The 240,471-nt window shown below is 40.6% G+C and overlaps 5 protein-coding genes across 7 annotated transcripts; 2 read left to right on the plus strand and 3 right to left on the minus strand.

The window, feature by feature from the left end:
• The first annotated feature begins 5,681 nt into the window (after window positions 1-5,681).
• On the plus strand, window positions 5,682-16,807 carry rbmx (RNA binding motif protein X-linked). 2 transcript variants are annotated; one of them, XR_004563623.1, is made up of 10 exons: window positions 5,682-5,936; window positions 6,040-6,149; window positions 6,840-6,946; window positions 7,029-7,185; window positions 7,290-7,400; window positions 9,273-9,387; window positions 11,829-11,951; window positions 12,033-12,124; window positions 14,527-14,611; window positions 16,678-16,807. XR_004563623.1 is itself a non-coding variant. In XM_034181685.1 (9 exons), the coding sequence occupies exons 2-9, from the start codon at window positions 6,041-6,043 to the stop codon at window positions 13,218-13,220; spliced, it is 1,149 nt and encodes a 382-aa protein (XP_034037576.1). In that variant the 5' UTR covers window positions 5,682-5,936; window position 6,040; the 3' UTR covers window positions 13,221-14,040. The 2 variants fall into 2 exon arrangements, 1 of the variants encoding a protein (XP_034037576.1); XM_034181685.1 differs by lacking the exons at window positions 14,527-14,611; window positions 16,678-16,807 and adding an exon at window positions 12,886-14,040.
• Window positions 16,808-24,642: 7,835 nt separating this feature from the next.
• arhgef6 (Rac/Cdc42 guanine nucleotide exchange factor (GEF) 6) lies at window positions 24,643-153,252 on the plus strand. 2 transcript variants are annotated; one of them, XM_034181684.1, is made up of 22 exons: window positions 24,643-24,969; window positions 27,172-27,255; window positions 49,101-49,185; window positions 74,727-74,848; window positions 77,913-78,117; window positions 83,381-83,433; window positions 86,850-86,944; window positions 87,172-87,267; window positions 131,249-131,371; window positions 133,509-133,647; window positions 133,959-134,018; window positions 136,569-136,715; window positions 138,046-138,132; window positions 140,197-140,278; window positions 140,699-140,814; window positions 140,953-141,132; window positions 144,290-144,310; window positions 147,651-147,747; window positions 148,552-148,638; window positions 150,601-150,697; window positions 150,826-150,880; window positions 152,543-153,252. In XM_034181684.1, exons 1-22 carry the CDS (start codon window positions 24,805-24,807, stop codon window positions 152,663-152,665), a joined length of 2,319 nt encoding a protein of 772 aa, XP_034037575.1. In that variant the 5' UTR covers window positions 24,643-24,804; the 3' UTR covers window positions 152,666-153,252. The 2 variants fall into 2 exon arrangements, with proteins under 2 accessions (XP_034037575.1, XP_034037574.1); XM_034181683.1 differs by having other exon boundaries at window positions 24,666-24,969; window positions 150,598-150,697.
• Window positions 153,253-156,255: 3,003 nt separating this feature from the next.
• On the minus strand, window positions 156,256-159,623 carry cd40lg (CD40 ligand). The gene is made up of 4 exons (XM_034181686.1): window positions 159,278-159,623; window positions 158,287-158,314; window positions 158,108-158,191; window positions 156,256-158,013 (listed from the first exon to the last, which is right to left on the minus strand). Exons 1-4 carry the CDS (start codon window positions 159,470-159,472, stop codon window positions 157,628-157,630), a joined length of 693 nt encoding a protein of 230 aa, XP_034037577.1. The 5' UTR covers window positions 159,473-159,623; the 3' UTR covers window positions 156,256-157,627.
• Window positions 159,624-167,935: 8,312 nt separating this feature from the next.
• Window positions 167,936-175,575, minus strand: vgll1 (vestigial like family member 1). The gene is made up of 4 exons (XM_034182244.1): window positions 175,352-175,575; window positions 172,104-172,306; window positions 171,637-172,017; window positions 167,936-169,269 (listed from the first exon to the last, which is right to left on the minus strand). Exons 2-4 carry the CDS (start codon window positions 172,291-172,293, stop codon window positions 169,232-169,234), a joined length of 609 nt encoding a protein of 202 aa, XP_034038135.1. The 5' UTR covers window positions 172,294-172,306; window positions 175,352-175,575; the 3' UTR covers window positions 167,936-169,231.
• A 6,291-nt stretch (window positions 175,576-181,866) lies between these two features.
• Window positions 181,867-226,761, minus strand: adgrg4a (adhesion G protein-coupled receptor G4a). The gene is made up of 28 exons (XM_034182018.1): window positions 226,624-226,761; window positions 226,411-226,539; window positions 225,371-225,997; window positions 225,115-225,212; window positions 224,955-225,013; window positions 223,512-223,566; window positions 214,454-214,491; window positions 214,105-214,253; window positions 211,500-211,562; window positions 208,366-208,451; window positions 208,214-208,284; window positions 208,077-208,104; window positions 207,878-207,900; window positions 207,649-207,791; window positions 207,438-207,567; window positions 199,701-199,807; window positions 199,378-199,594; window positions 199,105-199,270; window positions 198,834-198,983; window positions 195,311-195,448; window positions 195,177-195,222; window positions 194,974-195,077; window positions 194,771-194,892; window positions 189,534-189,802; window positions 189,289-189,391; window positions 186,097-186,377; window positions 182,734-182,835; window positions 181,867-182,601 (listed from the first exon to the last, which is right to left on the minus strand). Exons 1-28 carry the CDS (start codon window positions 226,634-226,636, stop codon window positions 182,477-182,479), a joined length of 3,642 nt encoding a protein of 1,213 aa, XP_034037909.1. The 5' UTR covers window positions 226,637-226,761; the 3' UTR covers window positions 181,867-182,476.
• Between the last annotated feature and the right edge of the window lie 13,710 nt (window positions 226,762-240,471).

Here is a 240,471-nt window from a genome sequence, read left to right on the forward strand (position 1 = left end):
TTCTTCCACTGTCACCCGAACAAGCCTGGTCGGGCGCCAGGAGGCGCCCGTTGAGGGGGGAGTCCTGTTGTGTGGGCCGCCAGAAGAGGAGGTACTGCTGGCCCACCACCAGAGACGCGCCCTGCCTGAAGTGCGGGCTTCAGGCACGAGAGGGCGCTGCCGCCACGGACACAGCCGGGGTTGACAGCTGTCAACTCATGACAGCTGTCACCCATCTCCACTTCATCAATCCACTCCATAAAAGCCGGACGTCATCTCCACATCGCTGCCGAGATATCATCTACCTGTGAAGGTAATTGTCTCTGCTGACTTAAACATTGAGTAATAATCTGAACTTCTTTGCAGCCGTATTCCTGTGGCGTTTCCTTATCTGTGGGATTGGCGTAAAGTGTGATCAGCGACGGCTTTGCTTCACACTCCAGCCAGATAAGTGATTTAACAGGAGCTGCACGAGTGTGTGATTAGAGGTGGAGGTGACTTTCCACCTTCTGACTGTTTTTGTTACTGGGTGTGCACACACCCACATCTCACTGTTTGTGCTCCTCGCCAGCAGTACCAGATCCGACAGTCGGGGACGGTCACCACCTGGGAATTCGGGACTTGGCGGCTCCAGTATTCACCAGGTTTGTTGGCGGTGGAAATCGTGTGGTTCTGGCTCTTCTCAGGACAGACGTCTTCTATCCTCGAGCCTGCCCACACGTCACCGTTGTGTATTGACTGCTAGCAGATTCTGTGATTGTCTGTATAATCGTTGTGCACATTCACAACATTAAACTGTTACCTTTTGGCTCATCTATTGACCGTTCATTTGCGCCCCCTGTTGTGGGTCCGTGTCACTACACTTTCCCCAACAAAAGTAGTGTCAAATATGACTTCCATGTAATTAAAAGTGTCAGGACCTTCTGGATGGAAGACCAAAGGCACAAAATCGATAAGCTAAAATTAAATCTTTAGCATATTCCTTCCACAGTCTCAAAAAAATCTATTTCATTCAACAGCTATTTCCATGTCATTGTTAGCAGTTGACCCATTTGCCTTTTTCAATTTAGACACAGGAATTTGAACTTACTCTGTTTATACACATATAAAAAAAACTTTTTTTCTTCTTAATTCTCGTCAGCAAATTTTTCTCATAATCTCTCTTCCACACCATTATAAATTCATGTGATGAACTATGTTTTGTCTTTCACAGCAAATTGCTATCCCAGTTAGTCATATTCGCTATCCCACTAAATCATATCAGCACTGGAGGTCAATGCCTTCAAGTCAAGGCTGAACAAATACTGGGCCGTGTTTTGCTTTAGCACTTTTTCTGACAGATGCTGCACATAGTTGTTGCAGGAAGCTTCTGCTGGTTAGGATCTTATTCTCTCTCCATCCTCTTTCTCCTCTTCTCCCCTGTGTTGTTTGTCCGCATTTTTTTGAAGGACTTCCACTCCCATGTTGGTCACTGCTCTCCAGCTGGCTCGGTCCCATATTGTTCTTCCCAAGTCTTCCAGTTGATGGAGCAACTCTTGAGGTTGTGCTTTAGGAGGTCCTTGTAGCATTTCTTCTGCCCTACTCTGGACTAGTTTCCTTCATATGGCTAGGAGTAGAAGATCTACTTGGGAAGTCAGCTGTCATCCATCCTAATGAGGTGACCCACCCACCCAAGCTGTTTCTTGGTGATGACACACTCTGTGCTCGGGAGCTTGGCTTCAGCCAGGATGCTGATGTTGTTACAGTCATCTTACCACCTGATGAGGAGAATACTCCTCAGGTAGCATTGGTGGAATTGCTTGAAGGGTCTTCAGGTGGTGGTGATAGGTTGTCCAGTTTCAGATCTGTACAGCAGGGTTGGCATGACAACAGCTTTGTAGATGAGGATTTTTATCTCGTGTCAAAGGTCTCTGTTGTTGAAAATGCAGGTGCAAAGCCAGATGAAGGCACTTCCTGCATACTTGAGTCGTGTTGGATCTTGTCATCGATGTCAGTGTTTAATGACACATGGCTGCCCAGGTGGAAAGTGGGTCATGTTTTCCAGGACCTGTCCATGCACTTTCACAGTAAGAAGCTTTGGATTGACCATGTTGTGTGTAGGCTGATACAGGACCCATGTCTTCTTCAGGTTGATGTGAAGACCAAGCTTGGTTTACCCTTCATCAAAGGCTTCAAGGTTTTCCTGAAGACCTACTTCCATAAAGGATGACACGCTGTTGTTGTCACAGCATACTGGAAGTACAAGAGTGAAGTGGTGGTGATTTTCTTCTTGGCACTCAGTTGGTTCAAGTTGAAGAGCTTTCCACCCCTTCTGTACATTATGTCAATTAATGGTGGCACGTTGTCCTTGATCAGGTAGAGGACTGCTGCCATGAAGATGAAGATGATATCAAATCAAATCAAATCAAATCAATTTTATTTATATAGCGCCAAATCACAACAAACAGTTGCCCCAAGGCACTTTATATTGTAAGGCAAAGCCATACAATAATTACGGAAAAACCCCAACGGTCAAAACGACCCCCTGTGAGCAAGCACTTGGCGACAGTGGGAAGGAAAAACTCCCTTTTAACAGGAAGAAACCTCCAGCAGAACCAGGCTCAGGGAGGGGCAGTCTTCTGCTGGGACTGGTTGGGGCTGAGGGAGAGAACCAGGAAAAAGACATGCTGTGGAGGGGAGCAGAGATCAATCACTAATGATTAAATGCGGAGTGGTGCATACAGAGCAAAAAGAGAAAGAAACACTCAGTGCATCATGGGAACCCCCCAGCAGTCTAAGTCTATAGCAGCATAACTAAGGGATGGTTCAGGGTCACCGGATCCAACCCTAACTATAAGCTTTAGCAAAAAGGAAAGTTTTAAGCCTAATCTTAAAAGTAGAGAGGGTGTCTGTCTCCCCGATCCGAATTGGGAGCTGGTTCCAGAGGAGAGGAGCCTGAAAGCTGAAGGCTCTGCCTCCCATTCTACTCTTACAAACCCTAGGAACTACAAATACGCCTGCAGTCTGAGAGCGAAGCGCTCTATTGGGGTGATATGGTACTATGAGGTCCCTAAGATAAGATGGGACCTGATTATTCAAAACCTTATAAGTAAGAAGAAGAATTTTAAATTCTATTCTAGAATTAACAGGAAGCCAATGAAGAGAGGCCAATATGGGTGAAATATGCTCTCTCCTTCTAGTCCCCGTCAGTACTCTAGATGCAGCATTTTGAATTAACTGAAGGCTTTTCAGGGAACTTTTAGGACAACCTGATAATAATGAATTACAATAGTCCAGCCTAGAGGAAATAAATGCATGAATTAGTTTTTCAGCATCACTCTGAGACAAGACCTTTCTAATTTTAGAGATATTGCACAAATGCAAAAAAGCAGTCCTACATATTTGTTTAATATGCGCATTGAATGACATATCCTGATCAAAAATGACTCCAAGATTTCTCACAGTATTACTAGAGGTCAGGGTAATGCCATCCAGAGTAAGGATCTGGTTAGACACCATGTTTCTAAGATTTGTGTGGGCCAAGTACAATAACTTCAGTTTTATCTGAGTTTAAAAGCAGGAAATTAGAGGTCATCCATGTCTTTATGTCTGTAAGACAATCCTGCAGTTTAGCTAATTGTTGTGTGTCCTCTGGCTTCATGGATAGCTAAAGCTGGGTATCATCTGCGTAACAATGAAAATTTAAGCAATGCTGTCTAATAATACTGCCTAAGGGAAGCATGTATAAAGTGAATAAAATTGGTCCTAGCACAGAACCTTGTGGAACTCCATAATTAACCTTAGTTTGTGAAGAAGATTCCCCATTTACATGAACAAATTGTAATCTATTAGATAAATACGATTCAAACCACCGCAGCACAATGCCTTTAATACCTATGGCATGCTCTAATCTCTGTAATAAAATTTTATGGTCAACAGTATCAAAAGCAGCACTGAGGTCTAACAGAACAAGCACAGAGATGAGTCCACTGTCTGAGGCCATAAGAAGATCATTTGTAACCTTCACTAATGCTGTTTCTGTACTATGATGAATTCTAAACCCTGACTGAAACTCTTCAAATAGACCATTCCTCTGCAGATGATCTGTTAGCTGTTTTACAACTACCCTTTCAAGAATTTTTGAGAGAAAAGGAAGGTTGGAGATTGGTCTATAATTAGCTAAGATAGCTGGGTCAAGTGATGGCTTTTTAAGTAATGGTTCAATTACTGCCACCTTAAAAGCCTGTGGTACATAGCCAACTAATAAAGATAGATTGATCATATTTAAGATCGAAGCATTAATTAATGGTGAGCAGCCTGGTAGGAATGGGGTCTAATAGACATGTTGATGGTTTGGAGGAAGTAACTAATGAAAATAACTCAGACAGAACAATCGGAGAGAAAGAGTCTAACCAAATACCGGCATCACTGAAAGCAGCCAAAGAGAACGATATGTCTTTGGGATGGTTATGAGTAATTTTTTCTCTAATAGTATATTAGCAAAGAAAGTCATGAAGTCATTACTAGTTAAAGTTAAAGGAATACTCGGCTCAATAGAGCTCTGACTCTTTGTCAGCCTGGCTACAGTGCTGAAAAGAAACCTGGGGTTGTTCTTATTTTCTTCAATTAGTGATGAGTAGTAAGATGTCCTAGTTTTACGGAGGGCTTTTTGTGAAGATCTTCTAAATTAGTGAGACGCCATTTCCTCTTCAACTTACGGGTTATCTGCTTTAAGCTGCGAGTTTGTGAGTTATGCCACGGAGTCAGGCACTTCTGATTTAAGGCTCTCTTTTTCAGAGGAGCTACAGCATCCAAAGTTGTCCTCAATGAGGATATAAAACTATTGACGAGATAATCTATCTCACTCACAGAGTTTAGGTAGCTACTCTGCCCTGTGTTGGTATATGGCATTGGAGAACATAAAGAAGGAATCATATCCTTAAACCTAGTTACAGCGCTTTCTGAAAGACTTCTACTGTAATGAAATCGATGTATCGAGCCCTGCTTTACACTGAATACTGAAGGCATTGGTTTTTGGCTTCAGAACTTTGGCAGACATGATATCGTGGATAAGCCTCAGGATCTTGATGAATTTCTCAGGACAGCCTGATTTGCTTTTGATCAAGTGGGTGTGACATGCTGTGGGATGCCTTTGTTAAGTCAATAAAGGCGAGGTACAGTGGTTGGTGTTGCTCTTGACACTTTTCTTGCAGTTGACGGACAATGAAGACCATGTCTGTTGGCCCGCTTGGTGGTCGGAAGCCACTTTGAGTTTCAGGAAGGATGTTTTCTACTAGTGGTCTCAAACAGGTGTCATCAATCCATGCAAGAACCTTTGCTGCTGTAAACAGTAAGGTTTCCTCAGTCCTGTGTTACAGGTCTGTTAGGTTATGTTTATGGTTAGGGTTGGGGGTAGGAGTAGGGTTAGTAATAGTGAGTTTAAAAAAAAGCCCAGTCTCGAAAATTTGAATCATTTTGTGACGGGAGGATGAAAAAAAAAGTGAGACTGGGCTGGGTATTTCTGCTTGAGTCCAGAGTTTGATGATGAGTCGATGCAGTTGGCATTGGAAAAAGGGATCTCCTTCTTTAAAGACCTCAACGAGAATCATGTCTTCCCCAGGTGGGGAGGACATATATGGAAGACATGGATGTATACGCTCCAGTCCAATAGATGGCAGTAAAACACCTTACCGTTAGATCTTATCCGCCCCAAAACGGAAGAAGAGTATTCGAAGCGCCATTAACCACATGGAACCGGATGTAACGCGGATCACAAAGGGCTGTTTGTTCCAGAAAAAATAAGTAGCACTACGTCTTGCGAATCGCATATTTTTAAATATATTTACAGATTAAAATATTAGCATCTGTAACGTTATAATTTTTGTGAGCTAGTTCACTTTAGCTCCGTAAGCTAGCGTCAACGCAGTCTCGTGCTTATCGCCATTTTGCGCATTCAACAGAGTTTGCACGGCCGCAAGGTAAAAATGACATAATTGTATTTCGACGGCTTATATAGTAGTGCTATGTTTTTTTTATTTTTATTTTTTTAATGCGTGTACTCGCATCTCATTTCTTTTGCAGCATGGTCGAAGCGGACCGACCAGGGAAGCTGTTCATCGGCGGGCTGAACACCGAAACCACGGAGAAGGCCTTGGAGCAGTACTTCAGCAAATACGGGCGGATCGTAGAAGGTGTGAGAACATAGCCATTATGGGATAATAATAATAATAGAAGAAATAAATCTCGTCGGTCCCGACAAACACGATTCAAATGATCAGATAAAAAATTTAGGATACAGTACTAAACATCCACATTCATGACTGTTAGCATCCAATATAAGAAAAACAAGACACCTAGATAATTGCAGTGCCTTTTCCTTCTTTCTTGATGTCACCATATTTTAGACACATGTTTGCAGTTTTGTTATATTTAGTGTGGCAGGACAAGGTGGAAAATGTGTAGGCTAGGTGATCCTTCTCCTTGAGGTGATCCTTCTCCTTGAGGACCGTTTTGGGAAGCACTTGTGGGCAAAGGACTGAAGATTGGCCACTGAGTTTATCCACAAAGTTTTACTGAAACTGCTGTCTGCATTTTGAAGATGTTGCTGCTGGCAAACTGACAAGCATGCTCATTATAGTAGCCTTTTTGTGCTTTACAGTGAGGCAAAACTCACATGTACAGATTACAGTATTTTGTTTTCAGAAAGTGATTGTTTGAGGGCTTCCCTTATGATAGGAGTAGGTTAAAGCTGAAATCAACCCGGTTTGATTTAGGAAAGTTACACTTTATTAAAAGCACTGTAATCCCAAATATTTTTGAGTAGTGATAAAATTGTGATGAAAGTGTCAGATCATTCCTTCTGATTTCTTCTTTATGTTTAGTTCTTTTGATGAAAGATCGTGAAACCAGCAAATCAAGAGGCTTTGCTTTTGTTACTTTTGAAAACCCAGCTGATGCAAAAGATGCAGCTCGGGAAATGAATGGAAAGGTAAATATTTTTTTATGGTCAGTCATACATGGTAGAAACACTATAGAAAGCAGCTGAATTTGTTATTGTGACTCTTTCATAGTCTCTTGATGGCAAGCCAATCAAAGTAGAGCAAGCTACAAAGCCACAGTTTGAAGGTGCTGGCAGGCGTGGACCACTGCTCATGAACTCAAGAAGCCGTGGTCCACCCAGGGGGCCCCGTGGGTCCAGGGGGGGTATGAGGAGCCCACCGCCCAGAGGTTAAACGTCATTTTGTTGAACTAGTAACTTAGTATTTTGTATTTACTTTTATAGGAGTAAACCTAAGTACAGCATATTAATATCTGCACTTGTCTTTTGAAAGATTACTATGATGGTGTGTCATCCAGAGGTCCTCCAATGAAGAGAGGACCACCACTCCGTGATGGAGGGCCCCCACCCAAGAGGTCTGTCCCATCTGGTCCTATGAGCAGGCGTAAGTATGAGAAATTTGTATTGTTACCTTCTTGCCATCAAAACACTGGGATGAAGCAATAATCTTTATTTGTATACAACTCTTTAACAACATTGCAAACAGCTGTAAAGTACTTTGAATTGTCAAAGTATTATTCCTACCAGGGGGATATAGTGATCAGCGTGTTCGTTTGTCTGTCTTTGTTTGCTTGCGTGATATCTCAAAAACCAGTTGACAAATTTAATTTATATTTAGCACAAGGGTGTACTTGGGTGATCCCCAACACCAGTTGATTTCGGTGACGTTGTGGTCAATTTCAAGGTCACAGCGAGTTATTCAAGTTATCATTGCCACCCTTGTTAGCATGATACCTCAAGTACCAGTTGACCAATTTCATTCATATTTAACATAAAGGTGTATGTGTTCCCTGACACTTGATTTGTGGGGACTGGAGGGATAGGCCATCTGATGACTCTTGTAAACCATGCATTTATGTAGTGAATAGGCTGCATGTTGAACATAATAAGCGAAGTGCGCAACGCATCTGCACTTGTGTGGGTCAGACGGGGCAAAAATCCCAACTACCAAACTCACACTGCTCCCACTGAATTTCGTATACAGTAGCATTAACTGACTGTAAAAGTTAAGGCTTACAGGGATTGTTTCAAAGGCTTTAAGCCTTAAGCGACGCATACAATAATGACAGGTGCACATTGTGCTGTTTTCGAATGCTCGAACGGAATTTATAGGCTTGAAAGTTGGCTGAAAATACACAATTGCAAAGCTCCGCCGAGTCCACACAAAGACGGAAAGAAGAAGAAATGTGGTCGTAAACCTCCGTTCATTCTACACAATTTCGCCACAGAAAAGAAAAATCCAGATGGACAAAAAAGATGGACTAAAATTGTAAGTTTCTTGCACACATTTATTTTTTATTTTTTCAATATCCTGAAACCGTGCCACTGTTTTTGTGCATCGGCTTATGACTAATGTTGCGCCATGAATGACATTGCGCGTAATATTGTAAAATTGACATGTTCTATAAACAAACTGCATGCATGACTGTCAAATGTCTGTCAAATTATCAAAACAAACGTGACACCAAAGAGGTTATATGTGAGACTCACCGTCATTGTAGTCATTACGAAGCCGGCGGAGTAGCGATTTCTCATCCCTGCTTAGCAAATATTCTGCAATATCCACAGTTTCAGACTCTGGACTTCGTCTAACCATCCGTCAGCTGCCTTCAAGGGGTCAGAAACTTGTTTGTCTCCAACTATCATTAAGGACTGGTCATTTTCAACAGCGGCTCTCTCTTCCTCCTTTGTCGGCACTTCTGTAACAGTGCAGCACACGCAAGCACAGCCAGGTCTTCTTTCCGCTTCTGTCTACTGCTGTACGTAGTCCTGGTTGTAACAGGCAATCCGCGGAGCTTACATAAACGCTTTAAGTCGTCAATTTTCCAGCAGCTGAAATGATCCAAATCACAGCACTCCTCGCTGCTTTCTGCTGCCATAGCTTGTGGGTTGTAGTCGAAAAATTTAGCCTACCCATAATGCACCGCGGGGCCTGAGATGCGCACTTCGCTTATTGTACACAGACTTGCCTAGGGACTCCATATGTTCCAGGATGACTCCGCCAGTGGCCACACCAACATACCCAGACCATCTAAATCTTAAACTTAAAATTTTACTGGTCTCTTGCCAGCTGTTCTGACATTTGTCACTTTGCAACAGCACTAATGCATCATATAATGTGGGAAATAATGAACTTGGTCACACCACACTTAAACTTTCTGCCATCATTTTCTTGTCCTTGCAAGTTCATAGATGTTTTGTGCACATTCCAAGCCATGTGGTAGCTAACAAGCTAGTTTAATGCTCTGTGTTGCAGCACCCATGTCAAGAGACAGAGATCCCTATGGTCCACCCCCTCGAAGAGATTCAATGATGTCCAGGAGGGAGGACTATCCATCACCAAGAGATGACCATTATAGCTCTAAAGATGGGTATGTATTTTTTTTCATGTTGAATACATAGTGCTGGGGTTTAGTATTTTCTTACACTATAACCAGATCAAAGTATTTAAAGTTGTTTTATTTTTGGGACTTTAGACACTCTAAGTTTTTACTTTTTATTTTATTTTTGTCTACTTCCTGACCATGCTGCATGTTAGACAGTCACAAATATTCCCATATATTAATAAAAATAAGATGTTTGGAAAGCTGTGCCTCCATTCCTTAACATTGTTTTTTGGCATGGCAGGAGGACGACGGCAGTTGTAGTAATGTATTCAGTCAAATGGTTAATGAATAAATTTGCTAATTGAAAATGACTATTTGAGACGTGGTTTTAAAATGCTAAATTTATAACAAAGAGCCTAGTTATTATAATTATGAGTAATGGGGAAAATGTGATATGGAAGCAACAGCCAATATTTGGTGCCCCAAAGACTTTGCTGTGTTCATGGGGAAGTTTTTAAACCAAATTCATAATAGACTGTTAATACATTCTGAGTGCGCATGAACAGTGGCGAGTAAACGTCGCATGACTAAGCGTGAACTCCAAACTCTCTTGCCGGTGTGGAAGGGGAAAGCATTAAATGTATATTCGTCCAAAATATGTCCAAGGAGCGGCTCTCCATGAAGGTTATGGAGGAGCTGATGCCCTCTACAGCATGGATACTTGACGGGTTGGGCTGAGCCGGTCACAACAGTGCAGTGCTCAACTGCTTCAAAATCCTTTCTTTATTTGGCTCATTAATGAGATTTTTTTTTTTCATTGTGAGGAGAAAGCTGAATGACAGATCGACGTGAATAAATGGAGCACTGTGATGCGAATAAAGCTTGAACAGCTTTTTTTTTTTTTTTTTGTCGGTGGCTGGACAAAGCAACAGCAGGACAGAAAATGCACCCGGGGCACCGGTATTACACTGAGAAACTTCTTCAAAAACGCTGCATTTATTCACAGACTATTTCCACATTATGGAGTTAAAGTATTTCCAATACAGGGACATCTAATGTGGACACCAGTGTGTCTGTGATGAGTCCAGATGAACGGAGGCAATAACAGGTCAGATTAAAAGACTTTATTTACTCTGTGTGCGCAGGTCTGCTTCACGTGAGGCAAACGCCCGTTTTTGTTCATTAATAGAAAGAAAATATGGAATTTAACATTTTTCCTGTTTGCGGGGATTTGTTTCGGATGGAAATAGGTTTTGATAGAAACATTTAAATGGCTGTCGGGTTTGGACAGGAATATGAGGCTCAAACCAAACTTTATTGCTGTCTAGAGCCAAGACCGACAACCTTTGTTATGGGCACTTTGGTTTACGATAAATTCAGAAGTTGTCTCAGAGCTGTTGGGGACAAGAACAAGCCAAGTGATCCCGGGACCTCCGAGCGCAGGGACAAAATCTGGTCAGGTTCACCTGCATACCAGTGTGTCTTTTACTGTTTCTAAACACTCAAAATATTGAGTGTTTAGAAACACCCATGATGACTGGAGCAGTACGCTTGAATGTTTTTGATGAATGAATGGAACGTTGCATTTTTATAGTCTTCTGCAATCTGCCTGACAACACTGAAAAGCCGTGTTTCTGGCTTTCCTCCAAAACAGCTATCATTTGTGCAAAGCATGCTTCAGTCAAGACAATAAATATAGCTTAGCACAAGCTGTTTTAATTGTTGTAATATTCAGTGATGACAAAAATGTGCACACAGTGTGTACCAGCATTACATCTGACTGCGTAAATGCTCTCTATTAAATATTGTCTTGTTCAGATTGTCACATCTGGGACACGTTTAAAGGAATTTGTCAAGTGTTCTTTGGGAAACATACAGACATTTGTTGAAGTGTTATCCATAGATTCAGTCAGTATTTACACAAAGCCTGCATGTCTGCATTAAGAGGCGCTGCACCCTACAGCGTCCTACACGAGTGACTTGCGGAGTACTCAGTGTGCCAAACAATGTAACAACGGTCTATTGATGCTGCATTGATCCCAATAGATATTCGTTTTTTTACCATGGTTATGTTTACAATTATGTGTGTTGTGGTGGATCTGGATAGGAAGTACTTTATTATAGACATGGTGCCAGACTTAAAATGTGAATTTCCTTTGAGAAAGTAATTTAGGATTCATGAAATCAATTTGTCTTAAAAAAAAAAAAAAAAAATCCATGCAAATTGACTTTATACAGCAGAAATGTAATTGAGAACCTACAGGAAGCTGAAAAGATTTCTAGATAGGTTTTTATTGGGAGGAGTGAAGACTAGTGCATTACATGGACACAAAAACGGAATTGATCACCCTGGCTAAGGATGTCTCCAAAATATGCTCATGTGTAAAACATGTCCCTGTGTTGATCACTAGAGAAGCTATATTGTTTGAAGTTGTGTGTTATTGTTATACTGCTCATGCTCTTAATACTATCTCCCCCCCTCCAAGGTATTCCAGTCGGGATTATAGTTCAAGAGATTCGAGAGACTATGGCCCTCCTCCTAGAGATTATTCATATCGAGATTACTCCAGTTCCCGAGACGATTATGGCTCTGTATCTAGAGGATACAGGTTTGATATTTTATTTATTTTTATTGCTATTTCATATCTAACTTCAGATGACTGTTAAATTGTTGCTGTACTGCTGTGTAGTGATCGTGATGGCTACGGGGGAGGCCGGGAACCCAGAAGTTATATGGACCGTCCAAGTGGTGGTTCTTACCGAGACTCCTATGATGGTTACGGTAAGATATGTCTACATGAGTGCAATGGGAAAAAAAGACAGTCTCGGTGGTGCAAATAAGAACCACACAAATAATTCTCCAACCAAATCATAATCTGACTTCAACAATCTTCAGTCACAAGAAGCTGCAGGTCTCATCACCCCAGTTTTCTTTTGCCGGATTTCTGACCAACAAACCAAGTCGCATGTTGTAATGGTTTACAAAAGTTTCTCAAGATTGGCATACCAACTGAAATGAAAAAGTATATTTAGAAGCTAAGTCAGCATACAGTCCTCATTGACGCATGGCAGTATCATAACAGAAAACTTATAGAATATGTAAATGGGCCCCAAGGCGTTGGCAACCAATAAGGAATCCCAAAAGTCTTTGGAAACACCTGTTCTTCAGTCAATGTGTTGTTGCTCAAAGCTCTCCCTCAAGGAGTTCCCTTCACAAAACCATCAAGACAACTCTGAAAACCTCGTGCTTACCAGCAGTTCTAACACTTGAAGAACTAAAAGGAAAAATGGCTACTCAGATCAGTGGCATGCTCAAAGGGCTATCATTGCACATTTGTTCTCTGTCCTTGGATATTAATGCCTAAATCAACTCCCATATATCCCATGTTAGAATTAAATTTGATTACCTAATGGGCATCTTAAAACATGCCATCTTAACTTTATTTCTAACAATGAAATCTCTTGGCAAAAAGTGAGCACCTGAGAGTGCAAGAAAATGTGTCAATTGAACCTTTACAATTACTTGACCCATTGACCCTGCAGGTAACTCTCGCAGCGCCCCACCTTCACGGGGACCCCCACCATCCTATGGTGGGAGCAGTGGAAGCAGTCGTTATGATGACTATGGCAGCAGTTCCCGAGACGGATATGGCAGTCGTGACAGTTACCCCAGCAGTCGGAGTGATCCATATCCTCCTAGCCGTGGCGAGCGAATGGGCAGACAGGATAGGGGCCCAGCTCCCCTTGTCGAGAGAGGCTACCCCCCTCGTGATTCATACAGCAGCTCAAGTCGTGGAGGCCCACGTGGTGGCCGTGGCGGCCGCGGGGGTCGTGGTGGCGGTCGACCTGATAGAGGAATGGCTCGCAGCAGATACTGAAATGGACATGGAAAACGTTGTGTCCCATGCTCTAACACGTGTTTTGGAAGAAATCTGCAAACAACGTAAACTAGCCATGTCTAAATCTGTGGAATATGAAGCTTAGCTTAGAACTGTTTATCTTGAATTTACTTTTTTTTAATTGTGTATTTTTTTTTTCTTTTCTTTTTTTAATCATTATTTCTCTTGCTCATGTAATGGTGCAGTTACCATGTGAGTTAGTTTTTGTACGTTCAGTGCTGTTGGAACCTGCAATGCCCTCAAAGTCTGGATTTCCTACTCTTAATAAAGCTTTTAGTTGTAGATCACCTGCTCGTCGATGCCTACTACGATACCAGAAATGGTGAACTGAATGTTACATAATACCATGCTCTTTCCAAATTTTTCTGTAGGGCTTAGCATCTGCTTACGCTCTATAAATAGTAGCCAAGTGACTGAAGTTCATGAACACAAATGTGCTTCCAACTGGTCCCGACTGTTTTCATGGGTTAGGCAAATGTTCCTGTCAAAATGTTCCAATGTTGTTTCCCTGGAAATGGATTCCATCACCCTAGAGCCAAAGTATGAAGTCACGCAACGACATAACCAAAGACAGCCAAATGCAAGCAACAACCAAATGCAAGCAACTTTTCAACTCGACCAGTAGTCAACAGCTGGTAAGCAAAGCAAACCTTTTTCTCATCTGTAAATGAGTTTCTCACTGTCCTGTATAGCAATCTGCACCCAAAGGCTGATATTCAAGACAACGATTGACTCGGAGGATGAAAGGAAAAAAGTCAACCAGGGGTTCCTTTTTCATTGTAGTCCGTTTCAGCACCTTTAAAAAAAAAAAAAAAAAAAAAGTATAAGTGCAGCAGCAGTGTTGGATTATTATTATGATTATTACTATTATTTTCTTTTTGTCTAGTTACAGCAGTAAAAGTTATTTTTCCTACTGAGCCGGCAGTCACTGAAGATCCCTTTTGCCCAACCAGTCATCCAAGTTGACTAATTGGCAGCTGTGAATCTTAAAATTGTAGGTCAACATATCAGATGGGGATTATTTTTTAAAATTTTTTGGGGGGGGGGGGGGGGTTTCTTTTTTCTTAACGGCCGTTAAGAATTTTCTCTCTCGAAACCTTTTCTGCAAGCATGCCACTTGAAACAATGGAGATCTCTTGGAGAACACAATCATTGCTGCCAAACACGAAACCGAATCACTCAACTGTAATTAAATTGGATCAAGGGCTACAGGATCACTTTCAAATATATTGTTAATACATGATTAGGATAAAAGCTACATGCTAATGCGAGGTTCTGATTGCAGGATGATAAGCCTTCTGAGGCAATCGGTCACTGAGGAAGTTGCCTGTTTGTCCCCGTCGGATTGTGAAACGAACACAACTTGGCAGGTGTGTATTGAAGCTGACCATGGTCACTTACAAGATGCTACAGCTACCTGGACACTTGAGACATGTTGGTTGCTGTTACTCAGTGGTGGGCACACTTCCGATAATCCGGTAACATAATTATTGAAGATAATGTTTTCATTATCGGATTATCTTTTTAGATAACTTTAAAAACCATTATTGGACTAATTATCTTCCGATAAATTGTCGTCCGATAACGTAGTAAACAAAGCTAAACAGTGGCAAGCATTTTTAAAATTTAAGCTCAGTTGAGACCTACCTGTTAAAAGTTTCTTAAGAGATGTATAGTTCCACCCTCTGCAAACAGAAGAGAGCTGCTTTCAGGAGAAGCCACTCTATCCTCTACAGGCAAAGGAGAACTGGTCACCAAAAAAAAAAAAAAAAAATCATTTTCTTTAACACCATACTGATAAGCTGGCAATATCACCCAAGTCATCCAGAGGCATACATTTTTAACATATGGTTCAAATTTTAACCAAACTAATTTTGGACAAGTTATTTAAAATTACTGTCATGTCTGATGTTTTATAAAGTGAAAATATCAGATATATGTTTTAGTTTTAAAGTAATGTGCTAATTTTTAAGGTTTTGTGAGCATGCTGTACCCAGCAGTGCATTATGGGTAGGATAGGGTAATCTCAGTACGTTCATGACAGGACAAATGTATTTCAGACACTGTTCAGGCGCCACGGACAGCAACATTAAACTCTAGTGCCTAAAACTCTCGTGAATATGTTCTGAGTTTATAGACATCATTGTATTTGCGTTAAATTCCACGCATCTTAAATGTAGCAGACATGGATTATCTGGAATTTTGTTTTGGCAAGTTTTCAAGGCCTCTACTGCCATCTACTGGCCAGTAGTGTTCATGGCAGTATTCGCCCTAAGTACTAAGCATCTGTGCACCAGTAGATGGCAGTGTTCTATTTATTTTGACCCCGGTTATATCAGATGGTTGTCAAATCAACTTTATGGCTTTGCAAATGGCTTTTTTTTTGTACAAATTACGTTTAAAAACAAAAAAACATTACAAGACAGCTCTGCGGTGTTTTCACATGCACAGTGCGAGCGGTTGGATGCTTGTAGCTCTTCGGCAGCAGGATACAGAATAATATCATACGGGTTTGATTTTCATTCGACCATACGATCGGCGATCAGGAGGTTTTTTGTGAGATGTTGAACGCAGCTTGTTACTCCATGTACACTACACGATGCACGATTAACCTGAAACTCGGTCCAAAAAATTCTTGCATGAATGAAAAATCATCTGAGAAAGGGCTAAAACTCGCACAGTGTAAAGCCAACATTTATGTGTCGACAATATTGAGTGCATGTTTTACATCATAAAACGTGCGCACGGCACTAATAAAATGTGCGCACATTTTCTCCACATGCAAAACATTTTGCGATGACACTTCCAGGGCTCAGTAAAAATGCCTGTTTTTACAAATAAAAAATGGAATATTTTACAAAAGCACATTTGTCTGTAAACACCAACACGTCACATTAACGTGTCGGTTTACATAATGAATGACTGAACCAATCAGTGTTTAGCAGAGGCACTTTTACCCAGAATCCTTTGCGATCTGTCTGTTTGTTACAAAACCTCAGAATTAGTGCATTATTCAACATTAAAAGATATATGTTATATTTTAACTTTGTACAAATGACAGAATTGACATTAATGGAGTTATTCTATCAGTAAACATACAAGTGTGGGCTCATTGTTTGGGTCTTTTGTCGCTTTTGATGCTTCCAAAAGCGATCGTGGTGGTAAAACTGAAATTCAGCTTGTTAGTAGTTGCAAATGTACCAGAGACAATATTGGAATTTATCGGTTATCTGTAACTTCCGATACATTTGTGGGTGGCTTATTGGTTTATCGTTATCAAATAACTTTTCAGTTATCTGATTATCTGTTATCGAAGTTAATTTTTTGGTTATCTGTGCCCACCACTGCTGATACTGTTAGATAAATGTGATTTATGAGCAACTTACATGTTTTTGTTCTTTTAAAACCAACCTGGGACATATGTTTTGTCTTTCAGATGCTGGTACACGATTGATGGCTGGCGGTGAAAACTTGACAGGCTGAACGGCATCGTGAAAATCAGATGAACATCTGCAGAGGATTACACATGTTGAGAAGTTAGCTTGAATAAATAACTTTAGAACTTGCATATCATTCTCCTTTCATTTTTCAGTTCAGTAATGTATGTGTACTTGTCAAAATTTCCAGTGCAATTTTGGTAATACATGCCAATGTATGTATGCTTGCGCACACAAGTTACATTAACAGTTTTTGCAACTTTGCTTCTAGTCTACACAATGAAATTGAAAGGATTCAAGATGTGATTTAAGTTACAGTAGGTCTCCAGCTTTAAAAAGTTGGAACAAAATATTGTATCAACTATCAAGGAATTTCTCCGTTTTCAGATGTCAAAAGTAATTGGATGAATTCAAGGATTATTATGCTTGGGTGAAAATTGTTTTGAAAGCAACAAATGCTGATACAACACATGTAGCATTATCTACTGATCACGGCTGATCAGCCCGCAATATGTAAACTTATGTCCATAAACATTGCATTAGTTTCATTTGGTTAGAGAAAATATTTACCCATAGAAATATTGGTGCCCCTGATTTTTAAGTATGAAATTTGAAGTGTTCAAAAAAATGCAAATGAACCAATTTTGTATAATGAGAATATTCATGTTTAAAGCTATTGCACAACAAAAATGCTTTCATGTAGTGAGCTAGAAATGGTCAAAATGTGTGCTGCCACAAATATTGACACTGATAAATTTACAGGAAACTTGTGTACACTGCCAGTTTATTTATATATAAATCAGAAGATTGGTGTGTTTCCAAGTGTTTTCCAGTCAACTTCAGTTTACCTCTGGGTGGACTGGGACCACACAGATTGTCTGGTCCAAGAACTGAACCTTGGTCTTGTAGTGATCCAGCTTTTATCCAGAGACACCTGTGCCACATGTTGTTCTGATGACCGATAAATTATGTTGGTAGCAGTTGAATGAATATATTGTTGTAAGCTTTAGCAGTAAATTGTGGTGGCCTATCAAATGATTGACCAGCAGCAAATCGTGTTACTACAAAACCTTCAACCCTTCGTTGATACCATCGGTTCTCTTCAGAGACTTCTGAGCATTGCAATAATTATCAACTAAGATGCTTTTGGAGATGTGTAGTTTTGATCACTGATTAATCCTTTTGTTTCATGTTATTAAGTAGGCATCAGTGAGAAGGTGTCTTATTACATCCTTTAATTGGAATTAAACCTAGGTTAGTTTTTAGAGCACGCAGTGGTGACTTTTTTTTTTATATGAATTTGAAATGTGATGTATGTCAATGAAGGTTTGGGCCCAAATTACATCTTGTTGATAAAAGAATGCTTAAAAATGAAGGTATAAGTAGTGTGAATACATGTAAAGTGCTGATTACGTACCTTCTGAATAGTCATCTTTAGTCCCATTCCACAAGAATGTCAATTTAACATGGTAACCAAAAATAGTCTGGTATGTAAGTATTTGGACAGTGACAACTTGTAATTGTGCCTCTAAACCACCACAGTGGGGTTAATATGTAATTATAAAGGTGTCCTTGTGCAGATTTTCAGCTTTAATTCAAGGGGTTTCATAAAAATACCACATTAATCTTTAACAAATTATAGCAAATATTAGAAACAGTCCCATTTGGACCAATAAAATGTGTGTACAACATTTCTTAGCATCGAAAGGTGTTTCAGACATCTGGTGAGGATGGCTCCTGTCCTCCCGTGGGAGGTCTTAACTCCAGGCATGTCCTACTGGAAAGCGGTCCCATGGAGGACACAGGGATGAGGGTTGTATTTCCAGCTGGCTTTGGAACACCTTGGGATTCCCCAGGTGTTAGCCGGCTGCATTTATGGAAAAAAAAAAAAAAACACCCTAAAAAATTGCTGCAAAAGGTTTTTCAATGGGATTTTGTAGTATCGTGTGTGTAATAACATACTAAAAGTCTACCAAATTCTATCAAGGGTAATTTTCAAGATGGCATCCAAGATGGCCACCAAGTCATTGAAATGCTCCTAACTCCCTTATTATTCATCCTTTACAAGTAATTTTGGTGTCTAACCCCATGTTTTGGGGATTTGGGAATCCAATTAGCTCATTTAAATGACAGTGAAATAATTATATAATTGTAAAATCCAAGATGGCAGACCAATATGGCTGCCAAATGATGAAAACGCCCCAAACCCCTTCATTACTCATTCTGTTTTGCATCTTTTCTGGCTCAACCATTATTTCCAGCGTTGTCAACCATGTCACTTGCCCTGTCTGCCATGAAGCCTTAGGAGATGCTGCTGATGTGGTTGAAGTTCGTCAGAAGGGAGCTGATGGAATCAACAGTGTGAGTGTGCAAAGAGGGGATGACAGTCGTTTTAACTGGTGAAAAGGTTCATTCTAAATGCCGAAAGCGGTATGTCAATCCAAAAGAGCCAACAAAAGTGAGCCAACAAAGAAAAGTGTCAGAGTATCATCCGGTCCGTTCAACAGCCGAACCGATTGACTTTTCTGCGGGACTACAGTAACGCCAGGAAGTGCAGACTTAAGTTATGTAAAGACAGATACCTTTGTGAAGACCATCCTTGAGTGTTGTGATAATCATTCAGACGATTGGGGCCTCACTGTGAAAGGGAGGATGGAATATTATGGCTGTGATTTACATGTGGCGGACTGTCTTTACCATCACTCATGCAATGGTAATTTCCGGTCTGGGCTTGGTACACCACTACAGTTCCAAAATGTCCCAGAGGTAAAGCGCAGAAAACCTGGCCAACCCAAAAATGAAGATCAGGAGCAGGCATTCATGAAGGTTTGCTCTTTCCTTGAACAAAATGAACAACTGACTCTTTCACACTTACAAAATAAAATGAAGGAATTTCTGTCAAATGCAGATTCTGTACCATTTGGAAATCAGTACGTCAAGGGAAAACTGAAACAACAGTATGGGAACAACATTCGTTTTGCTGAAGGGGAAGGCCTCCATGACAGTAACAATTAGGGAAAAGACTGCAGAGATACTGAGATCTTATTTCAGCACCCAAGCAAAGGATGAAGCATCACAGAAACAAGCAATCATTGAAACAGCTGCACGGTTCATTAAAAGTGATATCAAGTCCAATGTAGCATCCCCTACAAATCAGTATCCTAGTGTGATGTCGCTCAAGCTTGATTCTGCCCTTTCATTAGTTCCTGACACTCTTGGGACATTGTTGAATTGTCTTTTTGTAGGTAAGGCGACAGGACGATAGGTTGCAGGAATTGGACAGGCAGAAGTCCAGGCAGTTCGACCACGTGCTGTTCTAGCTCCCTTACAAATTGGCCTTGCTGTGCAGTCACATCATTTGTATCGGTCAGAATTCCCCGTGGATACCCTTCATGAAATGGGATTTAGTTCTTCTTACATAAAAGTCTTGCATTTTGAAAAGAACGCAGCAGGTTTGGTTGCTCCGGACATGTGGATGACACTGATTTGCATGACATGGGACTTCTTTTTCTTGGGGACAACGTTGACTACAATATCCTTACTATTGATGGCAAGGGGACCTTCCATGGAATGGGAATCATAGCAGCACTCACCCCAGGACAAAAAAAGATTGTCATTCCAAGGAGAAACATTTCTAATCTGGAGTTTGCAGTGCATAGTAAAATTGCAATCATTGAATATCGCTTCGCGAAACATGTACAGCAAACTATCGTGTTTGAACACACTCCAGCCTTGGTCAACTGTGATAGGACAATTGATGTATTGTGGGAGCTCTCACTAAACTTCAAAGAGGAAACTCCTGGATGGCAGGGAATGATGCATATCATTCACCAAGGATTAGATCACCCAGGTCAATCATCAGTTGTATTCTTGTCTATGATTGACTCGTACTCGGGGGACAAGACATGCATTCTCTCAACTCTGGATTTCGTTTGTGATCTTCATCTTGCACCATACTCTACCAATTATTACATTCGATCAGCCCCTGTATTGGAAAGCTGCCGAGATCATCACTGATGTACAACAGGGGAGCCACTTGAAAAACATTGTCTTGATGCTTGGATGTTTTCACACATTTATGAACCTACTTGGTGCAATAGGTACACTGATGGAAGGTTTGTGCCAGTCATGACCGACAAACCAGCAGCTCCAGAAACCCTCCTGCAGATGGTCCACTGTAATTGCACAACTGCCTGTCAAACACCCCGGTGCAGTTGCAGGAACTAGGGACTACCATGCACGCCAGCTTGTGGATCATGTCAAGTTGAAAATTGCCAGAATCCACATAATCATTACCAGAGGAAGAGTTTGACAATGACAATTTGTAAATCTGGTCCAACCAAAATGTATTTTGATGGTTTGGCAGTTTTGCCACTGTAATGGGTTTCACAAGTATGGAATCATCCATCCATTTTCTTCCGCTTTATCCAGAGTCGGGTCGCGGGGGCAGCAGCTCAAGCAAAGCCGCCCAGACCTCCCGATCCACACACACCTCCTCCAGCTCCTCCGGAGGACCCCAAAGCGTTCCCAAGCCAGCCGAGAGATGTAGTCCCTCCAGCGTGTCCTGGGTCTTCCCCGGGGCCTCCTCTCAGTGGGACGTGCCCGGAACACCTCTCCAGCGAGGCGTCCAGGGGGCATCCGGAAAAAATGCCCGAGACACCTCAACTGACTCCTTTCGACGTGGAGGAGCAGCGGCTCGACTCCGAGCTCCTCCCGAGTGACCGAGCTCCTCACCCTATCTCTAAGGGAGCGCCCAGCCACCCTGCGGAGGAAACTCATCTCGGCCCCTTGTACTCGCGATCTCGTTCTTTCGGTCATGAGCCAAGTCTCATGACCATAGGTGAGGATCGGAACGTAGATCGTTCGGTAAATCGAGAGCTTTGCCCCCTACTCAGCTCTCTCTTCACCACAACGGTCCGATACAGCGACCGCATCACTGCAGATGCTGCACCGATCCGTCTATCGATCTCACTCTCCATCCGTCCCTCACTCGTGAACAAGACCCCGAGATACTTAAACTCCTCCACTTGAGGCAAGGACACTCCACCGACCTGAAGAGGGCAAAGCACCTTTTTCCAGTCGAGAACCATGGCCTCGGATTTGGAGGTGCTGATTTTCATCCCAGACGCTTCACACTCGGCTGCAAACCGCCCCAGTGCACGCTGAAGGTCCTGATTTGACGAAGCCAACAGAACCACATCGTCCGCAAACAGCAGAGACGAGATTCTGTGGTTCCCAAACCAGACCCCCTCTACACCCTGGCTGCGCCTAGAAATTCTGTCCATAAAAATAATGAACAGAACCGGTGACAAAGGGCAGCCCTGGCGGAGGCCAACATGCACTGGAAACAGGTTTGACTTACTACCGGCAATGCGAACCAAGCTCCTGCTGCGGTCGTACAGGGACCGGATAGCCCTTAGCAAAGGACCCCGGACCCCGTACTCCCGGAGCTCTCCCCACAGGGTGCGCCGAGGGACACGGTCGAATGCCTTCTCCAGATCCACAAAACACATGTGGACTGGTTGGGCAAACTCCCATGAACCCTCGAGCACCCGATGGAGCATGTAGAGCTGGTCCAGTGTGCCGCGACCAGGACGAAAACCACACTGCTCCTCCTGAATCTGAGGTTCAACCATCGGTCGAATTCTCCTCTCCAGTACTCTGGAATAGACCTTACCGGGGAGGCTGAGGAGTGTGATCCCCCTATAGTTGGAACACACCCTCCGGTCCCCCTTCTTAAACAGAGGGACCACCACCCCGGTCTGCCAATCCAGAGGCACTGTCCCCGATCGCCACGCGATGTTGCAGAGGCGTGTCAGCCAAGACAGCCCCACAACATCCAGAGACTTAAGGTACTCAGGACGGATTTCATCCACCCCAGGAGCCTTGCCACCGAGGAGCTTTCTAACCACCTCGGTAACTTCGGCCTGGGTAATGGATGAGTCCGCCTCCGAGTCCCCAGTCTCTGCTTCCTCTTCAGAAGACGTGACGATGGGATTGAGGAGATCCTCGAAGTACTCCTTCCACCGCCTGACAACATCCCCAGTCAGGGTCAACAGCTCCCCACCCGCACCGTAAACAGTGCTGGTGGAGAGCTGCTTCCGCCTCCTGAGGCGTCGGATGGTTTGCCAGAATCTCTTCGAGGCCGACCGATAGTCTTCCTCCATAGGCTATGGAGGAGTATGGAATCACTTCACTACAATTTCAACAATCCAAATAGATTCGTAGAAAACCAAAACATGAGGTTAGACACAAAAATGACCAGTCTAGTATAAATAATGAAGGAGTTTAGGGCATTTTCATTGTTTGGTGGCCATACTAGTCCACCATCTTGGATTTTGCAATTATGTAATTATTTCACTGCAATTTAAATAAGCTAATTGGACTCCCAGACACCCAAAACATGGGGTTAGACACCAAAATTACTTGTAAAAGATGAATAATAAGGGAGTTAGGAGCATTTGAATGATTTGATTGCCATCTTTGACGCCATCTTGAAAATTACCCCTTTCCGGTGGTCAGAATTTGGTAGACTTTTAGTATGTTATTAGACCCATGTGATACTACAGAAAATCATTAAAAAACCTTTTGTAGCAATTTTTTTTTTGGGTGAAACCATATTTTCAGTCACCAATGTAGGACTTGGCCTAGGATGGTGTAGTGTGGGATAAATTGTTCAACTGTAACTGTGACCTGGATATGAACTAATATATATATATATATATATATATATATATATATATATATATATATATATATATATATATATACAAACCAATTTTGCAACCAATTTCCAAATTGCTATGTTTTGGAATTTGTCATCAGTCTATAATTGAAACTAAATCGATCTAGGCTGTTCGCAAAAACTGACTGTAAACTACCAAGATATCTATGACAGCATTGGAGGTGTTTTGTCTTCTGTGGCTGATTAGAAAAACTATAGAGTGCAACTTTTGTGCGCACCACTAGTGATGGCTTCAAGATGGCAAGAAGCATTTTCATAAAAGAAACGGCAAATCTGTATGGCTTCTGGCAAATTAGTTGTAATTTCGTGCCTTAGAAAATCCTCTGTGCCACTCTGAAGCTGTAAAATTGGTGATGCAAGAGAGAAAAAGTTGCACTATGCACACATTTTATCCTGTTGAAGCCACACAAGCATGTAACTCAGTACTTCAGTAGCATATGTCAAACTCCAGCCACTCATCCTTATTGTGATACCTTGGTAACGGATCAAGTAGGGGATTGCCTGTTGGGGTGAAATATCTTGGGGACCTTGTGTGCCCAGTGGCCACTACGGTAGCCATAGGAACCCTGAATGTGAGACAGCAAACGGGGCTCTGAAGTCCCCAATGGCGGATCAGGTGGTGGAAGTGATGGCTTATAACCCAACAACTGTGAAGGTGGATGAAGACTGCAGCAGGCCCTCAGACCCCGATTGGGATGTCCCTGCCATTGGATAAGGCTAAGGATCTGTAAAGGACTGTGTGTTTGTTGGTGTGCACTTTCTTGTGTTAAAAAACCCATGCACAGGTGTCTTCCAGAGCAACCCTGGGTGTAGAATTTTGCCATATCCATCATCCCATCCGGGAATCGATCAGGAGACCATATTCCTCGCCACAGAGATTGAAATGATGACTTCAGTAGTGTTCTGAATGTCTTTGTGGCTTCCCTCAGGAGTCTGCTTGTACGATCAATCAGGTTTGATAACTGATTGATGTAAATGAAGTTTGAGACATATTAGACTTGGAATTGTTCATGTATACATACTGGCTGTAAAAGTGATCGTTTGTATGAACAATAATTGTAATATTGTCAGTCCAAGTAATTATGGACCTGACGAGTGGGTTGTTTTCCTTAAGTTGTGCACGTGTGTTTAAAAGTAGGGTAGTTTTCTGAGTGTTGGGGTATTGTTGAGGTGCCTGATTGCCAGTAGGGGTGATCATGGTGTTGTAGAGGACTCGTCCTTCCCTTCCGTCGCCTCTTCTTTTTTTTTCTTTTTTTTTTTAACTTCAAGCAGAAGTGCGGATGTGAGCTGCATATTGATCCGGAACAGGCCGTCGGGTGTTTTTTTTCTAGTTGATTTTTTTTTTTTTTTTTTTTTAATTTTTGATGATGTTTTTGGAGCTATGAATCCGGAGGAGCAGACGGTAACCTGGCTAATTTCGTTAGGAGTACTCAGCTCACCTAAAAAGAACATCTCGGACCCGGAGGGGTTCCTGAAAGCCTCGTTGAAGGATGGAATCGTCCTGTGCAAACTCACCGAGCGGCTTATACCCGGTTTTAGCGCTAAGGTGAGCTGCTGGTGGAACTTAAAGAAAGTCAACAACAAGCGGCGGAGAACCGACGGTTGTCGGCGGGCGGACAGACAGGGCGGCGGGCCTGACAGCTCTGCTAACTTAACACCTTTAACACCAGCGTCTTTAAGTCTACTGTGTCCATAACAGTTAAAGCACCCGGATTTTTTTGTTTGTTTTTATTTTAATTATTATTTTGGGGGTGGGGGGTTACGACGCGAATGTGGTTTCCTGTGAAGCGACGAAAATGTTCCGCATTCTCGATGAGTCTTAAAGCACGAACTAAAAGTGCAGAATAAGACACCACACAGTGAACATCATCCCCAACGCACAGTTTTTAACAGTGCTTTCAGCTGCTGTGTGTTTTTAAAAAACCCGATTGATCAATACGTGACACACGGGAACTTCAGATGACAAAGTTGATAAGGACGGATAACAGTTGCATGTGTGTCGTCACTTCCTGTTTAAGAGCCGCGCGCTTCCCGGCTCCTTTTCATTAAATACTTTATTTATTTTTACACTGTGGCTAAAACACTGCAGTAATACTTCTTATGATCATTGTAGTAAGCCACACTTCAAAGAAAAACGAAACTGTACTTTTTTCATACAAATAAAAAACTTGCTAAATTAAAACAGTTCCATTAAAAATGTAAAATCTAATCAGCAAACAACTTATGCACAATTTTGCATATAGTTTCTAATGCAGAAGACCTCCAGCAGTCGAAGTGTTTAAATTTCTTAATTTATGTGTTTCAGGAAAGCTGATAATGAATGCAAGCTTTTCATCAGTTTTTCTTGAAGGACTTAATTATTTTTCTTTTTATATTATTTTCCCCATATGTATGTATGTATGTATGTATGTATGGGGAAAATAACCATTATTTAATATATCTAGATTGAGGAAAACCAAACTTTAAAACCAAAATTAGCCACACTTACATTTTTGTAAAATTGTCCAACATAAAACCAAACCTACATTTTCTGAATTAAAACACAATTCTTTTAAAAAAAATTATTTATTTTTTTTTAAATCTAATTGGCAATGTTCTGTGTAGTATGTCGAATGGAAATATTCCTGAGGTGGACCTGGACAATATCAGAATTTTGCTACTTCCAGAAGTGTGCAAAGCATTGGTCCGGCAGTTGGACTGTTGTTAAAAAAAAAAAATTCTGCATTAAACACCACTGACCTAAAACCTGAACTTTTAACAGATAATCTTAAATCATGCAGTTCTGTAGTTTGTCACTGAACAATTGGCACATCTGTGCACTCCGGCATCCACCTTCATGTGAGCATCACCTAACAAATGAATCTCGTAGCTGCAGAGAAAAACATAATGCCCACCCTAGGGGCAGATATGGGATGAGAATATAGAATGGAACGGGAAAGTAATGTTTGCAAATTACTTTCTAATTTTTTTTTAAACAGGTCAGGATTAGGAAAAGGATTAGGGTTTTATTTTTCAAATACACAAAAAGTTTGTAAATTAGAACTATACCTTCATATCCGAACCACCGGTTTGCTTGCTTCCAGAAATTTTGAGCAGCAATAGAATTCCAATAGGGTCCTGTTACAATTCTGTAATTTTCCATATTCTGAACTTGTGCAGATCGCATATGTTGCTTGTGTATCATATAAAAATTAATTCGGAGCACGTCCTCTCGCGATATTTAACTAATTAAGATTTTCTGGCATAGATGTATTTATTTATTTATTTTGTCAAGTTGCCTCAATAACAGGCAGCACCTATAACCAGCCAGGAAGATAAAACGCCTGGTTTGCCTTTTTACCTATTTTAAACATGTGTAGTTGTCTATAGGTCGCTCTATACGACAAATCTTACATTTTATTTCTAATTTCAAAAAGCTAAATGTTTTTCATGTTAGCTTTTAAACGCTGCAACTCGACCGTCGGGAAGGGCTTTATTGTGAAACCTGAAAAAGTGAGCGGAAGTGTCCTAATGTGGCTACTTTGACTCTTGTGGTGTGTTGATCTCATATGTGCGTGGAGGAGACGTAGAAGAATCCACAGTTATTTTCAGAAGCGCCATCGTTTTACCGTCTTTAGTTTGGCGCTTGCTGTGTGTTTTATACTTGATTTAGTACCGGCACGAAGCGTGTGAGACGTCTCAGTTATTCTTGAGTATGTGTTTATGTCGTTATTCCTTGTTTGTTTTTTTGTTTTTTTTTTGCTCTTAGTATTGTCAAGACCCGAGAAATGAAGCCGACTGCATTTCCAATATCCGGGAGTTTTTAAGAGGATGTTCGTCCTTGAAGGTGGAGGTAAGTTGTTCTCCTTATAGCTTTTGTTTTGTTTTGTTTGTTTTTTTAATGTGTGACATTTTGACATGGGCTGACTTTTCTTTATCATTATAATACGCATTGCAGACAACAATCTTCTTAATCGGCCCACTTACTCGCTGCAGTTTAAACACACAAGCACATGTTGTGATCTTCTTACTCTGCTGCTGGCATATGTTTTCCTCATACACTTCCATGTGTAGTGAGCTGCATAAACAGGCATGCTGTCAGTCACTCCCCATGAACAGGCAGCGGCAGAGTGCCAGCCCTGTTTCCAAATCACCACAACATTTTCCTTTTTGTATATGTCTGTTCACTTTTATGCTCAGTGGCGGCACTAAGATGAAGCTTTTGGGGTGGCAGCCCCACCAGCAATTTCAGTAACCTTAAAAAAAAAAAAAAATCCAACATGAATTTGTTTGGCTTCTCTGGTCTGATTGTACTTCCAGTTTCTGTTTCTGCAGTGCATGACTGAACGAGTACATACAAGTAACAAAATGTGTTTGTTTATGTTAAGCTTGTTCCTCGTCTTGCTTGTGTGTATGCCTGAATGATTTCAAAAGGGTATTATTTCTCAGGGGCTGGGAATCTCTAGGCATCTCAAAATTTTAGTATGTTTCAGAGGGCTGCAATACAGCTACAACCCCTGGCAAAAATTATGGAATCACCGGCCTCAGAGGATGTTCATTCAGTTGTTTAATTTTGTAGAAAAGCAGATCACAGACATGACACAAAACTAAAGTCATTTCAAATGGCAACTTTCTGGCTTTAAGAAACACTATAAGAAATCAGGAAAAAAAATTGTGGCAGTCAGTAACGGTTACTTTTTTAGACCAAGCAGAGGGGAAAAAAAAATATGGAATCACTCAATTCTGAGGAAAAAATTATGGAATCATGAAAAACAAAAGAACGCTCCAACACATCACTAGTATTTTGTTGCACCACCACTGGCTTTTATAACAGCTTGCAGTCTCTGAGGCATGGACTTAATGAGTGACAAACAGTACTCTTCATCAATCTGGCTCCAACTTTCTCTGATTGCTGTTGCCAGATCAGCTTTGCAGGTTGGAGCCTTGTCCTGGACCATTTTCTTCAACTTCCACCAAAGATTTTCAATTGGATTAAGATCCGGACTATTTGCAGGCCATGACATTGACCCTATATGTCTTTTTGCAAGGAATGTTTTCACAGTTTTTGCTCTGTGGCAAGATGCATTATCATCTTGGAAAATGATTTCATCATCCCCAAACATCCTTTCAATTGATGGGATAAGAAAAGTGTCCAAAATATCAACGTAAACTTGTGCAGTTATTGATGATGTAATGACAGCCATCTCCCCAGTGCCTTTACCTGACATGCAGCCCCATATCATCAATGACTGTGGAAATTTACATGTTCTCTTCAGGCAGTCATCTTTATAAATCTCATTGGAACGGCACCAAACAAAAGTTCCAGCATCATCACCTTGCCCAATGCAGATTCGAGATTCATCACTGAATATGACTTTCATCCAATCATCCACAGTCCACAATTGCTTTTCCTTAGCCCACTGTAACCTTGTTTTTTTCTGTTTAGGTGTTAATGATGGCTTTCGTTTAGCTTTTCTGTATGTAAATCCCATTTCCTTTAGGCAGTTTCTTACAGTTCGGTCTCAGACGTTGACTCCAGTTTCCTCCCATTCGTTCCCCATTTGTTTTGTTGTGCATTTTCGATTTTTGAGACATATTGCTTTAAGTTTTCTGTCTTGACGCTTTGATGTCTTCCTTGGTCTACCAGTATGTTTGCCTTTAACAACCTTCCCATGTTGTTTGTATTTGGTCCAGAGTTTAGACACAGCTGACTGTGAACAACCAACATCTTTTGCAACATTGCGTGATGATTTACCCTCTTTTAAGAGTTTGATAATCCTCTCCTTTGTTTCAATTGACATCTCTCGTTTTGGAGCCATGATTCATGTCAGTCCACTTGGTGCAACAGCTCTCCAAGGTGTGATCACTCCTTTTTAGATGCAGACTAACGAGCAGATCTGATTTGATGCAGGTGTTAGTTTTGGGGATGAAAATTTACAGGGTGATTCTATAATTTATTCCTCAGAATTGAGTGAGTCCATATTTTTTTTTCCCTCTGCTTGGTCTAAAAAAGTAACCATTACTGACTGCCACAATTTTTTTTTTCTTGATTTCTTATAGGGTTTCTTAAAGCCAGGAAGTTGCTATTTGAAATGACTTTAGTTTTGTGTCATGTCTGTGATCTGCTTTTTTTCTACAAAATTAAACAACTGAATGAACATCCTCTGAGGCCGGTGATTCCATAATTATTGCCAGGGGTTGTATAAAGCAATTCTCCTTACTGCGTATAGGAAAAATCGATCCAGAATGCATGCTTCCGCAACATCTGGTGTGTTTTTCTGGGCTGCGGAATTCCTGGTCCCATTGTTTACGATGATTGATGTCCACGTTTTATTTTTACATGTGTTTTTCAGAAAGCTGCGTAAGTTTATTTTGCAAGAGTGTGACAGTGAAGCAATCCCAACAGGGCAACTGTATTGTGGACGTGGTACTTTAAAGCAGTTAGCACCGCTTGCCGTTAGAAATGTCTATGCTTTCCGGCGTATGGTTACAGTAGGATGTTTCATAACCCTTATAATGCCCTGTGAAACAAGATGCAGCATTGACTAGCATTATGATATTCTCCTTGAAAGCTGTGTGTTGCGTCTAGTGGAGTGAAATCAGCAGGATGCGATTGTGTTCATTTATTATTTGTTAATTAGTTTGTCCAGTCTGCTTTCCAGTTATTGGATATATTTCAACACAGACTACACCAGTTAGAGTGCAACTGGAAGAATGGTTGACTGTAAAGCTCTTTAAAATAAGGCAAATAATGATAATGCACCCCCTACTGTGGCCCGGATCTGACTATATGCCGTAAGAAGAATTATCAATACATTTTGATGCATCATTAATCTCATTCACTGCCCTCATTTGGAGCACATGAGATGCCAGCTGCCACTCACTGGTGATAAAAGGCACAGTTACGGTTGCATAACTTTCAGTGGCAGTGGATGTCTACGCATCACGTTACAGCTATTCTGCCCTTCTTTCTTCAGTGATTCCATTACTTTGGTTTTGGTCTCGTTGTAGGGTGTGGAGATTGCTTTATCAGTATATTATCTTCAAAATGGGTCGTTCTATCTCAGTTCCAATGCAATTCTTGTTAGTCAACTGTGGATTGATTGCATCCTGGTTCTGGGGGTACTCTTTGAACACAAGCGTGAATGTTGGCAGGACTTCTTTTGCAGCCAGTGCTGATTTATGCGGATCATATCCTTTGGCTGTTAAAACAGCTTTGTGGGACATTCGGAGAATTTGCAGAATTCAGGAAGTTTCATGAATCAATGCATGTCCTCTGGGGGAGTGGGGGAGGGTAGAAGTCTGGGTTTGTGATTGTCCTGGTGTAAGACTGAGATCCAGACTTTCAATGACTTCCTGGTCTCCACCATCAGAAGTTGCCAAACCTACTGAGAGATCACTTATTTCAGCGGTGCTATTCATGTCTCCAAAGGCTCAGATAATGTGTTCAAGAGATGCCCTGGGAATGCTGATATCTTTTCAGGAGGACAAAAATCTAACCCTTCAGGGTCCTGGTGCTTCCACCCTCCATGGTTGATTGTTGGAATCTAACCAGTGACCTGAAGAGACCGCTGGATATCTTGGGTACCAGGTCTTTTTTCCAAATTCCTAGAGCTACGCCCCTGTGGGGTGCTTCCCTGGCAATGACCCAGCATGCAGGTGTTTCCGTGCTGAGGGCCTCACCAACTACAAAAGACCAAGGTCCATAGAGCAGATAGCTCAGTAGACAAGGAGTTGCCTTGCCAATACATAGACCTCGATTCGATTCCCAGAATGCTACCTGTGCGTGTGTCTTTGGACAAGGCAAAAGTTCTTCAACTGTGTCTGAAGCTAGTTCACATTGAGGAAACATGGCAAATGTCATTTGCATTGCAGCTTCGTCTGTACCATCTGGGCACACTGTCACAAGTACAAACAGATTCTGTTATCCCCTTTTCCAACTCTGACGCAGGACATAAAAGTCTCCCTACAGGCATACATGGCTGGAATGTCCTTGTCCTAATATTCAGAAAGCTCCAAATAGTTTACAGATGCAGGGAGTTTTCTTGGTGTTTGAACCAGTGTGTGTTTTTAGCTGCTAGTAATTTTTCATCCATCTTTGGAAATAATCTGTTCTGGTCTTGAATCACATCAGTTGGTTTCTTTAAACAGCTAATTGAGTCAGCAAGCCTGGCAAGCTGCAATGTCAAGTGGCTGAGTCGTTCTGCCCAGCTGGCTTGTTATGTCTGGGAGGTCCTCTATGATTTTATCCGCCAGCCTTTCCCTAGCCCATAATTAGACCTTCTGTAGCTCACAGGCAGAAAATTTTAGAGCACCGCTGTCAAACGTATCAGGGTTTTCTGTGGCGCTGTGATGAGACCTGCCCGCCCTTTGGTCAGTGTTGTGATCGTGGTTGGAGAAGATGTTCTCGCCCTTATTGTCGGAGTAAATAGTGCATGTTTGTCCTTTTACTGCACAAAGAGAGCAGTCATACTGCTTTCACTTCTGCCCTGAAATCCCCAAAGAGGAAGTGCCAATAACTGCTCAATGCCTCCATTTTCCATAGACTGCATGAGAATATATATTTTCTGACAATTGTAATGATTTTGGGTGAATAATGCATATTTGTGACTCTCAGGAATGCCTCTGTCTAACCTTGGCTTTGCAATGTTTATGTGAAGGTCTGTTTTTTTATATATATTCTTTGTTTAACCAGGTAAATATTCTAAGTGAGTCTAATAGGTTAAACTTTCTTTTTCAAGAGACATACAGTAAATGGGTGTCAAGATGCCATTATTCCGTCATTTTAACGTTGCATAACTCTTACAATAGTTCGTAGCTCAAGCTGTGCTGCCTGATGTGACAGTCTGCAGGTTTTCCTTCCACCTAACAACCTCGGCTGTTGTGTGTTTTTTTTTTTTTTTTTTTTTTTACACAGTCGAAATAATCACCTGCTGAACTGATCATTTGGGTCAGAAATCTGCAGCTGTTGGCCTTTTATGGCACAGTTGCCCATCCCTGTCAGAGATACCCTCAACAAGTGAAGCCAGTGGTACAAAGTCATGTGGAATATACACAGTATGAGGGATATTGTATTGTCATGGTTATCTGTCTCTCTCTCACTGTGTGTGTGTGTGTGTGTGTGTGTGTGTGTGTGTGTGTGTGTGTGTGTGTGTGTGTGTGTGTGTGTGTGTGTGTGTGTGTGTGTGTGTGTGTGTGTGTGTGTATTGTCAACCCGGTAAGAATACGGTGCATCCGGAAAGTATTCACAGTGCTTCACTTTTCCATATTTTTAATATTACAGCCTTACTCTGTAATGGATTAAATTAATTTGTTTCCTCAAAATTCTCCACACAGTACCCCATAATGACTATGTGGAAATTTTTTTTAATTAGATTTTTGCAAATTTCTTAAAACAACAACAAAAAAACTAAGAGCCCTGTCACACCTTGATGGTTTAGCCAGCATATGCTGAACATAGTAAAAATGCAAGCAGGGCATCTCTGTGAATGTCCTTGAGTGGCCCAGCCAGAGCCCAGAGCTCAGTCCGGTTGAACATCTCTGGAGAGATCTGAAAATGGCTGTGTACTGACACCCCCATCCAACCTGATGAAGCTTAAGAGGTGCAGCAAAGAGGAATGGGTAAAACTGCACACAGCTGTAACTGCTGCCAAATGTGCATCAACAAAGTATTGAGCAAAAGGTGTGAATACTTATTTCCATGTGATTTCTTTTATTATTATTATTTTTAATAAATTTGCCCCAAAAATTGGGTGGTTGTTGTGAGTACAGTTTTGAGGGGAAAAATGAATTTACTCCATTTTGAAATAAGGCTGTAACATAACAAAATGTGGAAAAAGTGAAGTGCTGTGAATACTTTCTGGACACACAGTACAGGATTACATTTTAGTATTGTTTGGTGCATTTAGTTGTATGTTAATATAGACTAAATGATGTGAACGCAATATTTCATTAACAATACATAGGAGATACTTGTACCATAGGTGCCACCTGGGGAGCAGCTTTGCCAAGTAGTTTTTAAGTGTTATTTGGTGCATATTATAGAGACTGATCTGATTTTTTTTTTATATATATATATGCAAACACAACATCTAAATAATAAATGATTATTAACAGAGTGAGAGGTCTGTATGGGGAAATATCAGACTGAGGTGTAAGTACGGACCGAACGCCAGCAAAAAACAGAGGTCTGATCTCCCCGTACAGACTGAGCAAACGAGGTTAATAATTTATTTTATATATATATATATATGAACACGCAAACTTACAGTATCGCCTGAATATGCTGCTGACATTGTTGGGCTTGTTCCCATGAAGAACTTGCCAACAGATTGTCCAGTTGTTAGCTGGTAAGCTTTCAATCTGTGTGGGTTTTTTTTTGTTTTTTTTTTTTTTTCTCCGATGCTGTTTAGATATTTATGGAGTACGTTCATGTCTGACTTGCTTTTTGTAATCATGTTTTTAGCTTTCTGGTTTGTAACGAAAATCCGCTTTGCGGATTGATTGTCATGGTAACTGGTCCAGATATGGGAAAATATCTGACCGGTAATCAGCCAATTAGCATGTGCGTAGTGTCGCAGCCATGTAATAATATCAGTTCGGCCTCAGGGTGTATGGTTTTCTTCAGGGTGTATAAAGCCATATTCATTGGTAAAACAACTTGATAATGATTTTATCATATACGAGGTCTCTTAGATAATAAACCGACCCTTTTTTTTTTTTTAACTATATGGATTTGAATGACATGCGATTACACCAATCATGCTTGAACCCTTGTGCACATGCATGAGTTTTTTCACGCGTGTCGGTGACGTCATTTCCCTGTGGGCAGGCCTTGAGTGAGATGTGGTCCCGCCCTCTCGGCTGAATTCCTTTGTTTCACACGCTGCTCGAGACGGCGCGCGTTGCTTTATCAAAATTTTTTCTGGACCTGTGAGGAATATCCGAGTGGACACTATTCGAGAAATTAAGATGGTTTTCGGTGAAAAGTTTAACAGCTGATGAGAGATTATGGGGTGTTTCTGTCGCTGTAAGGACTTCCCACGCAGCGGGACGTCCTGCAGCGCTTCCAGGCGCCATCGTCGGCCTGTTTCGACCTGAAAACATCCTAATTTAAGGCTTAATTCACCCAGGATGTCGTGAGAGAACAGAGAAGATTCAGAAGAGGCCAGCATGAGGATTCGCCGAGTCGTTTCCGTGACGAATCTGTGTGCGCCGCAACAGGAAAAACACCTCCGTGTTGAAAACCATTTGTAAAATTCAGGCGGCTTTTGATGGCTTTCAACAAGTGAGTAACTGAGACAGCTTGGGCATGTTGTGTGTTGGGGGTGTGGCTGGATATTTTGGTGTTCTTTTCTTTTCTTTGCTCTCCAGGTGGCATGAGAACTGATTTGTCTGTGGAGAAGGTGCTGGCTGAAGAATCCTTCACCCTCATCAACATCATGTGTAGCACCTGTGAATGGTGCTCACATGCAACCTTAAAGACTTTCAGCTGAAGCAGATAATTGGATGGCGTTCTGCATTTAAGTCATGTGTGATTCAAGCAGAACTGCCGGGAACTCGACCTTGTGATGTTCGTTTGTGAGACGCTGAGGACCGCGCCTGGGTTTGACACATCGAGTCCGTGAAGCAAGGAAGGGTGAGGGACACATGCTGTCAGCACACATCAAAGGTGATTAAGTGTTTGACTAATTGTTGATAGTAACTTGGTATTTTGTTACGCAGTATACTTGAATTGTGATGAGGATTGTGCAGCTCGCTTCTCACTGCTGTGGCATGCGGACAAGTGGTCCTCCACCTGTTGTGAGAAGCTGCTTATTTGCATAAAGCTTAAAATACAGACCTGCATGTGTAGCTGATAGTGTGTGTCTTTTGAAGGATATTAGTTGTAACTGCTAACTTACCTCACCTCTTCTATGCTTCGCAGAGAGTCGGTTTGTCGTGTCCACCTGGGGGGTGTTTGGCGGTGGTAGTGGGTCCAGGAGCGCCGGGCTTCGATCCTTTTGGGCGCTGGAGAGCGTGCCTGCCTTCACTCCACCAGAAGGACGCTATTTCTGTTTTTACACTTTTTATGCACCAGTGGGTGAAATAAATATATTGTTTTTGGAACCGCTTTTCTGGTTATTTGTAGCGCTGGGTTCCGTCTGACGCAGGTCCGCTCCTCAACCCGCGTCGACACATAACAGGGCATGTTCCAACTTGCCCGTTAAGGTTTCCAACGGAGGTGTTTTTCCTGTCGCGACCCCCCGTGGTCGGGTCCGGCCCGACATGCGACTCTGCCCGCATGTTCTTTCATTACAAAATGTCCGTTAACAATGGAATGTCCGAATAAACTCCTCATGCCGACTTCTTCTGAAAGTTCTCTGTTCTCTGACGACTTCCTGGGTCAACAGAGCCTGAAATGTGGAAGTTTTCAACTTGAAACGGCGAGAGGGTTCAAGCATGTCTGATGTAATCACGTGATTCAAATCCATATGGTTTTTGAAAAAAATAATAAGGTAAATAATAGACCTCATACACTGAGGAAAATAAGTACTTGAACACCCTGCAATTTTGCAAGTTCTCCCACTTAGAAATCATGGAGGGGTCTGAAATTTTTCATCTTAAGTGTATGTCCACTGTGAGAGACACAATCTTAAAAAAAAAAAAAAAAAAAAAAAAAAAATCCGGAAATCACATGTATGATTTTTTTTTTTTTTTTTTTTTTTTTTTTTTATCATTTATTTGTATGTTACTGCTGCAAATAAGTATTTGAACACCTGTGAAAATCAATGTTAATATTTGGTACAGTAGCCTTTGTTTGCAATTACAGAGGTCAGATGTTTCCTGTAGTTTTTCACCAGGTTTGCACACACTGCAGCAGGGATTTTGGTCCACTCCTCCATGCAGATCTTCTCTAGATCTTTCAGTTTTGAAGTTTCAGCTCCCTCTGGAGAGGTCTGGAGATTGGCCAGGCCACTCCAGGACCTTGAAATGCTTCTTACGGAGCCCCTCCTTAGTTGCCCTGGCTGCGTGTTTGGGGTCATTGTCATGCTGGAAGACCCACCCATAACCCATCTTCAATGCTCTTACTGAGGGAAGGAGGTTGTTTGCCAAAATCAAGCAATACATGACCCCATCCATCCTCCCTTCAATACGGTGCAGTCGTCCTGTCCCCTTTGCAGAAGAGCACCCCCAGAGTATAATGTTTCCAACCCCATGCTTCACAGTTGGGATGGTTTTCTTGGGGTTGTTCTCATCCTCTAAACATGGTAAGTGGAGTTGATTCCAAAAAGCTCTATTCTGGTCTCATCTGACCACATGACCTTCTCCCATGCCTCCTCTGGATCATCCAGATGGTCACTGGTGAACTTCAAATGGGCCTGGACATGTGCTGGCTTGAGCAGGGGGACTTTGCTGCCCTGCAGGATTTTAAACCATGACAGCATCATGTGTTACTAATGTAATCTTTGTGACTGTGGTCCCAGCTCTCTTCAGGTCATTGACCAGGTCCTCCTGTGTAGTTCTGAGCTTTCTCAGAATCATCCTTACCCCACAAAGTGAGATCTTGCATGGAATCCCAGACCGAGGGAGATTGACAGTCATCTTGTTTTTCTTCCACTTTCTAAAAATAATCATAACAGTTGTCTTCTACTAAGCTGCTTGCCTGTTGTCCTGTAGTCCATCCCAGCCTTGTGCAGGTCTACAGTTTTGTCCCTGGTGTCCTTAGACAGTTCTTTAGTCTTGGCTATGGTGGACAGGTTGGAGTGTGATTGATTGTATGAACAGGTGTCTTTTATACAGGTAACAGGTTCAAACAGGTGCAATTAATACAGGTAAAGAGTAGAGAATAAGAGGGCTTCTTAAAGAAAAATGAACAGGTCTGTGAGCAGGGGCGTCGGACTGGGGGGGGGGGGGGGGGTGCAGGTCCAGAGCATGGGGTGGGGTGGGGGGGGCACAAAAAACTGGCATTAAATACATTTTGGTGTTGCATGTTATTAATGTCCATACAATTCATGTTGTAAAAGAATATAATTAGAATGAATGTATAAATGTTGCAAAACATAATTCTGCTCTAACAATAATATTGAAAGATCTCTGAGGGCCCTTCCACCCCTGCACAGTTGTACAATGGTTTAGTCCAGGCTCACAGGCGACACCCTCCCAGTGTTGCCAGATGTACGATAGTTTTGCCCTCTGTACGATGTACGATCAATAATGGGAAAAAATCCAAAATGTACGATAATTTCAGTTGGTTGCCCAAACACACATCTCTCTGTGACACCCAAGAATCATTTCACAGGCGTTGCACTCAGGCGGCATCAAAGACACACCACACACAGGGCTGCTGCTAGCTTTGGCCGGCCCGGGACAAAGTCATTTGAAAGCCCACCCCCTCTCCATACAAAGTAATGAGTTTCCAATTCTCGGCCCTGCCCCTCCCTCCCTGGACCCGACCCAACTGACCTGTAATGTAGACTGTTTTGGCTGCACATACGTAGCTTAACCCACCCCCGTCACCATCACTACACACACACACACACACACACACACAGACACACAGACACACACACACACACACAGCTTTTGAGCGTAGCAGCTAGTCTGGTAATTAAAGCAGACCTGCATTGAAAAAAATTCAGTCAGATTTTTTTGAACAAAAAATGACTTACATTTACACATGAGATCCTTCTGAATGTAGTAAAGTAAATCTGCAAGCCCAGATCTGTCATTCAACGGAGAAATCTTCATTTGAAAATGACAAATTTACAGCTAACATTTAGCCCTCCGCAAATTGTCCCTCTCATCATGGACGCTGCCGAGATGTCACGGACAAGACCCTCTCCCACCATGCATTGCACCAGTTGTAATTTGTGGATTTACGTCAGTTTGCATCTGCACCTTTTTCTTGTCTTATACGGAAGGATCTACTTTCTTTAAAACTTCATATTGTCTTGCGGCACATTTGGTGAGTACACATTTCTTTTATTTGTGCTTGAAAATTATTTTTGGGGGACTTTTTCATACGCCCGTTTGATTGAATGGTGTCGCAATGAAAATCTACTGTCTTTTGCCTCCGGTACCATCGCGGGATACGGAGGCGAGACCCGCAACGAATCCCAGTCATTAAAAATATATAAACCTCTCTCAGCGTCCATGGAGCTCTGGGGCTCCGATTGCCGAGACGTGGGGTGCTGTGGATTTTGCCGCAAGAAGTCTGTCCTTGCAGCAACAGGTGTACCGGCCGCTTCGCATTAAAACGAGCGTAGCGGAGGCAGAGAGCGGGAGAGGAAGAACGGCGCCCGCTGTCGATGTCGTTGCTGATCTGAGCACACAGATCTGTATCTCACATTCATTACAGCTTACTTTTGGATGTTGAAACCAGGACGTGTATAAGTAACATTACTAACAGATAAAATCAATTTCAGTACGGGATCGGACTGAAGGTGGAAGCGCGTCGCCTTGTCCCTGACGTCATGGAAATAATACGGCTGTACAAACTGTTTTCACAGAGGGCTAAATTTTAGCTGCAAATTTGTCATTTTTAAACGAAGATTTCTCCGCTGAATTACAAATTTGGGCTTACAGATTTACTTTACTGCATTCACAAGGGTCTTATAAATACATATCAGCTATTTCTTTCTGAAATCTGACCACATTTATTTCAATGCAGGTCTACTTTAACACGTTTGTGTCCCTTCACGGAAAAAAAATCTTTCTAGTCTGGTAGTGCATTTGCTTGTGCATTTACGTTCTTTTTGTGCCATAGTTTCCCCATTACTATAGGGATATTGTGAATTACTGTTTTAAAAATTTGACATAAAATTCTTTGGAAATTAAAAAAAAAAACGCTAAAATAGCTACGTTGTATACGTTTTGTTTGTGTACAACAATTTCTCCCAGAATATGATAATTTTGAGGTTTTGGTACGATAGTTGCATATTTCCTATCTGGCAACACTGCCCCATTATTGGACATCAGAAATGATTGCTTTGTTATATATTATACACATTTTATTCTTACATCATAGGGTATGTACAACAGTACATACCCTACAAACAGTATGTCCAGTGCTGCAGAATGCTTGATGATACTTTATATTGAAATTTAACACATTATGCTGACATAAATATGATGACGCACACGTATATACGTGTGTGTATATGTGTGTGTGTGTGTGTGTGTGTATATATATATATATATATATATATATATATATATATATATATATATATATATATATATATGTGTGTGTGTGTGTGTGTATATATATATATAATATATACACACACACACACACTTGGCACTGGCCGGGTTAACCTGTTTTAGACATAAGCCAAATGCCAATCATTTTCATCAAAACAATTGCCCAACATTTGTTTTTGTAATGCTGATGTCTTATAAATATAATAGTTAATGGGCTAAAGTTTGTCCAGCAGAACTATGAGGTGGACTCCCCAAACTAAGTGGAAATACTTGGTTAAAAGACAAACACATTTGAAGTCCTTCATGCAGACTGTTTTGCAATCAAATTTATAACAAAATCACACACAAAAGGTAGGTAACAGTAAAAGTAAATATCAATGAATCAAAATTGAGGTAGTAGTGTATTTCACTGTTTTTACATAGCAATTTTACAAACATTAAATGAATGTATTCAGACTGAAAGGCAAACCGGGTTGTACAGTACAGTCAGGTGTTTAACAGTTGAGAACATAAAGTAGCTGAAGAAAGGGATTAAATAAACAGAGATGGCCAACACATATACAGGGCTGGAAATTTGAATCTGCCTGGTCATACCCACAGCCTCAGCCTAAGCATGTTGTTGTTTTGCTGAGTGTGCTGTAGAAAGGGATTAAATAAACAGAGATGGCCAACACATATGCAGGGCTGGAAATTTGAATCTGCCTGGTCATACCCACAGCCAGCTATTTTGGGGGTAATTTTCAGTTCATCTTTTAAAAAAATTGCATCAGTTTGTTTGCCATGTCATGAGGATTCAGAATATATATAGTTTTTAGGGCTACATATTATAGTTTGGGAGTTTATCCCGGACAGACAGAAGTGGCAGCATGAAAAGCACATGGTACAACACTGTATGGTCTTACATAAATGGCTATTTTGGGGGTAATTTTCAGTTCTTTATATCCAGAAATTATTAATTTCTTATAATGTTTCTTAAAACAGACAAAAGAACTACATAATCTAATTTCCACAGGACATTTGTTCCAAATCTTCACCCCTTTAACTGAAACACAAAAACCCTTGACATTAGTACGTACGGGAGGCTTCTTAAAAACCATGCATCCTCGTAAACTGTATTCAGATTTCCTGATCTTGAACAGGCTCTGGACATAAAGTGGCAAGGCCTGGTTATTAGCTTTGTACAAAGTTTGTATGGTGATATAATCCACTAAATCTCTAAATTTCAGTAAATTTAAAGTCATAAACAGAGAATGCGTTGGCTCAAGATAAGGTTTATTACAGATGATTCTGATGGCATGTTTTTGTAAAAGAAATACATGATTGGTATTTGATTTGTAAGTATTACCCCAGAGTTCGATACAATATGTCATATATGGTACAATTAAAGAATAATATAATCTAAGTAGCCCATCCTGGGACAATATGTCCTTGACCCTGTACATGATAGCGATAGATTTTGACATTTTAAATTTTATATAATTTATATGAGGTTTCCAGCTGAGTTTATTGTCAATTATAACACCTAGAAATTTGTTCTCAGTTACTATCTGTATTTCCATATTGTTAATGGTTACACTTTTACATTTAGGCACAAATTTATTTCCAAAAATCATACATTTGGTTTTCCCAAGATGAAGTGACAATTTATTAGCATCAAACCAAGCCTTAAATTTATCCAGTTCCTTTACCACCGTGTCAAGAAGCTGTTCAAGATTATCACCACTGCAAAATACAGTTGTGTCATCTGCAAAAAGAACACACCTCAGTACCCGTGACACATAACATATATCATTTATATATAAAATAAATAACAAAGGACCTAAGACCGAACCCTGGGGCACCCCACACGTAATTTCCCGAAGTTCGGAATCAATGTTATTGTATTGAACATACTGATACCGACCATGTAAATAACTATTTATCCAGTCATATGCTAATCCTCTGATTCCATATTTCTGTAATTTAGTTAGCAATATTTCATGATTTACAGTGTCAAACGCTTTCTGTAAATCAAAAAAAATACCTACTGTATATTGCTTGTTATCGACTGCAGTCGCTATATTTTCCACGAAATCCATCAATGCATGTGAAGTAGTCCTAGATTTTCTAAATCCATATTGTTCTTCACAGAGTATCTCATACTTTAGTAAGTAATTATCCAGTCTTTTTACAAAATTTTTTTCTAGTATTTTAGAAAATTGGGGTAAAAGTGAAATAGGTCTATAATTTGAAAAAGTGTGTTTGTCACCAGTTTTAAACAAAGGTATTACTTTGGCTATCTTCATCTGTGAAGGGAATTTACCAAAACTTAATGATATATTACAAATATGTGAAAGGTTTTACTATACAATCAATGATTTTTTTTCAACAAAGCCATATCCAAGTTATTGAAGTCCTTTGATTTCTTACTTTTAGAATTCTGCACCAGATCAATTATTTCTTTTTCATTTGTTCCACCAACAAACATTGACACAGATTTATTAAATGTTATCTTATTTTCAAAAGATTTAACGCTCAATGAATCAATATTACTGGCAAGATTTTTACCTACATTGACAAAATATTCATTAAAATGGTCAGCAATAGTCTCATTATCTTCTATCACAGTATTATTGGAAAGAAAAAAAGAAGGATAATCTCTACCATTTTTGTTCTTTTTTATTACTTCATTTAGAATATTCCATGTATTTTTTATATTATTCTTATTTTTAACAAGTAAGTCACTATAATATCTTTTCTTACTAAATCTCATAATATGAATTAATTTATTCTTATATATTTTATATTTACTTTCAGCTTCCTTTGATCTCGATTTTATAAATTGTTTATACAGTAAGTTCTTCTTTTTACATGCCCTCTGAAGACCCTTGGTTATCCATGGTTTATTGCTGTATCGGTTAGTATATATCTTGTTAACAAGAGGACAGTGTTTATCGTATAACTTAGAAATGATAGAAATAAAACCATCATAAGATTCATCAACGTAAACATCATTCCAATTCTGGCATAATAAATCCACCCTTAAATTATCAACAGTTATTGGTGTGACATTTCTACTCAATCTATTACAATCCTTTTGAAACACTCGATCATGTGATGCAAAAACAGTAAATGCTGGCAGGTGATCACTAATATCATTTACCAGCAATCCCGCACTGAGATTACCAGATATGACATTAGTTAAAATATTGTCAATAAGGGTTGTTGAATTCACAGTTATTCTACTTGGATGAATGATGGTCGGAAATACTCCCAAACAATATAAAGAATTTATAAATGAAGTGGTTTGTGGATGATTGTGAGGATTTAGAAAATCGATATTAAAATCACCACAGATAAATAAATGTGAATTCTTATTTATTTTGTTGTACATTCCCATAATTACTTGTCCAAAAGTATCAATATTTGCTCCGGGAGCTCTGTATAAACAACTAACAACCGTATTTTTTGAATTTATGGATGTAATTTTAACTGTAACACATTCCATGATATTATCAACTGTGAATGACATATTGTGAACTAATTTACAGTTGTAATCAGACCTTACATATAATGCCACACCCCCGCCTCTTCTCTTCTGTCGATTTACCTGAAACAATTGATAACCTTCCAACTGTACAAGATCTTGATTGACATCAGTTAACCATGTTTCTGATATAGCGATCACTGAAAAACTTTTTCTAAATGTATCTAAACAATCATTTATCCTTGAAAAATTCCGAGAAAGACTTCTACTATTAAAATGTATTATTGAAAAATCTCCATCTTTAATTTTATAATCATTAAATTGTTCTTCTGTAAAATAATTACATTGTCGCTCGATATTGTCACTAAAAAAAGAATCTGGATCTGATTCAGGTTCAAAATGGCGAGAAGCAGGATGACTATAATTAAATGTTTCCAAACAGAGCTCCTTGGCAGAAATAAACTGATTATTAACCGTGTTCATTATATTATATACAGATTTTCCTCCATCATCACAATCAACCAGTACATTTCTTTATGTATTACTTCACAACTTACATCAGTTAAACTTACTAAGATCATGTTCATCTTTAATCCATAAGGTTTTAGCTTCTTCAGGTGTTCCATTTAATTTAATATAAACTTTACAGTTAAATGTCCATGTAGCCTGTATCTTGTTTTGTTTTCTTAAAAATCGTGCCTGTCTTGCTAAATCTGAATTTTTCTTGGTCAAGTATTCATTTATATATACATTCGTTCCTTTTAAATTCTTTGCTTGTTTTAGAATAGCAAACTTCTGTTTCCTGTTTGTAAGCCTCAATAATATGACTTTAGGTTGATTTTGACCTCTCCGCGGTAAAAAGTGACTACTATCGATATCATTAGGGTTTATTAAAATTCCTTTGTCCTTCAAAAGTGAAATCACCTGTTCCTCTACAGAGAGGTTGTCCATTTCAGAGGGCTCCCTTCCTGAAGCCACCGCTCTTGCATAACTTCGAGGCTTAATGTCCAAACCTGTAATGAGAAGGTCATTTGACCTAGTCTGTTGTTCAAGTTCTGCAATTCGATTTTCCATAAGTTTTAATGATTTGTCTTTCTCTTCATTTGCCTTTTGTAATTCAACAACTTGTTTTGTTAATTCCAATATTTTTTGTTGTTGTTGTGAAATAATTTTCAGTTGATCAGCCACTTCTTTAATGGGCTTCATTTGTGCTGACATCTCATTTAACATTTTTCTAATATCCTCAAGTTCTTCCTCCATAAACACAGTACCCTTTTTTTGGAGCCATAGCTGACGGGTCCTGAAGGCGAACCTACGACACCGACAGCAGGAGGTCCAACAAGCAGCAGCCGCAGATTTAGTAGGCCTCAAAACAGGCCGACGCGGTATAAGCACCCCTCGAGGCAAGTCGACAAAAGACCACTGCAAATCTCCCAGCAGCAGTAGCAGCGGTCTCAATGGATCTGATGGCAGCTGACGAATGCCGACGATGGTATCCAGCAGCAGCAACACGACGGATCCAACCGTCGTGTTGCTGCTTTTAAAGTTCAACTTAAAAAAAAAAAAATATATATATATATATAAATAAATATATATATATATATATATATATATATATATATATATATATATATAGTTTTTAGGGCTACATCATATATAGTTTGGGAGTTTATCGCACATGGTATAACACTGTATGGTGTTGCATAAATGGTTATTTTGGGGGTAATTTTCAGTTCAACATTTAAAAAAAAGGTACCAGTTTGTTCCCCATGTCATGATTCAGAATATATATAGCCTAGTTCAAAAATAATGAAGCCAAAGTGTAACATAACCATTAAAATTTAAAAGTGGTCTTTTTTGTGAAATGTTATCATTTTAGGTATGGTTATATATCACAGTTTCAATATTTCTATTGGTCTCAGTTCAGTCATTGCTAGAAATGATCAGTGCATATATACTATAATGCGCTAGAGCGTAATGCTTGCGACAACAGTTGGAGGTATTTTCTTTAGTCTGCAGAAGCCTGAAACAAAGAAATTCTGTCCATTAGTTCCTGGTATTATTGAACAAGTAATATAATTATTCTATTGAAGCAGAGTAGGAGATATAGCTAAGGTTTTGACACAAATAAATCAAGGATTTATTCTCAGCATTACGCTTGCGACAGTTTTAACTTTCTTTAGAAACATGTTTTTTTTCTATGAAATGACATTTCTGCCTTTACAAAAATGTATTACTGTGTGTTAGTATGAAGCACAAACAAACACACTGACAAAATACAAGGTTATTTCTTTAACATTCAACTTTAAATGATAATGCTAAATATCAATGTCACACAAAATTGATGAAAAAAGTGCTATTTTGGGGGTAAATTTCGTGCATATCTCTGGAAACGTGTGCAATTTTTCCATGAAATTTTCAGTACCTGTCAAAGAGACTGTAGGCAACTCACAGATAAATCTGGATGGTGCTAAATAAAATAATGGCTTGTTCATGACAAATGCAATGCAAATTAGCAGTTAGGCTTCATTATTTTTGAGCTAGGCCATATAGTTTTTAGGGCTGCATATTATAGTTTGGGAGTTTATCGCACATGGTACAGCACTGTATGGTCTTACATAAATGGCTATTTTGGGAGTAATTTTCAGTTCAACTTAAAAAAAAAAAAAAAAAAAAAGGTACCAGTTTGTTCCCCATGTCATGAGGATTCAGTGTGTGTGTGTGTATATATATATATATATATATATATATATATATATATATATATATATATATATAATTTTTTTTTTTTTTAGGGCTACATCTTATAGTATGGGAGTTTATCCTGGTCAGACAGACAGACGTAGCCCTTTATGTATATAGATATATATAATATATACACACACAAATATACTAATTAGAGTTCTACTTTGTTTTAACAATTCATGTAGCCTTAAGTCAAGAGTAGGGATGGATATCGATAAGATTTTATCAATACCATTATCGATACCTCTTGTGAATTTTTTGTGTACTAAAAGTAGGCTTTACAGGTTTTCTATGTCAGTGGGTCAAGAGCTTTTTCTTATCCTGCACCCGCTCTGTGGAACAGCCTTCCTGCGACCATGAGGCAGTCGGAGTCCGTGGACATTTTTAAGTCAAGACTTAAAGGCTATTTTTATTCTCTTTCTTATGAATAGTTTCTTTTTATCTCTTTTATTATTTTACTTCTGTTTTAATTATTTATTTGAATTTTAAAATTTTTATTTATTTATTTTAATTTTTTTATGTTGAACTGTTCTATGTGGGGCACCTTGAGATGGCTTTTGTTGTGATTTGGTGCTTTATAAGCCGATTAAATTGAAATGAAATTGAACAACATTTAATTGAGTCTTAAATAAATTTGAAATTGGTACTGGATCCTTAAACTTTGGACATAATAAACTCTGAATGGTAGATCCTTGATTTCTGGACATAAATAGAAATAAACAAAATCTGTAGTTATTGTCAAAAGCATTCCTTTCAGACATTATTGGCATGAATGTGTTTCCTTACCTCTGAGCTGAGCTCTTTTATAAAGAATGCAGGACGTCTCATTTTGGGAGGAAAAAAGTTTTAGTCGATTGTAGTTTCTTGTCTGTATTACGTTTGTAAGAGGTGTCATTTTATTTAAAGTGGCAATTTGTTTTGAAGTTATTAATTCTGACCGGACTCTGTCTCAGCAGAGAACAGCGCAGAGTTTGGAGCTGTGCCAATGGAACGGAGGACGATTCTTGTTTCTTGACTGCAACAAGACATGAGTCCCAGTTTGTGACTTTAATCCACACAAAAGTGACTCATGATATTTTAATGTCTTAGAGAGGGGTTAAGAAGCGGACTTGCCATTTCTGAAGAGCAGCAAATCAAAGAACCAAAGAGCTAGTGGATCGAAGCATTTCTTCATTGGTTCACGCTTCAAAGTGGAGTCGCGCTGCAGAAACGGTTGATTACAGAGCCGCTGCAGGGTCTGCAATCAACGTAGAGGAACGATTATTTTCCCGACAAACGCCCTGAAAAACAACGGCTGCTCTGAAGGATCGATAAGGGAATCGTTAAGCAGAAAGGCTATTGATATCGGTGGATCGAATAATTTCTTAACGATACTTGAAAGGAACCGGTTCTCAATACCCAGCCCTAGTCTAGAGTGACTAACAAAATACTACATATTTGGAATGTGTAAAGGTGCGTTTACACATAACCAAGACGCGTTACGAATGTCATTTTTCCGTCATTCCTGACATTCTTAATGTGACTTAACGCATCTGAATATGTTTCTTAATAGTGCATGTTGGTGCGTGATATTCTTGATATTCGTGGAGCATGTTTTTGCCTGTCAAAAAATCTTCCACGAATGTCACACACCACCCTCATTTCGTCTCACGTCGTGGAGGTCACAGCTGAGCGTATTGATCCTTAATAGAACGTGACAACATTAGTAGTGGTTCCTGTGATGGTTGTTGGAGCCCAAACTGTCACGCGTTATTACGAAGTGACACGGAAACTGTCAAGTTTTGACACGACTTGTAACGCGACGTCACATTTCACTGCGCGCCACGACAAATCAGTTTTCTGTCACGTGCGCACAATTAAACTCGGCTCCATCTGTTGTTCCACAGTTCCTGCTGAAGCTCCTCAGGACGCTCCTGCAGGTGTTCCACCTGCTGTTGTAACCGATGAGCGGGAGAATGAGTGTGAGCCAGAGGAGCGAGAGGAGACTCACGTGCAGCCAGACATCTCTGCACCTCCTCCAGTCCGGCGGAGGAAGAAGCGTGCGCACAATTAACCCCTGCTGCACCGCATTCAGTTTGATTGCTGACACCAAGTCGGCTAAAAGTCTCATTACAGTGCTCTTCAGCGCGCTCCTGCAGGTGTTCCACCTGTTGCATGTGCCTGATGTTTGGGAAAATGCGCGAGACGAGAGCCGCATGAAGCCACACATCTGGCTCTGTCTCTCTTCTCCTCTCTGTGCCACTCCATGGCACAGAGCCCAACTACGCATGCAGTCACAAAGTTCTTCTGAAAAACTGGAATGATGAACTGGTTGGATGAATATGGGTGTGTGTGTGGAGACAATTCGCCTCGTTCACAACGTGACAGAATTTAACGATGCGCTGTTACGCGCAATAGCGCGCAACAATGCGGAACACTATTCTTGACCGTGCGTAATGGTTCCTGATAATTCTCCAGCAACACATGCCATTAATCGTAATGTGTGGTAACAGGTTGCAGCAGTTCCTGAGGACACCTGATGCCTCTGCCCCGAATCATCACATTCGTGATCAGCGGCCAAGAATGTGTACTTCGTGGCATTCGTGACTTGTCATCGTTATGTGTAAACGCAGCATAAATATTTTGTGTCCACATAAATATGCTGCAGTGTATGGGTGAGTTAATTAGGGTGCTGATCTATGAACCCAGAGTTTTATGAAGAATGTAGGGTGCCTAATACTTGACGAGACTTTGGGCTACTCCAGCACCTCTTGTATTTTAAGAGAACCAAAGTGAGCAGATGTTCATCTGCTCACATACTTGAAGGTAATACTCACAGTTGCTTTAGTTCTGAATGAGGTCATGCAGGACCCAATGCCCAAATGTTCGCTGCCCAAACTGACTCTATTTTTAAGATGTTTTATTTAAAATGTGAAACTGTATCCGCTGGAGGACTTGAGATGGCTGTCTGAGATGAAGCAAGCCAGCCGCATGCGTTTGCACCCATGTACGCAATGAATCACAAATGTCTGCTTTATTAAACACTCCCAAGTCAAGAAATGTGGGTCATGCTCATCATGTCGGGTTTTATTTCTGCCTGGTTAAAGGCTTATTCACATCCCAGCGGGTGCTCCTTTTTTCCTGTGTAGTCTGTATTTCCACTTGAGTTCGGTGTCCCTCTCTGTGTGCACTCGCCAAGCATTTTGCCTCAGATCAGTGTTGTCTCTGTAGTTTTAATTTGATTTGCTCCCTTTTTTAGATGTGTAGATGATGTAGATGTAGATTTTCATCTGATTGGTCTCCTCTGTTCATCTTTCCTTTAGGGATTTGAGCCAGAGTGGTTGTACACCGGTGAACATTTCAGCAAGGTTCTGACCACTTTGCTGGCTGTCAACTTTGCTACACAAGGTAAGGGAGCATGCCACACAATACCCAACTGTGGTGTCTGAAATCAATCAAATCATAGCCCCTTGAGGCTCTGTTGTGATTTAGAATTTTTTATAGGGCTGTTTTGTTGTTTTTTGTTTTTTTTTTTTTTGACAGGAAAATGACTGTTGAAAGCAGTCTGAGGTATTGCATGTACAGTAGGTATATGTTAGGAGGGCTCTCTTCATAAATTTAGAGTATGATGCTGCTTTCTCTCTGGGGACAGTACGAAGCAGCTGATGCGGTATTTAAATAAGTGAAGAGTTTGAATCCCCAAATCACTGTTCAACTTGTTTACCACAATTTTCACACTTACTCCAAAGGATTCAGGGGTAGGGGTGTGCGATATCTATTGTCTGGAACAATCTTGTTGTTGTTTTAAGGATGTGCAATCTGGCATTATCAAGTATTTAAATGTCTTTGCAAAAAAAAAAAAAAACAAACAGATTGAAGGTCCATACTTTCACTAGATCAAATGTGCCTGCAACAGAAGCCTCTGGTTGCAGCAGAGCGGTGGTGACAGATTTTGTTTTGCAAGTAAAAATAGTATTGGGAAGACAAACTACATTTAGACTTTTTTGGGGATCAGTTAAAAAAATACTTTAATAATAACATACTTTTCAAAAAATAGCCTGCTGTAAAAAAAAAAAAAAATGCAAATGACCCAAACATGACATAAACCCTAGAAAAAAAATCTTCGGATGGGATTATCAGGTTAGAGAGGTTGGCTTGAGTGTTTGAGACTCAACCATTAAAGGACATGTTGCATGTGTTTTAACGTCCCAGTTAGCAACACAACATCAAAGTATTCATGATTGTAAATCTGCCTGCGCACATGCGTTCATAATTAGTGGTTTCTGATGTTTTTATTTCCTCTCTCGAATCAAGGAAACTGTTGCATTTCTGGAAAACGTCTCACTCAGCAATTCTCTGCATTTCTCTGTGTGTGACGTAGTTAAGATCAAAACAGAAACATCTCAGACAGAGGCAGACAGAGCAAAACGAATGAGGTTATGGCCGATAACTAAGCTTCTGAGTTTTTCTTTGAAAGAAGTAGCTCGGATTTACAGAGGAGATGACACACTTCACCTCAAAACTCTTAACCTTTTCAGAGTCTGTTGGATTTTGGAACTTAGAGAGTCGTGATGCTGATGTTTGTGTGGCAGCTTCATGCTGTTATGATCATGGACATGCCTGGACAGACAGATGTATGTCTCATATTGGAAAAACTCAGAAGATGCAATTTTCAGGAGCTACGCCTTACCCCCAAACGGGCGGAACACATTTAAAATTAAACAGTCATCCTTAATTAACACAATAGCAATACACAATAAGTGCAATAAAGTTTGTCCGCAAAGAAAAACCGCTAATTGGTGTCCATTGGTGCTGCCTTCTTCCTATTCTCCTTTCTCTTTTCATATGCGTCGATTCTTTTCTGGTTGAATTTGTCGCAAGTGTTTCGTATCATTGTTCTCCACGTGGGTTGGTCTTCAATGTTCCATTGCCAGCCACTCAGGAAGACACTATTTTTAGGAGCTAATGGACTATCTAATGTGACACGATTCTGACAGAAGTTGAATTGAAGGCTGAGCTGCAATCAGACATTATGCGTGCGTGCCCGTGTGCGCAGTCAGAACCCGAGAGCGTGTGGACCTGGACATTATTCTGTGGTTGAGTGGAACTTAAAAATGATCTTTGGCTGTGTATTCGCGTGGCGATGAGTGGACTGTTCCATGGTTGGCGATCACAATTGCGAGCGTAATGCGTACGTGGGGGCTTCTTTTTGTTGTGGACTAATTTGGAAATCTTTACACTGGGGTGAGTGGAATGTTTTTTCAACTTTTGCTTTGTGTTCTTTTCAGTGGAGCGTTCAATGAAAGTACTTTTTTTACTTTGAGACAGAGTGTGTGTGTGTGTGTGTGTGTGTGTGTGTGTGTGTGTGTGTGTGTGTGTGCGCGCGCACGTGCGTGCAGCAGCTGTTTTAACCCCTAATTTAGTTGAGAGGCACAGCAAAGCTCAACTCTCTACTCAATATAGCAGTGTCGCCGTGAGGCGGAGGTCTTGGAAAATAAAGCAGTGCTGACTTATGGTTTTGATTTATAAATAAAATTAATCCAGATAGAATAACTCCATTAATATCAATTTTGTGATTTGTACAAAGTTAAAATATAACACATCTTTTAATTTTAAATAATGCACTAATTCTGAAGTTTTGTAACAAACACAGATGCCAAAGGGATTATGGGTAAATGAGCCTCCACTAACAAAGATTGGCTGACTCATTCATTCGATGTAAAAACCAACACAATTAATGTGACGTGACGTGTGTGTTGGTATTTAAATGTGCTTTTGTAAAATGTGCCATTTTATTTGTGTATAAAAAAAAACAAAAAAAAAAGCCATTTGCTAAAGACAAAACTAACTCAAGTCATGATTTGACAACCGTCTGATGTAACCGGGGTCAAAATGCATAGAACACTGCCATCTACTGGTGCCCAGACCATTACTCATAATCCTTTGCATACAGTTTTTTTTTTTTTTTTTTTTTTTTTTTTGGGGCCAAAGTTCTGCGGTTTAAACAACATAATCCACAGCGACAGTTGTAAATGAACATTATACAACCAAAATGTATATTTTTATTTCTTTAGCTGCAGCAAGAGGCTGCACCAACTCTCAGGCGCGCAAAGAATTATAATTTGTGATATCTCAATACTTAGGGTGAATACTGCCATGAACACTACTGGCCAGTAGATGGCAGTAGAGACCATAGAGCAAACTTGAGCTGCTTTTGACATTTAAAACAAACACAAAAACAAGTAACAACGAGAGAGAGAATATATTCATGAGAGTTTTAGGTACAATATACAAAGAGTTTAATGCTGTTGTCCGTGTGGGGCCTGATCAGAGCATCTCAAACACATTTCTCCTGTCGTGACTGTACTGTGACTACCCATAATGCACCAGCATGTCCACACTAAAACCTTCAAAATTAGTGCAGTACTTTAACCCTCTCAAGGCAGGCGCTGCAGATTTGCAACAGCTAAATATCTGATTTTTCCTGTTACTAAAAATTTATTTGAGCCTGAGAGGCTTAAAACTAAAATATATGGCTGATATTTTCACTTTATAAAACTTCAGAAGTGACGTTAATTTAATTAACATGTCCAAAATTAGTCTGGTTAAAATTTTAACCATAAGCTAAAACTGTATGCCTCTGGATGACTTGGGTGATATTTCCGGTGAGTAAGTACGGTGTCAGGAGCAATTATCTTGTGACCAGATCTCCTCTCACTGCAGAGGATAGAGCGGTTTCTCCTAAAACCAGCTCTCCTCTGTTTACCGAGGATCGAGTGTTTTTTCCTGCTATAAAACCTTTAACAGGTAAGTGCTAAAATCTTTATCAGACTTCACAAAGGTTTTTAACTCTTCATGTTTTATTCACTTCACCTGCGAAAACATATTAGCGATCTAAAAATTATCGGACCAAAATTTATCGGAAGATAATTGGCCCAATGATGCTTTTCAAAGTTATCTGAAAAGCTAATTTGATAATGAAAACATTAGCTTCGATAATTAGCGGTTAGTGGATTAGCGGAACTGTGCCCACCACTGGTATTAATGTACATAAATGGTTCTGCCAGTGTGGCATTTACCATTACTATATATGCAGACAGGGGGAAGAAAAGAACAAAAAAAAGAGCTGTTTTCCTTAAACATTGTGTCCATTAACGTCATTAGTAATGAGCTTTATTTGCTGGCTGCGTCAGCGTCACTTGTGGCAGCGTCACTCCAACAGCGATAGACGGCTCAGAGGTGGTTCATCCAGGCCCGCGGTATCAGCGGAGGTGGTTCATCCAGGCCCGCGGTATCAGCGGAGGTGGTTCATCCAGGCCCGCGGTATCAGCGGAGGTGGTTCATCCAGGCCCGCGGTGTCGGCTACATCCGAGGCTAACGGCGGCTACATCCGCGGCTACATTCAGGCCTGCGGTATCGGTGGAGGTGGCTCGTCCGGGCCCGCGGCATTGGCGGAGGTGGTTTATCCGGGCCCGCGGCATCGGTGGAGGCGGTTCATCCAGGCCCGCGGCATCGGTGAGGGTGATATATTCAGGCCCGTGGCATCGGCTACATCCGCGGCTAGTGGCGGCTACATCCGGGGCTGGCGGCGGCAGCGACATCTGAGGCTGGAGGCGAGTACATCTGAGGCTGCCTACGGCTACATCCGTGGCTAGCGGTAGCTACAACCGTGGCTGGGGGTGGCTGTGAACGAGGTTGGCAACGGGGAGGGTTGGTGTGCGGCTACCGGACCTGTGGTGGTGGAGGCTACTGGTGAGAATTGTTTTTGTAATCAATAGTGGCCATACTGAGCCACGATAGTTGGCATGGCACCACCCAGGAAAACAGATAAACTCGAGGAAGATATAGAGGAGATAAAGACCTCTTTAAACCGTATATCAAAAGACATGTCTAATTTAGACAAACTGATGGTGGAGATTAAAGAACTCCAAAATCTGGTTAAAGAGAAGGACAAGATCATTAAGAAACTTGAACAATGTGTAGATGAACTTGAACAATTCACTAGAAAAGATGATGTTATAATATCTGGACTAGAAACAAAACATCGGGCATATGCAAGGGTGGTGGATTCTGGTGGAGCTAGTGGGGAGGATGCACCACCTTAAGAACGACAATCATTGGAACAACAAGTTACAAACTTTTTATATCAAAAAGGTGTTGTCATCCATCAAGACACGATATCAGACTGTTATACTATTCCAACTAAAGATAGAAAAAAATAAACTATCTAACATTGTTATACGATTTACAAGCAGAAAATATAAAAATGAGTTATTAAGACAGGCAAAGAATTTGAAAGGAACGAGTGTCTATATAAATGAGCATCTAACAAAAAAAAATGCAGATATTGCTAGGGAAGCAAGACTACTAAGAAAACAGAAACATATTGTTGCTACATGGGTCTGGAATTGTAGGGTGTAGATTAGAGTAAAAGAAGGAACAAACGGTATACAAATCAAAAACATGGAGGACCTTACGAAATACAGACCTGAATAGACAATCAAATATGACGTCTGTTGGTAATTGGACGAACAAAAAATCAGATGATAAACAGATGATAAAATATATCACATAGACACTAATATTGATGAAAGTATATTTGACTTAAAAACGATTGGTTGTGAGTATTATACGGTAGAACAGCTGAATAGTGAAAAAATTGCAGAAGATACCCTGTTACTCATACATATAAACAGCCGACGCTTGTATTGTAAAATGTCACAAATAAAAGATTATTTAAATCAGTTTAAAAATAGATTTAGTATTGTTGCAATCACTGAATCTTGGCTTAAAGATGATCTCATGGATGAAGTTCAAATGGAGGGATATGAGCTGTATTTTGTAAACAGAAGATATAAAAAAGGCGGTGGTATTGCTCTGTATACAAAAACAGATCTGATGTGTACAGTTGTTGAAGAAATGACAATTATGAATGATGTCATAGAAATTGTAACAGTGGAACTTGTACATGAAACATCTAAGAATATTCTAATCAGTTGTGTATACAGAGCACCAGATTCTTGTGTTGTGAAATTTACATAAAAAATAATTGAATTATTCCATCAAATTAAAAACAAAACGCTTTTTATGTGTGGGGACTTTAACATTAACATAGAAAGCTCCAGTTGCCAAAGATTAAGTGATTTTGTGAATTCAATGTATAGTTTGGGGTTATTCCCCTTGATAACAAAACCAACCAGAATTACATCGCAAAGTGCAACGGTAATCGATAATATATTTACAAACAGAACAGATGAAATTATCAAGAATGGGATCTTCATGACAGATATTAGCGATCATTTACCAATTTTTTTAAATTTAAATATAAAAATAGGCTAAACAAAAAACTGTTATAAACTTTAGCAAAAGATAAGTCAGTAAAAGCGTTAGAGGCATTCAAATATGACCTTAAAAATCAAAATTGGGAAGACGTTTTTGTCAGTGATGTTAATGTAGCATATAACTCATTTATGAAACTATTGATGAAATCATACAATAAAAATTGTAAATTAATTGAAATTAGTAAGAAAAGAGTAAATAAACCATGGCTGACAAAGGGAATAAAAAATGCTTGTGCAAAGAAAAACTATTTATACAGGTGCTTTTTAAAATTGCAAACAAAGGAATCAGAACATGAATACAAAAAATATAAAAATAAACTATTAATAATTAGGAAACAAAAAAAGATTATTACAGTGAACAACTAAAGAGTAAAGATAATATGAGGGTAACATGGGGAGTTATAAAAAGTGTGATTGCAAAGTTGCAAATGGGTTTAATGATTATTTTTCAAATGTAGGATCAAGTCTGGTGGGAAATAAACCAATAATAGAAGATAAATTATGTACATTGGTAAATACGGTCAGCGCCTTGGGGCAACTGTTTGTTGTGATTTGGCGCTATATAAGAAAAAAGTTGATTGATTGATTATTATTTTCCTGGACAATGTGGAAAAAGATGAAATAAGAAATACTGTAAAAAAAAACTGTGTAAGCAAAAGATCAACTGACCATGAAGATTTAGACATGATGACTGTAAAAAGTATAATAGAAATTATTGAACCATTTACTTTTGTAATCTGTCTCTGTCAACTGGGATTTTTCCAGATGAAATGAAAATTGCTAAGGTAGTCCCATTATATAAAAATGGAGACAAACATAATTTTTCTAATTACAGGCCAGTATCATTGCTTCCACAGTTTTCTAAAATTATGGAAAAAGTCTTTGTGACAAGATTGGATAAATTTATTGAGAAACATCATATTTTAAGTAATGCTCAGTATGGATTTAGAACAAAACATTCAACAGCTTATAGTAGAAAATGCACGTTGAAATTGATGAAGGACAAGAAAGGCGCTGCATGTTATTGAAAACTTAGGCCATATTAAGTATAGTAATTATAAGAAACCTTGGTCAAGATATTGGAAAGGGACACAAAGAAAAGAAAACTTATTGTTGCAATGGGGGGGGGGGGGGGGGGGGCGCTAACCCCAACAGGGAGTAGAGGCTATCTCTCAACCTTGGATCAGGTTGGTAAATGGACCACAAGGTTGGAAGTAAGGAAAGGAGCATTTCATTTTTTTATTATTATTACTATTGTTATTCCTAATGTTTGATGTACAAGTAGTTCTGTTTTGTTCTGTATTGCACTTACAGGAGGGAAAGGTATTATTAATGTTATTTTAAATACCCATAAATAAAAAATAATAATAGAAATTGTTTCTTTTAATGTTAATGGAGTTTTAAATCCCATAATGAGTAAAATTTTGTCAAAGTTAAAAAAATGAGAAGGCTTAGATCGCTCTCCTCCAAGAAACTCATCTGAGAAAACTTGAACATGGAAAAACTGAGGAGAAAGGACTTTAAGTATGTATTTTCCTCCTCGTTTAAACAGTCATAGGAGAGGACTGGCCAAGTGGTTAATGCGCTTGGTTTCAGTTCAGAAGGTTCTGGGTCCTGCCACTTTTCTCCATGTAATGTGGAGTTGCGTCAGGAAGGGCATCCGGTGTAAAACCTGTGCCAATTCAACATGCAGCTCTACCTTGGATTTTCTGTGGCGACCCAGAGTGCAAACAAGGGAGCAGCCGAAGGGACTTACATAGGAGAGGACTGGCTATTCTATTTTCGAGTGCAGTAAATTATGAGCATATCTCAGAATTACAAGATGATGAGGGCAGGTTTATTAAGATAACAGAGAGAATAGAGGGAATTGAAATTACCATTATAAATGTATACATCCCCCCAGGAAGTGATTGGCCGATTTACAAACGGATCTTTGTCCTCATACTGAACTCCCAGGGCATAGCAATTTGCGGGGCAGACTTTAATATTAGATTGAACCCAGAACTAGACACACCAGAATGCTTCAGAAACAGCTTTTTTGATGTCCCCCTACAAGTTCTCAATTAGATTTAGGTCCATGGATTGGGCAGCCCACTCCAAAACATTAATTTTGTTGGTTTGGAACCAAGATTTTGCTCATTTACTAGTGTGCTTGGGGTCATTGTCTTGTTGAAACACCCATTTCAAGGGCATGTCCTCTTCAGCAGAAGGCAACATGACCTCTTCAAGTATTTTGACATATCCAAACTGATCCATGATACCTGGTATGCGATATATAGGCCCAACACCATAGTAGGAGAAACATGCCCATATCATGATGCTTGCACCACCATGCTTCACTGTCTTCACTGTGAACTGTGGCTTGAATTCAGAGTTTGGGGGTTGTCTCAAAAACTGTCTGTGGCCCTTGGACCCAAAAAGAACAATTTTACACTTAATAGTCCACAAAATATTCCTCCATTTCTCTTTAGGCCAGTTGATGTGTTCTTTGGCAAATTGTAACCTCTTCTGCACGTCTTTTATTTAACAGAGGGACTTTGCGGGGGATTCTTGCAAATAAATTAGCTTCACACAGGCGTCTTCTAACTGTCACAGCACTTACAGGTAACTCCAGACTGTCTTTGATCATCCTGGAGCTGATCAATGGGTGAGCCTTTGCCATTCTGATTATTCTTCTATCCATTTTGATGGCTGTTTTCCCTTTTCTTCCACGCGTCTGTTTTTTTTTTTTTTGTTTGTTTGTTTGTTTTGTTTTGTCTATTTTAAAGCATTGGAGATCATTGTAGATGAACAGCCTATAATTTTTTGCACCTGCGTTTAAGTTTTCCCCTCTCTAATCAACGTTTTAATCAAACTATGCTGTTCTTCTGAACAATGTCTTGAACGTCCCATTTTCCTCAGGCTTTCAAAGAGAAAAGCATGTTCAACAGGTGCTGGCTTCATCCTTAAATAGGGGACACCTGATTCACACCTGTTTGTTCCACAAAATTGACGAACTCACTGACTGAATGACACACTACTATTATTGTGAACACCCCCTTTTCTACTTTTTTTTTTTTTTTTTACTAATAAACCCATTTTTATAGCCTTAAGAGCAGTGTTGCCACAGTTACTTTGAAAAAGTAATCCAATTACTGATTACTGATTACTCCTTGAAAAAGTAACTTAGTTACTTTACTGATTACTCAATTGTAAAAGTAACTAAGTTAGATTACTAGTTACTTTTTTAGTTACTTTCCCCAGCTGCCGACAACAACCCTCTGCCACCTCAACATGACAGTGATACCTGTTTTGCCAAAACTCACTTTATAGTCACCCTTTCTTGACTTCAATGAAAATAAATACTTGTTTTATAAAAAGTAAAATAATCTTTCTTGACGTCATATTAACTGTTGACAGCACTATAACAGTAAAACTTGCAATTTCTAACCTACATTGTTTGTAAATGTAACTATTAAATTCTAACATTTTTCTAACATTTAAATTCTCTATAAACATTTTACTTGTCAAAATTATTATTATTTTAAGTAGTATTAGTAGTTGTAAAAAAACGGCTTCAAAACTGGACCTTTAATCTAGGGGTGTTGTGGGGGAGGGGGGCACATCCCTGCCCCACGCCCCCATTCCACCTGGATTCGCCCCTGCTTTGGCGTTTGAGCACAAAGAATGGATAACATTTATTTATGCAGAAAACATGACCAGATTTACAGGTAAGAAAGTTTTATTGTGTTTTCACATCATGTGGTTCTCAGAAAGAGAGTTTAGGTGCATTTGAGTGGAAAATAGGGTTAGTTGTTGACACGTCGCGGAGGATCAGCTGTTTTTAACGAGATGATACGGAGCGGCTCAGCTCAGAATTCTAAATAAAGGAGAAAAATAAAGCATAAAAATGACTTTGTAAAGCTCAGTGCAGGTGTGCTGTTTTCACCGCGCTTTAAGAGGTGAGGACGAGTCGTAGCTGATGAAAAGCTCACAGCTCGCTTAAAGTGGGCAGTTCAGTCGAACCCCGACCCCCTGCCCACAGACCAAGTTTAATGCTGCTGTCGACCCACAATGCAAAAATAATAGTAACGCACAGTGACTTGGAGAAGTAACTTTAATCTGATTACTCATTTGGAAAGATTAACGCGTTAGATTACTCGTTACAAAAAAAAGTTGTTAGAGTAACGCATTACCAACATCACTGCTTAAGAGTGTGCATATCATGAATGCTTGGTCTTGTTGTATTTGTGAGAATCTGCTGAATCTACTGGTACCTTGTTTCCCATGTAACAATAAGAAATATACTCAAAACCTGGATTCATCTTTTTAGTCACATAGCACGACTATTATTCTGAACACTACTGTAACATCAAATTTCCCACTGCAGACTGCAGTCGCAGACAAGGTCCTAACAGATCAACTTACAGGGTTGAATTTATGGATTTATCACACACTAAAAATATGGCAGAAAGTGGTCAGCAACATGTTAAAAATATTTAAATGGTGCGCCTATGACACAGATTTCCAACCTAATAAAACAGATAAAAGACTTCTATCATGGACAAAGATTGGATTAACAACATTTCTTTCATTCACTCATAAGAACACACTGCAAAGTTTTCAGAGTTTAAAATCTAAACACTCACTGTATAAGTCAGATTTTTTCAGGTTCCTCCAGATGCGCACATATTTTATTAAGAATTGTGGGGTTATAAACCTGACACCAGTTGAAATGGACTTTTTCAGAATTTTAAGCTTGTCATACACTACATCTGTAAGTAAAGCTATTTCTCGATTGTATAATGTGTTGCTTCAGGCCAAAAATGGGAGTACTTTACATATAAAGGACAAATGGGAACGTGAAGCAGGAATAAACATAACTACAGAAGACTTGGAGAAAGTATGCCGCTTCCAATGGTCTTCCACCAACTCCCTGATGTGGAGGGAACACTGTTGGAAAAATGTCATTAGATATTTTAGGTCACCCTACCAGGGCAAATATAAAGATACAAACCCAGCGTGTTGGAGACAATGTGGCTCAACAGAAGCAAACCATAACCACATATTCTGGGACTGCCCCAAACTGAAGCAGTATTGGGTTGATGTTCATAAGGTGTTAACGTCAGTGTTTAAAACTCAAGTGACCGGTGATTTTAAACATTTGTACTTGGGTCTTCTGTCAACAATACAAAGGAGGAGAGACGTGAAACTGTTACAGTCACTTTTAGCGGCCAGTAAGAAAGCAATTACGAGAAATTGATTGAACCCGGCACCTCCAAAGTTAGAAAACTGGTTTCAAGCTATATTTGAAATTTATAGAATGGAAAAATTAACATACTCTCTGAGAATTCAAAAGGACTATTTCTGTGAAATTTGGAACAAATGGATCACCTTCATATCTCCTACCCATGCAGAATTTTCATGACTCATCCAGGAATTTCTCACGTTGATCGCCATTTTATTTCTCTTTTCTAATGAATGTTCCGTGACTGTGAGTGCTTAGTTCGGATACAATGTTCATGTTTGTTGCTGTTCTCAATTTGCTTGTTTTATAGTGTGTAAAACCGAAAAAGGATTAACTGTAATTGTAAATGCAGAATATAACTGTGATGTTGCCTTTTTTGAACAAAAAAGATAAAATAAATAAATATCATTATTGTCAAAGTCACAAAAAAAATTTATTTTTTTTTTCCCAAATTGCACACACCTATTTAGGGGGTGAATCATGCCAAAACTGTTTTTGAAAATGTGGGTAACAAAACAAATCTTGTTTACCTCCCTACAAAAAATACTTTACAGGTATGTATCATTCTTGCAACTAAGCCAACAAATTGTAACAACCTGCTGAAACTTATCAAGTGCCTAGTCCTTCCCGTCTTGTTGTGGTCAACGTGAAGATGAATATATTTAATATAGCCTTTAGACAAAAGCCATGAAAGTGTCTATCTGTCAGAGTTGAAATCTGTAAAAAGCAACTCAATTAACTAAACACAAAGGATGATCACGCCAGAGACTTAATTTCATTTCCTGATCAGGGAGAGCCAGCGTGACCCCTCGTCACTGTCCGTCAGTCAGCTCTGAAGGACCCGCCCACTTTGCTCCTGAATTTATTAACACACAGACATATTACAGAACAGTATACAAGGCACAGCTGTGTTTCTTCAGTCAATTCATTTTTTGTATCACTTCGCACCTGGAAGGCGCCCTGCAGTCTTGCTCAGACAGATAGTAATTGTTCAAGTTGAAACATTACAGCGCTAGCCTCGAACTTATGTATAGGCTGTGTTATTCTCTGCTCAAGGCCGAAATATTAATCTGTGCTCGACAAAAACATAGCTCTTAGCAAAACAATCTGCGAATTCTTTCACCAACAAATGTTACTTTTCTCTGTGTTCAGCATTCAGCAAAAGAACAAGTGTTGTTTTCTCATGGAACAGTTGTAATGATTACTCAACAGTTTAGTTTTTACTACTGTTTTAACAATGAGTGATTATTTAGAAGAATAGTGGTACATGAACTTTTACATATGCACATGTGTGTATATATATATATATATATATATATATATATATATATAATATGGAAAACGGAACAGAATCAAAACAAAATGAAAGGCAGCATCAAGATAAGGGCATCAAAGTAAATATAAAGACATTAATATTTGATAATAATATTGACAATATATAGAAATCGCTATCATTCCCCCCTGTTTATCGAATTTTAATGTCTACATTCTCAACATCATCAATGTAGAAACGTCAATAAACTTACAAACAGTGTACCTAACCATCATTTTACCCCGTTTGGATGGGGTGACATGATTCAGCATGCAATAGCAATAACACAATATTGTAACGGGCCAGTAATAAACCATTAACTGTGGTGGAAATCATCCATTGAGCCATTGATCAAGCAAGAGGACAAATCACAATACTTAGTAAACTAGTTACCCCAGAACATTCAATAGTAAGAAGCACATTCATCATACAACACAATTCAACGTTTTCCATCAGATACACATCCGTCGAACACCATTTCTTTGTATAAATATTTAAACTGATTGATATTTGGACATCGTTGGAGTTTCTCAGGTAGCTTATTCCAATTTTTTGGCCACAAATAGAGACACGGAAGCATTTCCTGGTTATCCTTGCGCCCGCAATTTTTAAAATGATACAAACCCCTTAAATTATATATTCCTTGTTGCATAAAATATCCTTGAATTCTAAGAGGTACTTGCTTAATTAATTTTATTATTTTTTTTTATGTCAACAAATAATCCTATCACTATTTTCAAAGATGCTTGTCACCAGATTTAAATAAATAAATATCACTTTCTTCTGGTCTGAATTGTAACATGGTTCATTTTTTTATTTTATTTTATTTTATTTTTTTAACCACCACACAGTAAATGCCACAATCACAGCAATAATTGTCAAAATCATCATCAGGCTGTGTAGCTTGCAGCCCGCTCTGGCAGCAAAGCTCTCCATAGTTAGTACAGTGTTTTGAACAACCTGTTGATATTTCTCTCCCTCTGTCCCTGTTGTTTTTTTTTTTTTTTGTCTTTCAAGGGACAGAGAGAAACTACAGTTCTGATCTTAAAGATGTCTTCTTTCTATGGTGACAGTTCAAAAGGTACAGTTTGTCTCAGCTTAGGGGCTGAAGGTGACAGTTCACAGTCTCAGTTCAGTTCAGCAAGGGACTGAGGGACTCTGGAACTTTTTTATGTTATTGCCCTTCAGCTGTAATGCATAAATCTGTACTATCATCAGTATGTGTAAGGCATGCTGGTAAGTGGAATTAAAATAATATGTCATGTACTCTGTCCTGTGCCCTGTTCTTGACGTTTTCTTTAAACACAGGTGCACAGGATTAGAACAGGATTGTCTTGTCTCCTGTTCTCAAAGATGCAGTTTCGTCTGCTTCTTTCTCTGGTCTGGTCACGTCAGCTTCAGTGCTCTTATTTCAAGCTTGTAGTACGTCTGCTTCTGATCCTGGTCTAAGTTGACAGGCCTCTCCTTGGTCACAGCTGGTTACTCGTCTGCTTCAGGACTCTGGTATCTGCTTCAACCTTTGGTCTTTGTCTTTGTTCACTCCTGGTCACTCTCTTGTCTCTGTTATGATGCACTTCCAGCCGTTGCTGGGCCTATAGGCCATCAGCCGACACTGTTACACATCGCTCCCCTTGTCTTGTTCGGGATCTTTCAGGTATCTTTGTTTTTTGCAGTGGGATAGATGCACCCAAGATGACCTCTCTGCAATTTTCACTGCAGTGGGGGTGGTTAACAGCACTTGGAATGGACCTTCCCACCTCGGAGATGACCAGTTCTTTCTCTTAATGGTCTTTATCAGCACCCAGTCACCAATCTGGATCTGATTCTCAGGGTCCTACACAGAAATAGGAGAGTGGTATCTTGTTAGCGTGTATGACATTCTTATGGGATAACACACGTCTCATATAATCAACTAATCCCTCATCCTCACTATCAGGCCCAGCTATTTTCTGTAAATCTGGTATTCTATAGGACCTGCCATACAAAATTTCGAATGGCGTAAGGCCAGTCTCTGAGCTGGGTGTTATATGCATGTACAGTTTCACCAAATCCAAACAATAAACCCAATTTTTTCCTGTTTCTTCTATACGTTTTCTGAGCTTACTTTTAATTGTCCTATTTGTTCTTTCCACTAAACCTGCACTTTGAGGATGATAAGCACAATGTGTTTTTGTATTTATTTTCAAATGTTCTATTAAACGTTGGATGATTTTATTTACAAAATGTGTACCATTATCACTGTACATTGTTTCAGGTATTCCATGTCTTGGAATTATGTCTCCACAAAGTATCTTTGCAACTGTTAAAGCATCTGCATGTTTAACAGGGAACACCTCTACCTAGGGCCGCAGCTATCGATTATTGTAGTAATCGAGTATTCTATCGATTATTCTGGTGATTAATCGAGTTATCGGATAAAAAGTACTTTTGCGTTTTAAAACATTAACAGTCCAGGGCTCTCCCTAAGTCATGGCACAGTGTCACTGTGTCACCATAGAGACTGTCAAATTTAGTGTATCCCTTTGTGTTTTTCTGGGTAATTATTATTATTATTTTTTTTCACATCTTTACAAGTTTTGGATCTTTCCTGGTGTCAGGAGCTCAGTCATAGTCTTGACATTTTGCTGACATGGTGATGGGATGTGGCTTTCTGTTTTTTGTTTTCCCCAACTTGTAAAATGTAACCATTTTTATTCATTTATTAAGGTAGTGGACTGGGTCCCTGCATGAATTTCTTTTTAACACTCCCTCTGCGATTCAGCCAATGCATTTCATTTTCTGCTGGAGGTTGAACATGCAGCCTCGCAGTCACTGGTTTATGTATTATTATTATTTTATTTGAGTTCCCGTGTTTGTGAAGCATTGTGTGTTGCCCAAAAAAAGCGAAAATTAAAAAGCGAAACTCATTGCGAGTCACACATTAGAAACTGCGGACTTCTTCCAGAGACTGTGGCCGGGACGGAGCTGTGTGAGGGCAGTGCTAAGATGCTCACACCGGGCAGAGAGAGACAGCAGCCGTCCGCCGCGCGTAGACCGGCCAGCGGACGAAACTTTAAAAAAAAAACACACTGCTTTGTTTTAAATGCACAGTAAGCTATTTCAGATGATCAGCGTGGCCCGTCTTTTTCCTAAAAGGCTTTATTTCACTCTGTTTGTCACGTTGGAAAGCTGTAGCTTTTGTGCTAATTTGATTAGCGCTTGCTCTACTTCTTCTTCTGTTTGTTTTTCTGGCGGCATTACAGCGCCACACACAGGCCTGGCATATGTACTACAACGTTGAACGAAGCTTCGAGGCACAGAATTTGCCTCAAACATTTTTTTGTAATCGAATTATTCGAATTACTCGACTAATCGTTTCAGCCCTACCTCTACCCATTCGCTATATGCATCAATCAATACTAGGCAATATTTTTTCCCTTCACATTGGTTCAATTCAATAAAATCCATATGGATTATTTGTAACGGGTATTGAGGTGTTGGAAATTCTCCTCGTATTAGCCTCTCATTCCCCTGCGGGTTATGCTTTGCATAAATTAAACATGCTCTGCAGTAATGTTTTGCATATGCCTGAAATCCAAATGTCACAAAATGATTATTAACCAGTCCAACCATCCCAGCCGTAGAAACGGGACATGGTCCATGACTTTAGACAGCTGCCCACTTGAAAAGGCTGCGGGGCAGGACTGGTTTGTTTGAGGATCAGCTGAAAAGTTTTATTTCATCAACAGATCTATTTTAGAATTCTCCCTCAAAATACTCTCTCTTTTACCCTGGACACCAACTCACACTCATATACACGTACAAAATTGATTAATGTGCACTTATTTCTCAGTATCTTAACTCCACACTTTAAAATGTTTGAGGAGCCAGCAACTGTGACCTTGACAGTTTTATCTAAAACAATTCACAATAATTACACACAATCGGTCTATATAGCGACAGCAGAATAAAAGTAAGGAAAAATTTATAACAAGTATAATCTTCTAGAAAAGAAAGAACTGCAACCTTATATGTACATAAACAAAATTCATGTTGAAAACGGAGAACTCCTTATCTTTACGAGTGTGTACATTCACGCGCACAGTGTCCATTCTTCCCACACTTCCAACATGTCAATTTCCTCTTTATCTCATGCCTACGGGCTTTGCCTCTGGCCGCTCTGCGGCGCCAACCTTTGCCCTTTCCTACAAAATACACTTTTTCACTCCACATCTCTCTTGCTTTTTTGTAAAATCACTGGTGTTCTCTTTTATGGTATGAAATACTTTGTTGTGGAGTTTAACTGGAATTTTCCCAAGAAGTTAACTGTTTCTCACCACATTTTTAAGTGTTCAGGTGATGCTGGGTCTTTGGTCATCGTCTGTGGTCTGGTGAGTGTAGGGAGGTGGAGGAGGCGCACTTGCTGTAGCTTCAGCATTATCTGCGGCTGGGTAAAGGGCTGTGCCTGTATTCTGCGGAGGGGGCCTCTGGCTCCCTCCCGGTGTCTCGTTATCAATTTCATTTTTATTATAAAAGACGCTCTTAAGATTGTCTTGTCCCTGCTTCAGTTTGTTTTTGACTTTATTCTCAAAATATTAATCTGTGCTCGACAAAAACATAGCTCTTAGCAAAACAATCTGCGAATTCTTTCACCAACAAATGTTACTTTTCTCTGTGTTCAGCATTCAGCAAAATAACAAGTGTTGTTTTCTCATGGAACAGTTGTAATGATTACTCAACAGTTTAGTTTTTACTACTGTTTTAACAATGAGTGATTATTTAGAAGAATAGTGGTACATGAACTTTTACATATGCACACACACACACACACACACACACATATATATATATATATATATATATATATATATATATATATATATATATATATATATATATATATATATATGGAAAACAGAACAGAATCAAAACAAAATGAAAGGCAGCATCAAGATAAGGGCATCAAAGTAAATATAAAGACATTAATATTTGATAATAATATTGACAATATATAGAAATCTCAATCTCAAATAATGAAAATTCTTCATGCCATGCAATCATCTGTTTGATGGATCTTTTAAAAATAAAGGCTTATTAAGACGTCATAGTACTTTACACATTTACATCTCCCTTTTCTTTACAAAGGTGGAAACCTTCAAACAATCAATTAATTAACATTTATTTCTATAGCCCTTTACAACAGCCAGCCAGTGTCCAATGTGCCTCACAGTAAAATCAAGCACAGAGAGTTCACTAAAATAAAACAACCATACAATACAATTGAAGAGGCACATAAAAATGCTTTGACAACAGTTTGTTGATCGAACCTCAAACAGCTATCAAATATCACTCCCAAATTCGTGATAGCTGGTTTTAAATAATTAGCCATAACACCAAAGTTTTGAGGGTACAACATTTGGCATGCAAGAATGTCCAAACACAATGGTTTTATCATCATTCAGGTAAAGGAAATTTTCAGTCAGCCACTGCTTTACATCATGAATAAGATAAGATAAACTTTATTGATCTCACAGAGGAGAAATTCACGTTACGTCGGCTCTTAAACGCACAAGATGGGTGCAAGTAGAGGAAAATGTTCATCAAACAGCGTGTGCAAGGATAAACAATAATAATACTTGTAACAGTACAAGACATAAGAAAATGAGGTAGAAATACAATACAATCAAATAATGATTGCTTGTTTGAAGCTACATCTTTTTTAATACGTCATAGTTTACATTAGGGATGAAACAATGTATTTATTTCCTGATACAGTTTTATCACGATATTTGCATGTCGATTCGATATGTATTGTGATTCTTAGGAAATGGGAACCTACAGGTGTTGTAATTACAATATTTGCTTTATTGGTTTGCTTCCTGTCACACTAGAGCAAGGGAAAAACTTGAATAATATACTTCTAGAGACTGTATAAGTACATTTAGAAAATGATACACATCGAGAGCACAGTAAGTAAATAAACACTTTGACATGAAGTCTTGCCTATCACTATATCTTTCACAACCACAGACTTTACTGCATAAAAAGTGGTAAAAGAAGTTTCTGATGGATTTGTATCACGTGTGCTTGCATGAACCAACCTTGAACCTTCGTGCACATGCGTGAATTTTTTCACGCCTGTCGATTGCGTCATTTGCTGGTAAGCAGCTTTTGTGTGAGGATGGGTGTAGTCTCTCGTCGGATTTTCATTGCAAGGAAAGTGGCGGAACAACTGGAGCAGCGCGACTGCATCAAATTTTAGCAGAAACTGGGCAACAGCCAGGTGGATACCATTCGGAAGATTCAGATGGCTTTCACTGACGATGCTTTGGGCATCACACAGATTAAGGAGCGCTACAACCGATTTAAAGATGTCCGCACAACGGTGGAGAGCGAGCCACACTCCGGTCGGCCATCAACATGCTGAAACGACCGGATCATTTCCAAAGTGAACGCTGTGGTGATGCGGGCCCGTCGTGTGACTAAGCGAGAAATTGCGGAATAGGTGGACATCAGCACTTTTTCTGCACATTCCATTGTGACAGAAGATTTGGCCATGAAAAGAGTGGTGGCGAAATTCATGCCGAAGGCTTCGGCACGAAGCTGCTGACGGAGCAAAAGCAACTCCGTGTTGAAGTCTCACAGGACATGCTGGACTCCGAAAAACGATGCCCACCTCTTCCACCATTTGGAAGATTCAGACGGCTTTCGGTGGCTTTTCAGTCGTGTGACTATCCGAGTAATTGTGGAAGAGGTGGCAATGTCACAGCATGTCCTGTGAGACTTCAACACAAAGGTGCTTTTGCTCTGCCATCAGCAGCTTCGGCATGAATTTCACAGCCACTCTTTTCGTGGCCAAATCTTCTGTCACAGTGGAATGTGCCAAAAAAGTGCTGATGTCCATCTCTTCCACAATTTCTTGGATAGTCACACGACGGTCCCGCATCACCACAGGGTTCACTTTGGAAATGATCTGGTCATTTCAGCATGTTGATGGCTGACCCGAGCGTGGCTCGCTCTCCACCGTTGTGCGGACGTCTTTAAACCGGTTGTACCACTCCTTAATCTGTGTGATGCCCAGAGGATCGTCACCGAAAGCCGTCTGAATCTTCCGAATGGTTTCCACCTGGCTGTCACCCAGTTTCTGGCAAAATTTGATGTAGTCGCGCTGCTCCAGTCGTTCTGCCATTTTCCTTGCAATGAAAATCCGACGAGAGACCACACCCATCCTCACACAAAGGCTGCTTACCAGCAAATGAAGCAATCGACAGGCGTGAAAAAATTCACAAAGGTGCAAGGTTGGCTCATGCAAGCACACGTGATTCAAATCCATCAGATTTTTGCAAAAAATAAAAACGTCGAATACTTTTCTAACAGACCTTGTATTTATATATTTTCTAATGTCTGCTTAAAAACAAGATGATGTCACAACATACTTGGATTAGGTCTACAATAAATATATGCTGAATATAAATGGAACCACCCTTTACCCATCTCACCTACAAGCAGTTGAATTTGAACCATATCAATCCTACACTTTAAATTGTCATATTGTAAGTATTTGATTTTGTCGTTGATCTGTATCTTATCTCTTGCCTCCTTCCTAAAGCCCTTTTAATCCATGGTCGGGTGTTTTGCCCATGAGCAGCTGGTGTGACAGTGTGTGTTTGTGTCCCACTGGTTTCCTTATTACTCACGTACATCTAAAGCTCGATACACCCTACCACGTCGTGTTTTGGTCATTTGATGTGTTTAGTGCATTCTAATTAAGATGACAGTTTGGACTGAATTAGCGTTTGCCTTTCACGTGCACATATTGCCCCCACTCACATGCGTTTTAAGAATAGCGGCAAAGCTTCAGTTGGTTCACAGTATGGCCACGGCGGCACAGTTTGCATGTAACTGCTTTGCGTCATCGCTCATTTGCTCACGGCTGCCACAGAGGGAATCATCAGCGTTAGAATTAGTCTGTCAGCTTGTGGCACCAACCTGCTGCCTCTGCATTTCCCTGACTGCTCTCTAATAGTTACGTAACATTCCAGGCTATTTTTTATGTCAACAGTGTAGCCTCATTCATACTTTTAAATTACGGAAGGATGACTGTGTAGATGGGAATGCTTTTGGTTCTGTCTGTGCTTGGAATTGATTAAAGCGTGATATTGTGCGTACTTTAATGAAGTGCAGCATGTTTGCAGAAGAATGACATGAAGAATCTTCTTTCAGTGCAGGGTTCTGCTTTTTTTTTTTTTTTTTTTTTTCTTAATGTGAATCTATTCCAAACTGAGTTGTGCCCAGAAGCTTGTCTTCAGAAGTGAACTTGATTAGTCATGAGTTAGTTGATGTGATCATGCGTAAGAGGCAGCTGCGTTTTTTTTTTTTTTTTTTTTTATCTTTGTGATCACCAGACAGGCTTTGCTTTGCTCTCACCGCACAGCAATTGTTTGTTGGGGATTTGATCACTGCATGCATGCAAAAATACCAGCGGTAACCGCTGAGCTTAACTGACAGAAGGGCCTGTTTGGCTTCTCTGTGTCTGCCGGGAGTGGCGTGTGGAATCTGAGCCCTACTGGCAGCTTAAGTAGGTTGTTCTGCTGCCTACTGTGTCCACTGTGTATCATCTACTCGTATCAGTTAAAGCTCAGTGTGAACAAACCCCTATGTGTTGACGTCTAGAAAAGGTCACTTCAAGCCTCTGCTCCTTTTTTGATCAGACACACAGGATACACACATACAGATTGATAATGACCTGGTGATAAAACAGTATAAAATTTGTCTTTAGCATATTCCACTGTTTGTCAAAGCAGAGTCAAGATTTTTGTCAGCTTTATGGCTCAACTCTGACTTGGATCTTATTGAGACTCATGGTGCATCTTTATTTGTTCTGCTCTGATTCACTCCTGTGATTTGACAGCAGAAGGAGGAGGATCTGTATTTATCGGGAGTCTTCATGAAGAGGTTTTCTGATGCTTCCCGGTGCAGTCATGCTGCAGGGTGACTATTTTCCTGAAATCGGTGTCATTTAGCTGCAATTGCTCAGTAATCACACTGCAGAGGGGGATGATGACAGTAATGCACAACCCCTAATCAGAAAAGGTTGTAATGATGTGGAAATGCAAATTTAAAAAAATAAGAAGTTGTGATTCTTATTTACCTGCACTGTTATTTCATTGCAGACTGAATGAGCTCAAGGTATTTCACGTTTTGGGTGGCCAACTTGATTTCATTTTAATATACACCCATTCTTGCATTTCAGGCCTGCAACACATTCAAAAAAGTTGAGACTGGGGCATTTTAGGGCTAGTAATGAGGTAAAAATAAAATAATTGATGTTATTTCAAACAAGTGTCAACAGGTGATTGTAAGTCTGTGAGTCTTTGAGGAGTAAATATGGGCAGAGGATCTCCAATTTGTCAATGAATTTGTGACTAAATTATTAAAATGTTTAAAAACAATGTCTTTCAAAGAAGTATTGGAAAGGATTCACATTTTTCTCACTCTATAGTGTATATTATGAGTCAAGAAATCCAGAGGAATTTCAGTGCATAAAGGGCATAGGCACAGACTTAAATTGAAGCGCTCCATCAAGCACCTTCATTCAGCCATAGCTGATATAACCACACGAGAGAGAAATTACTTTGGGAAACCTTTGTGAAGCGCTACAGTACAGAGTTACATTCACAAATGCCACTTAAATCTTTACTCATGCTAACCTTGTCCAGAAGCGGCATTGACATGTCTGAAGTCTTAGGACTTCTGGGTTTGATAATCACACAGTAGAAACATGTACTGTGGTCAGGTGAATCAGTATTCCAGTTCTTTTTTTGGAAGAAATGGATGCTTTGTGCTCCTGACCAAAAACGTAAAGGACCAGACAGTTATTAGTCACAAAGCCAAAAGCCAGTGATGGCAGCATCAATGCCAAAAAGTACATTGAGATTTTAGGGCAACAGATTCTGCCTTCAAAGGACATCTTTTCCAGGGATGTCCATGCATTTTTATCCCCCCCATTGTGAAATGCGGGGGGGGGGGGATATCAGCATGTCTATCTCAAGAACTAGTTGACCAATTTCATTTATACTTAGTAGAAGGGTGCACTTGGGTGATCCCTGGCACCAGTCAATTACAGTGATCTTGGCATCAGTTTTAAGGTCACAGCAGCATATTTAAGATCTCGTCATTGCCACCCGTGTTAACGTGATTTCTCAGAAACCAGTTGACCTATTTCATTCATATTTAGCATAAGGGTGTACTTGGGTGATCCCCGACACTTTGTGTTACTGATTTGTGGTGACCGGGGGGATATGTTGACTCTTGTTCAACAAGTCGATGCAAAACCACATTCTGCACACATTACAAAGGCATGGCAGCAGAAGAACTGGATATGGATACTGGACTGGTCTGCTTGCAGTCCTGACCTGTCCTCAGTAGGGAATATGTAGAGAATTTTGAAGCAAAATATACAGCACCATGAAAACCTCATACTGTTACATACCTTAAGGTATGTTTGTAGCAGGAGTGAGACAAAGTATGCCTGAATCACTTCGTTTGTATCCTCAATACCAAAATGTTTTTGAAGTGTTGTGAGAAGGCACGGCAACATTACAGTGATAACTGCTTTGGTGTCTATATATATATATATATATATATATATATATATATATATATATATATATATATCGTTGTTGTAATGACAATGATAATAAAGCTATCCATCCATCCATATATGTGTATATGTGTGTGTATATATGTGTGTGTTCAGAATAATAGTAGTGCTATGTGACTACAAAGATTAATCCAGGTTTTGAGTATATTTCTTATTGTTACATGGGAAACAAGGTACCAGTAGATTCTCACAAATCCAACAAGACCAAGCATTCATGATATGCACACTCTTAAGGCTATGAAATTGGGCTATTAAAAAAAAAAAAAAAGTAGAAAAGGCGGTGTTCACAATAATAGTAGCATCTGCTGTTGACGCTACAAAATCAAAACTATTATGTTCAAACTGTTTTTTTTTTTTTTTTTTTTTTTTTTTTTTTAGCAATCCTGTGAATCACTAAACTAGTAGTTAGTTGTATAACCACAGTTTTTCTTGATTTCTTCACATCTGCAAGGCATTAATTTTGTTGGTTTGGAACCAAGAATGTGCTTGTTTACTAGTGTGCTTGGGGTCATTGTCTTGTTGAAACACCCATTTCAAGGGCATGGCCTCTTCAGCAGAAGGCAACATGACCTCTTCAAGTATTTTAACATATCCAAACTGATCCATGATACCTGGTATGCGATATGTAGGCCCAACACCATAGTAGGAGAAACATGCCCATATCATGATGCTTGCACCACCATGCTTCACTGTCTTCACTGTGAACTGTGGCTTGAATTCAGAGTTTGGGGGTCGTCTCACAAACTGTCTGTGGCCCTTGGACCCAAAAAGAACAATTTTACTCTCATCAGTCCACAAAATATTCCTCCATTTCTCTTTAAGCCAGTTGATGTGTTCTTTGGCAAATTCTAACCTCTTCTGCACATCTTTTATTTAACAGAGGGACTTTGTAGGGGATTCTTGCAAATAAATTAGCGTCACACAGGCGTCTTCTAACTGTCACAGCGCTTACAGGTAACTCCAGACTGTCTTGGATCATCCTGGAGCTGATCAGTGGGTGAGCCTTTGCCATTCTGGTTATTCTTCTATCCATTTTGATGTTTGTTTTCCGTTTTCTTCCACGTTTTCGTTCCGTTTTCTTGTTTGTTTGTTTTTTTTTTCCATTTTAAAGCATTTGAGATCCTTGTAGATGAATAACCTATAATTTTTTGCACCTGTGTATACGTTTTCCCCTCTCCAATCAACTTTTTAATCAAATTACGCTGTTCTTCTGAACAATGTCTTGAACGTCCCATTTTCCTCAGGCTTTCAAAGAGAAAAGCATGTTCAACAGGTTCTGGCTTCATCCTTAAATAGGGGACACCTGATTCACACCTGTTTGTTCCACAGAATTGACAAACTCACTGACTGAATGCCACACTACTATTATTGTGAACACCCCTTGTCTACTTTTTTACTAATAGCCCAATTTCATAGCCTTAAGAGTGTGCATAGCATGAATGCTTGGTCTTGTTGGATTTGTGAGAATCTACTGAATCTATTGGTACCTTGTTTCCCATGTAACAATAAGAAATATACTTAAAACCTGGATTAATCTTTTTAGTCACATAGCACTACTATTATTCTGAACACTACTGTATATGTGTGTGTGTATATGTATATATATATATATATATATATATATGTGTGTGTGTGTGTGTGTGTGGTAAATGGACTGCGTTTATATAGCGCTTTACAATTATGCTTCACATTCACCCCGATGTCAGGGTGCTGTCATACAAGGCGCTCACTACACACCAGGAGCAATAGGGAATTAAAGGCCTTGCCCAAGGGGCCCTTAGTGATCTTCCAGTCAGGCGGGGATTTGAACCCATGATCTTCTGGACTCAAGCCCAACAACTTAACCACTACACCATCACCTCCAGTGACACAATATGTGGTTATATTGTACAATTTCAGCTTTAATTAAGGGGTGTTACAAAATATTGTATGAAGAATTGAGGATTTGCAGCAATTTTTAGATATAGTCCCCCCATTTTAATAGCCCCTAAGTGTTGGGCCAGAGTAAATATATGGAGTATTTTTCATACAAATCATCACTTTTACAGCCACTTTACTACAGACAAGTCAGGGGATGAATATGTGAACATTTCCATGACACTGAATACATCTTATACTACTACAAGGAGTGTAGATGAATAGTAAGTAATTAGATGCAGTGCTGTTATGTAAAAGCTGAATTTTAATAGCGATATGCCACTTTTGTTTAAATCATGTGATTGTGTGAAGTATTATTAATTTATAGCCCATGCGAGAGGTTGTTAACATGCTGTGCAGAGCATTGAACTGTGCTGTCATCAAGCCCCAAAGTGTGAATATCTGCTGTCACTGTAGGTTGTGTTGTTCACCTGAGGAAAAAGCTCAACCATCCCTGAAACTGGCCTGATTTTCACATATGCACATTAATCCCTCTGTGTGTTTCCACAGACTGTGGTACTGAGAGGTCTTGTCTGCAGTCCAGTGCAACCAGTCCTAGACAGTCCAGTTCCACTCACACACACTCCTCAGCCAAATCCAAAGGCTCTCTGCGGAGACGGTCCAAATCAGTGGTAAGATCTCTGTCATTTTTTTTTTTTTTTATTAAACATTTTCCACAGTATTCCACCGGAATTCTTGACATGCTTAGGAGTTGCACTGCCCAGGTCAGACTTCTGTAACACCAAACTGTCAGGTGCATTCTTTTGTACAGTGGCAGAACACTAAAATAAACCATGATATGGTTTATCTGCTCCTCTTCATATACATTCTTCTTAAGATGTTGGCAAATCTGTATGAAAAATACACAAGTAGAGGTTTTGTTTTTGTGTTTGTAAAACTCATATCTTTCACATTTTGCAGAAATGGGTTCCAGTAAGACGACCTGTTTCACAGTGTTAAAATGTTAGAATGTAAGGTTAAACTGCTCTAAGCATATCTGATCCCATAAGATCCAGAGGTGAAGCAGACGAGGTCCTGATCAGTATCTGGCTGGCAGACTGCTTGGGAACACCAGGAGTTGTAAGCATACAGTATTTCTCAATGTCAAACTGGAGCTGACAGGAAGGGTGTCCTATATAAAACCTGTGCCAAATCCCAATGTGGATTGGTATCAGATTCACTGTGGTGACCCCAAACAGCTGGGGGCAGGAAAAAAGTAAGACAGGATAACAAAAAAAAAAAAATCCAAATTATTTGACTTTGCCTATTTATAGGGCTTTGTCTCAAAATGTAATGGTGCCTGTTCCAGACAAAACACCTTTTTATTAAAAAACAAAAACCCGGGTACCGTGGACCTATGTCAGTATTACTACTGCTGCTTCCTCCTTGTAAAAAAAAATTGTTCTGGAAAATGGGCTTTCAAGTAATATAATAATGAACGCAATATAAATGTTTATATTATTTAACATTGTTTGACTCTGCCCTGTTAACCAGATCTATTTCACAAGAAGACCAAACTTCACTTATATCACTTGAAAATCACTTGTATTAATTTATTTAGATCATTTGAGTTAAAAAACAAAAACAAAAAAACATGCACTAGCCATTTTTTGCATTGACACCAGAACATTATGGTTGATATTACAGGTTAGATCCAACCCCCTCAGAAGGTTTTTTAAAAATTTGTTACTTTTTGAGTCTTTATCCAGGTACTGCAAAAAGTCACATCACGGTGCCATCTGTCATCTATCTAGCTATTTATGTTTACCAGAAGCCATCAAAATATGGCCATCGGTACTGCAAAGGCTTTGCGTTCATCTGTCTTCTGTCTGTGCTCTGCTTAAGTCCAGCCCTATTACTGCCAGGGCCTTCAAATTCACAGGGATGATTCTTGGGACACAGACCTTGGACATGTTCAAAGATGGCTAACCTTGACCCATTTTAAGAGGTCAAAAGGTCAAATTCTGTTTCCTATTTTTATTCTATGAATCATGCATATCTCCTTTATTTGGTGGGGGGCAGGGGGTGGGTGGGTGACAGCGAATCAGAGTAGAGAGGCACTGTGATGTCACTGGCTGGTCTCTGCCTGCTAATTCTGCTGTGTTTCTGTGTAAATCTCTTTCTCATATGTTATGTAAAAGCTAGAGACAAATAAACACTTCTGTTGTTTTTTTTTGTTTGTTTTTTTTTAAATATGTATGCATGTTTATGTATATATGTCTGTACTGGTATGTGTGTATTGAATGTGTATGTGTGTGCGTGTATCAATTAGGTATGTATGAGTGTGTATGCAATTGTGTATGTACAGCTGAAACTAGGGTATTGAGTTATGGTTGGTGGTCAAGCAAGAGTTACTAAATCAATTTCGAAGGTAATTGGCTAGTCCAAACCAGATGAAGTGTGTGTCTAATTCCTTAATGTCCAGAGATATATAGTCTAATAGTACATTTTTCCAGTGTGCAATGTTTATGTTTCCCTTTGTTTTCCAGTTCATAAGAATAGTCTTTTTGGCGACAGCTAGGGCTACAAGAAGTAGTTTATAATATTCATTATTGCGTAGATTCATATTTGATATATCGCCTAGTAAACATACAGCTGGGGATAGTGGGATGTGACAGTCCAGAAAACGGGATAGTAATTGTATGACTTCCTTCCAAAATTGTGCTTCGGTGTGCAATCCCAAGTGGCGTGAATGTAATTGTCTGATTTGTTTTAAGTGCATTGAGAGCAGATAGGAGAAGGTTTGAGTCCCATAATGTACATTTTTTGCCCAGTGTAGTGAAATCTATGAATTACTTTGAACTGAATGAGTTGTAGATTTGTGTTATTGGACATCAAGTAAATATTTTTACAGATTTGGGTCCAGAAGTTGGCATCCAGGATAATGTGTAGGTCTTCTTGACATTTTACAGAAGGAATGGATAATTCTGTATATGATGAAGAAATTATTCTATAAATTTTTGATAAACGTTTTACTGGAGAGGAGATGCCAATTAATTGTGTAACTGCAGGGGGTAGATCTAGATTGAATGCTTTAGTGCTAATTTTTTTCCCTCAAAATTGCGTTGCGTTTAGAGTATGTTAGAAAGTCTGACTCCCTGATGCCATACTTCTGAACCATTTAAGGAAATAACATCATGGTGTTATTGTAACAAAGATGTTGAAGATGTGTGATGCCCTTTTCAATCCATGTGTTCACCATCCATCCATCCACCCATTTTCGTCCGCTTTATCCGGAGTCGGGTCGCGGGGGCAGCAGCTCAAGCAAAGCCGCCCAGACCTCCCGATCCACACACACCTCCCCCAGCTCCTCCGGGAGAACCCCAAGGTGTTCCCAAGCCAGCCGAGAGATGTAGTCCCTCCAGCGTGTCCTGGGTCTTCCCCAGGGCCTCCTCCCAATGGGACGTGCGGGAATGGGAATTATATATATATATATATATATATATATATATATATATATATATATATATATATATATATATATATATATATATATATATATATTTGCACTGGGATACCAATTAAACAACTGCAAATTGCAAAGAAGATGATGCTCATACGGCCGAGGGTATTTTAACATTATTTATTTTATTATTAGAATTATTTATGTGTGTATGTATGTTTTTTGTTTGTTTGTTGTGTTTCTATGTCCCACAAGATGTCTTTGTGTTTTATTGCTTTCCAACTCATTAACAGGAGATGTCTGAGAACGGTGCAGGTGGACAGCTGATGGTGAAGGCCCGTTTTAACTTCAAGCAGAACAATGAAGACGAACTGTCCTTCAGTAAAGGTGAAGTGATCCTCGTAACACGGCAGGAGGAGGGAGGCTGGTGGGAGGGCACGCTCAACGGCAAGACGGGTTGGTTCCCCAGTAACTACGTCCGTGAGATCAAACCCTGTGGTGAGTCTGAATTACAGATTATGATGGTGCTGTGACTGCCGAACAGCTCTAGGAATTCTTCGTCGCATATAGTCACCTACGAACCTCCATAGAGGGCTCGCTATTCGTATCATTAATGGGTGAACACAAAAACACTCCTTGTAGACAGGGCGGAGCCAGATAAAGACCGCCATTTTTTCCTGTCAAGGTTTTCTCAATGGATTCCGGTACTTCAGACCATACTAATCAAAATAAGATTTTGTGCCATCTTGAAATTTGTCCAGAATCCAAGATGGCCACCAAAAATCCAGATGGATGCCAAGATACATAAAGTTGGTCCTAAGTGGTAAGAACTTGTCTAAAGATCAGGGGTTTTTTGGGGGGGGGGCATGATTTGGTGAGTTATGATGAAGGAAATAACAATTAGTGGCTTAAAAATCATAACCAGGCGTTTCCATCGTGCAAATCCAAGATGGCCGCCGGGCATGGTCCCCTAAACTTCAAAGTGTCATATCTCCTATTCTAGAAGGACTACGGCCACACGTCTGGTGTCTGTCCATAGGTTTTCATGGTCAAGGAATCCAATTCCGCCAGTATTTTGCAAATTGGATCATGCCATCTATCAGAAAGTTCAATATGGCTGCCAAAGCCGTTGCTTTACTATAGTAAATGGTCTAGGACAGGGGTGGGCAACAAGGGCCGAGACACTGCAAGTTTTCCTTGCAACCAATCACCTCAGCAGGTGGGTTGCTGATGAGCTTCTCCCTTCAACATAAACACCTGGTTGTCAATGAAATCACCTGCTGAAACACCTGAACATTAATGAAATCACCTGCTGAGGTGATTGGTATCAAGGAAAACCTGCAGTGCTTCGTCCCTTCATGGCACATGATTGCCCACCCCTGGTCTAGGACTTGCTCTAAAGTTGATGTAGCAATAATTTGTGATCAAGGGGCAAAGTTTGGTGAATTCATATTTTCAACTCAATTTAAGGGTTCTCGTCCTATTTTTGAGTATTAGTTTGGCGGGAAAGCTTGTTATCTCTGATTTGCAAAATCGACACTCCTGGTATGTTAGTTTTTAGTTTAACTAAAATCATTGAAATATCATTTACAAAACCATTATCCAGTTCACAAAATTTTATGACTAATTTACCTGTATATAATAACCTGTAAAAATTAAAGTTTTTATAAACAAAATGTATTTTGACCATGCATTTCATGATTTTGTCTGAGGTGGCCAATTTGCAAGGGTGACATTTTATAATTGTGTCTTTGATCATGGGGCTGCTCTTTCCATTATTTTTATGGGATAAATAACTAAGATTTCTTTGCAGATTGTGTGATGCTGTGATTTTATTAGAGAATGTTGACGTGGACGAGAAATAGACTTTTGTAGAAGCTATGGCAATGGCAGCAAAACCGTTCTTCAGCCAGGGAGACAGTGAGGGAGAACTGTGCATTCTTTGCAACAGTTGCATTAAAGCGAATGATAATTTTTCTAAGGTGGCTGTACCGGGAGTTAGCAGACAGGTGGTAAAGAGTAGAATAACCTTCAATCTGTTGGCTGCGGCATGATGTTTATGCCCTTCATCTTTTCTGGCCCATTTCCATCACGCGTTCCAGTTTGACATGAGCATTGTCCTCAGAACATCTCCCAATGCTACCATCATTGTATGCATTCTCATCATTTGGTGTAACTGTATTGCAAACAAAGCAGATTTGTTTCTGCTGCAGGGATCCTCTGCGCACTCTATAAGGTGTAGTGCTGGTAAAATTATCCACACTTTCTGAGTCTGAACTGTTCGCAGCTCCAGATGGCTGAAGTTTGCTGCACTGACCTTCAATATGTTTCAGTCTAGTTTGAAAATTGATGCGACAGATGTTATGAATGATAATGTCACTGTTTACTGCGGACAGGCGAGGTGCGGCCAGACGAAATTCAGCAATGGGAGGCTTGGAGAATACCGACAAACTGCTCTCTACTCTTGACCACCTGTCTGCTAAGTCCCGGTACAGCCACCTTACAAAAATGATATTTCGATGATTTTAGTTAAACTAAAAACTAACATACCAGGAGTGTCGATTTTGCAAATCAGAGATAACAAGCTTTCCCGCCAATCTAATACTCAGAAACGGGACGAGAACCCTTAAATTGAATTGAAAATATGAATTCACCAAACTGTGCCCCTTGATTACAAATCATTGCTGCATCAGCTTTAGAGCAAGTCCTAGACCATTTACTATAGTAAAGCAACGGCTTTGGCAGACATATTGAATTTTCTGATAGACTGCATGATCGGATCGGTGGCCATAGTCCTTCTAGAATAGGAGATATGACATTTTGAAGTTTAGGGGGCCGTGCCTGGCGGCCATCTTGGATTTGCAAGATGGAAACGCCTGGTTATGATTTTTAAGCCACTAATTGTTATTTCCTTCATCATAACTCACCAAATCATGCCAAAAAACAGATCTTTAGACAAGTTCATACCACTTAGGACCAACATTATGTATCTTGGCGGCCATCTGGATTTTTGGTGGCCATCTTGGATTCTGGACAAATTTCAAGATGGCACAATATCTTATTTTGATTAGTATGGTCTGAAGTACCGGAATCCTTTGAGAAAACCTTGACAGGAAAAATGGCAGTTTTTACCTGGCTCAGCCCTGTCTATTGGTTTCAAATATTTATAATATGAGAAGTTACATGAGTAATTTTACAATTTTGGTATGTACAGTTGCAGAAACTCAAGTGTTTTTCTCTTTTGCAGATTCTTCTTCAAAATTGTAACATTATTCATGTGACTTTTCATATTATAAATATTTGAAACCAAGGAGTGTTTTTGTGTTCACCCTGCATTATTATTGCCTTATTTTTCCAAGATTTGCAATCTGCCGTACATCTGGTTGCATTGTAACTGCTGCAGTGTCACAAATAAATTTAATACGTGTAAACCAGACTGGACAAAATAAAGTAACATATAATAAATGCATCTTTTGCAACACAGCCACATCCTTCTGATTTTACTTCCCAGTCACAGAGAATATTGTTTTACTGCCTGACACTGCTTTGGCTTCACAGGGCATATATGAAGAGTTCAGATGCAAAACCCAGTATATCCAAAACCATAAATTTTTAGTTGAGGCCAGCATGTATCGGACAGCACTTGGCTGTCAAGGGGACCATCAGTGTGCAAAATATGAAAGAATTTGAACAAACTGTTTTCATTTTATTGATGAAAGTCTGTGCATTTCCGAATATGGTTTCTTTTAAATCTCCATTTTCAGCTGCATTTTTCTCCATTTAAAGAGAAGAATACTTACTGGGTTTTGCATCTGAACTCTTCATATGCTTCAGTAAGCCTAAACTCCATGAGTTCCATGTGATGGTCATTAAACATCTGATTGCTATCGTCACTTATGTGTTTCTTGATTCTGCTTTCATTTGTCCAAAAATTGTCACTAAGGAGGTAAGCATAGTGCTGTTAGCTTTACTAATGAGATTGCAAACAGACCCATCCGTCACTTTTTCTCCAAGCCTTCATGGTCACATACCGTGCATCCGGAAGGCATTCACAGTGGTTCATTCTTCCACATTTTATATTACAGCCTTATTCTAAAATGAGTAAATTAATTGGCAAACTCCAAGTGGGCTACCATGTGCCTTTTACTAAGGAGTGGCTTCTGTCTGGCCACTCTACCATACAGGCCTGATGGGTGAATTGCAGCAGAGATGCTGGAGCTGACAGAGTGACCATCGGGTTCTTGGTCATCTCCCTGACTAAGACCCATCTCCCCTGATCGGTCAGTTTAGACCGCTGTATCCAAACTTCTTCCATTTGCAGATGATGGAGGCCACTGTGCTCATTGGGACCTTCAAAGCAGCAGAAATGTTTTGTGCCCTTCCCCAGTTTTGTGGTTCGAGACAATCCTGTCTCAGAGGTCTACACACATTTCCTTTGAAATTGATGCAAAAAAAAAAAAAACTAAAATTCCTGCGTTGGGGTGAATGTGAGGCAGTGCTCTTTGAACGTCTGATGCAGATGGAAAAGCACTATATTAATGCAGTCCATTTACCATTTATGCTTAATTTGTGCTCTGACATGCACTGTCAACTGTGGGACCTTATATGTAGACAGGTGTGTGTCTTTCCAAATCATGTTCAATCAACTGAATTTACCCCAGGGTGGACTTAAATTAAGCTGTAGAAACATCTCAAGGATAACTGGAAACACAATACATCTGAGCTCAATAGGTAGAGTCTATTAAAGTTATTGTGTGAGATAACCTTGGATCAAAACTAGACTTGCTACTCTAGATTGTCCCTTCCTAAAAAGATCTTGCACAAGTTCAAAGTTGGGGCTCAGTGATGTAGGTTAGGATTGGTATTGCCCTTAGGTTTTTTTTTAATTATTATTATTATTACTAGTTTATTTTTAACTTTTAATAATGTCATTTGGGAATAGGCATTTACGAAACAGGACTTTCAAGTTATCAATTACAGAAAAAATGATTAACTGCACCAAATAAATTAATGCTTAAGCAAAAAACTATTTTTTCAAATTTTTAACACCATTTCAAATATTATGAACAGGTATTGTTGATTTCTGTTTGAGTGAATTTCTGCATCAAGCTATATGGCAATGAAGGAGGCATGTTGTGGGACAAAAAAAAATTAAATCTACATTTTACTTTTAAATATGGCTTGGATTCAGATTAGACCTCATAGAAATTGCATAATTCTGTCTTAGTACGTAGCTGTAGACCTGAAATGGCTCATTTTAGTCGTCCGGGATGTAGACGTATGTAATTCCTGCTTGTTCTGGAAAACACATCTCATGATTGAGTCGGCAGTTTATGTTGTGTCACAAGCGGGCTGCCACTCTGATTGGCTACAGCAGAACCCAGTAGCGCCATGCTGTGTATTGCAGTGCTACTACTCTGAGAGGTTTCATTAAAAAAAAAAAAAAAAAAAACTTTAAAAATGTAATATTGTTAGTCTTTTTGTGGGGTTTGTATCCCTTATGAATTATGGTGGAAATCCTGCGAGATCACATATGTCATAGTCACATAAAGTAAAAATAATGATATGATACAGGGGAATCACTGCATGGTGTTCCTGAGTTAGTGGTAGAAGTTGTACTATTACTGTAATACATTGTTTCTTTGTAGCGTGTTGGAGATCCACTGTGCGGCAGTGTCTGGTACCTGTGACCACTCCCACTTGGGATATGTCTCACAGTTGGTGTACTTGTCTCTGACTTTGTTCCTTATCTGTTCTGCAGAGAAGCCAACGTCTCCTAAGGGAACTCAGCTGACCAAGAACTACTACAGTGTGGTGAGTGCCGATTTTACAGGACACACACACATCCTGGTGTTTGTGTGGAAATGTGTGGGGTTTTTGTTGAATGAAAATTTGATCCACATTCGAGAGGTGTCGAGGTGCATCTGCGGCCGTCAGACAGCATTCTGAGTGCAGTCCAAACAGTTGGGCATTGTTGTGCGGCCACCCCAAATTTTTTGAACATGAGCAAAATGTTCTGAGTGGCCGCACAACTGTGCAGTCGAAGTAGAAAAATATTATACAGCAGTTGAAGTGCCATCTGACCGCAGTCTGACTGCATTCTAAACAATCGGACGGCGTGAAAGCGGCATTCGGGACATTCTGATCGCATTCGGGGGGATGTTCGGCATGTTTTCACCACTTCAAACTTTGGCCGAATATCCCGAATGTGCCTGAACACACCACAAGTGCAGCTCGAGTGCTGCTGAAATATATTCTGCTGAACCACAATCGTACAGTTTGTAAGTGCATTTTTATTCTTCTTGCTGCATTTTGGCAGCTGTCCAGGTACTCTTAAAGTGGTCCATCTATATTTGTACTGCGTTTACAGGCTTATGTGCACAAATCAGTCGGGGGTGGGGGGTTGGAGCGCAATCTGAGTATTCGGATGGCTGTCCTCTGCAATTTTTATTCCCTCACAGATATGGCACAAATTTTTTTTTCTTTATTTTTTTTGACATTCCGCCTGATTCGGCTTGGCTCGTGCTCATTCGTACCAAGTGTGACGGAGCCCTTAATCCTCTGCATCCCACTGAAAATGAGTTGCTGGTGTTGTGGTCTTTGCTTACCTCTGAAGCATTCTCCACTCTAGCAGCAGCTCCCAGCAAAGTAAATAGGTTTCATCATTGGTGCAGCTGTGATGGTTGTGGAGAAAACTTATCTTGCGCCTTGGACTCTAAGTGCAGGGGATGCCTGTAAGGTGCACTGTTCTATGTAAACTATCTGTGCGAGTCCTTCTGACACCAGGGAAGAGAAGGAAAGGGTATTGATCACTGTTATTGCTTAAAACGACTAAGACCTGAGACCAGCAGATCCTAGCCAGCTGTGCAGACAAAGTAGGATCTGGTAGCAAGAGGCTACGTCTGTGAATGTAAGAGAAATGTTCAGATTAAGAAAAACCTCATTACTTTGTAACACATGGTTCTGCAAGGACAACAAACTGTTGATAGTAATGAATTGATCATGATGTTATTGAAAAATCACAGCATGGTTCACCCAAAAGAATTCTGATTTAAAGGTCAAAAGCACTTACAAAATTTTAGTCTTCAATCTTAACAGAGAAATAATATATTGTGTCTGTGACTTTAGATGCTTCACTTTTTCCTGCTGTTTGTTCAAAGCAGAATATAAAAAGTGATTTTATGGCTTTTCTTGACTTTGCACATGCTCTTTAACTTAGTACAAACAATTAATTGAATTACTTGCATCAGTTTGCTGATACATACAGTGGGGAAAATAAATATTTGATCCCCGGTCAGTTTTGCAGGTTTTCCCACCTACAGAGAATGGAGAGGTCTGTAATTTTTATTGTAGGTATACTTCAACTCTGAGAGACAGAATCTAAAAAAAAAAAAAATTCCAGTAAATCACAGTGTATGCTTTTTAAATAATTAATTAGAATTTTATTGCATAAAATAAGTATTTAACCCCCTAGAAAAACAGAGCTTAACAATTGGTACAGAAACATTTGTCTGCCATTACAGAGGTCAGACGTTTCCTGTAGTTCTTGACCAAGTTTTCACACACTGCAACAGGGATTTTGGTCCACTCCTCCATACAGATCTTCTCCAAATCTTTCAGGTTTGGAGTTTCAGCTCCCTCCAAAGATTTTCTGTTGAGTTCAGGTCTGGAGACTGGCCAGGCCACTCCAGGACCTTGAAGTGCTTCTTACAGAGCCCCTCCTTAGTTGCCCTGGCTGTGTGTTTGGGGTCATTGTCATGTTGGAAGACCCAGCCATGACCCATCTTCAATGCTCTTACTGAGGGAAGGAGGTTGTTTGCCAAAATCTCGAAATACATGACCCCATCCATCCTCCCTTCAATACGGTGCAGTCGTCCTGTCCCCTTTGCAGAAAAGCACCCCCAGAGTAGAATCATCCTTACCCCACAAAGTGAGATCTTGCATGGAATCTCAGACCGAGGGAGATTGACAGTCATCGTGTTTTTTCCACTTTCTAATAAATAATCATAACGCTCGTTGTCTTCTACCAAGCTGCTTGCCTGTTGTCCTATAGTCTATCCCAGCCTTGTGCAGGTCTACAGTTTTGTCCCTGGTGTCCTTAGACAGCTCTTTTGTCTTGTCTGTGGTGGACAGGTTGGAGTGTGATTGATTGAGTGTGTGAACAGGTGTCTTTTATACAGGTAACAAGTTCAAAAAGGTGCAGTTAATACAAATAAAGAGTGCAGAATAAGAGGGCTTCTTAAAGAAAAATTAACAGGTCTGTGAGAGCCAGAATTCTTGCTGGTTGGTAGGGGATCAAATACTTATTTCATGCAATAAAATGCAAATTAATTATTTAAAAATTATACAATGTGATTTTCTGGATTTTTTTTTTTTTTTAGATTCTGTCTCTCACAGTTGCAGTGTACCTACAATAAAAATTACAGACCTCTCCATTCTTTGTTGGTGGGAAAACCTGCAAAACTGACAGGGGGTCAAATACTTATTATCCCCACTGTACCCTGCACACTCATGGTGTTTTTAAATATTTATGACTTCATCATATGACTTCTGTGTGACGTTATTATGAAGTCGTTCATACCAGTCAATCACAAATATCGTCACCTTCCTAAAATAATGGCTTAAGTCATATTTCCCAGAACATGACTTAGGCCATTATTTTAGGAAGGTGACGATATGTTGCTGATCAATATAGGCTTAGGTAATCCATCTAGGCTTCTTGGTTGTTGATTTACAAAAAATTGTTTACCTTGACATTTGACCTTTGACCAATCTACTCCAAAGTCTAATCACCTCTAGATATTTACCCAAGTAATATTCCCACCAAGTTTGAAGAAAATCCATCCAACTGTTTTTGAGTTACTTTGTCCACACACACACCTGTGAAAACAATACTGTTTTGCTGGCATGCAGAGTTAAAAAAAAAAAAAAAAAAAAAAAAAAATCCATCATGACCCTGCAATCAGTATGTCTTTGACACACTGTTTTCCTCTACTTTATTAACTTTAAATGTGTAACAACTATTTTAAACCCCATTTGAGTGCAGCACAGTTTTACTTTCTGCAGTTGAACGAACATGAACCAAATTAAGATGCTGCAAGATTGTAAAGACAAAAAAAACCTTCAGTTATCCTGATTGTTGACTAGTTTTGATGCTTTTACTTTTGATGATGCTGAAACTGCCATGATTACATTAGAATGATTTTAAAATATGCTGATTCCCCCCGCAGGTGGTGCAGGACATCTTGGAACATGAGCGGGAGTTTGTTAAGGAATTACAAACTGTACTGAGTTGTTATCTACGACCACTACAAGCCAGTGACAAGTAAGATCAGTAATGACGATGTCACTAAAAAAAGGAAAATCAGCTAATTACTCACACAAAAACAAAAGTCTCCTTCACCTCAGATGTAGTGGAATGGGATTATCAGGCTGTTCAGGCTATTTACAACATGCAGTCAAACATCTTGATTTGATTACTTTCAGGCTGAACTGGATTGTTATCATCTTGCGTTATGTGGCCATTGTTGTCGTGTGTATGTGTGTATTCAGGCTCAGCAGTGTGGACAGCGCAGTGCTGTGTGGAAACCTGGAGGAGATCCTCACTTTCCAGCAGGCTCTCTGTGTGGCTTTGGAAGAATGCACCAAGTAGGTCACGTTGAACTTTGAGCTCTGTCATCATCGTTTGTTTAATGATTTTATGCTTATTGTTTCTGTGAAACTGGTGGATGCAGATTCATTAGTGGTTTCTATTCGTTTATTTTAGTGTTGTTTTGGGAGCTATTGGGGTGCAAAATTATGATTTACTCAGGCTGAGAAATGCATTAAATGCATGACATGCATTTATATATTTGGTCAGGGATTAATACAAAATCAGATGTTCTGCAAGCATACCATTTTTTGTGTTTGGTGTCTGTACACCTTAAAACCTTGTAAGTTTGTGCAAACTGTTGCTTTCATTTTCTAATCATTTAACAGCAGTTTGCACAGATATGAAAAGAAATATGCAATATGTGCTTAAGAATATAAAGATTGTTTTCCATCTTGTTTCAACATCCAATTTAAATAAAACCGTTTGTCAGTGAGAGGAGGGGTTGGGTGATTTGATTTGATTTTTTTTTTCTGCTTCCACAGGGGGCGCCACAGAAACAGTTTCAGAATCACTGTTTTACTGTAATGTCAGTTGTTGAACCACTAATTCCTCATTTGTTGTGTGAACCAATCATAACTCCTGCTATTGTTGTGTAATTTATGACACACATAAATAACGTTATGACTGCCGTTTTCCCAGAAACGTGTCATATTTAATTATACAGTGGAGTCAGGGCCATAAATAATTGGGTAGAGACCACCTTTGTAACTTTGCCTCTGTACGTCACCACAGCAAAGTTGAAATCAAAACAATCAAGATGTACTGTTGGTGATTTTCAGCTTTAGTTCAAAAGATTAATAAAAAACAGCCTATTGCATTAACCTTTTTTAAAAATAATGTCCATTTTTATACACAGTCCATCCATTTTCATTGGTACTTGGACAAAGTAAATATAAGGATTATTTTTAATGCAAATCTTCACGTTTACAGCCAGTTTTCTGTAGATGAGTCAGAGGATGGATAGATGAACCTTTAAGTCACTGATTATGTCTTGGACTTCATTTCTGTCAGTTGTTAAGAAATGCAAACACTATTTTACTGCATGGTTAATGTTTCTGGAATAAACATTTGTCAAAAATTGAGTGACTGTGCAAGGAGACTAGAGAAGGATGCCACCAAGACATCATGAAGGCGTTACAAGCTTCTTTGGATCTGTTTGGAGAAACTGTGGATAGTACAGGTTTTGCTTGTTCCGCCACCAGTCACAACTTGATGTTTGAGTAGAACATCTTTTTATTAAAGCCCTAAAATTAAAACTGAAAGTCTACAGCATGCTCGCATCTCAGTTGTTTCATTTCAGCTCTGTTATGTTAGCATACACTTGATGAATCTGAAAATGCATGTTAAATTTGAGCTTGAAGAAAATTCTCATTTGAGAATTAGGTCATTTCACACATGAAAGGTTGGTAGAAGGACTGGACCAAAGTTTTTCTTTGTATACTTTTGTTCCGGTTAATTTGGTCAGACTAAAGAACTTATCATGGTGTACTTACACCCTGATTTCATCATCCGTTTAGGCTGCATCTCCCTGTACTTAACATTGTTTGGGTTATTGCAAGTGTGTTGACATCTGCTTGTTGAACGCAAACAAAAGTTCAATTTGAAAGGAGAAAAATGAATGAATGGATTACTTCCATTGTAACAACACTATTATTGTGGTATTTTTTACCAGCAGAACACAACAGCTCTTCCCATCAAAGATTAACATGTTCAACTTTTTCTGCCTGCTGCAGTGACATAAAATGTCAGCAGTACTGAGTCGCCTGGTTTTAATCAGGAAAATTCTTCTACCTCTCTTGACTGCTTCCCTTAGGGGTCACCACAGCAGATCAGTCGTTTCCATCTCACCTTGTCCTCTGTATCTTTCTCTGTCACACCAACCACCTGCATGTCTTCCCTCAGCAAATCCATAAACCTTGTTTTTGGCCTCCCTCTTCTCCTCCTGTCTGGTGGCTCCATCCTCAGTGTCCTTTTTCATATCTTCCCTGGGTCCCTCATCTGCACATGTCCAAACCATCTCAATCTCACCTCTCTGACTTTGTCTCCAAACTGTCCCACCTGGGCTGTCCCTCTGATATGTTCATTCCTAATCTTGTCCATTCTCATCACTCCCAAAACGAATCTCAACATCTTCAGCTCTGCCACCTCCATATCTGCCTCCTGTCTTTTTGTTAGTGCCACCGTCTCTAAGCCGTACAACATAGCTGGTCTCACTGCTGTCTTGTAAACTTTCTCTTTCTGGCTTGCTGATATTCTTTGGTCACAACTCACTCTTGCCACTTTTCTCCACCCACCCCACCCTGCCTGCACTCTCTTCTTCTTCCACACTCTCCATTACATTGGACAGTTGACCTCAAGTATTTAAACTCATCTACTTTCACCACTTCTATTCCTTGTAAGTGCACTATTCCACTGGGCTCCCTCTCATTCACACACATGTATTCAGTCTTGCTCCTACTGACTTTCATTCCCCTGCTTTCCACAGCATATCTCCATCTTTCTAGGCTAGACTCAACCTGCTCTCTCTGCTCACTACAGATCTCAATGTCATCTGCAAACATCATAGTCCATGTCTGATCTCATCCGTCAACCTGTCCATCAGGAAAATTAATTAATTTGTTGCCTGTTTCTTTTCATCTTTCACGAGTATACTGGGTGATGATAATCTATCTCAGTGTCCTATAATTGGTCTGAAAGTCTCTTAACCAGTAATGCAATTTACCGTCGGAATAGTAGGGGGCACAATATGAAAAACAAGGCAGGGATTTCTTTTCGTCTGCTCCGCCATTGTTCCTAGTCATTTATATATACATGTATGTATGTATGTATGTATTCTGGACAAATTTGTCCTTCAGTGGGCTCCACTTCTTCATACAATCATCAACTTCCAAACCCCTCTCTCTTGAACCATTAAAACAAGCCGTCCGCAGCTCAAGTACAATCTCTCCAATTTTCTATTAATGGAACACAACATCACATCTCACTATACGCTGATGACATCTTATTGTATATAAACGATCCGGTACAATGTATCCCACATGTCTTGTCAACCCTTGAACACTGTGGTAAGTTTTTCGGCTTTAGAATAAATTGGCAGAAATCAGCTCTGCTACTGTTAAATCAGGCTATTCCATTTACTAAAACCTTTACGTATCTGGGGATAGACATTTATTCCTCTATACAAATGATAACTAAAAAAATTTTTTGTAATACACGCAACAAAGTCATGGCGGACTTTGAGAGGTGGTTTAGCCTGCCAAATTCGCTTTGTGGCAGGCTGACTATAATAAAAATGAATGTTCTGCCCAGAATCAATTTGTCAGTTTTATGCTTTCTGTTCCCCCACCCCCTCAATATTGGAGCAAATTGCAATTAGCAATAACGAAATTTCTGTGGTATGGTAAACGACCTTGTATTAAGCTCAACACAATGCAGCGAAAAAGGCAGGCCGTTGGCCTGTCTCCCCCAAATTTCAAATTTTATAACTGGGCCTTCACACTGAGGCCTTTATTAACTCTGTTTCAACCAGATGCACAGGTGTTGTGGTGAGCTTTGGAGGAGCGGATGTTACTTCCATACTCTACTATCTCAGCCCACTAATGCCATTTGAGAGTTGGTCCTTTAATTTTATATTTGCTTTTTGTTTGAAGGAGGGTGGAGAAATTAGTTGGTTGCTCTTCTGGGTGGAGCCCACATTCTCCAATATTTAACAATGATAAATTGTTAATTGGCGGTCAGTCAATCCATTTTCCTGACTGGGAAAGGAAAAATATTTGTACACTTGGCGATATTTATGGAAGAGGGGAGGGGGGTTACTTACTTTTCAGAGTATATGCATTAAGTATGATATCCCACATACCTCCTTTTTTTCTATTTGCAGCTGAGAGCGTCTTTAAAAGACAGTGCTGTTTCTTTACAGGGCCCTCTCACACCACACTCTCTTCATAAATTGTTCCACTCTGCTGGAAGCACACGTGGTTCTTCTGGTTTTTGTTGCAGCACTGTTGCACACCCTTGGCATTAGACAAGATGTGGAGGAGTGATGTTCCAGATCTGAAACCTACATTTGATTGGGACAATGTCTGGGTTAATGTGAGTTTAGCATCCAGAAACCCTGACCATCAGCAAATAGATCAGTTATATATACTGGATTTGCTGTGGCGACCCCGAGTGCAAACAAGGGAGAACCCGAAGGGACTATACAGTAGTGTTCAGAATAATAGTAGTGCTATGTGACTAAAAAGATTAATCCAGATTTGAGTATATTTCTTATTGTTACATGGGAAACAAGGTACCAGTAGATTCAGTAGATTCTCACAAATCCAACAAGACCAAGCATTAATGATATGCACACTCTTAAGGCTATGAAATTGGGCTATTAGTAAAAAAGTAGAAAAGGGGGTGTTCACAATAATAGTAGCATCTGCTGTTGACGCTACCATCTCAAAACTATTATGTTCAAACTGCTTTTTTAGCAATCCTGTGAATCACTAAGCTAGTATTTAGTTGTATAACCACAGTTTTTCATGATTTCTTTACATCTGCGAGGCATTAATTTAGTTGGTTTGGAACCAAGATTTTGCTTGTTTACTAGTGTGCTTGGGATCATTGTCTTGTTGAAACACCCATTTCAAGGGCATGTCCTCTTCAGCATAAGGCAACATGACCTCTTCAAGTATTTTGACATATCCAAACTGATCCATGATACCTGGTATGCGATATATAGGCCCAACACCATAATAGGAGAAACATGCCCATATCATGATGCTTGCACCACCATGCTTCACTGTCTTCACTGTGAACTGTGGCTTGAATTCAAAGTTTGGGGGTCGTCTCTTGGGGCCCTTGGACCCAAAAAGAACAATTTTACTGTCATCAGTCCACAAAATATTCCTCCATTTCTCTTTAGGCCAGTTGATGTGTTCTTTGGCAAATTGTAACTTCTTCTGCACATGTCTTTTATTTAACAGAGGGACTTTGCGGGGGATTCTTGCAAATAAATTAGCTTCACACAGGCGTCTTCTAACTGTCACAGCACTTACAGGTAACTCCAGACTGTCTTTGATCATCCTGGAGCTGATCAGTGGGTGAGCCTTTGCCATTCTGGTTATTCTTCTATCCATTTTGATGGTTGTTTTCCATTTTCTTCCATGCGTCTCTGGTTTTTGTCCATTTTAAATCATTGGAGATCCTTGTAGATGAACAGCCTATAATTTTCCCCCCTCCAATCAACTTTTTAATCAAACTACGCTGTTCTTCTGAACAATGTCTTGATCCTCCCATTTTCCTCAGCTTTCAAAGAGAAAAGCATGTTCAACAGGTGCTGGCTTCATCCTTACATAGGGGACACCTGATTCACACCTGTTTGTTCCACAAAATTGACGAACTCACTGACTGAATGCCACACTACTATTATTGTGAACACCCCCTTTTCTCCTCCTTTTTTTTTTTTTTTTACTAATAGCCCAATTTCATAGCCTTAAGAGTGTGCATATCATGAATGCTTGGTCTTGTTGGATTTGTGAGAATCTACTGAATCTACTGGTACCTTGTGTTATGTGCTGACGCGGGTCAGAGAACCGAACCAGCATCTGACAAGGGCCCAGCGCTAAATAACCAGAAAGCGGTTCCAAAAACAAAAATTATTTCCCTCCTGTGCAATAATTTGTGTACAACATAAATGTTCGGTTGTCTGGCGAGGTGAAGGACGGCGCGCTCTCCAGCGCCCAAATGGATCAAAGCCCGGCGCTTCTGGACTCAGATTCACCGCCGAACACCCCCCAGGTGGATACGACAAACTGACTCTGTGAAGGACGGAAAAGGTGAGGTAAGTCAACAAAGCTACAATAAATATCCTTCAAAGGCACACACTATCAGCAACACATTCAGGTCTGAATTTAAACTTTATGTAAATGAGCAGTTTCTCACAACAGGTGGAGGATCATCAATCCATACGCCACGACAGTGAGGAGCAAACTTCACAATTCTCATCAATGTTCAAATATACTGCGTAACAAAATACCAAATTACTGTTAACACTTATTCAGACAATCATCACCTCTGGTGTGTGCTGACAGCATGTGTCCCTCACCCGTCCTCCTTCACAGGCACGATGTGTCAAACCCTGGCGCGGTCCTCAGCGTCTCACAAACGAACATCACAAGGTCGAGTTCCCGGCAATTCTGCTCGAATCACTCATGGCTTAAATGCAGAACGCCATCTCATTATCTGCTTCAGCTGAAAGTCTTTAAGTTTGCACGTGAGCATCATCCACAGGTGCTGCAAGTCGTTAGGCCTGCACGTGAACATCCTCCACAGGTGCAGCCAATAGTTCTGATGAAGGTGAAGGACTCTTCCGCCAGCACCTTCTCCACAGAAAAAAACAGTTTGCATACTACCTGGAGAGCAAAGAAAAGAAAACAACACCAAAATGTCCAGCCAAACCCCCCAACACACACCTTGTTTCCCATGTAACAATAAGAAATATACTTAAAACCTGGATTAATCTTTTTAGTCTCATAGCACTACTATTATTCTGAACACTACTGTACATAGGGTATATTTAACCCATAGGAAGCTTCACTTGATGAAGGTTATAAATGATCCAACATGTACTCTCTGTACATCTAATGCTGCGTTTACACATAACGACGACAAGTCACGAATGCCACGAAGTACATATTCTTGGCTGCTGATCACGAATGTGATGATTCGGGGCAGAGGCGTCAGGTGTCCTCAGGAACTGCTACAACCTGTTACCACGCGTTACGATTAATGGCACATGTTGCTGGAGAATTATCAGGAACCATTATGCACGGTCAAGAATAGTGTTCCGTGTAACAGCGCATCGTTAAGTTCTGTCACGTTGTGAACGAGGTGAATTGTCTCCACACACACACCCATATTCATCCAACCGAATTCAGATCGCTCCAGTTTTTCAGAAGAACTATGTGACTGTATGCGTAGTTGGGCTCTGTGCCATGGAGTGGCGCAGAGGAGGAGACGGACAGAGCCAGATGTGTGGCTTTATGCGGCATCAGGCACATGCAGCAGGTGGAACACCTGCAGGAGCGCGCTGAAGAGCACTGAAATTAGACTTTTAGCCGACTTCGTGTCAGCAATCAAACTGAATGTGGTGCAGCAGGGTTTAATTGTGCGCGCGCTTCTTCCTCCGCTGGACTGGAGGAGGTGCAGAGATGTCTGGCTGCACGTGAGTCTCCTCTCGCTCCTCTGGTTCCTCTGGCTCACACTCGTTCTCAGCGCTCCTCAGTTCCAACAGCAGGTGGAACACCTGCAGGAGCATCCTGAGGAGCTTCAGCAGGAACTGTGGAACGACATTTGGAGCCGAGTTTAATTGTGGCGCACGTGACAGAAAACTGATTTGTCATGGCGCGCAGTGAAATGTGACGCCACGTTACAAGTCGTGTCAAAACTTGACAGTTTCCGTGTCACTTCGTAATAACGTGTGACAGTTTGGGCTCCAAGAACCATCACAGGAACCACTACGAACGTTGTCACGTTCTGTTAAGGATCACTACTCATCAAGATGGATCAATACACTCAGTTGCGACCTCCACGATGTGAGATGAAATGAGGGTGGTGTGTGACATTCGTGGAAGATTTTTGACAGGCAAAAACATGCTCCACGAATATCAGAATATCACGCACCAACACGCACCATTAAGAAACATATTCAGATGCGTTAAGTCACATTAAGAATGTCAGGAATGTGCACGAATTGACAGAAAAATGACATTTGTAACACGTCTTGGTTATGTGTAACGCACCTTAAAGTGGCGGCAGTTTTTTTTCATATGTTCAGGGAATGTGCCCCTGTGGCAAATTTTGGAAGATGGTCGCCATTAACCTTTCTCCGCTATTCAAGTTCAGGTTGACCTGCTCGCCTGCTACACTCATTTTCAATGATTTGTCAGGGCTGGGTTTGACATTGGACAAGAGAAGACCATTGTTGGCTGGTCTTACGCTGCAAAAAACTAGTTGCCACACGCTGGAAGTCTGTGCACTCACTTACTTTCTGAGTGTGGGTTTTGGCTTATTTGGAGTTGTCGATAGCCAGAGTCCACAGAGCCAAAGAGTTGCAATAAAGGCTTGGAATTCACTTCTAGCTGTCTTCTGTGAGTTCCAGGTGTAACATATGACTGGGGTTTGGAGTTCTGGATCCAGGGAGTGGGTGGTGTTATTTTTTGGGGTTCTGTTTTCTTTTTATAATGCATATACATATGTACTTATGATTTTTCTTTCATTTACTCATATTTAACAAAGTATTTTACTAATTACAGTTTTTTTATTTCATTGTGCATTTTTTCTTCTCCCCTTTTTTATTTATCTGTTTTGCAATTACCTGTTTATTCATGTATATCTGTGGATTGGCATATGGATAGGTTTGAATATATATGTTTTTGTGAGCCATATAAGATGTATATGCCTATTTATATATTTTTTGTTCTTCTTCTCTTTTTTCATAAAATAAGATAAAAATTTGATCACAAAACGTCCAAACCAACATTGTGTGAAATTTCCCTCCATGAGTTGCAGATCATTTGAGCGTCTTTGTAGTTTTTCGACTCGGTGTTGTGAAGTTGGTCATGTTTTCGGACTTTTCTACCAAACGTCCCTCTATTTGATCCGTGATCGAAAAGTGATCGGCGTGCGCGCTACAAAAAACTGTTAAATATAATAGGAGAGGAAGGAGTGAAACCAGAAAAGTGAGACCAGTCACAGCACTTGTGGTCTCCGTTGTTTCAGTGTGTAGTTATAATTTTTGGGAGTTGCACATCAGGCTGCAGAGAGGGACACGGAGAAGGTATGTAGCAATGCAGAGGGCTCTGCGTTGCTGTGGCGCTGCGGAGACAGAGAAGCCTAAGTCAGGCTTAAGCTTTTCACACTGCAAACAGACTGGGCTGTGGTTCAGGTTGATCTGGTCCAGCACCACCTGTTTTGGTCTAAACACCTTTTGGTCCTTTGGTTCAGATTGTGGTCTGCAGCAGCTTCACGCCAGTTATTTTATTTCAGACCAAACAAGGTATGTGTGAAAGCAATACAGAGGCAAATTAAAATAATAAAATCACTGTCCAAATAGTTATGGTCTGCCGTTACAGTCTCTACTTATTTGTCTTTTCTTACCGCATTTATGTTTGTCTTCTTGTCCATCTTTTACCTCCAGTCTTCCCTGTTTTCTTTCACTCTTCCACCTCTCTCTGATTGCCCGGCTGCCGGAAGAAGCCAGCAGCCGAGTGGGCCGGCTGTTATTTGAACCTGATGTCCCCAGATCAAGACTTGTACCTGAACGTACTGCTCCAGTCACCCTTCAGCTGTCTGCATCCTCACTGACCACAGGTCGAGCGCTGCAAAACAAGATTAGTGTAGCCATGCATGAGCCGTTATCCGCAGTGTAACGCAGGATCGCTGTGCTGTCAAATTTAGAATGACTTTTAAATGGTATTATGTTCGTCATTAAAATTTCCCTGCTAGAGAAGGAACACTGTCCAAACCACAGTTTTGGGTCGATAAATCACCTTAGAATTGCAATTATATATGACTTTAAATATGCACAATGTTTATGGTGTCTATTTTATAGATATGAGAAAATGTTTACAAGTTTGTGTCATTTGTGTCATTGTAGTGTCATTTAAGCCACAAGGTGGCAGGCATTCCATGTGTCAGACAGTGAGCCATGTGAGCAGTACAGTGCCTGTAAATAATGGGCCCAAGATAGTTTTGTCAATGCATTTGTTTATCAGATACATATTATTACACCTGAAGTACACACATGTTGGTCATGGTAAAGTCACAAAGTACTTTTGCCGTGTTACAGCTCAAATGATGCAGAGTCGACGTGGTTGGTCAGGTTGCACGTTATGCACTGCACGTTAAGCTGAATGACAGACAGGAAGCTGCCTGACAGGATATAAAGAGTTGTGGTTATGTTGACAAGTATGCAAGGCGCTTTTTCACATTTCACAGTAAGCACATTTGCATGACAGTTGTGAGACTTTCTATTTTCCTCCTTTTCGTAGAATTACATGTAATAAAAGGTTAATGGTAAAGGTTAGTGGTGCTGCAGGGACACTGATTGCAACAGCTTCATTTCACTGCAAAATGACCCAAATTTCCACAATCTAAAACTTCAGTGTCCAGACGATGTTAGTGGCTTCAGTTGAGTTGCAACTTCAGGTTTTTACATACCAGCTGCTTGTGGTCCTTTTTTTGGAAATGCATCATAGATGGCTCTTAGACAATGGAATGTGTTATTTGTAAAGTGTATATTTGTAAGAGCGTGTTTGAGTGATGGGTAATGATTAAACATGTATTTTTTTTTTTTTTTTTTTAATTAATGTCAAGTAGCTATGAGTATTGTCTTGGCGGTTCAAAGCCTGCTGTTATCAACAGAGATCTGTCCTGAACGACAATCATCTTCCACTAAATTGGTACTGCAGAATAGACGGGTGTGCATTCAGATGCCTGCTGTGCTCAGACTCTTCCCCGATTTGACCCAGAAATAGCTGGTCAAGTTGGCTGCTGTCCGAACTTCATGCACAACGGTAGTGACGTAATCTTGTTTCCCCAATATGTTGGGTTTGCAATGATTTGGTGTTACATAACTGCGCAACAATCATCACAGATAAATGCACACCCGCACACGCAGTGCGTTTCCACAGCTCCCACACTGCAGCAGCAGGTGCTTAAAATGGAAATGGACGTGTCATACAATGGAAAACCCCAAAAGTCAGTAGCAGAAGTTTGTTACCACATCTTGATAATTTTTTTTCCCTGCAGTTGGCTTGTAACTTTCATTTTACTCAGGGTAGGAGTTTGTCCCTTTTGCCAAAATTTCATTGCAGCAATTCAAAATTTAATTTAGTAGTTTGTATGACCCATGTGCTTGTGTGCATGCTTGACATTGTGGGGGCATGCTCCTAATGAGATGACAGAGGGTGTCCCGGGGGCTCTCCTTCCAGATCTGGAACAAGGCATCACTGTACAGTTTGAGGTGCAACCTGGAGAGTTGGATGGACCGAAACACAATGCCCCAGAGGTGTTTTATTAATTTATGTCAGGAGAACATAGGGGCAGTCAATTGTATCAATTCTTTTAATCCTCCATGCATTGTCGTGTTTGGGCATTGTCATTGTTGCCCCTCTACTGCACCAAAGCAGCTGAAACTGAGTAGCAACCCCCCTTTGCTACTTAACTGACCAGATCAATATCACAGAATTTGAACTGACTTGATGCTACACTGATTAAAGAGTGTTCCTTTAATTTTGTTTAAGCCATGTATATAATTTCAGCATTATTTTCCAGTTGTTTAACTTTATCACATTTGAAGAGAAAAACCTAAATCCATGAAGCTTGACCTCTCCGGCTCCACCTGTGTCCAGTCCCATTGAATCTCTGTGGCAAATCCCAAGCATCAAATGACCCTATAACAATAATGAAAAAAGCATGTGAATTTTGTGTGCGTTCAACAGCGATGAACTTGACAAGTTCATGGAGAGTCAGGGAGCCAGTGCACCAGGGATCCTGTCGTTGACCAGCAGTCTCAGTAAACCCTTCATGAGGCTGGACAAGTACCCCACCCTGCTGCAGGAGCTGGAGAGACATGTGGAGGTAAAACAGACGCCTTCCAATATGAACAGATAGAACATTTGTTTCATTATTAAGGAGAGATATGAAAATAATGGAGACATTTATTGTTCAGTGCTTAATGTTTGCTGCTACGGTGCACATAATTCACTTGAATTCAATTAAAGTCACAAAAGTCTGCATCATCACAATGTGCCAAATAGTTGCATTAAGACTTTTTTGTTAAAGGTACATTGTTCGTCTCCCACCCATGTTCTGGAATTTATAGGAATAATTTTTAAATTACTACTTGAGCAGCCCTGTTTTCATCTCATGCCCACCCCTTCTCATTAGGAAGCCCATGTTGACTATACTGACATCATAAAGGCCACAGCAGCTTTTCGGAATCTAGTGGTAAGTCTGCATCATCCACACATGCTGTACAGAGTAGAATAGTCTTTGTCATTATGGTGGGTGGACAACAAAATTGGGGGTGCTCCACAGAGCTACTGTACAGCACAAAAAAGAAATATAATAATATAAAAATATATAGTATAAATATACTAACTGTCATCTTTGTAATAATTCATATTACGTACATATTATATATGGCTGTGATGCTTCATGCATTTTGATTGGCTGGTTGACCGGTCACACATTTTCCCATATCCGGACCGGTTACCATGACAATCAGTCCACAACGCAATATTTTTGTTACAAACCAGGAAGCTAAAAACACGATAGAAAAACCAAGTCGGACATGAACGTACTCCATAACCGTCTAAACGCATCAGAGAAAACATAGATTGAAAGCTTAACAGATAACGACTGGACTATCTGTTAGCAAGTTCTTCATGAGGTGAAGAAAGCGAAGGAGCTCAACACCGTCAGCAGCATATTCAGGTGATACTGTAAGTTTGCGTGTGTATATGTATAACAGCCATATAATAAATGAATTATTAATCTCATTTGCTTGATTTGTATGGGGATATCAGACCTCTGTGTTTTTCGCATGGACCTAGCTGACGCTGGGTCCATACTAACTCCTCAATCTGATATTTCCCCATACAGACCTCTCACTCAGTTAATAATCTTTATAACTCCCCAGAGCTTCCTTATGTTAATGCAAAAAAAAGAGAAGATTAGTTTATTCATTTCCTGGATATCTTAGATTGGTTTTCTTATTATGACAGATGTTGGAATGTGGCATATGTAACACTGAAACACATTTATAGCATTCTGTGTATTTATTCAGTTCTGCTGCTGTAATCTCTAACATTTATAGCCTGATTGAGTGAAATGCTGATGGTTTTTGACAGATTTTATTTTATTATGATACTGCCTTTGAGTGTGAAGGAGCAATCAAGGGCACAACCATGACGGGGGGCGGGGGGAACTTTGACAGGTTTGGTGATTCTCTTGTTCCTACAGTGGGTGTGGAATAAAATGCTAATTTTAGAAGATTTGTAGTAGAAAAGCGCAAACCACATTGTACCTGTTGTGTGCCTCCTGTTTGAGACACTTTTCCCCATTGTAGCTCTGAGTTCCTAGTAAGAAGACGTGAGGTGACTCACACGTATTTCTGCAACACAGGGACGTGAGGTGGGGAGAGATCGAGCAACATCACCTTTTGAAATGTTCAGATATCGTTTTCTTTGATTTTTGTGTGTGTGGGGTGTCGGTGGATGCTTCACAATGCCTGGCTAAGTTTCTGTAGTGCGCTTTCATTAAAAACACTTTCAGACGATGCACCCAAAAGAATGACTTTGTCATTTCTCCTCTCTGAACAAGGGGAGTCCTTACCTGGTCCCAGGTTACAAGAAATAAAGGTTTAATTTTTAGCTGTCCATAGTAGGGTGGGGTTGATTTTTGGTTTACTCATAGTTTTAATTTTTTTATTATAATTTTAGCAATGGTGGCGAACTCTGATTCTGATTAGCTTGGTCTCCATGCAACTATGTATGTTTGACTGTATGCTGTCAAGATGTCTTAGGAACACCTGAGGCAGTTTTGATCAAATTGGGCAGCTCATACTTTGGGCCTGTGGATGTGAGGATTTGATTTTATTAGGATCAAACATTGTTCGAGAGCAATGGTCAGGGTCAAATTTCTGGCCCTACACTCTTCTATGGAAAATGGCTTAATTTTATGGAAATGAGTTGAGGTATTTCACCTCACCGTGAAGTAGAAAGAGGATATTTCAGTGGCCTTGTCTGTGGTCATATCTCTAAAATGCTAAGAGCAGTTTTCACCAAACTCAGTGGACCCCCTCGTAACACAAGTTATGTCAAGGTTATATGTTGAAGTTGAAGGTCAAATCAGGGGTCAGTGTGTAGAATACATTACTGAGCTTATCTCAGGAACTACATGAGATATTGAAATGTAGTTTTCGGCACAGAGTTCTCCTCTCCAGGTGCTAAAAAAATTTTTCAGACCGCCAGTGTCAAGTAATTTCCAAAAATGATCTGGCAGCAGTGAGGCACTACAATCGACTGGATGCTTTGTTTTTGGTTAGCAAAATCTGTGATATGACAAAAGTGCACTCAATGAATGCACTCCTCAACCAAATGGGAACAGTACTCAAATTTTACATTGGGTTTGACAGAATTATTATTGTAGCTGTCATCTACCCAAACGTTTATTTAAACGGTAACAAATCTGGATCCCGATGTTGATCTGTGCAGAACAAACAGGCTTCACTGAAAACATCATATCTTTGGCAGAGATGATTTGGTTTTAATTTTTTTTCTGTAGCACAACGCTGTGTGTGTGTGTGTGGTGTGTGTGTGTGTGTGTGTGTGGGTGTGTGTGTGTGTGTGTGTGTGTGGTGTGTGTGTGTGTGTGGTGTGTGTGTGTGTGTGTGTGTGTGTGTGTGTGTGTGTGTGTGTGTAGTCTCAGTGCCAGGACCTGCGAAAACGTAAGAACCTGGAGCTCCAGATCTTATCTGAACCATTGAGGGGTTGGGAAGGAGACAACATGAAGTCCCTTGGTCATGTAGCCTACATGTCCAGGTCCATGTGAAAAATGGATCCACTGAGGTGAGAGACGTGATTTGTTGCATTTTTGGCTCCCCAGGAGTTCCATGCAATCTCAAAGCATAGATGGGAAAAAAAATTGTTGCTGAATTATTTATTTTGTGTGAAAAGCATTTTTATTGTATACTCATTATCTTGGGAAGACTTTAATGTGCTTATACTTTTAATTGCAAAAAATTCTAGATTTACTTTTGAGAATTCTTGAATGAAGAATTTTCTATGTCCTTTGTAACATTAAAACTGGCTGGCACTCAGTGTTGTTTTTTGATGTTGGTTTCATATGTCTGTAGCAATGCTAGGAGTTCCAGTAGACATGCTTTTGCCGTAAAGTTTGTCATTAGTTCTAATCTGCTTTAGTCCACCATTAAACTGCTTCAGTCTTCATTATTTCATATGACGTTTAAAAACAAAAAAAGTTTCTGAATTTCCAAGTCAAAAGTTCTCCACCTTCTTATTTTTTGAATGGCATTCTTTATTTGTAATTTAATTACTTTAATTTTTTTCCCCCTCAGTTTATTGGTTTTGCTTCCTGTCACACTAGAGCAAGGGAAAAACTTGAATAATACTTCTAGAGACTGTATAAGTACATTTAGAAAATGACACATCGAGAGCACAGTAAGTAAATAAACACTTTGACATGAGTCTTGCCTATCACTATCTCTTTCACAACCACAGACTTTACTGCATAAAAGTGGTAAAAGAATTTCTGATGGATTTGTATCACGTGTGCTTGCATGAACCAACCTTGAACCTTCGTGCACATGCGTGAATTTTTTCACGCCTGTCGATTGCGTCATTTGCTGGTAAGCAGCTTTTGTGTGAGGATGGGTGTAGTCCTCGTCGGATTTTCATTGCAAGGAAAGTGGCGGAACAACTGGAGCAGCGCGACTGCATCAAATTTTAGCAGAAACTGGGCAACAGCCAGGTGGATACCATTCGGAAGATTCAGATGGCTTTCACTGACGATGCTTTGGGCATCACACAGATTAAGGAGCGCTACAACCGATTTAAAGATGTCCGCACAACGGTGGAGAGCGAGCCACACTCGGTCGGCCATCAACATGCTGAAACGACCGGATCATTTCCAAAGTGAACGCTGTGGTGATGCGGGCCCGTCGTGTGACTAAGCGAGAAATTGCGGAATAGGTGGACATCAGCACTTTTTCTGCACATTCCATTGTGACAGAAGATTTGGCCATGAAAAGAGTGGTGGCGAAATTCATGCCGAAGGCTTCGGCACGAAGCTGCTGACGGAGCAAAAGCAACTCCGTGTTGAAGTCTCACAGGACATGCTGGACTCCGAAAAACGATGCCCACCTCTTCCACCATTTGGAAGATTCAGACGGCTTTCGGTGGCTTTTCAGTCGTGTGACTATCCGAGTAATTGTGGAAGAGGTGGCAATGTCACAGCATGTCCTGTGAGACTTCAACACAAAGGTGCTTTTGCTCTGCCATCAGCAGCTTCGGCATGAATTTCACAGCCACTCTTTCGTGGCCAAATCTTCTGTCACAGTGGAATGTGCCAAAAAAGTGCTGATGTCCATCTCTTCCACAATTTCTTGGATAGTCACACGACGGTCCCGCATCACCACAGGGTTCACTTTGGAAATGATCTGGTCATTTCAGCATGTTGATGGCTGACCCGAGCGTGGCTCGCTCTCCACCGTTGTGCGGACGTCTTTAAACCGGTTGTACCACTCCTTAATCTGTGTGATGCCCAGAGGATCGTCACCGAAAGCCGTCTGAATCTTCCGAATGGTTTCCACCTGGCTGTCACCCAGTTTCTGGCAAAATTTGATGTAGTCGCGCTGCTCCAGTCGTTCTGCCATTTTCCTTGCAATGAAAATCCGACGAGAGACCACACCCATCCTCACACAAAGGCTGCTTACCAGCAAATGAAGCAATCGACAGGCGTGAAAAAATTCACAAAGGTGCAAGGTTGGCTCATGCAAGCACACGTGATTCAAATCCATCAGATTTTTGCAAAAAATAAAAATCGAATACTTTTCTAACAGACCTTGTATTTATATTTTCTAATGTCTGCTTAAAAACAAGATGATGTCACAACATACTTGGATTAGGTCTACAATAAATATATGCTGAATATAAATGGAACCACCCTTTACCCATCTCACCTACAAGCAGTTGAATTTGAACCATATCAATCCTACACTTTAAATTGTCATATTGTAAGTATTTGATTTTGTCGTTGATCTGTATCTTATCTCTTGCCTCCTTCCTAAAGCCCTTTTAATCCATGGTCGGGTGTTTTGCCCATGAGCAGCTGGTGTGACAGTGTGTGTTTGTGTCCCACTGGTTTCCTTATTACTCACGTACATCTAAAGCTCGATACACCCTACCACGTCGTGTTTTGGTCATTTGATGTGTTTAGTGCATTCTAATTAAGATGACAGTTTGGACTGAATTAGTGTTTGCCTTTCACGTGCACATATTGCCCCCACTCACATGCGTTTTAAGAATAGCGGCAAAGCTTCAGTTGGTTCACAGTATGGCCACGGCGGCACAGTTTGCATGTAACTGCTTTGCGTCATCGCTCATTTGCTCACGGCTGCCACAGAGGGAATCATCAGCGTTAGAATTAGTCTGTCAGCTTGTGGCACCAACCTGCTGCCTCTGCATTTCCCTGACTGCTCTCTAATAGTTACGTAACATTCCAGGCTATTTTTTATGTCAACAGTGTAGCCTCATTCATACTTTTAAATTACGGAAGGATGACTGTGTAGATGGGAATGCTTTTGGTTCTGTCTGTGCTTGGAATTGATTAAAGCGTGATATTGTGCGTACTTTGAAGTGCAGCATGTTTGCAGAAGAATGACATGAAGAATCTTCTTTCAGTGCAGGGTTCTGCTTTTTTTTTTTTTTTTTTTTTTCTTAATGTGAATCTATTCCAAACTGAGTTGTGCCCAGAAGCTTGTCTTCAGAAGTGAACTTGATTAGTCATGAGTTAGTTGATGTGATCATGCGTAAGAGGCAGCTGCGTTTTTTTTTTTTTTTTTTTTTATCTTTGTGATCACCAGACAGGCTTTGCTTTGCTCTCACCGCACAGCAATTGTTTGTTGGGGATTTGATCACTGCATGCATGCAAAAATACCAGCGGTAACCGCTGAGCTTAACTGACAGAAGGGCCTGTTTGGCTTCTCTGTGTCTGCCGGGAGTGGCGTGTGGAATCTGAGCCCTACTGGCAGCTTAAGTAGGTTGTTCTGCTGCCTACTGTGTCCACTGTGTATCATCTACTCGTATCAGTTAAAGCTCAGTGTGAACAAACCCCTATGTGTTGACGTCTAGAAAAGGTCACTTCAAGCCTCTGCTCCTTTTTTGATCAGACACACAGGATACACACATACAGATTGATAATGACCTGGTGATAAAACAGTATAAAATTTGTCTTTAGCATATTCCACTGTTTGTCAAAGCAGAGTCAAGATTTTTGTCAGCTTTATGGCTCAACTCTGACTTGGATCTTATTGAGACTCATGGTGCATCTTTATTTGTTCTGCTCTGATTCACTCCTGTGATTTGACAGCAGAAGGAGGAGGATCTGTATTTATCGGGAGTCTTCATGAAGAGGTTTTCTGATGCTTCCCGGTGCAGTCATGCTGCAGGGTGACTATTTTCCTGAAATCGGTGTCATTTAGCTGCAATTGCTCAGTAATCACACTGCAGAGGGGGATGATGACAGTAATGCACAACCCCTAATCAGAAAAGGTTGTAATGATGTGGAAATGCAAATTTAAAAAAATAAGAAGTTGTGATTCTTATTTACCTGCACTGTTATTTCATTGCAGACTGAATGAGCTCAAGGTATTTCACGTTTTGGGTGGCCAACTTGATTTCATTTTAATATACACCCATTCTTGCATTTCAGGCCTGCAACACATTCAAAAAAGTTGAGACTGGGGCATTTTAGGGCTAGTAATGAGGTAAAAATAAAATAATTGATGTTATTTCAAACAAGTGTCAACAGGTGATTGTAAGTCTGTGAGTCTTTGAGGAGTAAATATGGGCAGAGGATCTCCAATTTGTCAATGAATTTGTGACTAAATTATTAAAATGTTTAAAAACAATGTCTTTCAAAGAAGTATTGGAAAGGATTCACATTTTTCTCACTCTATAGTGTATATTATGAGTCAAGAAATCCAGAGGAATTTCAGTGCATAAAGGGCATAGGCACAGACTTAAATTGAAGCGCTCCATCAAGCACCTTCATTCAGCCATAGCTGATATAACCACACGAGAGAGAAATTACTTTGGGAAACCTTTGTGAAGCGCTACAGTACAGAGTTACATTCACAAATGCCACTTAAATCTTTACTCATGCTAACCTTGTCCAGAAGCGGCATTGACATGTCTGAAGTCTTAGGACTTCTGGGTTTGATAATCACACAGTAGAAACATGTACTGTGGTCAGGTGAATCAGTATTCCAGTTCTTTTTTTGGAAGAAATGGATGCTTTGTGCTCCTGACCAAAAACGTAAAGGACCAGACAGTTATTAGTCACAAAGCCAAAAGCCAGTGATGGCAGCATCAATGCCAAAAAGTACATTGAGATTTTAGGGCAACAGATTCTGCCTTCAAAGGACATCTTTTCCAGGGATGTCCATGCATTTTTATCCCCCCCATTGTGAAATGCGGGGGGGGGGGATATCAGCATGTCTATCTCAAGAACTAGTTGACCAATTTCATTTATACTTAGTAGAAGGGTGCACTTGGGTGATCCCTGGCACCAGTCAATTACAGTGATCTTGGCATCAGTTTTAAGGTCACAGCAGCATATTTAAGATCTCGTCATTGCCACCCGTGTTAACGTGATTTCTCAGAAACCAGTTGACCTATTTCATTCATATTTAGCATAAGGGTGTACTTGGGTGATCCCCGACACTTTGTGTTACTGATTTGTGGTGACCGGGGGGATATGTTGACTCTTGTTCAACAAGTCGATGCAAAACCACATTCTGCACACATTACAAAGGCATGGCAGCAGAAGAACTGGATATGGATACTGGACTGGTCTGCTTGCAGTCCTGACCTGTCCTCAGTAGGGAATATGTAGAGAATTTTGAAGCAAAATATACAGCACCATGAAAACCTCATACTGTTACATACCTTAAGGTATGTTTGTAGCAGGAGTGAGACAAAGTATGCCTGAATCACTTCGTTTGTATCCTCAATACCAAAATGTTTTTGAAGTGTTGTGAGAAGGCACGGCAACATTACAGTGATAACTGCTTTGGTGTCTATATATATATATATATATATATATATATATATATATATTATATATCGTTGTTGTAATGACAATGATAATAAAGCTATCCATCCATCCATATATGTGTATATGTGTGTGTATATGTGTGTTCAGAATAATAGTAGTGCTATGTGACTACAAAGATTAATCCAGGTTTTGAGTATATTTCTTATTGTTACATGGGAAACAAGGTACCAGTAGATTCTCACAAATCCAACAAGACCAAGCATTCATGATATGCACACTCTTAAGGCTATGAAATTGGGCTATTAAAAAAAAAAAAAAAAAGTAGAAAAGGCGGTGTTCACAATAATAGTAGCATCTGCTGTTGACGCTACAAAATCAAAACTATTATGTTCAAACTGTTTTTTTTTTTTTGTTTTTTGTTTTTTTTTAGCAATCCTGTGAATCACTAAACTAGTAGTTAGTTGTATAACCACAGTTTTTCTTGATTTCTTCACATCTGCAAGGCATTAATTTTGTTGGTTTGGAACCAAGAATGTGCTTGTTTACTAGTGTGCTTGGGGTCATTGTCTTGTTGAAACCCCATTTCAAGGGCATGGCCTCTTCAGCAGAAGGCAACATGACCTCTTCAAGTATTTTAACATATCCAAACTGATCCATGATACCTGGTATGCGATATGTAGGCCCAACACCATAGTAGGAGAACATGCCCATATCATGATGCTTGCACCACCATGCTTCACTGTCTTCACTGTGAACTGTGGCTTGAATTCAGAGTTTGGGGGTCGTCTCACAAACTGTCTGTGGCCCTTGGACCCAAAAAGAACAATTTTACTCTCATCAGTCCACAAAATATTCCTCCATTTCTCTTTAAGCCAGTTGATGTGTTCTTTGGCAAATTCTAACCTCCTGCACATCTTTTATTTAACAGAGGGACTTTGTAGGGGATTCTTGCAAATAAATTAGCGTCACACAGGCGTCTTCTAACTGTCACAGCGCTTACAGGTAACTCCAGACTGTCTTGGATCATCCTGGAGCTGATCAGTGGGTGAGCCTTTGCCATTCTGGTTATTCTTCTATCCATTTTGATGTTTGTTTTCCGTTTTCTTCCACGTTTTCGTTCCGTTTTCTTGTTTGTTTGTTTTTTTTTTCCATTTTAAAGCATTTGAGATCCTTGTAGATGAATAACCTATAATTTTTTGCACCTGTGTATACGTTTTCCCCTCCCAATCAACTTTTTAATCAAATTACGCTGTTCTTCTGAACAATGTCTTGAACGTCCCATTTTCCTCAGGCTTTCAAAGAGAAAAGCATGTTCAACAGGTTCTGGCTTCATCCTTAAATAGGGGACACCTGATTCACACCTGTTTGTTCCACAGAATTGACAAACTCACTGACTGAATGCCACACTACTATTATTGTGAACACCCCTTGTCTACTTTTTTACTAATAGCCCAATTTCATAGCCTTAAGAGTGTGCATAGCATGAATGCTTGGTCTTGTTGGATTTGTGAGAATCTACTGAATCTATTGGTACCTTGTTTCCCATGTAACAATAAGAAATATACTTAAAACCTGGATTAATCTTTTTAGTCACATAGCACTACTATTATTCTGAACACTACTGTATATGTGTGTGTTATATGTATATATTATATATATATATATTGTGTGTGTGTGTGTGTGTGGTAAATGGACTGCGTTTATATAGCGCTTTACAATTATGCTTCACATTCACCCCGATGTCAGGGTGCTGTCATACAAGGCGCTCACTACACACCAGGAGCAATAGGGAATTAAAGGCCTTGCCCAAGGGGCCCTTAGTGATCTTCCAGTCAGGCGGGGATTTGAACCCATGATCTTCTGGACTCAAGCCCAACAACTTAACCACTACACCATCACCTCCAGTGACACAATATGTGGTTATATTGTACAATTTCAGCTTTAATTAAGGGGTGTTACAAAATATTGTATGAAGAATTGAGGATTTGCAGCAATTTTTAGATATAGTCCCCCCATTTTAATAGCCCCTAAGTGTTGGGCCAGAGTAAATATATGGAGTATTTTTCATACAAATCATCACTTTTACAGCCACTTTACTACAGACAAGTCAGGGGATGAATATGTGAACATTTCCATGACACTGAATACATCTTATACTACTACAAGGAGTGTAGATGAATAGTAAGTAATTAGATGCAGTGCTGTTATGTAAAAGCTGAATTTTAATAGCGATATGCCACTTTTGTTTAAATCATGTGATTGTGTGAAGTATTATTAATTTATAGCCCATGCGAGAGGTTGTTAACATGCTGTGCAGAGCATTGAACTGTGCTGTCATCAAGCCCCAAAGTGTGAATATCTGCTGTCACTGTAGGTTGTGTTGTTCACCTGAGGAAAAAGCTCAACCATCCCTGAAACTGGCCTGATTTTCACATATGCACATTAATCCCTCTGTGTGTTTCCACAGACTGTGGTACTGAGAGGTCTTGTCTGCAGTCCAGTGCAACCAGTCCTAGACAGTCCAGTTCCACTCACACACACTCCTCAGCCAAATCCAAAGGCTCTCTGCGGAGACGGTCCAAATCAGTGGTAAGATCTCTGTCATTTTTTTTTTTTTTTATTAAACATTTTCCACAGTATTCCACCGGAATTCTTGACATGCTTAGGAGTTGCACTGCCCAGGTCAGACTTCTGTAACACCAAACTGTCAGGTGCATTCTTTTGTACAGTGGCAGAACACTAAAATAAACCATGATATGGTTTATCTGCTCCTCTTCATATACATTCTTCTTAAGATGTTGGCAAATCTGTATGAAAAATACACAAGTAGAGGTTTTGTTTTTGTGTTTGTAAAACTCATATCTTTCACATTTTGCAGAAATGGGTTCCAGTAAGACGACCTGTTTCACAGTGTTAAAATGTTAGAATGTAAGGTTAAACTGCTCTAAGCATATCTGATCCCATAAGATCCAGAGGTGAAGCAGACGAGGTCCTGATCAGTATCTGGCTGGCAGACTGCTTGGGAACACCAGGAGTTGTAAGCATACAGTATTTCTCAATGTCAAACTGGAGCTGACAGGAAGGGTGTCCTATATAAAACCTGTGCCAAATCCCAATGTGGATTGGTATCAGATTCACTGTGGTGACCCCAAACAGCTGGGGGCAGGAAAAAGACAGGATAACAAAAAAAAAAAAATCCAAATTATTTGACTTTGCCTATTTATAGGGCTTTGTCTCAAAATGTAATGGTGCCTGTTCCAGACAAAACACCTTTTTATTAAAAAACAAAAACCCGGGTACCGTGGACCTATGTCAGTATTACTACTGCTGCTTCCTCCTTGTAAAAAAAATTGTTCTGGAAAATGGGCTTTCAAGTAATATAATAATGAACGCAATATAAGTTTATATTATTTAACATTGTTTGACTCTGCCCTGTTAACCAGATCTATTTCACAAGAAGACCAAACTTCACTTATATCACTTGAAAATCACTTGTATTAATTTATTTAGATCATTTGAGTTAAAAAACAAAAACAAAAAAACATGCACTAGCCATTTTTTGCATTGACACCAGAACATTATGGTTGATATTACAGGTTAGATCCAACCCCCTCAGAAGGTTTTTTAAAAATTTGTTACTTTTTGAGTCTTTATCCAGGTACTGCAAAAAGTCACATCACGGTGCCATCTGTCATCTATCTAGCTATTTATGTTTACCAGAAGCCATCAAAATATGGCCATCGGTACTGCAAAGGCTTTGCGTTCATCTGTCTTCTGTCTGTGCTCTGCTTAAGTCCAGCCCTATTACTGCCAGGGCCTTCAAATTCACAGGGATGATTCTTGGGACACAGACCTTGGACATGTTCAAAGATGGCTAACCTTGACCCATTTTAAGAGGTCAAAAGGTCAAATTCTGTTTCCTATTTTATTCTATGAATCATGCATATCTCCTTTATTTGGTGGGGGCAGGGGGTGGGTGGGTGACAGCGAATCAGAGTAGAGAGGCACTGTGATGTCACTGGCTGGTCTCTGCCTGCTAATTCTGCTGTGTTTCTGTGTAAATCTCTTTCTCATATGTTATGTAAAAGCTAGAGACAAATAAACACTTCTGTTGTTTTTTTTGTTTGTTTTTTTTTAAATATGTATGCATGTTTATGTATATATGTCTGTACTGGTATGTGTGTATTGAATGTGTATGTGTGTGCGTGTATCAATTAGGTATGTATGAGTGTGTATGCAATTGTGTATGTACAGCTGAAACTAGGGTATTGAGTTATGGTTGGTGGTCAAGCAAGAGTTACTAAATCAATTTCGAAGGTAATTGGCTAGTCCAAACCAGATGAAGTGTGTGTCTAATTCCTTAATGTCCAGAGATATATAGTCTAATAGTACATTTTTCCAGTGTGCAATGTTTATGTTTCCCTTTGTTTTCCAGTTCATAAGAATAGTCTTTTTGGCGACAGCTAGGGCTACAAGAAGTAGTTTAATAATTCATTATTGCGTAGATTCATATTTGATATATCGCCTAGTAAACATACAGCTGGGGATAGTGGGATGTGACAGTCCAGAAAACGGGATAGTAATTGTATGACTTCCTTCCAAATTGTGCTTCGGTGTGCAATCCCAAGTGGCGTGAATGTAATTGTCTGATTTGTTTTAAGTGCATTGAGAGCAGATAGGAGAAGGTTTGAGTCCCATAATGTACATTTTTTGCCCAGTGTAGTGAAATCTATGAATTACTTTGAACTGAATGAGTTGTAGATTTGTGTTATTGGACATCAAGTAAATATTTTTACAGATTTGGGTCCAGAAGTTGGCATCCAGGATAATGTGTAGGTCTTCTTGACATTTTACAGAAGGAATGGATAATTCTGTATATGATGAAGAAATTATTCTATAAATTTTTGATAAACGTTTTACTGGAGAGGAGATGCCAATTAATTGTGTAACTGCAGGGGGTAGATCTAGATTGAATGCTTTAGTGCTAATTTTTTCCCTCAAAATTGCGTTGCGTTTAGAGTATGTTAGAAAGTCTGACTCCCTGATGCCATACTTCTGAACCATTTAAGGAAATAACATCATGGTGTTATTGTAACAAAGATGTGAAGATGTGTGATGCCCTTTTCAATCCATGTGTTCACCCATCCATCCACCCATTTTCGTCCGCTTTATCCGGAGTCGGGTCGCGGGGGCAGCAGCTCAAGCAAAGCCGCCCAGACCTCCCGATCCACACACACCTCCCAGCTCCTCCGGGAGAACCCCAAGGGTTCCCAAGCCAGCCGAGAGATGTAGTCCCTCCAGCGTGTCCTGGGTCTTCCCCAGGGCCTCCTCCCAATGGGACGTGCGGGAATGGGAATATATATATATATATATATATATATATATATATAATTATAATATATATATATATATATATATATATATATATTTGCACTGGGATACCAATTAAACAACTGCAAATTGCAAAGAAGATGATGCTCATACGGCCGAGGGTATTTTAACATTATTTATTTTATTATTAGAATTATTTATGTGTGTATGTAGTTTTTTGTTTGTTTGTTGTGTTTCTATGTCCCACAAGATGTCTTTGTTTTATTGCTTTCCAACTCATTAACAGGAGATGTCTGAGAACGGTGCAGGTGGACAGCTGATGGTGAAGGCCCGTTTTAACTTCAAGCAGAACAATGAAGACGAACTGTCCTCGTAAAGGTGAAGTGAGCCTCGTAACACGGCAGGAGAGGGAGGCTGGTGGAGGGCACGCTCAACGGCAAGACGGGTTGGTTTCCCAGTAACTACGGCCGTGAGATCAAACCCTGTGGTGAGTCTGAATTACAGATTATGATGGTGGCTGTGACTGCCGAACAGCTCTAGGAATTCTCGTCGCATATAGTCACCTACGAACCTCCATAGGAGGGCTCGCTATTCGTATCATTAATGGAGTGAACACAAAAACACTCCTTGTAGACAGGGCGAGCCAGATAACAGACCGCCATTTTTTCCTGTCAAGGTTTTCTCAATGGATTCCGGTACTTCACGACCTATACTAATCAAATAAGATTTTGTGCCATCTTGAAATTTGTCCCGAATCCAAGATGGCCACCAAAAATCCAGATGGATGCCAAGATACATAAAGTTGGTCCTAAGTGGTAAGAACTTGTCTAAAGATCAGGGTTTTTTTGGGGGGGGGCATGATTTGGTGAGTTATGATGAAGGAAATAACAATTAGTGGCTTAAAAATCATAACCAGGCGTTTCCATCGTGCAAATCCAAGATGGCCGCCGGGCATGGTCCCCTAAACTTCAAAGTGTCATATCTCCTATTCTAGAAGGACTACGGCCACACGTCTGGTGTCTGTCCATAGGTTTTCATGGTCAAGGAATCCAATTCCGCCAGTATTTTGCAAATTGGATCATGCCATCTATCAGAAAGTTCAATATGGCTGCCAAAGCCGTTGCTTTACTATAGTAAATGGTCTAGGACAGGGGTGGGCAACAAGGGCCGAGACACTGCAAGTTTTCCTTGCAACCAATCACCTCAGCAGGTGGGTTGCTGATGAGCTTCTCCCTTCAACATAAACACCTGGTTGTCAATGAAATCACCTGCTGAAACACCTGAACATTAATGAAATCACCTGCTGAGGTGATTGGTATCAAGGAAAACCTGCAGTGCTTCGTCCCTTCATGGCACATGATTGCCCACCTGGTCTAGGACTTGCTCTAAAGTTGATGTAGCAATAATTTGTGATCAAGGGGCAAAGTTTGGTGAATTCATATTTTCAACTCAATTTAAGGGTTCTCGTCCTATTTTTGAGTATTAGTTTGGCGGGAAAGCTTGTTATCTCTGATTTGCAAAATCGACACTCCTGGTATGTTAGTTTTTAGTTTAACTAAAATCATTGAAATATCATTTACAAAACCATTATCCAGTTCACAAAATTTTATGACTAATTTACCTGTATAATAACCTGTAAAAATTAAAGTTTTTATAAACAAAATGTATTTGACCATGCATTTCATGATTTTGTCTGAGGTGGCCAATTTGCAAGGGTGACATTTTATAATTGTGTCTTTGATCATGGGGCTGCTCTTTCCATTATTTTATGGGATAAATAACTAAGATTTCTTTGCAGATTGTGTGATGCTGTGATTTTATTAGAGAATGTTGACGTGGACGAGAAATAGACTTTTGTAGAAGCTATGGCAATGGCAGCAAAACCGTTCTTCAGCCAGGGAGACAGTGAGGGAGAACTGTGCATTCTTTGCAACAGTTGCATTAAAGCGAATGATAATTTTTCTAAGGTGGCTGTAGGGAGTTAGCAGACAGGTGGTAAAGAGTAGAATAACCTTCAATCTGTTGGCTGCGGCATGATGTTTATGCCCTTCATCTTTTCTGGCCCATTTCCATCACGCGTTCCAGTTTGACATGAGCATTGTCCTCAGAACATCTCCCAATGCTACCATCATTGTATGCATTCTCATCATTTGGTGTAACTGTATTGCAAACAAAGCAGATTTGTTTCTGCTGCAGGGATCCTCTGCGCACTCTATAAGGTGTAGTGCTGGTAAAATTATCCACACTTTCTGAGTCTGAACTGTTCGCAGCTCCAGATGGCTGAAGTTTGCTGCACTGACCTTCAATATGTTTCAGTCTAGTTTGAAAATTGATGCGACAGATGTTATGAATGATAATGTCACTGTTTACTGCGGACAGGCGAGGTGCGGCCAGACGAAATTCAGCAATGGGAGGCTTGGAGAATACCGACAAACTGCTCTCTACTCTTGACCACCTGTCTGCTAAGTCCCGGTACAGCCACCTTACAAAAATGATATTTCGATGATTTTAGTTAAACTAAAAACTAACATACCAGGAGTGTCGATTTTGCAAATCAGAGTAACAAGCTTTCCCGCCAATCTAATACTCAGAAACGGGACGAGAACCCTTAAATTGAATTGAAAATATGAATTCACCAAACTGTGCCCCTTGATTACAAATCATTGCTGCATCAGCTTTAGAGCAAGTCCTAGACCATTTACTATAGTAAAGCAACGGCTTTGGCAGACATATTGAATTTTCTGATAGACTGCATGATCGGATCGGTGGCCATAGTCCTCTAGAATAGGAGATATGACATTTTGAAGTTTAGGGGGCCGTGCCTGGCGGCCATCTTGGATTTGCAAGATGGAAACGCCTGGTTATGATTTTTAAGCCACTAATTGTTATTTCCTTCATCATAACTCACCAAATCATGCCAAAAAACAGATCTTTAGACAAGTTCATACCACTTAGGACCAACATTATGTATCTTGGCGGCCATCTGGATTTTTGGTGGCCATCTTGGATTCTGGACAAATTTCAAGATGGCACAATATCTTATTTTGATTAGTATGGTCTGAAGTACCGGAATCCTTTGAGAAAACCTTGACAGGAAAAATGGCAGTTTTTACCTGGCTCAGCCCTGTCTATTGGTTTCAAATATTTATAATATGAGAAGTTACATGAGTAATTTTACAATTTTGGTATGTACAGTTGCAGAAACTCAAGTGTTTTTCTCTTTTGCAGATTCTTCTTCAAAATTGTAACATTATTCATGTGACTTTTCATATTATAAATATTTGAAACCAAGGAGTGTTTTGTGTTCACCCTGCATTATTATTGCCTTATTTTTCCAAGATTTGCAATCTGCCGTACATCTGGTTGCATTGTAACTGCTGCAGTGTCACAAATAAATTTAATACGTGTAAACCAGACTGGACAAAATAAAGTAACATATAATAAATGCATCTTTTGCAACACAGCCACATCCTTCTGATTTTACTTCCCAGTCACAGAGAATATTGTTTTACTGCCTGACACTGCTTTGGCTTCACAGGGCATATATGAAGAGTTCAGATGCAAAACCCAGTATATCCAAAACCATAAATTTTTAGTTGAGGCCAGCATGTATCGGACAGCACTTGGCTGTCAAGGGGACCATCAGTGTGCAAAATATGAAAGAATTTGAACAAACTGTTTTCATTTTATTGATGAAAGTCTGTGCATTTCCGAATATGGTTTCTTTTAAATCTCCATTTTCAGCTGCATTTTCTCCATTTAAAGAGAAGAATACTTACGGGTTTTGCATCTGAACTCTTCATATGCTTCAGTAAGCCTAAACTCCATGAGTTCCATGTGATGGTCATTAAACATCTGATTGCTATCGTCACTTATGTGTTTCTTGATTCTGCTTTCATTTGTCCAAAAATTGTCACTAAGGAGGTAAGCATAGTGCTGTTAGCTTTACTAATGAGATTGCAAACAGACCCATCCGTCACTTTTTCTCCAAGCCTTCATGGTCACATACCGTGCATCCGGAAGGCATTCACAGTGGTTCATTCTTCCACATTTTATATTACAGCCTTATTCTAAAATGAGTAAATTAATTGGCAAACTCCAAGTGGGCTACCATGTGCCTTTTACTAAGGAGTGGCTTCTGTCTGGCCACTCTACCATACAGGCCTGATGGGTGAATTGCAGCAGAGATGCTGGAGCTGACAGAGTGACCATCGGGTTCTTGGTCATCTCCCTGACTAAGACCCATCTCCCCTGATCGGTCAGTTTAGACCGCTGTATCCAAACTTCTTCCATTTGCAGATGATGGAGGCCACTGTGCTCATTGGGACCTTCAAAGCAGCAGAAATGTTTTGTGCCCCCCCAGTTTTGTGGTTCGAGACAATCCTGTCTCAGAGGTCTACACATTTCCTTTGAAATTGATGCAAAAAAAAAAAACTAAAATTCCTGCGTTGGGGTGAATGTGAGGCAGTGCTCTTTGAACGTCTGATGCAGATGGAAAAGCACTATATTAATGCAGTCCTTTACCATTTATGCTTAATTTGTGCTCTGACATGCACTGTCAACTGTGGGACCTTATATGTAGACAGGTGGTGTCTTTCCAAATCATGTTCAATCAACTGAATTTACCCCAGGGTGGACTTAAATTAAGCTGTAGAAACATCTCAAGGATAACTGGAAACACAATACATCTGAGCTCAATAGGTAGAGTCTATTAAAGTTATTGTGTGAGATAACCTTGGATCAAAACTAGACTTGCTACTCTAGATTGTCCCTTCCTAAAAAGATCTTGCACAAGTTCAAAGTTGGGGCTCAGTGATGTAGGTTAGGATTGGTTGCCCTTAGGTTTTTTTTTAATTATTATTATTACTAGTTTATTTTTAACTTTTAATAATGTCATTTGGGAATAGGCATTTACGAAACAGGACTTTCAAGTTATCAATTACAGAAAAAATGATTAACTGCACCAAATAAATTAATGCTTAAGCAAAAACTATTTTTTCAAATTTTTAACACCATTTCAAATATTATGAACAGGTATTGTTGATTTCTGTTTGAGTGAATTTCTGCATCAAGCTATATGGCAATGAAGGAGGCATGTTGTGGGAAAAAAAAATTAAATCTACATTTTACTTTTAAATATGGCTTGGATTCAGATTAGACCTCATAGAAATTGCATAATTCTGTCTTAGTACGTAGCTGTAGACCTGAAATGGCTCATTTTAGTCGTCCGGGATGTAGACGTATGTAATTCCTGCTTGTTCTGGAAAACACATCTCATGATTGAGTCGGCAGTTTATGTTGTGTCACAAGCGGGCTGCCACTCTGATTGGCTACAGCAGAACCCAGTAGCGCCATGCTGTGTATTGCAGTGCTACTACTCTGAGAGGTTTCATTAAAAAAAAAAAAAAAAAACTTTAAAAATGTAATATTGTTAGTCTTTTTGTGGGGTTTGTATCCCTTATGAATTATGGTGGAAATCCTGCGAGATCACTATGTCATAGTCACATAAAGTAAAAATAATGATATGATACAGGGGAATCACTGCATGGTGTTCCTGAGTTAGTGGTAGAAGTTGTACTATTACTGTAATACATTGTTTCTTTGTAGCGTGTTGGAGATCCACTGTGCGGCAGTGTCTGGTACCTGTGACCATCCCACTTGGGATATGTCTCACAGTTGGTGTACTTGTCTCTGACTTTGTTCCTTATCTGTTCTGCAGAGAAGCCAACGTCTCCTAAGGGAACTCAGCTGACCAAGAACTACTACAGTGTGGTGAGTGCCGATTTTACAGGACACACACATCCTGGTGTTTGTGTGGAAATGTGGGGTTTTTGTTGAATGAAAATTTGATCCACATTCGAGAGGTGTCGAGGTGCATCTGCGGCCGTCAGACAGCATTCTGAGTGCAGTCCAAACAGTTGGGCATTGTTGTGCGGCCACCCCAAATTTTTTGAACATGAGCAAAATGTTCTGAGTGGCCGCACAACTGTGCAGTCGAAGTAGAAAAATATTATACAGCAGTTGAAGTGCCATCTGACCGCAGTCTGACTGCATTCTAAACAATCGGACGGTGAAAGCGGCATTCGGGACATTCTGATCGCATTCGGGGGATGTTCGGCATGTTTTCACCACTTCAAACTTTGGCCGAATATCCCGAATGTGCCTGAAACACCACAAGTGCAGCTCGAGTGCTGCTGAAATATATTCTGCTGAACCACAATCGTACAGTTTGTAAGTGCATTTTTTCTTCTTGCTGCATTTTGGCAGCTGTCCAGGTACTCTTAAAGTGGTCCATCTATATTTGTACTGCGTTTACAGGCTTATGTGCACAAATCAGTCGGGGGTGGGGGGTTGGAGCGCAATCTGAGTATTCGGATGGCTGTCCTCTGCAATTTTTATTCCCTCACAGATATGGCACAAATTTTTTTTTCTTTATTTTTTTTGACATTCCGCCTGATTCGGCTTGGCTCGTGCTCATTCGTACCAAGTGTGACGGAGCCCTTAATCCTCTGCATCCCACTGAAAATGAGTTGCTGTTGTGGTCTTTGCTTACCTCTGAAGCATTCTCCACTCTAGCAGCAGCTCCCAGCAAAGTAAATAGGTTTCATCATTGGTGCAGCTGTGATGGTTGTGGAGAAAACTTATCTTGCGCCTTGGACTCTAAGTGCAGGGGATGCCTGTAAGGTGCACTGTTCTATGTAAACTATCTGTGCGAGTCCTTCTGACACCAGGGAAGAGAAGGAAAGGGTATTGATCACTGTTATTGCTTAAAACGACTAAGACCTGAGACCAGCAGATCCTAGCCAGCTGTGCAGACAAAGTAGGATCTGGTAGCAAGAGGCTACGTCTGTGAATGTAAGAGAAATGTTCAGATTAAGAAAAACCTCATTACTTTGTAACACATGGTTCTGCAAGGACAACAACTGTTGATAGTAATGAATTGATCATGATGTTATTGAAAAATCACAGCATGGTTCACCCAAAGAATTCTGATTTAAAGGTCAAAAGCACTTACAAAATTTTAGTCTTCAATCTTAACAGAGAAATATATTGTGTCTGTGACTTTAGATGCTTCACTTTTTCCTGCTGTTTGTTCAAAGCAGAATATAAAAAGTGATTTTATGGCTTTTCTTGACTTTGCACATGCTCTTTAACTTAGTACAAACAATTAATTGAATTACTTGCATCAGTTTGCTGATACATACAGTGGGGAAAATAAATATTTGATCCCCGGTCAGTTTTGCAGGTTTTCCCACCTACAGAGAATGGAGAGGTCTGTAATTTTTATTGTAGGTATACTTCAACTCTGAGAGACAGAATCTAAAAAAAAAAAAAATTCCAGTAAATCACAGTGTATGCTTTTTAAATAATTAATTAGAATTTTATTGCATAAAATAAGTATTTAACCCCCTAGAAAAACAGAGCTTAACAATTGGTACAGAAACATTTGTCTGCCATTACAGAGGTCAGACGTTTCCTGTAGTTCTTGACCAAGTTTTCACACACTGCAACAGGGATTTTGGTCCACTCCTCCATACAGATTCTCCAAATCTTTCAGGTTTGGAGTTTCAGCCCTCCAAAGATTTTCTGTTGAGTTCAGGTCTGGAGACTGGCCAGGCCACTCCAGGACCTTGAAGTGCTTCTTACAGAGCCCCTCCTTAGTTGCCCTGGCTGTGTGTTTGGGGTCATTGTCATGTTGGAAGACCCAGCCATGACCCATCTTCAATGCTCTTACTGAGGGAAGGAGGTTGTTTGCCAAAATCTCGAAATACATGACCCCATCCATCCTCCCTTCAATACGGTGCAGTCGTCCTGTCCCCTTTGCAAAAGCACCCCAGAGTAGAATCATCCTTACCCCACAAGTGAGATCTTGCATGGAATCTCAGACCGAGGGAGATTGACAGTCATCGTGTTTTTTCCACTTTCTAATAAATAATCATAACGCTCGTTGTCTTCTACCAAGCTGCTTGCCTGTTGTCCTATAGTCTATCCCAGCCTTGTGCAGGTCTACAGTTTTGTCCCTGGTGTCCTTAGACAGCTCTTTTGTCTTGTCTGTGTGGACAGGTTGGAGTGTGATTGATTGAGTGTGTGAACAGGTGTCTTTTATACAGGTAACAAGTTCAAAAAGGTGCAGTTAATACAAATAAAGAGTGCAGAATAAGAGGGCTTCTTAAAGAAAAATTAACAGGTCTGTGAGAGCCAGAATTCTTGCTGGTTGGTAGGGGATCAAATACTTATTTCATGCAATAAAATGCAAATTAATTATTTAAAAATTATACAATGTGATTTTCTGGATTTTTTTTTTTTTTAGATTCTGTCTCTCACAGTTGCAGTGTACCTACAATAAAATTACAGACCTCTCCATTCTTTGTTGGTGGGAAAACCTGCAAAACTGACAGGGGTCAAATACTTATTATCCCACTGTACCCTGCACACTCATGTGTTTTTAAATATTTATGACTTCATCATATGACTTCTGTGTGACGTTATTATGAAGTCGTTCATACCAGTCAATCACAATATCGTCACCTTCCTAAAATAATGGCTTAAGTCATATTTCCCAGAACATGACTTAGGCCATTTTTAGGAAGGTGACGATATGTTGCTGATCAATATAGGCTTAGGTAATCCATCTAGGCTTCTTGGTTGTGATTTACAAAAAATGTTTACCTTGACATTGACCTTTGACCAATCTACTCCAAAGTCTAATCACCTCTAGATATTTACCCAAGTAATATTCCCACCAAGTTTGAAGAAAATCCATCCAACTGTTTTTGAGTTACTTTGTCCACACACACCCTGTGAAAACAATACTGTTTTGCTGGCATGCAGAGTTAAAAAAAAAAAAAAAAAAAAAAATCCATCATGACCCTGCAATCAGTATGTCTTTGACACACTGTTTTCCTCTACTTTATTAACTTAAATGTGTAACAACTATTTTAAACCCCATTTGAGTGCAGCACAGTTTTACTTTCTGCAGTTGAACGAACATGAACCAAATTAAGATGCTGCAAGATTGTAAAGACAAAAAAACCTTCAGTTATCCTGATTGTTGACTAGTTTTGATGCTTTTACTTTTGATGATGCTGAAACTGCCATGATTACATTAGAATGATTTTAAAATATGCTGATTCCCCCCGCAGGTGGTGCAGGACATCTTGGAACATGAGCGGGAGTTTGTTAAGGAATTACAAACTGTACTGAGTTGTTATCTACGACCACTACAAGCAAGTGACAAGTAAGATCAGTAATGACGATGTCACTAAAAAAAGGAAAATCAGCTAATTACTCACACAAAACAAAAGTCTCCTTCCCTCAGATGTAGTGGAATGGGATTATCAGGCTGTTCAGGCTATTTACAACATGCAGTCAAACATCTTGATTTGATTACTTTCAGGCTGAACTGGATTGTATCATCTGCGTATGTGGCCATTGTTGTCGTGGTATGTGTGTATTCAGCTCAGCAGTGTGGACAGCGCAGTGCATGTGGGAACCTGGAGGAGATCCTCACTTCCAGCAGGCTCTCTGTGTGGCTTTGGAAGAATGCACCAAGTAGGTCACGTTGAACTTTGAGCTCTGTCATCATCGTTTGTTTAATGATTTTATGCTTATTGTTTCTGTGAAACTGGTGGATGCAGATTCATTAGTGGTTTCTATTCGTTTATTTTAGTGTTGTTTTGGGAAGCTATTGGGGTGCAAAATTATGATTTACTCAGGCTGAGAAATGCATTAAATGCATGACATGCATTTATATATTTGGTCCAGGATTAATACAAAATCAGATGTTCTGCAAGCATACCATTTTTGTGTTTGGTGTCTGTACACCTTAAAACCTTGTAAGTTTTGTGCAAACTGTTGCTTTCATTTTCTAATCATTTAACAGCAGTTTGCACAGATATGAAAAGAAATATGCAATATGTGCTTAAGAATATAAAGATTGTTTTCCATCTTGTTTCAACATCCAATTTAAATAAAACCGTTTGTCAGTGAGAGGAGGGGTTGGGTGATTTGATTTGATTTTTTTTTTTCTGCTTCCACAGGGGGCGCCACAGAAACAGTTTCAGAATCACTGTTTTACTGTAATGTCAGTTGTTGAACCACTAATTCCTCATTTGTTGTGTGAACCAATCATAACTCCTGCTATTGTTGTGTAATTTATGACACACATAAATAACGTTATGACTGCCGTTTTCCCAGAAACGTGTCATATTTAATTATACAGTGGAGTCAGGGCCATAAATAATGGGTAGAGACCACCTTTGTAACTTTGCCTCTGTACGTCACCACAGCAAAGTTGAAATCAAAACAATCAAGATGTACTGTTGGTGATTTCAGCTTTAGTTCAAAAGATTAATAAAAAACAGCCTATTGCATTAACCTTTTTTAAAAATAATGTCCATTTTTATACACAGTCCATCCATTTCATTGGTACTTGGACAAAGTAAATATAAGGATTATTTTTAATGCAAATCTTCACGTTTACAGCCAGTTTTCTGTAGATGAGTCAGAGGATGGATAGATGAACTTTAAGTCACTGATTATGTCTTGGACTTCATTTCTGTCAGTTGTTAAGAATGCAAACACTATTTACTGCATGGTTAATGTTTCTGGAATAAACATTTGTCAAAAATTGAGTGACTGTGCAAGGAGACTAGAGAAGGATGCCACCAAGACATCATGAAGGCGTTACAAGCTTCTTTGGATCTGTTTGGAGAAACTGTGGATAGTACAGGTTTTGCTTGTTCCGCCACCAGTCACAACTTGATGTTTGAGTAGAACATCTTTTTATTAAAGCCCTAAATTAAAACTGAAAGTCTACAGCATGCTCGCATCTCAGTTGTTTCATTTCAGCTCTGTTATGTTAGCATACACTTGATGAATCTGAAAATGCATGTTAAATTTGAGCTTGAAGAAAATTCTCATTTGGAGAATTAGGTCATTTCACACATGAAAGGTTGGTAGAAGGACTGGGACCAAAGTTTTTTCTTTGTATACTTTGTTCCGGTTAATTTGGTCAGACTAAAGAACTTATCATGGTGTACTTACACCCTGATTTCATCATCCGTTTAGGCTGCATCTCCCTGTACTTAACATTGTTTGGGTTATTGCAAGTGTGTTGACATCTGCTTGTTGAACGCAAACAAAAGTTCAATTTGAAGGAGAAAAATGAATGAATGGATTACTTCCATTGTAACAACACTATTATTGTGGTATTTTTTACCAGCAGAACACAACAGCTCTTCCCATCAAAGATTAACATGTTCAACTTTTTCTGCCTGCTGCAGTGACATAAAATGTCAGCAGACTGAGTCGCCTGGTTTTAATCAGGAAAATTCTTCTACCTCTCTTGACTGCTTCCCTTAGGGGTCACCACAGCAGATCAGTCGTTCCATCTCACCTTGTCCTCTGTATCTTTCTCTGTCACACCAACCACCTGCATGTCTTCCCTCAGCAAATCCATAAACCTTGTTTTTGGCCTCCCTCTTCTCCTCCTGTCTGGTGGCTCCATCCTCAGTGTCCTTTTTCATATCTTCCCTGGGTCCCTCATCTGCACATGTCCAAACCATCTCAATCTCACCTCTCTGACTTTGTCTCCAAACTGTCCCACCTGGGCTGTCCCTCTGATATGTTCATTCCTAATCTTGTCCATTCTCATCACTCCCAAAACGAATCTCAACATCTTCAGCTCTGCCACCTCCATATCTGCCTCCTGTCTTTTGTTAGTGCCACCGTCTCTAAGCCGTACAACATAGCTGGTCTCACTGCTGTCTTGTAAACTTTCTCTTTCTGGCTTGCTGATATCTTTGGTCACAACTCACTCTTGCCACTTTTCTCCACCCACCCCACCCTGCCTGCACTCTCTTCTTCTTCCACACTCTCCATTACATTGGACAGTTGACCTCAAGTATTAAACTCATCTACTTTCAACCACTTCTATTCCTTGTAAGTGCACTATTCCACTGGGCTCCCTCTCATTCACACACATGTATTCAGTCTTGCTCCTACTGACTTTCATTCCCCTGCTTTCCACAGCATATCTCCATCTTTCTAGGCTAGACTCAACCTGCTCTCTCTGCTCACTACAGATCTCAATGTCATCTGCAAACATCATAGTCCATGTCTGATCTCATCCGTCAACCTGTCCATCAGGAAAATTAATTAATTTGTTGCCTGTTTCTTTTCATCTTTCACGAGTATACTGGGTGATGATAATCTATCTCAGTGTCCTATAATTGGTCTGAAAGTCTCTTAACCAGTAATGCAATTTACCGTCGGAATAGTAGGGGGCACAATATGAAAAACAAGGCAGGGATTTCTTTTCGTCTGCTCCGCCATTGTTCCTAGTCATTTATATATACATGTATGTATGTATGTATGTATTCTGGACAAATTTGTCCTTCAGTGGGCTCCACTTCTTCATACAATCATCAACTTCCAAACCCCTCTCTCTTGAACCATTAAAACAAGCCGTCCGCAGCTCAAGTACAATCTCTCCAATTTTCTATTAATGGAACACAACATCACATCTCACTATACGCTGATGACATCTTATTGTATATAAACGATCCGGTACAATGTATCCCACATGTCTTGTCAACCCTTGAACACTGTGGTAAGTTTTTCGGCTTTAGAATAAATTGGCAGAAATCAGCTCTGCTACTGTTAAATCAGGCTATTCCATTTACTAAAACCTTTACGTATCTGGGGATAGACATTTATTCCTCTATACAAATGATAACTAAAAAAAATTTTTTGTAATACACGCAACAAAGTCATGGCGGACTTTGAGAGGTGGTTTAGCCTGCCAAATTCGCTTTGTGGCAGGCTGACTATAATAAAAATGAATGTTCTGCCCAGAATCAATTTGTCAGTTTTATGCTTTCTGTTCCCCCACCCCCTCAATATTGGAGCAAATTGCAATTAGCAATAACGAAATTTCTGTGGTATGGTAAACGACCTTGTATTAAGCTCAACACAATGCAGCGAAAAAGGCAGGCCGTTGGCCTGTCTCCCCCAAATTTCAAATTTTATAACTGGGCCTTCACACTGAGGCCTTTATTAACTCTGTTTCAACCAGATGCACAGGTGTTGTGGTGAGCTTTGGAGGAGCGGATGTTACTTCCATACTCTACTATCTCAGCCCACTAATGCCATTTGAGAGTTGGTCCTTTAATTTTATATTTGCTTTTTGTTTGAAGGAGGGTGGAGAAATTAGTTGGTTGCTCTTCTGGGTGGAGCCCACATTCTCCAATATTTAACAATGATAAATTGTTAATTGGCGGTCAGTCAATCCATTTTCCTGACTGGGAAAGGAAAAATATTTGTACACTTGGCGATATTTATGGAAGAGGGGAGGGGGGTTACTTACTTTTCAGAGTATATGCATTAAGTATGATATCCCACATACCTCCTTTTTTTCTATTTGCAGCTGAGAGCGTCTTTAAAAGACAGTGCTGTTTCTTTACAGGGCCCTCTCACACCACACTCTCTTCATAAATTGTTCCACTCTGCTGGAAGCACACGTGGTTCTTCTGGTTTTTGTTGCAGCACTGTTGCACACCCTTGGCATTAGACAAGATGTGGAGGAGTGATGTTCCAGATCTGAAACCTACATTTGATTGGGACAATGTCTGGGTTAATGTGAGTTTAGCATCCAGAAACCCTGACCATCAGCAAATAGATCAGTTATATATACTGGATTTGCTGTGGCGACCCCGAGTGCAAACAAGGGAGAACCCGAAGGGACTATACAGTAGTGTTCAGAATAATAGTAGTGCTATGTGACTAAAAAGATTAATCCAGATTTGAGTATATTTCTTATTGTTACATGGGAAACAAGGTACCAGTAGATTCAGTAGATTCTCACAAATCCAACAAGACCAAGCATTAATGATATGCACACTCTTAAGGCTATGAAATTGGGCTATTAGTAAAAAAAGTAGAAAAGGGGGTGTTCACAATAATAGTAGCATCTGCTGTTGACGCTACCATCTCAAAACTATTATGTTCAAACTGCTTTTTTAGCAATCCTGTGAATCACTAAGCTAGTATTTAGTTGTATAACCACAGTTTTTCATGATTTCTTTACATCTGCGAGGCATTAATTTAGTTGGTTTGGAACCAAGATTTTGCTTGTTTACTAGTGTGCTTGGGATCATTGTCTTGTTGAAACACCCATTTCAAGGGCATGTCCTCTTCAGCATAAGGCAACATGACCTCTTCAAGTATTTTGACATATCCAAACTGATCCATGATACCTGGTATGCGATATATAGGCCCAACACCATAATAGGAGAAACATGCCCATATCATGATGCTTGCACCACCATGCTTCACTGTCTTCACTGTGAACTGTGGCTTGAATTCAAAGTTTGGGGGTCGTCTCTTGGGGCCCTTGGACCCAAAAAGAACAATTTTACTGTCATCAGTCCACAAAATATTCCTCCATTTCTCTTTAGGCCAGTTGATGTGTTCTTTGGCAAATTGTAACTTCTTCTGCACATGTCTTTTATTTAACAGAGGGACTTTGCGGGGGATTCTTGCAAATAAATTAGCTTCACACAGGCGTCTTCTAACTGTCACAGCACTTACAGGTAACTCCAGACTGTCTTTGATCATCCTGGAGCTGATCAGTGGGTGAGCCTTTGCCATTCTGGTTATTCTTCTATCCATTTTGATGGTTGTTTTCCATTTTCTTCCATGCGTCTCTGGTTTTTTGTCCATTTTAAATCATTGGAGATCCTTGTAGATGAACAGCCTATAATTTTCCCCCCTCCAATCAACTTTTTAATCAAACTACGCTGTTCTTCTGAACAATGTCTTGATCCTCCCATTTTCCTCAGGCTTTCAAAGAGAAAAGCATGTTCAACAGGTGCTGGCTTCATCCTTACATAGGGGACACCTGATTCACACCTGTTTGTTCCACAAAATTGACGAACTCACTGACTGAATGCCACACTACTATTATTGTGAACACCCCCTTTTCTCCTTTTTTTTTTTTTTTTTTACTAATAGCCCAATTTCATAGCCTTAAGAGTGTGCATATCATGAATGCTTGGTCTTGTTGGATTTGTGAGAATCTACTGAATCTACTGGTACCTTGTGTTATGTGCTGACGCGGGTCAGAGAACCGAACCAGCATCTGACAAGGGCCCAGCGCTAAATAACCAGAAAGCGGTTCCAAAAACAAAAATTTATTTCCCTCCTGTGCAATAATTTGTGTACAACATAAATGTTCGGTTGTCTGGCGAGGTGAAGGACGGCGCGCTCTCCAGCGCCCAAATGGATCAAAGCCCGGCGCTTCTGGACTCAGATTCACCGCCGAACACCCCCCAGGTGGATACGACAAACTGACTCTGTGAAGGACGGAAAAGGTGAGGTAAGTCAACAAAGCTACAATAAATATCCTTCAAAGGCACACACTATCAGCAACACATTCAGGTCTGAATTTAAACTTTATGTAAATGAGCAGTTTCTCACAACAGGTGGAGGATCATCAATCCATACGCCACGACAGTGAGGAGCAAACTTCACAATTCTCATCAATGTTCAAATATACTGCGTAACAAAATACCAAATTACTGTTAACACTTATTCAGACAATCATCACCTCTGGTGTGTGCTGACAGCATGTGTCCCTCACCCGTCCTCCTTCACAGGCACGATGTGTCAAACCCTGGCGCGGTCCTCAGCGTCTCACAAACGAACATCACAAGGTCGAGTTCCCGGCAATTCTGCTCGAATCACTCATGGCTTAAATGCAGAACGCCATCTCATTATCTGCTTCAGCTGAAAGTCTTTAAGTTTGCACGTGAGCATCATCCACAGGTGCTGCAAGTCGTTAGGCCTGCACGTGAACATCCTCCACAGGTGCAGCCAATAGTTCTGATGAAGGTGAAGGACTCTTCCGCCAGCACCTTCTCCACAGAAAAAACCAGTTTGCATACTACCTGGAGAGCAAAGAAAAGAAAACAACACCAAAATGTCCAGCCAAACCCCCCAACACACAACACCTTGTTTCCCATGTAACAATAAGAAATATACTTAAAACCTGGATTAATCTTTTTAGTCTCATAGCACTACTATTATTCTGAACACTACTGTACATAGGGTATATTTAACCCATAGGAAGCTTCACTTGATGAAGGTTATAAATGATCCAACATGTACTCTCTGTACATCTAATGCTGCGTTTACACATAACGACGACAAGTCACGAATGCCACGAAGTACATATTCTTGGCTGCTGATCACGAATGTGATGATTCGGGGCAGAGGCGTCAGGTGTCCTCAGGAACTGCTACAACCTGTTACCACGCGTTACGATTAATGGCACATGTTGCTGGAGAATTATCAGGAACCATTATGCACGGTCAAGAATAGTGTTCCGTGTAACAGCGCATCGTTAAGTTCTGTCACGTTGTGAACGAGGTGAATTGTCTCCACACACACACCCATATTCATCCAACCGAATTCAGATCGCTCCAGTTTTTCAGAAGAACTATGTGACTGTATGCGTAGTTGGGCTCTGTGCCATGGAGTGGCGCAGAGGAGGAGACGGACAGAGCCAGATGTGTGGCTTTATGCGGCATCAGGCACATGCAGCAGGTGGAACACCTGCAGGAGCGCGCTGAAGAGCACTGAAATTAGACTTTTAGCCGACTTCGTGTCAGCAATCAAACTGAATGTGGTGCAGCAGGGTTTAATTGTGCGCGCGCTTCTTCCTCCGCTGGACTGGAGGAGGTGCAGAGATGTCTGGCTGCACGTGAGTCTCCTCTCGCTCCTCTGGTTCCTCTGGCTCACACTCGTTCTCGCGCTCCTCAGTTCCAACAGCAGGTGGAACACCTGCAGGAGCATCCTGAGGAGCTTCAGCAGGAACTGTGGAACGACATTTGGAGCCGAGTTTAATTGTGCGCACGTGACAGAAAACTGATTTGTCATGGCGCGCAGTGAAATGTGACGCCACGTTACAAGTCGTGTCAAAACTTGACAGTTTCCGTGTCACTTCGTAATAACGTGTGACAGTTTGGGCTCCAAGAACCATCACAGGAACCACTACGAACGTTGTCACGTTCTGTTAAGGATCACTACTCATCAAGATGGATCAATACACTCAGTTGCGACCTCCACGATGTGAGATGAAATGAGGGTGGTGTGTGACATTCGTGGAAGATTTTTTGACAGGCAAAAACATGCTCCACGAATATCAAGAATATCACGCACCAACACGCACCATTAAGAAACATATTCAGATGCGTTAAGTCACATTAAGAATGTCAGGAATGTGTCACGAATGACAGAAAAATGACATTTGTAACACGTCTTGGTTATGTGTAAACGCACCTTAAAGTGGCGGGCAGTTTTTTTCATATGTTCAGGGAATGTGCCCCTGTGGCCAAATTTTGGAAGATGGTCGCCATTAACCTTTCTCCGCTATTCAAGTTCAGGTTGACCTGCTCGCCTGCTACACTCATTTTCAATGATTTGTCAGGGCTGGGTTTGACATTGGACAAGAGAAGACCATTGTTGGCTGGTCTTACGGCTGCAAAAAACTAGTTGCCACACGCTGGAAGTCTGTGCACTCACTTACTTTCTGAGTGTGGGTTTTGGCTTATTTGGAGTTGTCGATAGCCAGAGTCCACAGAGCCAAAGAGTTGCAATAAAGGCTTGGAATTCACTTCTAGCTGTCTTCTGTGAGTTCCAGGTGTAACATATGACTGGGGTTTGGAGTTCTGGATCCAGGGAGTGGGTGGGTTATTTTTTGGGGTTCTGTTTTCTTTTTATAATGCATATACATATGTACTTATGATTTTTCTTTCATTTACTCATATTTAACAAAGTATTTTACTAATTACAGTTTTTTTATTTCATTGTGCATTTTTTCTTCTCCCCTTTTTTTATTTATCTGTTTTGCAATTACCTGTTTATTCATGTATATCTGTGGATTGGCATATGGATAGGTTTGAATATATATGTTTTTGTGAGCCATATAAGATGTATATGCCTATTTATATATTTTTTGTTCTTCTTCTCTTTTTTTCATAAAATAAGATAAAAATTTGATCACAAAACGTCCAAACCAACATTGTGTGAAATTTCCCTCCATGAGTTGCAGATCATTTGAGCGTCTTTGTAGTTTTTCGACTCGGTGTTGTGAAGTTGGTCATGTTTTCGGACTTTTCTACCAAACGTCCCTCTATTTGATCCGTGATCGAAAAGTGATCGGCGTGCGCGCTACAAAAACTTTTAAATATAATAGGAGAGGAAGGAGTGAAACCAGAAAAGTGAGACCAGTCACAGCACTTGTGGTCTCCGTTGTTTCAGTGTGTAGTTATAATTTTTGGGAGTTGCACATCAGGCTGCAGAGAGGGACACGGAGAAGGTATGTAGCAATGCAGAGGGCTCTGCGTTGCTGTGGCGCTGCGGAGACAGAGAAGCATAAGTCAGGCTTAAGCGTTTTCACACTGCAAACAGACTGGGCTGTGGTTCAGGTTGATCTGGTCCAGCACCACCTGTTTTGGTCTAAACACCTTTTGGTCCTTTGGTTCAGATTGTGGTCTGCAGCAGCTTTCACGCCAGTTATTTTATTTCAGACCAAACAAGGTATGTGTGAAAGCAATACAGAGGCAAATTAAAATGAATAAAATCACTGTCCAAATAGTTATGGTCCTGCCTGTAACAGTCTCTACTTATTTGTCTTTTTCTTACCGCATTTATGTTTGTCTTCTTGTCCATCTTTTACCTCCGTCTTCCCTGTTTTCCTTTCACTCTTCCCACCTCTCTCTGATTGCCCAGGCTGCCGGAAGGCCAGCAGCGAGTGGCCGGCTGTTATTTGAACCTGATGTCCCAGATCAAGACTTTGTACCTGACGTACTGCTCCAGTCACCCTTCAGCTGTCTGCATCCTCACTGACCACAGGTCGGACGCTGCAAAACAAGATTAGTGTAGCCATGCATGAGCGTTATCAGCAGTGTAACGCAGGATCGCTGTGCTGTCAAATTTAGAATGACTTTTAAATGGTCTTATGTTCGTCATTAAATTTCCCTGCTAGAGAAGGAACACTGTCAAACCACAGTTTTGGGTCGATAAATCACCTTAGAATTGCATTATATATGACTTTAAATATGCAAATGTTTATGGTGGCTTATTTTATAGATATGAGAAAATGTTTACAAGTTTGTGTCATTTGTGTCATTGTAGTGTCATTTAAGCCACAAGGTGGCAGGCATTCCATGTGTCAGACAGTGAGCCATGTGAGCAGTACAGTGCCTGTAAATAATGGGCCCAAGATAGTTTTGTCAATGCATTTGTTTATCAGATACATATTATTACACCTGAAGTACACACATGTTGGTCATGGTAAAGTCACAAAGTACTTTTGCCGTGTTACAGCTCAAATGATGCAGAGTCGACGTGGTTGGTCAGGTTGCACGTTATGCACTGCACGTTAAGCTGAATGACAGACAGGAAGCTGCCTGACAGGATATAAAGAGTTGTGGTTATGTTGACAAGTATGCAAGGCGCTTTTTCACATTTCACAGTAAGCACATTTGCATGACAGTTGTGAGACTTTCTATTTTCCTCCTTTTCGTAGAATTACATGTAATAAAAGGTTAATGGTAAAGGTTAGTGGTGCTGCAGGGACACTGATTGCAACAGCTTCATTTCACTGCAAAATGACCCAAATTTCCACAATCTAAAACTTCAGTGTCCAGACGATGTTAGTGGCTTCAGTTGAGTTGCAACTTCAGGTTTTTACATACCAGCTGCTTGTGGTCCTTTTTTTGGAAATGCATCATAGATGGCTCTTAGACAATGGAATGTGTTATTTGTAAAGTGTATATTTGTAAGAGCGTGTTTGAGTGATGGGTAATGATTAAACATGTATTTTTTTTTATTTTTTTTTAATTAATGTCAAGTAGCTATGAGTATTGTCTTGGCGGTTCAAAGCCTGCTGTTATCAACAGAGATCTGTCCTGAACGACAATCATCTTCCACTAAATTGGTACTGCAGAATAGACGGGTGTGCATTCAGATGCCTGCTGTGCTCAGACTCTTCCCCGATTTGACCCAGAAATAGCTGGTCAAGTTGGCTGCTGTCCGAACTTCATGCACAACGGTAGTGACGTAATCTTGTTTCCCCAAATATGTTGGGTTTGCAATGATTTGGTGTTACATAACTGCGCAACAATCATCACAGATAAATGCACACCCGCACACGCAGTGCGTTTCCACAGCTCCCACACTGCAGCAGCAGGTGCTTAAAATGGAAATGGACGTGTCATACAATGGAAAACCCCAAAAGTCAGTAGCAGAAGTTTGTTACCACATCTTGATAATTTTTTTTCCCTGCAGTTGGCTTGTAACTTTCCATTTTACTCAGGGTAGGAGTTTGTCCCTTTTGCCAAAATTTCATTGCAGCAATTCAAAATTTAATTTAGTAGTTTGTATGACCCCATGTGCTTGTGTGCATGCTTGACATTGTGGGGGCATGCTCCTAATGAGATGACAGAGGGTGTCCCGGGGGCTCTCCTTCCAGATCTGGAACAAGGCATCACTGTACAGTTTGAGGTGCAACCTGGAGAGTTGGATGGACCGAAACACAATGCCCCAGAGGTGTTTTATTAATTTATGTCAGGAGAACATAGGGGCCAGTCAATTGTATCAATTCTTTTAATCCTCCATGCATTGTCGTGTTTGGGCATTGTCATTGTTGCCCCTCTACTGCACCAAAGCAGCTGAAACTGAGTAGCAACCCCCCTTTGCTACTTAACTGACCAGATCAATATCACAGAATTTGAACTGACTTGATGCTACACTGATTAAAGAGTGTTCCTTTAATTTTGTTTAAGCCATGTATATAATATAATTTCAGCATTATTTTCCAGTTGTTTAACTTTATCACATTTGAAGAGAAAAACCTAAATCCATGAAGCTTGACCTCTCCGGCTCCACCTGTGTCCAGTCCCATTGAATCTCTGTGGCAAATCCCAAGCATCAAATGACCCTATAACAATAATGAAAAAAGCATGTGAATTTTGTGTGCGTTCAACAGCGATGAACTTGACAAGTTCATGGAGAGTCAGGGAGCCAGTGCACCAGGGATCCTGTCGTTGACCAGCAGTCTCAGTAAACCCTTCATGAGGCTGGACAAGTACCCCACCCTGCTGCAGGAGCTGGAGAGACATGTGGAGGTAAAACAGACGCCTTCCAATATGAACAGATAGAACATTTGTTTCATTATTTAAGGAGAGATATGAAAATAATGGAGACATTTATTGTTCAGTGCTTAATGTTTGCTGCTACGGTGCACATAATTCACTTTGAATTCAATTAAAGTCAACAAAGTCTGCATCATCACAATGTGCCAAATAGTTGCATTAAGACTTTTTTGTTAAAGGTACATTGTTCGTCTCCCACCCATGTTCTGGAATTTATAGGAATAATTTTTAAATTACTACTTGAGCAGCCCTGTTTTCATCTCATGCCCACCCCTTCTCATTAGGAAGCCCATGTTGACTATACTGACATCATAAAGGCCACAGCAGCTTTTCGGAATCTAGTGGTAAGTCTGCATCATCCACACATGCTGTACAGAGTAGAATAGTCTTTGTCATTATGGTGGGTGGACAACAAAATTGGGGGTGCTCCCACAGAGCTACTGTACAGCACAAAAAAGAAATATAATAATATAAAAATATATAGTATAAATATACTAACTGTCATCTTTGTAATAATTCATATTACGTACATATTATTATATGGCTGTGATGCTTCATGCATTTTGATTGGCTGGTTACCGGTCACACATTTTCCCATATCCGGACCGGTTACCATGACAATCAGTCCACAACGCATATTTTTGTTACAAACCAGGAAGCTAAAAACACGATTAGAAAAACCAAGTCGGACATGAACGTACTCCATAAACGTCTAAACAGCATCAGAGAAAACATAGATTGAAAGCTTACCAGATAACGACTGGACTATCTGTTAGCAAGTTCTTCATGAAGGTGAAGAAAGCGAAGGAGCTCAACACCGTCAGCAGCATATTCAGGTGATACTGTAAGTTTGCGTGTGTATATGTATAACAGCCATATAATAAATGAATTATTAATCTCATTTGCTTGATTTGTATGGGGATATCAGACCTCTGTGTTTTTCGCATGGACCTAGCTGACGCTGGGTCCATACTAACTCCTCAATCTGATATTTCCCCATACAGACCTCTCACTCAGTTAATAATCTTTTATAACTCCCCAGAGCTTCCTTATGTTAATGCAAAAAAAAAGAGAAGATTAGTTTATTCATTTCCTGGATATCTTAGATTGGTTTTCTTATTATGACAGATGTTGGAATGTGGCATATGTAACACTGAAACACATTTATAGCATTCTGTGTATTTATTCAGTTCTGCTGCTGTAATCTCTAACATTTATAGCCTGATTGAGTGAAATGCTGATGGTTTTTGACAGATTTTATTTTATTATGATACTGCCTTTGAGTGTGAAGGAGCAATCAAGGGCACAACCATGACGGGGGGCGGGGGGAACTTTGACAGGTTTGGTGATTCTCTTGTTCCTACAGTGGGTGTGGAATAAAATGCTAATTTTAGAAGATTTGTAGTAGAAAAGCGCAAACCACATTGTACCTGTTGTGTGCCTCCTGTTTGAGACACTTTTCCCCATTGTAGCTCTGAGTTCCTAGTAAGAAGACGTGAGGTGACTCACACGTATTTCTGCAACACAGGGACGTGAGGTGGGGAGAGATCGAGCAACATCACCTTTTGAAATGTTCAGATATCGTTTTCTTTGATTTTTGTGTGTGTGTGGGGGGTGTCGGTGGATGCTTCACAATGCCTGGCTAAGTTTCTGTAGTGCGCTTTCATTAAAAACACTTTCAGACGATGCACCCAAAAGAATGACTTTGTCATTTCTCCTCTCTGAACAAGGGGAGTCCTTACCTGGTCCCAGGTTACAAGAAATAAAAGGTTTAATTTTTAGCTGTCCATAGTAGGGTGGGGTTGATTTATTGGTTTACTCATAGTTTTAATTTTTTTATTATAATTTTTAGCAATGGTGGCGAACTCTGATTCTGATTAGCTTGGTCTCCATGCAACTATGTATGTTTGACTGTATGCTGTCAAGATGTCTTAGGAACACCTGAGGCAGTTTTGATCAAATTGGGCAGCTCATACTTTGGGCCTGTGGATGTGAGGATTTGATTTTATTAGGATCAAACATTGTTCGAGAGCAATGGTCAGGGTCAAATTTCTGGCCCTACACTCTTCTATTGGAAAATGGCTTAATTTTATGGAAATGAGTTGAGGTATTTCACCTCACCGTGAAGTAGAAAGAGGATATTTCAGTGGCCTTGTCTGTGGTCATATCTCTAAAATGCTAAGAGCAGTTTTCACCAAACTCAGTGGACCACCCTCTCGTAACACAAGTTATGTCAAGGTTATATGTTGAAGTTGAAGGTCAAATCAGGGGTCAGTGTGTAGAATACATTACTGAGCTTATCTCAGGAACTACATGAGATATTGAAATGTAGTTTTCGGCACAGAGTTCTCCTCTCCAGGTGCTAAAAAAATTTTTCAGACCGCCAGTGTCAAGTAATTTCCAAAAATGATCTGGCAGCAGTGAGGCACTACAATCGACTGGATGCTTTGTTTTTGGTTAGCAAAATCTGTGATATGACAAAAGTGCACTCAAATGAATGCACTCCTCAACCAAATGGGAACAGTACTCAAATTTTACATTGGGTTTGACAGAATTATTATTGTAGCTGTCATCTACCCAAACGTTTATTTAAACGGTAACAAATCTGGATCCCGATGTTGATCTGTGCAGAACAAACAGGCTTCACTGAAAACATCATATCTTTGGCAGAGATGATTTGGTTTTAATTTTTTTTCTGTAGCACAACGCTGTGTGTGTGTGTGTGTGTGTGTGTGTGTGTGTGTGTGTGTGTGTGTGTGTGTGTGTGTGTGTGTGTGTGTGTGTGTGTGTGTGTGTGTGTGTGTGTGTGTGTGTGTGTGTGTGTGTGTGTGTGTGTGTGTGTGTGTGTGTGTGTGTGTGTGTGTGTGTGTGTGTGTGTGTGTGTGTGTGTGTAGTCTCAGTGCCAGGACCTGCGAAAACGTAAGAACCTGGAGCTCCAGATCTTATCTGAACCATTGAGGGGTTGGGAAGGAGACAACATGAAGTCCCTTGGTCATGTAGCCTACATGTCCCAGGTCCATGTGAAAAATGGATCCACTGAGGTGAGAGACGTGATTTGTTGCATTTTTGGCTCCCCAGGAGTTCCATGCAATCTCAAAGCATAGATGGGAAAAAAAATTGTTGCTGAATTTATTTATTTTTGTGTGAAAAGCATTTTTATTGTATACTCATTATCTTGGGAAGACTTTAATGTGCTTATACTTTTAATTGCAAAAAATTCTAGATTTACTTTTGAGAATTCTTGAATGAAGAATTTTCTATGTCCTTTGTAACATTAAAACTGGCTGGCACTCAGTGTTGTTTTTTGATGTTGGTTTCATATGTCTGTAGCAAATGCTAGGAGTTCCAGTAGACATGCTTTTGCCGTAAAGTTTGTCATTAGTTCTAATCTGCTTTAGTCCACCATTAAAACTGCTTCAGTCTTCATTATTTCATATGACGTTTAAAAACAAAAAAAGTTTCTGAATTTCCAAGTCAAAAGTTCTCCACCTTCTTATTTTTTGAATGGCATTCTTTATTTGTAATTTAAATTACTTTAATTTTTTTCCCCCCTCAGATTATGCTTTGTTATATAAGCAGAGAGAACAGTGTGAACACTATGAGCACCAACTTGAAGTACTCTGGATTAATTTTTTTATGTTTAAGTTTTGCAGCATTTAAGATACTAACGGTAGCATAAAATCTTCATCTTGTGTCTTGTTTGGAACAAAAGTGATGCATTTTTCAATACCCAAGGATCTCAAAGCTTTCCCTGAACTTTTTTCAGTGGAGTTTGGTTTCCGTTCTTGAATCCGATGGCTGCTAATGTAAAAAGTAATATAGAAATAAACTAATTAGTACTTACTATTGCAGAGCCCCCTTCAAAGGAACCTTCAGTATATAGGACATTCACAAACTAAAAAGCAGTCTGTTCTCTCTTGTGTGGTTTCTGTGAGGGTTGATTCATGTATCAGTGGTTGGAAAAAAGGTCCACATAAATCATTTTGGATTCACCAGAACTGATTCACTGTCAGTCGCTTTCCAACCACCATATCAGTCCCCAGAGATAGTTTTTACAACTCTGTCATCTTGTTAGCACATCTTGTTTTCCATTCATGCATCCAGTGCCACGTTGGCAAACCGATATCTGTTTGCAAACTTGAGCTGACATGCTCTTACCTACTTTATCTGCATGTTTCATATCAGTTGGTATGATGGCAAGTTATGCTAATATACTCTTTAGGTATTTGGTTCAAATGCTGCCACCTTACCTTCACTGACCAACAATATGATGGACTTGGTGAAAGCAAGCTGAGCTCTTAAAGTATATGTACAGACATTTAGCTAACTAGTTAGTCATTGTAGAAAGGAAACTTTGTTTTTGTCTTACAGGAAAAAGAGGAGCGCTACCTCATGCTTTTCCCTAATGTGTTAATTATGCTGTCCGCCAGTCCACGGATGAGTGGCTTTATTTACCAGGTGAGCTAAAACAGCAGTGTTCCTAACTTATAATGGTTTCTTTTTCCACATTTTGTTACAGCCTTATTCAAAAATTGAGTAAATTTATTTTTTTGTCCCTCCAACTTCTACTCATAATACCCCATAATGACATGGAAAAGGTTTTTTTTGTATTTTTGTTATTTTTGCAAATTTACTAAAAACAAAAAACAAGAAATCACATGTACATAAGTAGTCGCACCCTTGACTCCATTCTTTGTTGATGCAGCAATTACAGCCTCAAGTCTTCTTGATGAAGGGCTGTGAAAACTCCGCGGATTTCATCATGGGGCATGTTAGTATTGTGCTCTTTAATCGTGATCGTTACTGAGTTTTTAAAATGCTTATCGCAAAGCGTTTTTTTTTTTTTTTTTTTTTTTTTACGACATCATGCAAGTTTTATAAGTCCGCGGACACTGATCTGTGTGTTACAGATACATATCAGTTTCCTTGGATCCGCGGAGATTCGTGGAGGAAAAATGCCACTCAAAGCGTATCTGTTACGACAGTTGTCATAAAGCAGGACTGGTTGGTTGCTGTGGTGACACTGTGTGGCTCCTGTGCGAAGCTTAGCTAAACGTAACATGTGGACATAGCACACTTTTAGAACTTTCAAGTTTTTAAAAGAAGAATTTTGCAGCATGTCTGTGTCACGGAGCGACATCAGACAGAGCGAAGATGGCGAGAAAGACGGTTTGAAAAAGTCTGATAAGGACAAGAATCCGTGGAATTGTTGCTGGCTTCATGAACACACCTGAAAGATGAACGGGAAAAGCGAACTGGTAAGAATTTTTTTCTGTCTCAGGAAAGTAAACATTGTGCTGTTCAACAGTATTTTGGAAAAGATTATGTGCCTTTTTTTCTTTCATTAATCTAGACTTTCATTGAAAAAAAAAGACATTGTGGCTTTGAATGTATTTAGGCTACATGAATTTACACAAGAATGTAAATTAGTTTTTATTAATGTAGACTTTTTTTCATGGTAAAAAAAGACACTGGCTTTGAGTGGATTTACACAAGAATGTGTGGCTTTTTTACTATAAGGTATGTTATTGATATTTTACCCTGATTTTTAAAATATCCTACAATCTTTAGCTGTGCTTTTTGACATGGTTTAACAGTTTTTTCAGTCTTCATGAATTTTGTGTAGTTTAATTGTTCTGAGTTAATGCATAATTTGGTTTACAATTAAAAGGAAAATCATTCCAGGTCCTACTTCCACATCGTATTCTGTTATTTCAACATGAACATTGATGGTTCAAATGAAAGGTTGAATCTAGGATCATTTAAATATGCACTAATTTTGAGATTTGTTCTTCCAGGAGATGTTGAAAATGTATCAGTAGATGAAAATTTAATTTGGTTTCTGGGGCCCCACAAGGCCCTAGACTCCGGCTCCTGGGGATCTGCGCCCCCCAGATCCCCTGCAAATTTTACTCGGATTTTACAATTTTCATTTCACAGCCCTGTTGATGCCACAAGATTTTACTTATGTACATGTGATTTCTTATTTTGTTTTTAATTTTAATACATTTGCAAAAATCTAAAAAACAAAACAACAAGCAACTACAGTTAATCACTACAATTAAGTAATTAATTAATTACTACAGTTAAGGGTCACAGAGGGCTGGATCCTATCCCAGCAGTCATAGGGCATGAGGTGTGGTATAGCCAGGACAGGGCATATAGATAACAAACACATTCACACATATATATATATATATACACACTTTATAAGGAAGTCATGTCTTTAATCAGATGTTTACAATCCTGTTAATATTGTTTTGTTGTTAGAAAAGCAATATATGCACATTTAAAAAAAGAAAAAATTTCTTACTGTTGAGCCACTCAAGAAGAGGAAAAAACCTTTTTCTGTAATTAAAATTGTTGTAGAAATGTCTTATTTTTTTCTTTCAGAATCCATTTAACCTCATTTTTGAACATGTATCTGTACTTTTTTCTTTTTAAGATTTTTACTCACAGTTGGTGAATATTTTATGTTTATGACATAATGAATTGTTTTGTTTTTTTTCTCTCCACCCCCAGGGACGACTCCCATTGACAGGCACTACAGTAACTCGACATGCAGAAGATCCTGAAAGTTGCCATTATGCTTTCGACATCACAGGTTTATATTTAATGCTGTGTGGGGACGCAGGGCGCATATGGCTTTTATACTGGAGGGTGTTCGGAAGATATTCTTTGGTGCTAAAATAAGAAACTGCCTCAGAGAACAACCAATCTGTGTTTCCTACAGCAGATTCTTAGCATATGATCACATGCACACTGAGCTGCACGTTTGATTTTTTTTTAGTTTTATAATATACAAAAGCCATACAAAATTGTGGAAGTTGTTGAGGTGACCTGGCTGTTGCCTGTGTACAGTTATTGTGCTACTTTTCAAAGAAAGTCTATGTTTTGGGTCGTTACACCAAACTGATTGACTTTAAACACGGAGCTGCACTAAGTTGACTCTGGTGTGTGTGGACACCTAGGAGCTGTGTGCAGGTTTTGCTGAAGTAGGCGTCTGTGTGTTTATGTGCTGCAGGGAGCATGATCGATCGTATTACGGTGTTCTGCGTTAATGCCCAGGAGTTACAAGAGTGGCTGGAACACCTGCAGCCCTTTACCAAAGGAGGCAGCCCTGCAGGCACCATTTTGAAGGTTATGACACAAACGCAAAAGCAGAAGTGAACCTAACACCATGTTGAAGCATGAACTACCTTTGAACAAATTCACACCCACACATGCACATCAGACTGGCTGCATTTATAATTGTCTTTTTTCAACTCCTCCATGTAGAATGTAGAAGGTAAACCCGTGAGCATGATCGGTACTTCCTCACACCTTTCCCATCTGGGCAGCCTTAGTGCAGTCAGTCGTGGCCCCCTGGAACCACCAAAGATCAGCAAGCCATGGTCCCTTAGCTGTCTTCGCCCTGCACCTCCCCTAAAACCTTCCGCTGCACTTGGATACAAAGAGGTAGGAGGTTATTCATCAACTTAATGTCCATCTCATTCATGCAGTACTGAGTCCTTAACCACGTAAATGTCTGTCCAAAATAAATTCCCAGCTCTTCATCTTTTCCATCCATATTCACATTTATAATTTCTTATAGCAAAGAATGCTAACTTGGCTGAATTTTCCGTACTTTGTACTTCTACTAATATGCTTTTATTTACCATAAAAATAAAGAAATCATAGTTTGTACTTAAAATGGTTTTCAAAGCTGTGATGACTTACAGGAAAATGTTGTATAAACACTTCATGTTAGGTCAGGTGTAGGAGCATGCACTTATGGTGTGCATTGCAACATCCACCGCACTACTGAACCACCCTGTTTCTTGGTTGGCAAGCACCCAGGCTGACCTCCAGTTCATCCCCACCTGCCGAAAGCAGCCACGTGTTCGCACAGCCAGGTGACACAACCATAGTGTCACAGCTGAGGTTCTCTCTTAGTGCAAGTAGTAACCCTGCATATTGGCTATAAAATGAAACTCAAACAAGTAATTATGTAGCTGATGCAAAAGCCCACCCCACCCTCCTTCATCAGTATATAGTCAATATAGCCTGTGTGTGTGTGAGTGTATGAGAGAGGTGCGGTACCAATACTCGAACATTCAGTGTCGGCCAGTACCAATACCAGTCCGATACAGTTTTCCCCGTCTTAAAACAACTAATCTGTCAATAAATACATTTGTCTAGGTGTATTTTGCTGACCTAGCCATCAGATATCATCTCAAATGGTTAAACCAATAATCTAATTCAGTTCCATTTGTTCCACAAATCTGATTGGTTAATCGTGTGAGATTTCAGACTGTATAATATTGAGATAACAGTGGCAAAATATTCTAACCGCTGTTGGAGTGACGCTGCCGTAACGGTAATGGTGCGTTTACACATAGGCAAGATGTGTTACGAATGTCATATTTGTGTCATTCTTTGCACATTCCTGACATTCTTAACGTGACTTAACACATCTGAATAGGTTTCTTAATAGTGTGTGTTGGAATGTGATATTCGTGGAGCATGTTTTTGGCTGTCAAAAGATCTTCCACGAATGTCACGCAGCAGCCTCATTTCGCCTCATGTCGTGGAGGTCGTAACTGAGCGTGTTGATCCATCTTGATTAGTGATGATCCTTAATAGAGCATAACAGCGTTCTTCTACGATGTGCGCACAATTAAACCCTGCTGCACCGCATTCAGTGTCATTGCTGCAGTATGCTGAAGAAGGACAGTGGTGCCAAGTCGGCTAAAAGTTTTGTTCCAGTGCTCCTCAGCGCGCTCCTGCAGGTGTACCACCTGCTGCTGCTGTGCCTGATGTTTGGGAAAATGAGCGCGACGAGAGCTGCATGGAGCCACACATCTGGCTCTCCGTCTCCTCCTCCTTTCTGCGCCACTCCATGTCACAGAGCCCAACTAAGCATGCAGTCACAAAGTTCTTCTGCTTCTGCTGCTTCATCTGCTGGAGTTTGAGGAGCAAACCGGAGCGATCTGAATTGTTGATTGGATGAATATGGGTGTGTGTGTGGAGACAATTCGCCTCATTCACAATGTGACAGAACTTAACAATGCACCGTTAATGCGCGATAGCGCGGAACATTCTTGACCCTGTTCCTGATAATTCTGCAGCAACACGTGCCATTAATCGTAATGGGTGGTAACAGGTTGTAGTAGTTCCTGAGGACACTTGACGCCTCTGCCCAAATCATCACATTCATGATCAGCAGCCAAGAATGTATACTTCGTGGCATTCATGACTTGTCGTTCTGTGTAAACGCAGCATAAGCCTCGCCAACCGAATTACCTACAGAAAAATAAACAGTGCAAATGATGGAATTGGATTGTGCAAAAGTCCGTTTTACTGGTAAAGCTCAATTTGCGGCCGTCGAACCAGCATGAACATCCGCAAATCATCAGACATAACGGTTATTCCCCAATTCTACTTTCCTAAAGCTAAGCATATATGACTCAGGCGTGCAGTATAGTAGACTCTGATTTTAATTTTTGATATCCACTTGCATAATTTTGGCCGCTATTTGGCACGCAGCCCTAATGTTCTGTATGTCACCCTCTAACAGTCATTAGATTGCTTGCTGCATTTTTCTGGATAACAGATTTTTGGCTTTGTGCTCAAAAACCAGCACTAATGCTTGTCAGTTATTCTACAAGTCAGTCGTTATGCTGCCGCTTATGTAGCTCTCAAACCATGTATGCTTAATTAAATATTTTTTGTGATTGTCATCCAAATGTATCAAGTCATATGTGTTGCTTATTGTATGTCTTTCAAATACTTTTGTTAGTTTCAGCATTAATTTGTTTTATTTAATGTAATGAATAGGAGCTGGGACCCTTCAAGGTCACTGCAGAAGAACTTCTCTTGTTCTGTGGACATGTATTCCAGTAATGAGAGTTTGAGCAGCGGGGTTTGACTGGAATTTGAAGCTGCTGACTGTACCCTCTTTACAGAGAATGTGACAATGTTTGGTCTGTGTGGGAGTTCACACAAATGATCTCACATGCAATGATGGTGTAACGACCAGAATATATCATTTAGGTTTGTCTTTTAATGATAGTTATTCAACAATTTGTTGTTTTTGTATTTCTTTCAATACTACTGTAAATATATAGAAATACTTGTATTTAAAAAAAAAAATGATCAAATCTTATTTCGCAAACCTGAACCTTGCTATAATTCGGCATAAAAAGCTCAGTGCGTATCCGCGGCATTCTCAGTAGCTTGTAAACGTAACATGCCGTCTTCTAATGGCTACAAAATGGATCAGTTTCGGCATCTGTTTTGTGCACATGGAAGGATTTTACATGAGGCTCTTGGGTTCAAGAAGTTGTCTGAATGTTGTGTTTTGAGTTTTGTTTATTTATGTATTTGTCTCCCCCTGCAGAGTTTGCATGCAAAACCGTCTTTCTGCCAGTTTCTGACAAACTGTACCTCCATATATTTTTTCTGACCAGACATAATCACCTTATAGTTCTCACTTGCATTGAACAGGTTAAAGGCAGAGGGAATCATTTAAATGTTCACCATATAAACGAGCTATCACATCTTTCTCTCGTCATAGTTTTCATGCACATTTCCCCTTTTTTCTCTCTGTCTTTCTCCATTCTGCCTTCTGTAGAGGATGTCGTATATCATGAAGGTAAGATTAGATGTTTCTCTGTGTGATCGGTTGTAATGGGGGGGTGGGGCTGCCTGTGCGTGTGTGTGTGCTCTGTGTGCCGCCTGTTGCGATGACATGCCATTGCTTTGTTTGCTTCACTATATTTCCTCATTGACATCTGTTGGTTTCCTGTTTTCTGTGGTTTGCCGCTCTGCTCTTCTTTTAATTGTGTGCATATGAGTCAGGGTCTCTCACAGCATCAGTGTATACATGGCTTTCGCATAAATTACTCTTCAGGGACAGATTTACTACAATAGTTTCTTTTCACTGAATTTTCACTGAACCTGTAGTTTGCACAAAGGCGTCAGAGGATGTGAAAGCATTTCACTTTGAAATGCCATTTTAGATGCCCAAGATTAAGCTTATTGTGAAGCCTTTGGAAACTTTGATTCCACATGAGGTCTGAAGCTACTTTTTGAAAGGTTTGTCACAGTATACTACATGAGAAATAGGCCATCTACAAACCTTATTTGACTATTTCTGAACAATTAGGAACAGATATTCCTTTATGTAAATTGCCTTTTCAAAAATACTGCCCCAACGTCATGATCAGATAATGTTATATTTGAAGAACTGAGAATGTAAATTCATCTTTACTTGACTTTGCAGAAACACAAAAGCCTTGATCTCTTATTCTTTTGTTGCAACCATTGAAACTGTTGTTGTGGGTTCAGACAGAGCTTGTGATGATAGTGTAGGACCTCGGTGGTGAACTCTCAGGGGGGTAATTCCTGACTCAGTGCTACACTGTAAATGCATGCTAAGTTGGGGGCTGAGGTGTGGGCTCCTGGCTGCTGGTTCAAGTTTGATTCCTGCACTGGGTGGACCTGTGGTGCGATGGTGTTGGGTCATTACTGGATACTTCTGTTGAGAGGTCTTGGTCCCAGGGCTGTTGGTGGCAGGTGGTGATCTCTGCCCGTCTGTGTTGGGAATGTGTATGCGGGCAGCCATACCTAGCTCACTGGATGTTGGGTGGGGAAATGTTGCTGGTTAAGGGCTGCAAGGGTAGGGGAATTTAGTCTTACTTGTGGTCAGGTAGTTGGGGGTGCTTGTAGCCTGACTTTTTGATGCCTCCTGTTGCTCTTGGGCAGCTGCTCACTTTGTTGGCATGGGGTGTTGTTGGGAGTAGTGGTTGCATGCTGGGGGCTTGCAGGTACACCTTCTGGGTGGTGTGGATTTCCCTATGTATGGCTTATAATGGTGCATACCCAATGCCAGATTGGGCATTGGCCTGTGTGTTTTGGTTCCTGGTCTATTGCTTGGACTGTGTATCTGCATCATATACCTTGCACTCATGGGGTTGTCTGCTTCCTGCTGGTTGGATTCAGCTGTTTGTGATGTGGCTGGTCTGTGTTATCTGGAGTTGCCTCTTGCTGATGTGGGGGTAGCGGTCCAGAGCTGCTCTGCCTGTGGTATTTGCCACGACTGTGGTATCAGCGTTCATCTTCACTGTGGCACTGGTGCAACTCTTCATGTTATTACACATTGTATCTGTGACACTCTACACATAAATTTATAAGTCACACGCATTCATGTACCTTCTAGCTTATGGCAAACTGTATATTTCTGTGACAGACGTAACCTCATCCAGTAGGCACGGTGTGACATTATCCTGTTACTATCTCTAACATATTTGTTGCTGTTGTGGACACTCGCTGTTTTGTCAACATTGTTGTCATTGTTCATCTTACATTTTGTTGTGTATTTGTATTGGCCCCTAAAACTCAAGTGGGAAAATCAGCAATGCTCCATTGCAATATTAAATATTGCATATATTCTGCAAAATGATAACTGTCCAGTATTTAGCAGCTCTGTCCAATACGTTTGAGTAAGTCAGAGTATTTACATTTTGCTTTACATGAGACATTAAACAAACACAGAAGGTGGGATCTCTCTTTTTTTTTTAATTAAATGGACTGCATTTATATAGCACTTTTCCATCTGCATCAGAAACTCAAAGCGCTTTACAAATAATGTCTCACATTCACCCATTCACACAAACACACACACCAATGTCAGGGTGCGGCCATACAAGGCGCTCATTACACACAGAGAGCAACTCGGGGATTAAGGACCTTGTCCAAGGGCCCTTAGTGATTTTTCCAGTCAGGTTGGGGTTTGAACCGAGGATCCTCTGGTCTCAAGCCCAACGATTAACCACTTGACTAGACCATCAGCTCCCCTTATTATTTAAATGGCTGTCTCAGCCATTCAAATAATAAGGCATCTATTCAGAACATGGTATGATTTCTGCATCTGTAAATGTAGTTGCTAGTTGTAAACTGAAGTGAGCCATGCCCAGTTTGTCGATGTTGTACCAGTGCACCCATTTGTTTATTTATGGTCAGAAGCATGTTACACTTTGGATTATGAACAATCCCTGACTGAAGTTTGAGACATGAGGATCAGTAACGTTGCCTGTCAATTCCTTCATATACTGACCAACCTGGGTGGAACCAAATATAGGAGCGGTGCAGAGTTCCAGAAGTGAATATGTGTGAAAATAAAAACTTAAGCTTGGTTTAAACAGACGGAAAGCAGCGACTTTATTACATCCCCAAGAAAATTTAAATAGACTGGTGGTTTTAGACTGTTTGTTTCCAGTTACACCTTTGAGTAAGGTTTCCTGTTAAAGCCCGGGACATGCACTAGATGATGTATTGCCATGTAGTGTAACAGAATGTGTCAGTCATATGTCACTAAGTTAGAATCCATCATTGGGAAAAGCACATCATCACTGACTGAAGTGTAACACTGCGTTGAGGAATTATTCATTCATCGTTTCTCAGATTTTGATTTGAAATGGGTTTTGTTCTCATACAGTTTTTCGTGAAACCACATCATCCTGCTCTGTAGTAATGTAAAAAATAATGTAGTAACCTTGAATATGACTATGATAATATGTCCTTCAGGTAAAGGCTTATATAGTCAAAGTAAAGTAAAATTCTGTTTGTGAAAACCCCCTTAGCCCCCACTACCACCATCACCAACAAGAAGTACTAAAAATGAAGTTTAGCTAGATGTTATTTTTCAAATGTAAAGATAATTTAAAAGTAGTGAATCTGACGTTTTGTTGTTTAGTTTGTGTGAACCTGTATTGGTGCACAACACGCTCACTGGTTTGATCAGTCATTTTCTATATGCTTGCTGTCCTGTTTGTTGTTAGAGTTTTTGTTGTGCATTGTTTTGGTTTGTTTATAAGGGGCGCGCGACCCTGTACGCTTGCGTAGCATTTGGTTTGGAGCCTTGGCTTTCCAGATGTGTGTGGCCGTGCACCTGTGTAGGATAACTTGCCAAATTTGATGTCACTCTTCTCCAGGACACCAGCAAGAGCCCACGACCTATGAAGAAGTTCCTTCCAGGCAACAGGAAGAAAGACCGAAAGCCATCTGATGATGAGATTCATGTTAGAAAAAGTGAGAATGTAACCCTAAATTTGTTTTTGATTTGTTGCTTTTGATCCAGTTCTTGTGAACTGTAGTTTGGTACAGCCTGGAATAGTAGTTTAACAAGATGACTCAGAAACACTACTATTATTTTGCAAGGCTCCAAATTAAAAGGGCGTACAGTGAGGTTATACAGATTTAAAATTTTGTGAACTTTTTGATAGATCAGATCAGTGAAAAAAGCAAGTTAACTAATACACCATATACTTGTTAACCAGCCGTCTGCTAGGCAGGTCTGTGCTTGTTTCAGTGAACACTCATCATATATATGACGGAAATTAGGAGCAGGAGCTGTTTTATCTTGATGTCTTTGGAACTACACTTCATCCCCAAGGTTGTTGTTTTTTTTTTTAATGGTTCATCCATTTTTAAGCAATCATCCACTCCAAATCACTGAATGCATGTGCATAAAAAAATAAGGTTAAAATGTAAAAAAAAAAAAAGACGTCAAGAACATCCGGGATTCAACTGTAACAACCAAAATAACAGAATAGTTTTGTCCACAGCTAGAATACTGTACAGATATGCTTTATATTTATATTTTTTTAGCTTCAAGGCTCTACAGTTTATTATTTACACGGATAATATAGAGGGAAAGCTCTTCCTAATGCAGTTGTAGGTTTTTAAAAAAGTGTTATGTCCAACACTTCCCCTTAAGTAAACTGAGTGTAGCACCACGACCCTGTCTGCTGAATTGCACTCTGAATGTGTGTTGACGTTATTAATAATCAATGATGATGTTTGTAACCTGGGGGTTGGGTGTGAATCTTACAGGTACGGTCGCTCTGGAGGAGGATGCCCAGATACTGAGGGTGATTGAGGCGTACTGTACAGGAGCCAGCCTGCATCAGACCAACACAGGTGTGTCAGTGAGCAGTGGTGGGCACAGTTCTGCTAATTGATAATTATCAAAGCTAATGTTTTCATTATCGGATTATCTTTTCAGATAACTTTGAAAACCATCAGGGGACTACTTCCAATAAATTTTGGTCTGATAAATTTTAGACCGCTAACCTATTTTTGCAGGCGTGGTGAACAAAGCTTAACAGTTACAAACATTTATGAAGTCCGAAATCAAAGATTTGAGTACCTACCTGTTAAATGTTTTGTAGTAGATGCACAGCTCTATCCTCTGCAAACAGAGGAGAGCTGGTTCCAGGAGAAACTGCTCTATCCTGTGGTCACAGAAAAGAAAAGCTCATTTCTTTTGACCTCATACGGATGTGCTGACAATATCACCCAAGTCACCCAGAGACATACAGTTTTAACTTATGGTTAAAATTTTAACCAACCTAATTTCAGACAAGTTATTTAAATTAACGTCACGTCTGAAGTTTTATAAAGTGAAAATATCAGATATATGTTTTAGTTTTAAAGTAATGCACTAATTTTGAAGGTTTTAGTGTGGACATTGTGTCTCCACAAAGTGCATTATGGGTAACCTCAGTACATTCACGACAGAAGAAATGCATTTGCGACGCTCTGATCAGGTTCCACACGGACAACAGCATTAAAACCTTTGTATATTGTGCCTAAAACGCTTGTGAATATATTCTCTAGGTTTATAGACATTGTTATTGTTTGTTTTATGTAAAAATGCCAGAAGAAGCTCAGGTTGCTTCTACATTATTTTCAATTGGAATCATTGTGAGCTGCAACGCTTCATGTTCTTTAATGTCTTACTTTTGTTAAACACTGACTGTCCTCTTTGTTCCAGAGTAATATATATGAGATGTCTGAAATTCGGTTTGCGTTTATTAAATTCCTCGCATCTTAAATGTAGCAGACACAGACGGATTATTTATTTGGAATAATAAATAATCCGTATGAAAACTGCAAGTTTTCAGGGTCTCTACTGCCATCTACTGACCAGTAGTGGTCATGGCAGTATTTGCCCTAAGTATTAAGTGTCTGGGCACCAGTAGATGGCAGTGTTCTATTTATTTTGTCCCCGGTTATATCAGACGGTTGTCAAATCAGCTTTTTGGCTTTGCAAATCGCTTTTTTTTTTTTTTTTTTTTTACAAATAAAATAATTGCATATTTTACAAAAGCACATGTATATGTAAACACCAACACACACACCTCACATTAACGTGTTGGCTTTTACATAGAATGAATGAGTCAACCAATCACTGTTAGCGGAGGCTCATTTACCCATAATCCCTTTGGCATCTGTCTATGTTTGTTACAAAACTTCAGAGTTAGTGCATTATTTAAAATTAAAAGATATATGTTATATTTTCATTTTATACAAATTACAGAATTGAAATTAATGGAGTTATTCTGTCTGTATTCATTTTATTTACACTTCAAAATCATAAGTCAGCACTGCTTTATTTTCCAACACCTCACGGCGACACTGCTATTGCGTAGAGAGTTGAGTTTCACAGCTCCTCGCAACTGCTTCATTGTTACAAGCTATGTAGTGAATAGGATCTTCCAGCAGTGGGCAGGGTGCACAAAGACAGAAGTGCTGACTCATTGTTTGGGTCTGTGGTCGCCTTTGACGCTACCAGAAGCGATTCAGCTTGTTAGTTGCAAGTCTACCGGAGACAATACTGAAAGTTATCGGTTAGCTGTAGCTTCAGATAATTTTTTGGGGTGGTTTATCAGTTTAGCTCCATAAAAGATAATGTTTCAGTTAGCTGATTATCTGTTATCGAAGCTAACTTTTGGAGTTTTTGGTTATTTGGAAATTTTGGTTAGCTGTGCCCACCACTGTCGGTGAGAAAGAAAAGACACTTGTTTTTCATGTCCATTTAGATTGTGCTTTCATCCTAAATATTTTGCTTTGCCATTGTTATTTTTGTGTGCGCAGCAGTGCGGAAAGAGTGCGCCCCTCAGGTACTTCTCCCAGAGGAAGAGAAGATCATTGTGGAGGAGATGAAGAGCAACGGGCAAACAGTTATTGAAGAAAAGTGAGCACCATTAGTTTGACAGATAGTCTTTAACATTTTGGAGCTGTCCAATTAAATTGGACGTTTGTGTGTAAGGGGTTTAAAGGAATGTTTCTGAATACTGGATCTCCTTTTTTGTTGTTTTCCAGAAGCCTGGTGGATGCAGTGTATGCTTTAAAGGATGAGGTTCATGAACTGAAAAAGGTAATGAACTGTTGGACACAGAATGTAAAGTTGCAAACCTGTTGTTTGAGTGGTCATACTATGCACCTGTATCAGGGGATCAACAGATACTGTCACAAGGACAGTTTGGACTTCTAGGAGGTCTTGGACTTCAGAGGTCTGAAAGCTGTTCAAGTCTATAGTCCAGACAAAGATGGTTAAAGTGGACCATATTTTTTTAATATTTTTTAGAGTCAAGTCGGTTCTTGGAGCCTGTGTTGGTGCTGGGTGCTGTGTGTTGCTGCATCCAACACACTATGGAACTACCTTTGGGTTTGTTACAGTGTAAAAGCATTTTTTGAGGTGGGGAAGTGGTGTTGGATCGGGCCTACAGAAAGCTCCAGCAGAGTAGGCCGTAGTTGCACACTTCACTAGGCTCTGCTGAAGAGGAACTCCAGTGGTTTGCATTCTTTGCTTTCTTTACTGTCAGAGATGGCAAAGGTTTTGCACAGCAAGGTTGTTCATTTTGCGAGATAGAAATAACCTCAGGTATTACATGAGTTGGTGTTACTGCTGGTACCAATACAGATTCTTAATACAATAGATGTACGCAGAGCAGAATATGTATTGTTGTGGGATAGGTGTTGGACTACCACTATATAGACAAGGGTTTGATTCCTGGTCCGTGCTTCTTTGCTCTGCGTCATTGGATAAGGCATTTTGTCTACATCGTGCCCTTCCACCCAGCTATAAATAGTCGATGGGCCAAGCAGGTTTTCTGTACCACGTAAGGTGACGAAACAACACTTAGAATCCAGCTTCGGTGTACTGTGGCCTAAATAAAAATGTATGATAACCATCCCGGGTGGCAGTTATAGCCATCTAGCCGTCAATGAAGAATTACACAGAGGTAAAAATGCTCCAATCATGTTAAAAACTATATCACATTATTTGTCTTAACTATTCCAAAAAAGGTATAGTTTGGACTATCTGTGACTGAATGTTCTAGACATATGGGGTAAAAACAGCAAAAATTGTGACAAAGGTCAGTTTCAGTTTGTACAGGGGTCAAAAGTTAAAGTTGCTCAAATTTCAGTAAAAAAATGATGCAAATTATTGTTTGGGTTAATACGTTCTAAAAAGGAATAGTTTGCAACATCTGTCATGCTTAGTTATCATATTACAGGGTAACATATGTCACAAGTCATGGAATCCAATGTACATCAACCTTGTTTGACCTTTACTTTGAAGACCAAACATTCAATACAGTCAAAACTATTTCATTTATTAATCCTTTTATTTCATCCAATAATTAGCATGATTGGAGCATTTTTACATTTTGACCTCTGTGTAATTCTTCATTGACCTCTACCTGGCTATACCTACCACCCTGGGATGGTTATCATACATTTTTGTGTAGGCCATGCTACACTGAGGCTGGATTTTAAGTGTCGTTTTGTCCCCTTATGTGATACGAATTAGGTCAAAATTGATGTCTGACTCATAGACTAAAATGGGCCCCAGTCTCGCCTGGGTAAGAACATGCGATGGACTGGCATCTTATCCAGGGGGAGGTGTCTACTCTTTCCACTTCACACTATGCTATATGGGGATAAGAACTGACCTGATGAGCTTTAGGGTCTCTGCGACTTGCTACTTTAACTCACAGAGTCAGTAAAATATAATTTTCTGTGTGACTTCCAGGAGAATAAGTGGATGAAACAATTCCTCGAGGAAGAGCAGAAGTCTCGCAAGGAGCTGGAGAGAGTGGTGAGGAAACTGAGCAAGCAGAAGAACGACTGTGGTTGGGATGATGGTAACCACTGAAAACGCACACCATCGTCATCCTCCTCGTGTGTACATTTATATCAGCATGCTTGTGCAGGGACACATGGGTTTGCATGTGTGTCTTTGTGTATCCGATCTTGGCGCATCTCCATGTTTCAGTCACCTGTGGTAGAGTTGGACTCCCCAGCTGAAGCTTTCTTTGCTTCGAATCCTGGAGCTTCATTTGACATGATGATAAAATCTAACGTCTTCCTTATCCTGGCTCGCTAGACTACAACCATGCTTCTTCTTGAAGCAGCACTTCTAAACCAGGATTCGCAAAGTGGCACCTTTCATTATACAGCCTTTTGGGGACTAACACTGTGAACACGTTTCCAGCCAGCGGAACAATTTTGGACAAGGAACAGGACAAAAAAGTTGTCCAGCAACACCAGCTGCTTCTTTTACTTCACTTAGAAAGAGAAAAGGAGTAAGAAGCCATTGAATGCAAAATGTTTTCTCTTGACTGCACTTCTGCTACCAAGGAGATTTTTTTTTTTCGTCTTTAATCGGTCACGTTTTGAGTTTCCTAAGGAACCCCCTAGAGGGGAGGAAATGTAATGCGCTTTTTACAAGCATGTGCAAGCAGAATTTTTTCCCAACAGTCTAGACTTCATATTGCAAGTTTCCAAGCTGTTTTGTGTTTATACATAATTCAGGTCAAACGGATTAGCACGTCGTGTAATTCTGCAAGTGTTGTCACTCATTTCCAAGAGCAGCCCTTAAACTGTTATTTAAAACTGCATGAATGTACAGTCTTTCTACAGTATAAATTCTGCATCAGAAATGTGATACACAAAAATATAGTTCCACGCTTCGGGGATGCTGCTGCATAATATGGATTAACTACATATCGCATATAGAGTACGCAAATAAAGATGTCACCTCTTACTAAAATGTATTTGGCTACCATGAAAACATATGAATCGAATCGGCTGGCGTTATTGTGGCTTTTTTTTTTTCTTTTTTAAATGTTCTTTATTTATTTTTCATCCAAGCAGTTATTTGTGTTGTTATCTTTATAGAAAGCTTTTGCTGCCTGTACATCTGTCTGCAGTTTTATTAAGTTACACTGGTGTGTGTGTGTGTGTGTGTGTGTGTGTGTGTGTGTGTGTGTGTGTGTGTGTGTGTGTGTGTGTGTGTGTGTGTGTGTGTGTGTGTGTGTGTGTGTGTGTGTGTGTGTGAGAAGGCAGATCTAAATGTTTTTCACCAAGGGAAAAGTACTTTAATAATAATAACGCCTGTGAAATCAGCAAGTCTGCCTTAAGAATTCAAGGGTTTTTTTTTTTATGTTGTTAACCTCTGGCTTCCAAGCTAATTCTTTCTAGAACTGATGGAGACGTGTTTTGGACGTTTGTGTTGACGCGGACTAGAAAGAACATATTTAAGTGCCTCCGAGAGTGGTAAAAAATGTAAGGGTTTAAATGGGAACACTGACATTTTTTCAACCTGGCTGCTATTTTTTTTTTTTTTTTTTTTTTTTTTTTTTTTTTTGCATGTTTTGGGATTCAGCTTTTCCTGCAGGATAAAAATTAATTTAATCAGTGCAGTATTGAATTAGAAGATAAACATCATCACAGGTGAACTGGTTACATAATGGAACTGTACGGGGCAAACTAAAAACACTCCACTTAAACCGCTTCTTGTTGAACATGTGAAAGTATCTACTGTACAGCTCCAACAAGTAATCAGTTAATCACTTAAATTAATTACCAACTAGTTTGAGAATCGATTAATTGTTGGGTCTATTTTCTTTTTTCATAAATAATGCCCAAACTTGCTTCTTAGTTTCTTTAGTAATTTCTTTACTCCATCCAGACAGTAAAATGAATATGTTTGGGTTGTGGTCAATGTGATATTTTGGTGCAATCATTTTGGGAAACACTGATTCAAATTGTTCACTGTTTTCTGACATTGTAGAAACCAAACATCTAACTGATTAATCAGGCTAGCTAGAGAAGGTATAGCACCTGTGATGGACTTCTGCCATGCCCCGATGTTGTCTTCTTGTCCATACTTCACGAGATGTGTTTATATTGTGCCCTGAACCAGAACTTGGCTGAAACTGACCTCTCGCATAAGTCACGGACCGCGAGATGGCATGAGATTCATAACTGCGAAACACCAAATGCCTTTTTTGTTGTGTGGGATGACCTATATACCCCCCCTGCCAAAAACAAAAATCAGGTTTGTTAATAATTAGAATCATAACAATAATTATAACTTTTATGAAGACCTTTCCCAAGAATGAAAGCAATAAACAAAATAAACTCAAATAATAAAAGAATAAATACATTTATAAAAAGTACACAACTACAGTGTGCAAAAATCCCAAATTAAAGAGCCGGTGATACAGGAAAAAAGCTGTGGAAAATCCAGTGATCATAGTCTGGTAGCAAGGAGCGGGTCCCTATAAAGGTAAACATGGATGTTTACCTTTATAGGGACATCCATGATTACCTTACATAATGTAAAGAAACATTTTACGGTGACTGATTATACAGTTAGCCGCTCACCGTAGCATCCAGTCTCTTTGGGATCACTGCTCTCTACAAAGTCATGACAAACTGATTGTGGATGAGGGGTTTACTAGAATTTAGGCAGCAAGACGTTTTACTCAGCATTTTTAGCTGGCTTCGTAAAATTCCATAACATCGGCTAATTAGCCGTGACAGTATTTTCATTCTAAATCAATACCGCACTGATAAAAAAAATTTTTGTCCTAAGCGATAAGATGAACTCCAAAATGTATAAGAATTGAGTCCAGTTTGGAAAATGTTAGCATACCTCTTTAAAACCAGACTTGGATTAAATGTGTGATTTATTTTAAAAGTGTCACTGCTTGTTTGTTATGGCATTTCAACAACGACAACAAAAAAGCATACATATAGAGTCTTAAATGCATTTGGATTAGAGGACGTAGGGTACGGGGGGAAAAAAATGCAACAATCAAATTAACCCCGTTTATTAACCAAAACGGGCCAAACCCTGTGGGCCAACCACTTGATTGTTGAACTGTTATTAATTACAATGATGAAAGTTTTCTGGAAATTACTGGGTTTCTGAATGGGGAGTGTAGCGCAATTCAGATGTTATATTCTCATCCTGCGTTTGACTAGTAAGCAGCCTTACTGAAGGAAACACAAACTGCTGTTCGCATACGCATGTGCTGTCATGCTAACTGTGTTACCATAATCGCTTGTGCTGATGCTACCCATGGTTACGTTTTCTTAACTGCAGCCTGTCGTTAGTCAAATGCAGCATGTCAACATAAGTCTCCAGTCTCAATATCACAACACCCCACATCCAGTAATTTCTGAAAATTGTTGATTGCCGTTATTGTAATCCTGCTACATTAAATCTGTCTATGTTGAAAATTTGATCAAAGGTCCAAATTTTCAATAAGGTTAAGTATTTGTGTCAGTCATTCCGTGTGCCCCCATCTAAACCGGAAGGTTAGAGAACTGTGTTGGGTACAGAACACCTCTGGTACATCTGCAGCTATGTCGCTGCATTGCTCAACAGCACTTCAGCAAAGGAGAATGTCTTGTTGGCTCAGCTGCTGTAGCTTGCCTTCAAACATTTTTATTATTCATAGGATGCTTGGTTAGCAGCCAGACTGAGCTTGACGGAGACTCGTCATGTGTACAGATGTTATCTCGCGCTCACTGAGATTACTTATTGTGTACTTGTAAATTGTTTTCATTACTGTGTTGTAGCTTTGGAAAACCTCAGTGAGCACTTACTTCATGTGTTCATGTGAACATTTCCAAACCACTGTGTGCTGTTGTTTTTGCAGACTTTCTATGCAATTATTGTTGAGTATTGGAATGTTTTCTTTTGTAGACATTCTGTATTTTCTGTTTGGTATGGTCAGTCTTTTATTAAAAATTTAATATAATAAATGCGTCCCTGTTGACAAGTGATTTATCTTGATTTTCATCATCGAATAACCGCGCGTTAAGCTACTTGTTCCCCTACTCGTGCTGGAAAATCCACCTGTCAGCTTTTCCACGCTGCTGTCAGAACAAGTGCGGTTCAGGAATTTGACATGGAATTGGAACTTGCGACAGAGTGAGCAGCCTTCACAGTGTGGAAGTAGTGAGTCGAGCAGATGACATCCTGCCGCCTCTGCATCTGAGCATGTGTCTTTTAGAGATTCACACTTTCCACATCATTCGGCTCCAGGCTCAGATGTGAAACGCAGCGCCTGGTTTTGGAGCATCTCAGGTGCAACGCTGCATCAGTTTCTTGCAGGGTGGGTGGTGGGGGTGTTTTATTACTCACCAACCATGCTCAGTTTATACTTTCATGAAATGAGTAAATTACTAACTAGGTGTTTGTGGTGAACAACCAGTTTGTTGTGTACCTAATTTCCTGCAGATGCTGGATTATAGGCATTGATGTTTTAGATTTACAAATAAATCAGCTCGACGCATGTTGGAAGTTAAGATTCTTGTGTCCTGGTTTCATCTGCATGTCCTCCACAGATGATGACCCAGCAGGCTGTCTTACAGAGCACATTAGAGCCACATGACGATATCTGTGACATATGTTGCAAAAGTCTAAATTGAGCAATTTTTGGGGGGGGGCTGAAATGTAAGAAGGTGTAAAATGTAGGATATATCAAATGTAGGATGGATGGATGGATATATATATATATATATATATAACACATTAAACCCTTTTAATTTGAAAAGTACAGCCTAACTGCAGTTTTGCGCATGTTTGGCTTTACAACTTTTAAAAAAATCCAAAGGATGGAGCACAAATGAAGAAGAAACTTTTCATTTGATTCTAATAAATATAAATGGTGTAAACATTCTTGACATGAGCACAGAAATGACAGAAAATTAATTTGATTCAATAAATTATAGTTTATGTTGGGGGGGATACTCTGATGCATTACTTGGTCCATCGTGTTCATCCGCTTCCACAGTGTCTTTTTTGTGTGTGTCAATTTCAGTCCTTCAGTTTATGTAATCCAAATGTGGTGGCTCCTTCACTGTAGTCCACCTGTAAAAGATTATGTACCCAGACGCTGAGCTGATCCCCCGTCTCCAGTGTGAGCACCTTTCCTTGCGTGACCGTGCACATGTGCGGGACTGCCGGGGCCTTGCTGAGGGTGTCCAAGCTGCAGTAGCCCTGCATCACCACCTGCTCCTCTCCTTCCACGTGCTTCCTCAGTTTGACTATGCTGGCCAAAGGGTGCTCGGGGTCACCTCTGGAGAAGGTCACCTGAGAGGAGACGTAGTAGTCGCCAGGTTGCAGAATGGTTAACCAACGTCGGTCAACGTGGTTAATGTTCCTACGAAGTGAGTGCTTGATGTCCCACTGGAGGTAGTCAGCTGCAACGACAGAAGCCACAATGTCAACAATAATAATAAATAAAATTACCTTACTCTCTCTTTTCTAATCGAACAGCATTTTGAAAGGTCTTACATGTTGCTTTCTGTGGCAAGCGTGATGGCTTCTCAACCACCATCTGCGCACTTGCGCTGGGTCTGTATGATGAGAGCGCAGCAGCTGGAGGTGAAATACAAAAAAAACAAAACGTCAGACTTTGCTGGAAATATATTTTTGTGCATAACAAAAATCTTGTCAATAAAAGAAGAAAGTACCTTTTGCTTCAGATCCTGCAGGCTCTTTCTTTAAAGGAGAGAATAAAACAGTCTTTAATATATAATCAGAAAAACAATGCTTTAAATATTCAGTTTTCATCAAAAAAGTTTAAAGACTGAACTTAAATTTAAGTGATCACTGGTGGAGCAGTGAAATGTAAACATTCAGATGATTGAAAATAAACACTTCAAAAACATTACATGAAGTACTTCAGACTGAAGATGTGTTGGTAGAAAAATGAATTCTTAGTTTTATTTTGGAGTTTAATTACATTTGGTGAATTTAATAGCAGTTATTTCAGAATAATGTTTTCAGTCTAATCTTTGGTGCATTCAGCAGCAACAGTTTTTAACTTGCATTTTTTTAGACATTTGATTTCTCCTTTATTTTACTTGCTATGTTAGTATTTGTGTATTGTAGCTTTCACATACAAAACTAAATAAACATTCCTAGTGTGTGTGTGTGCGTGCATGTGGCAGTAAAGCTCCTTCCGATTCTGATTCTGAAACATGCAAAAGTAGTAGTACTAGTCACCCTTGATGAAGTTACTGTGGGGATGAAAATAATTTTATTTAAATTAAAATCAAATGTGAAATTTGAAAATGAGATTTTTCAATTTCACCAAAGGAATTAAAGTGAGGATCTTCACTTAAAAATATCTGTATCTCTCCGTATTGGTAAATACTTCCATCAGATGGTGACACAGAAAGCTACCGATGATCATGCTGTAATAAATGTTAAGCACCTGATAAAATTTCTTGATTTTCTCATGAATTGCAGTAGCGTCCATAAGAAAATGATGTATTTTGCAGAAGGTGGTTCTTCATATTACTTATTTACAAATTATTGCACATTTAGCAGAAAACGTTTGTACTTGTGCACACGTGGCCAGCAACACACCTGATTTTTTAAGCTTTAATCCAAACTAAAATGCAGTCAGACTCAATCTGTGTGCCAAAAAAACAAAACAAAAAACCAGCAGAGTGTTACCATTTTGTTGAATAGGTAGATGAATCCTGCGACAGATAAGAGTAAATTCAGCAGCACCACTCCGATGAAGAACGAGATGAGAGACTTTCTGTGCCTTTGTGGAGGATCCGGAGCAGGGATGAGGACCTGGTGGGTCTTGTTGAGGCGTGGAGGGACTGGCGGTGGAGCGATGCTGGTCTGGTAAGTGTTGATCATGTTGGAGGACAGTGGTGAGACCTGCCTGCCGCCTGTGACATCCCATGCACTTCTACACCGCTGCTGTGTGAAGTCTGTCAGGTTTGACTTTTTACTTCCTAAATCTCTGAGCTCTTCAACGTGCAGGTCTGTGACCTTTAGTGATGTGTGATGTACTACTTCCCTCCTCTTTGGCAGAATTTGTGTTCATACAAGAAAATGTGGCACCCATAGCACACACCATTGCATCATTCTGTTTTGGGGATCAGATTCTCATACATTATGCAGTGCATCAAAACATTATTGGAAATGGGTGGAAAAAATAGACATAACTCAAGCTCTTAGTGTGAGGGGTTGGGCTTACGAATTAAAGGAAAAACCTGAGCAAATGAGTGGAGAATCAACGCAGGTTCTTACGCACAGGTGTCATAAAGTGCAACAAGCATCATAATATTCTGTCTGGTTTGCAAGAGTTTCACTTACAAAGACGACTCATCTGACTTCAGCAGACAGACTGAAGTCAGATGAGAAGTGAGGCATTTTGTCAACACGTGGCCTGACCTGACCTTATGTGGCCTGGCCTGACCTGACCTATTCAAGTGGCATTTATATGGGCAAGAGATAATACTGTATTATCATTGACAAATGATGCTTGTCTGCAGAAGGTTTTTTTACAAAGTATATTTCAGTGATTTTGATCCCAAAAATCACAGGGTCCAAGAGTTTTGTGGAGTCATGGTTATAAATACACATACCAAGTTTGGTGACTACAGGGCAGTTAAAATAGACGTTATTGTGCTTACAAGATTATTACAGAGTATGTTCCAATGACCTTGACCTTTCACCTTTTGAACACAAAGACAATAGGTATATGTGTTGATAAACCCAACACATATACCAACTTTGGTGATAATAGGGCAGTCAAAAAAAAAAAAAGATGTGCTCACAATATTTGTACCAAGTACACTCCAGTGACCTTGACCTTTTCACCCCCAAACCAGTAGACCTATTGAGGATCAATATGTGGAATGCATATACAAAGTTTGGTGGCAATCGGGCGAGTACAACTGAAGTAATCTTGCTCACATTAGAAATGTTGCAACTTCTCGTGATTGCAAACGACTGTGCAAGAGGTCCTGGTGCGTAACCCCCCCCAACCATTGCAGCATGAACATGTGTGAGTTCAGTGGTGCAAAAACCAAAGGAACAGTTTACAGCAGAAATCACCTGCCCTGCATGGTTTCCAAGTGTACCTGCTGGAACCACTGCTGATTAGTCAAGTCTGATGTTTATATCATTTAGAAAACTGGTATTAACTCCAACCAAGGTACATTAAGCTGTTCTGTTGGCAGATTGTGGCCCAACACCTTAATAGACATTTTATGTTGGACTTTCTTTTAGTTCGACACCTGCCTTTCTATTCTCACTCTCTGTACATAGTCAGGTTCATAAGTATTTGGATGCAAATACAAATTTTTAAACATTTTCCTCTGTATTCAACCACAGTGGAGTTGAAATGAAGCAACTGTGCTCTTGTAATGTAGATCTCTAGCTTTAATTGATTCAAGGTGTTTAACAAACATATCAGATTAAACATTGAGGAATATTTTGTAGCTCATAAGTAATTGGACAAACTAAACTTAAGGGTTACTGTTGTAAATCATCAGTATTACAGCCAGTTCTGTTTAGAAAAGTCAGATGATGGACACATGAACATTTCCAAGTCACTGATTGTGTCATGGACTTCATTTAAATCAATTATGAAGAAACACAAACAGTTTGATACACTAGTAAATCCATCTGGAGTACGTAGTTCTCAAAAACTGAATAACTGTGCAAGAAGGAGCCTAGAGAGGGAAGCCGACAAGACACCCATGACACCTCTGAAGGAGGTATAGGCTTCTGTGGAGGTCACCATAGAGTCTTACCACTCCTCGAGGTGGGATTGTGTAAGTCTCACATTTTTTTGTGCCCCATCACGAAAGCGACCAATTAATAAGTGTCTACCCTGCCCAAATTTTTTTACCCCCTTCATGACGAATTTGTGCCCCCGTTACGAAAAGCGCCCCATCACGAACTCATAGAGTAATGTACTTTTCGTAATGCCACCACAAACTGCCGTGACACTGGGTTGAAATGAGGATGGGTTAAATGCATAAACACATTTGTACAAATGACAAGCACTCTTCTTCATCTTCCATTTCATCTCTTGTGGTAATTACAGAAATTGTCACTGTAGAAATTCTTATGGTCCTGATTTTAAGGTTGCAGTTTGCAGGAAATCCTAATACACTTTGTGTTGTTACTGTTATTATGCAGACTTTGGGAAACGTCTAACTATGAACAGTGAGGGAAACCTGTTGAATGTTCTTTAGTTTAACCTGATTAACACTGATCTTTAGTTTACTCAGCTACAGGACAAAGTTTCCTTTCTGTGACCACAGACCATGTCAGTTCTGCTTGCCTGTGGCAGTGTGCACGCTGGAAATATTGCCCACTTGCTTTTTAGTTCACCCACAGGGCCGATTTGGTCTCATACGAGATATTTTTTATGTGGCATTTTCCGACATCAGATCGCAGAGCGCTGCGTAAATGTGCGCGGCAGCTGAGCAGATGCGGCCGGGTCTGTGTCGTGTTATGGTTTGGGTTTGTGTGAGGCTGCAAGATGCTGCAGGTCACCTCTTTCGTTTCCAAGCAATACATGTGTAAAGTCGACAGATGCACTGTAAAAGTCAAATTCAGCTCCCTAACATTATACTTATACCTTTTTTTAAAAGGCAGAATTCATGAGTTACTTTTTCTCTTTTGATTTATCTTTTCATTCATTCATTTTGTGTTCATGAATGAATAAATGAATGCAAAATGACAAGAAGTTCTTGAATGTTGAAAAGTCAAAATTAGACTTGAAGTATTTAAGCCAATTTGTCACCAGTTATACTCCCCACTTCCCCCCAACCACACACACACACACACACACACACACACACACACACACACACACACACACACACACACACACACACACACACACACACACACTACAAAGTATAATGATTTTTTTTAGAAGTGCTTCTATCATCTATTGCCACATCTGCCTGCTCTTATTTTAGCCAAACCCACACAATCTCATTAATATAATGACACCCACATACATATGTATACAAGACAGGAAAAGATAAATCACACTACAAGGAAAAAAAAAATTAATTTTGATGCATGAAAATTTAATCCACCCTCATTTGTTTTCCAGAGTAAAAGTAAAAAAAAAAATTGTGAAAATTATTAACAAAAAAACCCCTTTATATATCAATCAAACCAACCGGAACTACAAATGAACTACAAATAAATTACATCTGTGAGAGATTTAGTGAAAAGCAAGTCTGTTGTTGTAGTGTGTGTGTGTGTGTGTGTGTGTGTGTGTGTGTGTGTGTGTGTGTGTGTGTGTGTGTGTGTGTGTGTGTGTGTGTGTGTGTGTGTGTGTGTGTGTGTGGTTTTTATTTTGCTGAAGCAGTGAGAAATCCATCATTTGCTTGTGAATAACCACCCCACTGGTTTTAGGCACAGAAGCTCAAAGGTCAAGATAAGTGGAAATTTTTTAAAAACCACAAATTGCTTGTCATTGTAACAATGCCTGTTTTGCACATGCAATTGTTGCTGAGTGTATGTAACCTGCTTCTAAGACACTTTTGATTTTGGGCTCAGAAGGTCAAACACTCTTAAGGCTTACTCTAATATGTTAGGAAGCCCAACTCCAGTAACCCTATTGATTTTGAGGTCAGAACATCAATGGCGAGGGTTTGTGGAAGTGTTTATTCATCACAAATTCCTTTGTCAGTGTGTTATGTTGTCTTGTACATACCTGTTTGTTGGCAATGTATTTACACATCAGGAGTCAGTACTTTATTTTGCTAATGTGGCTTTATTTCTACAAAATGCCCATCACTGTACAAATCCATAAATAAATCTTTTCTCCATTATACTTTTTCACCCTTGAGCTTGAACACTTTTTTTTTGTGATCAATTTTTTTTTATTATTATTTTACTAAAAATAGAAGAAAAATATAAATAGGCATATACATGTTACATAAATGGCTCACAAAAATATACATATTCAAACCTATACATACACAGATATACATGAACAGGTAATTGCAAAAATAGATAAATATAAATAAAATAAAGGGAGACATAAGGACATAAAAAGCTGTAATTAGTAAAATAGCTGTGATAAATATGACTAAATGAAAGAAAATCATAAGTACATATGTATATGCATTATAAAAACAAAACAAAAATCACAACCCCAAAAAATAACCCACCCACTCCCTGGATCCAGAACTCCAAACCCGTCATATGTTACACCTGGAGCTCACAGAAGACAGCTAGAAGTGAATTTCAAGCCTTTAGTGCCGACTCTTTGGTTCTGTGGACTCTATCGACAACTCCAAATAAGCAATGTAAGTGAGTGTGGAGACTTCCAGCATGTGGCAACTAGTTTTTTGCAACCGCAAAACCAGCCAACAATGGTCTTTTCTTGTCCAATGTCAAACCCAGCCCTGACAAATCATTGAAAATGAGTGTAGCAGGCCAACCTGATCTTGAATAGCGGAGAAAGGTTAATGGCGACCATCTTCCAAAATTTGGCCACTGGGGCACACTCCCTCAACATATGAAAAAAACTGCCCACCACTTTAGAAGTTCAGAGAGTACATGTTGGATCATTTCTAACCTTCATCAAGTGAAGCTTCCTTGGGGTTAAATATACCTTATGTATATAACTGTGATGTATTTGCTGATGGTCAGGGTTTCTGGATGCTAAACTCACATTAACCCAGACATTGTCCCAATCAAATGTAGGTTTCAAATCTGGAACATCACTCCTCCACATCGTGTCTAATGCCAAGGGTCTGTAATAGTGCTGCAACAAAAACCAACAGAGTCTCGAAACAAAACCACGTGTGCTATGAAGAGAGTGTGGTGTGAGAGGGCCCTGTAAAGAAACACCACCGTCTTTTAGAGACGCTCTCAGCTGCAAATAGAAAAAAGGAGGTATGTGGGATATCATACTTAATGCGTATACTCTGAAAAGTAAGTAACCCCCCCTTCTATAAATATCACCAAACATACAAATATTTTTCCCGACACTTTCTTTTTTGACATCAACTTAAAATATATAGGATTCCAGGCTTCCGTAAATCAGCACATAAAAAAATTGTGCTCTTTAAACTTACAGTGACAACAAATCTTTACAACATGATATGAATTTAATTAAAAATAAAAAATAAAAAAAATAATTGGAATGACAAATATGGGCTCCCTAACTAAATCATCACTTTTACAGTTTTTTTTTTTTTTTTTTTTTTTTTAAACTCAAAGTCATGACATGGACAATATGAACATTTCCAAGTTTGTCCCACGTGTCTTCTGGTAAACAGTAGCAGAACTTTCATGTCTTTAATTCTATTTCATGTTTACTTTTATTTTTGTGAATTCTTCTTCCTTGATTTTACTGTACAGCACTTTGGACACCGTCTGACTGCTGTCAAGAGCTACATAAATGTTGATTTCTTTAAAGAAAATCATTTTCTCTTCTGCTTATTGGCTGTAAAAGTGACAGTTTAGCTGTGTTGTGATTTATTTTAGCTTAATACTTTTCTTATCCTGCATGCTGCTGCATGAGCAGAGTATTGTAATCATGTGTGTATTTGAACAAAATAACTAAATAACTGCTGAATGGAATTTCACCAAATTTAGTGGGTACATTACTTGAATTATTGTCTCCAGATGATTACCTTTTGTAAGTAACAGGTCAAAAGATCAAGGTCAAGCAAAACACAGCAAAAATATACATTTATCATAACATCTCTGCTAGAGATTTGATCAAGAGCTCATATTGATCAGCAAAATATTTGTGATCAGCTGGTATGAAGACCCAAGGGAGCCCTTTTGTTTCACATAGCTCTGACAGGTACATGGTTACTTTGGGGGGGACTGGTGGTCTGCCCAGATGGTTGCCATCCGGGTCTCAAGGTGTTTGCATAGTGTTGTGGATGCAGCAAAATGTGACACCAGCACACGCTCTCAGACTTGAATGACTTTGTGATGAAGTTGCAAGAAGTCATAGTATGAAGTTCTGTATAGTTTAAAACAACAACACCATACTCGACTACTGTGTGTGTGGGCCCTCGAAGCACACTGAATATTATTGCTGACAATAAGTAGTCATCATAATTAGCAATACATATAAACGTATATCGTATATCTCAGTGTGCAGACCATGCAGGGTTTTTCTCATAATGTAAACAATCTCGACAACATAAAAAATGCAATTAAATGTGTCTTCATTGCATTTTTGTAATGTTGTAGAGATTTGTCTACATTGCAAGTGTGAAGAGTATAATTACAGAAATTTCAATATAGAAAATAATATTTTTTACTCCAGATTTTGATATCATAAAAAGTTTAAAATGTTTAAAGGTCCATAAGAGCCCAGACTTGACAGTTTAGCAAAATTTCACCTTGTAAATATAGTTTTCCAATAAGATGCTGATGATTCTGTAAGGGCGAATGAGGACGAGCCAAGCCAAATTCAGCCAGAATGGTGGGAAAAAAGCGAAACTTTGAGTCACAGTTGGGAGGGACACACATCCGGACAGCTGTGTACAAATGCCATATGACCACTTAGAATGTGGGTGGCTCCCACCTCGACTGTGTCATGCATGACTGTGCGTATGCGTACGATTGCAGGTCAAACGTTGTTGGACCACAATTCGACTACGTAGAATGTTGTTAGAATGCACTACGACTATAAATAATGCACACTGAGTGCCGACTGAATGAGGTTCGATTACCACCCGTTGTCTAAAAGTATGGACGAGCCGGCAAACATGGGGAGAAGAGGGTGGGTGCCAGCACCGTGTCTACCCTTTTCACAAGACCTGCCAATTCTGGATATTAAAATACATCTAACGTATGGACTGGAAATATGTCATATGTGTTAAATATGTCAATCGTTGCCCCCCTCACCCACCCACACACTCACTGTCTTGCTCTCTCCTTCCTGCCCTCCCTCACACACACTGACAGGTCAGCAGGACACTGTGCCATCAGAATGAACGTCTGTCCCACACATGTCCTGCAAGGTGTCATTGAACTTCACGAGGTGCACCACGGCAGCAGGGTGACCTGATGATTCCAGGCTCATGGAGGAGCTGTGCGTCTCACTCTCTGGCTGGATGGCACGCGTTGCTCCACAGTACGGCATACCATATGGGATATATATTTCGTGGTGGATGTGGCATTTGCTGTTGCCAGTTGGCTGATCGCAGGATGACATGGATTTTATCACATGGTGCAGCCTGGCTGGTGTTCGCTCTGTGCTGTGAGATGCAGCTGGAGGCATTCCAAAGGTGAGTTTTTATTTTTATTTATGTTCTGATGGCTTGCTGACACAGGTGCATCGCAGTGGCTTGTACAGAGGTAGATGGTGTACATGTCACAATATGGGTTTTAAAGCTGTGACACCCTGGTCAGTTGCACTGTGGCATGCCGCACAGAGCCTCTGGGGCGCTGTGACTTGCCATGGGGCAGCAGTGTGGCACCGCGCAGCTGCATGTGGTGTTACAGCTATGATGATCATCATAATTCATATACATTATGTAACCCATGAGAGGGCATGACAATGTATCTGTAATCTAAGGTTTATTATGGATATAACATCCCGTTCAGATGTGTGTGCAGTGCCCCATGTCTGTGGAATGCTTTGCCTTGCAGGGACACACGGTGCTTTAGGTTTGATTGCATCATGTTCACATGTAGTTCACAACAGGGCATGTCACAGACATTCATTCATTTCATTTATTTATATAACGCCAAATCACAACAAAGTCGCCTCAAGGTGCTTCACACAAATAAAAAATCAGGCATCAGAAAAAAAAAAATCAGGCATCAGAAAGACAACAAATACAGTATAATTTATCAACATTAAGCAAAAAGAAAAACAAAAGAAATACCGAGGTGATTGCCGGCCACTAGCCCTAAGCCTCAGAAAAATACCCAGAATCTAAATAAAGTTGAGGCCACAGTACGCTCCGTTTCCTAATAAAATGAATTAAAAGATTAAAAAGCATTGTAACACACTATGCCAGTGTGCGAGCCATATGAAAGGGAAAATAAGTGCATCTTAAGTCTGGACTTGAACATCTCTACATAATCTGACTGTTTTATTGATGCAGGGAGATTATTCTACAGAACATGGGCATGATAAGAGAAAGCTCTGTGACCCGCAGACTTTTTATTCACCCAAGGCACACAAAGCAGTCCTAGACCTTGAGAGCGAAGAGCCCGGGCCGGTACATAGGGTTTAACTAGGTCAGCTAAGTAGGGAGGTGCCAGTCCGTGAACAGTTTTATAGGTTAGTAGCAAAACCTTAAAATCTGATCTCACATAGACAGGAAGCCAGTGAAGAGACAACAAAATGGGTGCAATGTGGTCAAACTTTCTGCTTCGTGTCAAAAGTCTGGCAGCAGCATTTTGAACAAATTGGAGAACCCTAATCCTGGACTCCAGTAAATCAGAAAATAGAACATTGCAGTAGTCCAATCTACAAGAAACAAACGCATGAATTTGGGTCTCAGCATGAGTCATAGACAGTAAGGGACGAATCTTCACTATATTTCACAGGTGGAAAAAAGCACTCCTCGTAAAATGTATCTCTAGCGTGGAGATCAAAGGACAACATAGACATTGAGCACGAGCCAATCCAAATTCAGCCAGAATAGGGGGGAAAAAGCCAAACTTCGAGTCGCAGTCGGGAGGGACACACATTTGTACAGCTGTGTATGAATGCTGTATGACCACTTAGAATGTGGGCGGATCCCACCTCGACTGTGTCATGACAGACATTCCACATAAAAATATCTCCTTTGCGAACCCCAAACGAGGCTCAGTGGAGGTACACGTACGGCTCATCCGTGCCACATTCTGGACAAGCATTCAGGATTTGATGTGCTTGACCATGGCAAATGTCTCTTGAGCACGATCAGACTGCTCCAAATGCTGTTTTGACGCCATAAGAATATGTAGAATGCAATCAGATTGCGGTTCATCTGCTGTTCCATTGTTTTTCCACTTCAGCTATGCCACAGTTGTTTTGAACATGAGCAAAACATTTGGGGCAGCTGCACGAATGTGCCCGACTGTTTATACTGCGCTCAGAATTGTGTCTGATGTTTGCGACTGCTCCTCGATATTTCCCGAATGTGGGTTGAATTTTAATTTGGACAGGATTCGGGCTCATTCGGCCTCTATTGTGACGGGGGTATTGTACATTTACCTTTGAAGACAACCCCAAGATTTAGACTAGGATAAACAAAACACCACATCATTCATATCTACACTTTTTGTAAAACAGTGTAATGACAACTAAAACTATTGCAGGTGAAGCCAGTTATTAAAACATCAATGTTTATACACTCGAGAGGCTCGTAATGTTTGACTTAATACTGATCTGTTTACTGGTGTAGGCTGAAAAACAAAAGTGCTTGTTTGACACACGAGGAAATACCCTTCATCCACGCTGCTGCGAAAGGAGCAACAACTTGTTCTCTTCTCCCAAACCTGTGAGAGGTATGGCATAGTTGAACAACAGGTTTGTCAGTGTCTCCTTTTACACAGTCTTTCAGAGATTACACGCTGAAACAGCCTTAATCTGTCGCTGCTACTTGTCGATCTCAAAATGTCTGACAGCGACAAGCGCGCCCAGGAGCCACGTTCTGCACATCAGTACCAGTACAGATCCTTTTTTTCCATACGTTGACCTGATAAAAAGGAAAAAAGCATGAACCAAGAGCAGTGCTGGTGGATAAATTAACTACAAAAAAAAAAAAAAAAAAACACCTTTACAGTAATACACAAAGAAACCAAATGATAAACCAAAGAGAACCTGTTGATTCACATACTGTGATTGTCATGTGACTTCTTTTTTTTTAACTTTTATTTGCATTATTATTAAATGTTAATTTTTTTGTTGTTATGTTTCACACATCTGCATTAATTCCGCTTTATCAAATTCAGAATGCATCCTTTATTTATGATAACAGCAAATGAGAGTGTACAACCCCAAATCAGAAAACGTTGGAGGGATATGAAAAATTTTGTCAGGTGTTCTTTTGTCTCATACTTCATACAAACTCGTCTTAAGGTGTACAACAGTGTGGGGGGTCGTTGCCACTGCATTTTTTCATTCTAAAATTCTTCAGAGATTCTCTATTGCTGACCAGTCAAGATTGCAGGAAAGCTAGTCCGATATCTATATCCTCGTCTTCAGCAGCCATGTCTTTGTAACGTGTGCAAAATGTGATTTTGCATTGTCTTGTTAAAAAATATATATGCATGGGCATCCCTGGAAAAGATGTCCTCTTGAAGGCAGGCGTTGGCAAATTAACTTTGCCAAGAGTACTGACACAACAGCATACCATGACAGATCCTGGATTTTGGGCTCATTGCTGATAGCAGTCTGGATGCTCACTTTGTTTAGTGATTTCTTTATTTTGTCATTATTGTAAGCATCACTGCCACAACACACACACACACAAATTCCATCCAGTTTGTTATTACACAACATTTCCCACAATCCTGTGCGTAAGCTTTTTTTTGTGCATGTGTGTTAGGGCTGCTTGGTGTTGTCAGTTGTCAAAGCCGGAATGTTAATGAATATTCACAGAAATCTTCCATGTACTTTGCCACTGCTTTGCATTGCCTTATTTCTGTTGCATTTTGATTACAAAAAAGCTTTATGTGTGAATGGTCATAACTGGTCTGTGCCTGCATGCCAGGAAGTTAACGCACGCACGTGTACCAGTTGTAGGTGCTCACTTAATAGGTAATAGATTTTAGGCCAAGCCTTGCAATTCTGGCTTTTTTTTTTTTTCAAAGCATTCATGCGTCCCTTTGAGTTCTCCCTTGTTTTCAGTCTGTCACCACAGCAGATCTGAGGTGGATCTGCAGGCTGATTTGGAACAAGTTTTAGTCTGGATGTGCTTCCTGATGCAACTCCATACTGCATTAAAGCATTCATGCATCACAATCGATTCATTTAGGAAGTGAGGTCATATATCTACCACACTTTAAGGTATTGAAACCAAACTTGGTGTGTGGGCTCAGGACCCCACTCTGAGGAAGCACAAAAAACAGAGCTGTAATTTTACATCAAAGAGGTTGAAACTGTGTCAAGGGGTGTGTTGATGTTATGCTTGACATAAAAAAGGAGTCTTTAAGATAGTTCTCAATATGCTAAATCATAGATACTCAGGATGATATTAATTGCCATATGTGATCTCCCACATTTGTTTGTTGGAATTTTTCCATTTTAAAAAAATTAATTATTTAATTAATTTAGTATACAGGACTACACAAAAATTAATCTGAGCAAATTGATTTCAATGAAACTTGTTGGAAAGGTTGTGCATGGGCCAAAGAAGAACTCATGAAATGTTGGTGCAGATTGGAATCAAAGCATGGACCCTGACTTTGATCATTTTTGTTGCATCTTTGATCCAGATTTCTTTGATCCCATGATCAAGATCAAATGAGCCAGTGATAAATATCAAAAAAGTTAGGAACAGGACCAAGTTGAAAGGTCAGCACTGATCAGCATTAAAGGGGAGTCTTTCGGATGCTATGATTGTCAGTCCATTTTGCAGGTGTACTTTGGTCCAGATCCAGATAATGTTTGGGATGTAATGGACATTCATATATTTTTTGACAGATGTTGTCCACCAGCTTGGACATGACTTGGGCTTTGGCTTGATGGTTAAGTTAAATTAAAGGAGACAGTGGAGCTGTTAATTTACTTTGTAACTTGTCAAATGCTCCTGTTTATATATATATATATATATATATATATATATATATATATAGTCATTTTTTGTTTAGGAATTACAGTACAGCAAATGAGGATCAATGAACTATATCTACATCTCGATATTGAACTTTTTCTTGAAACCATGATGATAAAAATTCAAATATAATGTTCAAATGATTCCAGTGTCTTTGAAAATAACTTATAGGCAATACATTCAGTGATTCACAGTACTTCAGGAAATACTATGTATGGATCCACTGAGCTGTAGTTCACTGATGTTTTAAAAATGTAGTTTGGACAGCTCTTGCAGTTGCAGACTTACCAGGTTCAAAGCCTGCAGCAGGGTCTGCAGAATCTCTAAACCCTTGAGGAACTGTCCAGCTGGGAAGGAGTTCTGGTTTGGAGGTGGAAGCGACACTAGTTCCCACCTCCGTCTGGTCACTGTGCAGCAGGTTGAGCAGGGAATTGGTGTATTGGTGTCCAGTAATACCTAAACCTTCTGAAGACAGGGAGTATGTGATAGGATGCAAAGCTGGACCTTCTGCTGGTCTGGTGGGGAACGAATGCCACAGGCTTTGAGGGGTTTCTGCAGGGCTGAAGCTCAGGCTGCAGTGAGGATCTTTGCTGAGCTCAGGATGTCCAGCTAAAACTTTCACCTGCTGCTCTGAATACGTTTTTGTCTTCTGACAAGTGGTGGATTCTTCTGTGAGGGACATGAAAGAAATCATTCAGTGAGCCTGAATTTCTCTTTTCCTCATCAGTCATACGCTGTTTGGTATGTGCACCTACCCAGTTTGAAGGGTTTGTTGGGCCGTTTCATTTTGGCTGCTGGTGCTTTGGCCTTGCAGCCTTTGCTGAGGGCCCGTTTGAAGTGAGCATCCACCATACTGCCGGTATCACCTTGGAAGTAAGTTAGGATGACACTACGAGAGTGGCCCTCCACCTTCACTGCAATCGGACTTTCTGTTGCATCTGCCATGGGTCAGCTGTGTCTGTGGACACAAGGACCTTTATTAATTTTTAAATTCACACATTGTAAATGTTCATTGCAAAATTAAATTCAAATTGAATGCAAAAAATACTGTTTGTTAGGCAAATTTGATTTGCAGTTTAAAAAGTCCAAGGTATCCATTGACAAGAAACATCACAGATAACAGATCATGTAGACTGAAGATGGTAAAGGGGATAAAAGATAAAACAAGAAGCAAAAAAATTAAAGAATGAAAAAAGAACTAGAGCACCGCACTTGTAGAGCACGGCGCCAACACTATCCGCCAACACTATTTGGCGGCTCGTGTTGGCGGATAGATAGAAAGAATCCACCAACACTATTTTCCAGTTCCACAAATTTTTACCTTGGAAAAAATTTGCAAGGTCAAAGTCATGTTAGAAGTGACTTTTCATAAGATAAGATAAACTTTAATCCCACAGCGGGAAAAATCGCTTGTTGCAGCATCAAGAGTCATATACCACCCGACTCCCACACTTCACTTTTAATTTCGTGCAGCCATCACGGAATGAATTAGAATGAATTTGTGCTGGATCAGATGTGGATCTATTCATTGAGAGTGCCAGTTTGCACCTCACTATAACAAATGAAAGTGATTGAGGCACTTTTGATTGAGGTATAATGCAAAATGTACACCACATGGGCTTTTCAATATTAAATTCAAATGTCCACAAAATCCAGAATCTGGATCAGATGCAGATCAAACTTTGTCAGGTCATAGTGAGTGTCATTCTGCCCCTCACTTTCAAATATGAGACTGACTGGGGCACGTTTGATTAAGATATAATGTAAAATATAGAACATAATGCTAAAGTAACCTCTGCTGTATGAGCATGTAATCAATGAAAGAGTGTGTAGAAAAAAGTGACTTTTGACCCCTTAGAATAGGACAAGTTTAGCCATCTTTGAACTTGTCCAAGGTCCCAAGAATGTGAATTTGAAGACCCTGGCAGTAATAGGACTGGACTTATGCTGAGCAGGGATGGACAGATGCAAAGTCTTCACAATACCTGATGGCCATATTTTGACCTTCGGTAAATATACATTAAATGGGATTTTCAATGTTAAATTTAAAAGGCCACAAAATCTGTGATCTGGATCAGATCCGGATCAAACGTTGTCAGTCAGTAAAGGATACCATCCTACATAATGGTCTCAAATATGACAGAAATTTGATTTATGATTTATTTTGATTTATTTTATTGTTCGATGTTAAAGATAGGGATTTTTTCCTGACTTTTCCTTTTGACCTATGACCTTGAAAATTAACCTTGAAAAGAAAACCATCCTACATACTGCTCTCAAATGTGGATTTTTTTAAAAATCTTTTTTAAAAGTTATGAGTTTTTGAAAATTTGCTCAACTTTAAGGATAGGGATTTTTCCTGACATTGACCTTGAAAATGGAATCAGTTCTTGCTTATCAGGATATGAATCTACAGTTAAAATTTCCTAACGATATATGAAAAATTGTGGGTGCCAGACTGTTCACAAACAGACAAACAGGGGCAAAAACATTACCTCCTCCAACTCTGATGATGGAGGTAAAAAGTGGTCCAATGCTAGGAACTTTAACTTTATCAAATATGGTAAACATTTAAAAATACAGACTATGCTACATATTCAACACTGAAATTTCTGGTTGGAATCCCTGCTTTAAACTGGTGACTCACTGAAAACCTGACATACTGAATAAAAAAACTGACAAAAATCCATCCTGTAACTGATATTTTTAAATATATGGAAATAAAGTAGACATTCTCAAGACTTAACTCATGTAAAATGGAATATATGCAATTGGAGATAATAATAATAATAATAATTTTATTTATGAAGCATGTTCAAGACAAATTACTAAGCTCTTCATAGTTAAAAAGATTGTGAAATTGCAACAAATATTTGAGCAAATCTATTTATTAAAAGCCAAGTGGCCTCTGTGCACATGTATGCATGCTTGTGTATGACTTTGATGACGGACAAACTGGGGAGAGCGAACATTTGCCGTTTGGTATGGTTATGTATTTTAGGTCAAGGATGAACACCATGAACAATGGATATTGATAATTAAATTCTGGACTCACACCATATGGCGGTAAATCAACTACATCTTAAAAGCAAAGTGGCCTCTGTGTACGTGTATGTGTGTGTGTATAACTTCGATCACAGATAATTTTGGGTCAAGGATGAACGCTGTGAGAACAACATTAATAGGACTAATATTTTTGGAGAAACTACGGATATTAGCTAACAGTGAACAATGGACACTAATAATTACATTCTGGACTCGCACGCCATTCCAAATCATTATAGAAACTTTGTGTAGCACCCTTGAAAAATGTCAGCTACCTATTGTATAAACACTACCTATATTAGATCCGGTGGATCCCCACAGGCAATGAGCTAGTTGAATTTTAATTTTATTTATTTTATGTATTGCCAAGATGTTTCTAAACGTATGTGTGCACCTGTGCAGTTGTAATGCTGAATTATGTGGACTTTTTTTCATGGCTGTTGGAGGTCTGAGTTATTCGAGGGTTTTTGCTTTGTTTTGTGTTATATATTTTATAATATTATATGAGCATTAAGAATTTGATCATTTAAGATTTAGTCCTGCCACACTTTCTACTATCAAGTCAAACTCAACTCTTCATCAATAAATTCCCTCCAAATGTTTGGCGGAAGCCATACGACTTCACAACTGCTGCCTGCTGTTGAAGTAGTTTGGCTGGTGGAGAAACAGCAAATGCAGACATGCTTTAATAAAGTGCAACTTTTCTTTTGGTGTATTTTATAGTCTAGGCTTGTGTTTCCTAGTCACATTTCATGATGTATGAAAATGTTGACAGTGATCGAAAGCTGCCAGCATTTGATTTAATCCCGTTTGAAGATCAACAACTAGTTTAAAAAAATCCTCAAAACACTTTATAAAAGTGTAAGATACTTAAATAAACAGGTACTTAATGTATGAGCAAGTAAATACTGCATCAGCCTTGTTTGCTTATTTAATCCAAACCGTACGTACTTCTTACCCGAAATGTTGCGTGTTCAGAGGCAACCGAGCACGTTGCATTGACCGTCTAACCACATGTGCAGCAAGAAAAACAGCTGGAAAAACACGCGACGTGGCCTCAAATTAAACATGAAAGACATGGATTTGGTTTTTAAAAAACTCCTTTTCGTCTCCTCTACAGACAAAACATTTTACTTGGTGATCCTCCAAAGTTGCTTTCTGTGTTGCACTGGGAGGGCGTGTGATGCTTCGTGAACACAGAGTGCTATGAACAGAATGTCACCCAGCAAGTTCCTCCAAAACCTGAATGACTCCTTATAAAAAAAAACTGTTTTAAGCCACCCCGTGTACAAGCTGAACACAGATTTTCACTGTCTGCCAATTGGAGGCATTTGTGTAATTTGCAAATCTATGAGGTTTAATTTGTTAGATAATAAAGGACCTGGCACAAGATCAGAATTGAGTCAGTTAAATGTTCATTTATGGTATTTATGCTGGCAGAAACTCTAACTGGATCTTCATGTTTGAAGAATGATTGGCCTTGAACCTGGAAATTCTGAGTTTGACTTTTATTTTCAACCCCAATTCATTTCACTGTTTTTTCTCCCTTTATGCACTTTTTGTAGCACTTTTATTAAGCTATTTTGGCTGGTTCGTGCTTTAAAACACATTGTGTGTTTGAGGTTTTAAACATGTTGAACTTGCAGACGCATTCACTTATCTCTGCAGTGACATTCTTGTCTCTGGGTCCTCTTTGGGATCGAGCAATGCCTGTGAAGAGCTTGTGGAGTCATGAGATGTTTGGTGATGCCGAAGTCATTGCAGGAGAGCAAATGTCAAGTCTTTATGGTTCTAATTCTTCCTGTCTTACTCTATGGATGTTAGACTTAGATGCTAACCAGTGACCTATAGTGACAGACAAGTGGATGTCTTTGGTATTAGATCTTTTCACTGGAATGACTTTGTGTCAAATGGCTTGACTTTGTGGATACTATCAAGAGATGAGGGCAGATCACTTTTAATTGGCTGGTCATTTTTTAATTTCAAGAAAATCCGTGTTTTTATATCTACAAGACATGACAGGAGATGAGTTAAACTGCTGACATCAGAGGATTTCAGTGGTAGGTACAATTGTGTTTTGTCTGCATAAAAATGGTAGACAACATTGTGATTTTTGAATGATCTGACCAAGGGAGAATTGACAATGAAAAACAGAAGTGGACCCAGAACAAAACTCTGAGGCATGCCACAAATCAACTCGGCTGAGGAAGAAGATGTCTTCCCCAGGGCAACAGAAAAGGTTATATTTGTGAAGTATGAAAGGAGTAGGTTGAGTGCTGAGTCCTTTATCTCAACTCAACTTTCAAGATGACATGAGAGAATGCATGGGTCAACTATACTCAACAAAAATATAAACGCAACACTTTTGGTTTTGCTCCCATTTTGTATGAGATGAACTCAAAGATCTAAAACTTTTTCCACATACACAATATCACCATTTCCCTCAAATATTGTTCACAAACCAGTCTAAATCTGTGATAGTGAGCACTTCTCCTTTGCTGAGATAATCCATCCCACCTCACAGGTGTGCCATATCAAGATGCTGATTAGACACCATGATTAGTGCACAGGTGTGCCTTAGACTGCCCACAATAAAAGGCCACTCTGAAAAGTGCAGTTTTGTTTTATTGGGGGCGGGATACCAGTCAGTATCTGGTGTGACCACCATTTGCCTCATGCAGTGCAACACATCTCCTTCGCATCATCCGTGACGAGAACACCTCTCCAACGTGCCAAACACCAGCGAATGTGAGCATTTGCCCACTCAAGTCGGTTACGACGATGAACTGGAGTCAGGTCGAGACCCCGATGAGGACGACGAGCATGCAGATGAGCTTCCCTGAGACGGTTTCTGACAGTTTGTGCAGAAATTCTTTGGTTATGCAAACCGATTGTTCCAGCAGCTGCCCGAGTGGCTGGTCTCAGACGATCTTGGAGGTGAACATGCTGGATGTGGAGGTCCTGGGCTAGTGTGGTTACACATGGTCTGCAGTTGTGAGGCTGGTTGGATGTACTGCCAAATTCTCTGAAACGCCTTTGGAGACGGCTTATGGTAGAGAAATGAACATTCAATACGCGAGCAACAGCTCTGGATGACATTCCTGCTGTCAGCATGCCAATTGCACGCTCCCTCAAATCTTGCAACATCTGTGGCATTGTGCTGTGTGATAAAACTGCACCTTTCAGAGTGGCCTTTTATTGTGGACAGTCTAAGGCACACCTGTGCACTAATCATGGTGTCTAATCAGCATCTTGATATGGCACACCTGTGAGGTGGGATGGATTATCTCAGCAAAGGAGAAGTGCTCACTATCACAGATTTAGACTGGTTTGTGAACAATATTTGAGGGAAATGGTGATATTGTGTATGTGGAAAAAGTTTTAGATCTTTGAGTTCATCTCATACAAAATGGGAGCAAAACCAAAAGTGTTGCGTTTATGTATATTAAAAAGAGTGTTTAAGGTAGCAGCTAGCAAGAGGCAAATATTAACCCTGATGAGGGCTGTCTCAGTCCTACGGTGAGCTCTAAATCCAGACTGGAATTTGTTATAAACATTACTATCCATAAAAGATATTAATTGTACACAGATGATTTTTTTTTTCCTCCAGGATTTTAGACAAGAAGGATAAATTTGAGAGTAGCCTGTAATTACTAAGACACGGGGTCCAGTTAAGATTATTTATTTATTTACTTAAATGTATTGGCGAAGACACCTGAAAGAAGAGCAAAAATATTCTGAATAACAGAACAGACAGTGGAAAATACTTCGAGAAACTGATGATTTATTGTATGATTTAGTGTCATCTAGTGGTGACGATTCTGATTGCATTATGCTATCACCAATTCTGAGTTTTTCACTAATTTTTGGCAATACTGATTCATGCTCCTGTGCCTTGTCTTCTGAAATGCAATATGTATGATCTTCCATCACACAAAAATGAGAATTCTCAAATTTGTTTGCCCACCCTATCAACCAGTAGGCAGTGTTTAAGGGAGCAACGACTGATTCCTTTTTTATTCTTCTGTTTTCCACCCATTCTGTAAAATGCAGTAGAATAGGTATGTCCCATTTCAGTTCTTGGTGCAACATGGTGTTGCAGCATGGTGGCCTTCATGAGGGAGCCCACTCAAAGGGGGCATTCTCTGCTTGTGAAAACACTTTAAGGTGTTGTTGCAGGTAATTGTATTTCTGCTAATAAATGCCCCTATGTCCTACATACTGCAGCTTTAAAGGAAAAAACAGAATACGAGTACAATGCAGGAACTTCAATAATGCATGTATAATTATGCAATAAGATCCCATCATGTTGTAGGGCATGCAGAAAAATGCCATCAAGCTCGGTTGATTCAGAATTCAGAGTTTGTATTCATATGATGAGAAGGGAAGAAAAAAATCTAGGTCACTGTGGAAGAGGGTTCATTATTGGTAAACGGGCGCTTCGGTCGTAAAGACGGCTCAGCTGACATGGTTCAGAAGCTGCAATGACTCAAGTCACACTTGCATTTAAAGGCATTAGTAAATAAGGTCGGAAACTGTGGTCGACAGCGCACATATGATGACCTCATTGTTCAAACTTAAGCGCAATATGTTAAAAAACAAAACAAGAAGAGATGTTCTGAAAGTGCAACACCAGCATCTTGGATGTTTGACACTGATGTTTCAGTGATACCATAATCTTTAGTTCTTTGTGGCCTTAACATTTGATCATTTCTATCCAAAATTGAGCCTCTTTATTGTTGACTAACACATGAACATAATGACCCCAATGGCTTGACAGTTCAAAGGTCATAATATAGAAACACGACAATGATATATGAAATCACATTAGTGTTTATTAGCAATCCAAAGGGCATCTTTAATTAATTTTCTCTGAAAGGTTGTTGTTGGACTTGCAGCTGCAACTCGTTTCCCCAGAGAAACCGACACCAGCCCTTTGGTCTTCCAAAGAGGTCTCTTATCCAAGTACTAACCAGGACCCACTCTGGTTAGCTTCTGAGAGATGATGGGTTCAGGCTCACACAGAGCAGACCAGCTGCTTACTAAGTCCTTAGAAAAGCCATATATAATATATATAATAAAAGCCAAGTGGCCTCTGTGAATGTGTGCGTGCATGTGTATAACTTCGATCATGGACAAACTGGGGAGAGCTGACATTTGCCGTATGGTATGTGTATGTATTTTGGGTCAAGGATGAACGCAGCCGAAATAGAACATTGATAGACTAATATTTTTGGAGAAATGATGGATATTAGCTAACAGTAATATTAGCTACATTCTGGACTCGCCCTCCATTCCAAATCATTATAGAAATCCTGCATTATTTATCCCCACGGGCAACACACTGCTTCTAAATATCCCCGATAAACACTGGACCCAAAATCTCTCAAAGTAAAATGTTGTTCTTGGTTGATCTGGAATCATTCCATCATATTTGGTGTTGCTCTCGGGTGACTAAGAATGTTCGTACTTTAATGCAACACTTGGATATTTATTATTATATTATTATCCTTAATTATTTATTATTTCACAGTACTGCACTCACCCTGTGCTAAACAAACAATGAAAGATCAGAGAAAAGGAGATGGAGCAAAGTGATTCACTTAAAAAAAAAAAAAAATCTTAAAACAATAAACAAAATAAATACTTTAGAAAATGATTTATGGTTTCAAACCACTTGAAACACTAAATGAAATGCATGCTTTAAAATACAAACAAAAAACTTTTTTTTTTCAGAACACAAATTGAAACAGTTGGAACAGAGAAAACTTGATTGATAATACTAACATTGATTCACAGAATGATTTTCATACATTGGCTTTGTATTAAATAATGTCGAAGGCAGATCCTTATTTGGTGCACAAAGCTCTGTCTTGTCACTACAAACATGGGCAGTTGTCCGCCATTAGCGAAGAGGGCAAGAAGGAACTCAAAATGTCCTTGTGTATATTCATAAATTGTAAGTCCCTTCGGCTGCCCCTCGGTTTTCACTCGGGGTTGCCACAGCAGATCTGAGGTGGAGGAGGATCTGCATGTTGTTTTGGGACAAGTTTACGCCGGATGCCCTTCCTGACGCAACTCCATAATTCATGGGGAAATGTGCAGGGGTGGGGTTTGAACCAGGAACCTTCTGCACTGAAATCAAGGGCACATAAAATACAGCAAGGTATTCACAGCATTTGACTATTTCCACATTTTGTTATGTTACAGTCTTTTTCCAAAATGGAATAAATACATTTTTCCCCTCAAAATTCTACTCACAATACCTCATAATGTCAACATGAAAAAAGTCTTTGAAAATTATTATTATTATTATTGCATATTTAGTAAACATAAAAAACTAAGAAATCACATGTACATAAGCATTCACACCCTTTGCTCAATACTTTGTTGATGCAATTTTGGCAGCAAATACAGCCTCAAGTCTTCTTGAATATGATACCATAAGCTTGGTGCACCTATCTTTGGACAGTTTTGCCCATTCCTCTTTGGGGAGCATCAGTGCACAGCCATTTTCAGATCTGTCAAGAGATAGCCATTCAGATTCAGGTCTGGGCTCTGGCTGGGCCACTCAAGGACATTCACAGAGTTGTCCTGAAGCCACTCCTTTGATATCTTGGCTGTGTGCTTAGGGTCATTGTCCTTCTGAAAGATGAACTGTCGCCCCAGTCTGAGGTCAATAGCACTCTGGAGCAGGTTTTCATCCAGGATGTCTTTGTACTTTTGTTTCTCCTGGTCTGAGAGTCCTTCCGGTGCTTTTAGACAAACTCCAGGTGAGCTGCCATGTGCCTTTTACTAAGGAGTGCTTCTGTCTGGCCACTCTACCATACAGGCCTGATTGGTGGATTGCTGCAGAGATGGTTGGTTCTGGAAGGTTTTCCTCTCTCCACAGAGGAATGTTGGAGCTCTGACATAGTGATCATTGGGTTCTTGGTCAACTCCCTGACGAAGGCTCTTCTCCACTGATCACTCAGTTTAGACAGGCAGCCAGCTCTAGGAAGAGTCCTGGTGGATCTAAACTTCTTCCATTTACAGATGATGGAGGTCACTCTGCTCACTGGGACCTTCAAAGCAGCAAAAATGTTTCCGTACTCTTCCCCAGATTTGTGCCTCAAGACAATCCTGTCTCAGACATCTACAGACAATTCCTTTGATTCCATGCTTGGTTTGTGCTCTGACATACACTGTCAGCTGTGGGACCTTATATGTAGATAGGTGTATGTCTTTCCAGTTTGTGTCTAATCAACTGAATTTACCCCAGGTGGACTCCAATTATGCTGTAGAAACATCTCAAGCATGATCAGTGGGAACAGGATGCACCTGAGCTCAGTTCTGAGTTTCATGGCAAAGGCTGTGAATACTTATGTACACATGATTTCTTTATTATTATTATTATTATTATTTTTATTTTTTATAAATTTACAAAATCTCAAAAAAATCACATTGTCATTATGGGGTATTGTGTGTAGAATTTTGAGAAAAAAAAAAACAAAACAATTTCATCCATTTTGGAATAAGGCTGTATCATAACAAAACGTGGAAAAAGTGAAGCACTGCGAATACTTTCCAGATGCACCGTATGTAATGAACTACATATAATTTCAGAATTATAACACAAATTCCAAGTACATTAGACAACACTACTAACTCTGTGTTGTCAAAATTTCACTGTGTTCATGACACATTTTTGCATTGTCTTTTTATGATCTTTTTAAATGTTGTGCCTTCTTCTTTTGTAATTTGAACTTATGACTGCAAGTCATCTTTGGGGAAGTATTAACCTGCGCTGGTTTCATGTCCCATCCAGGGGGAGTTGTAGAATCTTTTCCACTTCATGCTACAGTGTCTGGAGATAATCATCGACCCTATGGGCCTCAGGGTCTGTCAGATTTACTTCTAATGTTGGTGACCTTATTGTACTGTATTGAAGGTACCACCAGGTTCAAGTGTTTCTCCTTAAACCACCAGGTGATTTCCTCACCCACTGCAGTATAAGATTTTTTTTGCCATGTTTTCATGTCATTACTGTTTTCTAATAAGCAAAGACCTTCGAAAGCACAATGTACATGCACACTCATGCTCTCTACTGGTTGTATGGTCTTGTAGCAGGATGACAGCCTTTTCTGATGGAGCAGGTGTTGTAAGCAAGTGAGTCACAATTAACAAGATGGTTTCTTTTGCCCCCTGCTGTCACAGAGCGGCTCCAATCTAAGAAACATAGAAAATATTATTCAACTTAAAAGTTTTTCGCTTCACCCACATAAGCCTATACAAACTCCAGTAACTAATCAACAACTCCATTACACTCAGCAAATACGGCTATCCCTAAAAAACCCATACCTGAGTAATAATCAGGCCTGAATCGTCCACAACACAAGTGGATCCTCCACTGTTTCCTCACATTTTCCTTCATTAAGCAGTGGAACAAAAAAATAAAGAAACCTGGAACATGACAGAAGTTACACACATCATCATTTAAATCATGTAATATGACAAAAGGATATATACACATATATATTTATATCTTTATAACTTTTGCTTTCAAGTGAGACATTTTTCAACCAGACATCTATTTTGAGAAGTTGTGGGGTTTATCTTTTCACTTTGGACAAAAAAGAATTTAATTGGTGCAGTACTGATTTACAATGCAAACAAGGTTACAGGCTAGCTGGCTAGCCACTAGCCTTAGCCTCATAGTCACCCACTAAGGCATTTCAAGTTGACTGCCGATTGCAGGCTTGGTCTTACAGAATGCGTCGCTCAGTGGCAGATGACATTGTTTCATTGATCAGCAGCATCGCTGTATGACTATGAGGCTAAGGTAAGCCACTAAAGGTATAATCGGCAGTTTGTTTCTTTACAATTAGGGAGGTAAAGATGCACATATACTGCTATAGAGATTAGATAGATAGAACTTTATTGATCCCTTGGGAAGACTCCCACAGGGAAATTGTGGTTCCAGCAGCATTGTGTAGCAGCACACAGGGTAAGAAGCACACAGCGTATCAAAAGTGAAAGTAAAAACAAAACAAAAAAAAAACAATTTGCCAACATAAATACACAAATATCAATACTAGACACACTGATACTGGTATACTGGCTAGTACCGTAATTTCTGGACTATAAGCCACTACTTTTTTCACAGGCCTTGAACACTGTGGCTTAAACAATGATGCGGCTAATTTATGGATTTTTACAGGCTTTCTTATAAGTCAAAATACATCAATTGAGGTTGTCCACTGATTGGCTGAAAGCAGCGTCAATTCACACACAGAGTAAATACAAAAATCTTACCTGTTCATGCCCCCTGGCGGGTCACCTCAGCTGGCGCCTAGCAGCTGACTTAGAACCGGTGCGGACCGGTGTGGACCATGGGAATCAGACTCTTTAATTAAAAACTGGAGTTTTAGTGGATTCATTATTGTTATGTGTCGGACGCAGCTCGGAGAACCGACCAGCGTTTGAAGGACCCAGTATGAAATAAGCAGAGCACGGTACAAAGGCTAACTGAATTTAATACATAACAGTGAAAATGTAATAACAGAAAGGTGCGGCCTGGCGTGGTGCGCTCCCAGCAGCGCTAACGGTCCGGAGCCAGAAGCTGTTTCGGACCCAAGGACCCCGCCGACACCCCCCAGGTGGCCGCAACAACCGAGTCTGTGAAAGAAGGAACCATTATGTGAGTCCACACTCTACACACAGAACACTTAAAGGTGTACAAACAGCAAACACTTCCTGGCTTGATTACTGATCAGCTTCCCAACCTGCAGGCATGGAACATCCCGTTCACAAAACTCCACCGCAGTGGAAGCTGATACATGACTAACATACAGCTCAATACAATAAGGTGTGAGGGACACCACATTTACTGACTGTATAACTGTTAGTCACAAAATCCAACGTACCTCAGGAAGTGTGCTGACGAGCGTGAGACCTCACCCCCTCCTCTTTCACAGACCGTGCATCAAACCTGGACATTCTCAGCGTCCGCTGCTGATGAGATGGCTCCCAAGACGACGATCTCACCCGTCTGGTCACAAGGTCGAGTCTCTGGCAAATACACACTGTGCACTCCAGTCTTAAATGCCAACATGCTCCAATCCATCCAGATGCACCTCAGCTGTGAGTCCTGACGAGTCGCAGGTGATCAGGGTGAGGTCCTGACAGCCTCAGCAACACAGCCACTCAGTCCCAAATGCACGCCACCTGGGAGGAAAACAAAAAGACAAACAAACCGGCAGCCAGGCCCCCCCAGCCATATAACAATTATCACCTCCTGAAGAACAATTATCCACATAAAGCCTCCTGATTTTGGAAAATGACATCTGAAAATACTTTAATTCCTTGTCGTGCCTGAAGAAAAGTCCCTTGGGCATGTTGCGCTACAGTTGCTCTGTCAGATCAGTCAGCGGAGCTGTTCCCCCCATTGGGTCTCTCTCTGTGCGCCACAAGTTGAAAAAGTCACAGCACCTCATTAATGTCTCATGTACCACAGACACCAGGTGATCCTGGCTGCATGTGATGAAATTACCTCATGATCCACAAAGAAAAAAAAAAGTTAAAATGACTCAGTTCTTCGTGTGGAGCGGAGATGCCGCATGACAACATGCGCACACTGGATGACATGCTCATCAGAAAATAAACATTTAGTCTGTTGGTCCTGCACTTGGGAAGGAGCAGTCTGTGGCTGAAGAGGCTCCTCTGGTTGCTGATGATGATGTGCAGAGGGTGACTGGCATCATTCATAATGTCCAGCAGTTTGTCCAGTGTTCTCTTCTCTGCCATCGTCACCAGACAGTCCAGCTTCATGCCAACCACAGAGCCAGTCCGCCTGATCAGTTTGTCCAGCCACGATGTGTCAGCAATCCTCTCCATGATACCGCACACTTCTAATGACATTTTTGCCTGTTTAGTGGTGACAAGAGTCACCTTACTGAGTATTTTTAGCTACCTTCATATAATAACATTAATGGACAAACAATCAGTGCTCCAAATGAGAATGGAGGATATGCTGCTGCATGTGACTGCACACACGCTCTGAGAGCTTTAAATTGAAAATCTCTGAAAGGTGTTGTGTTCTTGAGCACTCTTCAGGTAACCAATGAGATGGGGCAAAATATATCACCAAACAACCAAGAATATAAAATAAGCTTGGATTTGTCATATCTGTCTACAGTCACCTATATCTTACACAAATTCATTCACAATAAAGTCCTAAAAAGCTAATCTGTGGTAGCAAACTGGAAAGACTGTGATCTTGCTGAAGGTGAGTGCTTTTATGATCATACACATTATAAGATAGTCATTCACTGTGCATTGTTGACATACAAACAAATGCCACAAGGAACACTTCTTTTGAGGGGTGGGGTGGGGATCTGTATGTACATGTGGCCTAAATCAGTACTGCACAGATTAAACTAACTTTTGACCAGAGTGAAAAGATGAACCCTATAACGTCTAAAAATGCAGCTTAGGATGAAAAATGTTGAAAGTCCCCTTTAATGATGTACCTTTAACATCAAAGAATAAACTCTAAAACTGTGCAATAGTTAATGTCAGAACAAAGTAATATTAGCAGGCATGTAGTTTACAATGCATGGACAACATGGACCCTAACCAATTTCAATACACTTACAATAATATTGAAAAATTAAGTTATGTATTATTATTGTCATTTTAACACCAACTTCAGCTTCTCATTACCCTGAAAAGTATTCAGAATGGCGAACAGGTACATCAGGACCACCCTGCCTGGCCCAACTGCCAAAAAGCTGACAGACCATGTCAGACCCAACAGGACGGTGATGCTGGCAGCTGCCCTCAGGTCATGCAAGATGTTGCTTTGGTTTCCTGAAGGCTTATTGATATTCATACGTTTGATCTGAATCAGAACCACGATGAACACGCAGATGTTGCACAACAGAATCAGAAGTGCAATTGTTACCACCGTCACATAGAAGAAGACGTTGCTTTGTATCCAGCAGCTAGCACACACAACAAGGGAGAAGTCATTCCATTAGTGTTCATAATAAATGCCAAATTATTATTTTTTCTTGGTTTAAACATCTTGATTAACTTATTTACTTGATCATTGATGCTTTGTAAAATCTTTTGCAAGTATATTAAGAGAACATAGTTGCCATTGCACAAATGGAAAACATTAATTATTTGTTTTATATGACCCCTAAGCAGATCCTGGTCGTTTGACATTTTAAGCAAAATGTCAAACCTGCTTTACTCAATCCAGTAAAAATTCATGAAAGGAACTTCAATTTTTCATTTGACAGACCTTCTATGGCCATCAAAGATTTCCTTGAGAAGCATTTAATCAGCTTACGGTGTTTGGGATTTAACTTCCTTATGTCATGGGCACATTTTCAGGAAAAAGTAGGGGAGTCCTTCAAGCTTTTTGTGCAGTTTGGATCATTCAGAGACTCAATTTGGTTCCAATTATTGTGCATTTTGGTCCTACGTTTTGCTCCATTGAATGACTCCACTACCTTTTCATAAAAATACATCCATAGGAAGCTAAATTGACTTTTTTTTTTTTTTTTTTTTGCCTAACTATTTTATACTTAGGCAAACAAGTAATGCCACTTGGGATAGAACAAGTTGAGATGGTATGGAAAATGCAAAAAAGAAAAGAAAAAAAAAAGGTGGAGGGACTGTTCTTTGGGCAAAAGGCTAAAAGGACTGTCCAGACTGTTAGCAGCAACATGTCTGTCATGGTTATGGGGTTGTGTCAGTGCCCTTGGCAAAGGCTATTACAACCCCTGGCAAAAATTATGGAATCACCGGCCTCGGAGGATGTTCATTCAGTTGTTTAATTTTGTAGAAAAAAAAGCAGATCACAGACATGACACAAAACTAAAGTAATTTCAAATGGCAACTTTCTGGCTTTAAGAAACACTATAAGAAATCAGGAAAATAAATTGTGGCAGTCAGTAACGGTTACTTTATTAGACCAAGTAGAGGAAAAAAATATGGAATCATTCAATTCTGAGGAAAAAATTATGGAATCATGAAAAACAAAAGAACGCTCCAACACATCACTAGTATTTTGTTGCACCACCTCTGGCTTTTATAACAGCTTGCAGTCTCTGAGGCATGGACTTAATGAGTGACAAACAGTACTCTTCATCAATCTGGCTCCAGCTTTCTCTGATTGCTGTTGCCAGATCAGCTTTGCGGGTTGGAGCCTTGTCATGGACCATTTTCATCAAGTTCCACCAAAGATTTTCAATTGGATTAAGATCCGGACTGTTTGCAGGCCATGACATTGACCCTATGTGTCTTTTTGCAAGGAATGTTTTCACAGTTTTTGCTCTATGGCAAGATGCATTATCATCTTGAAACCTTGTTTTTTTCTGTTTAGGTGTTAATGATGGCTTTCGTTTAGCTTTTCTGTATGTAAAGCCCATTTCCTTTAGGCGGTTTCTTACAGTTCGGTCACAGACGTTGACTCCAGTTTCCTCCCATTCGTTCCTCATTTGTTTTGTTGTGCATTTTCGATTTTTGAGACATATTGCTTTAAGTTTTCTGTCTTGACGCTTTGATGTCTTCCTTGGTCTACCAGTATGTTTGCCTTTAACAACCTTCCCATGTTGTTTGTATTTGGTCCAGAGTTTAGACACAGCTGACTGTGAACAACCAACATCTTTTGCAACATTGTGTGATGATTTACCCTCTTTTAAGAGTTTGATAATCCTCTCCTTTGTTTCAATTGACATCTCTCTTGTTGGAGCCATGATTCATGTCAGTCCACTTGGTGCAACAGCTCTCCAAGGTGTGATCTCTCCTTTTTAGATGCAGACTAACGAGCAGATCTGATTTGATGCAGGTGTTAGTTCTGGGGATGAAAATTTACAGGGTGATTCTATAATTTATTCCTCAGAATAGAGTGAGTACATATTTTTATGCCTCTGCTTGGTCTAAAAAAGTAACTGTTACTGACTGCTGCAATTTTTTTTTTCCTGATTTCTTATAGTGTTTCTTAAAGCCAGAAAGTTGCCATTTGAAATGACTTTAGTTTTGTGTCATGTCTGTGATCTGCTTTTATTCTACAAAATTAAACAATTGAATGAACATCCTCCGAGGCCAGTGATTCCATAATTATTGCCAGGGGTTGTAAAACTTCTGTGGTCATATCATTTTCAAGGATGGCCATACATTTTTCATCAAAATAATGCAAAACCACATTCTGTACACATAACAAAGGCAATCTGCAGAAGAAGAGTGAATGGATACTGGAATGGTCTGCCTGCAGTCCTGCCTTGTTCTCAACTGAGACTATGTGGAGAATTTCGAAATGAAAACTGCAAGTATTACAACTCCGTACTCTTGCACACCTTAAGACAAATTTGCAGGAAGAATGAGACCAAATAACACCTGAAATGCTTAATCGCATGGTATCATCAATGCCCAAATATTTTAAGAGTTGTGAGAGGGACTGGCAACATTACAAAGTGGTAAATGTTTTTGTATTGCGATGTTTTTTTAATGTGTTGCAGGTCTGAAAAACAGGAATGGATGTAAATTAACAAATGAAATGATATTGATAACATAAAACATGACATATATTTAGTTTACACTGTCTGCAATTAAATGGAAGTCAAACTAAATGTAAGAATCACTGCTTTTTCTCTCTATATTTAATTTTCCTTACTTTCCATACTTTTTCTGATTTGGGGTTGTAATATTACCCATCACGTCAAAGTTGAAGTGCATATGTGCACTGGAGACATTTAAAAAACCTTGCTAGACTCATTCACAAGCTCACATTATGGGGTCTAAGCTCTGCTAAGCACAAGGAATCAGATTTTTACTTTGACTTTATTTGTTTTTGTTGTTGTTTGTTTGTTTGTTGCTCTGGATCCATTGCTGGAATTTACTTACAATACTTCTGTGGACTGTTCTCCTGCTTCATCTTCATACACAAGGATGCCGTAGGCATCTTTGTCTATGGCTAACACCAGACTGACTATGACTATAGGAAGACCTGAAAGGACACAAAACATTGAGGGCTTAGTGATTGTTTTCTTAAATTGTGGCTTTTGGCCACCTAAAATCCCAGCAATCAAACATCAGTGGTTCAGACCAAACAAAATCTTCTGGACCTTTGCTTCTGTTGAACCTCTTACCCCATCCTATTGTGCAGCACTTGAGGATGTAGGAGGGGATGTAAGTGTTGAAGACCTGGACCAGGGCGATGTATATGTGCACGGCCTCCAGACCCATCCAGGTGAAGGAGGCCAGCAGGAAGTAGTGAAGTGCTGCAGCAGTGCTGATGCAGAGCTCATATGTCGAAAAGGATGATAACCAAGGGTTCAAAAGGAAAAGCATGTTCAACCCCAGCAGGGCAGCTGACAGGTTGATGAGTATTTTGGCTGGATAATCCCGACGCAACTTCCTGTAGTGGACAGAGAGCAGAATACAGGCAAAGGAAGACTCAAGAGACAGACAGACAAATCAAATCTTTGCACTTTTGGAGGTGGTGAGATGTCTTGATCAGGATCTACTGCTTCTGACCTGAAGCCCAAAATGAAAAGAGATCCACTTATTCCACGTTATGGCTCCTAAATTCTATATTTACGGACTTGGGAAATATTTTTACTGGTTGCTCATGCAGGCTAACAAGTTTGAGAAGCCGCAATTGTGAGAAATTAAGGAGCACACATGTGCTTATCACAAAAGAAAGCAAGGCAGCATAAATCCCTGTCGGCAAAGAAGCTAAAGCATCAAGTGGAAGAAAAATGTGACCAGCGACAGCATAATGCAATGTACAATCTCACCACTAGATGACATTAAATCTTAAACAATGTAGTTTTTAAACTTGCTTTGGATTAATGCGTTTATTTTATTGCCTTTGAATTTTCTTTTTAATTTGTGTACTTGATTTCATTTCTTGACTTAATTTCTGTTTTGTTGCCAATTTTGTCTGAAAGGTGATGGGGAAAGACAAAATTCTGATTCCTGTTTATTGTTGGAAGTAATAACAAGATAAGCCATTTTGTACACCTGCCACTTTATTAGGTACACCTTACTTGTACCCTTACCCTTACCCTCGCACTCTATGACTGCTGGGATAGGCTCCAGCCCTCCGTGACCCTTACTTGGACTAAGCGGTAGAAGATGAATGAATGAATGAACTGCCTTAATTTTTCATGCAATAGTTTTGACAAGGTGTTGCAAACATTCTTGAGCATTTTTGGTTCATATTGACATAATAGCATCATACGGTTGCCCATTCAACCAGTCTGCCCATTCTTCTCTGACCTCTGACATCAACAAGGCATTTTCATCCACACATCTGCTCCTCACTGGATAGCTTCTCTTTTTCAGACCATTCTCTGTAAACCATAGAGATGGTTGTGTGTGAAAATCCCAGTAGATCAGCAGTTTCTGAAATACTCAGATCAGCCCGTCTGGGACCAACAACCATGCCACATTCAAAGTCACTTGAAATTCTCTTTCTTCCCCATTCTGATGCTTGATTTGAACCTCAGCAAGTCATCTTCACCACATCTAGATGCCTAAATGCACTGAACTGCTGCCATGTGGTTGAGTGATTAGGTATTTGTGTGTACCTAATAAAGTGGCCAGTGAGTGTATGCATATGCATGCTCTAGGTGCCCTTCCACAATGCAGTAGTTCAGCTGTATTCTGTTTCCATTTTTCCTTTGGGAAGTTGTCTGAAATTGTGATGGCAGACAATTGTTCCACATGTTCCCTTGACCCACTGCCTATGGGCTGGTAAAGGAATTCTGGTCTTTATTGGGCCCTTTTTTCCTTAATATTTTAAATTAATTGTTAATCACTGGAATTGTTCCATAGTTTTAAAGCTGCTCTGATAAAACCTCTTCTTAAGAAACCCAGTCTGAATTGTGGGTTGTTGAATAACTATAAGCCTATTTCAAACTTTTTTCAAATGTGCTAGAAACGGTGGTTGCTAATCAATTTCTTGCCTATGTCTTTGAGAATGAGCTTTTGAGCCCCTACAGTCAGCTTTTTGGGCTCATCATTCTATGGAGGCAGCACTTATGAGGGTGGTGAACAATTTATTGATGGCTAATGGTGTGGATGTGGAACTTTTGATACAGTTCAGTATTTTGTTGGGGAGAACTAAGAATTATTTTGGTATTTCTGGAGGGTTGAACTCATGGCTGAGATCATACATTCTGGGCTTACTGCAGCGTGTTTATTAAAATAACACAACATCAGAATTCACATCTATATAATATGGGAACCTCAGGGTTCTGTTCTGGGTCCATTATTTTATATTGCATCTCTTGGTCAAATTATATGGAGCCATGGAATTAAATCTCATTGCTACACTGATATTCTGCACATGTATATGTCTCTGCCGTGAGGTAGGCCTCAAGTTTTAGTGTCACCTGATGGAGCCCTGGTTGAAGACGAAGCTGTTTACTTACCCATGACTTCTGCCCTAAGGATGGTGACAGGGATACTTCCAACAACCAAGACCTGGACTTTTGACTTTGGCATGTTTGATGATTCTTTGTCTGTACTTTGTTTATTTGATCTCTGTTACTGTTAGAATGGCCTAAGCAGTGGGTCACCCCTCTGAGTCTGGTCTGCTTGAGGTCTGTTGTTATGTGGGCCGCTGAAGAGGAGGTACTGCTGGCCCACCACCACCAGAGGGCGTCCTGCTTGGAGTGCGGGCTCCAAGCACGAGAGGGCGCCAGACCCAGAGGAAGTGACAGCTGTCACTCATCGCACCAGCTGTCACTCATCTACACCAGTACATAAGCCGGACTGCAACTCCACCTCCCCGCCGAGAAATCGACTACCATTGGAAAGGTAATTTCTCTGCTGACAGACACTTTGTGTGTAATAACCTGAATTTCTATTGCAGCCGTTTTCCTGGAGTGTTGCCTTATCTGGAGGATTGGCGTTTGGTGTGACAGCGACGGCTTCGCCTCACACCCCAACCCAGATAAGTGGTTGACCAGGAGCTGCACGAGTGTGTGTGATTGGAGGTGGAGGTGCTCCCTCCTAACTGTGTTTGAACTGTGGATTACTGAGTGTGCGGACTCACACTCATACATCTTATCTCTGCTTTCTGCCAGCAGTACCAGGGTCGACAGCCGAAGACAGAGGCCACCTGGGGACTCTGGACTTGGCGGCTCCGGTGTTCTTCAGGCCGTTGGTGGTGGAAGCCGTGTGGGACGCGGCTTCTCTCTCGTCGGGGGTCTTCTATCTTCGAGCCTGCCCACACGTCACCTGGTGTTAATTGACTGTGCAAATTCTGTGAATTTAGTTGTGTATTATCACAACATTAAATTGTTACTTTTTGGCTTACTCATTGTCCGTTCATTTGCGCCCCCTGTTGTGGGTCCGTGCTACGACACCTTCACAACATCTGTTCCTCCAAAAAATAAATAAATAAATAAATAAAATAACCCACCAGATGGACTTTTTCCTTACCATTGTCGCCTATGTGCTTGCTCAGCGGGGTTGGTAAGGTTAGACCTTACCCATGTGAAGTGCTTTGGGGTGACATGTTGTAAATTGGCGCTATATAAATTCATTGAACTGGATTGTAAAACTGGAGGCTTGCTTGGTTGCAGTGAAAAATTGGATGCCTTCTAATTTCCTGCATTTTAACAGAGATAAGACTGAGATGACTGTTGTCAGCCCTGCCAGATTGCAACATCTTTATGATCAGTTAACATTTGTCCCTGAGAGACTGATTTCTCAGAGTGAGAAGGTCAAGAATCTTGGTGTGATCTTTGATCCTACATTGTTGTTTGATCCACACATTAAAGAGGTTGTCAGGATGGCTCCTTTTCATTTGCAAAATATTGCAGTAATTAGACCTGTCTTGTCAGTGATGGATGCAGAAACTTTGATGCATGATGTTGTGTCTTAAAGAATTGATTATTGTAATGTGTTGTTTTCTGGATTTCCACCAAAAAGCATTAGATGTCTGCAGATGGTTCAGAATTCTGCTGCTAGATTCTTGACTTAAACCAGGAGAACTGATCACATTACACCTCTTTTAGCTTCCCTTCACTGGCTTCCTGTTACTTTAAGACTTGATTTTAAGGTCTTGTGTCTGACCTATAAGGCTCTAAATGGTTTGGCACCTATTTTTCTTGCTGAACCTGTTAAACCTTATGTGCCTTCTCCTACTTTGCAATCTAAGGATGCAGGTTTGCTCTTTGTTCCAAGGGTTAAAAAGAAGTCAGGGTTTTTGAGCCTTTGTTTACCATGCTGTCACACTGTGGAACACTTTGCCTGTTGACATTAGGAACTCCAGTTCAGTTGAACCTTTTAAGGTAAATCTTAAAACTCCTTTTTTTTGGTTTATTATTAGTTTTATTGTCATGGTTGGACTTGTGGGATAATGTTGTTCTGGGTTTTATTATTATCATTTGATGTTCTGGTTGGTTTTGTTTTCCCTGTATTTTCTTGTCTTTTGTCTGGAGGTTTGGTGTTGGGTGTGTCTTTAATGTTTGTCTTCTTGTTGCCACGCCCTGTTCCAGTTCTTTCCTCCACAGCTGTTTTTCATTTCCCCAGATCACCTCCTGTATTTAAGCCTCAAGTTTCCCTCTTGTCCTTGCCAGATTGTTGTGCTTTTTGCCTGCATTTCCACCTTTGTCTCTCAGTGTTTGATTTGTAGTTAGTGTCTTGCAGTATCCCTACTTTCTGCCTGTTTTTGACTTTGCCTGCCGTCTCATGTTTTGCACACTGTTACTGGTTTTTGTCTGCTGCCCTGTGTACCGAACCTTGCCTGGCAACCAAGCAAAGCCTTTTGTACTTCCATGTCTCTGTCTGAGTCCTGCAATTGTGTCCAGCCATTTCATGTCAGAATCTGACATTTATGGTCTGAATTGTATTTGCTGTTGTAATTTTTATTTCTACTTAAAATTTTACATGATTTGTTCCTATCTGTTTGATGATGTTAAGCACCTTGTAAATTTTTCTCCATAAACTGTTATATAAATAAATGTATTATTATTATTATTATTTGTCTTGGGGTGTCAAGTTATTTGCAAGATACAAGTTTCCACAGACTCTAATGATATACTTTGTCTGAAAATGAAATCTTTCCATGTTAACTACACACAAAAAACAAAACAAAATCCATCTTTTCTATTTAGTCAACTTGTGTATTTTTCCTTTCTCTACTCAGTTCTTTGAGACCCACACAGAAGTCCTCTCCATACAGTCTGGTTCTGCTGGAGGTATCTTCCTGTGTAAAAGGGAGTGTTTCCTCACAATGGTTATCTTGCGTTTAGTCTTGGGGAAATGTTAGGTTTTGATGACAAGCTGTAACCACACTGATGCACAATTATCTATAGTGAAAGTGCACAAAGCCAGTATATTATCTGCTTGAAGATGCGTCACTTACTCAAATACCACATAGCTGAGCAGTGTAAGACCGAGAAAGATGGAGGATACACCACAGCCAATGTAGGAGATAACTGTCAGAATGTGAGTGTTGGCGGCACTAATGGGAGCTCTGGCCACATCCTGCAACACAACAAGTGTGACAATATCTGTGGGAGTGTGTTTGTTGCTTTAGTGTATAAAACAAACAGAGCAGTGACGCACCAGGAGCACAGCAAAGTGTGTTAGGTGATCACAAAGACAGCTGGTCTGGTGAGAAGAATTATTCCAGGTTTCACAGCCGTTACTGTTCCAGCCACCCTGCCCACCTGACACACAACGCACAAAAACACATTTTATTACAACACATATACACAAACAGAAATAAGGCACAATTCATCCCTCTGTGTACATAATGAGGAACTCACCGTTCTTCTGAAAGTCCCAAAACATGCACCGCACCTTGTCGTCTGGCTGTGAAAATGAGGAAACAATGATGTTGTTGCTTGTTTCAAATGAAATGTCCTTATTCTAACAGTTCCCGTAAGGAAGAGTTTGTCACCTTTTTGGGTTTCTGGTGGCTGAGCGTCACCACCACACGGTCCTTCAGGTTAATCACGTAACTGTTATTAATGCTGGCAGACACTATGTAAGAATTCACAGTCCAGTTGCATTGTGACGTATTGGTTGATTGGCGATCCTGTGTACAAAAACAAATTTTTACTTAAAAAAAAAAAAAAAAATCAAGTCTCCAACATACAATGTACGGTGTATCTGGAAAGTATTCACGGTGCTTCACTTTTTCTACATTTTGTTATATTACAGCCTTATTCCAAAATAGAGTAAATTCATTTTTACCCTCAAAATTCTACTCATAACACCCCATAATGGCAAAATGAAAAAAGCTTTTTGAAATTTTTGAAAATTTATTTAAAAAAGAAACAAAAACAAGAAATCACATGTACATAATTATTCCCACCCTTTTCTTAATACTTTGTTGCTGCACCTTTGACAAAAATTACAGCCTCAGGTCTTCTTGAATATGATGCCACAAGCTTGGTGCACCTGTTATTGGTAGTTTTGCCCATTCCTCTTTGCAGCACCTCTCAAGCTCCATCAAGTTGGATAGGGAGTGTTGGTGCACAGCCATTTTCAGATCTCAAATGTATTTGAGGCCTCTCTGGGCCCTGTCAATCATCTTTATTCTCCCCTTTTTTGTGCTCCTCTCTGTAGGGATGGCAGACTGCAGTCGATCACCTTCTCTGCTGCATGGATGATGCACTGCAATCTGCTTCTGTCCTTAGCAGTGGCAGCAGCGTACCAGATGGTGATGGAAGAGGAGAGGATGGACTCAATGATGGCAGCGTAGAAGGTCACCATCATTGTTTTTGGCAGGTTGAACTTCCTTAGCAGCCGCAGGAAACATCCTCTGTTGTGCTCTCTTGGTGAGAGAGCTGACATTCAAATCCCACTTGAGGTCCTGGGTGATAGTGATCCCCAGGTAGCAGAAGGACTCCACAATGTAGACTAGAGACTCACACAGGGTGATGGGGGCAGCCAAGACAGGATTCTTTCTGAAGTTAACAACCATGTCCACTGTCTTGAGGGCATTCAGATTGTTCTGTCTGCACCAGGACACCAGGTGATTGATCTCCTGTCCGTCGGTAGACTCTGTCATTGGGTCTGAGGGGGTTGTTGTTGTTGTATTATTGTCTTTGTTACATTTTTATGGGGCGTTGGTGGAGGGACTTTTCTTGTCTGATGTCTGGTGCTTGGTGTTGGGCGTTTCCCTCCTGTTCTCTTTCTTGTTTGCCACACCCCCTTTCCAGGTCCTTCTTCACACACCTGTTTTGCATTTCCTCTTAATCACTCCCTCTCTTTAGTCACACGCTTTTCTTTACCTGGTTGTGAGATTGTTGTTCCCTGTGCCACTTTCAAGCAGAGGGTTTTTGCCTTGTTTTGCCTACCTGTGTGTTTGACCTGCCTGCCCGTTTTTTGGACCCTGTCTCTGCCTCATGCTTCGGTCACTGTTGTTCATGTCGGCCTGACTTTTGTGTATCGAACCCAGTCTGAACTTACTCGTACATAAAACTCTATTACTCTGACATCTGAATCCTGCACTTGTATCCAGCCACTTCATGCCAGTAAGTCTGACAGACTCGTCCCCATTAGAGATGAGTCCAATGAGGGTCGTATCATCTTTGAAGAGCTTCACAGACTGGTGACTGGAAGTGCAGTTGGTGTACAGGGACAAGAGTAGAGGAGAAAGAACGCAACCTTGTGGGGAATCCGGTGCTGACGGACTGTGTGTCTGAGACGTGACCTTCCAGCTTCACATGCTGCCTCCTGTTAGACAGGAAGTCAATGATCTACCTACAGGTGCAGTCAGGCATGCCAAGCTGAGAGAGCTTGTCCTGCAGCAGGGCCAGGATGATTGTATTGAAAGCAGAGCTGAAGTCCACAAACAGAATCCTGATGTAGGTTCCTGTTGGCTCTGTAACCAAACTGCAGGGGATGCAGGAGTGAGTCAGAGATGGCCTTGAGGTGTGTGAGGACACACAGTATTCAGCTGGCGAGAGTACATTGTGTCTTCTGCACGTTGGCCTACAGTGGAATGTAAACACCAACCAGAATGAATGAGGCAGGTAGAATGGTTTCCAGTTAATAAAAAAAGTTTCCAGATCAGGAGAGCAGTGCTGTTGGATGACTGTCTCGTCTTTACACCAGCCACTGTTGACGTAAAAACAGATTCCACCACCCTTTGTTTTGCCAGAGAGTCCTGCGTCTCAGTCCGCTTTGGAAAGTTGGAAGCCTGGCAGCTGTATCGCAGAGTCCAGTATCGATCCACAGGGGCACATCTCCGTGAAGCACAAAATGTGTAGTGAAATCTCTGTTTTGCCCCACCAATAGCTGGAGTTCGTTCATTTCACTTAGTGGAGAGTGCAGACTGGAGAAGAATATTCCTGGCAGCGGTGTACGGTGGCGGCGCTGGCGAAGCCGCATAAGGGCGTGTGTCCCCCTCTTCTGGTGTTTCACTGCATGGGCCAGGGTGAGGGCATCTTTGGCCAAGATGCCCAGTAAATCCACTGCAAGCTAAAGGGAAACAGGAAACAAATCTGCTGGTGTTGTTACCCTGATCTTCTTGAGCTCTACATGGGTGAAAGAGATCGGGGAACCATTACAAATCACAAAAGTAACACACAAAAAAAACTAAAGATTGTGCACCAAAACACAGAGGCAGCCATACGCAGCGCCATCTTGGAAGACTTTTTAGATTAGATTAGATTAGATTAAACTTTATTGTCCACCTTAGTGGAAACATGTCTTTGGTTCACCACAAAAAAGTTTAGACAATCACAAAACATGACAGTTAATATACAATAGATAGAATTACAATAAATAATGGTTTCATAAAAATTCATCCAATTTCATGTGCTTTTTATTTTTAATATTTAAAAAAATTTTAAAAACTTTTTTCATGTTGTCATTATGGGGTGTTGTGAGTAGAGTTTTGATGGAAAAAACATAAAATGTGGAAAAGCTGAAACACTGTGAATACTTCCCAGATGCACTGTAGTACCAAGCATGCACTTCATAGTATCTGTTGTGCACCACATATTTATTAGTGTGTGTGTGGATTAGAATAGACAGCATCATCTTGTGCATCCCACAAACATACTGAAGATAATGCTTTTGGTGTGGAGATGATGTTTTTTTTTCTCTCTCTCTCTCTCTCTCTCTCTCTCTCTCTCTCTCTCTAATCTGTCCCCAGTTGCTTTTGGTCACTATGGTAGATCAGGTACAGATCCACACTGGGAATTGACACAAGTTTTACTCTGACTGCCCTTCCTAAAACGCTTACACTTTGAGAAGCATGCACACAGCTCCTATCTTCCTTTGCAGCCCCCTCAGATCCTTTTGAGAATCAGGTGGGCTCAGAGCGGTGTGACTGCAGAAGATCATATTTACTACATCCCACATATCTGGTGCATGCTATAGAGTATCTGAACCTGTGGGAGATTTTGCCCCATCATTTCTATTGTGAGAACCTGTAAAAACAGCAATGAGACCAAACCAAAACATACCTTAAAAAGATCTTCTGTTCCATAGAACTGGAACTGGACACGAGTTTTTATTTTGTCTGCAGGGAAGGTGATATGGAGCACAGTGGGCAGAGATATCGTTGCATTTGTGTCAGGCAGGGGTCCACTCTCAAAGTTATGCTTAATAAGAACCTGGAGAAAACAAAATGTGAGAACTGTGAATGTAAATTAATCAAGCGGAATATGTTTCTTATTTCTACCCCTGAAATAGTTCATACATACAGTATCACTTCTCTTATGTGTGACCTCTAACCTGAGGGTGCGAGTTTGACAATGTGGAGGACGCTCCAAAGGTCAGGCCTTTATATGTGTTTCGATCCACATTGACCATGGACAGAGCCAGTGAGGGTGCAATCAAACTGATGGATTCATTTTGGAAATACATATTGTCTCCCAGCTTTTCTGTCAGATTGAGGACACTGGACAAAACAAAACAAAAAAAAACAAAACAACAATCAACATTTAAAATATCATGTAACATTTCTTGCAGGATTCATGGCGACAGTAATTAATTGACTTTCCTCACATGCCAGCCACTGGAGTGACATCGGTGTCAGAAAACAAGATTCTAGCCACGATATTAACAACATCGCCACCAACAGCAGGTGTGATGTCACTGATTTCCACCACTTCGTTCAGTTTCTGCACCACTGTGTCCAGCTCTGAGGGAGACAGCGCAGCGTTGCTGCCCAGCTCAGTGTCCACAACGTCTTCAATCATGTCCACAACCTCAGCCATGTTATCTAACCAGAAACAAAACCATTTTTACTTTACACCACATTCACTTTAATGGGATTTTTTAAGTTTTTTTTTTTTTTTTTTAAAGTTTTTTTTTAATCGGACTCTTACCAGTCGAGACAGTGATATTCTTGAGGTCTGATATGGTCATGGTGGGTTTGCATCTCGTCATGTCGGGATCAGCCCAGCTGGTCATGTCAGTGTGAATATCTAATTTACTGAAGAGACAACAGGCTCAGATCAGACGGGTTCCTGTTAAAGGTGACAAATGCACATACGGTGCATCTGGAAAGTAGTCTCAGCACTTCACTTTTTTCACATTTTTTGTTACAGCCTTATTCCAAAATGGAGTAAATTAAATTTTTGCCCTCAAAATTCTACTCACAACACCCCATAATGACACCATGAAATTTTTTATTTTTTAACATTTGCAAAAAATCACATGTAGGTAAGTATTCACAACCTTTGCTCAGTACTTTGTTGATGCATCTTTGGCAGCAATTACAGCCTCAAGTCTTCTTGAACATGATGCCAAAAGCTTGGTGCACCTATCTTTGGACAGTCTTGCCCATTCCTCTTTGCTGCACCTCTCAAGCTACATCAGGTTGGATGGGGAGTGTTGGTGCACAGCCATTTTCAGATCTCTCCAGAGATGTTCAATTGGATTCAAGTCTGGGCTCTGGCTGAGGCACTCAAAGACATTCACAGAGTTGTCCTGAAGCCAGTCCTTAAATATCTTGGCTGTGTGCTGAGGGTCATTGTCCTGCTGAAAGATGAGCCGTCACCCCAGTCTGAGGTCAAGAGCGCTCTGGAGCAGGTTTTCATCCAGGATGTGTCTGTACTTTGCTGCATTCATCTTTCTCTGGGCCCCTCCCCAATCGGACCGGGAATGACATGTTTAGCCGCATGTTCTCCTTGAATTGCTGGCTGTCTGAGTGGTGTCCAAAAAATGAGGTGGGCTTCATAGATAATTGGCAAAGCTTCTGGGGAAAACCTGGTCTTGTTAGGAGAGACGACATCCATCCCACTTTGGATGGAGCAGCTCTCATTTCTAGAAATCTGGCCAATTTTCTTAAATCCTCCAAACCGTGACTATCCAGGGTTGGGACCAGGAAGCAGAGTTGTAGTCTTACACACCTCTCTGCAGCTTCTCTCCCCCTGCCATCCCCTCATTACCCCATCCCCGTAGAGACGGTGCCTGCTCCCAGACTACCAATAACCAGCAAAAATCTATTTAAGCATAAAAATTCAAAAAGAAAAAATAATATAGCACCTTCAACTGCACCACAGACTAAAACAGTTAAATGTGGTCTATTAAACATTAGGTCTCTCTCTTCTAAGTCCCTGTTGGTAAATGATATAATAATTGATCAACATATTGATTTATTCTGCCTTACAGAAACCTGGTTACAGCAGGATGAATATGTTAGTTTAAATGAGTCAACACCCCCGAGTCACACTAACTGTCAGAATGCTCGTAGCACGGGCCGGGGCGGAGGATTAGCAGCAATCTTCCATTCCAGCTTATTAATTAATCAAAAACCCAGACAGAGCTTTAATTCATTTGAAAGCTTGACTCTTAGTCTTGTCCATCCAAATTGGAAGTCCCAAAAAACAGTTTTATTTGTTATTATCTATCATCCACCTGGTCGTTACTGTGAGTTTCTCTGTGAATTTTCAGACCTTTTGTCTGACTTAGTGCTTAGTTCAGATAAGATAATTATAGTGGGCGATTTTAACATCCACACAGATGCTGAGAATGACAGCCTCAACACTGCATTTAATCTATTATTAGACTCTATTGGCTTTGCTCAAAAAGTAAATGAGTCCACCCACCACTTTAATCATATCTTAGATCTTGTTCTGACTTATGGTATGGAAATAGAAGACTTAACAGTATTCCCTGAAAACTCCCTTCTGTCTGATCATTTCTTAATAACATTTACATTTACTCTGATGGACTACCCAGCAGTGGGGAATAAGTTTCATTACACTAGAAGTCTTTCAGAAAGCGCTGTAACTAGGTTTAAGGATATGATTCCTTCTTTATGTTCTCTAATGCCATATACCAACACAGTGCAGAGTAGCTACCTAAACTCTGTAAGTGAGATAGAGTATCTCGTCAATAGTTTTACATCCTCATTGAAGACAACTTTGGATGCTGTAGCTCCTCTAAAAAAGAGAGCTTTAAATCAGAAGTGCCTGACTCCGTGGTATAACTCACAAACTCGTAGTTTAAAGCAGATAACCCGTAAGTTGGAGAGGAAATGGCGTCTCACTAATTTAGAAGATCTTCACTTAGCCTGGAAAAAGAGTCTGTTGCTCTATAAAAAAAAGCCCTCCGTAAAGCTAGGACATCTTTCTACTCATCACTAATTGAAGAAAATAAGAACAACCCCAGGTTTCTTTTCAGCACTGTAGCCAGGCTGACAAAGAGTCAGAGCTCTATTGAGCTGAGTGTTATGTGTCGGACGCAGCTCGGAGAACCGACCAGCGTTTGAAGGACCCAGTATGAAATAAGCAGAGCACGGTACAAAGGCTAACTGAATTTAATACATAACAGTGATACAAAAAACAACAAAAGAAAGTGCGGTCTGGCGTGGTGCGCTCCCAGCAGCGCCAACGGTCCGGAGCCAGAAGCTGTTCGGACCCAAGGACCCCGCCGACACCCCCCAGGTGGCCGCAACAAACCGAGTCTGTGAAAGAAGGAACCATTATGTGAGTCCACACTCTACACACAGAGAGAACACTTAAAGGTGTACAAACAGCAAACACTTCCTGGCTTGATTACTAATCAGCTTCCCAACCTGCAGGCATGGAACGTCCAGTTCACAAAACTCCACTGCAGTGGAAGCCGATACATGACTAACGTACAGCTCAATATAATAAGGTGTGAGGGACACCACATTTACTGACTGTATAAATGTTAGTCACAAAATCTAACGTACCTCAGGAAGTGTGCTGACGAGCGTGAGACCTCACCCCCTCCTCTTTCACAGACCGTGCATCAAACCCTGGACGTTCTCTGCATCCACTGATGATGAGATGGCTCCCGAGACGACGATCTCACCCGTCTGGTCACAAGGTTGAGTCTCTGGCAAATACACACTGTATACTCCAGTCTTAAATGCCACCATGTTCCAATCCATATAGATGCACCTCAGCTGTGAGTCCTGACGAGCCGCAGGTGATCAGGGTGAGGTCCTGATAACCTCAGCAACACAGCCACTCAGTCCCAAATGCAAGCCACCTGGAAGGAAAAACAAAAGACAGAAACAAAAAGGCAGCCAGGCCCCCCAGCCATACAACACTGAGTATTCCATTAACTTTAACTAGTAATGACTTCATGACTTTCTTTCCTAACAAAATTTTAACTATTAGAGAAAAAATTACTCATAACCATCCCAAAGACGTATCGTTATCTTTGGCTGCTTTCAGTGATGCCGGTATTTGGTTAGACTCTTTCTCTCCAATTGTTCTGTCTGAGTTATTTTCATTAGTTACTTCATCCAAACCATCAACATGTTTATTAGACCCCATTCCTACCAGGCTGCTCAAGGAAGCCCTACCATTATTTAATGCTTCGATCTTAAATATGATCAATCTATCTTTGTTAGTTGGCTATGTACCACAGTCTTTTAAGGTGGCAGTAATTAAACCATTACTTAAAAAGCCATCACTTGACCCAGCTATCTTAGCTAATTATAGGCCAATCTCCAACCTTCCTTTTCTCTCAGAAATTCTTGAAAGGGTAGTTGTAAAACAGCTAACTGATCATCTGCAGAGGAATGGTTTATTTGAAGAGTTTCAGTCAGGTTTTAGAATTCATCATAGTACAGAAACAGCATTAGTGAAGGTTACAAATGATCTTCTTATGGCCTCGGACAGTGGACTCATCTCTGTGCTTGTTCTGTTGGACCTCAGTGCTGCTTTTGATACTGTTGACCATAAAATTTTATTACAGAGATTAGAGCATGCCATAGGTATTAAAGGCACTGCGCTGTGGTGGTTTGAATCATATTTGTCTAATAGATTACAATTTGTTCATGTAAATGGGGAATCTTCTTCACAGACTAAAGTTAATTATGGAGTTCCACAAGGTTCTGTGCTAGGACCAATTTTATTCACTTTATACATGCTTCCCTTAGGCAGTATTATTAGATGGTATTGCTTAAATTTTCATTGTTACGCAGATGATACCCAGCTTTATCTATCCATGAAGCCAGAGGACACACACCAATTAGCTAAACTGCAGGATTGTCTTACAGACATAAAGACATGGATGACCTCTAATTTCCTGCTTTTAAACTCAGATAAAACTGAAGTTATTGTACTTGGCCCCACAAATCTTAGAAACATGGTGTCTAACCAGATCCTTACTCTGGATGGCATTACCCTGACCTCTAGTAATACTGTGAGAAATCTTGGAGTCATTTTTGATCAGGATATGTCCTTCAAAGCGCATATTAAACAAATATGTAGGACTGCTTTTTTGCATTTACGCAATATCTCTAAAATCAGAAAGGTCTTGTCTCAGAGTGATGCTGAAAAACTAATTCATGCATTTATTTCCTCTAGGCTGGACTATTGTAATTCATTATTATCAGGTTGTCCTAAAAGTTCCCTAAAAAGCCTTCAGTTAATTCAAAATGCTGCAGCTAGAGTACTAACGGGGACTAGAAGGAGAGAGCATATCTCACCCATATTGGCCTCTCTTCATTGGCTTCCTGTTAATTCTAGAATAGAATTTAAAATTCTTCTTCTTACTTATAAGGTTTTGAATAATCAGGTCCCATCTTATCTTAGGGACCTCGTAGTACCATATCACCCCAATAGAGCGCTTCGCTCTCAGACTGCAGGCTTACTTGTAGTTCCTAGGGTTTGTAAGAGTAGAATGGGAGGCAGAGCCTTCAGCTTTCAGGCTCCTCTCCTGTGGAACCAGCTCCCAATTCAGATCAGGGAGCCAGACACCCTCTCTACTTTTAAGATTAGGCTTAAAACTTTCCTTTTTGCTAAAGCTTATAGTTAGGGCTGGATCAGGTGACCCTGAACCATCCCTTAGTTATGCTGCTATAGACGTAGACTGCTGGGGGGTTCCCATGATGCACTGTTTCTTTCTCTTTTTGCTCTGTATGCACCACTCTGCATTTAATCATTAGTGATCGATCTCTGCTCCCCTCCACAGCATGTCTTTTTCCTGGTTCTCTCCCTCAACCCCAACCAGTCCCAGCAGAAGACTGCCCCTCCCTGAGCCTGGTTCTGCTGGAGGTTTCTTCCTGTTAAAAGGGAGTTTTTCCTTCCCACTGTAGCCAAGTGCTTGCTCACAGGGGGTCGTTTTGACCGTTGGGGTTTTACATAATTATTGTATGGCCTTGCCTTACAATATAAAGCGCCTTGGGGCAACTGTTTGTTGTGATTTGGCGCTATATAAAAAATTGATTGATTGATTGATTTTCCTCAATCCTGACTAGTCTCCCAGTTCCTGCTGCTGAAAAACATTCCCACAGCATGATGCTGCCACCAGAATGCTTCACTGTAGGGATGGTGCCTGGTTTCCTCCAAACATGATGCCTGGTATTCACATCAAAGAGTTCAATCTTTGTATCATCAGACCAGAGAATTTTGTTTTTCGTGGTCTGACAGTCCTTCAGGTGCCTTTTAGACAAACTCCAGGCAGGCTGCCATGTTCCTTTTACTAAGGAGTGGCTTCTGTCTGGCCACTCTACCATACAGGCCTGATTAGTGGATTGCTGCAGACATGGTTGTCCATCTGGAAGAATCTCCTTTCTCCACAGAGGAATGATGGAGCTCTGATAGTGTGACCATCAGGTTCTCGGTTACCTCCTTGACTAAGACCCTTCTCCCCCGATCGCTCAGTTTAGACGGATGGCCAGGTCTGGGTAGAGTCCTGGTGATCCAAGCTTCTTCCATTTATGGATGATGTGGCCAACTGTGCTCATTGGGACCTTCAAAGCAGCAGAAATGTTTTTGTACCCTTGCCCAGATGTGTGGCCCGAGACAATCCTGTCTACAGGCAATTCCTTTGCTTTCATGCTTGGTTTATGCTTTGACATGCACTATCAATTGTAGGTCCTTATATGTAGACAGATGTGTGTCTTTCCAAATCATGTCCAGTCAACTGAATTTACCCCAGGTGGACTCCAATTATGCAGTGAAAACATCTCAAGGATGATCAGTGGAAACGGAATGCACCTGAGCTCAATTTTGAGCTTCACGGCAAAGGCTGTGAATACCTATGGACATGTGATTCTTTAATGTTTTTTACACACACACACACACACACACACACACACACACACACACACACACACACACACACACACACACACACACACACACATCAGCAAAAATGTATTAAAAAAACTTTTTACATAGTCATTATGGGGTGTTGTGTGGAGAATTTTGAGAGAGACAGAGAAAGAAAATAATTTTATCCATTTGGAATAAGGCTGCAACATAAAATTTGGAAAAGTGAAGCGCTGTGAATACTTTCCAGATGAACTGTCGACACTATAGTATCTCTCCTAGGAAATTACAGGCTGCCACTTGTATGGCCATGGTACTTTCCAACAAAGGGTGATTAAAAATATATAATAAAAAACCTGTCCACTGCTGGTGACTGGAACTCAATCTTAATCATCACCAACAAACAGAGCATAAAACTGATACACCATGAATAAAAAAACAAAATGGGCAAAATGGAGCCTTTGATTGCATTAAGAGTTTACATGTAGGAAATTAATTTTTGCCAGAGCAGCAGGCTGGCATTGATCCATCCCCACCGGGTTGAATCAGAGCCCATATGGAGAGAGCGCATGAGGTGCTGGGAATTTTCCTGTTGAGCAGTCTCTATATATGTAAACAGCTTGCATCTGACACTTACCATTTTAAACTAATAACCCATTTTTATTCTGCTGTGGCAGGAACGGATGGGTGGGGGGTTATTTTAGTTAAAATCATAGGTGGCTCTATGGTGGCACTTAAGAGATTTTTTTTGTTTGTTTGTTACCTTCTCTGTATATATATATCACCCTAGTATGAGTCACAGTGGGCTTGTACCATTCCACGTACACACTCACTTTCCACTTTATTAGGTACACCCGTTCAATTGCTTAATACGATTAGCTAATCAGCCAATCACATGGTAGCAACTCGGTGCATTTAAGCATCTAGATGTGGTGAAGACAACTTGCTGAAGTTCAAACCAAGCATCAGAATGAGGATGAAAGGGGATTTAAGTGACTTTAAAAGTGGCATGGTTGTTGGTGACAGACTGGTTGTTCTGAGTATTTTAGAAACTGCTGATCTACTGAGATTTTCACACACAGACATCTCTAGGGTTCACAGAGAACGGTCCAAAAGAAGAGAATATATCCAGTGAGTGGCAATTTTGTGGACCAAAATGCCTTGTTAATGTCGCAGGTCAGAGGAGAATGAATGAGAGACTACGTGATGCTGTCATGTCAATATGGACCAACATCTCTGAGAAATGTTGCCAACACCTTGTTGACTCTATTGCATGGGGTCCAACTCAGTATTAGCAAGGTGTACCTAATAAAGTGGCTTGTGAGTGTATACAATTTTAATATTAATTTTGCAGCAGCATTTTGTTAACCCCATTTGCCCCTCAAAAATTAGAATAACACACAACAAATCATGAGACAAACAATGACAATGACAATAACAGTGGCAAATGACCACAAAAACAGTGTCTACAGGTGTGGCCCCATAGGAACGTAGGGGGCCCAGTTTAATTAACAATTATCAAGATTTGAGATTTGATTAGATAATAATCATGCAGAAGGGCAATTACATTTTTTTCCTTACCAAAGCCTGTAAGCGATTTCTGATATCGGTTCGATGCATCCCATTTCTTGCGTAATTTGAGGAAACGCCTCAGGCCACATGTATATTCCATAGATTGTGGAAGTTGTTTCTTCTAAACAGTTTCTTGGCACTGAAGAGTAGTTGATTGGCAGCAGTGTCAGGAAAAGTGCTTATTTCATAAATTAATTCATATTAGGAAAATCCACCTTACCTATATGTTTGAGCACCACGTCCACAGTTTCAATAACAACAGAGTTATTTTCATACTTTAATTTCAGTGCCTCATAAATTATCTTTTCACTTTCTTCAACACTTGCTATAACAGACTCCTGAACATGGAAGGTACAGTTATACCTGTTGATGGAAAAACAGAATTAGTGGGAGTTTATATTGAATAATTATTCGTGCAATGATGCTCATTTTGTTTTATTGTTACTTACTGTTTCTGATGGCCATGAGCGAGCTAAAAGAAAAAGAAGCAGGTTTAACAGAGGTGGTTTTGGCGGATATGATGGTGTGTTGCAAATGACTGTTTATGTTGTAAAAGGTTGATCATTATTTACTTGACGTGAACACATTAATGAATCATTCACATTGTTGACATGAGCTTCGGTCACACTGAAACGATAGCATACTAACCTTCAGTCCATTATCTCGCTCCACGCTCCTGCGAAAGATTAGAGGCAATAATAATAAGGCAAACATAGCCTTTCTATGGCAAATATCGGAAACAGGATACAAGGTATACCACAATAAATTAATCACACAGTACCCACCTGGCAGTGTTCATATTTATGAAGAGATTCAGTACAACCATGGTGCCATTCACCTCCAGAGTTTCTTTCAGCTTTTGGCCGAAGAAAGCAATCAGGCATTAATAATTTCCAGTAAAGAAGAACAAATTAATCTGAAGATGTGTGAGTTTTACCCATTTATTGATCATCTCTTTGGGATCTGTGGGGCTGCTGGTCATAGTCAGCAAGATGTTAACTCTGAAGAATCTATTCTGTCCAACTATTGGGGTAGAGACATTTGTGTGAAACTAATAATCGAATCTAGAGTATGAACATAAAGAAATATGAAGGAAGGTGAAAGAATCCAGAAGAAAAATAAATTATAAGTCATCTGACTAGTTTGGTGAACTGACCGGTGGTGTCAGTGAGATTTAATGCTACGTTTACACATAGGCAAGACATGTTACGAATGTCATATTTGTGTAATTCTTGGCACGTTCCTGATATTCTTAATATGACTTAACGCATCTGAGTAGGTTTCTTAATAGTGCATGTTGGTGTGTGATATTCCTGATTTTCGTGGAGAATGTTTTTGACTGTCAAAAAAATCTTCCACAAATGTCGCGCACCACCCTCATTTCACCTCATGTCGTGGAGGTCCCAACTGAGCGTGTTGATCTGTCTTGAATAGTGGTGATCCTTAATAGAGTGTGACAGCGTTCTTCTCTGACGTGCGCACAATTAAACCCTGCTGCACCGCATTCAGTTTCATTGCTGCAGTATGCTGAAGAAGGACAGTAACACCAAGTTGGCTAAAAGTCTCGTTCCAATGCACATCAGCATGCTCCTGCAGGTGTTCCACCTGCTGCTGCGCCTGATGTTTGGGAAAGCGACAGAGAAGAGAGCCATGTGGAATCACACATCTGGCTCTCTCCATCTCCTCCTCCACTCTGCGCCACTCCATGGCACAGAACCCATGGATTTTGAGGAGCAAACTGGAGCGATCTGAATTGTTCAGCAGCTGATGGTAGGATGAATGTGTGTGTGTGTGTGTGTGTGTGTGTGTGTGTGTGTGTGTGTGTGTGTGTGTATGGAGACAATTTGCCTCATTCACAACATGACAGAATGTAACGATGCACTGTTACGTGCAATAGCGCAGAACAGCATGCAACAGCGTGGAACATTATTCTTGACCATGCGTAATGGTTCCTGACAATTTGCCAGCAACACATGCCATTAATCGTAAAGCGTGGTACCAGGTTGCAGCAGTTCCTGAGGACACCTGACGTCTCTGCCCCGAATCATCACATTCATGATCAGTGGCCAAGAATGTATACTTCGTGGCATTCATAACTTGTCGTTATGTCTAAACGCAGCATAAAGGCTTTGTTGTTGTTGTTGTTGACATAGTGACAGGTTGAGTGGGCGAGCGTCAGTAGTGGGCACAGTTCCACTAATCTGCTAATTGCTAATTAGCAAAGCTAACTTTTTCATTAGCTGATTAGCTTTTCAGCTAACGTTGAAAACAATCAGTGGACCAATTAACTTCCACTAAATTTAGTTCCGCTAACTTTCAGTCTGATAACATTTTTTTGCTGGTAAAGTGAGTAAAGCTTAAAAAATGTTTGTTACCCTAAAACCATACATGTTAGTTCCTGTCTGTTGTGTGTCTGCAACAGTCAGGCCGCTGTGAGGAGCTCAGCCTGCACTCTTCTGAGCACTCTCACTGCCTTCACGGTGCCTTCACTGCACATGCGTTATTTCCACATAAATTCAGCATTTCATAATAAAAGATGGGGGAGCTCTCAGAGCGTGACAGCACTGGTGTTCTGTCGAGATGAACTCCCGTAGTGTAAACTGACAGTGTGTCTGCTTTAAAGACAGCGTGTACATGCAAACCTTTACTTTTTTAAAGTGAAAAGGCACTAATTGCTGTATTTTTATGTAAAGACAAAACTTCCATGGGTTTGCTTCGGTGGAGAAGCTCAACATGATGGATGAGGTATAGATTTTACCAGTTGAATGCAACACGAGTGTGCCGTTCCTGTGTTTATACAGAGATAAACTGTGACTATTAATACTGAGATTTACTGCTTTTTATAAATACGATGACCGCATTTGGGATTTTTTTCGTGCATTTGTTTTGTGTTTGTGAATGAAGCTCCGTTAACAGTTTATAAATACTGTAGCAATCGCCGGGCCGGTCACTAAGACTGTGAATTGTTGTGCTGCAATGCATTATGGGAGTTTGTTTTTTATTATCGTTATCGTGGTTCATATTGGTTTAGCAGTGCTGTTAGTGTTATAGATTTGTTGCATTTTTGTAGTTGAAGTAGTGTAGTCAGTTTGGGTGAGAGTTATGTTGCCGCCAACGAGTGACAAGTGCCTTGTGTTTGATGTCTTCTGCCACCATCTGTATTGTTGTGTCTGAAAACTAAATAAAACTTCTTTGCGGCAGCCAGCAAGGTGCATAAAGATAAACGCTCTGGCTTGTTCTTCCACGCAACTTGCCATAATATAGAGATAAACTGTGACTTCTTTTGATAAAGATGATGACAGTGTTTGGGGTTTATTTTGTATTTATTTTTGTGTGTTTGTTTTGGCAGCACGGTGGCTTAGTGGTTAGCACTGTTGCCTCACAACGAGAAGATCATGAGTTCAATTCCCGCCTGTAGCCTTTCTGTGTGGCGTTTGCATGTTCTCCCCGTGTTTGTGTGGGTTTCCTCCAGGTGCTCCAGTTTCCTCCCACATCCAAAGACATGCAGGTTAGGTGGACTGGAATCTTTAAATTGTCCGTAGGTGTGCGAGTGGGTGTGACTGTGTTTGGTTGTCTGTTTGTGGCTCTGTGACAAACTGGCATCCTGTCCTGGGTGTACCCCGCCTGTAGCAATTGTATGACTGCTGGGATAGGCTCCAGCCCCCCGTGACCCTTAATTGGACTAAGTGGTTGAAGGTGTGTGTGTGTGTGTTTTGTTTTGGGTTTGTGATCGCCATTGAACTTACCCAGCACACCCTGCGGTACTTAAACTCGAAACTAGCGTAGCCGACAGTGTACTGAGTCAATACTAAAAGTTAGCAGTTACTGGTTAGCTGTAACTTCTGCTAAAAATTTTTCACGGTTTATCGGTTTGCGTTACTTTTTAGGTAGCTGTGTCCACTAATGGCGAGCCTTCTACAAAGTCAGTGACGCAAGAAAAGCCCCAAGCACGAAGGCAAAAGCAGATCGTTTTGTGGGATTATTTTTCAGAAGATTATAAACCAGTTTTAGTTGCAAAGCCGTACAGTACCAGATACTGACTTGTATTATTAATTTACAGTATATGCTCACCTATTGAAGCTGATGTCCCACTGCTAGCAGTGGACATTGGTTCTGTCATTACAGGAAATGCATCTAAAAGACAGACATGAAATCATTACAATCATTACAGAGGGTGGTAAGAAAAACATTCACTCCTTCCTATCCCCATATCTATATACTGGTATATATGTATATATAAAATATTAGCTATCAAAATCACAGAGATTAAAATGGTCATACTTTTAAATTGTGCAATTTGGGAGCTCTGCAGATATGAAAGCTCTTTAATGTGTAAGTATCCCACATTATTTTAGTTGAGCTCATCACTGATAATCATTGAGATATTTGTAAGTAAGTAAGTAAGTAAATTTTATTTATATAGCGCCTTCCACAGACATAAGTCACAAAGCGCTTCACAGGTTAAAATACCATAAAAATAATAAAACATACATAAAACAAAGGACAAGGTTAACAATTGGTCAGTTCTGAAAAGCCTTATTAAAGAGAAGAGTCTTCAAATGCTTCTTAAAAGTCTCAGCACATTCCAGAGAACGCAGGAAAAGTGGCAGTTCGTTCCAGAGACGAGGAGCTGTGGCTTTAAAAGATCTGTCACCTCCGGGTTTTAAAGCAGGTTCTTGGAACCATCAGCAGGTTCTGACCTGAAGACCTCAGACTACGGGTAGAGGTATAAGGCTGAATCAGATCTTTAATATATCCGGGAGCCTGACCATGAAGGGCTCAGAATATCAGGACCAAGATTTTGAAAGTGAGTCTAGACTCAACTGGGAGCCAATGGAGAGACTTTAGGACAGGGGTAATATGAGCTCTCCTGTTTGTACGAGTCAACAGCCTCGCAGCAGAGTTTTGGATGTACTGTAGCCGGTTAAGGTCTTTTTTACTAAGGCTGCTTTGTGGTTCTACTAGTTCAGCTGTGTATAAGGATCGTTTTGTTTCTCGTGTCTGTGTAGAGTTAACGTGTATGAACATCTTTCTCCATACACCCATTCAGCATGTCCTTGCTGCCCAACCATTTTTCTCCAAATCTTCCTTTGCTTCATCCATCCTACTCCACTGCAGCATTCCCCTCTTTCTCTTCATCTCACTTTCATCACAATTTTATGGAAATATTCAGACTCTTTTCATCACACATTCAAACCATTGAAGACTACTTCTGCTGCTTTTCCAAGTTCTCTTATTTATTTTGTCAAGCTGTCCAACTTTCTCTCGTCTATAAAGTAGTGTAGAGGAGGATTTTCTTAAAAGAAAACCTAAAAGTTAAGCTACAATTTTCCAGAAGGTACATCTGAGATCCAAGCCTAGATTTGATGTTTTGGTAAAAGAAAATCCTTGTCTGTATCACTTCATCATAAAGCTGTAACTGGGGATACAAAATGCAAAACATGAACTATGCACATTTTCTCCAATAACAGCCACAGAAGCCAATAACATCTTCTGGGTTGTCTGGGTGTCTTGATGGCTTTCCTCACTCTTCTCCTTCTTGCACAGTCAGTCAGTTTTTGAGATCTACTCCACACAGATTTACCATAGACTGCCATACTGTTTGTATTTCTTCGTAACTGATGTAAATGTTCATGTATCCATCCCCTGATTTGCCTGAACAAAACTGGGAATAAAACTGATTATTTGCAGGTATTATACCAAAGCGTTCCATTACTTATGCAACCCATCAGCTTGGCTATTATATTTTTAATTCATTTGTATCATGTTGTAGAGATTTGCTTTTGAGTTTAAGGAAGATAATATTTTATTTTTTGTACTTTTTGTATTTGAAACCCAGTCTCACGGATTGTCGTGATTCAAAAGCATGAAATATACATTAATCAGTTGGTTCGTCATATTGTCACGAAAAGTGCAAAATTTTCGCCATGGCAGCACAAATTCATTCTAATTCATTCCGTGATGGCTGCACGTAATTAAAAGTGCAGCAGAGAGGGGGGGGGGGGGGGGGGGGGGATCGAGGGTGGTTATGGTTACACTGAAGAAAAAAAACGATACTTTGGATCAACTTTAAAAAAATGATGTAATTTGTTACAGATAATTTTTTAATTTTTCACAATGTATATTTATGATTTGGTAAAGTGATTCCAGCAGATTTAACCTATAAAGCACAATTTTCCATTAGACCATTGTAAATAAGTACTTTGAATGAAGTGCACTGATGTTTCACTTTTTTCAGTGCAGGGTTGGGGGTAGGAGAAGGGTTAGTAATAGTGAGTTTAAAAAAAAAACCCTCCATGAAAATTTGAATCACTTTGTGACGGGAGAACGAAACCAAACATGAGACTGGAAATACCAAGTGTTCCAAGAATTTTGGAGGGCACTGTATCATGCTCATCTGGTGTTTCTTTCTCTCTTCACACCAACAAACACCAAATACTCAATTTCTGCTTTTCTCTACACTTCTCTATGTTCCGCGTCCATGCAAACACTGCATCAGTTGTTCCACACTCTTAAAAATGTCGACTTCCTGTGAGGAACAGAACCATTGCGAAGTCAATTATACAATAATAAAAATCTGTTGATGATCATCAAACCTTGTAGCACATAAATACACAACACAGAGCACATTTTGCATATGTGAGAGGAACAAAGTGTAACGTAAACTAGCACGCACCCACGGGCAGAATGCTGAGGTTATTCAGGTCAACTGTCAGGTTGAGGAAGTCGTTTTGGAAGGTTAAATTCAGCAGTGCAGCGATGGAAGACTGAACCACTGCTATGTTTGCTGCAGGATCCACATTCACATAAACTTGCCAGATGAAACTTGAATTGAAGCACAGAGACATGGATTAAACCTGAGACTGAAATGCATTACACACAGTGACAGACTAGTCTGGGTCATGCACTAATGTGCAGGCTGTTGGGTTAATATTTCAGTCTGTGGAGCTTTTCAAATGTAATCATTGAGTTTCTTCTCATCTTATAAAACGTGTGTAAAATGTTAATGTGTTAATCTGTCTTACCACTTGTCACGTGTTGAATTTAATAATGGTCTGGAACCCTGCACACAAACACATTTTTCATGGCCTTATTAGAAAGACAGGTAACAGTGTCCATGGGCATGAAGACCGTAATGGCTGCAGCAGTCTGACATTTGATCCCAGTGACCTTGACCTTCACCAATATGACTAACGTCTGGCTGACCTTGACTGGACAATTCAGGAATCTACCAAAGTGTGTGTCACATTTGGTCTAAATTGGGTGGAAAATCAACCTTCTTGATCTTGACCTTTGTCAAAATTATTTTTTAACAACAGTTCCAGTGCCAACCTTCATAGACATTCCACGTTTGTTGGAAATCAGCTAAAGGACCTTGGAGGAGTAGGTCAACAAACAGACAGGTAGAGATGACCTTCACCTCAATCACTGACCTTTGGTAATTGGGACCTTAATGAGCAGTTGTGGAACCTGCCCCCATATGTGTGACAGGTTTGGTACAACTCAGAGTTGGGGGGGGGGGGGGTTACATTTTGATCTTTGATGCCAAAGACCTGAAACCCTAATATTTAACCTTTGGCAAATTTAATATTGCCTGGGCAGTTCTAGAACTCACCTCCTTTGACCTCAGTGACCTTCGTCTTTGCCAAAACAAACCCTTGAAGGAAATTCTGGGGTCAACCTACATGCACAAAGCAAGTTTGGTGGAAATTGGCCCAAACACCTTTGAGGAGTAGTGGAACAAACCTGGTATATTTCTGAACACCATGGGCCACCAAAATCTGCTGAGAGAAATTCGATTTGTCCTTATTTTGAATTTGCACTGCCACATCGTGTCTGCTAAGAAACCTATACTCAACAAAAATATGAACACAACACTTTTGGTTTTGCTCCCATTTTGTATGAGATGAACTCAAAGATCTAAAACTTTTTCCACATACACACTATCACCATTTCCCTCAAATATTGTTCACAAACCAGTCTAAATCTGTGATAGTGAGCACTTCTCCTTTGCTGAGATAATCCATCCCACCTCACAGGTGTGCCATATCAAGATGCTGATTAGACACCATTATTAGTGCACAGGTGTGCCTTAGACTGCCCACAATAAAAGCCCACTCTGAAAAGTGCAGTTTTATCACACAGCACAATGCCACAGATGTCACAAGATTTGAGGGAGCATGCAATTGGCATGCTGACAGCAGGGATGTCAACCAGAGCTGTTGCTCGTGTATTGAATGTTCATTTCTCTACCATAAGCCGTCTCCAAAGGCGTTTCAGAGAATTTGGCAGTACATCCAACCAGCCTCACAACCGCAGAGCATGTGTAACCACACCAGCCCAGGACCTCCACATCCAGCATGTTCACCTCCAAGATCGTCTGAGACCAGCCACTCGGACAGCTGCTGAAACAATCGGTTTGCATAACCAAAGAATTTCTGCACAAACTGTCAGAAACCATCTCAGGGAAGCTCATCTGCATGCTTGTCATCCTCATCGGGGTCTTGTCGTCATAACCGACTTGAGTGGGCAAATGCTCACATTCGCTGGTGTTTGGCACGTTGGAGAGGTGTTCTCTTCACGGATGAATCCCGGTTCACACTATCCAGGGCAGATGGCAGACAGCGTGTGTGGCGTCGTGTGGGTGAGCGGTTTTGTGATGTCAATGTTGTGGATCGAGTGGCCCATGGTGGCGGTGGGGTTATGGTATGGGCAGGCGTCTGTTATGGACGAAGGACACAGGTGCATTTTATTGATGGCATTTTGAATGCACAGAGATACCGTGACGAGATCCTGAGGCCCATTGTTGTGCCATACATCCAAGAACATCACCTCATGTTGCAGCAGGATAATGCACGGCCCCATGTTGCAAGGATCTGTACACAATTCTTGGAAGCTGAAAATGTCCCAGTTCTTGCATGGCCAGCATACTCACCGGACATGTCACCCATTGAGCATGTTTGGGATGGTCTGGACCGGCGTATATGACAGCGTGTACCAGTTCCTGCCAATATCCAGCAACTTCGCACAGCCACTGAAGAGGACTGGACCAACATTCCACAGGCCACAATTGACAACTTGATCAACTCTATGCGAAGGAGATGTGTTGCACTGCATGAGGCAAATGGTGGTCACACCAGATACTGACTGGTATCCCCCCCCCCAATAAAACAAAACTGCACATTTCAGAGTGGCCTTTTATTGTGGGCAGTCTAAGGTACACCTGTGCACTAATCATGGTGTCTAATCAGCATCTTGGTATGGCACACCTGTGAGGTGGGATGGATTATCTCAGCAAAGGAGAAGTGCTCACTATCACAGATTTAGACTGGTTTGTGAACAATAATTGAGGGAAATAGTGATATTGTGTATGTTGTGTGGGCCGCTGAAGAGGAGGTACTGCTGGCCCACCACCACCAGAGGGCGCCCTGCCTGGAGTGCGGGCTCCAGGCACCAGAGGGCGCTGCCGCCTTATGGGAGTAGCCTGGGTGACAGCTGTCACCCATCACCAGACACAGCTGTTCCACTCAGCACAGAGGTATATCAGGAGGACGGCGTCTCCACCTCAGTGCCGAGATATCGCCTAAGACTGAGGTAATATTCTCTGCATTTATATTCTGAACAACCAGCTAAACTTGTTAAACCTTTTCAGGACTGTTGACTACTGATAGCTTCATTGCTTGGATAAGTACTCACCTTCCTGCTGTACTTTGACAAGAGGTGGAGGCGGCTTCTCCCCTCTCCGTTACTGGGTGCGGTCGCATCCACACCTGTGTGTTGTTGCTCTCTCCCGCCAGCAGTACCGGATCCGACGAGCGGAGGCAGTGGCCACCTGGGAATTCGGGACTTGGCGGTTCCAGTATTTCTAGGGTTCGGTGGCAGAGGAGATCTGGGTGGTTCCGGTTCGACTGAGACGGACGTCTCCTACCTTCGAGCCTGCCCACACGACACCAGCGGATTCGACCCCAAATTGTGATTGTTGTATTTATTGTGCTCGTTTCACAATAGTAAACCTTATTTACCTTCTCCATTGTCCGTTCATTGCGCCCCCTGTTGTGGGTCCGTGTTCCTACACTTTCACAACAGGATATCTCGGCCAGCGTCATGGACCCCGAGGGGCGTCAACCGGCTGTTGAACGGCCAATGGAAGACCAAGGCGCGGCGGAGGCTTCGGGAGGGGTAATCGGTGAGTTGCAGCGGATCCTCACCGCTTTCACCTCTCGGATCGATTTAATGACCGAGCAGCACGTTCTCCTAAACCGCAGGGTGGAGGCTCTCGCCGCACAAGTGGAGGCGCGCCCTTCGGGCGCCGCTGCGGCTCTCCCTCCCGAGGACCCTGCGCGCGAAAGTGACGTTCCACTGGTCGTTCAACGGTCCCTTCCTCCGTCCCCAGAAGCATACATAAGCCCTCCAGAGCCGTACGGAGGCTGTGTGGAGACGTGCGCGGACTTTCTGATGCAGTGTTCGCTCGTCTTGCACAGCGTCCCGTGATGTACGCGACTGATGCTAGCAAAGTAGCTTATGTGATAAATCTGCTTCGCGGGGAGGCACGCGCTTGGGCTACAGCGCTCTGGGAGCAGAACTCACGGCTCCTTCATACATACGATGGGTTTGTACGGGAGCTCAGAACGGTGTTCGATCATCCCAACAGAGGAGAGTCCGCTTCAACCGCACTACTGTCAATAAGACAGGGGCGTCGGAGCGCAGCTGCCTATGCAGTCGCCTTCCGCATCGCGGCGGCGAGATCCGGCTGGAATAGCACTGCCCTCCGCGCTGCCTTTGTAAACGGACTGTCACTGGTCCTAAAAGAGCACCTGGTGGCTAAGGACGAACCGCGGGATTTAGATGGGCTCATCGATCTAGTCATACGACTCGACAACCGGTTAGAAGAACGCCGTCGGGAACGAGGCGAAGGGCGTGGCCAAGCACGCGTCGTCCCTCTCCCTTCCGGGTCCGATCGAGCTCCGCCCTCCCCACGCTCCTCTGTTCCTGCGCTCCGTGCGCCTATGGCTCCCCCTGCTGACGAAGCTATGGACACGAGCAGGGCAACATTTAGGGCACCTGGAGCACAAAGGAGGCGGGCCCACGGAGCTTATGTTTGTGGCTCGAGTGAGCATCTCGCAAACGACTGCCCCGAGCGGTTAAACTCCAACGCCCGCCCCTAGAGACTGGGCCAGGGGTGGGCCAAAATATTCACGTGGGACACACCCACATTGCTACACGACTCCCAGTCACGATCCTGTTTGAGGATTCAACCCTGAAGGCCCCAGCACTGGTGGACACGGGCTCTGAGGGGAATCTGCTTGACAGTAGATGGGCCAGGGAGATAGGGCTCCCTCTGGTGGCTCTTACCTCGCCTGTGCAGGTTCGGGCGCTAGATGGCTCCCTACTCCCACCAATCACACATAAGACACCTCCAGTAACTCTGGTGGTGTCAGGTAACCACCGGGAGGTGATTGAGTTCTTTGTGACTCAGGCCACCTCCCGTGTGGTTTTGGGGTTTCCATGGATGCTAAAGCACAATCCCCGGATCGATTGGCCGTCCGGGGTAGTGGTTCAGTGGAGCGAAACCTGCCATCGGGAGTGTCTAGGTTCCTCGGTTCCTCCCGGCTCCCAAGCTAAGGAGGAGGTCCGAGTCCCGCCCAATCTGAAGGCGGTGCCGGCGGAGTACCATGACCTCGCTGACGTGTTCAGCAAGGATCTGGCTCTCACGCTTCCTCCCCACCGCCCGTATGATTGTGCCATTGATTTGGTTCCAGGCAGTGAGTTTCCGTCCAGTAGGCTGTACAACCTCTCACGGCCGGAGCGTGAATCAATGGAGACCTACATCCGGGACTCATTAGCTGCCGGGTTGATCCGGAATTCCACCTCTCCGATGGGTGCTGGTTTCGTTTTTGTGGGTAAAAAGGATGGCGGGCTTCGTCCATGCATTGATTATAGGGGGTTGAACGAAATCACGGTTCGCAATCGATACCCGTTGCCCCTGTTGGATTCGGTGTTCACCCCCTTGCATGGAGCCAATATCTTCACCAAACTTGATCTTAGGAATGCGTATCATTTGGTTCGGATCCGGAAGGGAGACGAATGGAAGACGGCATTTAACACCCCGTTGGGCCGTTTGAGTACCTGGTCATGCCGTTCGGTCTCACTAATGCTCCCGCGACCTTCCAAGCGTTGGTAAACGATGTCCTGCGGGACTTCCTGCACCGGTTCGTCTTCGTGTATCTGGACGATATACTCATCTTTTCCCCGGATCCTGAGACTCATGTCCGGCATGTCCGTCAGGTTCTGCAGCGGTTGTTGGAGAACCGCCTGTTTGTGAAGGGCGAGAAGTGTGAATTCCACCGCACTTCTTTGTCCTTCCTGGGGTTTATAATCTCCTCTAACTCCGTCGCCCCTGATCCGGCCAAGGTTGCGGCGGTGAGAGATTGGCCCCAACCTACAAGCCGTAGGAAGCTGCAACAGTTCCTCGGTTTTGCTAATTTCTACAGGAGATTCATTAAGGGCTATAGTCAGGTAGTTAGCCCCCTGACAGCCCTGACCTCACCAAAAGTCCCCTTCACCTGGTCGGATCGGTGCGAAGCCGCGTTCAAGGAGTTGAAACGGCGCTTCTCGTCTGCACCAGTTCTGGTGCAGCCCGATCCTAGCCGCCAGTTAGTGGTTGAAGTGGATGCCTCGGACTCAGGGATAGGAGCGGTGCTCTCCCAGAGCGGGAAGACCGATAAGGTCCTTCACCCGTGTGCCTATTTTTCTCGCAGGTTGACCCCCGCTGAACGGAACTATGACGTCGGCAATCGGGAACTCCTTGCTGTGAAAGAGGCCCTCGAAGAGTGGAGACATCTGTTGGAGGGAACAGCCGTGCCATTCACGGTTTTCACTGACCATCGGAACCTGGAGTATATCAGGACCGCCAAGCGGCTGAACCCCAGGCAAGCCCGCTGGTCACTGTTCTTTGGCCGTTTTGACTTCCGGATTACCTACCGTCCCGGGACCAAGAATCAGAGGTCGGATGCATTGTCCCGGGTGCACGAAGACGAAGTCAAAACGGAACCGTCGGATCCCCCGGATCCCATCATCCCGGAGTCCGCTATCGTGGCCGCCCTCACCTGGTACGTGGAGAAGACCGTCCGGGAGGCCCTGACCCGTGTCCCGGACCCCGGAAACGGACCAAAGAACAGACTATACGTCCCACCAGAGGCTAGGGCTGCAGTCCTGGACTTCTGTCACGGTTCTAAGCTCTCCTGTCACCCAGGGGTGCGAAGGACCGTGACAGTCGTCCGGCAACGCTTCTGGTGGGCATCCCTGGAGGCCGACGTCCGGGACTACGTCCAGGCCTGTACCACCTGCGCCAGGGGCAAGGCCGACCACAGAAAGACCTCAGGGCAGCTACAGCCACTGCCCGTGCCTCATCGCCCCTGGTCCCACATCGGTCTGGACTTCGTCACGGGTCTCCCGCCGTCCCAGGGAAACACCGTCGTCTTCACGATAGTGGACCGTTTCTCCAAGGCGGCCCACTTCGTGGCCCTCCCGAAGCTCCCAACGGCCCAGGAGACAGCGGACCTCCTGGTCCACCACGTCGTCCGTCTGCATGGCATACCATCAGACATCGTCTCCGATCGCGGCCCCCAGTTCACCTCACACGTCTGGAGGAGCTTCTGCCGGGAACTGGGGGCCACGGTCAGCCTCTCGTCTGGGTACCACCCCCAGACCAACGGGCAGGCAGAGCGGGCGAATCAGGAACTGGAGCAGACACTTCGCTGTGTGACAGCCGCGCACCCGACGGCCTGGAGTACCCACCTGGCCTGGATCGAGTACGCCCACAACAGCCAAGTGTCATCAGCCACCGGCCTCTCCCCGTTTGAGGTGTGCTTGGGGTATCAGCCCCCCTTGTTTCCGGTGGTTGAGGGAGAGGTCGGTGTGCCCTCGGTCCAGGCCCACCTACGGAAGTGCCGTCGGGTGTGGCGTGCCGCCCGCTCTGCCTTGTTGCAGGCCCGGACGAGGGCGAAGAAACATGCAGACCGGCGGCGAGCCCCGGCCCCCAAGTATCGTCCTGGGCAGGAGGTCTGGTTGTCCACCAAGGACATTCCTCTACAGGTTGACTCACCGAAACTCCAAGAACGGTACATCGGACCGTATAAGATCCTCAAGGTCATCAACCCCGCCGCAGTGAGGCTCCAGCTTCCGGCCTCACTGCGGATCCATCCAGTTTTTCATGTTTCCCGGATCAAGCCCCTTCACACCTCACCCCTCTGCACCCCGGGTCCGGCGCCGCCTCCTGCCCGGATCATCGACGGAGCACTGGCTTGGACTGTCCACCGGCTCCTTGATGTCCGTCGGATGGGCCGGGGTTTTCAGTATCTGGTGGACTGGGAGGGGTACGGACCCGAGGAGCGCTCCTGGGTGAAGAAGGGTTTCATCCTGGACCCGGCCCTCCTGGCCGACTTCTACCGTCGCCATCCGGACAAGCCCGGTCGTGCGCCAGGAGGCGCCCGTTGAGGGGGGGGTCCTGTTGTGTGGGCCGCTGAAGAGGAGGTACTGCTGGCCCACCACCACCAGAGGGCGCCCTGCCTGGAGTGCGGGCTCCAGGCACCAGAGGGCGCTGCCGCCTTATGGGAGTAGCCTGGGTGACAGCTGTCACCCATCACCAGACACAGCTGTTCCACTCAGCACAGAGGTATATCAGGAGGACGGCGTCTCCACCTCAGTGCCGAGATATCGCCTAAGACTGAGGTAATATTCTCTGCATTTATATTCTGAACAACCAGCTAAACTTGTTAAACCTTTTCAGGACTGTTGACTACTGATAGCTTCATTGCTTGGATAAGTACTCACCTTCCTGCTGTACTTTGACAAGAGGTGGAGGCGGCTTCTCCCCTCTCCGTTACTGGGTGCGGTCGCATCCACACCTGTGTGTTGCTCTCTCCCGCCAGCAGTACCGGATCCGACGAGCGGAGGCAGTGGCCACCTGGGAATTCGGGACTTGGCGGTTCCAGTATTTCCAGGGTTCGGTGGCAGAGGAGATCTGGGTGGTTCCGGTTCGACTGAGACGGACGTCTCCTACCTTCGAGCCTGCCCACACGACACCAGCGGATTCGACCCCAAATTGTGATTGTTGTATTTATTGTGCTCGTTTCACAATAGTAAACCTTGTTATTTACCTTCTCCATTGTCCGTTCATTGCGCCCCCTGTTGTGGGTCCGTGTTCCTACACTTTCACAACAGTGTATGTGGAAAAAGTTTGAGATCTTTGAGTTCATCTCATACAAAATGGGAGCAAAACCAGAAGTGTTGCATTTATATTTTTGTTGAGTGTATGTTTAAGTGTTACCTGTTTAGTGTCTTTGTTGCTAGATTTAGCAACTTTTTGAACTTCCTTAGCAGCTAAAAATCCAGTCTAGTGACTATCTGCAAATCTGATAACTTTTTTTCTGTGCAACCATGAGTTTTGTAACAATGGGACTGGACTTCTCTTAATTCAAGTTATACTAAACTAAGTTTGACAGTCATCATTGTTGTGAGGTCCACAATGCCACATTTAAATTTAGATATTTAAAAATTTTCAGCTTTATTGTTCAGTTCAAAACATTAGAGAAGTAATCAGAGCAATCAAAAGTAATCAGTTACATTACTCTGGTAAAGTAATTAAAATAGTTACATTATTTATCACATTTTAACCCCTTAACGCCTATTGTCGCATATATGCTACAATATTTGACTCAAATATGCAACATACCAAATTGACCAGTATGCCTGTTGTCGCAAATTTGCAACATACCATTATTATTATTATAATATAACATAAATTATTACCAAAATACCAAAATTACTATTTATTTTTTGTGCAAAAGTGAAATTAATAATCTCAACATTATTTACCATCTACTTAAAGGCAAAAACACACACAAAACATTTTTTATATACAGCTATATAAATTCAGGCGTTAACTAGTAATGTAACCTATTACGTTTCAAATGTAACCTTCACAATGCTGTGTAATATAGAAGTGAAACTGTTTTGTAAAGCTGTTGCTATTTCTTGTCCATAAAAAGTCAAATTTAGAACTTTTAATAATAGTTCACATACCTGATGGTGTTGTAAGTGTAGAGCAGAAGAATCTTTAACCACATGGCAGGTATGACTGTATGGATAGACCTTAGAGGGTGACTGTCATCATCACAATATGCACTACTATAGTACAGAGTCTACCTTATTTTCCGGAGTATAAATTGTGCTATTTTTTTCTTTTTAAAGCTGTTTGGGAGGCCTGCAACTTATAGCGTGACTTACAAACCTAAAAATCAAACATTTGTGATTAATAATAAATTGAATTACTTTTTATAAAGGACTTGCCCAGGAATAAAAGTGCTAAATTAAATTAACTCTTATAATAAAAGAATAAACACCACTAATAGAGTACACTACAACAGTGAACAATAATCCCAAATTAACAAGGTGATAATACAGAAAAAATGAGTGACGTATATATGGGATTTTCCTCTTCAAAAAGGATTCAAGAAGATTTTTTATTTATTTATTTGTTTGTTTTTACTAGTTTGGGAGGTACTGGAATGTATACGCTGGTCCAGTGTTGCAGACCGAATGATCCCCCCACCCTTAACATCGGTCCACCTTGCTTCACTGCGCACGCGTCATTTCGGGCCACAGCAGCACATCTGAGATGGAGCCTCTTCACCCAAAGCAATCAAAAGGATTAATGGGATTATTAACCATCAGATGATAAAGATAAAACCTCTTAAATCATTCTAAAGTCAGTTTTAAGCAGAAACTCAGCAAAATTCCATAACGCTTCAAAATAACTGATGCACAGTGAACGCATCAGCTAGCAGTCCGTTTAGCCGTGGCGCTCTGATCGCTTCATCTGTCTTTTACGACAGAATAATGCTGAATTTATATGGAAATGATTGTTGTACAAAAGGTTCAGATATCGGTGGCTGAGACAGATGATGACTGGAGTGCAGTTTGAAGCAGAAACGAGCCGCGGTTAATGATGCATGCGCAGTGAAGGCAGGGCAGAGCGATTTTTTGGGGGGGACCATTCCGTCTGGGACACTGGCTTATATACTGAACATTTGTTCTAAATAACACATTTGTTGTTAATACCAATAATAACTATTTATATAGGATTTTCTCAGGAATCAAAGCTCTAAACAAAATAAAATCAAATGATAAAAGAATAAATGCCAATAATAAAAAGTACACTACAACAACGCACAAAAAATTTGAAGAGCTGATATTACAGAAAAAAAGGTACAACTTATACTCCAGTGCGACTTGCACTCTGGTTCTACTTATATATGGCCTTTTCCCTTTCAAGGGACATTTTTTTCCACATATACTCTGGAAAATATAGTATAAATGTATGTATTTAACTGAGCTCATACATAGTCTTACAAGCAGATATTGTACATGATCAATCCATTCCTTAATCACTTGTAAAATTTGCGGGGTATATATACTATATTTACAAACCATTAGAGGAGTATTTTGTAAGTAGAACTGTGTTACCTTGGTGATGACACAAACACGTTATTGATAGAAATATTCTTGGGGAAAATCTTCTCCAGCTGATAAAAGATGACAACAAAATCAAATGAGTTTGATTTGACACTGTATACATGGCCGTCTTATTTTTAATTTAAAGCTATAATTGTAGTTAAGTCCATACCCAGTGTCTCATGCTTTCCTCCAGTGACAGTGTAAAATTTCCAAGATTTGTAGAATGTGAGATGTACGTCCACATTTTGATTTCATAGTCTGACCATACTAAAGTATAAACAAAGAGAAACAAATGCCAGATGTACATTACAGAAATACAATATTTATCCTTGAAAACATTAAGCATGATTTTACTTTATTTGGAGAAACTGAGCAGCTCATACGAGACACTGAATAATCATTTACTGGAAAATCATCTGATTTACCACACTCCATGCTTTTGTCATCTTTCAGGTTGCAGGTATTCTTCCACTGGCGCTTGTCCCAGCTCACCACATCTCCATCTGCACAGCTATGCCTCCCCAGGTCCTCAGCGTGCCATTCCCTGGCCCAAATCCTGAAAAGACCAATCTCCCCAATCAAGGTTTTCCCATATACTTGCTGAACTTGACCGTTTTTGTCGACATAGTGAGATATCCCCAGGGTAAGTGTCCCGTTTAGGATCAACTGCTGGGTTGGATTAGAGTTCAGATCAGCAGAAAAGTAGCTTGAACCATTAACGTAGAGATGTAGCCTGTGAGTTTCGTTGGACCAGGTGAGGCAGATAAGGTGCCATTGATCCAAATGGAGCTCCACTGCAATGTCCCATTCTTTGCCAAACAGTCGTGCAAACAGATGTGTATTGTTGCCGCCAATTCCCAGCTCTGTGTAAACTCCACCTGGGGCTTTATATTCGAAAGCAGTGAAATCTGATTCAATACTACGCTTTAACTGCATGCATACTGTTAGTTCCTCAAGGGCTGGTATCATAACTTGTGGCTGTAGCTGCCACAAACACAGATAACGCTTGAAGATCACCTTTTTACCCCACAGGCTGGTGCTGCCAGATGTCACTGAAATTAGACATAGTTAGACTAATGAAGAAGTGACAGTAATGTTAAATGTTTAAAATCAGAAGATCAGGCTGGAAAAAAAATCAAATCTGCATCAAAGCAATTAAATATTGCTTGTTTTTTTTCTATCAGTCTATTTATGACTACATGGGGCAATTGAGAGGTTTTGAGCCTGACCCAGAAAAAGTAGGGCATGGTTCTCCATCTTTTGCATTCTGAGAAACCAACATTTCTCAAGAATGTGTGACGTTTTGGCTCAGTGGGTGTAATGTTGAGAAATATTGGTTTCTCAGAATGCAAAAGATGGAGAACCACGCCCTACTGTTTCTGGGTCAGGCTCAAAACTTCTCAATCACCCTTAATACATCTATCTAAGGTCGCTAGGAATGGTCAAAATAAAAATATTCACATACCTGGTGGCAACAGACCCACTGATAACAGCATGCACAGACAGATGGTTAACAAAAACAGGCTTCTGATGGATTTCATGGTAACATGCAACAGCAGACAACAGAGGGCTGTCTGTGCCGGCCAGTCATCAGCTGAACAATGACAATGAAACAACACATTCATGTTGGAGAAATAATACTGAAAATACAGATCAATTTCTTTGGTGAATACCGTACCTGATTGTGACATGTGTCATCTCCTGGAAGTTCTCCAATTTGAAGTTTAAGCTGCTTTGTGAGTTTGTGAGGATCCAACTGAGCCTTCAGTCTGGTGATTGACGTTGATGTATTTCTCTATAAGAGGACTTCCACGCCCTCTCCCTTCAGCTTCCGGAGTTACTCATTAATCACTGGCAATAAAGATAACAAACACTATAATCCTAGGATAATGCTTTCATGAACACTGATTGTTATCTCCAGTTTGTTGTTTTTGGGGAATCATGCATTGGGCTACAAGCCTGTAAAATAATCAGGTTTTATTTATCCTTCACTTCTTGTCAGACTGACAATGCACAAATGAGGATGTGCTTGGTGTTTGTCAGTTTTATGGTTCTGCACTAACACATTTTGTTGATGCTATATATTGCAATAACTACATTTAAAAAATGGAGTTGATTTTTTATATTAGGACGTAGAGGATGTGTCTCTTTTAGGAATATTTGAGTTATTGCAACTCACTTACTTTTGTTGTTTCAATTTTTTGTTGGTGTTTTTAAATTTTACAACAATTTTCACACTTCTGTCAATATAATGTCCATTTTTTTCATGGCGCTTTAAAACATAGCCCTGAGTGCATCATGTTAAGCTTTCATGCAAATTGCACATGTGGATTTCAGTGTATTTTGACATTTGTTCTTACAGCACAACATACAGTGCATCCGGAAAGTATTCACAGCCTTATTCCAAAATGGAGTAAATTCATTTTTTCACTCAAAATTCTACTCACAACACCCCATAATGACAACATGTAAAAGTTTATTATTATTATTGCAAATAAAAAAAAACAACTAAGAAATAACATCCACATAAGTATTCACACCCTTTGGTCAATACTTTGTTGATGCCCCTTTGGCAGCAATTACAGCCTCAGGTCTTCTTGAATATGCACCTGGTGGGAACCCACACCAACACAGGGAGAACATCCAAACTGCACAGGGAATGTACCAGGTCGGACGCGAACTCAGGATCTTCTTTCTGCAAGGAGACAGTGCTAACCACTAATCTACCATGCTGCCCTACCATTATCATGATTGTGATTATTATAAATACATTGAGTACTCAGACACAATTTTAAAATACACAATTAATTGGGGGAGGTAATGTGGTTAAGTCTAGTGGTTAAGTGTCTAGTGGTTAAGTAGTCTAGAGGTCTAGTGGTTAAGTGTTGGGCTTGAGACCAGAGGATCCTTGGTTCAAATCCCAGCCTGACCAGAAAAGGGCGCTTGGTTAAGGTCCTTAATCCCCTAGTTGCTCCCGGTGTGTAGTGAGTACCTTGTGGCAGCATCCTGACATCGGGGTGAATGTGAGGCATTATTGTAAAGTGCTTTGAACATCTGATGCAGATGGAAACGTGCTATATAAATGCAGTCCATTTACCATTTAATTAATGTTTTAAAACTCTAACAAATGCATTTTTGTATGTACATTAAAGAGCCACTGTCCAGTTACTTTGACTAGTCCCATTTAAACACCCCCATGTTCTGTATGTATTTCAAAATAAAACCATCATTAAATTCTTTATATCTTGTCAGAGGAGTGAGACTGGACTTATGACGATGTGCATGGTGTTCAGTTTTATGGTTCTGTACACATTGTGTTGATGCTGTACATTGCAATAACTATATTTTAGTTGATTCTGATCATTAGAACCTTCATGATGTCTCTCTTTGGGAAGGTCAGTACTTATGTTATCTCACAATACCAGTGCAGTAGTAGTAAAGCAGAGACGTTCAGTTCCAGTTTGGGCTTTTTTCCATTAAACAAGGGTCTCATTCTTTCTAAACCACTCCCCTGCTCCTTCCCCGTCTGTCTGCAAAGCCAGAGCTCAAACTAAAGGGTTCTCTGGAGAGAACCTGAGAAGACCACGTGTGACGTAAGAGACTCCAGGCTGGGATTAGAGCAGCATGTTTTCATTGGTCCTGGAGGGGAACCTCTCCTGCGTCACTCATGATGTAGAGAGAGGGGGATTCCCATAGATGTTTCCCATCACTTTACCTGAGCCTGTAAGGAAAGAAAGCACAAATCCTAGAAGCTGCACATTAATGTTTTGCCTACAGGACATTAAATTATATGGATATATGAAGCTTTTTAAACAGTAAAGAAGGAACACGCCTGCTGGACAGGTAAGACCTAGTTTGAATTAAGTTTGTAATACAGATGCAGTGATCATGAATTTCCATTTGATTTTACAATGATGTCATTAAACGTCTTGTTCAGGGTTTTGTTTTGCTGGAAAGAAGCAGACAGTGGAGTTTGACTGCCCAGTTTTCCAATGGAAGCTCTTCACTATGCTGCTCTGTTTGTGGTAGGTCTTCCTTTTAAAAGGCGAAGTATGAACACTTTAGCCGACTCAGCTTGTATTATTATTGAGGCAGTCATTGCTCTAAGGGTGTGTTCTTTATTCTACATGTGTATTTGTAGATTACGTGCACTCTTGTACAACATGTGGCCAGCTGTGATCAGACAGAGTTCTTACATCCGAATGGCACCTGTGTTGCATGTCCTGTATGTGGGCCTGGAGAGCAACTCTCAGAGGTAACACACATTTAGTGGCATGGCTATTTATTATTGCCTCCTCTTTGTCTATTTGCATACATGAGTACACAAACACTAAAGCACTGATTTTAATGATACTTGGAGGGGTGGAACATGGACAAAGGGGAAATCCATTAAACTTTGTGTGGGGATCAAGATTAAGGGATGGATAAGAAGGCAGCAATTAGACTCAAAGGACAGAAGTCAGGAACAAACCTCAGTGATCAGGTTCAGCGACAAGGATCAAAGACCAGAGATTAGGAACTATAAATTCAGCAATCAGGATCTAAGGTCAAGAACATCATCAAATCTAAGATCCGAATTAAAGATCGGTGAACAGGATCAAAATTCAGCAGGATGATCATGGATCATGAATTAAAACAAAAGTGAGCAATTTTAACTAAGGTCATAATAAGGATCAAAAATCTGGCTCAAAGATGAGTGATTAGGATTAAAGATAAATAATTAGGAACAACATTCAGGAGGAGGGCCACAGGTCAGGAATCAGAAATAAAAGTGAGCAATCAAGATCATGTTCAGGATGATAGATGAGCAATCAGGTTCAAAATTCAGTAATTGGACCCAAAGGTTATGATCAAAGATGAAGAATCTGTAACAAAGTTTAGGATGAGGATCATTGGTCAATCAATGCTCAGCATTCATGATCAAGGCCATGATCAGGATCAAATGTTAGTACTGAGGAACCCACAGCTGTATATTCATAGTGTATGAATACTTGGTCCAGATACAGATTATGATTTGGATCTGGTGGGCAAAAATGTCTTTTTGGACAGCGGTGGTCCACTGGCGCGAGCTAAGGATGGGGGTTTAGTTAAAATTAAGAGAGATTATAGAACCTTTGCAGAGGTTTGCCCTCTACCACATGCCCTTCTACTTCTTTTGTCATCTAATTCTCCCTTCTTATATATTGCCCTTTTAGGATTGTGGCTTTGGGGATGGTGGTGAAGGAATCTGTCTTGTTTGTGAAGAAGGGAAGTTCAGCTCAGACACAGGTGTGTCTCCCTGCACAAGATGCACCCAGTGTAATCTGCTAAACCGGCAGGAGACGAGAGCATGCTCAGCCATCAGTGATACCCTGTGTGGGCAGTGCCTCAAAGGGTGAGCTAGACCAACAGGACCATGTGAGCCAATGCCTCAAAGCATCAATTAGAACTACTGCACCACCTGAATCAGTGCCTCAAAGCATCAATTAGAACTACTGCACCACCTGAATCAATGCCTCAAAGCATCAATTAGAACTACTGCACCACCTGAATCAGTGCCTCAAAGCATCAATTAGAACTACTGCACCACCTGAATCAGTGCCTCAAAGGGTCAATTAGACCTACAGCACCACCTGAATCAATGCCTCAAAGGGTCAATTAGACCTACAGCACCACCTGAATCAATGCCTTAAAGGGTGAGTTAGATCAACAAGACCATGTTATCCCATGCTTTAAAGTGTCATTTAGACCTACTGCCAAGAAAAAGAAAAGGAAAATCCGCACACTAGTATAAAGCTCCAAAATCTATTTATTAACTAAAAAAGCACAACGTTTTGACCGCAAGGTGTTCTTCAGGCAACTGTAGAAAAGACATGGCAGGAACAGTATATTCATAGACTGAATAATCCACACCAGCTGTGTCCAGTTGGCATCAACTGTCCATCGACTCTGGAACACCATATATGGGCATATGCCAATCAATGTGCACAGGTCAAATACAACACCACTCACACAAATACAACTTAAATATGCTGTGAAAAAAACAACAACAACAAAACAGTACACTGAATAATAAACATCCTTTACAAAAACACATCTCCCACAAAAATTATATTCCCTATCAATCCATAACAGTTGACCATAAAAAACATTAAAGTTAAAATAGCCCATTCTCTGGAATTCATAAGAAGGGCTTAAGATCAAAGTTCTCATTAGGTGACATTGTATTGAGAGAATAAATCCAGTATTTTCTGCAGCTGTCTGAAGAACATCTTGCGGTCGAAACGTTGTGTACTTTTAGTCAATAAATGCATTTTGGGAGCTTTATACCAGTGTGCGGATTTTCCTTTTCTTTTTCTTATTTGCAATTCCAGATTATCCTGCACCTGGCATAATATAGGATTGGATGTGTGCACAACTATCATAATTTTTCCAATTAGACCTACTGCACCACCTGAATCAATGCCTCAAAGGGTGGGTTAGACAAACAAGACCATGTCAACCAATGCCTCAAAGCATCAATTAGACCTACTGCACCACCTGAATCAGTGTCTCAAAAGGTGGGTTAGACCAACAAGACCATGTCAACCAATACCTCAAAGCATCAATTAGACCTACTGCACCACCTGAATCAGTGTCTTAAACGGTCAATTAGACCTACAGCACCACCTGAATCAATGCCTCAAAGGGTCAATTAGACTTACAACATCACCTGAATCAATGTCTCATAGGGTGAGTTACACCTACAGTGGCATGTGACCCAAAGCCTCAAAGGAGGAGTTAGATCTATGGTGCCATGTGAATCGGTGTCCCAAAGGCTGAGTTAGACTAACAGCAAAACCTGAATCAATACCTCAAAGGGTGAGATAGACTGAGAATGCCACCTGAGGAACTGCCTCAAAGGGTGAGTTAGGCCTACAGTTCCAGGTGAACCAATACCTCAAGGGTTGAGTTATCCCTACGGCACCACTTGAACCAATGTCTCATAGGGTGAGTTACACCTACAATGCCATGTGAACCATTGCCTCAAAGGTTGAGTTAGACCTACAGTGCAATTGGTGAACCAATGCCTCAAAGGAAGTGTTAGATCTACAGTGCCACATGAACCATTGTTTTGTTTTCATTTTTGTTGTTGTTAACACATATTTGTACATGGTTATGTATGTATGTTACAGGTATTATGAACTCAGGAGTATGGCCGGAGAAGCTGATCTGCCTTGTGTGCCTTGTCAAACCCGTGGTGCAATCCATAAGCAATGTTTCTCTTTCACAGCTCAACGCTCTGAACCAGGTATGATCATCATCATTCATCATAAACCAGAGGCTGAACCACACTGGAGTGTAGATGTAGATTTTTTAAGTTATTTGAGATTTCCAAAGATGATATCAACTGTTCTCCACACACAGAAATAGCTGTCACTGCATCCAAAGGAACTTTCAAAGAACCCAAAGAGCAGAGTGAGTAAATGTCAAACATTAAACATCAGTGCTTTTGTCTGAGCTCCTGTATTTAGTAATGATTTCAGTTTTTCCATTAACTAAAAGTGGCAAATGAGGAAACCTTTTCGCTGATTCTGATCAGCTCAGCAACAGCTTTGTTGGTTTTCCTGATTGCTCTGCTCCTCTGGGCTTCATTCCTCACAGCACAGAGATTCAGTAAGTTACATTCGCGCTACTTCTTCCTTTGTACCTTTCTGTATGTTACTTCATTAAACCAGGATTCACTTGGAATGTCCAGAGCAGGTTCCTGAGTACTGTTCTGGACCTGAAGGACTTTTCCCTGCCACGGATACTCCGTACTCACCTTCAAAGATGCATTCACAGACATCTGCTCCAACTGATGATCCCCAAAGGTAACTATATTCCTCATTTTCTGTACTTAATTCTGGCACCGTTGTTAACTTGCTCTCTGTATTTAGAAGCCTAAACATCATCGGACATGAGGAGTTGCCTCCTACCTCTATTGTGATTAACGTCACCACCAATATTAAGCCGCCTGGTCAGAATCAAGAGGGCATTCCACAGGAGGAGCAGGGAAGGAGCTGCTACTCCATAGAGGAGGTACAGTTTCATAAGAGTCTATGAGCATGTACAAAGCAGCATCATCAGACAGGAAAGGAGCACTGTGTTATGGCAGCTGGTACTGTATGGTACTCAGTTGGATAAGCAGGTTGCTAACTAACCTAAAGAGTCCATGGTTTGATCCCCAATTGTGCAGCAAGCCACTGAAGCCCAAAAGTACATGAATTTGTTAAAAGAGCTAAAAGAAGGAGTTGGCCTATTGTTTAAGGGAAAAAAAAAAACATTTTGATTTGATATGCTAAACATTAAAACACATTAAAGGGGACTTATTGTGCACCTTTTGGGTACAGCAAGTACAATTCCATGTTTAACATGCTAAACTGTACTGTTCTATTCAGTGACTGTGTATGTAACACCTGCAAGGCAGAGCCAACAGTTTAGCCTGAAATGGCTTGTTTTAGACAAAGGTCACATATATCACAGTCCGACTTAGTTTGTGAGGCGTGCTCACTGAAATGGTTTGCACTCTGAGATGCACCCACACAGTCTGTAGGGGAACCAGACAGATATTCATACAGTTCTGTCTTACCTGTGCACTTCCTGTTTTATTTTTGTGATAACCTTCCCCTTGTGTGGTTTTTAGCTTTCTTCCTGTGTGTGTGTCTGTTCAGTTGTATCCAGTCATCCTAATTGACCTCAGCTGTCTCTAGTTCCTTTAATTAGTTCCCAGTGCATATATTGACTCTTTCTTCTCCTCTGAATAATAAGTATATAAAGTCATAGGATTTAAATGATTCTTTATTTATCTGACCTAGTTAAACATAATGTGTATTTCATCTTAGTCTCCTGTGTCAAACAAAAGTGTGATTGAAGATTTGGGTGGGCCACAGGCAGTCCTCAAAGGGTGGGTTAGGTCAACAAGACCATGTAAACCAATGCCTCAAAGCATCAGTTAGACCTATAGCACCACCTGAATCAATGCCTCAAAATGTCAATTAGACCTACTGAATCAATGCCTCAAACAGTGGGTTAGACCAACAAGACCATGTCAATCAAATGCCTCAAAGCATCAATTAAACCTACTGCACCACCTGAATCAATGTCTCAAAGGGTCAATTAGACTTTCAACACCACCTGAATCAATGTCTCATAGGGTGAGTTACACCTACAGTGGCATGTGACCCAAAGTCTCATATTAGATCTATGGTGCCATGTGAATCAATGCTGGACAAACAGCAAAACCCTGCCCTAGTTAAACATATTACATACAGTGAGGAAAATAAGTATTTGAACACCCTGCGATTTTGCAAGTTCTCCCACTTAGAAATCATGGAGGGGTCTGAAATTTTCATCTTAGGTGCATGTCCATTGTGAGAGACATAATCTAAAAAAAAAAAAAAATAAATAAAAAATCAGGAAATCACAATGTATGATTTTTTAAATAATTTATTTGTATGTTACTGCTGCAAATAAGTATTTCAACACCTGTGAAAATCAATGTTAATATTTGGTACAGTAGCCTTTGTTTGCAATTACAGAGTTCAAACGTTTCCTGTAGTTTTTCACCAGGTTTGCACACACTGCAGCAGGGATTTTGGTCCACTCCTCCATACAGATCTTCTCTAGATATTTCAGGTTTGGAGTTTCAGCTCCCTCCAAAGATTTTCTATTGAGTTCAGGTTTGGAGACTGGCCAGACCACTCCAGGACCTTGAAATTCTTCTTCTGGAGCCCCTCCTTAGTTGCCCTGGCTGTGTGTTTGGGGTCATTGTCATGCTGGAAGACCCAGCCATGACTCATCTTCAATGCTGTTACTGAGGGTAGGATGTTGTGGGAATGTCTTGGTTGACACGCCTCTGCAACATTGCGTGGTGGTCAGGGACAATGCCTCTGGATTGGCATACCGGTGTGGTGGTCCCTCTGTTTAAGAAGGGGGACCGGAGGGTGTGCTCCAATTACAGGGGGATCACCCTCCTCAGCCTCCCAGGTAAGGTCTATTCCAGAGTACTGGAGAGGAGAATTTGACCGATAGTCGAACCTCGGATTCAGGAGGAGCAGTGTGGTTTTCATCCCGGTCGCGGCACACTGGACCAGCTCTACACCCTCCATCGGGTGCTTGAGGGTTCATGGGAGTTCGCCCAACCAGTCCACATGTGCTCTGTGGATCTGGAGAAGGCTTTCGACGTGTCCCTCGGAACGCCCTGTGGGGGGGGTGCTCCAGGAGTACGGGGTCCGGGGTCCTTTGCTAAGGGCTATCCGGTCCCTGTACGACCACAGCAGGAGCTTGGTTGGCATTGCCCGGTAGTAAGTCAAGCCTGTTTCCAGTGCACGTTGGCCTCCACCAGGGCTGCCCTTTGTCACCGGTTCTGTTCATTACCTTTATGGACAGAATTTCTAGGCGCAGCCAGGGTGTAGAGGGGGTCCGGTTTGGGAACCACAGAATCTCATCTCTGCTGTTTGCGGACGATGTGGTTCTGTTGGCTTTGTCAAATCAGGACCTTCAGCATGCTCTGGGGCGGTTTGCAGCCGAGTGTGAAGCGTCCCAGATGAAAATCAGCACCTCCAAATCCGAGGCCATGGTTCTCAACCGGAAAAAGGTGCCTTACCCTCTTCAGGTCGGTGGAGTGTCCTTGCCTCAAATGGAGGAGTTTAAGTATCTCGGGGTCTTGTTCACGAGTGAGGGACAGATGGAGCGTGAGATCGACAGACGAATCGGTGCAGCGTCTGCCGTGATGCGGTCACTGTATCGGACCGTCATGGTGAAGAGAGAGCTGAGTAGGGGGGCAAAGCTCTCGATTTACCAATTGATCTACGTTCCGACTCTCACCTATATTCATGAGATTTGGCGGCTCATGACCGAAAGAACAAGATTGCGAGTACAAGTGGCGAGATGTGTTTCCTCCGCAGGGTGGCTGGGTGCTCCCTTAGAGATAGGGTGAGGAGCTTGGTCACTCCGGAGGAGCTCGGAGTCGAACCGCTGCTCCTCCACGTCGAAAGGAGCCAGCTGAGGTGGCTCGGGCATCTTTTTCGGATGCCCCCTGGACGCCTCGCTGGATAGGTGTTTTCCAGACACGTCCCATCGGGAGGAGGCCCCGGGGAAGTCCCAGGACACGTTGCAGGGACAGCGTCTCGCAGCTGGCTTGGGAACGCCTCGGGGTTCCCCCGGAGGAGCTGGGGGAGGTGTGTGCAGATTGGGAGGTCTGGGCGGCTTTGCTTGAGCTGCTGCCCCTGTGACCCGACTCTGGATGAAGCGGAAGAAAATGGAGGGATGGATGGATGGATAGTTTTAAATATGATTGGAGCATTTTAAAAGTTTGACCCCTGTGTAATTCTTCAATTGACCCCTATCTGGCTGCCTATTGAAAATTCAGGTGGCTAATCGGTTATTTCAAAAGAGTAATGTCTAAGGAGTATTTGTGCTGAATTTGATGCTTGTATCACCATTTGTAAGATTCTGCTCTAAATATTCTCTTATCTGCTGCACTATACAGGATTCAAAAAGTGTCAATTACAGAAATATAAGAAAATATGCCACAGGACAAATGGTAGTTTTTGAAGGTCAATGGCACCCCGTATGAGGAATCACGCTCACTTTTTCTATCTTCCAGTCGAGAATTGAGAACCAATATGTCAAAGTTGGTCATTTTTGCTATATTTTAATGTAACACAATCTGAGGCCATTTTGACATCAAATTTTGAACTGACCAAAAGTCAAGTAAAATTTAGCCTGATGAAAAAACTAACTTTGCCATTACTTGAAGGGTATATGGTGAAATTTTCATCAAAATCGGAGTCGGTCATCTAGGCACCCCCGTGTGATTTTCTCTGAGACACCTCATTAAAGACAGCAACTGGGGAATTTGACATTCCCTCAGAAAAGGTCACTTTGCTAATTTACACTGCAATATGCCACGCTACAGACACTTAAAACATTTAGAAAAATATATTTCCTAAATTCTGGTACACAGGGAAGAGCAATACAAGAGTCGAGAATTGAGAACATTCGCTTTCAAAATCGGCTTTTTTACTCTATATTTCAATGTAGAGACGGCAAGCATGGCCAAAAGTGGATCATTTTAAAAAATTGTCTAAAGTTGTTCAGGATGTTTTATGGAATGAAAAAACGTTATGGGTCCAAGTTTTTGTGATTGTTCTTCACTTCTGGAAAGTTTCATGGAAATCTATGATGGTCATCCAGCCAACTTCTCTTTTTCTGCATGAATTTCTCTAAGAAAACTCATGAAATGGCTGTTTTTGAGAATTATGAATCTGTAATAATCCTCTGCGCTTTTCCATTGTCAACACCAGATGGAGCAAAAGCTGCAGAAAATATGGGATGTGGCTCAAGGTATATATATATATATATATATATACACACACACACAACTCTAAACGACCATCATAGGGCTTGTAGAAGCTTTTAGGCCCTGCTGCTGCCAGTGCTTGTGTTCATTTGATTTTTTTTTTTTTTTTTTTTTGATGCAGGTCAGAGTATTGAGATGCTCGAGTATGACGCTGTGCAGGACTTGTCCCTGCTGCTTGACTCTGTTGACAACAGAAACACATTGAGGAGACTGGGACGGTCTTTGGGAGTCCCGCCTCAGGTCATCTTTCATCTGCAAGGCTTCCAGGACCTTTTTCAGTATCTGCGCACCTCCACCTACACACTGCTGCCTCAGCTTGCCCAGGCTGCTGCCCTGCTGCCCAGGCCTGACGTTGTAGCGAGGATACACCGAGCTGTAGTCAATGAGTGAAGAACAACATGAAAACTACATACCACTGTCATTATTTCCCCTGTATTGTCTATGGGTGTACTTTGTATGAGGAATGTTGAGTTTATCTTGAATAAATGTTTTTTAAAAAGTAGATATTTTAAGTGTAAGCAGTGTGACTGAAGGCATTTGGAGAGTTAGATCACACAGTATTCAGGTGACTGAACTCTACGTGTGGCCTTATTTCCTGTTTACCGTGTAAAACAGATGAGAAGCCCTCTGGCTGAAGCATGTGAGACACAAATAGAGGAGTCAGTGTTCACAGACAGAGAAGGAACACAGACATCTAAGAAAATGTGTTTGTCTCTTTTTTCGAAGAGCATGTCAACTTGTGTTTTGGATCTCTAATTTTGTGGATTCGCCTGCATGTTCAGCCTGGTAAGGTGTTGAATTCAAAGTTTTTCGCATTTCAAGCCCAAGAGCATATGATGAAAAATTTTAAAGTTTTGCCCCAGTAAAGTTTGTTTTCTTAATGCTTATCTGATCACTCTCACAATCTTAAAAAAAATAATAATAAATAAATCTCAAGTAAAATTGCTTTATAGCATGCAAGTGCTCTCTGGTTTGCATTATCGAGCCATTAATGGTAGTTTGTGATTTTCATTATGTGTAAATTGTATTGTTATCGTATTAATCGCTTTCAATTTAATAGTATATTTGTGTGAACGCTAGGGGCGCTGTCAAAATAAGCTCGTCTCGTGTCCTCTGCTGCTTCTTTGGAGATCGTCTATTGAGCAGATAATGTCTGAGCTTTTTGCACAACCATTTCCTATGTGTTTTTTTTTTTTTTTTTTTAACTACACATGGCAATAAACTAATCTTGAATCTTTTAGCCGCACCTGAAAGGTAACATTTCTCCATGGTTGTCCTCCTAAAAATTAGTACATTCAATTTATTTATTTTTATTTGGTCTCAATAAGAAAGTAACGAGTAGTCCATTGTGAGCACAGTCTCCATGGCTGCACATGTTGACATCAGCACTGTGCACCAAATGAGTGTGAACAAATGAACTGTGTGAACAAATTTGAAATTTGAACTTTGAATTTGAGTTATGTCGCATTCCTCTGCGCACAACTGTTACAATGCACCACATACACAATATCAGAGAAAACATGCTCAAAATTTGTATTGTTGCAATAAACGTCACCACACCTTGAGAAATAGCCCGTTTGTGCAATCACGTGGGCGTGCCTTAGTGGGTGGGCGTGTCTCACAGTTCATTTTCGTGACATATGTAGCAAAAGGTCTAAAACAAGCTGTGTCAGCCTAAATTGTTTTACATCAGGGTGTTTTAAAATGCAAAGACATATAGCTATAGAAGATGTTTAACAAGAAAACTGTCACATTTCACTATAAAAGGTGAATAAAAACAGTTTTTGCAATGAAGCCTCTTTAATAGCAGTGGTTTTGCAGATGACAGCCATAAATTAAACATTACGATTAAATGCGTCCATTGTTTTAAGAAACGTCTGTGTGAGTGCGAGTAGGTATAGTTTGCATATCTCTCTGACTATTTGTCAGATCAGCCTCAACTTTCGGATATGGCTTGTGCATGGCGTGATGATGTGTATCCTTTATTATGAACATTTTGGGAATTAATTTTTAAAGCCTTTATTTTGAAACATCAGTTCATGTTCCTCGTACCATTTCACAATAAAACGTTTAATGCCAGCAAATACTTTTAGTGTGAAACGCATGCTGTCAGTGTTCCTTGCGACTGAGATTAACTTCACAACACAGAAAATTTTAGCTAAAATCCGTTTTTTGTTTATTTGTTTGCTAACACCAACAAATTTCCCACTGTTTGTACAACGTTTCAGTAAGTACATAAGATTAATAAAATCTTATATTTGCTGGGAGTTCAAGTTTAAATAAACTGTATTCCGGAGGTGGAGTACTGTGTTTCAAATACAATGTTGTTTAATTTTGTCTGAGTCTCTTCCAATAGCCTGTTTAGGAATCCCTTTATTTTAATATGATGATGATAAACTGTTTTTGAAAACAATATGAAATACTATAATCAATAATATAAAACATATCAATCAAAACATAGACCCGAATGACAAAAAAGTGCTTATTATCAACTCAATCCCTTTTTTTGGGGCGGGGGGGGGGATTTTCAAAACTTTTATTTTGAAGACGTTTTTCTGGGACCACCCCTCCCAACACACACACACACACACACACACACACACACACACACACACACACACACACACACACACACACACACAATTTCTGTATCCTTGCACTATTCTTCAAGCTTCGACACTTAATTCAATAACATTGCTTTTATTTAAATTTAAGAAAGAATAGAATTAGTTTGTGGTTATCTTTGCAAAACACACCGGAATGTTACCTCACTCTATCGCCACCTCCTACCAAGTTAGATAGTTACTGATAATAACCTTAAACAGTGTGAAGTTAACCATCAAATGACAGCAACCAAATATATTAACTAATTTATTTCTTTGTTCAACGTCATTTTAATTTGATATGCCAACACCAAACTGAATCCTGTTCTTTATTTTTTGCAGTGCAAGTGACATTTGCCCCCCCACATAACAGTAAAAAAAAAAAAAAAAAAAAAAAAAAAAAAAAAAAAAAAAAAATATATATATATATATATATATATATATATATATATATATATATATATATATATATATATATATTTGTTTTAAGAGACTCCAGGTATGCTTTGGAAAAAAAGACACAAGCAAACAAACAATAACAAAAAAAACATAAAGATCC

The sequence above is a fragment of the Thalassophryne amazonica genome, chromosome 11 (assembly GCF_902500255.1).
Source record: "Thalassophryne amazonica chromosome 11, fThaAma1.1, whole genome shotgun sequence".
NCBI lineage: Eukaryota > Metazoa > Chordata > Actinopteri > Batrachoidiformes > Batrachoididae > Thalassophryne > Thalassophryne amazonica.

Coding starts and splice junctions, on each gene's coding strand:
- rbmx (XM_034181685.1), top strand. CDS start 6,041: ATGGTCGAAGCGGACCGACCAGGGAAGCTGTTCATCGGCGGGCTGAAC. Junction 6,150..6,839: donor ATACGGGCGGATCGTAGAAG/GTGTGAGAACAT, acceptor CTTTATGTTTAG/TTCTTTTGATGAAAGATCGT. Junction 12,125..12,885: donor AGACTCCTATGATGGTTACG/GTAAGATATGTC, acceptor TTGACCCTGCAG/GTAACTCTCGCAGCGCCCCA.
- arhgef6 (XM_034181683.1), top strand. CDS start 24,805: ATGAATCCGGAGGAGCAGACGGTAACCTGGCTAATTTCGTTAGGAGTA. Junction 86,945..87,171: donor CCACTACAAGCCAGTGACAA/GTAAGATCAGTA, acceptor GTGTGTATTCAG/GCTCAGCAGTGTGGACAGCG. Junction 131,372..133,508: donor TGCATCCTCACTGACCACAG/GTCGGACGCTGC, acceptor TGCGTTCAACAG/CGATGAACTTGACAAGTTCA.
- cd40lg (XM_034181686.1), bottom strand. CDS start 159,472: ATGATCAACACTTACCAGACCAGCATCGCTCCACCGCCAGTCCCTCCA. Junction 158,315..159,277: donor TCTACCTATTCAACAAAATG/GTAACACTCTGC, acceptor TCTCCTTTAAAG/AAAGAGCCTGCAGGATCTGA. Junction 158,192..158,286: donor TGCAGGATCTGAAGCAAAAG/GTACTTTCTTCT, acceptor TTTCACCTCCAG/CTGCTGCGCTCTCATCATAC.
- vgll1 (XM_034182244.1), bottom strand. CDS start 172,293: ATGGCAGATGCAACAGAAAGTCCGATTGCAGTGAAGGTGGAGGGCCAC. Junction 172,018..172,103: donor CAACAAACCCTTCAAACTGG/GTAGGTGCACAT, acceptor TGTCCCTCACAG/AAGAATCCACCACTTGTCAG. Junction 169,270..171,636: donor TGCTGCAGGCTTTGAACCTG/GTAAGTCTGCAA, acceptor CCTTTTTATCAG/GTCAACGTATGGAAAAAAAG.
- adgrg4a (XM_034182018.1), bottom strand. Junction 199,271..199,377: donor GTCACTCCAGTGGCTGGCAT/GTGAGGAAAGTC, acceptor TGTTTTGTCCAG/TGTCCTCAATCTGACAGAAA. Junction 182,602..182,733: donor CAGGCCTGATTATTACTCAG/GTATGGGTTTTT, acceptor TATGTTTCTTAG/ATTGGAGCCGCTCTGTGACA.